The 266,171-nt window shown below is 35.9% G+C and overlaps 24 protein-coding genes and 3 long non-coding RNA genes across 49 annotated transcripts; 13 read left to right on the top strand and 14 right to left on the bottom strand.

Moving 5' to 3' along the window:
* Positions 1 to 4,665: 4,665 nt before the first annotated feature.
* On the bottom strand, positions 4,666 to 6,752 carry LOC116173648 (heat shock 70 kDa protein-like). Its single transcript, XM_031491274.1, has 3 exons — positions 6,663 to 6,752; positions 6,405 to 6,615; positions 4,666 to 6,353 (listed from the first exon to the last, which is right to left on the bottom strand). Exons 2-3 carry the CDS (start codon positions 6,613 to 6,615, stop codon positions 4,666 to 4,668), a joined length of 1,899 nt encoding a protein of 632 aa, XP_031347134.1. The 5' UTR covers positions 6,663 to 6,752.
* Positions 6,753 to 6,792: 40 nt separating this feature from the next.
* On the top strand, positions 6,793 to 8,864 carry LOC116174891 (heat shock 70 kDa protein-like). Its single transcript, XM_031492917.1, has 2 exons — positions 6,793 to 7,033; positions 7,081 to 8,864. The coding sequence occupies exons 1-2, from the start codon at positions 6,820 to 6,822 to the stop codon at positions 8,763 to 8,765; spliced, it is 1,899 nt and encodes a 632-aa protein (XP_031348777.1). The 5' UTR covers positions 6,793 to 6,819; the 3' UTR covers positions 8,766 to 8,864.
* Positions 8,865 to 9,736: 872 nt separating this feature from the next.
* LOC116174089 (heat shock 70 kDa protein-like) lies at positions 9,737 to 11,783 on the bottom strand. The gene is made up of 3 exons (XM_031491884.1): positions 11,522 to 11,783; positions 10,091 to 11,475; positions 9,737 to 10,009 (listed from the first exon to the last, which is right to left on the bottom strand). The coding sequence occupies exons 1-3, from the start codon at positions 11,730 to 11,732 to the stop codon at positions 9,773 to 9,775; spliced, it is 1,833 nt and encodes a 610-aa protein (XP_031347744.1). The 5' UTR covers positions 11,733 to 11,783; the 3' UTR covers positions 9,737 to 9,772.
* Positions 11,784 to 28,162: 16,379 nt separating this feature from the next.
* Positions 28,163 to 28,646, bottom strand: LOC116173417 (neuronal calcium sensor 1-like). The gene is made up of 2 exons (XM_031490886.1): positions 28,378 to 28,646; positions 28,163 to 28,260 (listed from the first exon to the last, which is right to left on the bottom strand). Exons 1-2 carry the CDS (start codon positions 28,589 to 28,591, stop codon positions 28,220 to 28,222), a joined length of 255 nt encoding a protein of 84 aa, XP_031346746.1. The 5' UTR covers positions 28,592 to 28,646; the 3' UTR covers positions 28,163 to 28,219.
* Positions 28,647 to 31,438: 2,792 nt separating this feature from the next.
* Positions 31,439 to 33,040, bottom strand: LOC116174391 (serine/threonine-protein kinase RIO2). Its single transcript, XM_031492308.1, has 4 exons — positions 32,884 to 33,040; positions 32,689 to 32,830; positions 32,260 to 32,638; positions 31,439 to 32,211 (listed from the first exon to the last, which is right to left on the bottom strand). Exons 1-4 carry the CDS (start codon positions 32,947 to 32,949, stop codon positions 31,482 to 31,484), a joined length of 1,317 nt encoding a protein of 438 aa, XP_031348168.1. The 5' UTR covers positions 32,950 to 33,040; the 3' UTR covers positions 31,439 to 31,481.
* A 1,774-nt stretch (positions 33,041 to 34,814) lies between these two features.
* LOC116174440 (serine/threonine-protein kinase SBK1-like) lies at positions 34,815 to 38,396 on the bottom strand. Its single transcript, XM_031492360.1, has 4 exons — positions 38,136 to 38,396; positions 36,784 to 37,045; positions 36,220 to 36,502; positions 34,815 to 36,160 (listed from the first exon to the last, which is right to left on the bottom strand). Exons 1-4 carry the CDS (start codon positions 38,202 to 38,204, stop codon positions 35,161 to 35,163), a joined length of 1,614 nt encoding a protein of 537 aa, XP_031348220.1. The 5' UTR covers positions 38,205 to 38,396; the 3' UTR covers positions 34,815 to 35,160.
* A 1,559-nt stretch (positions 38,397 to 39,955) lies between these two features.
* On the top strand, positions 39,956 to 43,873 carry LOC116173995 (putative sodium-coupled neutral amino acid transporter 10). The gene is made up of 6 exons (XM_031491760.1): positions 39,956 to 40,147; positions 40,202 to 40,600; positions 40,646 to 40,767; positions 40,820 to 41,105; positions 42,432 to 42,668; positions 42,719 to 43,873. The coding sequence occupies exons 1-6, from the start codon at positions 40,061 to 40,063 to the stop codon at positions 43,853 to 43,855; spliced, it is 2,268 nt and encodes a 755-aa protein (XP_031347620.1). The 5' UTR covers positions 39,956 to 40,060; the 3' UTR covers positions 43,856 to 43,873.
* An 816-nt stretch (positions 43,874 to 44,689) lies between these two features.
* On the bottom strand, positions 44,690 to 46,533 carry LOC116174728 (drebrin-like protein). The gene is made up of 4 exons (XM_031492698.1): positions 46,290 to 46,533; positions 45,347 to 46,237; positions 44,998 to 45,290; positions 44,690 to 44,952 (listed from the first exon to the last, which is right to left on the bottom strand). The coding sequence occupies exons 1-4, from the start codon at positions 46,370 to 46,372 to the stop codon at positions 44,813 to 44,815; spliced, it is 1,407 nt and encodes a 468-aa protein (XP_031348558.1). The 5' UTR covers positions 46,373 to 46,533; the 3' UTR covers positions 44,690 to 44,812.
* A 688-nt stretch (positions 46,534 to 47,221) lies between these two features.
* Positions 47,222 to 55,450, top strand: LOC116174823 (protein FAM166B-like). Of its 9 annotated transcripts, none has more exons than XM_031492819.1 (13): positions 47,222 to 47,287; positions 47,364 to 47,421; positions 47,498 to 47,555; positions 47,778 to 47,954; positions 48,305 to 48,367; positions 48,425 to 48,482; positions 48,556 to 48,611; positions 48,683 to 48,750; positions 48,822 to 48,881; positions 54,098 to 54,173; positions 54,218 to 54,383; positions 54,431 to 54,640; positions 54,685 to 55,450. In XM_031492819.1, exons 7-13 carry the CDS (start codon positions 48,588 to 48,590, stop codon positions 54,921 to 54,923), a joined length of 843 nt encoding a protein of 280 aa, XP_031348679.1. In that variant the 5' UTR covers positions 47,222 to 47,287; positions 47,364 to 47,421; positions 47,498 to 47,555; positions 47,778 to 47,954; positions 48,305 to 48,367; positions 48,425 to 48,482; positions 48,556 to 48,587; the 3' UTR covers positions 54,924 to 55,450. The 9 variants fall into 9 exon arrangements, with proteins under 9 accessions (XP_031348679.1, XP_031348680.1, XP_031348678.1 ...); XM_031492820.1 differs by having other exon boundaries at positions 47,778 to 47,834; positions 47,886 to 48,367; XM_031492818.1 differs by having other exon boundaries at positions 47,778 to 48,367.
* Positions 55,451 to 60,321: 4,871 nt separating this feature from the next.
* On the top strand, positions 60,322 to 144,562 carry LOC116174394 (prolactin-releasing peptide receptor-like). The gene is made up of 3 exons (XM_031492310.1): positions 60,322 to 60,511; positions 87,741 to 89,108; positions 142,385 to 144,562. The coding sequence occupies exon 2, from the start codon at positions 87,799 to 87,801 to the stop codon at positions 89,101 to 89,103; it is 1,305 nt and encodes a 434-aa protein (XP_031348170.1). The 5' UTR covers positions 60,322 to 60,511; positions 87,741 to 87,798; the 3' UTR covers positions 89,104 to 89,108; positions 142,385 to 144,562.
* Positions 106,766 to 109,300, bottom strand: LOC116173649. The gene has a single exon (XM_031491276.1). It carries the CDS (start codon positions 109,298 to 109,300, stop codon positions 106,766 to 106,768), a length of 2,535 nt encoding a protein of 844 aa, XP_031347136.1.
* A 21,955-nt stretch (positions 144,563 to 166,517) lies between the features above and the next one.
* On the top strand, positions 166,518 to 195,343 carry LOC116174395 (ras-like GTP-binding protein RhoL). Of its 4 annotated transcripts, XM_031492312.1 has the most exons (6): positions 166,559 to 167,419; positions 167,464 to 167,578; positions 167,626 to 167,740; positions 194,615 to 194,752; positions 194,802 to 194,943; positions 195,033 to 195,343. In XM_031492312.1, exons 1-5 carry the CDS (start codon positions 167,301 to 167,303, stop codon positions 194,936 to 194,938), a joined length of 624 nt encoding a protein of 207 aa, XP_031348172.1. In that variant the 5' UTR covers positions 166,559 to 167,300; the 3' UTR covers positions 194,939 to 194,943; positions 195,033 to 195,343. The 4 variants fall into 4 exon arrangements, 3 of the variants coding, with proteins under 3 accessions (XP_031348173.1, XP_031348172.1, XP_031348171.1); XM_031492311.1 differs by lacking the exon at positions 195,033 to 195,343 and having other exon boundaries at positions 166,560 to 167,419; positions 194,802 to 194,985; XM_031492313.1 differs by lacking the exons at positions 194,615 to 194,752; positions 194,802 to 194,943; positions 195,033 to 195,343 and adding an exon at positions 167,879 to 168,083 and having other exon boundaries at positions 166,518 to 167,419.
* LOC116174401 lies at positions 184,040 to 185,140 on the bottom strand. The gene is made up of 4 exons (XR_004146117.1): positions 185,051 to 185,140; positions 184,830 to 185,003; positions 184,273 to 184,785; positions 184,040 to 184,229 (listed from the first exon to the last, which is right to left on the bottom strand). It is a non-coding gene; the product is annotated as an uncharacterized LOC116174401 (long non-coding RNA).
* Positions 187,473 to 188,093, bottom strand: LOC116174399. Its single transcript, XM_031492317.1, has 3 exons — positions 187,941 to 188,093; positions 187,725 to 187,895; positions 187,473 to 187,677 (listed from the first exon to the last, which is right to left on the bottom strand). Exons 1-3 carry the CDS (start codon positions 187,987 to 187,989, stop codon positions 187,526 to 187,528), a joined length of 372 nt encoding a protein of 123 aa, XP_031348177.1. The 5' UTR covers positions 187,990 to 188,093; the 3' UTR covers positions 187,473 to 187,525.
* Positions 188,160 to 188,895, bottom strand: LOC116174397. Its single transcript, XM_031492314.1, has 3 exons — positions 188,672 to 188,895; positions 188,427 to 188,621; positions 188,160 to 188,374 (listed from the first exon to the last, which is right to left on the bottom strand). Exons 1-3 carry the CDS (start codon positions 188,808 to 188,810, stop codon positions 188,223 to 188,225), a joined length of 486 nt encoding a protein of 161 aa, XP_031348174.1. The 5' UTR covers positions 188,811 to 188,895; the 3' UTR covers positions 188,160 to 188,222.
* LOC116174398 lies at positions 195,339 to 195,991 on the bottom strand. The gene is made up of 3 exons (XM_031492315.1): positions 195,851 to 195,991; positions 195,621 to 195,803; positions 195,339 to 195,573 (listed from the first exon to the last, which is right to left on the bottom strand). Exons 1-3 carry the CDS (start codon positions 195,903 to 195,905, stop codon positions 195,398 to 195,400), a joined length of 414 nt encoding a protein of 137 aa, XP_031348175.1. The 5' UTR covers positions 195,906 to 195,991; the 3' UTR covers positions 195,339 to 195,397.
* A 5,467-nt stretch (positions 195,992 to 201,458) lies between these two features.
* Positions 201,459 to 202,548, top strand: LOC116174402. The gene is made up of 4 exons (XR_004146118.1): positions 201,459 to 201,965; positions 202,018 to 202,168; positions 202,218 to 202,318; positions 202,408 to 202,548. It is a non-coding gene; the product is annotated as an uncharacterized LOC116174402 (long non-coding RNA).
* On the bottom strand, positions 202,315 to 215,291 carry LOC116174400. Of its 5 annotated transcripts, none has more exons than XR_004146116.1 (6): positions 212,598 to 212,677; positions 210,842 to 210,985; positions 210,098 to 210,224; positions 209,629 to 210,049; positions 204,556 to 204,775; positions 202,315 to 202,502 (listed from the first exon to the last, which is right to left on the bottom strand). It is a non-coding gene; the product is annotated as an uncharacterized LOC116174400 (long non-coding RNA). The 5 variants fall into 5 exon arrangements; XR_004146115.1 differs by having other exon boundaries at positions 210,095 to 210,224; XR_004146113.1 differs by lacking the exon at positions 212,598 to 212,677 and adding an exon at positions 215,222 to 215,291 and having other exon boundaries at positions 209,629 to 210,224.
* A 1,360-nt stretch (positions 215,292 to 216,651) lies between these two features.
* LOC116173996 (sorting nexin-14-like) lies at positions 216,652 to 221,648 on the top strand. 3 transcript variants are annotated; one of them, XM_031491761.1, is made up of 14 exons: positions 216,652 to 216,837; positions 216,888 to 217,149; positions 217,196 to 217,572; positions 217,623 to 217,939; positions 219,208 to 219,488; positions 219,535 to 219,602; positions 219,685 to 219,723; positions 219,861 to 220,101; positions 220,150 to 220,334; positions 220,378 to 220,650; positions 220,701 to 220,885; positions 220,935 to 221,099; positions 221,144 to 221,325; positions 221,373 to 221,648. In XM_031491761.1, exons 1-14 carry the CDS (start codon positions 216,725 to 216,727, stop codon positions 221,439 to 221,441), a joined length of 2,757 nt encoding a protein of 918 aa, XP_031347621.1. In that variant the 5' UTR covers positions 216,652 to 216,724; the 3' UTR covers positions 221,442 to 221,648. The 3 variants fall into 3 exon arrangements, with proteins under 3 accessions (XP_031347621.1, XP_031347622.1, XP_031347623.1); XM_031491762.1 differs by lacking the exon at positions 219,685 to 219,723; XM_031491763.1 differs by lacking the exon at positions 216,652 to 216,837 and having other exon boundaries at positions 217,005 to 217,149; positions 217,219 to 217,572.
* A 1,967-nt stretch (positions 221,649 to 223,615) lies between these two features.
* Positions 223,616 to 227,856, bottom strand: LOC116173026 (TBC1 domain family member 14-like). The gene is made up of 4 exons (XM_031490308.1): positions 226,844 to 227,856; positions 226,589 to 226,795; positions 224,293 to 224,963; positions 223,616 to 224,202 (listed from the first exon to the last, which is right to left on the bottom strand). The coding sequence occupies exons 1-4, from the start codon at positions 227,746 to 227,748 to the stop codon at positions 224,024 to 224,026; spliced, it is 1,962 nt and encodes a 653-aa protein (XP_031346168.1). The 5' UTR covers positions 227,749 to 227,856; the 3' UTR covers positions 223,616 to 224,023.
* Positions 227,857 to 230,305: 2,449 nt separating this feature from the next.
* Positions 230,306 to 234,249, bottom strand: LOC116173025. Its single transcript, XM_031490307.1, has 2 exons — positions 231,718 to 234,249; positions 230,306 to 230,689 (listed from the first exon to the last, which is right to left on the bottom strand). The coding sequence occupies exons 1-2, from the start codon at positions 234,195 to 234,197 to the stop codon at positions 230,686 to 230,688; spliced, it is 2,484 nt and encodes an 827-aa protein (XP_031346167.1). The 5' UTR covers positions 234,198 to 234,249; the 3' UTR covers positions 230,306 to 230,685.
* Positions 234,250 to 234,288: 39 nt separating this feature from the next.
* Positions 234,289 to 235,413, top strand: LOC116173028. The gene has a single exon (XM_031490316.1). The coding sequence runs from the start codon at positions 234,311 to 234,313 to the stop codon at positions 235,355 to 235,357; it is 1,047 nt and encodes a 348-aa protein (XP_031346176.1). The 5' UTR covers positions 234,289 to 234,310; the 3' UTR covers positions 235,358 to 235,413.
* A 5,155-nt stretch (positions 235,414 to 240,568) lies between these two features.
* Positions 240,569 to 241,515, top strand: LOC116173029. The gene is made up of 3 exons (XM_031490317.1): positions 240,569 to 240,794; positions 240,843 to 241,038; positions 241,085 to 241,515. The coding sequence occupies exons 1-3, from the start codon at positions 240,777 to 240,779 to the stop codon at positions 241,486 to 241,488; spliced, it is 618 nt and encodes a 205-aa protein (XP_031346177.1). The 5' UTR covers positions 240,569 to 240,776; the 3' UTR covers positions 241,489 to 241,515.
* A 214-nt stretch (positions 241,516 to 241,729) lies between these two features.
* Positions 241,730 to 242,490, top strand: LOC116173030. Its single transcript, XM_031490318.1, has 3 exons — positions 241,730 to 241,882; positions 241,930 to 242,134; positions 242,186 to 242,490. Exons 1-3 carry the CDS (start codon positions 241,865 to 241,867, stop codon positions 242,431 to 242,433), a joined length of 471 nt encoding a protein of 156 aa, XP_031346178.1. The 5' UTR covers positions 241,730 to 241,864; the 3' UTR covers positions 242,434 to 242,490.
* A 1,670-nt stretch (positions 242,491 to 244,160) lies between these two features.
* On the top strand, positions 244,161 to 245,550 carry LOC116173650 (facilitated trehalose transporter Tret1-like). The gene has a single exon (XM_031491277.1). It carries the CDS (start codon positions 244,189 to 244,191, stop codon positions 245,548 to 245,550), a length of 1,362 nt encoding a protein of 453 aa, XP_031347137.1. The 5' UTR covers positions 244,161 to 244,188.
* A 4,925-nt stretch (positions 245,551 to 250,475) lies between these two features.
* LOC116173651 (facilitated trehalose transporter Tret1-like) lies at positions 250,476 to 256,009 on the top strand. Its single transcript, XM_031491278.1, has 3 exons — positions 250,476 to 250,506; positions 250,651 to 251,856; positions 255,690 to 256,009. The coding sequence occupies exons 1-3, from the start codon at positions 250,476 to 250,478 to the stop codon at positions 256,007 to 256,009; spliced, it is 1,557 nt and encodes a 518-aa protein (XP_031347138.1).
* A 447-nt stretch (positions 256,010 to 256,456) lies between these two features.
* On the top strand, positions 256,457 to 259,817 carry LOC116173027 (facilitated trehalose transporter Tret1-like). Of its 6 annotated transcripts, none has more exons than XM_031490315.1 (4): positions 256,457 to 256,796; positions 257,067 to 257,074; positions 257,835 to 257,970; positions 258,014 to 259,817. In XM_031490315.1, the coding sequence occupies exons 3-4, from the start codon at positions 257,871 to 257,873 to the stop codon at positions 259,330 to 259,332; spliced, it is 1,419 nt and encodes a 472-aa protein (XP_031346175.1). In that variant the 5' UTR covers positions 256,457 to 256,796; positions 257,067 to 257,074; positions 257,835 to 257,870; the 3' UTR covers positions 259,333 to 259,817. The 6 variants fall into 6 exon arrangements, with proteins under 6 accessions (XP_031346175.1, XP_031346174.1, XP_031346173.1 ...); XM_031490313.1 differs by lacking the exon at positions 256,457 to 256,796 and adding an exon at positions 256,886 to 256,920 and having other exon boundaries at positions 256,971 to 257,074; XM_031490314.1 differs by lacking the exon at positions 257,067 to 257,074.
* The last annotated feature ends 6,354 nt before the right edge of the window (positions 259,818 to 266,171 follow it).

Genomic DNA, 266,171 nt, shown 5'->3' on the forward strand with positions numbered 1-266,171 from the left:
GGGTCATAGGGAAATTTACATTGCACAAATTGTCCTCAAATCTTGACCTTGCGCTTAGTTATTTCACTGGCAGTTCTCGATCTCAACCCTTCAAACTGCATCAACGGAGCGGCAACATGTACTCCACTGCTCGAAAAGGTGTTCATTACAATTTGTACAAGAGTGGGCACAGTAGCTGTGTGGTATGCGAGCTATTCAGTACCGAGTATCGGGTATTGTTCGGTTGCCGATGGAAAACAATTCGAGCACCGATTGTAATCTTATACGTTTATATTTCATTTGAATAAATTTGTTGATTTAGAAACAATTTCTACAGTACTGTGGCAGATGATTCGCGAGGAAGCTATTACCGAAACAATTGATGCAATGTAAATTTCCCTATGGCCCATTTTAAATAACTCAATGCCTTTACATTGTCGTAACACCCTGTATGTAGGCTTTTGAAGATATGTACTTGGAAATCGTTCTGAAAGCTGAATCGCCCATAGGCACCGCATGGGATATTATTTTACTATTTGTCTGAATTCATTAATTACACTTGGTTTACTATCCTGTGCGAGACGGTTGTCAGCTGTATGGGTCGTAGTTAGGCAAAGTTTTTGGCTACACATTTTTGACTGGTATTGCATGAAATGTCTTTGGCAACGATTTCCAATTCCAATTTTTGCAATTTCACACTTCAAAATTCCAGTGAAAACGTTATAGGTAAATCAATGAATAAAAATATAGTAGCAATTTTATTTAATGTTATTCGCAAGTGAATAACGCATCCTTTCGTACTATACGTATTCAATTTATTTATACGTCAAAATTAAATTACAATTGTTAAACCCGTTAAATAAAAGAAACGTATGAATAATACGTCGGGATAGTGAGATGCAAATCCAATTAATGCCAAGCGAGCTTAATTGCTAATACATCAACCGCGTTATTTACATAGAACAGTACACCCACAGAATATCACGATCTCTTTGCTACAACGAATGTAAATAAAGTGCTTCAGTTTTTCAAACCAAATTGTGTAATTTGTCGCATCAATTAACATATAAACGAAATGGGAGGGAATATTGTTTGTCCACCTACAAATGTTTTCAGGTCACAAAAGCTCGAGGCGCTTGATTTCATACAACGAATTTAATACGTTGGGAATTGTGCTTTTCTCGCTGTATTTTTAGATACAAGATGTATTCCGGATACACTAAAGACGCCTTTGGGCAAGCGTTGTCGTCTTCAAAGAGAATTCCGTATTAACCTTTGGCAAAGCTTTAACGAACAAAGAAAATATTTTCAAACGCTACGTTTAGTTAAATGAATAGAAAATTGAGTTTATTTCCGATAATGCTGATGGAAGATTAAACTGGAATTTAATTACCTGGTGTTTACTTAGGTTTGTGTGGTCCGGAGTATGTTTACTCGACCGTTAAGATCGTGAGTACGTGCAAACCGAACTCGATTGAGTCGCTGAGAGTTGTACAATTGGTTTTAATTGGCTCGCATTTTCGTTCAATTGCGAAAAAATGTCGAGCTTCCTACAATAATACGAATTTCGTCATTAGTGGATTATGGCGGCGGCAGGTTTAATTTTCATTGCGAAAACAACGGTTGCGAAGCCATTTCGAATAAATTCACTCGCTTTTTAAAAGTTGCCATAGGAAAAAGTTTATATTCAAACTTCCATCGCCTCACGGTAATTTAAATCAAATTAATCTTCATTTTAACACCATTCCTTTTCTTTTCGTCCTTTATGGAGACGTGATTCGAAAAGAAAAACACATCGATCTGAACTGAATATGAAAATAATTTAAATTTTTTACTTGCCAACTACACGACGATAAAATGCAAATCATATTTTGAATAATGGAACTAAAGTTATAGACTAGAAACCAATTTCGAAAGAAAATTCAAAGGGCTGTAACTTTTGAACTAGTACCTCAATCTTCGAACTGTTTAAAATTATGGATTCTACAGGACACATTCTATAAGAAATTTTTTTTCCCCGGTCGATCTGAGGGAATTTTTTTTTCGGGGCTCAAAAAAAGGTAGTGTATAACCTTCCTTTTTTACCAAAAGTCGACTGCACCAAAATTTCTCGGGAAAACACTGTTTCTTATTATTTTTGGGGCGTAGAATCCAAAACAATTCGTACTTTTTCGATTAGACTTCTCATAAACCGAGAGTGGTGTTAACGTAAGTGTCATATATTATGGCACAATGAAATAAATAATTTTAAGTATACATGCACCTTTCGCCAAAACATTACGTTTTATAATAATACCATTGGTTTATAAATACAAAGATAATACCATTGTCTTCAAATCATTTTTCTCTTCCTGTATCTGATTACACAATAAGGAAGGAGTTTAATGCAAAAAAGACGCGATTTAACGCTGAAGAAGATGGCAGTATTGCAACCGAAACTGTATGTTTTGCTGGCGAATTTTTACGGCACAAACCGGCACCAACGTAGCACTAACCAATCCACCTAGTCTTGAAATTTGTGCCGCCAATGTCCTGCTAACTACACGGACCCCAAATTCGTCACTACCACTACAGATACAATTTTGTTATGTACACGCTTTGAAGTTGTTGTTCATTGGCAAATTGTTTCATTTTTTCAGTATTTCAGTTAAACCAATACGTAGAATGGTCAATTCGCTGATAATTGATAATAGAATAAGTAAAGTTGACATTCCTAGCGTATTGTAAAAATCTGCCTTAAGTCAAGAATACGTAGATCCAGCATAACCAGAAACCGATAAATAGAGACCGTTTAGTGAAAAATTTGTCATTGGGTCGTTATTGTTTATGGATTATCAAGTAACATTTGTTGTCGAATTATTTTTATGCCATAATTCCTACACTAACATGCACAATATGTGTTTATCGGGAACACACACCGCAATATATCTAAAACAATGTATCAAGGTGGATTTACGATGAAATAAATGGTCGGGTAGAAGGTAATATATTACAAGAAAGGGAATCGTAGGTAGCAGAACTAACCGGGTATACCTAATATTCACAACAGCCGGTAGTTCACGGTGACTTTATGACTTTTCCATCGAGATCATTTTGAATCAGCGGGGGTTCGATAACAACATGTGGGTTACCACTCCACCCTGACCGCACCTTCACACCAACTTCTTTAATATAAGGTCGTAACTTGTCATGAAACTCATATACCGGTCCTTTTGCTTCTTATACTGTCTAGCGTGGATTCGCAACGGCGCAATTAATACGCGAAACATATTTCATTGGGAAAGAGAATAAAAACAGAATCACAATCTTAATGAGTTCAGAAAATGTACGATCGTCTTTAGCAATCACAGTATGATGTTTCTAAATCAGTGATAATTGTTGCATTTTTACTTGCGTTTTTGAATTTCTTTATAAAAAGGTAGATTCTGAAATTATGAGTTACGTAAATAACGACTTGTAACACATTCTGAGGCGTCCAGGCACAGGTTTGGACAGTTTTCCATCTAAATGAAAATTGACTGTTCTTGGCTTAGATGGACGGGCGGACATGCAGAGAGATAAAGTGATACAATAAATAGAACAAACTAAATATGTGTTATTTGGAATTTCAGAACCTAGGAAACCTCCAAAATCTGAGAATTTTTGAGATACAAAGAGTGGAGACACATGTTTATAATTTAACAACTTAAAATATGTTTAATTAAAAAAATTGTGGGCCAAGATTTTTATAATGTTTTAAAAAAGTTAGCAAGAGCCTCGAAGAACTTTCTAAAGGATTTTAGAGCGTTTAAGCATTCGTTTAAGAGTTTTTTAAAGTACATACCTACATCAGAATCGCTTAAAGCACCCCCGAGCATGCGAAAAACGCCGAGCTTTAAAAATTGCGTATGAAACTATCAACTGGCACTGAAATAAAAAATCTTAGATTGCTTTCTGTAAATGCAAAAGGTGTCTTTGGTTCGTATCATTCGTTGAAGACTTTGACAAACGCACGCGTTTAGGGTATGTTGCCATATCTGTTTCACTTTTTGATCACAGCATTGTTTGAACTTTTGAATCAATGCGCCAAAGGATAGAAGATTTAAATCCCTTGACGGATCCTTCATTGGGCAAAAAATGACCCCCCCCCTTTTTTTTTTACGGAAATTCACGTTTTGAAGTTCCAGGAATCCGAATCAAACAAAATCTCAATGATATCGATTGGTATATCGGTCTGTGGGCCGATTAAAATCAAATTTGGTTCAAATATTCTTAGACATAACAGGAAGAGCTGAAAACTTTTGGGCAGAATCGCGCATGCACAAGTGTGTCAGACTCTAATCTCCGGCTAAACGGTTGAACCGATTGGAACCAAATTTGGTACACATATTCTTAGATATAAAAAGGAGAATCTCACATGCGCAGGTGTATTGGTGGTATCTGTGCTCGCTCCACCAAATTTTTTTAATATACAATACTAACTATAATCTAGAACGGTGTCATTATGACAGATTTAGCATGGTCATTTGGATGTCATTACACAGAGATAATTTTTTAAGAGCTTAAGAGTAGTACGTAAAACTATAGCTACTTGCTCTCGATACGTGTGAGGAAAACGTGGTTATTTTTACGCGATTGCGTTGTATTACACAAGGTTAAATGAATATTAAAACAGCAAATAGTAATTAAATTTTCTTCACAAAATTTCTACAAGAATATCGCATCGTGGTCAATTAAAAATTTATGAAATTTTGATATGCCCATGTCACCAACGTTAAACCCATAATTTTGAAGAATAGGTTCGCACACTCCCTCAATTTCCATCTTCTTGTAAACAATAGCATTTTTCTCCTCATCGGTACCATCTTCGATGACAGTGTCGTTGACCCATGCCGTAACAGCTTCAGATGCCCCAATTATTGCATGCTTCTCTTCGTCGGTAAACATGTGAGGCTTGTACGTGCACAGCGCCTTCATTTTAATGCAGTACTCTTTCAGTTTTATTAGGCAAGATATTACGTCCCTCTTTCTTTCGTCGCTCTGTTTATTTTCCAACGCGTCTTTCAGCATGTCGCTGGATTTTTGCTCGGCGACTTTCTCGTACTCCATTGACAGGTTAGTATAAACACCGCCATCTGTGGAGGCACCGACCTCTAAGATACCATTAACGTCAATATGGAACGTCACTTCCACCTGGTAACCTGGGGGTTTCGGTGGTAACTCTATAATGCAAGTGCCAATTTTTGTATTGTACTGCACTAGTGACCTTTCACCTTCGTATACGTTAATTTCCATTTCCGTTTGCTCGTCGCTAACGGTGATATACGATCTGGTTTTGGTTACGGGGATTGGAGTGTTACGATGTATTATGAAACTCATCCTGTTACCAACGACGTCGATGCCAAGAGAAAGGGGAGTAATCTCCTTGATATTGTGAACGGACTGGATCTCACCACCCGCTGCTAGAATAGCGGCACCGTAAGCGACGGCTTCGTCTGGGTTTATGCCGTGGCACAACTTGTCTTGGTCACCAAAGTAAGCGGATAGCATGCTCCTTAATTTTGGGATCCTAGTAGATCCACCTACTAAAAGAATTTTTTCTACATCTGCTTTGAAAAGGCTGGCTTGGCGGAGACAGTTCTCGACCGTTTGGATACAAAGTTTGAAGAGGTGGTCGTTAATCGCCTCAAACTCGGAGCGAGTTATTTCAAGATCAACCTCTGTTCCATTCATTAAAATGTTGTGCAGGTCAAGCTGTGTGGATTCTTCAAACGATAATTCAGTTTTAATATTTTCGCAACGAGCATTGATTCGTCGAACTGATGTCGAAATTTGTGATACGTCCACTTGATTTAGTTCGTTTAATTTTTTCATAATGTACTCTGCCAAATTGTTGTCGAAATCTCGCCCCCCTAGAAAGGTGTTGCCAGATGTAGCCTTAACAGTTATGTCCTTGCCGTTTATGCTGACAATTGACACATCGAAGGTCCCACCTCCAAGATCAAAGACGAGCACATTTTTGCAGTCGTTTACGTGGTGCTTGTGGACGTACGCTAAAACTGCGGCAGTCGGTTCGTTCATGATTATACACGTTTCGAGTCCCGCCAATTTGCCGGCTTCCCTCGTTGCAATCCTCTGGTGGTAGTTGAAATATGCGGGGACTGTGACGACGGCTCGCGTTATTTTTTCTCCTATTCTATTCTCCACAACGCTCTTCATATGTGCCAGCAATTTGGCGCTGATTTGGTGTGGTGAGTAGCTCACAATGGAATCGCCCTGGATAACTTGTATGAGAGGTTTACTGTCTGGTCCGGCATTGATGTTGAAGGTCCACGCCTTGAGGTTTTGCTGGATGTATGGGTCGTCAAAGAGCCTTCCAATTAACCGTTTTGAATCTGAAACACAAATCAGCTGATTCTTCGTGTAGTTTTGCTAACGCTGTTTACCATAGACTACATTTTCTGGGTTGCGATATACTTTGTCCTTTGCCTGCTTCCCTACAACCTCGCCATTGTCTGTGAATGCGACATACGATGGTGTCGTTCGATCTCCATGTTGATTTTCTATAATATCAACATCGTATTTGTTGTTAGCCAAATAACCGACACAGCAGCGAGTAGTACCAAGATCAATGCCAATTGCTGGAGAGACACTCATCTGCAATCATCGTAATTACGTTTTGCATCGTTAATACAATGCATCACCTTTCCTATGCATAATGTCCAACTGAAAGATTTTGACGTAAATGAAATTGCTTCAGAAATCAACTGCTCTGTAGAACAGGAAACAATGTTCAAACGTCAGGCAGTTAAAATTTTCCGTAAAAATTTGTAATTTCGAGTAAATATCTCCAAAATTCAAATGTCGGCGGACTCTCCAGCTTTGGGCATCGATTTGGGAACGACGTCGTGTTGCGTCGGATATCTGGCACCGAACAGTCACGATGTTGACATCATCGAAAATCAACAAGGAGATCGGACCACACCTTCTTACGTGGCATTCACCGAAGCAGATGAGGTCATAGGAAAACTGGCCAAGGATCGTGTATATCGCAATTACAAAAACGTCGTTTACGGTAACGCCAGCACTACCAATTCGTTATCTACTAAACACTACTTTTAGATTCAAAAAGGTTCATTGGAAGAAAATTTGATGACGAATACCTGCAACAGAACATCAAAAAGTGGTCCTTCAGCGTTGTATCCGATAAGGATAACACGCCTTTAATTCAGATATTTAAGGAGGACGAGATTGTGACATACAAACCTCAAGAGATCAGCGGAAAACTGTTAAGCTACATGAAGCGCATTGCAGAAAAACGACTGAACCGATCCATAAGCGATGTCGTAATAACAGTACCAGCTTACTTTAACTATCATCAAAGAATTGCGACGGCGGAAGCTGGAAAATTAGCCGGTCTAAACGTGCTCAAAATCATCAACGAACCCACAGCGGCAGCTTTGGCATACATCTATAAAAACAACGTGACCGAATGCAAAAATCTTCTGGTATTCGACTTGGGCGGAGGTACCTTTGACGTATCAATTGTAAAAGTCTGCAATCGCGATATCACGGTCAAGGCGATTTCGGGCAACACTTTTCTTGGGGGTAGAGATTTCGACAACAATTTAGCCAACCTCATCATTAAGCGTATCAAGGAGAAATACGACAGGGATGTTAGGGAGATACCGTCGTCGCTTCGTAGAGTGAACGCGCGAAGCGAAAAGGTTAAAACTGAACTTTCGTTCGAAATCAAAACGCACCTGGACCTACATAACATTCTTCTCGACGGTGAGGATATCAACTTTGAAATTACTAGGAAAGAGTTCGAAGCGGCCAACGATCGGTTATTTTCAATGTGCATCCAGACCGTTCATAATTGCCTGAACGACGCCAAGCTGTGCAAAAATGACATTGAAAAAGTTCTGCTTATCGGTGGGTCTACAAGGATTCCAAAAATTCGCCAAATGTTATCCGAGTACTTTGGGGGAGATGATAAGCTGACCCAGGGTGTAAATCCGGACGAAGCTGTCGCGTATGGGGCCGCAGTGCAGGCATACATGATTAAAAAAGGCGAAGACGCCGGCGGACCGGTTCATTCAATTATGGAGGTAACACCTCTTTCGCTTGGCACGGATACCATTGGAGATCGAATGAGCGTTATTATAGCTCGTAATACACCGATTCCAGTTACCAAGACAAAGAACTATATGACGATTAGTGACAAACAGAAGGAAATGGACGTGAATGTCTATGAGGGCGAAAGATCATTGGTTAAGTATAACACCAAAATTGGAACGTGCGCAATTGCACTGCCACCAAAGCCACCCGGATACGCAGTTGAAGTATCCTTCCATATTGATGAGAATGGTATTCTGAGAGTCGGCGCCCTAACCGACGCTGGCGTGTACTCCAATCTGGTAATGAAGTACGAGAAATACACCGACCAACAGGCAGACGACGCGTTACGCGTGGCGCTCGAAAATAAGGAAAGGGATGACAAGGAAAGCGAAGTCGTTTCGTTGTGGGTTAAATTAAAGGAGTATTGCATCAAAACCAAGTCGTTGTGCACGTATAAGTCGGAGCTGCTTAGTGCCGAAGATAAGACCGTCATGGCGAACATCACCAACATAATTTCCGAATGGGTTTCAAACAATAAGGTTGCTGTTGGCAGCGAAGACGAGAAGAACGCAATTATAGAGAAAAAGACAGAGATTGAAAAAATATGCGAACCAATTTTAGCCAAATACGGATTTCCCATTGCCGAGATGTGCATATCTGATTTCTATAGATTGATAACTCAATAAATTTTATCGATGATTAATAAATAATTATTTCCAGTAGCCAATTTTATCAAATGTAAAATAATCTCAGGTACCAAATATATTTCGGTTGTACATAGTTTATCTATTTTCGTCCTCTTACAGTTTTTATTCGCTGGGGTAGTCCACATTTGGCTACACGGAACTAACACAACATATTAGATCGGACCTTTGGGGTTCGCATCAGAACCAAAAACTATTGAACATTGTACTTTTTGCTGATTTGGAAATGCACTGAAACCTACGAACCTAATAAAAGAAAATCTGTGGATCGAAAGAATTTGAAACGGGGGAAAAACAACAATATTAAAAAGGGAAGAATTTGAAAGCTTCTAGAATGTCAAGAAACAGACACATCAAATCGGAAGAATCAAACTTAGAACAATTCAAAGCATATGATAACCCAGAGAAACAAAAAAAAAAGAATTCACCAACACAAAATAACCAAGGAACTTTGGGATTTTAAGAAGAACCACAGGCGGCCAAGGGTTGGCGTTCCATTATCCTGATAGAATCTGAATAATCAGAAAAGTGACAAAACTGAAGAATCCGAAGCGTTTAACGTATTTGAAGCACCTTAAAAACCGAATGTCAGGAGTTTGGCACAAGACTCAAAGATATGAAAGATCCTAAGAATTTATGAAACAGATACAAATGTTCTCAGAAATCTGATATATTTAAACAATTTAAGGAAACCGAATAATCGCAAGGGTTCGAATCATCGGAGGAACCTTAAGACTCTGATAGATCTGAAGAATTGAAGAATCAGAATGATTGGAAAAAAGGGAAAAATTCGAGAATTTAAGGGATTTGATCTAGGATTTGATGGACCTGGGGGATCTCAAGCATTGAATATCCATAAAGTGTGGAAGAATCGGAAAAATACCAGTATAGAAGGTTCACAAGAAAACAGAACTGACAGGCTTAAAAATGTTATGTGTAAGAATAGATAAAAGTTAATGTAAAGACAACTTTATTGCGATTTGAAACATTTACTCTAAATGGACATGCAAGGGTTGATCTTGGTAAAGCTTATATAATTCAGGTATGGAAAGGTCAGAAGCATTGTAACCCACTTGTTCTAAAATAGGCTTACAAATCGATTGGACTTCTTCCAATTTGTTTAAGATGGCACTTTCTTCCATCTCGCTACCCTCACGTACTTTATTTTTGCGCACCCACCGAGCAGTTTCCTCAATTGTTGCTTCTAACCACTCTTTGTCCACGTCCTTAAAATCCTCCCATTTATAAGTCAAAAGAGTCTTGACATGAATGCAATACTCCCTCAGTCTAATCCACGATAAAATTACCTGATTCTCTCTTTCATCTTTCGCCTCATTGTTTATGGCGTCTTGGAGCATGTCGTCGGATTTTAGTGATACACACTTTTCGTAATCTATTGATAATTTGGAATACAGTCCAGTTTCGGTGTTACATCCGACATCGAAAATTCCATTTGCGTCAATACTAAAGGTTACATCCACTGGGTAACCCGGGGGCCGTAAGGGCAAGGTGATGACACACGTTCCTATCTTAGTGTTGTATTTCACTAATGATCTCTCACCTTCATAGACGTTGAGAGCCATCTCCTTCTGTTGATCACTGACTGTAACATACGTTTTAGTTACAGACACAGGAATGGGGGTGTTACGTGCAATTACCACACTCATCAAATTTCCCATGACGTCTATGCCAAGGGAAAGCGGGGTGACCTCGTTAATCCTTTGCCCAGACGTCTTTTTATCCCTTTTGAAAGTTGCAGCCTCTATCGCCGCACCGTAGGCTACCGCCTCGTCTGGATTTATACCTTGTGCGAGTTTATCACTATCGTTAAAGTATTCCGCCAACATATCGCGCAAGTAAGGTATTCGAGTGGAGCCTCCAATTAGAAGAACTCTTTCAACGTCCTCCCTGTTCACCTCCCCCTGCGCCAGGCAGTTCTCAACGGTCGTGAGGCATAGCCGGAAAAGATGCGCGTTAATAGTTTCGAACTCCTCCCTGGTGATCACCAGGTCAACCTCCCTTCCATCATTTAAAATGTTCGGCAAATCCAAAGTAACGCTCCTCTCAAACGATAGCGCGAGCTTAATCTTTTCAGCTCGACAATTTACTCTCCACATCGCGGTTTCGGTCTTCGTTACATCCACCCCGTACATATCCTTTAGTTTTTCAACGATGAACTGGGCCAAATTGTTGTCAAAGTCGCGCCCGCCCAAAAACGTATTGCCCGATGTCGCCTTCACCGTTATATCCTTGCCCTTGATGCTAATCACAGACACGTCGAAAGTTCCCCCACCCAAATCGAAAACCAAAATGTTCCCACAGTCCGTGATCTGATTTTTGTGAACGTATGCTAAGGCGGCCGCCGTTGGTTCACTCATGATTTTCAAAACGTGCAGCTTTGCCAGTTTTGCGGCCTTTCTGGTTGCAATCCGCTGATTGTAGTTGAAATAGGCCGGAACCGTTATAATCGCGTTGTTAATCTTCCGCCCTTTCTTCTGCTCGGCGATCTTTTTCATATAACCCAAAAGCTTCGCACTTATCTTATGAGGCTTGTAAGTCACCGCCATGTTGTTTTTGGTGACCTGTATCAAGGGCGTATTTTCCTCGCTTTCTATCAAACGAAAGCACCACGACGACAAGTTATGCTGCAAGTACTCGTCTTTGAACATCCTTCCAATTAATCTCTTGCTGTCTGCAAACGGGGCGGATTAGGTGGTGTTCGTCAATCGAACGCTTACCATATACGACATTTGCGGGGCTTCGCGCAACCCTGTCCTTTGCGTTTTTCCCAATTATTTCTTTTTCATCTGTAAACGCGACGTAGGACGGTGTAGTTCGCTCTCCGTACTGATTCTCAATTATATCCACGGTGTTCTTTTCGGGATCAAACACTCCAACGCAGCAATGAGTCGTACCTAAATCCACACCGATTGCAAATTCTTCGGCCATTCTGGAGATAATGTTACTAAAAATTTTTGACACTTTCAATGTGTTTACTTTTCACGCCTTACTTGATGTATATCGATATCAATGTATCAAGTTCAAAAAGTAATCGTAAACGATGTAGAAAAAGCGCCTTTCCACATTAACAGTCTCTGTTAGATAAAATTAGTTACTCCAACCAAATTCGTTTTCATCAATTTAACCAAAAAAATCCTTCCACAAATAAGAAAGTTAGCACTGCGGATGTACAACCTATTCTTAGCGTGTAGAATTTATAAGCACAAACATATGATACAACTGAATACCGAACGGTCTTCGAGATCTTCACGGATCCATCAATTTTACAACACACATTAAAGGGTTCAATCTGTCCCACTAGATCAGCACCTAAAATGGTATAAAATCCGAAAATAATAATCGATCACGGTTCTCTTGAATCTTTTGCCAAAGTATGGGATAATTGACTTTTCAGACAAAAACATATCCACCTACTAATTTCTAATGAATTCTACAATTACATTGACAGCCTTACATAAATTATTAACACACCCCGTCATTAACTTTGTTTATTTTTAATTTTAGGAAGTAGAACACGTTCTAGAATGAAGAATACTTGCCCAATTTGTAAATTCCAATATATTTCAGCAGTTTTCCATTGGTTAATTTTATATACAAAAAATTACCGCTTGCAATTCTTATTTGGCTACCCGTTAATTTAGTCCATTTATGGTTGAAACTTTACAGGGAAATTACCACAGGTAAATCGTGTGGTATTTCGGGACCGGTGTTGTTCCTTTTATAGAATTCTATTACTTTGGAGTTTAGGATACGATTTGGTACTTATGTAAGTTTAGGCATGCGCACTTGCAGAATTACCTACCTTAAATCTGAATGATTTAATGAAATTTAGGTATCTTGATCGGGGGTAATTTTCGCAAAGGATCAGTCAAAAGCTGCAACGCCAGATTTCGGATTTTGTTTCTCAATTATCTCTTACTTTGCGAATTCAACAAATCAAATCATTTCGAAAATTTGCATTTTGCATATACCGTTAGAAACGTTCTCGCAAGTCGGAATAAACTATGCAAGTACTCCGCAATTAAATATTAACAACGTGAATTAGTCTAGCCGTACACGTAAGGTAAGCCGATGCATAATTTCGTATTCAAAAGAAGTACGGATGGAGAAATAGCGATCATTATTTAACGTTTAAGGCGACCAATAACTTATCAAGGGTAACAAGATAATGTATCCGCCATACTCTCTTAAGTATAATATAATTTGCACCAGAAGCAAATTGTTATTAAAAACCGACTTCGATATATAATTAAACTCGCGTAAATACAGAAATTTGTAAAAATCGCACGATAATAATGAGTACGTTCCGTACCGATCTGATATAAAGGCCGTCGTTGCAGTAAATATTACCGAAAATGCCCCAAGGGTCGATTTTAGATATGATCTCTACGAACGCAGCAGTCCAATTCTACTTCCTTCGTACTAAACCGGACTATAAATGCACTCGGTTATTATTATAAAGCTCCGATTAATGCGGATCTTTTATCGTAAACTACCGGTGGGTGGTTTCTATTGATATTAATAAAAGTAAGGGGTTCGCTGGCCACATGTTTCTATTACTTTCGATTATTGTCGGACTTGAAGTGCTTATGGAAACTATTCCCTCAACTGGCATGGCACTATACTTACAGTTATCGACATAAGTAGCTGAAAGGACATCTAATAGCCGAAGTTTTTTTATTGTTCCAATTTATGTGATGGAATTTGTTATATCGCTGCGTTAAGTTACTGATGTGAGAGGGGGGACTATAATTTTGTTTTTTCACAATATGCTACTGTCGAAAAGTTTGTGAGACATAGAATATTGAAATAAAAAATAAAAAATTGAAAGAATGTCCAATAAAAACTATGCTTAAAATTTTGGAACATTGTAGAGGGGGAGACTTAGAAAGTGCCCAACGGGTAACATTTCTTTTATAAATACAGGAGTATCCGGTAAATTCTCTCCGGAAAACTCGTGCAGAAGACTCGCCCCAGAAATATTCGCCCCCGGAAGATTCACGTCTGGAAAATTCGCTCTCGGAAATTTCCACCACGCGGGTGTAACGCTTCAGAGGTGAAATTACCTGCAGTTGTGTTTCCTTGGGGGCGAATATTGCTGAAGCGAATTTTTTGGGACGTCTTATTAATGCACTTAATAGTACTGACCGACTGCCCGATTTAAAGGCCTTTATGGGGAGATTCTGTCTGTCTCTCAGCTTTAAATTCTTATTTTAGGGAGCAAACTTAGCCCCTTACAGAATATAGGTATGTGGCAATAATAGTCGATATCGGGGGTTGTAGGTAATTTATGTTACACAACAAAAATGTTTGTTTCTTTATACATTATGCATTAATCAATGACCACCTAGAAGTAAAATTCCTCCCGCGTTAAAATCTCTGGCCTCTTGCACCTCCCCCTAAAACTCCTATGAAGAACATTCGTCGATTTCACTTATCGAAATTCAATTCCTTTATGATAATATCTTTTCCCACAAGTTGGTTGAATGAATCTGCCACTAAAATTTTTTATATGCTTTTTCTGAGCTCAACACGAACCCTTTTTTTTCTTCCTGTTAGTTTCCGTGTGTTTCTACCTTTTTTAAGTAATCAATCATGGAAGTAGTCCAATCTATTCATTATATTAGCCGTCGTCGTGAACTGTGTGCCCTCTAACAAACATGAAAATGCTGTTTTGAGACCGGCCCTTCATACTTTTCGAGCAGCATACACTTCCAAAATGTTTTAAGTTTTTTAAGGTTTGTCAACACAACCTTCCAAAAACGCCAAATTTATGGTCGCATATTTTATTTAAGGACGTATAAGGCAATCCGACTCTTCATTGAAAATATTTCGCTAATTAATTGCTGAATTTTTCACAATGAGACTTTGTCTGCCACGGTAACGAACAAATTTTCCCTTTGATCTTCACAAAAAGAAATGAAGGAGAAACTTTGATGTTAATATTTTATGCGTAGCTCAAAAAATCCCCTATACCATAATTTAACATTACAGCTGAAATTCCATCCCTGAAATAAAAATTTCTTTCTAATTTGACGCTCGCGTTGTTCTCTTACATTCAATCAATCCCACTTTTGCAGAGCCGCTAAAGTATTAACGTAAAAGCTCTTAACTTACGATTATTTCTTTGGCAGTTTTCCAATGCTCAAATGTTGTATCTTTAAGTTTTAGTACCAAACGTAAAAGTTTCCGTGAATTTGCTGGATGTCAACACATTAATATCACTAAAAGGTTTACTTTATTCATTCCCTTAACGTATCCGTTTTTCCATCTGAAAATCGGGTACTACCTACTCATTTTTAATTATGCAAACGTACCAAAGAGTAAATTAGAAACTTGAAATGTTTTTTTAATAAGTTTAATTGACGTGCCAATTTATCAGCTTACATTTTTAACGAGACGAATGTAACGTTTATACGTTTCCACAAATGGATGGTAAGTGCGTCCGCTAAGATATGCTTCTGTGAGAATCAACGTTAAAACGTGGACACGTTTTACATAAACAAATTATATCTAGAAGTGGAGGTGAGTACTTTTAAGTTTCCGGAAGTTTCTGCTCGCATATTTCCATAAATGATATTGGCGCTTCTTTTCTCATTAAAATTTGATGCGGCAAAGGGTTGTTTGGCAGTAAATATAAGTTATCAGGTGAAACTTTGTATAAAAATCGTTACCGCCAAAAGCGACGCATTCAAGCAAGACATTTTTTCGATTTAAACACAATTACGAGAACATAAACAAAACGTTTCAAGAAGCGGAAATGGGTAGTATGTCTCCTGAAGCTATCTAATAATTATAACTGCTTTTATAAGTTGCATGATGTATCCCAAAGCCAGCATTTAGAGTCCCTGGGAGCGTTTATGAGATATTGAACAAAAATAATCGTAACATTAATTATATTTGTGGATTAAATGAAAGAGCAAAATTGCAATAGATACGAAAGCGTACGTGTAAATTTTGTTGTGCTTTTTAAATTTTTTCCCTAATACCTAATATTACAGTTGTTTTCCCTTAGTGTACAAACGTTCACATTCTCGCATTTTACAGTTTTTTCTAAGGCACTCCATGACTATGGCTTTTTAAACGCCTTCCAAAGCTGTTTTTTCAGATACCTGTCCATTTTAGAGTGATTGGTCTTAGTTTTACGGTGGGCGGCTACCTGTGACTGTTTTTATACTAATAGACGACGTTGATAGGCACCGGAAAGCTTCAAAAATCGTCTTGAAGGCGCCGGAAAGGGTATTGATTCCTAGTACCTAAACACTGATAAAATTAGAGTCTAAAACACTAATGAAAGATTTTAGAAAGCTATAGAAATGAGTGATCTGTAAAAACCCTGAAGGTTGAATTTAAACGCCCAAGGGTCGATTTTTCAGTTAAATTTATCGAATAGCAAATCTCATTTGTATCCATGGAAATTCACTGTCAGTGGATTAAATGCTAACACGGAAAACCGGCCCTAGTTCGCACAAAAAAAGCGGAACCTCTACCCCCTTCTTTGTACTAGTATTTATTTTAGTATTAACACTTTCACAGCTTATAGCGTATTGATTTTCGATCGGCCATTATCTCAAGTTAATAATGCAGAGAAACGGCCTGGATATAATTGCGTATTCTAACTAATTATGAATAATTAATTAATACTTTTGATAATTTGTGTGTGCCAGGTTAGGCGTAAATTATTTCCTCGTAATTCGTCGGTATGGCGAGTGAAAAGTAATTGGAAAGATTAATTACGCGAAAAGGCAGGAAAATTATATATGAAGCGTTAAAGTTTACATTATGCTGCATCCGCGAGTAGGTACATTATATTAAAATTCGTATAGAAGTTGGGCCATTAAAATTTTACGAAAACCCCCTTCTGACGGGTATACGCGCAAAAGAACTTCTCGTCTTTCGTTAAAAATTCACGCAAAATTAGTGTCATTTAAAAAAGGAGGCTTTTTGTATGTGTCAGTAAAACAAAGTTCATTTATAAAATAGATAGACGAAACCTATGAATTTCGTGCGCCATGACGAAAACAACAGGCATGGAGCACACGACACGTTTCTATTTCCTTGGGGCAAATCATAGAGGTAAAATATTTATATATCCTTCAGCTTTGAGGCAATACCAGGTCTGAATACACAAACAGATTGATTCAATTTTGTAATGCTCTTAGTGCCACTCTCTTTTTTGTGTACAAGAAGTAAGGAAGAACAAATATATTTTATGAATTCACGTACGTATTGGAAAATTTATAAGCCCAAAATGTCTTTTTAGATATACACAACCGCTTCGGGTAAGGTCCTCAATTTAGTCGCTCGCTGACGATTTCTGTTACTACATTCCATTCATTCATTTTCTAGTTTTACGCGACTCATGTTAGCAAAGTTGGTTTAATTGCAAATATCGACCAATTAACAGATGAGAGACGATTTTACAAATACACTATCATGAAAGAATACCTTCTAACTATCTGACCTACTTCATGGCTTTGGGAAACCAAAAATGTTGATCGAGATGGCAACTATAATATAGGTACAACGTGAATTCTGTGTGAGGTAAATGAAATTGGGCTTAACTATTCCTGTGTCTGGAAAGTAATTTCGGTTGTCTTTTCATTACATTCAGATAGACACCATTACTGATAAAATTAACAGGAATGAATTATTGCGTTTTATTCTACGGTTTGTGAAACATAATTTTTTTTAGCATAGCAAGAGTAAAGAGACCATTAATCTTAAAGGTAAATTTTTAACGCACATTTACTAACAGTAGGGTAGTACATTTATAATATCAATTTTGATTAAATGAGAAAGACTTTTGTGTTCCGACTCAACGTTTCCGGAAAGGAAAAGGCTTTTATATTCCTTGGACTGCTTCTATTAGATTTGAAAACTTTTTGAAGGTCAATTTTTTAGGATTCTGTGTTACTTATATTCGCCGTTGCTTGTAAAACGTTTATCGATAGCAGATTTGAAAAGTGGTTAAAATTAGGAAACTTGATAGACACGTCAGGTAAGAACCGATAAGGCCTTGTTTATTATGCAGGTGGAAGAAGCTAGAACATGTGGTCATGCGCTCTAATCGCCAATTGCTACATTTTTGAGTTTCAAAGAATGACGCGGTCTTTAATAACGATTAAATTTATGCGTATCGAGTGTGTTAGTGGTCGTTTCAGGTGTAAATTTATTTCTTTGAAACTACAGTTCTCTCAAGACGTTAATTAAAAAAAGTGCCTTGCTAGGAAATATGCAATGATGACCTGCAACAAAATTAAGGTAGGAAATTTACATATAACCACTGTCTTCCTATCGTTGCCTTTTTATATATTGAAAAACGATCAGTACTTACTTTGATGGCGTCCTAAATTTTAGTACCAAAAATGAAAAGGGTAGCTAGTAGCTACATCGTTTCCATGTCTTTTCAGATAATCTAAATTTGCTTATACTATGGGACATTTTCTTGTTTGTAATTATTAGTTCGTATTTTAATTATGAGGGGTAAATTAAATAGAAAAAGGTTGTTTGGTTATGTATTTTTAAAACGCCTGTTGCTTCATTTCCTCATTATGGGGAAGACTATTTTACTTTTCGATCGTTTAAGTCAATGCGCATTTGAAAAAACGGATAACAATTAAAATAGTTTGTAGAAGTCAGGTAAGAAGCGATAAGACCTTGTTTAATCTGCGTGCTGAACAAGTTTAGGAACATATGGTCATGCGCTCTAATTATTTATTGTGTTTTTGAATTTCGAACGATAACACATGTTGCAGGTGGAAGTAAATTATTGACGATTGAATTTAATTTATCAGTACGCGAGTGGTGCCATTTCGGATGCAGTTTTATTTATTTGAAAGTAGTTTTGTAGAAATTTTGTTTAAAAAAGTGGCTTGCTAGGAAATTTCGAATTAACAGCAATTGAGGTAGGAAATTTACATAAGTTAATAGTCTTTATATCGTTGCATTAGTCTGCAATTAATTCGATGATTTCATAGAGTTTCGTGTACTGCAACGTTTCCATTTTTCTATACCTAACACCTAAAATTTTAGTTTTGGTTTGATTAAGCTACAATTTCTCACTGTTCATTCATTACGAAACTAAGTTGTTTCATTGTGGTATACAACTGGTAAAATAAATAGTTTGAAGTGTTTGAAGCAGGAATGGTAGTCGGACATTGATCCATAGATTAACAAAAAAATACATGTTTTTGGATGTGCTAATATTTGTAAGGTTTTATCCATTCCATCATCCTGCTTCAAATGTAGTTCCAACAGCGGCAAAGATTTCTAAAACTGCATTACAATTTTTGAAACTATATCAACGGAAAATGGGGACACTATACCTCAACTTTCGTCTGCCAAAAGGCTGGCGCATCAAAAATTTCCACACAGATTATTTCCTCATAAATTAATAGATATAAATCGCACGGAAACGCTAGTCTTAAGAGGGACTTCTTTATATTTTTGCTTTTAAAATCTGAAATGGAAAAATATGTCTAAAGATTTTTAATTGCTTGGCTAATAGCCCGTGAGCCAGGTGCATTTTTAACCTCATCATATCATGCCGACTGATTTTAATACTGTAGGCAGATGACATCCTAGCGAATGACGAATACCAGAGCAGGATGCTACGAAACATTTCGGAAATTTTTTTTAGATTTACAGGGCAGGAACAATGAACCATGAATCCTTTTCTTACCCAATCTTCAATTAAAAATTCGAAGAGTGCTTCTTTTGAAGTAGATATTTTTCAATGCATCTACGAAATTTGAGGGACGTACTTGATCAGGCCCATTTATTTTCGGTGCAGCAGTCACGAAATTTAGAATTTTATTTCTCTTGATGACTCGCTCAAATCGTTCCCGAACATTCTGTTATGAACTGATGTTTACTTTATCAATTAAATGGTTTTAAGCATCTAGCAATTATACATTTAAAAATTTGAAAACATTGTTGAATTAAGTAATTTTGAAAAGACTATTTAAATTCGAAAAACAAAGGCAAACTCTCTCACACACAAGCGCTTTTCACCATACCGTAAACATGTCAAGTATCTAATCACTTCAAGCATGTCTTAAATTTTACCTTTGTTTTTTGAATTTAAATAGTCTTTTTAAAATTACTTAAATCAACATGTTTTCAAATTTTTAATACGTGTAAGTATTTCGTTATCAAAATTTTTTTGCTAATTTAAGTCACTTTGTTCTAGGCAACTTTTCAATTATGTATAATTTCTGAATGCTTACCTAAACTTAGGAAGACTTAGCTCTTAGATGGGAGTTTCAATGTACTCGTCCAAAACTTTACAATTTTATGTTTAAAACGCAACCCATGTGAATTTACATTTAAAACTAAACTTAATTACTATACCTATCAGTTTTTCAACGTTCAAAATTTGCTTCCGTTTTCAATTTTAAATTGGCTCCGTCTTCAACGCGTCAACATTTGCTTTTATTATCTTCAACTTTAAGTAAGTCCGGCTTAATTAAGACCATTTAATTTATAAACTCAATTTCAGTTGCTCAACTACTTGATAATGGCTTTTACCGAAACTAGTCGTAATATTATTTCATATAAGTTATATGTGTTGTTGAACAAGCCGTATAAAATATCAAAAGTATTTAACTAATCTCCCGAATAAAATTAAGGGATACAAATTTTAGTAATATCAGCCCTCTATCTAAAATCTGATTTCATTGACTTTCAAACTTTAGAATGGCAATGAAACATTTCTTATATGCGCTTGTACTTACCCCCAATGCAATTAAATATAAACTATTCATTATTCCTAAGCTACCTACCTCATTTTGTACTAAACCAATATCACTGTATAAATATAAAGATCTCTCAAAACTACCTGGAAAGTGAATTTTGCTCATTTAAAAACTACGTTTCTAAAATTTATTCCCCAAGTTGCAATGCTCATCGACGTGAATCAAATAAACAATGAACGTTAAGCTACTTAGTGGAAGTTTATATACGTTTTATCGCGTTTTTTCAGCAATAAATGCGCCCACGGCCATGTTATTGATGCAACTTTGAAAAACAAGTCCATATTTCTTTACCTTTGCATTATTAATGTAAGTAAGTAAGCTTACGATCCTATGAATTTAAATTGAACATTTATACTATTCGAAATTACACTTAATCCACTATGCATAAATAACAAGTAGTTATGGCGTTAGCATCCTTTCGTCGAAAAGTCGAGTTTGTAGGACGGAATTTAACCCACATTTACAATTTGTAGATTTTCTATTCTGTTCCCGAAGAAGTCAAATGCATGGCACAGAACAATTTTTCATTTCAGTAAGACACCCATCTTGTTCTTAAAATCACCACATAGAGACCACAAAGGTTCTAATTCTAAGCTCATGCTGGTCATCGATTGGAATATTAATTGATAATACCTCTAAGGGCTATAGCAATTTGTACAATGGTTGGATAATTTTTGTAATTCTGTAGGCGAACCCACAAAGAATTGTAAATAATGTATCAGAGGACAGTTATTTCAATTTTATTTCTCATAAATTAATAAAATATGAAGTATAATTTTGATGTCTGCAGCCATTGAGTATAGTAAGTAATATCAGATGACTTAAATGCTTTGCAAACCGCCTTGTTACGTTATATTTCGGTTACAGTCAGTTCTTTAAAAACAGCTAAAAATGTAAGGAGTAATCATGTTTTTAATAACACGTGCTAGAATATTAGGCAGTTACAGGAGCATGATACATCCATTAAAGGAAGTTTAATTTAGAAATAGTACTTTACTTTCCTTGCATACAGCCTCCAGCACGCTCCCCAATACCATTGAATAAAAAATCAATGCCAACACTTAATCCTTTGGGATTGGGCGCCAATTTTCGCAGTAAAATTTTCAGTTACAAACAGTAAATTTTAACATGTTGGCTTACTTATACGTCAGCAGGTTAAAATTTATAATTGCAAACTATTAAGATTACGACTTTATAATATTAAAATAAGGGGAAATAAGAACAAAGTCGTTTTCGCCATTGTTTTCCTTTATTAACACCTTAAACTATGATGACTGCGTCCACGCAAAGTAGGTATACAATTTAGAATCACCGTATAAAACAACTGTATCCCATTTAAATTTCATACATGATTTTGCATGCAGTGGTGTTTCCCACATTTTTTTAGTTCTTAAACAATGGCTTAAAATTTAAATTCAATTCATCTCTTGAATGCAAAAGTTCGTTGCAGCTTTAAACACAGGCGAATCTAGTGAATGCAAAGTTGGAATTTTTACTCAGTGTACCTCCTGAAATTATCCTTTTTTGGGGACTATGCGCACACTGTTCCATATTGGACACGTGCTGCATGCCTATACCCACCCGAGTCGGCCTTTTTTTGCATCATAATTTGTCGTTTTCATTCAGTACCTGCTATTACCTAGGCGGTTTTGGTTGCCGCTCCTTTATTTATTTGAGGGCAGAAAGAGCAAGTAGTACAATTTCTTTTTTGTGGTAAAGAAGATTAAGAAAATTATTTTGGGATCATATCCCCAACAATTGTACGATAAATCGATCTTTGACCAACTTTCAAACATACGATACCTGTTTATGGCGTGATTGTGACACAATGGCAGCGCTGATAACGTGAGACGCTTGCACCTGCATCATTCTTTCTTTACAATAAATTTAATGAAGCCAGTTGTTAATCGAACGTTGAACGCGAATGAATCTAGTGCGGTCAGTAGCAAAATTTGGGATTTCATCCCTTTGCTGTCTTGTGGGTAAGTCATATTACGGTTATACACAACGGGTACCATCCTACTCATTGCCAATTTTTAATTCTTTAAATCCCCAATGCCAAATCGAAAGTATTTCAAATTCGTAACTCAAAATAACAATATTTTATTGCTTGTAAGTATGTATTCTAATGTAGTATGCTTTGTTTCAGGAGCCGCGTCTAGAAAACATCTAATGGGTAAGTGTTTTTTGCTACCAAATTACAGGTGGTGGTGTATTGGTGGTGGTAAATTTGTTAAAACCGTCGTAAGGATTGGGACGTTCAACTTGATATTGTTTTACATACCACTGAATCTTATTCTTTTTGCAATTTTGGAACGTAATAAAGAACTGTCACTTGCATAGAAAACGTAACCCGTATTTGAACCAGATTACGCGTTTATCATCTTTATGGAATTCGTCGGCACGTAATACGAATCGTTAGTACTGATTGTGTCACCAACTTTGGTTTTGTGAAAATATGTTATTTCTCTTGTAGCAAAGAGTAGCTAATAATTATTAAGTATTCTTTGCTTGTAGCTTTACACATTTTACTATACTGATAGAATTCTACAAAATGTCAAGGTACTTTAATTGTTTAATACACAAATCAAGCTAAATTACAGCTTTTCCAAATTACTAATCGATAAAACTTGTTACACATCTGGTAAATTTTTGCCAGTAATAACCGGTCACAGAATATTCGCCCTGGGAAAATTCACCTTTGCAAAGTTCGCTCCAGAAGCATTGAATAAAATAGTGTTTTTATTCAATGGCTCCAAGTTAATTTGCCCCGGCCAATTTGATAACGAGAGATGTTTGTCCTCAAGTTTAAGGGAACATTTGCCCTGTATTTTTTGCATCTACACTTGCAATTGATACAATACATACTTATTATCAACCATGTAGCATAAAAATGGAACCTATCCATCCTCCTAACGTTATAAGATGAAATCTCTAGTAGAAATAGAAGATTAGGATGCTTCATCTTATGTAACATCCCACACTACTCCACAGTCCAGGTGCAGTATCAGGCTTTACGCTAATGTAGCAGTCCTTGTTGCAAATAGGGTTTAAACTTTCATTTTTTTTATAAAACTGGAAATTCCAACAAGAAAACCCTTTTTATTTTTTTTACCAAAACTTTACCTTCTGTAAGTATAACTTTTCTTGCGTATTTAAGAGATTTTTCCTTCATAATCTGAAAAATGGCTACACTTTCCACTTTCGAGCAAAAGAACGACACTAAATGATCATATAAATAAAATGTATACCTGCTGTTTAAGAATGCATCTCGCTTTTACATTGAAATAATTTTCACAATCTGAATAATAAAATTTGCCTTGAAATGGCCAACGTACCAAATTCAATACGTTCTTTCACTGGCAAATTACATTGAAAATACAAAATTTGAAACCTCTTAGATACTCGTACTTTACTTAAAATTTTACCTCTATATTCTATAGATTTAATATTTCTTTTGGTCGGTGGTATAGGTATATCCAATAAACCTCTAAAAAGCATTATGCAGGTCAGCCTGTAATTGAGCACAAGCTTGTTGAGGGCACAGAACAAGAGAGGGGCAATAAATAAATAAACTTGGCGAAATTCATAAATACGACTAACCTTCATCCCTATAATTCTTTAGCGATATTGGCGACATGAATATAACATTTTGGCCGACATAAGTAAAAACGAATTGAATGCTCGAGTAGTAATTTCCTATCACTACCGGTTTGGCCGAAAGTGACCTTAAATTTCGAAATTTAAATGGTGAACTTTGTATATTTTTACAAACAATTTTAGAGTTGTTTTTAGTAATTTATTCGATGTTGGTCCACTTAGCTTCTAGTTTCCAGTTAGAAGTTCGAGCCCTGAAATCGAATTAAGGGCTTTGAAATCGTTCTTCTTGTAGTAAGTTAGTTAATTTCGAACTAACAAAACCAAAAAAACGAAGTTGCCATTTATTAAGTTTAAACGGGTGGTGTCATGATATCTTGTTTCATGTCTTGAAGTTGAGATTGAAGTTTGAATTGAAACTTTTAATTTAATTTCTTTTTCCAAAACTATAAACTTTTATAAATCCCCGTCACTATTTTACTCCTGGACACATTGCAGGTAGTCATGCCCTAGGTCATGCCCTTTTGTTTTTTTTGTTTGTGAAATACGGAACAATAAAAAAATAAATAAAGTTAAATTTTGGCAAAGTTGCCTATTTTGATGCTTAACAAAATGCCGTTTTGAAACTGAAAAATTCCGACTACTTTCGGAAATCCGAAATTTTGCAAAATCGTTTCTATTTTTTTACCGAAGTTATTTAAAAAGATATGTCAAGATAAATGACATTATTATGGCCATTTTTTTCCCTATAAAAGATCTTAGTTTTAAATTTCAAGTCTGACGTTTCGTCTTCTGTTAACCATCATCAACTTTTCAACGGTTTTTTCTTATGGAAGTCATTTTTACTTTTTGTGTCATTTGATAGAGCATTTTTTTCTATAGGGCTGAAATCCTACTACGGACACTTTTACCAATGTGTCTATACAATTATAATATAGGAATTTATTTTACTCTATACCCACCTAAATGTTCGTACAAAGTTTAATGCTTTCAAACGTTTACTCTGTATCTAAATATTCAATTATTTTTCATTGCCGCTTTGGTAACTGAAGCTTGTCGATTTGATTTGATTTGAGCCAAGCTCAACTCACTTGGTAAGCGATACAAAACTATGGGATTAGGAAATGAATTAAATAATTAAAATCATGTGGAAGAACGTTCTAATTTGAAATGCAGGATTTTACGAAATACGTGTCTGTATATGGGTCCCATTCCGACGGGTAGCAAATATGCATCTTTTACACGAGTGGGTACTTAATCTATTTTACTCCAGTAGAGAGCGAATCTTTAGACCATAAATCCAGAAATTTTACGCACAACAACTTGCACTAGGGCCTTATAGCGTCATAAATCTCAAGACACGTTATGTGATGTGAAGGAAAAAGGAACATAATGAATAAAATATGCTTGAACGAAACTAGCAATGCCATCACGCAGATAATTATAAGTAGGTAGTCCAATATAGAAAGTTTTCGGTTCCAAACTAAAGTCAATTTTGAAAACTATTACGAACTGAAATTAAGTTTCGATACTTTTTTATGACAAAGCGAAAAACTAATAAAACAAATTGCTTCAATAATAAACCAATCACAACTAATGGAAAACATTCGAGTTGTAATAAGCTTCTGTTCAGATTTAAGTTCATCCAAGGCTTCGGCAAATCCAGGACGCTTCATTTCGTCTTTGGATTTTTCCACGCAGCGCCAATTCATTCGACGAACCATGCAATAAAACTTCTAAAGCACAATGCTTTCTTTCTTTTACAAGTTTTATTTTCCGTGAAAAGAGTCTTGTAGACAATGCGTGCTAAACTTAGTTTCTCGGTGTTCCTAGACAGAGGAAATTCGTGATTTATTGCTGCCTTGTCTAATGCCATTTCACCCCTCACCTATACTAAGATGCGGGGACGTGGTTGAAATTATATTTTCGCCAGCAAAATTATGATCATTGATACCTGAGTTAAAAGTTATCTTTAGTTTCCCCAACGGTAACGTACACTTCTAAAAAATGGTTTCACATTTCGTTGCGCGCCTGATAAAAATTGTGTCATTTTAGAAAACGGCAAGGGTGATCTTTTACTGACGACGTCATATGTTACGCTTTACGAGTTACATTTTCCAAAACTTTCCCATTATTTCTCCTTACGTCTAAAACAGACATTGTTAGGGGCTCATGAATAAAATATTTACAAATTTGCGATGGACCATAACCAAAGTGATAAACGTTTTAATTTTTCCAATCCATTCTATACTTGGGCATATGATTGTATAAGATAATGGCGAAGTTCATCTTTTGGATTTTATTTCTAGACATCTGCAGGAGCATGTGGCGGGGTGTTGCCATGGAAATGACATCTTTCGCTTTCCTCATCTGCTTTAGTGCCTGGAGATTTAAGGGTTGCAGTTTGCACCCGGTACAACACTCTATATACAGAACCTAATAAACTACCTGACAGATAAGACGTTTACATATATGCCATTCCTATTTCTCACGTAAGGTGCGTTTATTCGTCGATAATTCTCGCACTAAACGAAATACGTAATTGCGTGCCGAAATGTAAATTTTCTATTTATATGAACCGCAAGATCATATGAAATATTTTTCTGTCATAAATGTTTATATACAAAGTTGTATGCCAGACCAAAAATATTTACTGCCCTTCGTTCGTTTGTTACTAATCTTTAGGCTAAAACCAGGTGCCAAATTCTTGACTGAACGTCTTCCTAGCTCACACCAGATAAATCAAGTAAAAACGTTTTCGCCCTAAGGCGAGTAACTTTAGCGCAGTTTCCATTCATTGATCAGAGAAAATGTATTTCCAAATTTGTTCGTATGTAAAAACGTATTTGCATATAATAAAAAACAAAAATTAGTGTACACAGCCTGTCAACAGTTTCGAAACCCCAAAGAAGATAGCATGGACCTACACGCGTTAAATATGGTTACAAAATATGCGTATAAAAAAAACTGAAATGAATATTGTATTGGTGGATCCATTATTATTTGGGATGTTATTATTCAAAATTATCGTGCCTGTCCTTTTTTATATATGTATAGCCGTAAATAAAAAAACTTTTTGGGAAAGACAGAGGCGCGATAATTTGAAATGTATACCTACTCCCATTTTATGCATTTTTTTACGTGAAGGAAATTTTGAAATCAAAGAAAGGGGTAGGTACTGGATTTTATCCACTTATCCTTGAAAGTTGCCAATGCTAGGCTTGTAGTTGCAACAAATATGCCGTTGTTGCATTGCAAAAGTCAGTTATAAAAATAATTCTTTTAGCATTTCAATTAAAAAATTTCCCAAAGACAAGAATTCGCGCAAAATGGGACGTTTCGTGTGTGAAATAAGACATTATCGAGCTTTCTACTATAATTAGTGAGATCATTTCGTTCCGTACCAGACTTTCATTAGTACTATATGAAATTTGAAAGGCTAATCGGATAAGTATAGATTAAAATTACAAAGGCGAGTTAGTGAAATGGGTAGGTACGTCAATCCGGCACTGAGGGTACCTGATTCCTGATACTGATTTGAATCCAGATTAGGGAATTGATTTTTGTAAGAGTTTAGTGGGTTGGGATGGTACAGCAGCCTTGGTTAAGAGGCCGCTCATTTAAAGCAATTTGAAAGAATTTTCGCTTAAATGACTATACAGGAACACAAAATTTAATCTTATGGGGCGTTTTCATGTTAAGCGATTGTGGTTTTTTAAATTGAAGTGTAAACCATGTCATTTAAATTTGACGTAGTTTAGGTATAGCATTATTTGTCAGAACCTTGCCCAAGGGAACTCGTTTTACAGGAAAATCTTCTATTCAAATCACGTTGTCTACTACCTAAAAGAGGAGTAAAGTATACCATGTAAAGATGGGCGAAGATATAATAGGTAAAGAGCCTTTTCAGTTGCATAAACTTGACTTTTATTTAACTATCAATATTCACTACAGAAGATGAAAGGTTCTATAATAAAATTCTATTTATTCACAAATTAATTACGCAAGAATTTAATTTCAATTTGGTAGTTCACCAGCAGCTAAAATTCTGATAAGCATTTATAGGCTGAGATTCTCCCCTCTAACCAGTGCTATGGCCTCTGAAACGAGAAAAAATTGATCTCAATCGCTATAGTTACTAAAATTTATGCGAAAAATATTTACATAAATTTCCTCTTTGGTATATACTCGTAGATCAAAATTCTAGTAGAATTTACCTTGCAAATTCAGTTGGCCATCGTTATCAGCATCGTACTTAGCGAAAAGCGTTTTTACCCTGTCCTCTTTAAATCCTCTAGCAATAGCCTCGGCAATACTTATTTTACCATCCTTATTCTGATCAACTATGTCAAATAAATCTTTAATTGCTGCATCGGTCATGCCGCGGTTTTTCGTTGATGCACCATCACCTGTACACGTAAAAAATAGCATCAGAAGTCAGAACATACATCGGAAATTTTTATAACATAAAATTACCTACCTTGAATTGCGATGAACGCAATCAGGCAAGATAGAAGAATAACGTTTTTCATTTTTAGTAACAATCTGCAGGTAGTATCACTACTGTTTTGCATGACTGTTATATACAATACCTTTTATAGGATATAATATGGTATCTTATTTACCAGTATTGTAAAAGGTACACAAATTACAACATTTTATACTGTAAGAAGGGACGTTATAGCTCAGATTTATTTATGAACAAAAAAATAAATAAACTTAGATTTATCATCATCATTATTATCATTTATCATCATCAAACATAAACGCGACAAGATTAAAAAATTTACCAAATTTGAATGTTGTAACGGTACAACTAGGGGACAGCGAAAGGTCGAAGTCAATAGATAGTTCAAGAGACGCAGACAGACACCATTTAGGGGAGTTAGGGATGCGCCAAGAAAAATTTTTTACGAGGGTTTCACGAAAAGTAGAAGTTTCGTGAAGAACATAAGGGTTATCATAGCCTCCAAAACATGTAATTTAGTAGCCTTCTTGTTAAAGTATGTATATAGCGTCGACTTCATCCAATTTCGCAAATAAAATTCTTCTAAACCAAAAGGTCTGTCGAAAGATGACCTTTTTTGAACTAAAAAAAAGTACAGTAGAGTACAATAAATACCGATTCCTTCACGTAAAAGAATCCGCGTATCATCTCCGATGTCCGACAAGGTTACCTTTATCATCCTTTAATCGAATCTAGATTGCTTGTGCCAATACAGCACATGCGTGTATAGAAATAATTATTAAACGTTGTCTAAATAAATATTTGAAATAATAATTTTTCTAAAGTTTCACATAATGTAGGTATCCAATTGCGCAAATTTCTTTGCAAACATAAATTATAAATATTAGAGTAATAAATAAAAGGTGGCGCAAGGTCGTGGACGACATTATCACATATAGTAGCTTAAAATAATCTCTGCCCAAAAAACTACTGTAACTCACTTTTAGAACGATCTTTGGAAGCTCATTGCGTTCTCTAAAGCAACAAGTATAGTTAATTGATTAAACAAACTTACCTGACATGAATTTCTGATAATTGTATATCTTCGTTCAAATTATGTAGTATCTCGTTTGGAGTACCAATTCCACACGTTTTACAGCTAAAAATACTTAAAACCAAAAGACATTGCCCTATCATTGCGCTATAGGTACATATGGATTTGTCTGAAGCAGGGTATTACCAAAGATATACTCTTTGGTATTACCTAGGTGTCAAAGCAAGAAGCAATCAAAATTCTTCTTATAAACCCACCATCGGTATGTTATAGTTTTGGTTCAGCCAGTTAAATTGCTAGTGGAGTAAAGTAAAAAAAATTATCAAAGTCCTCGTGTGAGATCGAAGGAACTTCAGCACATTTTTCTGTGGCAGATCATAGGCACATTCCCTTTTGGTACCCACTTTCGACGGTCCGTGCACTCGCAATTAGCGTTTGAAGTTTTGACTCCACCATCAGTAAGTTCTCGGCGGGAGTTACCATATTCCCTTTGTTGGTATCCACCTCCAACCCGTTCACCCGCAAATCGGGTTTGAAGTTTTGACTTCACCATCAGTAAGATCAGAGCTGGGCAGTTAACTTTCAAAAAGAATTTGAATACTAAATAGTAAATACTTTACACAAATCAAAGTTATTTGAATACAGATCGACCCGGAAAAAAAATTTTCTCATAGAATGTGGCCTGTAGAATCCATAATTTCAAACAGTTCCAAGATTGGGCTACTAGTTCAAAAGTTACAGCCCTTTGAATTTTCTTTCGAAATTGGTTTCTAGTCTATAACTTTTGATTGAGAAGTCTGATCGAAAAAGTACGAATTGTTTTGGATTCTACGCACCAAAATTAATAAGAAAAAGTGTTTTCCCGAGAAATTTTGGTGCAGTCGATTTTTGGTAAAAAAGGAAGGTTATACACTGCCTTTTTTTGAGGCCCTCGAAAAAAAAATTGTCTCAGATTGACCCGGAAAAAAATTTTCTTATAGAATGTGGCCTGTAGAATCCATAATTTCAAACAGTTCCAAGATTGGGCTACTAGTTCAAAAGTTACAGCCCTTTGAATTTTCTTTCGAAATGGTTTCTAGTCTATAACTTTTGATTGGGAAGTTAAGTATTTAAATACTATGCGAAGTATTCGAATACTTCTCAAAGTATTCAAATACCTTGCGAAGTATTCGAATACTAAATATTTGTGAAAGTATTTGAGTTACAAATACAAATACTGCTTCCATAAAAGTATTTAATTACAAAGTATTTGAATACTTTAAAGGATTGAATACTAAAAAGTATTTACAAAATCGAATACTGCCCAGCTCTGAGTAAGATCTTGTCGGGGGTTACCACATTCCCTTTGTTAGTTAATGAAATGCCGTACATAGGGTTAATGGCTTCAAAATTTGAATAATAATTGCGTAATTATGCATATGCCCGTTATCTTAAAATAAGCAGCAATGAACAGAACCTTCAAATTTGTATGAGATTATATTACTTATTTTAGAATATTTGACGAGGAATTTTACATTGATTTTTCGTGGAGCTACTTTAATGACTTATCCAGATACTAAGGATGATCTTTTCAGAAGTCTAAAAAAAGTTCACTTTTGACTCAATATTTTCAGCTTTAACTTGAAATCAAGTCCATTCTTATTCATTAAGCTATTACTTTATGCCTTAAACTTATCTCTCCAATCAAGTTTAAGTCTTTCAAATTGCCAGGATGCTGATCCCATGGTAATCAATCAAAAGAATGCTGACAAAATGAAGTAGTGAGAAAACACAGACGTACAAAACAGTAATAATTATATTTTCCCAAATAATTACAATATTTATCCCCAAATATCCCTACTTTCCTTAATATTATCATTATTTTCCCGCCTAACTCTTGTCACTGCACTTGCTTCTCCCTTCGCGACGCATTTTTTCCTCTGTATCTTCTTCTCCTTCTGCTGCATTTGTCTTCTGACCCTATTCTTAATTTCTTCCGGCGCTATTGTTGTAGCTGTCGATCTTATGCTACCGATTTCGTCACTGTAGCACGAATCACCTGAACAAGAACCGGTGTCTGAATCCACAGTCTGATTAAAGTCGTGTAGTTCCAGGCGTGTGGCCAGCGCTTCAGAAGCATTCTCTTCGAAACATTCGTCACTCTCCAAGTCCTCGTTTTGCTGTAGTTCCTCTTCCTCCTCCAAACCGAGCTCTATATTCATATCCTTTGCCATTTGCTTGGTAAAACCAGAACATGCAACTTCAGCGTCTAAATTGTCGCACCTCTCAGTCTCACTGAATTTTGGAAATAATTCACTCTCGTAGCTGAAACGTTTCTTGAAAAATTCTTTGATGCAGTTCACATCTCGATTGAAGTACATTTCCGCATTTGGATGCAAAGTGGAAATCATCTGAGGAAAATCAATTATCACTGGTTTCTCATTTTCGCTTAGCATGATATTAAACTCATTAAAATCTCCGTGAATCACCCCAGAATCAGCAAAACGGACAATAAGATTCATTAGCTCATCATAGAGACCCTCTACATTTTCGACTTCCAACACATTAGTGCTGAAAGTAAAAGATAAGCGGCGCAATTATAAAACAAATGTGACTTACAGTGGTTTTCCGACGATAAGTTCCATAACCACACAGTGCCTATTGTAATCTATCGGTTTTGGAACAGGGAACCCTCTATCATGTAAGGCTTTCATGTATGCAAACTCTTTTGTGGCAGAAATCCGCGAGAGATACAACCACGACGCTGACTTTCTGTGCTTATGGTAGTCGCGCTTATCCTTTATGTTTCTGAAGCAAGTTCGGCCAAGTCGATGTAATTTCAAGCACAATTCCTGGTGATCCGAATTGGCGACAATGTATATGTTACTCTCTTTACCAACACCAATCTGATTTCCAAATGAGTTGAGAGCGCCACGTTTCGTCAGTGTCTTTAACGCCAAGTAGTCATATCCCATATTCGTTAATCTATAACCGTCAACTACAAAAAGCCTGATTAATACGGGAATTGTACTGAATTGTGAACAGTACACTTTTTGCCTCGTTCGTAACTAAGCAGACGATGTTTACACAAATCTCTTAGCAGTTTGTGTACTCCTCCATGCTGCAGATTGGCGATACTTGCAGCGAGGGCAGCAGGTACCAATTCGTGGTTTTTCATACCCATTTCGATCTAGAAATTACATGCAGTGCATGGGTGAAAACAACAAGGTTATGTTTACGTACAGCAGTTAAAACGCGAAAATCCTCTGGACTTAAGTATCGCAGAAGGGAAACGTTGAGTTTGCCCATGTTTATTGTAATAATTATAAATAATTAACAATTAGAATTGACAATTTCAATGTTTAGAAATAATGAGCACTTGACGTGTATAAATAATGAATCTAAAAAGAAAAGATCCGAAAGTTATACAGATTGTTTTTCCTACACGTTAGAAAAATTGAAGGACAATTCGTATACAGAGGTGAGAGATGAATAAGAGTAATCAATGTTATTACATAATTCTTCCCAAGGGAAATGGGAGCATTGTTGAACTTCTTAGTGATTCAAAATAGTAGATTTATTTTAAAGCAAAAGATTTTTGCAACTTGAAAGGCACAGTTAGAGGCTTTTTTAACACCCATCTGAATATCTCGAGTGTAGGTACCTATTATTATTGTTATGCACCGTCACTTCGCCAAAGTTCCTTTTAAGTACCTACAATCTACTCCTCAAGTTTGTTCCAAGTTCACTTTTATCTTTAATCTCACATCTTAAGCAAATGCATCTTAAGCTGCTCAAAGTACCCCTCCAGGTCCCATAAATTTCTTCTCAGTTCCTGAAGTCATTCTGAACTCAAGTTCCTCTAAAGATTTTTGCAAGTTTTCCCCAAATTCTCTTCACATTCCCGTTAAACTTCGTAAGTATATTTTAAATTCCTCTTGCGCTTCTTTATAAAATACCTACTTCATAAGTTATTCTAAGGTTCTCCACAAATTCCCTTCGATCTCCTCCTAGCATCGTTTATAAGATCCCAACAAATTTTTGTTGTCTCGCATTTGCTACTCATGCACTTCACAAACTTCTCCTTAAGGTTCTCTAAAATTCATTAATCCTCTTTTAGTGTACCTAATCATTTAAAATTCCTTTACTTTCCATATTTTTTTCAAGTTCCTTTCGGATTCTCTTCCCTGCACTCTTCTCACCTTTATTGCGAATGTGGACAATGTAGAAAAAAATTATTCAAGAAAAAGGTGTAAGGTTTGCATATGTTGTTATTTCTACTATAATGGGTATAAAGAAATTAGAGCATAGAACTCGACCAAACCTAAACAATCTAAAACTAACGATGAAACGACGTGACGTACGTAAAATACTTTGGAATAATCCAGCCACCCCTTGCAGTGTTCTTACGTAAAAGGAGCTTTTTATTAGAAAAAGTCGTAATTTCCGAACGAATAGGGGTAGAATTTTTTAAATACTTATATAGAGTTTCTGCTTGACCGATTTAGTGTCGTGATATTGAAATAGTACAGTACAAAGTACTCTTCAAAGTCATTTATTGACATAGAGTCCCAAAATACGTTTTCGAAGCTAAAAAAAGTTAACAAATTTACGGAGGAGAACCCGGACCCCCCTACACTACTTTCAAGGATGACCCCCTTCCTTCCCCAAAACGTAATCTTACATCCACCCCTGCTGCCAAATAAGAGAAAATTTTAATAAAAAATGTAATTTGCAAAGGGGGTAGTTTCTAGTCTATAACTTTTGATTGAGAAGTCTGATCGAAAAAGTACGAATTGATTTGGATTCTACGCACTCAAATTAATAAGAAAAAGTGTTTTCCCGAGAAATTCTGGTGTAGTCGATTTTTGGTAAAAAAGGAAGGTTATACACTGCCTTTTTTTGAGCCCCGAAAAAAATTGTCTCAGATCGACCCGGAAAAAAATTTGTTTCTACTAGAGAGGAGGTAGAATTTCTATGATTACTTGTATAGGGTTGCTGGTGGACCCATTTATCTTAATTAATCAAAGTATTTGATGCGCTGTATGCGCCATGTATGCACGAAAAAATTGCTATAATTTATCTCACTTATATTCGAGTAGGTAGGTACACTGCTAAAAAATCGCATTCCAAGATTTTGGGAAAAACGCAATCTACACACAATTTTTGCAGTGAATCCAGATGATTTTAGCCAGCTCATTTATTTTACAGCATTATATAGCTAATTATAATACATCTTTTTTTGGAAAACTAGGTCGCTCCAGTCAGTCTAAAAATATTTGATGTGGTACGAGGGTGCAGGAAACCACTATCCAGGTGTGTACTCTTCTTAATAATACACATCTCACATTCACCGGAAATGGCTCCACCCATATCACAGTTTACACTTAAGGATTTTTCTCTAACCTCGCACGTTCTTCTACCATACATAAATGCAGTCGTCTTCGGTTCGAGGGTAGAAAGGCGATCTTGATCTGAGGGCTATGTGTGTCAAATCTCCGTTTCACACACTAGTAACCGCTAAGTGCTTTTCTTCCTCTGAAATGTGGGAGATTTTAACTTTCCATTCTTACTCGAGCCCTTCCGTGCGGGGGGTTTTGGGGTATCTTCATTAGAAGCGAACATTGTAGAAGATTGCGGAATCTGCACGCTGATGCCGTAATTTACAACATTTCTGGTTTCTCCTGTATTTATCAAGTTAAGATTCTGAAAGGGCCCAATGTCAAATTGCACGTTTTTTGCTTTGCTATTGCCATTAACTTCGTCCGTTACGGATCCGTTCACTGCCGTTTTTAAAATGGGTATGATACCATTAGCTAAGTTTTCTTTTTTAATTCTTTGTTGGTCTAAAGGAATTCGGGGATCAACGGGAGGAGTATAAACTTCGTCTTTGTTCTTGGTTGGAAGTGGTCGCCTTTCTCTTCTTTTGGTTTTACTTTCAAAAACGGCAGTTCTGCCGCTTGGACCTTCACCAATCGGAGCTGCCGCAGTTACCTTGATCACTTCACCACCTCCGTTTGTCTCCTGCTCGTCCACCTCTTCTTCGATTACGCTCGCCTGAATCCACTGCCGTATTCTGTCTTTCTTCGCGCTTCTGTCAACTGTTGTTTCAATGCCGTACTGTGTCAGAGTGAACAGTAGTTTGTTTTTCTCCTCTGGACTACTGTGAAAGCTATACATTGATGGACACAGGCCGTCGTCTTGAGCTGTAGATGCGTTGTTTTTGTCGGCCCCACCTTTCGACATCCACCTATCCTCCAGGAATCGATACACTTCGGCTAATCCTGCAGGTCTTCTATCCACGCGTGGTTCCAAGAACTTCTTGAACAGTCTTTGAGCCTTTGATGAAATCAGTTTAAACAATTTCGGCTGTCTTTTTATGGGCATCGCGCTTGAATGCCACGAGAGGTAGCGTACATATCTGGGGTCGTCTGCCGCGGCCTTCTGCCACGGCAAGCAGCCGGTGAGGCACACGAAGATGACGATTCCAAACTGCCACACATCATGCGACGTATCGGCCCTAAAATTAAAAGCGTAACTCTCCATTTCACCCGCAATCTGTGCGTTAATTACCCTTACTTGTAATTTTTGTCGTTGGGTATTTCGAGGACTTCCGGCGGCGCGTATGGCAACCATTCATTTCGTCTCAACACCACGGCGCCGGTTCTTCGCGTTTCACCAAAATCGCAAAGCTTAATGCGAGAGAAGTCCGATTTGAACACCAAAATGTTGTCTAATTTCACATCTCGATGAACTAAGTCTCGGTTGTGGAGGTGCTCGAGCGCTGCTGCCAGCTGTTTGGCCACCCTTTTTGAATGAAGCTCTCCAATTCCGGTTTCGGAAACGTTTGATGTGAGGTCACCTAGAGGGATGTTTTAAATAATTTAAGTTCTGGAAACCTTTGTTTTCGATGCTCATGGGGTAGGTTTGACTGGTATACCTAGAGGGCTTTTTTTACCTTTTTAAGCGTATAAGTTTTTTGTTTGTTTGAAATGTTGAACTTAAGAATCAAGATCTTAAACTAGTCTTTCACAAAGCAGGATTTCGTGTCTTGTTTTTCGAATGTAGGGGTGGTTCATGGTGGGTTAGAATCACCCAATCGACTTAATTATTGTTTTGTTCTGGTGGGGGAATGGTCCTTACCTAGAGGTGCGTATTCTTGGGAAAAAACGTAGAAACCGGGCGTTTCAAAGGCAACGTCGTAAGTGGAGATGACATTCTTGTGCGTGCTCAAATGAAGGCCGTAATGAAATTCACGATAAAAATCCCGTAACGCCGTGTAGGGCTTCGGTAGGGCTTTAAGAACCATCTCGGTGTCCGTTGCCTTGTGCTCGACAAGCAAAATTTTACCAAACCAACCTTCGCCCACAATTTGAAGTATATCAAACTCGTCGGCCAAGTTCACCTGTAAAAATAAAAGACAAAATGAAAAACTATTTTGGACGCGCGACAAAAATTTATTAAGTTTTTGGCCTTCCCAATTACAATTAAAGCGACAATGAGAATTATAAAATTACAAAACACAAACGTAACCCTGAAAATTGTTGGGCGAGCCAAGATTGTTCCTATTTTCGAATACTTCCTTTGGCTGAGAATTGCGCGTTGCAATCAATCACGTTTAAAGAATTATTTCGCGAAAACGATTGGTTTAGGAGTTACGGTTCGTATCAAGTGTAATTTAGTGATCGCTTTGTAATTACTTTTAAATTGAAACAATTTGGCGTAATTCCAATCGGATAGAAAATTTCCATTTTCTCATGCAGGATAGGTGGATGATATTACAATGAATTAACTCTCAGTCATATATCTTCCTCAAAAATACCACTGTGTCAATTTTGAAAGACCCCTTTTATAGTGGTGTCGATGAAATTTTGTTTATAATCGCCCTTTTTAGGATAAATACAATTGAAGGGACTCCACCGAAAATTTCTAAACTACAACCTTTAAGTTTCGCTTTGGAACAAAAATTGCACACGTTCGTTCATCCCCTAACGTAAAAATTCATTTTTCGGGTAACTGAAGACACTGTTTACTGGAAATTGCAACCATTGCTGCGAAGTTTTACTTCTTCTGTACGACAAAGTGCCGACAGTTGTCGACAAACATGCTTTTTTTTAGTTATTAGTATGGGAGGTTTTGTTACTAACAAAACAGTACACTATTGCAACCAAAGTTTGTAGCAACCACTACTGACTATATCACACCACACGCATATCCACTGATGAAGTAGGTACCGCGATCTGAGCTGTGTTCTCTCTGGATTTCTTTTGGTGCAAAAGTTAACAATCCACTAAATACTCTATGTTGAAAAGAATCAACTGAAAAGATGCTAGATATAAAGGAAGGGGTAGTCTTCAAATACTCGATAAACCAAAACTTCATGGGGAATACCTTACCTATATACACAAATTTTCATATCATGCCAAATCGTAAAAATTTATTTATTTTCAACTCGGGAACCGTAAGTTTAAAACTAAAATTACATACTTACTAACCTTCTCAAGTTCGAACTCTCGTATTCGGTGTATGCTTCCTCCTAATGTGGCCTTCGTGACGCTACCCATTTTGGATCACATGCCCAATTTGAGGAAAATCACTGTTTAGCACAAATGAAATCGAAAACGTGAACACCACCGCGACGCCGGCGACGGCCTTTACTTAACTGTACGAGACGACGTCTTTAAGTAAGGTTGGCATACAAATGTGGAACAAGTATTTACGGATGCATTGTGCAGCGTAATGGTTTTCTATTCACTTTCTAAGTCGAAGAAGAAAAATAAATAAAACGAGGCGGTAATGAAAAATAATTAAATCGAACAGAATCAATAATTGTGGAACTAACTTTCTTTTCTCGAAACTAAATTATGCAAGATTCTAACATTGTATACAAAATGCGATGAGCTAAAATTAACTTTGTAAATGCTTTGATCTATTTTACACAAACGGGAGTAACGTATTTCCATCTCTCTTTTCCGCATTTCGGTCACTAACAAGTACTGCAGTACTGCCAATTTTTAAAGAAATTTAGACACCGGTACCCGAAATGTAATTGTCCACGTGTAAACTAATCAGGAAAAGAATGGCTAATATTTACCGCGGGCCTTTTGCTAGAAATTTGCAGCTGGCTTGATGAATACCAATACCACCCAAAGGTAACATGTGTTGATCAGTTGGTTTTTGCTATGTTACACCGTGGTCGTTTCTATGCTATGAAGGAAACCGCACAAAGCTTAAGAACAATTTTTTTCTGTACGTAACTACCTCGTACACTAATACATTTAGCCAAGCTGTTTCAAACATCCAAAAAATACCTCATGGGCCCCAAATGTGCCTAAGATGATGATTTGAAAAGCGCTAGTACCGTTTTTTGAAGCGCAAACAAACGACATTGGAATGAAATATCTGGTGAAACACTTGACTGTAGATGGTAATTACGCCGCCGTACAAAAATAAATATTTTTGAAACCGTACGGCTTCCTTCATTTCCAAAAAATTAAAGAAAACACAACCGTTTTGTCAAAATTCTACCACTAAAGACCATCAAATATCATTTCCAATTACTAAAATGATATGGATGTATTTGATGCAACAAATAACGACGAATGTAAGAGAATAAAAGACTAAGAACTGTAACGCCTATTTAATAGTGGATAGTGCACGCATAACTACTTTCAGAAATACTCCAAAAGCATTTAAAACATTATAAAAGTAGTCTGCCCCCTCTGTGAATAACAGGATACTCTATTTGTTCTTTTTTTCATTCTTCTCGGACTTTTCAGACACCTTTCTCTGTTTCTTTTACCTTTTTCATTCTATTTCACAATTCATTGACGCCCGCTTCCTCTCTTCCTGGACCACATCACAAGATTCAGTGATAAATCGCGACATAATTGTTGAAACACTTTATTTATATTTATGTCCCCACGGACACTGATGCATCCATGGTTCCGGGATGATTGGTTGCAATAAACTGGCTAGCTATTGGTCTATTACTGGCTTCGTGTAAACGCTTCTAGTGCTCTCATTTATAATATACTATGTAAAGTACTTTAGGGGTTCAAGTTCTCTGGAGTTTCCAGAGCCTTTAAATTAGAAGGCGTTTAGTTTAGACAACTGTATAACACCATTGTATGACCTTTATCACTTTCATGTAATATTAAAATATCCTAGCTTAAATATATATGCATTTTAAACTTTCTGTAATTACAATTAAAAATATGTAGAGGGTACTACACCAAAAATCAATACAGACAATGGATTTAATTCATATTGGCAACGCTGTATCTAAAATTGACAACATGCGTTTTTGAAGTGTTATATTTTCCTAACCTCACAAAATCTTTAAAAATACACGTATATGTTCACTCCGCTCATAATGAAAGTAAAAAGGTAATTTGCATGAAAACCTGAGCTGAGCAAAATGGATTCACAAGCAGTTCATGTTATGACAATAACAAACAGCATTATCGGAGTCAGCTTACTTGCAATGCCCTACTGTTTCAAGCAAGTAAGTCAGCTCTTGCAAATTGTCTTTGCATTCATCTTTTGGCCTCTTTTGTAGTGTGGCATACTGCTGTCCGTCTGTATGTTGGTCCTGAGTAATGCAATTGCCAGACTATGCTGCCACTTGATGCTGAAGTCCGCCGTTATAGCACGTAGGAGGACATTTGAGTTTTTAGCTTTTCACACCTTTGGTTCTTTGGGGAAATTCACGATAGAGATTGGTCTAATTGGTTTTTTGTTGGGCACTTCGATCGCCTACTTTGTGGTAATGGGAGACTTGGGTCCTGCGATTATTGCCAAATTGGCAGATACGAAGGCTACAGACTTGATGCGGACTTGCATATTGTTCGCCCTCGCCACTTTCTGTGTACTACCATTAGGATTATTACGGAATATTGACAGTTTGAGTAGTGTCTGTACTATTACCGTTGGCTTCTACTTTTGTTTTGTTTTAAAGGTAGTTTAATTTGATGTATTTATATCGCTAACATGTCATTTTAAGATAATTGCGGAAGCAGTTCCTCACATTCTATCAGGGGATTGGATTAATAGAGTCGAGTTGTGGAGACCGTCTGGTATTTTACAATGCTTACCAATCTTCTCAATGGCACTTTCGTGTCAAACGTAAGTGTAGCACCCCACCATTTAACCCTTGCATTTCCCTTGTCGATTTCAGGCAAATATTCGAAATTTATCAGGCTTTACCTACAGCATCATTGGAAAAAATGAACAACTTAATCAGAGCGGCAGTTAATATTTGTACGGGAGTGTACATTTTCGTCGGAGTTTTTGGATACATTGCCTTTGCCACGCAAACATTTACAGGAAATATTCTGATGAGCTTTTCTCCATCCCTCATTTCAGAATTAATTAAAATTGGTTTCGTGTTGTCATTGGCGTTTAGCTTTCCTTTGATTATTTTTCCGTGCAGAGCCAGTTTGAATTCATTATTATGCAGACATGTAAGTAGAAGCGAGGGGTAATTCACGGTACTTCAACAACAGACTGGAGTTACACTTTAACATATTTTAATTAGCACTTTTCTATCACTGCCTGTAAATTATGGTTATAGCTTTTTTTGGTTCAGAGCTTTCCAAGCCTATTCTAAAGTTCTTAATGTCTTTGTCACCATTTTCCAGACCTTCTGCTTCGTAATTTTCTTATAAGAACTGAGAAAAGTTAGCGCTTTTCTACAGGGTGTCCTATGACAAATGACTGTATCCAAAATGAGACCTCGCAATATTTTGAAATTTGTCAATAAGAGGAATTCATCTAAAATATTTGCAAGCTGGTGGCACTATACCGGAAGTGGATGCCAACTTGCTAATTTTAACATGGAACCCTTTATGTAAATCCTATACATATACTATATTTACTTCATGGATCATATGTTTTGTATGTCAAAATGAGGGGTGCAATCCCAATCATGATTGAATTGAAAAATTGTAAAAACTAAATCCCGTATAACTGGGTTTTATTAACATGAAAAATAAGGGTACTTTTTATAGTCCATTCCAAAAATTTTCAGTGTTTAAAATCTTGGTAGTTTAACATGTAAAAAAACATGGTATTAAATATTAGAATGTTTGTTAGTGGGCCATGCCTCGAAATGCGTTGAAAAAAAAACAATCAAAGCACTAAAATCAACTAACACAAATTTTTACAATAGAAAAAATATAAAATCTCCAATATTTCGAAAAATAATAAATTTTTGAATAGATTAATTTAATTATTCATTTTTTTTGCGTGGTGATTAAATTACTGGACTTTTTTGTCAAAAACCCATATGGAATGTTACTTTTTTTCATGATTTATACTATGCGTTTGCATGGCGTTTAGTCCTATCGATGAACAATAGTCACAATTTTAGGAAATTTTAAATAAAACGGAAAGCATAACAGATAGGTATGGGGAATGTAATAATAAAGCAGTCCGGCCCTGAGTATAATATCAAATTTTCAAAATCTTCTCAGGTCTCGTTTTCGAGATATACAAAGCCCTTATGGGATTTCCAGAGCTTGTATGTGGTTTTCAGAAGCTTTTAGTATAGAGCGTAAGTAAATTGTTTTTGTTTGGAACATAATTCTCTAAGGAAACGTTTGGATTCTTGGTTTATTATTAAATACAGGGGTTTGCTTGAAGTTCACTCAAATTGCACAAAATTTCACACAGATTTTAAGAGACTACAAACTTTTAGAGTAATAACTATACACTGTGCGTTGGCAATCGTGAATTACTCCTCGACTGGGGGGCCTCTTTAAATGACTAACAAAGCGTCTCGTTTTTAGTACTCCTACAGTAGTTTACATGATGGTATTGACAAATACATTCCCGAAAGTCGTTTTAAAGCACTTACATGCATGATCATCGCGATCTCACTTACAGTTGGAATCCTGATTCCTAACATCGAACTTGTATTAGGACTTTTAGGTTCAACCATTGGAGTTATGATTTGTGTCCTGTTTCCAGCTACATGTTTCATTTGTGTTTCAACCAAGAATACAAACGAGCGTATACTTGCACAGGTGCAGTCGGTCTTAATTACCTACCTATATAATTGTCATGGTGCTTACAGATTATGTTATTTGTTGGAGTGTTAACGATGGTATTGGGTACATATGCTAATCTGTACGCAATGGATGAATTGACATCTGCAGTTACAGAGAAGACAGTTATAGAATTACCTAAAGTCATTGAGACGCTTGATAAGATACCTAATGTTCAAGTCTTAGATGAGAATTTATCCCCTAAGAGTAACCACGAACCAAATGCAAATAAGGAAGTTATAGAGGAAATAAGGCACGAGCCTCCACAACCAATAGAACCTGTCGTCGACGAGATACCAGAAGCACCAAAAGAAGTTATAAAAGAAAATGAGCAACCGGTAGACAAAAAAAGTGATGAGAAACCGATTGCCAAAGAAAAAGAGCCTGACAAACCCCCTAAAAAGACAACCAACAGTAAAAAGGTTGAAGAAGTTGACATTGAAGCCATCAAAAAAGAGGAGAAGGAAATATTCGAGGACGAAAAGCAGAAATTGAAAGTGGCAGAGGAAAAAAATATAGACCTTCTTAAGAAAATGGAGAAACAAAACGAGGTACAACAGAAGGTCGTGGAAGAATCAAAGAAAATTCTCGAAGAACTAAAACAAAGACAAATCAAAGAAGAAAAAATTAAAGACGTAGAGATGGAAAAGAGAAAAGCGGCCGAGGAGATTCAGCTGATTGCCAATAAGGCGATAGAGCGACTGAAATTAGCAGACACCAAAAATGAAGTCGAAAAAAAAAATGAGACTTTGAAGCCAAATATGTCGATACCGTTAGTTCTCTCACGAGTTCCCCAAAAACTACCGGATGTACTGCCGGGGATTAAGACTACAATTAAGCCAGTAATGGATGTTAAAGGCGTTGTCGAAGAAAGCAAGAGGAATAAAACAAATTCGTCTGACCAAGCGAAGCCTAACGAAGTTGTATTAGATAGAGAAATACGGAGTGTCGATGATAAAATGCCAGTGGTTCTTGAGGACTCCGCAAAAAAGACTGAAGTGAGCTGTAAAAAAGAGACTGTCACTAAACCTTCACTTGTGAAGTTAATTACTAAGCTGTCTGATTCGGAGTTAGTCAAGATTAAGTTACCTGCATTAGATAGTGTGAATTTAGATGTAGAACCTTTGAAAAGGGATTTAAAAAGTTATAAAAATAATAAGAAATAATAAAGTACATAGTTTTTATGTCTCTGTATGCTGTGCTATTTATCGAAGCCCTTCCAAAAGCATTTTAGAAACTGGGTAATTTCAGGTCTGTTTAGGGCTCTAGAAAGAACTTTGCTGTATGAGAGCAATAGCATGCTTTGGAAAGGCGCTATAAAGCATTCATGAGCGTGTAAAAGTTTCTGAAGAATCTTCCATTGCTTATCCTTTGATTCAGTATGGAAGATTATTATAAATTAATATATTTAGTAACTCTCATTCTATATTTTGTTGCAAAATTAATTCCTAACAAATTGTGAAATAACACAGCAACGTAAAATTAGAATTTAATATGGCGCAAAAATGTTTAGACACCACCCCTTAATAATGAGTTACATCCACTTTGGCTGGACGGTAAAACTGACAGGTGTGGCCAGTAGTGATAAGCGCCAGGAAACGTCTCTTCTGCCTCCGTCATGGACGGTTCAACGTCCATCAACAGGTTCCTACAAATGTTTCCGAAACGTTTCGCTACCTCGTTATTTGGGGGAGGGGGGGGGGTTGAGAAATTTTCTGAATTTTATCGTCTTTCTACTTGAAGCGCGAAAACTATTACAGATATTAACTACAACTATGATAATAAACATTTATTTAGCATTATATTTCTAATACAACATGTATATCACAAAGTATTGAAAATGTAGGAATACGTGCATTAACAAATGGATATGAAGATCGGTTTGCTAAAATACTGCCCAAGGTAATGAAATGATACACGAAATTGGCACATATTGTGCATGCAATTATACTGTTAATCAATAAATAAATTTGTTTCAAACAATCCCAAGAAACAATTTAAACTTTAAAGCTACAACAATATCTCGTATAAAATTGTGCACAGATTGCACCTTACAAGTCATAGTCTCTCTTCGAAATGAAAGTGTAATACAATGATTAATGAGCATTTATAAGCGTATCAAATTACTGTATAAGCTCCACATAGTTTGCGGGAAACAGGCCGTAGGTGCCATCAGGTCCCAAGCCCTGCCACCAACCTTCATCTACTTGATCGATGTTTGTGATCATATCACCAGGATCGAAGGTAATTTCAGTGTCATCGGCTGAAAACAGAAGTTAGTGAAAGTCAGATATTTTACAAGGACAACCTGCTTGATAATCATATAGAGCTCTGGCCTGAAGACCAGGACCATCGCTGAAGTCCTGATATATCACTTCATCGACAAATTGTTGATCAGTAATCTGCTGCATGTGTGTCGAGCTGTAAATGCTGTCCTTGTAAAGCTGATCGTTGATCCCGTTCTTTATATTCATTTCTGGCTCGGAGAGAAACTCCGACTTCTTTTCGATGTCACGAGGTGACCGCTTGATTGTGGAGAATTGATCAGATTCGTCATCACTTGGTTCTTCGATCGGTTTAGTATTCTCTTCAATAATTTTCCTTCAAAAAAAGGTCCAATCCAATCTCTCACTATACTATTTTTTATTAATACTTACTGAACATCATTTATGCCTTGAACATCACTTTGCTGTGCTTGCGCCTTGAGCAACGAATTCCTAACAGGTTTTTCAGGAATGCGCTTTATCTGCCCAGCTGCCGTGTTCTTTTCAAAGATCGATCGTGCATCAATCGTACGTTGGGAGATCAGTTCTTGCGCCTCCTTATTCCTCTGCAAACGTAACAGATCGCTTTGGTTCACTTTCGATTCCGCTTCCTCCATGTAAGTTTCAATCGACCGCCTCCTCTCGCTTTCCAACGCGACCTTTTCGGCCTCCTTCACCTGCGCTATTTGGCTGTTTCGTAGTGCACTAACGCGTTCACGCTGAGCCGCCTCGTTAAGCTCCCTGAGTTTTACCTCCTCCTCGCGTTTTAAGCGGTCCGCTTCCTTACGTACGCGCTCCTCTTCCAGTCTTTTTTTCTCCTCCTGTTCTTCTTTCAGCCAAAATTGATCGCGCTCCCTCGCGTTAATCTCCTTAACCGGATTGACTCGCTTGTACGTCGAACCGATCGGCGCAGTTGGGCCAGATGTGTCACTTCGAGGGCCCTTAAAACTGTACGCGGAGCCCGATTTTGAGACCTTCGTAATAATGAGATCGGGTTCCACCTCCTCCTCGGTCCTGGCGTTAATGGTCAGATGAGCACCGGTGAAAAAGTTTTCGACGTCCCTTAAGTGATTGGCGCAAAGGCCCTTGCGAACGGTGTTCGCCCCCTCGCCCTGCCAGTTTATGAGCACGAATTTGGGTAATGAGGTTTTGGGATCGTTAATTTTAACGAATGCATACATAATTTTGCCACTATTCAAATCTTCTGTCAGCTCCTCGATTCCATTAGAACCTTTACTTACAAGTTTGAGGTCATTTGTCTGTCCCTCATAGCCGAAAAGGGCCCTAGAAGATGATTTTTAGCATTGAACATAACCTTCCTTTCGTATTTAAGTACCAGTTTGTGTCGGTTTTGTCGTCCAAAACGTCCTTCCAACTTTGCAGCAGGGTTTCGCGATGCTTATTTAAATTAACTGCCATTTTATTGCACTTTTTGGTAGGTTTTTCAAGTATTCCACTCACATTTGCAGTCTAAGTGCAAGGAGCCGCTCTGAATACAACAGCTGAAGTTACAGTTTGCAGTCAGGTCGTGGTCGCTGCCCCCTACGATCCAGAAAGTAGTTTGCAGTTAAACATACAACGCAGGGACGGACTCTGTGTAACAGTTTTTCACAAATTTTAGCTATAAGAAATTCACTTGGGATACATTAAACAAAAGATAAGGCTTGTGACGTAGAGATCGAGACCATTTCTTTTAAACCTTCAGTGGATTTCTAGAGCTTTCTCCAATCTTATGATCGTTTTCGACCCTCCTAGCTATAGCACTGCTCTGCTAGCAGTAGGGTTGTCTCTTTTAAGCTTTTTCCAGAGCGTAATTGTTTAGGTTCGTCTAGCTCTGGAAAAGGCATAGAAGTACCTACCTATCTCAAAAGCTCTAAACCAGCTTATAGTATGTTCTTGGAAAATGGAATGTAAGATTATGATGTTAGTTACTTCCTCAACTTTAAGAGGAAACAATAAGGCAAGGGATTTGTTATGGGTGGTGGTTTGTTTTGGGTGTGTGGTAGCTTGCTTACTATAAAGATTGCGCAATACTACAAAAAATTCAGTGGAACTGTTTGCTCCATCATATGGTTTTATCAAAGCTTTTCCATCTATATTTTATAATAATGATTCTGTGTAAAGCTGCCAATGCCCATTGCCCCTACATTAATGGAATGACATATGAAGCAATGCAAAAACAACCGAGTAAACGAAAATATCGGCGAGTTTTTGTATGAATGATTTTTTAAAAAATGTTCATTGAGTGTAAAGTAATGCAAATTTTTTTCTAGATGATGAATGGAATGGCCAATAAAACAATGGAAAAATGCAACCAAGTGAATGAAAATATGGGTGAGTCTCCGGTATTTATCATTTAAGTACAAAAATTGTTTGTTACGTGTAAACTAATGCAAATTTTACTATTTAGATTAATGGAATGGCATATAAATCAATGGATAAATGCATCCAAGTAAACGAAAATATTGGTGAGTGTTTTATAGTAGGTATTGATTTCTTAGAGTTATCAATTGAATGTAAGTTAATGCACATTTCTCCTGTTAGGTTATCGGAATGCCGTATGAAGCAATAGAAAAATGCAGCCAAGTGAAGAAGAATATCGGTAAATCTTTTGTGTTAAATAGTTTTTTCAAAAATTGTTAAGTAAATGTAAAAACAACACATTTTTCTTTGTTTAAATTAATGGAATGTCATATAAAGCAATATGGAAAAATGCAACCAAAGTGAACGAGAATAGGTACTCTAGAGAATACCTGTGAGTCTTTGGTATTAATGATTTAAAAAAAATTGTTTATTGAATGTACATGCACATTTTTCTTTTTAGATGAATGGAATGGCAAATAAAAAATGGAAAAATGTAATGAAGCGAATGAAAATAGCGGTGGGTGGAGTAAAAATTGTTTATTGTGTGTACCGCACGTTTTTCTTTTAGTTTAATGAAATGGCATATAAAGTAATGGCGAAACGCTACCAAGTGAATGAAAATTTCGGGGAGTCTCCGGTATTAGTGATTTAAGAATAGCTATTTTTTATATAAGACAATAAAGGGATATTTTAACCATTTTTAATTTATACGTCAAAATGGCAAGCGTCGCGTCGCAATCGTTTCCATAGAAACAGTATTGTCATATGTCCTGAACGTCATGTTATATCGTGCTTCGTGTTCCATTTGAAATAAGAATGACAGAGGCCATTAGCATGTGGTTCGTGCTCACTTTATCTATCCTCACGGTTAAAGAGCGACTTAGCTTAGCCTACTAATTTATACCTATTAAAATGTCAATTTAACATCTGCTATAAAATAAAATTCTTTATTGACAGTAAAGTAAGGCACATTTGTTTTATTTATAGTAATGGAATGGCATATTGGAAAAATGCAGCCAAGTAGTAAACGAAAATATCTGTGAGTCTTTGGTATTAGTGATTTAAAAAAATTTATTGAGTAGAAAGTGATGCACATTTTCTTTTTAGATGAATGGAGTGGCAAATAAAACAATTGAAAAATTTAATCAAGTGAATGAAAATATCGGTGAGTGTCTTATATTATATTTTTTTAAGAAATTGTCAATTGAATGTAAATTAATGCACAGTTCTCCTGTTAGATTAACGAAATGTCGTATGAAGCAATAGAGAAATGCAGCCAACTGGAGAAATATCGGTAAATCTTTTGTGTTAAATAGTTTTTTAAAAACTGTCAAGTAAATATAAAACATTCTTTTCTCTGTTTAGATTAATGGAATGTCATATAAAGCAATATGGAAAAATGAGAAAAAACAACCAAATGAACGGGAAGATCGGCGAGTATTAACTTTTTTTTGTTGAAAATATTCTGTATTGACCGTAGGGTAATGCACATTTCTCCTTTTAGATTATTGGAATGGTATGGGGAGCAATTGAGTAATCCAGTCGAGGAATGGGAAGGTAACAGGTAAGTGATACTTTTGTGTGAATAAGTTCGAAAATTTAAAATGAGTGTCCAATAACGTCAGATGTGATGAATTTATTCACATTTTAAGCTCAAACGCACCTTTCAGTCCCAGTATAAGTAATGCATTGACATGTCTTTGAAATACCCTATCAGCTCGAAGTTTCAACTCTCAAATATGATCAGTCCCGCCCTGTCAGGATGCACAAAAAGAGGAAATGCGATAATTATACTGTACTGGGAATTATTTAACAAAAAAAACCCGCTCGTCCTAATTATTAATGTCTTGTCATCTACCTATTTTCCTAATTACAGATCTCACATCCATACTTGCATTATTGATTCATTTAATTCAGAAAAGTATACCTATTACCAAAAAATTGCATTCAGATGCAATCATAACTTGTAGTGAAACTTGAATTGAATACCACTAAACAGGTTTCGATTCTTCGCTGAAACCTGTAGGAGAATGGCATACCATTTTTCAATTTTTTCATTCTTCTTTTAGAGTGACTATCTGACTATGTAAGACTAAAATTACAAAAAGGATAATATACAGGATGTAAATAAGCTTAAAATAAACATAGTCATTTGACACGGTTTTTGTTCACAACAGTCTCCGAATGTTCGTATCTAGGTATAAAATTCTTTCTTATTGTAATTATATCAGATTTGCATACACTCAGTAAGGCTCCACGATTGCATTTGCATAGGAGCTACGTGTACCTACGTTCGGAAATTTTTCAAAATTCGATTTCGGCATTTCTTTGTTTCAAAGAGGCAATTAAGAAATTCCTTAAGATCCGTAAGATCACTTTTGATTTTACCGATTTTAAACGCGAGTCGTAGACAACTATGACAATATTGCCAAATGCTCTTTCAGTTATACAGTAGAACAATCCATTTATTTAACTATTTAATGTAAAGAAAATTGAATATGACTTACCTACGCAGGAAAAACAAATGACATTTGGAATATTGAATTCGTATTCCAAAGAATGCACAATATCTAATGCCAGATTTATCTGGATTTATAATGCCTTAATCAATTAATTATTAAGGAATGTCAAGGTTTGAAATCAATTTCCTCGTCACATTTACCCCTAATTCACTTTAAAATGCGTTAAGGGAATAATTACAACCGAATTTCATGAGTGGATTTAATTTCCTACCATAAGTCTTATTATACCTTATACATTAATCTGTTATTTACCACCGAATTTTAAGTGGGTAAATTATTCCTTCATAATTTATAAAGAACTTGCATTTAGAAGTGCAAAAACTCTTTTCCAATGCGTTTGTCAGTTAATTATCAAGGGATGTCAAAGTTGGAAATTGATTTCTTCGTTATATTCACCCCTAAAGCATTTGGAAATGAGTTTATGGGTTAATCACCGTAGAATTTCACGATTGGATTTAATTTCCTTGCACAACAAGTCCTATTATAAGTGTCTTATACATTAATCTATTATTTACCGCTGAAAGTATGAAATTAATTCTTTAAGCATTTGACGATTATGTTAAAAACCTGGTGTAACAAATCCCATTATATCTTCTTATACATTAGATAATTTACTGGTTACCACACAATTTCAAGTTTAAAATTACGTGCTAAATGTTTATCAATGTGGGGGAGAGTATAAAACCGGGGGGTCTGACCGTCTGGGGAGTACTGTGTGTGGATGGGAAGTATGGAATACCCACAAATATAATCACAAAGGTACTAATGGCTTATAATTTTGGGAGAGAGTTTAAGATTGAGCCGTGTGGAGGGTATGGAATGCCCCCCCCCCCTCCAGCTAAATTCTGTGAATTGTTTCAAAACTTTTAAAAAACAATTAAAATCGATGTCCCTCTTTGAAAAATGATCACAAAGGTACTAAAGGTTTACCAATGTACCTCCCAGACCCCCGGTCTAAACTCTCTTCCCGATGTTAAACCCTTAGTACTTTTGTCATTATTTTTCAGGAAGAGCTTCTTTTCCTCACAAGTATTTCATATCTTCCCAATTCCCTGTTACGGTCCTCCTTGAAAAATGATCACAAAAGTATGTAATTCTTTGACTGAAACCACCCCGGGGAAGCTTTACAGATGCGTTTATCAGGTAATATCAAGGCGTCTAAAATTTGTCCATACCATCCACCCTTATAAGCTTGAAGCACACTTGTCCGGACGGAATCGATTTATGTGTTATACTCATTACCGAATTGATGGTTTAATTCACTCCTTGTTGTACATTATTTTATTATTCACTTCGATTCTCAGCTCTACAATTAATTCTTCAAATGCAACCCTACACAAAATGTCATGATGTGGTTATCACTTTCTTATCAAGAAATCTAGAAGTTTGGAATTAGTTTTCTCATTACATCTACATAGGTATACCCATAATACATTCTTAAATGTAATTATGGCGAATTTCCACCACTACAACTCCTATTTTACGTACTTATGCATTGATCTGTTTCTATTACGCCTAGAAAATTTTACGAGTTTATCAATCAACTCATCAACCCTTTAATTGACTCGTCGTAACTACTCTTATTATGCCTTTTAATCCTTTAATCGGTTAATCCACACCGTGTTTAAGGTTTAGATTTTCTACCCCTATTACATCTGACCAAAGACTACATGCACTCACTTACCTATGCAGATAGATACAGAACCTCTGATTTAAAATTGATTTCTTAACCATCTTTACTCTGCATCTTACCATACATTAATGGGTTAGTCAGTCCGTTTTACGTTTAAAATTAAATATTCCATTAAAACTTTTAATACATTCACTATCATAGGATCTCAGATTTCCCCATTACAACTATCACTATTATCTTATATTGCAAATACAACATAAAAACATTTCAATTAATTAAAAACCTAGACAATTTTCCATTAAGATCGTAACTCGGTTCTATAAACACTTACCTACACATAATCATCAGTAAATATAATTACATGCATAAAAAAATACAAAAACAAAAAGTTTACGATTACCTATAGTCACGCAATAGATAGAAGCGGTAAATGAGAATAAAAACAGCATCCCACTTCCTCCGTTAAAATTATTTAAACAAAATTAGGTGAACCATTCGGCAATGTCGCGCAGAAGCGCACAATTACTTGTTACCTACTCTACCTATTGTTTGATATTTCCTGATGCGCGCTTCTAAAGACTTTTCATATTATTGTTCGAGGGAAAACAAGCAGTTAAATGGTTTTCATAGTGAGGCGATATTGTGTGATCGATGCGTTGTGTAACTTAGAATATGTTTCAGCCGATCACTGAAAAGGAAAGATACAACTTTTGGACGAACAGCTCGGACAATTTTATACCAGGGTATGATTTTTGAAATATTTTCCATACGAGTAGTAACAAATTCACGGTCGCGATTACATAATTTGTTTATTTGCCCGTCACTATGTCTTATTTTACCTATACGTTTCTAGCTAAAGTAAATCAATAGTTCGAAATTCCACGAGTATTTCATTAATATATTAGTTATGGCTAATTATAACGAAACTGATTGAATTCCCGCTTAGAATTTCTTTTACATTTCAAATATAAAAGTTTAATGAGTGAGAACTAGTGTCAGAGTGTGCCAATTTCTCACCAAACAAACGTTCGTAGTTTGTATTGTTTCATCTTTAAACAAATTACTGTTGTGTTCATTAAAGCGAAATCATGCGAATCAAACCTGCTCTACTTGCCTATACATTAATTGTTAAATTTCCTTGCCGATTCCGTTGTTTTCTCTCTGGCCGAAAACTGTTCGCAATCAATTGGTTACAGACTGATGCATCGTCCTCAGGAACAACAAGGCTAAATCTCTTTGAAAAAAATCTGTATACAAACCAGCAGCTATTACTATACGAATTGAATTAATCATGCCAGTCTCGCTTGCGTGACTGTGAATTAACTTAAAAATGTTTAAATCTAGCGAAGTAATGGATATGTGCAAAAGAGTGACAGATAATTTCGTACCAGGTTTAACCTAACACCTACTTAATGAGTTTGGGGTGCGTTTGCTAGTAAGTGACGTAAGAACATTAAATTTAGAAATGAGGGTAAAAGCATAATGTACCTATTTTCGGAAAAAGTTTCTTATAGTTTGTGGCCCATATTAAATCTCCTATCGTGTGAACACTTCATTTTATACTATTTTCAATTAATATAACCCAATAATTACACTAAATCAACAATAACATTTATTAGTAACTTACAAATAGCTAGGCAAAAGAGCTCAGTAGCGCACCTTTGAATATAAATTTTGTGTTCAAAGGTAATACTCGATTTACATCGCCCTCGCCCATGCGGAGGAGCAAAGAAATTGATCAGCATTTCCATTTTCCGAATTCAATGATCAAATGAAGAAAGCCTGTGAATTTCTGTTTGGAATTTATTTATTTATTTATTGCAATATGAGTTTTTTAATTTCAATGTGCAACTCGAAAACTCTCGAAAGGTTATACAATTCTCTTGAAGGTGCTTTCCAGAGCTTTCTCTCTCAGGCCTTTATTCTCGTTTTTCAGGAAACACGCTAGATTTCCCGAGCGGAGAGCGCCTAAGTTATCGACTGATGTACAAAGTGTTTTAGGCTCTTAAGAGTTTTGTAGCGCTCACGAGCTAGGAGTAAGTGCTTTCCATTAGACCTTTTCCAGTAGGTACTTTTTAGTCCTATGATGTTCAATGATAAGAGTGCGTGGTAAGTTTCAGAAAGTACCTACGGCGACTTAAAAGGCTTTAGAAAGAACTGAGTACTTTGGAAGGTTCAGAATGAATTATAAAGTTTCTGAAGGGCGTCTAAAAAAACGCGGGAATTTGCAAAGGGCTCACAACGTTTCGGAATAACGCTAGAATATTCTGAAAAAGCGCTGAATATCACTAGAAAGAACTTTTTGGAGATTTCACAGCACTCTCAGCCTCAGCATTCTAAGAAATTCCTAATTTTTAAGTTTTCTCTAGAGCTTTTTAGATTTTTCCTCGTGCCACGAAGATTTCCACAAAAATATCCACTTTCCACTGTTCAATCCCCAAAATTTGCTTCAGTTCGGATAGCAAAAAGATCGTGGACGCTTTGGCGGGATCCCGTTACAATCTCCTACTTTTTACAGATTAAGTCCCTTGTTGAATTATTGTAGTTGTTAAAAAAACAGTTTTAATCCGGTAGGACACAATACGAGTAGTAACCTAACTTCTAACACATGGTATATCTTTATAGATACACCGGCCATTGCCCGACCTTACGATTCCAGTATGGCAAACCCTACGGGACGGAGACCAAGGAAATCTTGCACGTAAGTGGATGATATTGAGGAAAACATTATCATCATTTTTCCAGGATCTTCGCGACAAAGAGATCTTCAACGAGGTCCAGCGGCATCGCTACCGCGAGGACGATGCCCGAAAAATTGCATTAGTACCAATTTCCCGTGCCAAAGATCAAGCGAAAGATTACGCTTTAGACCCTCTCAACCGTTCCCCAAAGTACATTTTAGGCTACACAGGTGAGGGAAAGTGGATCGAAAATTGAACTAGCATCAATCAAGTTTAGGTTTCATTCCCACTCTCAACTTCCGCTATGGAAAATCTTTCGGGCGAACTGCAGATGACAGCATGGCGGATTTTACAGATAGTCAGAGTCGTCTCCGTGAAAAACGTGCAGAGATGCAGAGCCTTTTCCGCACCCAAAGCGCGCCCCGGATGGTTTCGATCCGTAATAGAGACGAAGTCACTCGAAGTTTAACTAACTACGAGACTCTGGGTAAATTTAACGGTGAGTGTAAAGTTCAACTTAAAGCTGTGCAGCTTCTTTGTTTTCAGGAAGGGAAATATCACCCGATCATCCCCCGATCGCCGGATATACGGGACATATACCGAGAGTTAAGGGTACCGAGGCGTCACTTTCTAAACGTTACAACACCGTCGTCAAACGCGGATTGGCGCTGCTACGCGAAGAACGACTAAAAAAGGAGGAACTGCTGAAAACTAGCTACAAAATAAATGAAATAATTAGTGAGGGTAAACCAAGGTATACGTACGTTTAGCAATTACAATTGATTATGGCAGTTGTATTTTTATTTATTTTCATATTTCATGGTATAACGTGAAGTGTGTTAAATATTTGCAGCGATACGTGCCGAATGCCGCTGATAGTTGATTTATTAACAGTAGGTCATTAGGGCATGCTTCCTTGAAGATATAAGGACGATAAAATGTAACTGTAATTTTTTAGCGGAATAAAGCAGTATTTTCAGAGTACGTCTGCGCATTGTAAAATGGATTTTAGCAACACTAACTGCAATTGTGGAGTGCGGAAAAGAATACCTGGAAATTGGAATGGATCTTGGAGAAATAATAAAAAAGGATAAATTAGCAACGGCAGGAAGAAATTAAGATATGGATTCTTAAACAATTTTTCTTGTTGTTTTATTTACCGCAAACATGTTGCTGTTAGCAGCAACTGATACCTCTTTTATTCGGTGTATATTTTTCATCACCTTCGGTGATTGGGTACAGACTCTGACACGTGATCTTGCTTAAATGCTTTAAGTAAGCGGTAGTTATTGCTGTTGCTTGCTCAAAGTATTAAAAGGAAATCAATCAACAACGTATTTCTGAATATATTAGCGACTCTATACGATTAATTCGTGTTATTGCATTAATCGCATGTTCTTATTGGTACAAATTAATGTAGTAGCATTTGGCTTTCGTGGAAATGCGCAAATATTCTGACACATTTCCACAAAAAGATCGTAACTGAGTATACGGAGAAAAACTGAATGAGAAAGCATAATAAAATTTATGAACTACTAAAATCTGAGATAGAACTCTTAAGAAATTGTCGGCGTGGGGCTCTTTAACACAAATTTCTTCAAAACCAAGTTGTATACGTAAGGGAATAAAGAACGAATCTATATGGGGGTTTTTAAAGCATATATTCATTATAATGCGTTGAGATTTTACGAGAGATTTTTTAAAGAGAATCTTAAATGGACCACGGACGGACAAACATGCACAACTATAAAGGATCTGAAGATCCTTTTAGTAATTAAAGGTAAACTTAATGGATACGAACAAAAACATTTCGGGGGATGCTTAGGTAGACACTGTTTAAAATATTCTTATTTATAATAAATCTAAATGTAGCACAACGCCATAATTAAGTTCTTTGATATAATGCACGGTTTCATTAAACATAATTTTCAAAGCGAGTCCTTCCTGGGTCATCGTAATGGGCACAAGCGAGATAATTTTGTTTTGAGTGCTTAGATAGAAACTGTTTAAATATTCTTATTTACAATAAATCCACATGCATCGCCCCTTAAAGAACGCTAATAAAGTTGTTTCATTTACGCAAAGTTTCATTAAAAATAACTCTCCAAGCTTTTTTTAAGTAAACGTAGGGTAGTAAAAATAATTTTGGGTGTTTTTAGGTAGAAACTGGTTAAATATTCCTAGGTATAATAAATACAAGCATGATCCCTTAAACAAGTCTAACGAAGCACTTTCATTTATGCACAATTTCATTAAAAATAATTATCAGAGTTGGTCGTTTCTTTTAGGTAAACGTAGCGTACACGAGCGAAACAGTAAGGGGTGCTTGGGTAGAATTCTTAATTTGTCATAAATCTATATGTATCATCTTATAAAAAACGCTAATAACGTTCTTAGATATATATGTACAATTTATTCGTTAATAATAATTTTCAAAGCTGGTCGCTTTTTTTTTAGGTAAACGTGGGTGCTAGTGACATCATTTTAGAGGCGCTTTTCTTACCTTCTGATTGCAGTGTATCTATGTACCTCTCGTTTTCTAATTTGTTTACGATTGCTTAATTGAACTATTTTTATTATTCTACTGTTATTGTCTGTTACACAAAGAGGACGAATTATTGCTTCTTTTTTAACTTGAACAATTTTTTAAACTTTGTTCCTTGTGATCCGTGACCTTTTTTCTTATTGGCAAGGTGTTTAGTTGTGCGGAAATGCTCGAAATTGTCGTTTATTCGTTCCAGAAAAGTACGAAAAATATACTTAAAAAGAATATAGCTTGAGCACAACGTTTTCGAACGTGTTATTACGCATCTTGAGAAGCTAACGAGTGTATGCCTGTATGACGCAAAATGCATTGAAATTTGAGAAAAAATTTTACGAACACATTTCATACAATGGCTATGTTTTAGAATCTTTTAGTTCTGTTTATTGTAAGCTTTGGTCATAATGCCTAATGCAAACGTTCAAAGTATACCAGTGGCGCGTGTGGGCAAAAATTGAGCATACTAATGAATATAGTAGGTGATTGATAAAAAACGAGCTTTGATCTGCAACTGGTTGTTTTTACATTTAATTGTGTTAAAAACCTTCATTTGTACCTACACAAAGTAGCATCAATCAATAAATGGCACACCAGTAGTATTTCAAAATGATCCTCGCTAATGAGTCATTCAATGTATGTACTACTCCTACAAATGTACCTAATCCCACCCCATCAGTCGAAACTTTACAGTTTACGTGATGTTTCGTTTATATTTGACCTGAAATCAATTATTTACTGCACCCTTTTTGTTTGGGGGTGATAATTAAACCTCAGTTATCAATTATTATACCAAACAATTCATTTTTATTTTACACAATCAATTACTTAGCAAAAGATCAATACAGAGTGGCGCTTTTTCGAGGTTTTTATTAAACTTGTGGTCATCTAAGAGGCATATTTTACGCTGATTTTTATTTGTTTTCTGTATACTCATTTTATCTGCAAAAAATTCCAAATACGTACCTTTGGGCAAGTAAAAACTCTCGAAAAATCCTATTAATTGCTGTAAATTTAAAGACATTCAGCTTTGTCGCTTTGGAAGAAAGGCATTTTTGTTACGAGGCTATTTTAAGTTGGTGTACTTGGACCTGGAAGCCAATTACCTACTTACTTTGTGCTTGTGAAGTAAAGCAGTCTTATTCTTCATGTCCTCTTCCACACCTACACCGCCTCCTTCCCGTCTTATTCGTCCCCTTTTTAACTCATATTTTCTTTACGCCTCCCTCAAATCTTGCTCATGCTTCCTACAACCTACTTCATACTTCTTCGCCATGCTTATTTGACTACTTTTCACCTCAATCACGTCATCCTCATCTACGATTTTTAAAAATGAGGTTTGAAATTCAAGGTTTACTTTCGCACATCTTGACACCTCACTCATTTATTGGTCTTAAGGTTACAATCGGTGAAGATATTGCAACAGCTTAAGAAAAAAAGCAATTCGGAGTGACAGCGAGTCCTCTCTCATTTTTTACAGGATTGACACTGACTGCACATTCGCACTTCACTGATGAGAGGTCTTCGTGCCGTTTCAAATTATAGTGGTCGTCGCTATACTAGCGGTACAGGTTGAACGAAAATCAAAAATGCATTAGATTTTTAGGGCATTTTCCAAAGAAGTTTGGTGCGCTATTATAGCCACTTTCTCTGTCCGTCCGTTTAACCAAAGATGCTTTTAGTAAAAGTAAACGTATCGCATATTGTAAACATGAAATTAATGTGCGCATGTTCAAGATGCGCAATATCAACTGATGTCTTATTTATCAAGATATCTTTTTGTAATTTTAATCACAGATGCTTCTGGTTAAGGCAAACATATTTCATATTGTAAACATTAGATGCGCGAACGTCCTTATTTACGAAGATATTTCACATAGAATTATTGCCATAAGAAATACATTGTAAACTTCAAAGCAAAAATGCAAGATTGATTCCCAAATGAAATACTAACTGTTTAGTAGGTATCACTGGTTTTGGAATTTTTTGTCTATCGAGTGACATAAACATCCAATATTTGAAACTTTTTTCGATAGCTCTCTTTGTTACTAAAATATTTGAATTTTTTTTAAAATTGGTATTTTCACTTGTTTCCAATTATCTACGAAACGAATTATTTTTTTCAAAATATTACATCGGAATATCCATCAGCATCAAAAACTACACAACTTTACCAATTTAATAAGACACCCTGTATAGCACAATTAAATTTGCGTATGCGCGAACTGCACAACGTCAACTTTTTTATTAATGGAGATATTTCCTTGAAATTTTAACCATAGACGCCTCTAGTAATGAAAAGCATAGCGCACATTAGCTATGTCTTTTTGGGAAGTATTGATCAACGTATGGAAAATGCGCTGAAGTTACTCCTTAGGGAGGAAAACCTTTTTACTTCATTATTCTTGCGGTCGGACATTTCAACCCGCGTAAAGACGGGAAAAATTACCCAACCACAGAGGGTTCTGCGTGTCGTAAGAGGCGACTAAACAAGTGTAATTTTTCTGCCAATCCCAGTTATTGGTAGGTGAAATATAAGACTTTGGCTGTTGGAGCGACAATTTACTGCATGAATGAATTTCCATACGATATCTTCTTAACTGAAAAATTGCGCGATCAAAATAATCAGAAGCAAAATCGTAGGTTACCATAAAAAGATCCCGAAGATTAATTATTTTTATAGCAATCTATCTCCTTAATTTAATAATGATACCAACACCCAAACTATGGTTGTCATTAAAACATTGAAAATTGATCAAATTTGCAAAAAGAACTCGTACAACAGTATAAGTTTTATTCTTTTTAATGTGACTTTGACTTACAAAAAAGATATTATATTATACCTTAATTTAGGTTGTGTTGTGTTATGAAAATAGCAATTTTACAATTGCGTTTTAAAAAGGGCACTTTTTATCTAAATTGCGTGACTGCCACTCTGCATTATAAAAAAGTAACGTTACAAACAAGTGTAATAAAACTTGCAAAGCATTTTATGGTATAAACGTAAAAAACTGACACACAAAGGTATATATTTAAATGAGCCCTATTTTTATCTTAACATTCATTTCAATGATTACTCGCTTTTATAATGAACACATTTTGCCAAAGTCACATGTCAAACGTTGAGCAAGCGAGGGTGCTTGTAACTTATGTGAGTACTTCACTGAGACGATCAGGACTGTAGCTAATCCGTGATAGGTTTCTCCCTTATTTTGTGCAGTTTAACGTTTTTTGTTGCCTTTGAAGCATAGTCCAATGGGGCTCGTTCAACAGCTTGAAAGCTCGGATTGGTTTTTCAGTAAAAGTTTTATTTCGAAAGGTGCAACAAAGTCAGCTAAAGATCGTAAGTAAAATTTTACGTTATACACTAACACTAACTGACGGATTTGAGTGAATTGATCCTCACCTGGGCAATTTTATTGCACTTCTCCCAATGAAACTTTGAAATGAGATCAGGCTCGGGCAACTCCATATTTTCAAAATCATAGCCAGTAGGTACATGCGCCTTTGAAATCATTAACAGTTTTTTTTTGTTGATTACATATTAATGCTCATCCAATAGAGTCGACGCGTTCCAATCGCCGAGATGCAAAGCGTCGCGACGATCTAATGTTCAGTGTTACCGTACCTGTTGGTCGTTGCAAACGCTCGGTGCTGGCCTTAGTTGCGCTCTACGTTCTTACGTAATTTTCTGGACCAAGTCAAATAATGTGAAAGTAATTAAATATAAACGGACAGACAAAAACTCATTAAAGTTTAAACAACAGGTCTTCATTCCAATGACACCAACGTCAAAACAAAACTCATTTAACTCCCAAGGTAAATTAATTTACGAATAATATATCTATGTATGTCTCTCGTAACAGGTGGTTACTTTTATATACCCGGTGATATTTCTGATACTCTTTTCCCAAAGGAAATTTGCGGAAATTGATCTTTTCACGAGTTTAAATCGAACAGGAAATTACATAAAACCTTTAAAAATAAGATTAATAACCGACTGTACATTTTGGCGAAAAGTTCTTCAAATTCTATCCACTTAAATAAACCTCGCGTCATTTTAAACACTAATTATCAATTCAAACTTAACAGAAAGCTTTTCAGCACGCGATTCGGCCTATTCTCGCAACTGATGGGGTATAAAGTTAACACATTTAATGCGAAAGAAAAATGGACACGCCGGAAAAACGGTGTTTAGGATAATCTGTAAAGCTTTGTCTTGCATGCAGAATCACGAATGACAGAATAATAATATACATATAGTTTGGGGTTGCGAAGTCAAATTGAAATGATGAAATGAATCCGAAAATGATGTAAATCTGAGAATGTCAATTCAAAAGTTATTTTTGTGGGGGAGGTAGATTTAAATATGTTAAATATTACATCTTAAATTCAAGAGAATAGCGAGGCTTACAATGTAGCATAATAATTCTCGCAAATTTTACATGTGAATTTGTCTTCTTGTAGTGATTGGTTTATGGAATTTTTTTTAATACCATTTTTTCTATTGAAAGACAAGGAATCAGTGTGGGGTTGTGTCGAAATATTTTTTGTTGTGTCTTTTTTTAAAACTCCTTTAAGTAGTTGGTAACTTTCCCATTGTTAATTTCTGGTGTTTTGTATTAGTCAGTCGAAAACTATATAGGTACTTCAGTTTAGATTCGTGTTTATATGGAGATGTCACTGTAAAAATTTCCCGGAATAGAAACTTCCTTCCTTTGTGAGTAAATCAATAATTAATATAGGTACATGCATATAAGATATTTTTTAGGAAATTTTAGCTATTTTTGTCCTGATGTCCTGATGTCCTGATTTAATTGAGCAAGTGACATATGCAATTGTATGCATTTTTTAAAATTTGGGGCAGTAATATTTGTTTTCTGAAACTACTTTCGTCTCTAAAAAGGGCGTTGAAAATGTGATTTTCCTCTCTAGTGAGGAAAGTAAAAACAATTGCTGCGTTAGTCTTAATACATTTAAAATTGAAATATACCCGTATCTTGATTGCTATGTGTGAAACTTCATTATTGCATACGATAATTTTTCAATTTTGATTGTAGTTTCAGAAAACTCCACTTTCTTCTTCAGTTGTACAATGTGATGATTGGTAGAGGAACGTATATGTTCAAAACGTCTGCCATTATTTTCGATACATAGGCCCCCGAACAAACTAGACGATGCTAAAGGGGAACAACTGAGTATAAATACAATTCGTAAGTTTGGAGAACATTCAATAGATGACGCACAGTTTGCGTGCGTGTCTGCGTGTGGATTATGTCAGTGTCATTATGAAAGTTGAATTTTTAATTTTGATTTTGATACATATTTCCGATTCATTATGAAGTACAATTATGTATACAGTTAATTACCAGCATGCAAGCTGAGACGTAAATGTTGCGTGACAAATTTAACAGATTTGTAAAAAGACATCGTTTCCCAAAAATGGAGTCTGAGGTTTTTAGAAATTGGTTGCAATTAATCAAGCCATCGACTGACTATGAATGAATGTTTAAAGGTTCCCCCAGTTGTCACATATTTGAATTGAATCGTAATAATTTACTGCATATTTTGTTTTTAGAGCTGCATGAAGTTGATCCTGTATCTTGTATAACCCTCTATATTGATGCAAAACACGAAAAGAGGTCTTTCTAACAAGACCAATTATGTGAAAATCGGTTAACCTAAACTGAAGTAGGTAGTGCCATTTTACTGAAGAGCATATTATGCTTCCTTCTTCAGTTATTAAGGGTGGGTCCTCTTAGATGTCCATGTCAGTCCGGGAAATAGAGACTGAAGATGGACATTTCCTGCAAAAAGAGAAGTAAATACAATTTTTTTCGTCACGGAGGATGACCTGGTGGTCAAAAATTGGAACTACTTCTCATTTTGCAAGTTCAAATAAGTCTGTTCCCTGCACTAAGTACATTAAATCAGTAAATACGACATGAGCCGTATATATCTGAGCCCGTTTGGCAAAATTAAAGAGATTTTTGGGACTTTTTTTGTTCTATTTTCGAATTTCGGTCACGATAAGGCTTTGAGATTTTTACAATCCAATTTCAGTGCATTGGTACTGTAGTTGTAAATTCCGCCAGATTCTTTAAATTTATTTTACTTGTTACGTTAGAGGCGTGTCCAAAGCAATGTTAACTTAATAAAATGGTTTCATTCACCTCACCTATTCACCATTATCTAGTTTAATAGTTTACTCATGTTTGACGAAATTCGACTCTAAGTAACAACAATTTAATTACAATGTCTGTTAAAACAAATAAAGCATACAATCCATTTTCAAGAAAAATCGATTAAATGCGAGAAAGAAGTGGAAACACATGTAAAATCTCACGTTTTCCTATTTATTCAAAGCTTGCATGAAAGATCCCTAGGAAATAGGCTGAAATTTATTCCATGTCTTTCTTTCTGGCGTAAAGTGCTGAGAGCTCACCATTAAAAATTCAGTCGTCTCCTAACGGACGTTGGGAACAGTGTACAAAATGTATTAAGGCGGCGAGATTAATAGAATTACGCCTAAGGTGAGTTCGAGAAGAAGGTTACAAAAGCAATTTCGAAAAAGAAAACGTCGTTTCAATGACAGCGTATAATTTTATTGTTATAAAACAAATTTAAGCGTTGTCGCCTACGTCTTTAGCATAAATTTGTCCAGGTCGAAATATTCGAGAAAATGCTTCCATATTTAAATGTGTACTTTTAACAAGAACGTATAGTTTAAAGCCACTCGGTGTACTCAAGTTGAACATTTTGATATTCCGAATGTTAAGTTAATACGAGTGCCCAGAAAATTTGCATATTTATAGTAATTTTTTTGGGGAACGGTCAATGTTGTTTCTCATGAAATTGGTTTCTTTATTCTTCAAAGATTATGGAAAAGGGCTAATTTATAATAACTTATCTCAGAAGTTCAGAAGTTGGTCTTATCGTTAATATACAGTGCGTTCAAGATAAGAGGGTTATATGTGACGTTACGATCCGATCGCACATTGAAACATCAATCCGGTTTAACCGGAATTCGGGACAACTTTTGTTTTTCACCTGAAATGCCTATGTTTTTTTAAGATATTTGAAAAGATCAACCAATGTGATATACAACAAATTGGAGAAATTCGCGATTCAATATTTAGAAAACTTATAAAATCTAACATTCTGTGCTGTCAAGATGCGCGTTATCTGTTGTGTTTGAAAGACAAAAGTTGCATCGATTTCCGGTTAAACTGAAAGTGATGCCGGATGTTTCAATATGCGATCGGATAGGTCACATATAAAATTATATTTGACAAATTTTTTGTATCTCGTCAAATAAGAGAGATATTGAGGCGGCACCCTTATCTCGAACGCGCTGTATATGTTTTATTTGCATGTATAGTAATTAATACAGCGTATCTAATTATTAAAAATGGATTATATTTATTAAATAAATGAATCAATTACACCACGATGTGCACACTTTTTAAAACAATAGATCAACATTTTTAGATGAAATTAGCTAATCCTTCCCTAGGATAATGCCCGATGTTACCACTAACATTGATCCTAATACATTTAGTCCAACGTGTCTCCACACAAAATTCTCGCAAATTATCGTACGAGTCCGAAACATTAGACATTTTTGTGGAAGAACGTAGCACCGTGGTTCTCGGGGTATGGAAAACCCCCCAGCAGTACTCTCAGCAAAGGAGGCCACATAGATTAAGTATAATTGTTGATTTTAAAGTTTGACAACTTGGACCAAAGGTGACAATGAATACTGATCGCCGTTATAAATTATAATTGTTTGTAGCGGCGTCACCTAATTTTATGAACTCTGCACTTTCTATTTTCTTGACCTTTGTAATTACTTTTGTTTTCGAAGTTACGTGGTGCTCAATTGAAGCTAAAAGAATATTAGAAAAGTTGTACTTAATTTCTAAAATATCCAACGCTTTACTTAACTTGTCCCGAAGTAATTTTACTTCGTGAAAAACTTTTTCTCTACCGTCCACAGGTCTGTGTGTGTCTGTTTTCAATTTTCGCTGATGAATACAACTACGTTTTTAGTTGCCAAGGACCGTTCATCTTAATTTGAATAACTTAATTCAGTTGGGTCCAAGAGACACTGTCCGCAATAATCTCTACTTTTACCTAGTTATTTTGGAGAACGTTCGTTTAAATTGATGGGGGTGAAGTATAAGAAACGAAAATGGGAAACATTATGAAAAGCTCTACCTCTAAAGAAAACATCATAGACTTGCTCTTTTACAACTTTATTACGTGTTTTATAGCCTTTTACTGCAGTAGAGCAAATACGCGAATCGGAATTCCGTGCATCTTCTCGTCAACTTACATTGCGAAACTATTTCGGGTGGTCATCGACAAAAACATTGAACCACGAACGTTTTCGCCATAAATTTCAGATTAATTAACGAGACAATTTTGGGCTAGTTTATGCTAGTAATAAAAAAGGCGTTTAGCTGAAAACATTTTATGACTAAAAACGCACGGTTTTACTAGCTTCATAAAGCGTATTCAGTGAGATGTAGAAAATTTACACCTCGAACCCTGCCCAAATTAACACAATACAATGCATCCCTTTAGGACGAGGTAATTGTTGGGGGCGAGGGTGTCACAATCTAGATTTAATGCCCGAAGGAATGTAATGCGTCCTTTTGTTTGTTCACCATTTTTTTTCGTGGAATTTCTCACGTTATTTATACTCAAACTTGTACGCATATTATAAACTTAAAAAAATGTTTTGAAGCAATACCTACCTACCACAAAAATGTTATTGGTGGATTTTAAAATTTGGTTTTATACATAAATACCTAAACTTCTGCAAGATAGTAAACAGCAAATTTAATCTGCTGTATAATCTCAAAACCGCAAATCAAATTATCTCCCTTTATTTTCGATTACCCTCTCTTGCAAAGTATGTGTACGGCATGCGATTCAAATCAGAACCGTCAAAATACTATACTTACTTATTCGTGCAAAATAAATGATAGCACTCTAATAACTTTTATATCGTCGCAATGGTCCCTAGGGTATGTTATCAAGTTAAAATGTCGTTACGGCAATAATGTTACGTAATGATGATAATGGATTATTGTTTCCAGATAAATATAGCGACGTGGGTGGTTAATTCCATTTTGGAACGAATCAAAAATACAAGGGGATATTTTCATGTAGCGTATCTTAATATGAAAGAAAAGGAATTTAAGGCAAAACAAAGTTTATACAGCTTCAACCTATACACACCATATTCTGCCGTTTCTGAAAAAACCTTCACAAAACAATTCTTTTGGTAGCTCTACAAAATAGCCACTAACTTTAAGGCCATCTTCAGAAGCAAATCTGAACTTGTAAGTGATTTTTTCAACTTGGGCTAGAGATAGTAATCGCAGGGTGCTCAATCCGGGGCAGGGCGGATGTCGTAACTTCTGATTTAAATAAATTAAAATAAATTTAAAACGGCAGCACCTTTAAACAATCTTGATATGTTTAGTTTTGCGAAAATGAACATGCTAGTTTTATTATTATTATAACTAGTGAGTCGTGTTTCATAGCTCGCTTAGCTTACTGCTAAGTGAAAATAGCATTCTTTTAAGTTTTGTCCATCTTTCAATGTAAATAATTTATTTGAAACCAATCAGAGGCTTTTTGAGCTTCAATTTGTTCAATAGCGTAAAAAAATTGTTTTTTTGTAATAGCGTTGTTATTGGCAGTAAACATAACTTCACGGGTATTATTTTTACCTAATTACACATTTTGAAAAATTATTTGTATATTAGGAAAAGTAAGACCTCGCTACCGTGTGGCACACCGACCTTTATAGGGTCTATTCGATTTACCTTTAAAATTCACAATTTGAAATCTGCGATCTAAATATGATCAAATACGTTTAACACTATTCGGATAAAAATTGTAGGTACACTTCCAATTTATTTATTATAATTAATAACATTTTGTGGTTTACACAATCGAAGGCCTTCATCAAATCAAGGAATAGTGCTACTGCGTATTCTTTCTTTTAAAAACCTTCTAAAATGTATTATGTTTAAATGGCATGCATGGGTCGTTAAGAAATTTAAGTTTTCGCGTAAACCATTTTATGTCAACATCACGTTTTCTAGTGATCATTTTCCTTTCAGGATAAGCAATCTTGTATGCATCATAGAAATTGTTAAAAAATGTACCTAATATATTTAAGGTTTACATCTATACTTGGATTATCAAGGAAGTCCCAACACCAGCCTTGTAACAAATTTCCCTATGGCCCATTTTAAATAACTCAACGCCTTTACATTGTCGTGTGGCCCATCTAAAAAAACACCCTGTATAAATATTATTAAGGGAGTAAAAAAGTCTGTCAATCATATTCTAAATAATAAGATCTTATCATCCCAATTAATATCGTTATGAATTAAAGCAGAGGCCTAGAACTTCCGAAAAATTTTTTTAAACAAGGATTCTCACTATGGAAATCATTCGTTCGTGGACAATTTTCGGGCTTGTACGTGTACCCTTCTTAGTCAAAAATTTTATAATGCGTCTATTGCAAGTTTTATATTTTCCAACAATTAAACCGCTGCTAAAATTAGGTAGGTACCGGATTCTACACTATTTCGGGTTTGTGGGTAGAAAATAAAATGCTTACCGTCATGGTATTGTGGTGTTGAATCGAAATCCGAATTTAGTACTTCTCATTGCAAGGCAATTTGTACGTGTTCTACGTTGTAACGTCGCCGGCACGGTGAAAATTAATTAAACCCTCACATTTAAACACTGTTCCTTACTTATAATTTTGTATTGTTTGCAGTAACGCGTTCTTAGAAGTATACTCGAAAATTAAACCAATTTCCTAATTCGAATTTGTTGATGCTATATTAAACAGGCTACCTACCGCTTTATAACGGTACAGTTTTATTAAATTCCATCTAAATGAGAATACACGGTTCAATATTTAATTACAAGGAAAATTTTATGTTGCAGCACAAGTAAAGGTAATTTCTGTTTTCAAAAACTGATCTAAAATTGTCACAATTACGAAACAAGAACTACGTTGCACAAGTAACGTGAACCGATTGATGTATGTACCTATTGCAGAGGAAAAAATAGATTTGTTAATATAACCTTCTCAAGTTTCTTTCAAGTTTCCCTCAATTTACTCTCAAGCCTTTTTCAAGGTTCTATTAAATGCAAGTTGTTATTTTCTTTGTAATTTCAACTCAAGTTCTCTTAAAGTTCTCCTCCGATACCTCTTAATTTCCTCCCTAGAAGTTCACACTATTTCAATACTCCGCGCTCAAGTTACTTTAAGCCCATGTTCAACAAAAAAAGGAACTTCAAGTCAATGTAACAAATGAAAATCCTAATTGAGGTCCTGCTTTTTTCCATTTTTCAGACTGATTGTCCACAGAAAAATGGACGTTAAATTTGACCCCTAAAATAATATTTAAATTGACAGTCTTATCCAACACTTCTTCTAGAACATTCGAAAAGAAGTTAAAATCGCCATGGGTAGGTTTTGTCCTTTTCTTGAATTAATTCTTTTAAAAATTTCATTTCCATTTCATATATCTTAACCGATATTGAAGTATTTAGTGAATAGCTTATGATGCTTTAATGTTAGTAAAAATTTGAGAATAATGTAGAACCTTTTACAGAGCTCAAAACCTTACACGCTTCTGAAGAAACGTAAACCCGCATGCCTTTAAAAGCGCATAGAAGCTCATGGAGGCTCTTGTTAAGTTTTCAAAAATCTTAATGGCCCCTAAGCATTTTTAAAGGGCCTGGAATACTTGATGCTAGGACACTGTCACATGCTTTTAACGGGGTGTTAATACATCACACATCTCAAAGAGTGATTAAGGTTTCTTTAAAAACATTTTTAAGGTCTCTTAAAGGCATAATTGCATTATTAGGTGACAAATAGTAATTATAAACGAAGCAAATTGTTAAAACTGTGTATACGATACACCAACTAAAAAGGAAAGCAACGGTAATATTAATTTGTATAAGACGATAAAGGGATATTTTAACCATTGTGTGAATTACTTTCACGAGATAGTTACTTTCCCTTTACCGTCGTGTATAATACAAAACTTTATTTTATAGCAGAAGCAGAAAACATTGTAAAGCTTCTGACAATTCTGAATTTAATTTAGACGTAAAAATGGGAAGCTTAGGTTTCGCCCTCGCGGTCCTTTCCATTGCAACAACAATATCATGTAATGAACGTCATTTTATATCGTGCTTCGTGTCCCATTTCACATAAGAATGACTGATGTCACAGAATGCACAATTATCTGTTTCACTTTATCGAACCTTACGGTTAAATTGATCACTTTATCTACCCTCACAGTTAAAGGGCGGCTTAGCCTACTCATTCAAACCTGCTAAAATGTCAATTTAACATATATATGCTACAAATAAAAATGGTTTATTGTATTGTGAGCTTCCAATTATGTGACAAAACGTAATCTTGCTCTAAATTCTCTAGAATTATCCTCAAGGGATTTTTATTTTTCATGTTACGTGAAGATTATAAATATTAAATGAGTACACCATCGTCCGTAACGCTACGGATATATCGTAGCCTAGTTTCAAATTAAAAACTCAACTAAGGTGCTTACTAAAGTTTCAACCGGACTTAAAGTATCTAATTATTTAGCGAAACTATAAACCCCGACCAGTAGTAGGTATTAAAGCTCGAAGTTATTTACGTTATCTCTTAGTAGGGGTTAATTCACCTACCTTGTAAGGCGTTGTTCCAGCTGTTTCCCTTAACATGTTTCGGTTCAAGAAACTCCCTTTAATCTAGAGTGTGAACTAACGTCTAATAATATGTAATAAGCAATTTGGAACATGTTTCTCGCGTGAGTTACTTACGTGACCGGAAATAACAACAGATTCCGTTTCAATTCTTACTACTGCAACAGATATCAGCTCTCTATAAGTACTTGTACAGCCATTCACGAAAATGTACTTTCACAGTTATTACCTCCATCAACATAAGATAGTGTAGCATTCCTGATTAACTTCGAAACTCTAGGGAGATGCTTTCTTTTGAAAACGTCCATAAAGGCAGCGAATGTCTTGTTCAACGGTCGGTTGAAAATATAATGTTTACCAAACATACACATTAAAGAATAATTTGCGTTAGGTCGCGAATCCCAGTGCAATGCCAGAGAGACAAGTTTAGTCTCACTCACACCCACTAGTCCAGTTTTATGGATTCTTCTTACGAAAATGACCATCGCGCGCAATTACTTTAAAACGCAGAGATTTTTTTCAACAGACAGCCGAGGCTAGGAAACAGTTCGAACACTCTAAACTAAACCATTGAGCTAATTTTATAGTTCAATGTAATGTTTCAGACATTTCCAAAGTGACTAATTTGTGAAATAAACCCTTTCCATGAGCAAAACTTCTAAGTCTACACGAAAAGTATTTCCACATTTAAATCAGAATATCAAAGGTCTTCAATTCAAAGCAACTTGCCTCTGGGGAGTTTCAAAGGAACGATTTCGATCAAGTTTCAAGAACTAGAAAAACGTTCGCAAGAGTCTAGGTACTATGAGCGAGGAGACGAGAGATTACTTTTAAGAACATGAAACAAATCTAAGTAAGTCACAGTCAAAGGTATTGTACATTCGGGAATAAGTAGTTATTGGTGTTTCTGGTTTCGTAGTAACGAGACTGACATAATTCCTTCTAAAGTATAACAAACCGAAATAGTATTACTTATGTATTTCAACAAACCTAGTTAACGGTGTTATATTTTTCCAGAGAATAATATTACTCAAGATATCTCCTATAAAATGTAGTATGATCATTTTCCGCTGAAAACTAAAGCATTGCGAGCGCTATTTTAATTAATTCTATTCAGACTATTCCGTTTGCGTCAATAAATTAAATTAGCAATTCTGTTATGAATTATTGTCAAACACGTACGCTATGAACTGTCGATTTAAATTTTGGAACAATAGAAGAGCGTCTGAAACTTCTAGGCATTGCTGCTTTTACAATTATTTTGCGTGGTCGTCCAAACAAAGAGATTTTACGGTTTGTGTTTTGTTAAAATGGGTCACAAGCTTTTATTATGCTTACAGTCCAACATTTCCAATACCTTATAATGGCATACATTTAATTTAATTACGAAACAATTGCGATTTCTGTGGAAAATCCGCCGGAGAGGAAATTTAATAGGTAGAGGCTGAGGACGCAGAGGCAATGATTTTCGCATATTTCGGATCATACAAAACTGTTTTTCTGTACACTCGAAGAAGATCAAAGTCTTGCTCGTAATTGCACTTGGAAACACTAACCTTGTTAACACAAACTTTGCAATCAACTTACGTAAAATTATAGTCTAATTCTACAAAGCACTTGCGATACAGTGTATACAGTAATTATAATAAACACTGTAATAACCAGAAACTTCTAATGTAAGAAAGTGAGCGATAATCTGTAAGTGGGTCGCATATTCTAAAATATAAATGCGTAAAACGGGTTTACCCGATTTATCCACTTACATTTCTTTTCCATCCTATTTATCAGATGGTAAAATACGATTTTTATACTGAAAAATGTGTGAAGTTGAATCTCAAACTGTAAAGGTCTTGTTTCCCTGTGTTCAAAGTTTTCTTATAGAGCTGTTGCGTTAAGTTGCAACCTCTTAAAGCAATTTTAAGTTGTTTGAAAAGTGAAACTCAAAACCTTGGTCTCAGGGCACATATCAGAACAAAACAATTTAGCAATAAGTGGGACCACCAACAGAAAATTTTTCTCCGTAACGAAGGGCACATAAATCAGCCCAAAATAGGTACAAAACTATGGCATAGGTTTCAAGTCGATCCGATTGAAGGGGTTCTACGTTAACTATGGTATTATTGTCATGTGAAACGAGTATGATGGTGTTGGACCCTCAACGGGAAATTTCGATTATCTCGCAAACGAGAGCGCACAAATTTTGAGAATTGGCCCACAAATTAGCGCTTAACGAACACAATATTTTGGCGATGCAACAGTGAGAGTGTTAACCTAAGCCAGCCCAAACTTATATACATATAGATATTTCCTGCCACATGCTTGGACACTTGTCTTAGACCATTTTTTTTCTTCAAAGTGTCGAAAGAAAAACACCATGCTACGATTAAAAGTGCTTGAATAATCTAACGAACGAACCACTTCAATTGGCAACAGAGGGCGAAAAAATACAAATTCTTGACACATTTAATTCATAAAATCACAGTTTGTATCTATAGTAGCTAATGGACGGTCTAGACCTACACTAAAGACATAATTAGAACCCCCTTTTTTGTGAATATGATGTTAAGGTACTCGGAAGGAATAAAAGGAAATTTTAAAGGAATATTCGTGTAGGTAGCTGAGAAACTGTCAAATAATCTATTGAAAATAATAGGAGTCGCATGACGTTAATAACCCCTCATAAATCTACGACTTTCCTTTCACCGTCACCGAATATTATATGCAATTTTCCTTGCGGTGCGCATGGAAAAGTTTTAAGCTTCCACCTTGTTTGTGATTGTCGTTCAACCGAAGACTTTCAAAAGTTCATTTGTTTGCGTCAAATAACAGTGATTCAATGTGAAAATCCTTCATAAAGCATTTTAACTGGTATTTTGCAGCCGAAACCTAAATATAAATTACTTCTACAACTCCATTGTTTGAACAAGAAGTTTGGATGTTGGCAAATGCATCGGAAGTAATTAAATCTCAAATTTAAGTTTCATTTCACCCTCTCGCATTGATTCGGCTCGGATTATCAAACAAATCTTTACATTTTCGCTAAATCCCATTCCGTTCTTTGATAAATTTAATTAAAAACTCAAAAATGAATTTTCCTTTTTTTGTTAATTATACAGCTTCCTTAATTAATTTTAACATTCTGTTTGAGTGTTGATGTAGCTTTGTAAATGCAAAGTTGCAAAACAGAGAGTCAATTTGAAATGGGTTAAATTAAGAGTGGCCTTTAGATAAAGACCCATTCATTAAACCATTACTTTCGTTGGGGGGGGGGAAAAGAAAAAGTGCAGATTTAATTTCGGCACAATGAAGTAAATTACATTTAAACCGAGCGAGAAAGTACGAAGAAGTTTATTTTTGGATTAGTCGGTATTAACGAATCGGCCTTATTCCGAGTTCATTTAGCAATGCCAGCAATTTATATGGTGATTAATTAGTAGATTGAGCAGCGTAATTGGCCATTCGCATTCCCATTTTGTTGTTTACGTCATAAATTACACTTGACCTAAAATTTAAAGCTTTCTTGGGCGTTCCTTTAGCAAGTAAAAAGACGCCAGGACGGTGTTAATAACGGAGTCACATAGGCACCCTTATTTTTTGCTTACAAATTCATTATAAGTGATTTATTGCATACAGTTAATATTATAATAATTACGATATACCCCCGCCCGTGACAAGCGAAACTATATCAAACGTTGCAAAAAAATAAATAGTAGCAAAAAATAAATAGTAAAAATTGCTCAAACCGTCGAATTTATATCTTAAGTAGACCAAATTTAACCTTGTTTTTCGATTCTGTTAATTGGTATTGTAGCGACTATTCCATAAATCCTTATAGACATCGTGGCACCATCAAAGATGACTCATCGGCGATAAAGAATGAAGGCGGATGTGACGCCTAGAAAAATAACGTGATCATTGTAGATTGCAGAACATTCTGAAGCGTTTGCTATATAAGCAAACCGAATTTTCAGTTCAGTTCCAACATCGACGCGCTTGAGTTATGTTATAAATTAGATAAATAACAATTACTGTTATAAATTAACCCATTTTAAGACTTATAAATTTATTGCTAATTAGGTCTAATAAATAAAGCACGTAATTAAACTTACGTTGCAGTATCTTTCTGTAGTTCAACAGAGTATAATGACGAGGATAGAGCACTACTCCTATTTTTGTTTTTCCTTAGTACAGAAACCCTTAACCGATTTCCGTGTAACTTATAAATGAAATTACAGTTCAGGACTAAAAGGCTCAGTTTATGTGACAAGGTAAACAAATGTATTAGTATATTCGTAATTTAATTTTTGTGGAAGTTTGAGAGAGCATAGCAGTAAAACGTAAATCTAGAAGCGAGCTTAAATATGGACGACCACACGACCTCCATTTGGGTTAATTGTAAGCTAAAAATTTTTTGTACATTCTACAGTCTGCTAACATTTATTAGCATCACCCTCAAACTATTAGGACAAAGTTAGATAATTGTTTCGTCAGTGTTTGCTCTAAAAGTTTGTTTTATTTTAACTTCTTAGACAAGTTTCATACCTTCAACGCATCTCCATGGAATAGTTGGAGATAAATTAAACTTTACTACCGCTAAGTATGTTAATTGCTAGAGTTGGAAGTTTCGTCTGTTATACTATTGATTAATCGAATTGTGGTATAATTCACGATTGCCTCGAAAAGTTTTGCATGTCGTATGTTATGCAGTTTCCGACGAGAGAAAGCGAGGAACTCTCAATTTCGTGCGTCGTATACCGGGCAATCCAAAAGTACTTAAATTTAAATTAATTTAAAAAAATTTCAAAAGAAAAATAATTTCTATCGAGGATTCGGGAACCCTGTCAACTTCAAATAATGGCGTGCTGTGAATATAGTTTTTCACAAATATACAAACGCGGGTTTGGGGGCTTTCAATCACAAACTGCTACAAAAACCTTTCATTTGGGTTCAATCATAGCTCGATTGGGCGTTTATTTACCCGTGTAGGGTCGGGGAAGAATAACTCTACCGCAGAAGGCACTGCGTGTCGTAAGAGGCGACTAAACAACTGCAAGTCGACCTCAACTTCCAACTATTAGAAGGAGGAGTATCAAAGGGTGTTGTTTTCATAACATCTTTTTTCTAAAACTTTTGTCGCGATTGCGCTAAGAGGCAGCACACATGTAATCTGTAATATATACATAACTGTTGCAAAAAGATGAAAATGTTCAACCAATTTCTCCTTACCGTGGGTATATGCTATATGCTGATGGCACAAAACGTGACACAGAAGTTGTGTGAAAAGATTAAATCGTTATGTATAAAATTCTACTACAGTGGTTTGTTTGTGACTGAACTCCTCCTAAACGCCTGAACGGATTTTGATGAAATTTCTGTATCCGGATGGTTTGGTTTCACAATTGGGACAGATCGGAGTCATCTATCCGTCAATCTTGAGTGTACGAAGTCGCGGGGGAAAATCTAGTACATAATATATAAAAATAGTGGCTGCGGAGATTATTATTGATTTTTGATAATATAGGTAACTCAATTAATATTTCGGCACGAAATGACAGTGTGGCAAAACTGAATCTTGTAAACAGTCGATGGTTCCCACTTTCATTTTGGTATATCACGGTCCCCTGTGTTATTAAAGCTTTAAACTTTAAGCTTGACCACTTTTTTAGTTCGCTGCAGTTGCCACCACCCGGGATACGAAATGTTTTTTTAACATTTACATACGCGACCCAAATGTAAGCGCTAATTAATTCTGCAAATTTATACTACCCCGAGTCTCCCAGTTGAATCGACACTCCTACGCGCTTTTTAATAAAATAATAAAAAAATCCCAAAACTTGGATCATAATCTTTATATGTAAATGAGTTAATCCGCCCCTGAATTTGGGGCTCTGTATGGATTATAAGTATGGGCATTGAATAAAAACACTAGTATGGGTTAGTACCGCCCTTCTCTATAATCAAGGCATCTCACATTTAACGCTGTAGATAATTTTGTTTGTATTTTATACTTACACCAAAATGCTTTCGTATCTCAAGTCATTCTTGACGTGTAGTTAGTAGTTACAACCTATTCGCTCGATAAAATTTTAGACAGGTAGAACCTACAACAAAGAAACGCCGGGTTACTCTTTAGTTCGAATAAATTTTACGCACTCCTATACCGAAGTAAGGGAAAATGACGAAACTTGATGATAAAAGTCAACTGTTTTTGCCTTTTTTATTTAGTAATAACTTACAATAACAGCCGTCCATTTCCCCATTAGAAGCTTAAAAAGGCCATCAAAAAAGGATATTACAGAAATAAATTTTGACAATTCGAGTTTGGGGTAGCTGTTGACTGTTGACCAATTATTGGACAGAATGATTGATCGAGCGTTTTCCAGACAATTACACTCAGACTGTTGATACTCCGCTTGGAGCGAAACTGGGTTACGGATGACGATTTATAGTGCAAATTAAACTTTTAATTCGGGGCGGGATTAATTTCCATAGGTACATTAGATGTGATGCAGGCGAGTTAACAAGTTTGCGCTACCGCACGTAAATGGATTTGCCGGAAACCAGATTCGCGTATATAATTCTGTCATCAAAAGCCCCTACAAAAAGGGATAAAAGGGGAGTTGTGTTCTTTCGCATATAATGGAAGAAAGGTCGTGGATATATTTATATATAGTACACACACACATACACGTGTTTAATTTGGGATACATCTCGTATACGTCGCGTGTTATGATCGGGATCACGGCAGATAAATATGAAAAATGGTGAGAAATGATGTGGGACGAGCAGTAGAAAAATAAACGCGTGACAAGGACCAGAAGGACGTTCCTATTCAAATCACAAATTTCTTGGGTTCTACCTTTTCATCAATTATGGCTGTAACTACACTATACAAGTTAATGTACTTTCGCATTCCATTAGTCTTTTGCCACAAATTTTACGTTGAAAGCGAAATGCCGCAACAGAGATGACAAGATCTTCATGCGCTTGGTATTGTTTCGGAATCGTGAATTGCATGAATCCGGAAATCACATTCAATGTTCTAATCGCCTCTCAACGATATTTAGTTATAGTCCAGTCAAATTAGCGCAATTTTGGACAAATAAAAACATTAATCGGTAAAGATCTGAATTTGGGTATACACATTTATTGGGACTTTCTATTGAACTCGAGACGCCATCTTGGAAAAACGGTACACTTTTCCAGTTTTTTGCCCATGTCTCGGCAACTATTACTGATACGAAGAAACAGTTTAGATTAAAAATATAGTTTACTAAATTCCCTATAAAAGAGAGTATTTACATTTTTTTTTGTATCTCCAATACTTTAGCTGTAATCTCACGTTGAATGCGTCAGAACGCGTTTAGGCCCCGTATCGTTGTTATAGGAAGGAGACCGTCTTTTTTATGACCACACAGAAAGCTGTAAAAGCACAAAAAAATGAACGGAATCGTCTTGCGATAAAGCATTCTAGCAATGACATAATGTTTCATGATACGATCTGAGACCTGGCTCAAAAAAAGGCAGTGTTTTTTTCCAAAAATCGACTACACCAAAATTTCTCGCGAAAACACTTTTTCTTATTAATTTTGGGGCGTAGAATCCAAAACAACTCGTACTTTTTCGATTAGACTTCTCAATCAAAAGTTATAGACTAGAAACCAATTTCGAAAGAAAATTCAAAGGGCTGTAAGTTTTGAACTAGTACCCCAATCTTCGAAGTGTTTGAAATTATGGTTTCTACAGGGTACATTCTATAAGAAAAATTTTTTTTCCCGGTCGATCTGAGACAATTTTTTTTCGGGGCTCAAAAAAAGGCAGTGTATAACATTCCTTTTTTACCAAAAATCGACTACACCAAAATTTCTCGAGAAAACACTTTTTCTTATTAATTGTGGGGCGTAGAATCCAAAACAATTCGTACTTTTTCGATTAGACTTCTCAATCAAAAGTTATAGACTAGAAACCAATTTCGAAAGAAAATTCAAAGGGCTGTAACTTTTGAACTAGTAGCCCAATCTTCGAACTGTTTGAAATTATGGATTCTACAGGGCACATTCTACAAGAATGTGATAGGGTTTTCTATTCAGTTTTGTCTCAGAATTAAGCCTCTTTTTCTTATAAAAAATGCGCTGTTTTCGGTCATATATTATAAGGATACGTTTTTTACAATAAGCGCAAGTTATTACAATAAGCGCAAGTTATTGCAATCCTGCGAATCGTCGTTCTGAAAAGCTCAAAGAGCAGATTTTGAATTTAAACTTTTGTATTACGGTTGCTGACTCGACTCATCCGCTTTCAATACACTCAACATTTAAGAGCCGCACTGCTGCGGTTTATCCCGATAGGGGACGAAAAAGTAGAATATCACCTAAATTTTAACCATACAAATAAATTTTTTACGAATCAGTAGACAGTTTTTGAATATTGTATTCGAAAAAGGAAGGTTTGGTTTAGGTAACTAAAATTTACGTCTTACGTGTTCGGATGCTTCTGGCAAAATTGTCGTTAAGTTGTTAAAATTGGCATCGACTGTTTTCAGTGGGCCACTCTGTATATTAACTTTATACATTGAATAAATTAATTTTTTATTCAATGCTTTATATCATGCATTGACGTGCTTTAATACAGTTTTTGGCCACCGCGGGGAGAATTTTATTTGTCGCAAATAATACGATGTACTCCCAAGTCCCAATTAATACGTATTCAACTGGTGGCGTATAATTATTGTACTTGCAGTGTTTAGGAATCGACACCGGTGGTAATTAATTCCCTTTACCAAAATATCAATACAATACTCACAAATTAATGTGTGTTCCAAGTTTGAGATAATATTTACGTTTTCGCCATTGAGCAGCCGTATAATAATACGTAATTCACCAAAACAAGCTTTACTAAGCTTTCGCGTGATTAAATAAACGTGGGCGAACGACAATGTAAGCATTCAATTTCAATGTTCGGTTATATAATTTAATCCTGGGACACCCCTCGCAATGTGTACGTAATTGCTGGCGTAGAGATTTATCTATTGTCTTTCATACGTAATGTACTCTAGAGAAGAATACAGCATACACAGGATGTAGAAGTCTAAAAGATAATTTTTTTCCAAACAAACCAAGGGTCCAAAACGAGGTCCAAAATGCTACCTCTCCAAGATTTGGACAACAAAATTATAGATTTGATATCTTTTTGTTGGCAAACCCATATAGATATCAGTTTCCGTTCGAATTTTCCTTTGGCATCGTCGTCTCATTGGTCGGAAGATCGGATCACTAGATCCAGAATTGCAAAGATCATCAAAATTAGATAATTGCTCCATTTTACTTTCTTGTGATTGGGTTATTTATTCTGAAAATTGAATACAAAAACCAAACTTCTTGTAACCATTTTGTATTAATTTTTTCAAACAAAATCCTTTTCACCTTATGATCGAAACAGCTTTATAGGTGGAATTATGTACTCCTCAAAAAATTCTATTTGGGTATACAAAATAAGATTATACGCTAACTGTTTTTTTTGTTCAGACGACAAAGCTTAAAACTTAATTTGATATTTAACTAAATTTATTCCAACATTCGTTTCTGTCTCCGTAATTTTCCAGAAAGAATTGAATTATTGCCTGTAATCGATTACCAAACCTTTTTTCCAACTTAATCAAGTATTTGCCGAAGTTATATTAATTTTATTACGCAACCCTTCTGAGACGAAATTGAAGGAAAGGTTAATGAAAAATAAATTTGGCGATCCCACTTCGTTCAAAATGAAATGCACCCTTGCGATATTTTCATAGTCCTAATTGCAGACTATAGACCGGAGAGGAAGTTTTACGCCACTCATCTTAGAGATTTCCTCTTATCCTGTTACAGTTTTATTTTTAAAAACAAGTTTTTTTACTAACTAGCGTCAGCTGTATAAATAATTACTTCAAAGCCCATTTTTAATGTTACAAAGAAGGATGAAATGCGATAGTTTCTTTTCGTTTCCCATTTGAGTTCTTAAGTGTTTAATTAGTAGAAAAATCCATTACAGGGATATACTTACTTCTCTATTTATAGCCACCTACTTTACTAAAAAACAATCCAATGGCATTTTGAGATGCGTGCATCGGCGGCAATGTGCATATTTAATGATACGAAAGGAGTTCCCTGGGACTTTGTAATCCTTTGTTCAATTAAAAACGGCAATGACTTGCCTACACAAAGGTCTGTATGCGATTTGTATTATAGCCTAGTGGCTGTAGAGAAGGACGAGGGCTTGATCAATAAACGTTATACAATCAATAATTACGAAAAAAACAGACATTTTTGTCTTTAAATGTCATAATGGCAGTAGTGGGAAAAGTAATTTTGAGATAGGTAACTTCGTCTATAATACAAATCGCTAGTTTCCGTGCACCAGCTGCCAACTTTTTCCAAACTTGACGTAATTTAACAGGAGAAATTCGATTTGTGGTTTTGTGTTATATCCATTAAGAAAGGGAGATTATTAGAATATTGCGTGTAACAAAATGGCGACGATACATAGAAAAATCTGGACCCACTTAGAACAAACGTACACAAAAAAAGAAAAATAAATTGATATAATAGCAAACTTCTCTCGCAAATTTATTAATGTTACTTATGACAGAGCTTCACAATATATGAAATAGGTTTTGTTGAATGATAACAATTCAAAAAATCGTTTTAATGGATGCGTATTGATTTTTAATTATATACGAGTCCACACAAAATCAACATTTATTGATTTTAATAATTCGTGGCAAGATTAATTTGCTACGACTAATGGGGCATGAACCACGAAGTTTAAACGGAAAGATGTAGGTACTCGTATATCACGTACGACTTATCCATTATGTACATACCATTTAACCATAGCTTTTTTGAGTTTCAATTATAGATAAATCTGTCACGACTATTTATTGCCAATTGAAAGAAATGCGCACCATTAAGCTATAAATAATGGCGCAGTTGCGTATAATGTTGACATGCCAACTACTAGCATAGAATAAATAAGGAAAACGTTTGAGAGGTGATAAATGCTTTTAGAACGTATCTAGAGCTTTATGGCTTCTGTTGCCATTACTCTATACATAGTTTATCGGTTATATCGACTGGTAGAGAGAAGTTCCGTTCGAGTTTGACAAAAATTGTAATTTGCTAAAAAAAAGTGATTAAAGGACCTAAAAAGCGACAACTAAGAGCGAAGTTTTCAAGGCGAAGTCCTCGCAAAGTTAAGGTAGTTCCATATTAAAACTGAAAACTCAATGATGGTCCCATTCACGTGAATCGATTGAGAGTAAATGCAATTTTCCGCTGAAAAGAGTTGCCCCTTTCTCGGTTAACGAAAACTGTAAGAAGGGCGGAAAGTTTAACAAGTAAAGTAAATCCGCAAACAAAAAACTCGAAACGAATTTATGCTTCAGTGGCCGTTACGCAAGGACATTTTAGAAATTTATTTATTCCTAAGACCAGGTCTGATTTTTATTTTCTCGTAAACGGAAAGCGCACAAAATTTGATGATTAGCGCACAAATTAACACAAAATGAGGGGAATATTTTGGCGATCTAATAAATTTAGGGGTGGTAACTGAACGCAGCTCATGACATGAAACATACATTCTCAATTCGAGTGGAAGTGATTCTTAAACGTAATAGTTTTTCTTAGGGAAAACTTATGAGGAAACGAAAGCTCAATTTAGGGGTACCTAGTTGAGCAAAAATTGATCACCTATTTATTTGATTGTTAATTTACTATCAACCCTTAAAAATTGTTATAAAAATTGCAACATACCTTATCAAATCGTTAATCGAATGTCAATTTTTAAACGTAATCATTTTCCATGGTGAAAACTTATGTCAAAAAAATTGCCACAACTGTGAACTGCATGATGTTTGATAAAGTAAACATTGCTGACGATTGTTATCTTTTGTAGTGAAAGTTGTACGCCTCCAGGATAGGCTAAATTTAAGACAGTTTCAGAGATCTCTATTAAAATTTCGTTATAACTCAATTGAAGAGAATTATTCGAATCTTGATAGAGGAACGACAGAAAGTTAAACCAAAGTCGCATCTCGAAAATAAATCAAACACAGAGCTTCTATGTGCCAAATATGCAAGTTGTAACTGCATTTGCAGTTGGGATTGTTAGGATCGTTAAACAGTAGTTAAACCTATGCACTCTACTATCTCATCTTTATTAATTGTATAGAGTTGCGTAACTTTGTCGGTCCGTACTAACTTACCCCATTACAACGTTCCGTATGCAGTTTATATTTTATAATTTCATCATACATTCCGGCTCATTTTGCGAGAACCTTTCCAGGTTGGAAGGAAAGCTCTGTCAATGACAGTGTTGTTGTTCATAAATAGCCTTTTCTTGTTATGCAACATTCCTTGTGCATGCAAAAGCAAGGCGCGTTATTGACAATGAATATTGTAAGGCTTGGGCTAAGTAATTGATTTAGAATTTATTAAGCACATCACAATTGGGCGATTTCCATAATATCTTTGAATTCGCATTAATTGCCTGTAGAGATTTAAAAAGGCGTAATGGAACTTTCTCGTTAATTCTTATTTCACTCTCAAGTCAATTCCTTAAATTCCGTTTGAGTTAATTAACTTCAACTTCTCAAGTTGGAAGTAAATTAAAATAACGCCTCGGATTTCTTTCTCTTCAACTACCTGGTTATCAACAGGACAAGACCCTTTCGCCACCTGTTGCAAGTTAAAGTTGAATTCGTCCAATTTCACTTATTGCCATGTTTTTTAGTTCCTGACGTCGCGTCGGGGTCGTAAATTGTATTACGATAAATGATGCTTAAGGGATTATTTCGAGAGGGAAACAAATTTACAAATGATGTAGGTTTTGAGCCCTTTTACATGTCGCTCGTGTCTTATGTTTGTGCGTGTGTGACCCAGTTACAACATAAATCATCTGTGTTAATATAATGACGCCTCGGCAGACATTTCCAAATATTTCGTCGTCTCATTCGATCGTATCCTTGTCGGGATGTACTGTGAAAAAATGGAGAAATTCCTTTGTAAACGTGCTTCAGTGGAACAAGGCTGATGAATGGTGCCCCTTTAAATAATTGCCTTCAAAGTTGCTTCTTTGAGGAATGCTCCTATTACTGTACAATTGAGAAAAATAAGTGGAGCGTTTTTCATTTATCGTCGTTTGTCCTATTTACAATAACGTCTCAATTTCATAAAGAGTTTTTAATTGAATTCGATTTTATTTAGCAACCTGCGAGGTTGGGGGAGTGTGACCAGTGAGATGTGGGTTCTGTTGACGGGGTTAATCTTTATTGATTTATTCCTTTTCCGCGTTAATCACGAAGTCTAGACCTAATTATTTATCAAAAGGGATAATTTCTCAATCATATGGCAAGCTATAGAGGCATAAAAATTTAATTTATCTGCCAATAAAACTACAACTTGATAGTAATAAATTATATCGAGAGTGTAATCTCAGCTATGAAATCTGGAAGATTTGTTGCTGGTAGAGGAACAATTTTCCTCGAAATTCGTTCGTATATTATTATGTAACGTAGCTTTGTAGCAACATACTTATCTGATTTACGTTTACGCTTTGGCACCTGGGCCAAGTCAAAGCGTTTGTGCTTTTAAGAGCCCTTAATGCATCTTATGTTTGGGAACCGCTAAGGTGTTTCGCAAAAAATATATTAAATTGATAAAATAACGGTCTTTAATCTTGGCTGACCACCTTTTATCCCGACTGGACTACGACTTCCTCCATCTTTTCAACCATATGTTCGTATTTTTGCATGTACGGTAAGGAAATTTGAATTATACATATAAACCGGAATTAAAAAAAAAATGGCACCGTAAGTGTGAACCATAAAAGCAGCAGATACAAAAGGGAAAGTCCCTCGAACACATTTCATTTCAATGGCCAGTTACAGTAAAGAGCCAAATTATCTGCAAACTTAGTTCCCTTCGTAGTTTGTAAAGTTTTAATTAGCAGGGGTTAAATTTGATGACAATTTACGCTTCTGTCGGTAGCGTCCCAGACTGTACATCTAATGACCACAATTTAGTCACAACGTGTTATTTCGTTTCAATTTTTGGGAAGTAAGAGCATCTTCGGTGTAGATGACGACGTACTGCGTTTTATGTAGGTACCAATTCCAATTTTATATAATCCAATGACTAATTTTGTCGAGTGCCTTTATCTATATCGACAAGTAGCTTTATGTAACTGTAAAATCGAAATTTACCGGCTCTTAGCAGATTATGGATTTGAGTCGTAAAACGGAACTTTAAGTAAATTACATTACCTTATTTTAGAGCTGGGGATTGTGGAGACATTAAAATGCAAGGCGATAGCACGATAGTGATTGATTTCTCGAATATGGTTCGAAGGGGCGCCGACACTCAGTTAATTAATAATTGGGAAAGTTCAATCGTCAAACTTTACTTTAGACGCGAAGGCGTTGTAGTTTAAATTGAACATGCTGTTCGTGTTCCACTCCAGTGGCAAACATATTTCTGAGCTAATTTTATTAAATTTTCGTAAGTTTGTTGAGTTTTAATAATAGATACGAAATGAGCTTTAAATCAAAACATTTTCTTTCTTTATATCATGATACAGTTAGAATACGTGTTGAACCAATACATTTCTTCTCTGTTTTTAAAGTAACTTTGATGAAAGTTTGGCAAATGAATGAATTGCAAATATCTAAGCACATTTTGATCCAAGGAAAGCAATGCTTAACATCTCCATAACATTATTACAATCCACACTGTAAAAAGTTTCGTGTAAAAATCAACACGGAAAGTGGTCGATATACGACCACACGAGGAATGGTAGACTGTACCATATCCATTTTGGTAAAGTCTACCAAATGATCGTGGTAAAATTTTACCCCGTGTTGGTGTAGGTATTTTCACACGAAGATGTGTAAACTTTACACACAGTTTTCGTTAAATCACGGTCAAGGTAACCATTTGCGGTGTAGAAAGTGTGTAACCTTCCTTTTTTACCAAAAATCGACTGCACCAAAATTTCTCGGGAAAACACTTTTTCTTATTAATTTTGGTGCGTAGAATCCAAAACAATTCGCCCTTTTTCGATCAGATTTCTCAATCAAAAGTTATAGACTAGAAACCAATTTCGAAAGAAAATTCAAAGGGCTGTAACTTTTGAACTAGTAGCCCAATCTTGGAACTGTTTGAAATTATAGATTCTACAGGCCACATTCTATAAGAAAATTTTTTTCCGGGTCGATCTGAGACAATTTTTTTTTCGGGCCTCAAAAAAAGGCAGTGTGTAACCTTCCTTTTTTACCAAAAATCGACTGCACCAAAATTTCTCGGGAAAACCGAATTTTCGTGTTACTATAACCGCACTCCAGTGTTTCTTTTTTCTGAATATAGAGGAGGGTGGAGGGAAGTGAGCGAAAACGTTTGCTACTAGAACTTTTTAAATAAACTAATTTATTTAAACAAATATGTATATATTAGTACATATACATAGACAATATAAAACAACCGAAATACATATAACTAACTTATATGTCTGTATATATATAAACAAAATTCTATATTCTATACCTAAGGGCCAGCCCTAATACCATAACATCAACTAAACTGCACAGTATTTTTTAAAAAGCAAGATTTTATGAACCTTCAATTAACTAAATAGGTGTATAACATTACCTTTATCCGCATAACTACATCATACGTACTGTCCTCCGGGATCATTAACCACTTCACAATGATTTTGTAGTTAAATTTAATTGCGTTCATATTACTTTCACCAGCACAATAAAATTAATTCAAAATTGAAGTCTTATACAGATAACTGCTTCTAAGGTACCTATACTGAATGTAGGTGCAACTGCAATGGCATCATACAAGAGATGTGAACAACCGACTGAAGTAATAATGGTGACCGACTCAAGTCGAGACAATTGAAAAATATTGAGTCTATTTGCACAATCTGGGGTTAATCAAACGAAGAACCCGTGTATTCTTTATACTGACGAAAAACATTACACCACATTGAATACTTTTACAAGTTACGGTGTAAGTCTTATAGAAATTCTACACAATTGCGTTTTACCAATAGTCTCATAGTAAGAAGGTGTAAAATCTTACCAGATTTCGTGTAGCATTATACACGAAAACAACATACACTTTGCATTTTTAACAGTGCAAGTTTACTTAGGTACCCCTGAAGTAGTCTCAGAAAGCTCCACTACTTGGAAGGATATTAATAAAAAACCTTCAATTTGAATAGTTTATTACAAATTGAATTAAATGCATTAACAATCATACAAGCGAAAATTGAACACCTTTCGTGTTTGAGCACGTACGGTATTTAACTATAGTATTTGTCCCTGAGTATTTAAACTGTATAGGTAGTATTTAAAACTTACAGAGAGCCGAGGTACGCACACGGACGAAATGTGAAAAATAAGTGACCTCGATTTGCCTCCGGTGGTCCCTTGCCAAGCCCACCTGCAGGTACCGTTAGCCTGTAACAAAAGAAAAGAGATTTATTATTCATTAAAAAAAAGTGGTGTTTGTAAAACTGATTTGATTGTAGCTTTCCCCTTAAACTCGATTTAGGGTTCTATTGGTTTATCGTCCTACATGAAGGTAATTAACCTGATATTTTGGTCGAAAATTTGCCATTTCCCAATTTTGAACTTTTTGGAAAAAATAGGGAACATTGGGAACCCTGTATCTTGGGAGCTATCGGACCTAGAAAATTGAATTATGGCTCAAACTGTCAAGAGTACTTTTTACTTTAAAAAAGGAATAAGTAGTGATTTTTCTCGTGAGAGCCTTCCCATGTCATTCTTTTTGCACAAAACTAAAAAAAGTGACAAAATTTAGCGGTTTTTCAGCAATATCTCAGCGCGCTACTTTTTAGAATGCTGCAAATCAGATAATAAAAAAGCTCTCAGTGTGAACAAATCATTGCAAATTGAATTAAACATTAACAATCACACACAGTACGGAGAATCACATACGATTCTTAGTAGGGGAATTTTCTGACATTCGCATTCGGAAAGATAACTTTTAATTCGGCATGTTTACAAAAGTTTAATTGTTTTTGTCTCATTTTTGTCAAAAGCCCGTTCTTGTATCTTAAATTGTTCACAAAGCAATCAGGGTTCTTTTTTATAACGCATGCCCTATGTAATATTCATGGAGTTTTTTACATCCTCCCCTAATTTTTTCCTTAAAACCAACTGAAATATTCACATTATTTGTTGCCTTCGCTTCTTAGACAAGCAAAAAGGGATGATGCAATGTCGATATCTGTACCTTAGTACTGTTTAATTATCTTAGGGATTGGTTTCACAAACCAATTGCATTGTCGAAATCGCCAGGCTTCTGCTTGACATATATACTTAGTTCATTTGGGTTACAGTGGATGGATATTTACGGTCTTGCCGAATATTGTCACATCGTAATCGAGAAGACAACGGTCTAGCGAAGTCCGATTTGTATTCTAATTTCATGGAATGCCAGTTTTGCGACGGACAGTGTAGAAGCAAGGGATTTTCGCATTCTATGACAATATAATGGCCGGACAGCTTCATCGCAGATGCAAAAGATCTGATTAATTTGATCAGTTTGTTCCGGCAGAATAATAGACCGGTACCGGATTGGATTAGCGTTCGTTTCACAACATGCACCTGTTTGCGGTTTATTAATACGTCTTTGACCGAAAGGAGTTGGGGGTGCAGTAAGAGTAGATAGGCGCTAAAGTATTAATTAAAAGTAAACTTGAATTTGTGTGTATATAGACAACCGTCATTTCAAAGTAGTCAAATTTTGTGCGTTGCATGAACGAATGCAAATAAATCGTCCTACTTAAAACTACCACGATACGGGGAAATAAATCAAAATATTTACATAACGTAATTAAAGTTTGGTGTCACTTCAAACTTGTGGTAACCAAATTGAAGATGTATTTCTATGGTAATAAGTTTCTCCCTCCACTACACCTTTTTTAACCAGCATGCGCACTATTCAGGACTATTATCCATTATTTGGACCGCTTCAATTAACTAAAACGAACAATTAGAGGTCCTCATTGGTAATAACGGCTTTTCTTTGTACAGAATTTCCAGCCAGTGCCAATTGTGCTTAATTACAACGACGAACAAAGACTTGCTTGAATATGAAATGTTTCTTAACCGTTAATTACGAGTTGTATTTTATGAATCAAAAATAATTTTCTTTGTACACCACGAAAATTTCCCACGAATTCGCATCTAATTGTGACTTCCGTTTGTTTGCAGATGCTTGTGGCGTGTCCACGTACCAAGAAGTCCAATTTGACGTAGAACCACAGCAGTAATGGACGTCATAGGGGGATTTAATAACACCACAAACACCTTGGACGAATGGAGTCAAATTAGGGAGCGAAACACGACGGGTGATGATATAATCGATAACAAAGTGGTACAAGCCCTATTTTTTATTTTGTACACGACCATTTTTGTGCTTGGTATCTTCGGAAACGTTTTGGTGTGCTATGTTGTGTTTAGAAACCGAGCAATGCAGACTGTCACCAACTTGTTCATAACAAATTTGGCGCTCTCCGACATACTTCTGTGCATACTCGCCGTGCCGTTTACGCCGCTGTATACGTTTTTGGGAAGGTGGGTCTTTGGGAAAGTGATCTGCCATTTGGTCTCCTACGCGCAAGGAGCGAGCGTATACATTTCAACTCTGACATTAACATCGATAGCGATCGATCGATTTTTCGTAATCATCTACCCATTTCACCCACGCATGAAGTTGTCCACGTGCATCGTGATTATTGTGAACATATGGCTTTTCTCGATTTTGGTCACTTTGCCCTACGGAGTATACATGAGGCACAAAAAGGTAGACAATAGCTCTAATCCCAAATATTTCTGTGAGGAAGACTGGCCTAAAGAGGATTACCGCAAGATCTTCGGAGGTTTGACAACGATGATGCAATTCGTTATTCCGTTCTTTATGATGGCTTTCTGCTACATTTGCGTGTCGCTGCGCTTGAACGACAGAGCGCGAAGTAAGCCTGGATCGAAAAGCTCGAAGAAAGAGGAGGCGGATCGCGAACGAAAGCGACGCACCAACAGAATGCTGATAGCCATGGTCGTCATTTTTCTGCTGTCTTGGCTGCCTCTGAATACAATTAATATCATCAACGATTTTTATGTCCAAACCGGCGACTGGCAGTACTATTTCCTCAGTTTCTTTATGGTGCACTCAATGGCCATGTCATCGACTTGCTACAACCCTTTTTTATACGCCTGGTTAAACGAAAATTTCCGCAAGGAATTCAAGCAAGTACTCCCATGCTTTGATCCGTCTGCTAGCAGAGCGGTTCCGGGAAATCGATCGGGAAACTGGCGATCGGAGAGAACTTGTAACGGAAATAACGAAACGCAACAAGATTCCCTGCTACATTCCGGCATCCATCGAGCTGCTTCGATTCGTAGCCAGAAAGCCATTCAATTGCCGCCGATGAAGACCGATAGCGTCGAAGTGGAAAACGTCTTGGTACCTACATCAGGTGCGATGTACGACACGGCCTCTGATACTGTACGACTGAAATTTATTAATGAGGAGTCTCCACCACCGTATTTAGCCGCAATTAAGTCTGAAGAATAGAATTGGTGAGTATTGACGTCAGATTAAATTAGTTTGTATTTCTGAAACTGCGATATCAGCATTAAAACTAGATTTGGTTGAAGCACTATTTTTGGTTTAGTTATACCTTACTATTTCCTGGTTCAATTAAGTTTAACCTGTCGAATATTGAATCGGGGGGGGGGGGGGCATGTGGAATTCTGAAATTCCTAGGTATTCACAAATAATCAATAGTATCCTATCACTGTTTTCTGTTATTCTATGCCATTTTTTCACACAATATAACAATTGTAAGAATATCGCCAAAAATGCAAAGAAAATACTGCAAACACTGTGGTCGCCAAAAATAGAATTAAAATGACAGATTATGAGAATGCACACTCATCTGTTAGGTTAGCTTAGGTATAATTTTTAAGTAAATTCCAGACGGTTGACGAGACATGAAATATTATTTTATCTTATAGCAGATGTGAAATTGACATTTTAATAGGTTTGAATGAGCTGCCTAAGTCGCTCCTTATCCGTAAGGATAGATAACGTGTTCACTTTAAGCGTAAGGGTAGATGAAGTGAAACAGATGATTGTGCATTCTAATAACATCTGTCATTCTTATTCAAAATGGGATGCGGAGCACGAGATAAAATGAAGTTTAGAACAGAAGTCAATCCTCTTTACATGGAAACGACGAAAGACTATATGTAATAATAACTAAATTGTGTTTCTATAGGATTGAAAAACTTTTTGGCAATGTTTAGCAAAAAGTACCTATTTAACGTTTAACTTAAGTAATGTAAATTGTAAGGGTATACGTTGGGCCAAATTTGTTTGAAATTCTTTTTGCCTTTGGATAGCTTTTTTAATTTTGTTCGATTTTCTTTCTTTGAACCCATATTGAATTATCAGAGATGTCTTAAGCCATCAGCTTCCTGATTCTGAAGATAGCTGTTGTATTCACCTTTCAACAAAACCGTACTATCCTCAAAATCTAAACGAAACTAAAAAAAGTTCAGGTCCATAAAGGTTTCAAATGAATTTGGCCTACCGTGGACATCGTCGAATAGTTTATTTTGTTGTAACGTAAATAAGAGATTAATAATTGAAGAGCAAAACAGTAATTTATACATTTGAATTTTTAACTAGTACGTGAATACCTATTTATTTATCATGACTGATTATTTATTAATCAATTGAAAGCGCCCTCAAGCAAATAATTCTATAATTAAGAGCGTATGAACGTATTCAATCGAAAAATTAAGCTAACCGTACACCGTAATTGACGAATAATGGAATTATATATCGATGACTCACGTGTTCCAAGAAAAATTATTATTTGCTGAACGAAATGGAATGGTTGAACGACCACTTAGTTAAACAAGTAAGCTGTAATTAAAACTGGGGTTGGAAAACGGTGTACTTTGTGTTTACATTATTTCAATATCAGACCGTTACTTTTTTAGTTGGCTATTTTGTAACTGAGGCCTTATTTCGGTAACAACAGTGGAAGCTATTACTGTCGAAAAAAGGAATGGACCCTTTTTCTCTCTTCTCTTTCAAATTGTGCATTTAAATTCTGACGATGTGCAAAATGAAACAGCGTGAAAATTTCACAGGACAAACAATTAATTACTTATTCTCTTATAAGTCAACTGCTGACTATTGTTTCAGGAAACAATAACAACATAATCAACTATTTCTTTAACCGAAGTTTATCTCGGCAAAGAAAAAAAATGCAATAACAAGACGCCATCTGGCAAAAACGCTATAATATCAAACTGAAGAGGACTTATAAGTTTGCAATAACCCCTGGCGCAAGATTACAACCGTTCGCGAATTTTCAATAAAAGTTTTTCTTAAGGACACCTTATCATATCTGTCAGTACATTATTCCGTAGAACATGTCTGAAAACGGAACGTCTCTCGATATTATTTATCTTAATAAATTGTTGACGTAGAAAGAAGATCTACTACAAAGCTCTAGACTCAAACCCTAAAGCACTAACATTTTTGAAATACGTATTTATTCCGGTGCACGTATTGTGTTACAGACAAATGTATCGACTTGAATGGTATTTATTTGACAAAAGAATAGTAAAAATTCAATTTATTCTTTTCACAGCATGTAGAAGAAGCCGTACAACGTTCCTTAAAGCTTCTCATATAAAATGTCCACTTCTGAAATAAAAGTCGAGATACACAAATAGATTTCTTTTATTATATTCGTCGCTTTGACTCCTGATGATATAATAAAATGGAATCACCCAAGACTTTTCATAGATTCAGACACTCTGTCACTTACAGACCGTAATTAAAGAAGCGTGAGTAAAATGGGAACATAACAAATGTGTGCCGGCGACAGATTTTTGTAGAGCAATACGATTGGACGGGAAATTATTTTTCTAAGGAAGATGCACGTGAATTTGACAAACTGGTCAATCGTAAGCTTTGGGGAATGATTTGAAAGTGATTTACACACGCACTCTATGAGGGCCTCGTGTTGTAGCTGTCACGCGAACATTTTCATGAAAAACCGTAAATCTAAAATCATTTCATTCGCGAGTAGGATTTCAATAACAGATTCAGATACGATGGCGTTTTTTTTAAATATTTCCTACCTGACTATGGGCACCGTACAAAGCAACAATGTGACGTGACTAGCATCTGCACTAATACACATTTAGTTCGTCACTTTCATTCTATAAACAAACTATTTTGGCACTTACGGTTATTGTCTAACGCAGTAAGGTGCACTTACCAACCTAGGGTGGTAAGTAGGCATTAAATGCGAGAAAAAACGACCCGAACACTAAAATTGCAACCAAAACTTAATGGAAAGCAATAATTTAATTTACGGTTTTAGCCTGGCTTTTAGTAAAAGCAAAATTTTGGGTTGGCAAAATAACGTTAGTTTCAAATACTATTTTACAAAGCAAAAATGACTAAATTTCTATACCACAAAAGTATACTGAAGGATTTGAAACATAATCAACCTAACACGAGCAAATTCTTCGTAACGACACAAGTAGCGTAAATAAAAATCGTAGAAATCGGAATGGGTAATTTGCAATATACTCCAGAACGCACCAGAATTAATTTATTTTTTCGCGAAAGATCCATAAAGCCTTTGAAATTAGCATCAAACTCCAATCCCTTTCTAGTATCAAGCAAGCGCCATTGTACGTTGAACACTTACTTCGTGTATCCTTCGCGAAAAAATACATTAGTTTTGTTTGCGTGTGTTGTGTTCAACCTGAGACACACGGTATATAACGCATCTAAAATTATAGTTCGCGTTAACTGTATATGTAATTGATTTCCATATTTTTTATCTGCTCTCTTAACGATCGCCTTGGCTTCCAATTCTATTACCAGTATTATTCTTGAACCGATTGGGTTCCATCATTAACGGGGGAACGTGCTTTTTCTTTCTTCTCCTCCTCAGTGGCGGATTTAATTTTTTTGCGCTCCTAGGCACACCGAAAGATATGCGCCCCAAAATAATCTTTAAATTGCAATAAATTTTAAAATAAAAATCAAATTATAACATGAAATTTTTATAACTAATATGAAAAGAAACTATCTACCAATTCCAATTTATTTCATAATTTTAACTGAATTTTTGTCATTTATAACTTGTTAGGGGACTTATTTTAAAACTTAAAATAAATATAGTGCAAAAAATGCCACCCCTTAAAGCTGCCGCCCCTAGGCACGCGCGTAGCGTACCTATATGTAATATGTAAATCCGCCACTGCTTCTCTTTTGCTTTAGATGTTTATGATTTTTATTTTCATGGTTTAATAAGTCACGTTTCTTTGGTATTTACCCGTGTAGGGGCGGTAAAGAATACCCCTACTGCAGAGACACTGCATGTCGTAAAAGGCGACTAATCAACGGATGTTTAGGAAGTAGGGCGATTTACCGTGGTTAGTATAAATGCGCAATTTGAATTTGCTCGTTATAGTACCAATTCCAAAGTCTTATTAGTGTTCCTAAGGTTTTCTAAAAAAGTTCTAAAAATGAGCGTACAAATTTTTATTTGGCAAGCTACAGGGATAAAACCCGCCTATTCCAGCCGGATAAGGGTGTTAATTAATATGTGTAGGTGTTATCAGGCGAAATTGTGTAGGCAATGTCTTAAATAACTAACCAAAGTGGATAAACACAGAGAATGTCACGTATTTTGGCCCACGCATGAGATTACTCATAAAAGTAGAAGAGTAAACAAGCCGAGAACCTGAGGGTACATTATCAATATCGTACAGGCAAGCAAACAAAGAATCTATCGAGATCGGCAGCGTCGCCACATACTTGAAAATAATGAGCTCTCGACTTTGGAAATTTAGGAAATGAGGCCGTATAGAAACTTACGGCGAGCTCGCGTGCTGACTTCTGCTCGAGATAAGCTGGAGAAAGATGAGAAACTATTGAGTCGGCCCCTCACGCAATTTCCCAACTTTGTTTATGTTCGTTCATTTGATGATTAAACTCTCTTTCGCTGTAAAGAATTCTGCCTTCAGTTCGTATTAAATCAACAATGGCTCGCGTTGTGATCGTGACACGAAAGGCGCATTGTTTGGGGATGATGTGCGATTAAAACGAGGAAGCTCATATTTGTTACGTTTGCTTAGTAACTACTGCCATAATGCGACGGGGAACAGAATGTACGGGGAGACAGTTCTTTTGTTGTGCCATATTATCCCAACGAATTAAACAGATAGTAAACACAATTAAAACTTCAATGGCTAATTTATTGATTCATTCTATACATATACATATCGCCTTAGTGTAGCCGCCTTGTTCCTGCTCTCGTAATTATCTGATGCAATGGACATTGTGAAACCATAATAAGAGAGTGACAAAACGGTGTAAAAAACCATCATTTATTTTCTTTTTTTGAAGTCAATTACCCAATTAACTAAATTATCTATTCTAATTTTTACGATAAATGCGTACTGTGTACACGATTTTTGTGTACCTTTACTTACCTACCTGTCCTTATTGTCTTTGATAATGCAGTTTGGTCCTTCTTCCGAATTAGTGTATAACCAAGGATCTAATTTACTACGGTCTTAATTTGTGATCAATACTGGATCATCTGCCAATTCATTTTCCTGTATATCTTGATGTAATTCACCCATCAACTGTGTCGATCTTGAGGTTCTACATTTACGTTATAAATTTCAAAATTGACTAAGGCTAGTTGGTTTAAGATGTAAAATTTTTAGTGATACGCTATTAATAATGTTGTATTAATTCGAACAAACGGAAACAAAGTACTGAAAATTACTAGTACTGAAAATTGGGGTTGTAATTTGTTAGCCTATTCGAATAGTCATAGTCCAATAAAAATAACTCAAATTGGCTTTATAATTGGCATAAAAGTTTTTTCCCAAAATACCGTCACACGGAATAGGAAAATTTTCATTAACGATATGAATAGTGCGGGGGTTATAGGTTTAAACCTTGCATTTTGTGATAACTTTATGAAACTTTCAGAGGATGTTCTAGACACCCTAAGGTTCAATTTCAGCTATGCCGCCACCCCCGCAACCCCGGACGGCACTTGCTATAGCGGGTTTCTTAAATGCAAGGAAGCATTTCAATACCCGCCCATAAAATGGGTCAAAAATGTATGTCCAGGGTTTGTTTTGTATTTTCTTACATCTAGGAAGGTTGAAGGGAATTTTCAAATACCCAGGGAGAATTTATGTAGGGTATTTTACGTGGTTTACCTATTTTAAAGAGCTTTTAACAGTGCGGGCAGTAAAATCGTGACGGAGACCTCTTTTGGCTGCTCTATTGGAACTGTTTGAAATTATGGATTCTACAGGCCACGTTCTATAAGAAAATTTTTTTCCGGGTCGATCTGAGACAATTTTTTTTCGAGAGCCTCAAAAAAAGGCAGTGTACAAACCTTCCCTTTTTACCAAAAATCGACTGCATCAAAATTTCTCGAGAAAACACATTTTCTTATTAATTTTGGTGCGTAGAATCGAAAACAATTCGTACTTTTTCGATCAGACTTCTGAATAAAAAGTTATAGACTAGAAACTAGGGAATGCAATACCGGGATTGCGGGATCCCGAAATAAATTTTTGCGAGATTAATCCTGCACATAAATGGAGCGGGATCACGCGGGATTTGCGGGACTGAGGAATTTGTCGACCAAGGGGACGACTCTGTTTACTTTGTTAATGAAACTGATAACGGCGAATTATTTTTTAAATAATTGTTAAAATTTTTTCGTTAAAAATGTACTATGATTTTTGAGGCACTTTAGAAGACTTTTTGTGCTTTACAGGTAAGGTTTTTTGAGTTCTAAGTTAGGCCGAAGGTACTTTTTTGTTAAATATTGTGATAATTAGCGATTTATTTTAATACAGAAGTTAACCGCACAGAATTGCTTATTTGCCAATTTATTTAAGGTTTTGCGAGATCCCGCAAATACCGGGATCCCGCGGGATTAACATCTAACAATCCCGCAAATACCGGGATTGAGATTTTGCTGCGGGATGCATTCCCTAGTCCGCACTGTTAAAAGCGCCTTAAAAATAGGCAAACCACCCTAAATTTTACACTGTTAAAAGCTCTTTAAAAATAGGTAAACCACGTAAAATACCCTACATAAATTCTCCCTGGGTATTTGACAATTCCCTTCAACCTTCCTAGATGTAAGAAAATACAAAACAAACCCTGGACATACATTTTTGACCCATTTTATGGGTGGGTATTGAAATGCTACCTTGCGCTTAAGAAACCCGCTATAGCAAGTGCCGTCCGGGGTTGCGGGGGTGGCAGCATAGCTGAAATTGAACCCTTGTCTAGAACATCCTCTGAAAGTTTCAAATTATCACAAAATGCAAGGTTGCTCTTAACCCTGCACTAAAAAGTGATTCCGTATTACCGTTGAGCTAGAAATATAAAGAGGCGCAACTTGATTAATTTACATGAGACTTATTTAGGCACCGACATATAATTACTACGCCACTTGTTAAAAGGCACCGAGCAGTGTTGCCAGGTCCGACTAATTAATATCGGTAGACTGCTTCGTCATTTTTCGGTAGATTTCGAAGAATTTCAGTAGATTTGGTTTTAACGGGAATACATAATGCACAATTACTAATTAAAAGGTGGAAATATCCAATTTATCAATTTTATTTAAAAACAGAACAAAACATAACTTAAAATTGCTAAAAAATGAAATAAAACAAACTTTCTAAACGTAAAAAATCCACACATTTTATTTTAGCAAAAGTGCAAACGTATATCAGGGTATTAATCAAGGTTAGTAATTACTAACCTTGGGTATTAATAGCAAAGGATGTGACGGTAAGGTAATACAATTACGAACTTGATAAGAGCGGAATGCCAGAAAGGAGGAATGACACGTCTAACTTGCCTGCGGAAGGGAAGTTTGATACTATCAGTTATAAATGAAAATGTACGTAAAAATAAAATTAAATCGTTGACTGACGTGCTAATTTATTTCCGCCGTTTATCTAGGTGATTAAGTGGGCACGTGCCCTTGTGCCCTTTAGGACAAGCCGCCACTAAGATACGATATGGATATGAAAATTAATGTTATTTTTGTTTTTCACCGTGAAGTCTTAAAATTCGGTAGAAATGTATGCAGAATCGGTAGATCGGTAGATTACTGCTGAAGTCGGTAGATCTACCGAAAAATCGGTAGACCTGGCAACACTGGACCGAGATCTGTCAGTACCTCAGCAACTTCGTAGTTGATTTCCCCACTTGTAGTATCGTTCGTGTTTTGAACGACGTCTAAGCATCAGGGTCGCACGTCTACCACATTCACACCCTTTTCTTTTGGAAGTTTTTCAGCAACAGACTAGATTTCAGAAGCATACGATGATACATCTTTGTTATTCTGTTTAAAATTTAATAATTTTGAAGTTAGTAATCTTGAGCTTTCACCTTTAATTTCATTTCGTAATTTGTTTATAATACCATTAATTGAATTTTCGGAAGCCCTTCCTGTAAGCCTCGTTTTTATAAAAGTAACTGCGTCAACAGCATTTTCCCCTGAAATTGATCTCGCTAATTCTAACGAATCTAAAAATGATTGTAATTTTTCGGGTGCACCCTCAAATGGGACGGGAATTACTTTGCTACCTAAATATCAACTTTTTCAGTTGGACCTTATTGGAATCGTGCTTTAATTTCATCCAGCAAATCTTCCTCGCAGTGTGGTGGTAAAAATGCATCTCTTAATAATTGAACTAAATGTTCCCACGAAATGTCAAACTCAGGTTATGTACCGGAGTACTTTGAACTGACAATCTAGGTTGAACTTCTGCAGTGTGTCTAGTAGGTGCCGAAGAAATTACTGAAGGCATTATTGAATCATTTGTGACATTAATTATTGCAATACACTAACTAATTCCCCAAGTTTACTTAATTGATCCAAACCCGTCGTAACTCAGGGTTAGAAAATAAAATAAAAGCTTGTGAGATCTGTCACAGCGGTAGTTCGATCTTCTTAACTTAACAATAGGGTTGAGCACCACTCAATTTCTATTTTAACTCTCCCCCACAGCATGTAGCCCCATTCCTAAAGTACGTACACGCACGCTCCTCGTCTTTCTACAAGCGTTCATCTACGGGAAAAATTCAAACCAGTTGCATTAGCAAAGGCAGGAACAGATCAAGAAATCGTTCGAAAGTAATAGTTCCAACGCTGGCTAAGCAACCATTTGAGAAGCCTTACATTTCTTACGAATTGTGTAAAATACAGGGAAATTTCTGTTGGTTTTCCTGTTAATCTTTTCATCAAATTTATTTTCCCCATATAACACAAAAAACAAACTCGTAAGTTGTTTTAGGCACAAAATTTCGTTAAGCAGAGTTTCTCGCATTTTCATCCCTGCAGTTGCGCGCCCCTTTTGTCGTGCGAACGTGAAGCGAAAATGTTTCGTTTTATAAGTGATATTTTTATTGTAACCAACCACGTGAAAGGTAACGTTTCGGTATCTCAACAAAAACCGAACCCGCCGATAATACAGGTTCAATTGAGTTGACGCGTTGACTAATTAAATTTGTGTTCTACAAAGTAAACATGATGGAATTACTAACTTATATAATCGGGAAACTAGTGAAGCACGTTCAATTAATGTTGCATCGCAAGGATTATAAATATCGACCCAAAAGTTGTATCAAACTGTTACTGGAAGATCTGTCAGTTCTGCCATGACGTCAATGATACCTACCAATCAACGCTTGTAGCTTATTCGCACTTCATCAGGTTCTCGAATCAACTTTTAAATATTTGGAATGTAAATTTACAAGTGCAATTTTTACAGATGAACAAATTAAAGTCACAAGAAGTCATCAGATTTCGAAAGTAATTGTCTACCTCTGGCATTTTCTAAAATATAAAACGGCACGTTCATCATCTTTAAGTTGCACTTTTTCCAAGTTGAGATTACGTTATCTTCACTCAATAGCATTTACAGTCTCAGAGACTTGTTTACTGCAAATATGGATTTTCTATTTTTTCTATCTAGAATAACGATATAAAGTCATGTTAGGGAAGATGATGATTGATGAACCTCTCATTCTACCCCTGCCTCCTCAGCCAAACTCAAATCGCAATCCTTTCAACTTTCCGCATTTCCACCTTCCATCTTTGGAACTTCCTAATAAGTTTCTCATATCAGGTACTAGAAGAAGTGACAGTTTTGAATCGTAAAATGCGTGCGGGATAATTCGGTAAATTAACACACTTTCATGATTACCTACTCTTATTTCCTCTAATGTGGCTACATTTATAATGATTAATTCTACTGTTTTGTTTCCTAGCCACGCTGGCCGAAAAACCGCTACACAATACAATTTCTCTTATGAGAGTAAGATTTAGCTGTGGAGACCTCTGAACGAGCATAATTAAGTTTACAGCAGCTCTGCTTTGCGCTTCTGGGTCTGGTGTATTCAGACATCATCATTCCAACAATTTCTTTTAGTAAAAGCAATTCAATCAAATTTGTCAAGGACTTTACATGAACCGGTAAAACTCCGATTCTTTCTCTATTTCTCTATCCAAGAGCCCTATACTAAACATCGGAAATATCTCCCTCTGTATTCAATATTTATATTTTTACATTCTGTATAGACCTTTATATGGGTATTTATTAATCAGCACTTTACTCAGTCTTTAGGTGTAATGGAATTTAATGGCGGTTTCAAAAGAGTATGTGTGTAAAATATATTCAGTATTCACCCTCTTCCAATTTAGAAGACATTTTCTTGTTTTCTACAATTTTCATATTTTGTGGAGAAGCATCTTTAATGTAAATTTCATTTTATGATGCTAAAAAGGAGTCTATATTGACACCTTTTTATACCTATAAATAAATCAGTAATTTTAGAATTCAATACCTACTTAAAACGGAAAACAATTTCTGAATCTGTTTTTTATTTCGAGTTAAATTGTATACGATTAGTGTTAAGTAGATCGTTTTCAAGAAAGAGTGTTTTCGAGTTTCCAGGACACAAATCGTGATCAACTAAAAATCCTATTTTTTAAAATACTTTTAGTCAACCTTCTTGTGGATTATGTTATGTGAGTAGCATAGTGAAACACTTTTCTTAATTAATAGAATTGTCTCTAGTATAAAGAGACTTGGGAAGGTGAGTATTTTCAACGTTTTGAAAATATCTCGACAGTCACTTCGGTAGCTTATACCAGAAACAATGCGCGCGCTGCTCTGCGCTGTAGGCCAAAGACACGATGTCTTGATAGGGAGGATGGCATATGATAGCTATGAGTGAAAGTTCTGGATTTTCTATAATCTGCGAAAATATTGGTAGATATTGGATGGTAATTGGCCAAGTTATCAAGACCACCCTTTTTATAGATGGGCAGATATTTAAACAATCTGAATTTTGAAGACAATCTTAAACAATTCCGCAATCAGAATTTTATCATTTTTCGATTAATTTTTATTAGCACGTTGTTATTCTTGAAGCCTTTTAAGTTATTTTATCATGGTCCGTTTACGAAGGACTGGCGTTTTAGACCAGGTAAATTAGAACGATTTTGAACGAAAATTGTACATTTATCTCGACATTTATGCGAACAGTGTTTGCTCCAATTCAGTTTTTGGTCAAATGTGATAGCAGGGGATTTACGTACAAGCAAAACAAGCACGTGCTCGTGGGCCCCTAACCCTTAGGTAATGGGACCCAGTTAAAATTTCGTGGTAGAGAAGGTTGTAAAATGATGTAGTATATATGCTACTCTTGAAGTAACGTCTACTAAACCATTTGTACACTTCCGTGTAGATATTAGCCTGGTCAAAGTACACAAAATATCCGAAAAATGCAGCAAAAAGTAAAAACCTTTTGGAAATTCAAATTTAGTTAGTTAAAAGGATTGTGCTTAATATGTGCTGCATGTGTCATACCGATTCAAAAAAAGGGTAATTCATCAGATGTCTCGAACTACAGGGCTATATCACTACTGAAAACTTTGTCAAAAATTTTCGAAAAATGTATTTACAACAGACTGATACACTTTTTTGATAAATTTAACGTCCTCTCCGACAGACAATTTGGTTTTCGACCACGCCTGTCAACCGAGGATGCCGCAATTCAATTAGTACAACAGATGACCAATGAAATGGACTCAAACAATACTTGCTTTGCTATATACTTCGACATAGCAAAAGCTTTTGACAGCATTGACATTAATAAGATGTCAGAAAAGTTGGACGCTGCAGGTATCAGAAATGAAACACGCGATTTCCTTATTTCATTTTTATCGAATCGGAAATATACCCTAAAGTACAACAATAAACTGTCAACGGAATATAAATTGGACCTCGGTACGCCACAGGGTAGCATCGTCGGGCCTATCATGTTTCTGATTTATATTAATGACCTACCCCAAGGAATCCTAAATGGAATGACTTTTATTTACGCAGACGACACTGCAGTAGTAGTAAGTGCTAACGATGATGATGCTGCCACACACAAACTAAAATGTGTCTTAAACGAATTTGTTTCTTGGTGCCAGGAAAATAAACTGTCCATTAACTCTCGGCAAACCGTGATTACGAAAATGACCAAAAATAAAACACACGAAAATGCTGCTGTCGAATTTGACGTAGAGAACTCTGTGATCTCCTGTAGCACGTCCACCATGTATCTAGGCATCAAAATTGATAATTGTTTGTCGTGGTCAAATCATATGGAATATCTAATTGCTAAAATCAACAAATCATATTATTTGTTATCACGTTTGAAACAACAGTTTCACCAAGATTTTTTAATAAAGGTTTATTATGCCACAGTTTACTCGCATATAAATTATAACATTGTCTGCTGGGGGAGCAGTACGCACTTGCACAGACTATTTGTTGCGCAGAAACGAATAATTCGCTTAATATTTAATCCAAGTTCTCTCCAATCATGCAGAGGGTCTTTTAACACTTTTAAAATCTTACCCCTCCCCAGTATTTACATATTCAAATTGCTCTGTTACATACACAAAAATATAAACAGTTTTGGGAAAGTGGGAGATACCCATACCTACAATACGAGGGGTAAGGACAAAATTTCCTCAAGGAAACACCACCCTCTTTCTATAATAAATCCCCCTATATGATGGGTTCACAATTGTTTAACTTGTTGCCGTTAGAGTTCACCACCTGCAACCAAAAATCATTTAAAAATAAAATTAAAAATTTCCTACAGGATAACACGTTTTATTCTGTCAAGGAATTCACAGAGTTCATGACGGCTAGATTCACTTAAGCAATCCACTTGCTAATTTATTTATTATGTGTTCACTCAATGTTGTTCGTACCTGCACGTAAAGTTTGTTATTTTTTCACTCTGTATGACGTTTCAATGTCTGTGATGCACAGTTTCAAGAATAAAGAGCTTATTATTATATTATTATTATTATGAGAAAATCTTTAACAATTTAGGTAAGCAATTTTTCGGAAGAACTTTGGTCGAAAATTTTGTTATTTGTTTTTATTTATTTATTTATTTTGCCTTTATTTTTGAGTGGGCGGGGTTTCAGCCGAGGCTGCTCTACCAACCCAACCCACTATACATTTACAAATATCCATGCCCGAACCCTGATTCGAACCAGGGACCCTAGCACCACAGTTCAGCTTTAACTGAACTGCGCCACGCGAGCCGGCGCACTCTAATTTCACTCTAATTGTTTAAATAATGAAAATACAGAAAAATGTTCAAATCAAAAATTATAGGCAATGCATTTACCTATAACATTTGTCGGAAGTTTTCTGATATCTTCATTAGTTTTTGAAATATACCAAATTTTCCTAAGAGTATTTTTAACCATCATCAATTTTCAAGTTTTTAATTTTAAGATAGTAAATAAAACAATGACACGTAGAAACGTAGAGTTTTCATTTATTAATCATATAGAAATCAATCAGTATCATTCGTCTTCCGAGCTCAAATATAACTCAATATCATTTTCACCTTCACTGAAGTTATCCGCAAAATGTGAACCTTGAGTGTCTTGATTATCACCATTTATAGTTGTTTGAGCGTCGAAGTCATCATTATCTTCATCTTCGTCAATATCTACGCTGTTTTTTTCTAAATTAGTACAATTTCCCGTTTGACAGTGACCACATGCAGGTGAACAAGGTAGCCCAGCTTTTCTACAGCCGCAAGCCTTTTTACAACCAGTTTTGCACTTACAAAAGATCATATTTAAAATTTCAAGGGCTTGCTTCATTTTTATAGGCATTAAAATATCTTGTTTTTGCCAACCTCAGGATTCAGGAGAAATTGTTGTTGAATCTGATAATACACTCTAAAAACATGTTGTCTTGCAGCGTCCGATGTAGGTGAAAGAGTGGCCAAATTCACTGCTTTTTTTTAACAACAGATTTTGTGAACATTATGTATCTAAGTTCATTTAGACTTTGAACTTTTGTTGGAGTTTTATATATATGTAAAAAGTATTTAACACCATTTTCAAAAATGAGATTTTTGTCGGCATTTTCTCGATAAAAATAACGAATAGCATCTCTCAACGTTTCGTTATTATTTTTTTTCAGTGCATCACAACCTTCAAATTATTAACTATTAAATCAAGCCTTTAATAAATTCGGCTCACGGGACGTTCGCGCGCACCCACGAATCGACTTCCGCTGAAATCAATTATATCTCGTACACTTTTCAAGTTACAGAAAAACTTTTCAGACAAATTTTGTAGATAAATGCATCAGCTACAAATTTTAATTGAAACTTTTTTCCGTATATTTAATATTTAAACAATTAGAGTGAAAAAACGAAAACAAAATTTTTCACTCGACAATTTTCCGGAAAATTGCTTCGTAAAGAATTTTTCATAATAAGCACAATCCTTTTGAATACTCAAATTTGAAATTTCAGGAGGTTTTTATTTTTTGTGAAGCTTTATGTGTACTTTGACCACGCTATATAGGGACACCCATCTCTACCTCGTGCTTGCGGACCCCGCCAGATTTACATGCCCTCTGAAGCATCATGGTAGTCAGGAGATGTTCTGTACCACTAAAAACTGGCAAGTGGTGGGATTCGAACTCACAACTTGTGAGGTTAGAGTCCGAGTCTTAAACCGCTATGACAAACTGACTAATTTATTAGCTAATTGAACGATACGCTTGGCCCTCGTACGAGTGCGACGGTTTTACCACTTTCTTTTACAACAAATAACATAAAGCTTAACTACCACTCTGGATATGTAATGAGCGCAAAGTTTTGCTTTCCCCTGCAATAATATACCTGTTGCACAAAATACTTTATAGATGATTTAATGTTGTATGTTCGGAGAAGCAAATAAAAATGAGACCTCTTTGTCTCCATTAGAGACTACGAAACCTACATCGGAAACCTTTAATTTCGAAGGAGGATATTTCGCGAAATTGTAATCATTCAACTGAAACTTCGCCCATTGCTAAGATTAACGAGTTATACAAATATTTGAAGCGCTTCTCGATACGCTTCACGGACACAATACCTTCTAATCCATCAATTTCGTATTGATTTCCTGTGCGCGATTCAATATTTACTTAACATACTTCGAAGAGCTTAGCGGGTCACATCGAAATAAGATGCGTTAAAAGACGATCTCACAGGATGTAAACCTGGAATCGCTAATTTAGGTATTCTGGTTAAATGAGCAATCGACGCTAACGGCGTCTTAGAGGTGGTCTGAAAACAAATTCATTTGTGCGAATACGGGGTGCAAACATTTTTATGGCCAAGAGGACGAGGTAAAGCAGTAAATGTTGGTGTCTATGCGAAAACAGCACTTATTCTCGCTTGTTACGAACGAGTTATGTTATGCGAAACGGTTCCTCGAGATTTTATTACTTCATAAAGTTTACATATTCGCCATTAGCGAGTGCAATGCTTTAGCGTTTTAAAAATTTTATTCATAAAGTTACCGCAATAGCGTGCATATTATCAAATTTTTTATAACATTGTTACAAACACAATGATCATAGAGTTTCCCAATTCGTGAGGGTCAAGGATGCTATATAATATAAGGATTGCTCGATCCCTATACTTGTAATGTTTCCCGCGTTTAAGTCATATGTGACGTCAGCAACGGACCTGGCTGTCAGAATTGACAGTTATAATTTGCTAAGTTGTCAACGTTTTTGCATTAGCGTTACAACTGTGTGTAGTATATAAGTGCTATTATGCAACAAAAATGCTTGGACGCCGACGTGCAGTATTGGACTGTAATAACAACTTAGGGTAGTATTCACATTTTACACTCAACTGGCGCTCATTTTAGCCAGTGTCAAAAAGAACGTCGAGAAATCGTTATTTTAATATGGACAAAGTTTAACTAAACCGATTTAGCTGCAATTTCCCTGAATGATGAAGAGCAAAAAAACCAAAAACGCAGGATGAAATGGGTTCACGACATTTTGAGTATGCGAAAAACTGAAGGATAATTTGTAGACTTGTAGACGATGAATAATTTTAATTTAAATACCTACCAATAACATCAATTTGGACGTATTAGAGCCCCTTCTTACCAGGCGTTTTTTGAAGCGACTGGCAGCGTGACCCTGTCACACGGTGCGAGTTGCAACGCAACAAGTAGCACGAAGCAATTTTCAGAAGCGCCTTCACGCAACAAAAGCACATGTACCAAGAAGGGGCATCGTTTTTAAAAAAAAATGGTGTCTGGTTTGGGGAGAGTTGATTCACTTGTGTATCATTTACCTTAGTAAAGAGCGTACATATGTACTGATATTTTGTATATACAAGCTAAGTTTGTTATGTTTAAGATTGTTGTTACTGATATGTGGGGGTTGTAGTTCGACCTTTGAAGGAAGGCGAAGCCGTATTAGGCTAAACACTTCATATTGTGTGGTAAAAACAATTGTAGCACTGTGTGGCAAACTCCAAAATTATAACAGAAATTGTACAGAAGAGAATAAATTTCAGTTCTTAATCTGAGAAATCTGAGAAATAATTTCTCATTGGGAGGAATGGATTTCCGCATAACCGTATCTTTTTTTCGAAGAAAATTTCCACTCTGCGCAGCGTTTCAAAAACGCATCGTGAGAAGGAGCTCTTAGAATCTTACATAATATAAAATACAAATGAAAGTGGTGCACAAATCGAAAAATCAAAGCATGCGGTGCGTCTGGGTCCGCCAGTGACGTCACTACACGCGGCGAAATAATTCAGTGATCAATCCTTATATTATATAGGATCCTTGCGTGAGGGTTATAAAAAGCTTTCGTTTATTAATGTTGATAGCTTTAAACTAATACTGAAATGGAAACAACACGCATAATCTCCTATTCGTCCCTGAAATTAGGTATACTATGGAAAGAGTACTATAGCACAGTATCCCGTTGGCCAAAATTGATTAGACGAAATTGGGCTAGAAATAGTTAAGCAATCGATTCTAGGTGCAAACAATTATGATTTTTTTATGGTAACAAATCGCTAATTCTGCAACGGGGGTTGTGAAAAGGACATTTTACTGATACGGCATTTTTCAAAATAAAGCATCTATTGCATTTTCCATTTAATATATAGATTGTTAATGTGTTCAACTAAAAGGAGTGTTTGTATTTTTAGTTAATTTTTTTCAATACGTGGACTGAAGGACCATAGCTATATGTTTTGTGGTTTAAATGCTAATTACCGCCGAACCATACAAATACTTCAACCAAAGTTGGGCACGTACCTGGCGTGGCTGAGTTGCTGATTTCTGTGAGCTGCTGTACCGGCTGAATGGGGGCCCCCAAAGATGGTTTCGGTTTTTCACTTTTTCAATGAATAAAATGCACGTGAAAACTCGTTCATGCTTTACTGGTTCGCACATAGAACTTCTATCTCCCCTTCTCTCTTCATTTTTAAAGTGTTTTCGCGACTCCGCCCGAGTGCCCGATTGTACTTGTATGATTTTAAAATTACGCGCCGAAACAACTGAGGTTTAAACATTTTTCCGCCCACTAAAACGGATGTTTTACAAATAGAAATGCATAATTATAACACAATTACCCACAAGGAAAAAAAAAATCAACTAATAGAATTTTTAAACTAAATTCCCAAGATTTGCTCTTGTAAATATTTCCCCTTACCAAAAAAAAAAAAAATTTTTCATTTGAATTTAGGACATTGCACAACAAACAACATATCTATGGTTGGTACTTATTTATTGATCTTGAGTAGGTAAGGGACATAATTTAATAACAGGACGCTTAAACAGTCCGTTTTGTGTCCTTACCGTGACAACTCGTGTTTGGCCGTCTGGGCCAGAATGTAATTCAACTATGCGGCCTAATGCCCAATGCAAAGGTGGCTTGGTGTCATCCTTTATTAAAACCAAAGTATTTAATTGAATTTTTACAGAAGGATCTGTCCACTTAGTGCGCTGTTGTAGGGTGTTCAAATACTCAAGTTTCCAACGTCTCCAGAAATCAGATTGTAGTCTTTGTATCAATTGCCATCGAGATAAAGTGTTTAATTTTAAATTTTCAAGATTCTCATCTGGACAAGAATTTAAGGGTTCAAGAGTTAGAAAATGTCCTGGAGTTAATGGAACTAAGTCGTTAGGGTCGGAGCTTTGCGCACAAAGAGGACGCGAATTTAAAAGGCTTTCGATTTGTGTCAAAAGTGTCGACATTTCTTCAAATGTCAAAAGTTGCTGACCTATTACACGTACTAAATGAGATTTCACTGATTTAACGCCGGCTTCAGCCAGACCATTAAAATGTGGGGCGCCTGGTGGGTTGAAGTGCCATCTAATTTGCAAAGATTCTGAGGCGAATTGAGATAATTTTTCTAATTGGTTTCTAGCTCCTACAAAATTTGTACCACAGTCGCTGAAAATGTTGGTGCATTTCCCGCGCCGTGCAACGAAACGACGAAACGCAGCTATGAAGGCATCCGATGTTAAGTCCGAAACCAGTTCAATATGGATGGCTTTAGTAGTACAACAAACAAAAATGCACACGTAAGCCTTCATGACCTTCGCACCTCGGTGCCTGCCCATAGTTATTTTTAATGGACCTGCGTAATCTAAGGCAACTTGAGAGAAACATTTTAATTGGCAAATTCGAAAGGAAGGTAAATCCCCCATCAATGGGGTAAAGGTTTTAGGTTTTACCCTAAAACATTTTACACATTGTGATAACACCTTTTGGATTGCTCGACGAGCTGATAATATCCAAAATTGTTGTCTAAGAAGATAATGCACGGTATTTAACCCCACATGTAAATGTTTCCGGTGCATATTTTCAATAAGTAAATGCGTTAATCTGTGGTTTCGAGGAAGAAGGTAAGGATGTTTTGCATCAAAAGAAAGATCGGAGTGCTTTAGACGACCGCCCACTCTGAGGCATCCGTCTGCATCGAGAAAAACAGCTAACTTGCGAAAAGGTTTCGGTATTAAGGCCTGAGTCCTAAGTTGTGAAATGACATCCGAAAAAGAACAACTCTGGACATGCCTGATTAAAATTCGAAGAGCATTTTGATTTTCTATTTCCGTAAGTACACCCCAATGATCTCTTGACTTGGCCTTAGTGTTGCTAGTAAATCGAAGTACGTAACCAATTATATGTTGAATTTTAAGTATAGACGAAAATTTGGTTACTAAACAATCTAATGGGTTAGGATCCAGCGTAACAGCGAATGTGCAGGTTTTTTGTTCGGATAGAGCCACCGATTTTCCCAGATTGGATCCATCCATTGGCACAAGATCCCATTCAGCTCGAGGAAGTAAAATCCAAGGAGGACCTTGAAACCATAAGGGATGATTTATTAGGTTGCTGGGTGTTAAACCCCTACTAGCGCAATCTACTGGGTTTTCCCCAGAACTAATATGATACCAGGGTACCGTGGGTATGGTTTCCTGAACTTGGCTAACCCGATTTGCAACAAAGGTTTTCCATTTGTGCGGCGAGCTGGATAACCACGCTAAAACTACTTGAGAATCCGTGAAAGCCAACACTTCATTGATAGAAATTAGCTTGCTAAGAAGGTCAATAATAAATTTAAGCAACTCTGCCAACAAGGCAGCACCCAATAATTCTAATCGTGGAAGGCTGACCGTCTTAAGAGGCGCGACTCTACTTTTTGCTATAATTAAAGAAGATTTTACGGTGTCATTTGGTAATTCAATTCGAAGATAAACTGCACAAGCATAGCCTTTTTCTGAAGCATCGCAGAATCCCAAAAGTTGACACCTTTGTAGTTTTTCGGCAAAGATAAAACGCGGTAATGAAATTTGTGATAACCTCGGAAGTTCCAGTTTAAACTGCACCCAAATGTCACAAATTGGTTTGGCCGGGATCTCGTCCCAACCTATGCCAGAAATCCAAAGTCGCTGCATAATGTGTTTTGCCAAAAATGTTACCGGGGAAAGGAAGCCTAAAGGGTCGAAGATTCGGGCAATTTCTGACAAAATATTCCTTTTCGTAGGGGGTTTATTAGATGGACTATGGGAAAACGAAAACTTGTCGACAGAGGGGTTGTAAAGAAGACCAAGAACTTTTATATTACTAGAAACCTCTCTATCAAACGAAACGGGAACTTGACAATCGGCAGCAGCTAAAGACGACAATAATTTAAAATGGTTGCTAGCCCATTTCCTCAGCTCAAACCCACCGGCTTTAAGCAGGGCAATTATCTCTTTCTGTAAGGCCAAAGCAGATTCCAGAGAGTCGCTGCCAGCACAGATATCATCCATAAAAGTATTATTCAAAAGAATATCAGCAGCGTTCGGATACTTAGATCTCTCCTGTTTTGCCAGCTCTTTCAATGTTCTAATTGCCAAATAAGGGCTGGAGGTGACGCCAAAAGTAACCGTGTTGAGACGATATTGCTTTATGGGATCATTCGGATTAAACCGCCAAATTAGCCTCTGATAATCTCGATGTTCAGGCGTAAGTTGTATTTGCAGATACATTTGTTTAATGTCGGCCAGAAAAATTATAGGAAACACACGAAATTTAACTAAGATTCCAGAAAGATCAGCTTGCAATTTTGGACCGGGAAGCAACGTATCATTCAGACTGATTCCCTTGGAACCTTTTGCTGAGGCATTAAAAACGACACGGACCTTACTAGTGGTTTTTTCTACCTTAATCACTCCGTGATGAGGCAGATAACAAGAGTGTATTGGCTTGGGTTCGTCAGAAGCAATTAGAGTCATGTGCCCATTTTCCAAATAATTTCTCATGAATTCCGAATACAAGTTATACAACTCAGGGTTTTTAATTAAACGAGTTTCTAAAGATTTAAAACTACGGTATGCCATGGTGAAGGTGTCTCCCAGATCGGGCTCACTATGACGAAAGGGTAAAGATACGATAAAACGACCCGAGGGGTCTCTGGACACAGTTTTTCTATAGATCTCTTCACACTTTTCTTCCTCCGGAGCTATCTGTGGTTTCGCTGCGATTGCTTCCAATTCCCAAAATTTTCGAATATCACTATCAAGGGAGGAATCAAATGAAGAAAAATAAGTTTGCAAATGAACGGAAGGCGTTAACACCTCCTGAGTTTTTCCTAGAAGAACCCAACCAAATACAGTTTCTAACGCAGTGGGTTGCCCTGGTTGTCCTAAAACGCGACCTTCCTTTAGGATATGAGCAAAAGCTTCTGCACCTAGTAAAAGATCTACTGGTGCTGGGATGTGGAATCGATCGTCACCCAACTTTAAATTGGATATATGCGACCAACTGTTGGTATTTATAATGTGAGAGGGCATCTCTGTACAAAGATTAGGAAGAACCAAGACATCAAAGCAAAATGTAGGTTGGGTTTGACCTACGGGGCGAATACTGCAACTGGCTACTCCGTTGGTACAAGCTCTAGCTCCATTAAGACCTTGAACTGGTATTGAGAATCTTTTCTTTGTCAGACCAAGCTGACTTAGGCACTTTTGGCTAATGAAATTTGCTTGGCTACCAGAATCTAGGACTACTCTAACGATTTGATAGTTTCCTTTAGAATCCAAAATTTCCACTCTTGTTGTAGACAACAAAACTGTGCTTTGAGTAAATGCATTTGCTAATGACGTGCAGTAGTTTTGAACCTGATTTTCGGGTTGGGATGTACTTGCCTGTACCGACGATAAATTACTTTGGTTGTGTAAGGATTGTGCAGAAATATTTGCATTAGTTTTAGACGGCTGAGGAGAGCTTTGAGCATTAATCGAGTGCGACGAAGAGTTTATGAATGCGTCGGATTGTGCATTTGTTCTATTTGTCTCAACGGTTTGAGGTAGATGCATCATAGTGTGATGCCTGTATCTACAAACACGACAATTAAACGAAGAAGTGCAATCTTTCAACAAATGATTGTATCTAAGGCAGTTTATACAAACACGATTCTGTTTTACAAAGGAAAATCTTTCAGACGGGGTTTTGGAAATAAACTCCGGACACTGAGCTAACGGGTGTGCCATTTGGTTGCATAATTTGCAATTTTGGCTATTATTTCGCGCAGCCTGATTTTGGTTACTATTATTTTTCAACGGTAGATTTTTTGGAGGTGCATTCTGGTTTACAAGCAATGCGGATGTTACTGGAGTTTTAGAAAAACTAGGTTTTACGGAATTCGAAGGTTTTGAAAATTTACCAGGGGAACTAGAGTTTGATTGTGAAGTAACAAACTGAACTGATTCTAAGGCTTTACACTGCTTTTCCAGAAACTCTTTAAGGTCTTTGTAGGTAGGTATATCTTTTTCAGTATACTTCACTTCAAAGGCTGTTCGTGTGGCACTATCGAGTTTTTGCAATAATAAATTAAATAGAATGAAACACCAATGTTGGACAGGAAACTCTAATACCTGCAAGGCAGACAAATTTTCAGTAAATACATCTAAAAGATTCCGAAGGTCCTTATAAGAACTTGTTTTCATGGAAGGAACGTTATATATCTCATGCCAATATGACGCAGCTAAAATTCTTTTATTTTGATATCGATTCACTAACGTGTTAAATGCAATTAAATAATTGGCATCTGTGGTTTGAATTGACTTAATAAGGTTTAAGGGTTCCCCCTGTACAAATGAAATTAGGTATTGAAATTTGTGTATGTTGGCTAAAGAGGAATTGTTATGCACCAAAGCAGAAAACAGATCATAAAAAGTAGGCCATTTTAACATGGTGCCATCAAAAACAGGAATGGTTATTTTTGGTAATTTTATTTTTTCATCCTGGCTGTTTATTGACACAAGGCTGTGGTTCTCCTTACTGGGGAATAATTTATTAAATATTTCTTTTGTTTTGAAATAAAATTCATCGGTACTTTTCCTTATTACATCTTGTGCTTCAAATTCTTTTTCATCAATTAAACCGATAACTTCGTTATGAAGTTCATTAAATGATGTATAGACTTCTTCTAAACTGTCATACTTAATTTTGAATAAGTTATGCTGAGAGGAATCGGTTTGAGATTTGATAGCTAATGTGTAAGTCTCACTTATTCTCGTAACAGCAACCTTACGTCGCTGCTCCATTCTATTTAAACTCATAATCGGATAATTATAATGAATTTTTATTTGCTTGTAACTGATTAACGAAAATTTTCAAAATTCGAAAGATATTTATGGAATAAGCAATTTCCAAAGTTATTTGCGATGAGCAAAGAATAAACAAAGCTCACATCTAAATTGACTAAATTTGGGACTCCCTGAACAACAGAACATCAAATGGCTCAGTACAAAATACTCTACTAATTTACTCCAAAATCCACTATATTAACAACAACCCACCTTCATCTTTTGTATTATTTATAATTGATCCAATGACAAAATCCAGTTCGTACCTAAACTCTCTGACTTTACTTAAATATTACTTAAAAATCATATGGCAAGATATCTAACTGTAACAAAAAATAGAGTTTATTCGTTGTGCAATTTTTCAGTCAAAGGTGGAAACTTTACAAGAACGTAATTACTATGATTTTCAAGTTTTGGCTTGTTGTTTTGAACAATATCGGCCCCTTGACTGGCACCTGCGATAACAGCGTTGAAAGTCAAAGTTATGTGATAAATTTTTATCGCAGTGCCGCACAAAGGAACACGAACTATTTTAATAAATAATGCAAAATGGTACCTAACTACGGCGAAAATTAATTTAAACCTTGATAAATTTTAAGATTCACATCCGGCTCGAAGGACCAAAAAATGTTTGTATTTTAGTTAATTCTTTTGCAATACGTGGACTGAAGGACCATAGCTATATGTTTTGTTGTTTAAATGCTAATTACCGCCGAACCATACAAATACTTCAACCAAAGTTGGGCACGTACCTGGCGTGGCTGAGTTGCTGATTTCGGTGAGCTGCTGTACCGGCTGAATGGGGGCCCCCAAAGATTGTTTTGGTTTTTCACTTTTTCAATGAATAAAATGCACGTGAAAACTCCTACATGCTTTACTGGTTCGCACATAGAACTTCTATCTCCCCTTCTCTCTTCATTTTTAAAGTGTTTTCGCGACTCCGCCCGAGTGCCCGATTGTACTTGTATGATTTTAAAATTACGCGCCGAAACAACTGAGGTTTAAACAAGGAGAATATTTTGAAAAACAATAAAACGAGGTTTTCAAATGGAAAATGGAAATGTAACAATCAGTTTAATTAACAGGATTCAGGCAGGCACTTCATTTAAACGAATCTCCGGCTACCAGAAGTACATACGTATAAATTTGTTAAACACGCGGTTCCATAAACTGCCTTTTGGAAAGTTTAAATTCACTCCTCATTTACCCTTTTATTCAATTGTTTTCCCTCTTTAGGCACACAAAAGCGTTTCAGCTTCAATTTTAAAATGATGAATGTCGCGAAAACTTGTGGGTTAAATTATATTACAAAAATTGTCGCCCCAAAATCCCAACTTAACTTGAAACCGCTCATTCTTAATTCAATTACAAAGTATCTCGTCGCTGCCTCAAGTGGTTCCTTATTCCTTTGACAAATAGGGACCGACGGCTTACGTTCAATTTATTCCCAATGGCGAACCTCTGCAAACATCTCCGCGTTGTAAACTACTAAATATAAGGTCTGGGAACGTGAAATTTAATTTACTAGTAGATTTTCGCATATTACACGCCCGAGCATATTGTTTCGTGAAAAGCCAATATGAATATGTCGGCTGCAATTTAATTTAAAAAAGGCGTAAGTCGCAACCAATTTGTGTTTAACAAAGAAGGTTTGTCCGACGTAGCCTAAACACATATTGGCTTTCTACTTACACTGATTGCTTTTGTTCCTTTACATGAAATTTATTTATTCATTCCAAATAAACAACCATGCACTATAAAGTGGCGAAAAGTACCTAATCGTACCACAAACATTTCAGGGAATAATTTAACATGAAATAATATATCAAATAGTTACAAATATCTTAGATATTGTGGTACAGGTAGGTATCTTTTAGATACACAGTCATTGAAGAATGCGAAATGATTATTACTATTGGATTATTATTTAAATCAAAGCTCTCTACCGCTTGATAACACAGACACCTGCTCTTTTAAAGTTCGTGTAAGGGAATTACTGATGGACGCGAGTGAGTAGCCTAAGGGGGTAGCTTTTTAAGGGTGTAGCTAGGTTACTTTTTTCAAATTAAATGTTGTACTGGAATTACGAGCTATTTATTAACTTTCACATAGCACGTAATTCGTGCATAAATATTATTTGAAATAAGTAAACGGAGTAGATTCGAATAATATTTGACTTCCTCAGTGACTCTTTCTATTTGACCTTTTACAAGTGAAGCTTAAAAATTAAAATTGTAAATGCTCTTAAATTCCAGTACAAAATTTAATTTGAAAAAAATAATTTCAACAATTAGGGGGGGGGGGCTGGATCCAAGGAGACTCGGCCATCCCATAATAAATTTTAGATTCCTAGTGATTTAAACGAGCTCCAAAATTTTGTGCTTGCGATATGAAAAGCTCCTGTAAGTAACTCGTAAATTAGATACAATTATTAATTGATTCACAATAAGGGGGGGGGGCTAGGTCCAGCGGGGTAAATGTGTCGCTTACCAACCTGCACTTCATGTTATCATATGTGGAAATGAACTTCAAAGTATGGGGCAGCTTTCCTATTTACAACTTTGATTTCTCCAATGCTTCTTATGTTAATAATTACATTAGTTTTATTCACTGGCGTTTGGAACGTTTCTTTGCATGGGAATCCATATTTAACTTGAAATCCCAAAGGCGACTCCTTTTTTGATCGCCCGTGACCATTGTACAGTTGTGTTTTTTATTGCAAAAAATAACACGAAAGAAGATCCCACTTTTTCATCTTTGATTTTGTTTTCATGCTAAATTTTTCATTAAGGCAAGTATGCAACTAAATACAACAAATAAATCCATCTCGCAATTGGCTGCAAATGTATTAAAATAGAATCAAAACCCCTAGTCACTATCACCATTCTTTTTTAATTGCGGTGGTGACTAGGAGTTTGAATTCTACTTAAGTATGTAACTAAAATATGTTTGCTTCCATTAAGAGAAACAAAGTCTTCAGTTTCCTGAAACTGAACAAATATGGCGTCAGTGAAAACGCGCTGAAATGGATAGAAAGTTATCTACATGGGCGTAAAGCTCAAGTTGTTATCGAAAATACGAAATCGTAACACTTTAAGGTAACATCTGGGGTACCACAAGGAACTCATCTTGGTCCTCGACTTTTTTTAACATTCGTAAATGATATCTCATTAGTTCTATTGTCAGATCACTTCTTTTTTGCTGATGATCTAAAAATCTTGAGGCCGATTGAGAAGATGAGAACGTTTATGATCCTTGAGTTTTTCCGTTACCTACCTCAGATTCCTCAGACTCTTGTGTCTTTAGATTCTTTATTCGTTAGTAACGTATATCGGCAACTTATTTTGTTTCTGTCTTTGAGGTAAACCCCACAATAGCTCGGTTTCGATTTTGATACGCCACCCTGTAGTAAGTAGTTTATGTTCAAAACACTTCAATAATAACCATTTGCGACTTGTTTTACCGAAGGAACACAAAATTCACGTTAAAAGGAAGGTGATGTTTTTACATCGTTAAGCATATTTTACATGATTAAAAAAGCCATTACGGCTTGATTGGGTGGAAAGTAATAGGTCATTAGTTATCGATCCTCACCGCAAGTATTTGTAATTTCTAATAAGCATTGCATTCGCCGAAATTAATAATACACCATTTGCATTCTCACAATTTAGCTTAATTAAATTCGCATGAAATACAAGCATGTACCTTCAAAGTTGGCTAGTGTATCGATTATGCGATTACGCAATGCATGTTAATACAACCGTATTCAAAAACAAATATAGACAGTGGTCGAAACATTTTTAAATTGGGTATCGACCGTCTATACGTAACAGGTTGTTTTAGTTGGGGTTGGTAATTTGATTATTTTTATGCCGCTTTGAATTTTCGGGATGGCCTAATTCGTTTTGGTGTATTTAACTTTAGGATCCAGTTCGGAAATCCCTTTCATTTGCCAACACGTTTATAATTAAGGTTTAAAGGCTGTTTTGAATTTTTAATTGCAATTTGTCTGGATTTCGTGAATACATTTTACTCGCACTTTTAAGGCTTCGAAATGGGCCGATTGTCTCAGTTTAGGATTTGTCTCGGCGGCCAACTGAACAGTTTGTCCGCGGATAATTAAGCTGCTTTTTTTTGTAATTGTTGGATATTCAACATTAACTGAAACAATCTTTCAATAGAATTCATTCGGAACGTACCCTTAATTCCTTAGTGCCCACAGGTGCGTACAAAATGTCTGGAATTGACAACGGAGGAAGACTGATTGTAATAACTTATGCCTCAACAATCCACTTAACATGAATTTACGCCTGGAATACAAATTGCGTTTGAACGCGTGTCTATGATATCAAGTTTCTTCACAGACGTTGGAAATCTGACATACGCAAGCTCTCCACATTTATAGGGCTAATTAAGCTGTTCGAAATGGTTTATGCGTGAGAGCAACCAAAAACGTCCTCTCCATCTATGAGCTACTAGCTACAGTCTACCGTGATTCGCCCATCTCCACACAATAATTTTGGGTTAGCTTGAGAATTATTTAATTAAGATGAGAAAGGTCTAAATTAATGAAACATTTCTCTTATTAACGACAATGCCGCAAAATTGATATTCATGTTTACATTCGATAGTATAATTGCCAACCGCTTGGGGGGTAGCTGGCAAACTTTTCGCTTAGTAACGATTGTATTGTTCTTCGAAGTTTTCAATTTTTATGTCATTCGAACCAATTTGAGAAAAAAATTTATTCCGGTCTGACACGTATATACCTACTTTAGAAACTAGTGTCATGAATCCAATAATTATCAATACTAGCCCAACTAAAACGGGATCAGGAATGGGCAGCTGTCGTTGTAACTTATTAGTTATTACTTATTACTATAGTAGTGATGTTAAATTACACGTTTTTTTTAAGTGCGTAATATTACGTGTAAAATTACCAATTGTTTATGTTTTTAATGTATTTTATGTAATTTATGTAACTTACCATTCTTTTTTAAAAAAAACCGTAATTTTACAGTAAAATTACCAGTAATTTATGTTTTTATGTAATTTACAAATATTTTTGTAAAATTACCTGTCATTTATGTTCTTATGTTTTTTTTTCAATATTGTATAAACCTTTTTGAATTTTGTGAGTGTTTGAAAATAAAAACACTTGTTAAATTATATATTTTGGTGTATTATATAAAATACCCAAGCAGTAGGTATTTCGCCATCACGCGTCGTTTGGAGGAAGAAGGTCCAGATCGCGAATTAGAGGCTGTGTCATCTTCATTAAACCAAGCTAAATTCAACGGTGAATCGTTTACGTTGGTAGTACCGTTGATGGTCTGTGGTAGTACCGATCAAAATGTATCAAATAGGTATTATTTTTTAAATTAAAAACGTAAGTTTCATAAAAGACATAAATTACATTAAAAAACCGGCCTCTTGTAAGTTACGAGTAATATAACCGTTTTTTATGTAACTTACAAATCGTTATTTTACAATCCACATCACTACTTATTACTAATTAAAAATAATGCACAGATACCATCCGCCGGAGACAGACTCACAGACCGACCGAAACCATTGAGATTTATTTGACTTTGACTCCTGGTGTTTGTGGCGTGGCGCTTTCTACTAAAAATTTGAGTTGAGGGGGTCTTTATATGAGTTCGTACCAAAAGTTTCAGTTTATTATTAACTTGAGATTTGGTAGAATTAGGAGCTTTGCCGTTTTAATCTTCACATCGTTGAAAAACTTCTTTTCCCTGATTTGAATTTTACAACCATCGGGAATTTTTATACCTAAGGACTGGTTCTTTGATGATTAAATTATAGTCGGATTCGCATTATACTGTTAATTCTTCCGGTTTTGGTGGGAAGATCAGGACCATCTCCCGAGTTACTTGTTCGAGGATAGGCTCTTGAATGTAGACCTCTAGGGTTAGACAGTTTTAGAGTTGGTCATCATCTAGTATTTTGTTTAGGCAAACGTCCTGGTGATAAAATTCTTTAACGCAGTAGTAATGGTCTTCAATTGCGGAACAAGTTTCAGGTGGGGCAGTTTCCTTGATTGCGCCTGGGCCTTGTAAGGGTATTTTGGAAAGAATAGAAAGAATATGGTTTGGTTCTGGATGATTCGGTAATTGTGATAAAAAACATAGGTTTCTTATTGTACGAGTATCGGTACGTGAATAGCAAATATTATTTTTGTACGTGAAAAGCTAAAATCTGTGCCTAAAAATTGACAAATCTGATAACCTATTTTTGAGTTTTAATATTTCCAATTGATAGTTAACATTTTTTAAATTCGAAACCTGGTAAAAGGTTATTATGTAGAGCTTTTAAAAATGTGATGGAGTCTTCCAAATTATTTAGAAACATGATCAATGTTTTTCCACTGTAGATTAGAGTTGTATTAAGCCAAGCTGAAATACTCCTTGATTTTTATTGAAGGAGGTGATAATCGCATTATAATATTATTGATTAGGTACACTTTTTCAAAGTGAGATTTGCAATTTTATTTTGTCTGCTAATTTATTTTGGTTTTGCGTAGCGATTGCGTGGTCATAGCGTTCGCCATCGTCGCTATCTGAAGTGCTGAAAAGTCATTTACTTACTTTTCCGCCTGCGTTTAATAAACCTCTTCCATTTCGAAGACGTGGATGTAAATTTTGAAATTTATTTGAGGTTGTTTCTATAAGATATTCGGTTCTACAAAGCAAATTTTCTGATAGTCCGCGATAACTTATATAAAAGAACGGTTGTCATTGTAATTTAAATCACTAATTTTACGCGTAATTAGCAGCTGTCAATGAAATTCGTAGGAAGGTTCGATCAATTTTCTAATTATTTTTCGCGATGTTATAAAAACGTGACTATATACGTCGCACGGTAATTTCCTTACGATTTGATGGCGGTTTTGGTACCTAAATCATTTCTTTGCTAATTAATTAATTAGAATTTCCGCAAAGACCCTTTCATTTTCTTTGTCGGTCACAATTTAATAAATACTTTTTTAAGGAAAACGTCAAGCGATTTAAGTAATTCCACCAAATCGTTTAAATTTCAGTCTTTGTCGTGATATTCATTGCTTTCACTGATTCCTGTCATTTTGTGTAATTTTACTTCCGTAAATCCGCAAATTAACCTTTTCAGTAAAAGGAAAGTTGAGCGTCAATCGTATTTTCTGTCATGCTTTATGGAAAACGCGGTATACGTATACTTCCTGCAAAGTTGGAAGCAAGTTTATCCATGAAGCTTGAAACAACACGAAACGTGTGATTTTACAATAATTGTGTATAAACAGTTGTTCTTTTGGAAGTTTTCGAGAACTTTCTGAATTTCCTTTTTGTTGTTCATGGATTGCTAAACCAACAATTTTTTGTGAAGACGTTTCAAATTTCTGTTACAGGATAAGAAATATTTCGGTTTTATTAGTTAAATTAATAGTGCACTCTAAATCAAATTGGCGATCCCGTACTACAGTCCTGTTCTAAATTAAGTAAAATACTGCTGTGTTTTATTATATTCATTAATCAGAGAGGGGCATATGCAGTTCGACACTAAAATGTAAAATTTAAACTAAAATGCAACAAGCAAAAAAGGGGGAGAGGTCAATTCAAAACCTATCACAATTCGAGTTAAGTTTCATAACATTTTAAACCTGAAACTGTGATCTGCCATTGCGGGTGCCCTAGACACAAACCCTTATTAGTGCGCAGGGGTGGAAACGAAATAAAACTTTTTCATCAGGATCAGCAGTTAATACCCAGCTCGTTTAAATTTTAATGAAATTGCCATTTAACCAAGTGTACAACGAACAAAAATAAATAAATGGAGGTGCAAAATCACTATTATTGAACGTGTAAGTTCAATTACCAGTAATAGAAGTACTTTATACTATTCCAAAAACAAACAGTAAAGCGCCGCCTAAATGAACTGAACTAATTGCTTTTTATTTCAAATCTGTTTTCATTCAATACTTTATTTTGTTATTTCGAAAATTTACGAGGTTGAGGGCATGTAACCTACAATAAAATCTAGATTTAAAAGAAGAATTACGAGCGGCGATATTTTTCTTTATCTTAGTATAAAGAGGATTCTTTCTAATTTATTGGAAGTAACATTAAAGGAGATTATTTCGCTATTTTGATTACCGCATAACTCTACCCTATAGAACTGAATTGCTATGGATTTTGTTGCCGAGAAAACAGAAACGTACGTAATAAGCTTAGTTGTTAATTTGGCAGCTATATGTTTCTGCAATGAGCATGTAACGTAATTCTGTACGAATGTAGATGAGGGTGAAATACTGAACGTTATTGCCTTGGTAGTTTTGCTCTCTAGCAAAAATGTTCCAGTTGGAATCGAAACAGTAGGTAATTAACAACGTGGTCTGCTTTTGGAGTGTAAAAGACAAAGATCGTTGTATTTGAATACCGCCTCTGAAGCACGAATTGAGCATATTGTCATCTGCCTTGTATGATACCTAATTAAAGCAAATGATTATAATTCAAGGAATTACCATAAAGTTCTCGAGTGCGACATTAATCAGACTGGAATACCTACAACAAAGTAAGGATAGAATTTATTTTAGTCGAGTGGAATTTGTTGTTGCAGCTGTTTTATAAATTAATATACATATTCAGTAGTTTACACAATCATGTTGTGTTTGTGTTTCAATTGAATGCATATAATTAGGTACATTCGAAAGGGCCACTTAATCTCTGTTATCCTCAATTAGTAGGATAGCACTACAACAGAGTGATATAGGAATAGGATAATATTGTATTTCATATTTCACAACAGTGGCGCATGCAGGGTGTAGTTGTGACGCTATGATACTTTTTTTCTCAACCTCAACTGGGACTTTTGTGGTGTTCCTGAAAAAATATCAAGGTACGAAGAAACGCATACGATTCTCAGTAGGGAAATTTTGGCCACTCCCATCGTTTTCACAATAGCACTGATCCTTGAACTCGTAGAAATCAATTGACATCGTTGTTTCTTTTCATTCTCGAGTTAGACGAGGAACAGACGGACGGACCACAAAATTCTCTTAAAAAATAACCGCAAATCAAATTTGAAAGGTTTAGATATGAATTAATTGCAAATAAAGCTAGAACAAAAATATAATGAATGAAAAAGTACATCTTTAACGTTTAAATTTTTGTTGTGGATTTCAAATTAAATGAGTCTTTGACATGTTTAACAAAGCCATTTTCAGGGCATTCTTTTGAGAATTTAAAAAAATGTGCTGTTGTTTGCGTTTTGCCCGTCCGTTCGTCCGGATCCACTACTACCGTTAATGATGATAATTGGTTTGTTTATGTATATTCATTACTTGCTTTCAGATAGCTGAAGAAAGGAAAGAAGTACGCTTTGATTGAAAGAGAAAAGGGAGGATAAAAGAATTTTTGCAGAAGTTTGTCTTATAGAGGTAGTTGGGAATAATATTAATTTCATATTATCTTAATTCAAAGAAGATCTTTATTCACCCCTACAGGTGTAAGAACCTATAATATTTAATACACAATCGTGAGGCATTAATAGGAGGGAGGAGGGAGTATTTTAATTTTATTTATTTAGTAATTATTATTTTCGACTCTGATTAAAACTTCCTAAGCTACAGCATAGTCGTTGCACCTTCTGTACCTTCACAAATGTTTCGAGCGAGATCCCAAACTTGCGGGTAGAATATTCTGTTTGTTTTTTTACAAATTCAAATTTTGCGTAGGCATCAGGTACGTGTTAGTGAAAGACAAAATTAAAATGCTTTATACCACACCCCCGTAATAAATTTCGAGGAATAAGAAATGGGGGATCTTTAAAATTCACCTACCGCACGGTTTTATACAATATTCTGTATATTGCTTTATTGCTCTACGAATAAATTTACATTTAAACCTACCCAGATTTTTGCGAATCTCATTATCTCTATGTATTGGCAACATTCCGTTACGTATAACTGTGTTATTACACATTAAACGTGCGTTAACGTGGAGCTCTAATGTGCAAATAACAAGTTTACGAGTAATAAAAGTTCTAAACTTTTTCATTGCGTTCTACTACTACAAAATAGTAAACTACCACGCTTATGGTTATGTGATTGTGTCGGACTACGACGATTCGAACTTTTCAATGGCTTTGGTTGCTTTTCCCCCAAGCATGATATTCGGAATTTCTAACTTTATAATTTAGAGTGAGTTACATGTTTACAAAATCCCTTAAAAATGAACGTTCTGCATTAGGTATAGAAAAATTTACCGTAGGTACTCATATTAATTTGCATTTTCGCTTAATCCTATAACGGAATAGAGGAAACGAGTTTTAAACAGAAACTGAAACAAAAACACTAATAAACCATAATGGACCTTTAATTTAAACGAACGATCTTTAGACAGAAAAGTAGTCACCTGCAGCTTACAACTAATGACAACGTCTTGGTGTAGAAGTGGGCCTCTTTTCATTATTTTTTTTTCAATCTTTAACAAAATAATCTGATTCACTCCAACAAGCAACTCAGCTCGTTCATGACTTTCTGTCTGTGTCCATGATAACTCGCGAACGGTTCCGAATTTTCCAATTCTGTTTTCAGTAATAGGTAAACAATGGTCAAGGGACGATCTGATTAAATTTTGGTCATTTGGACTTTCTGTCCGTCCGTCTGTTTTCTTATTATTATTATGATGGAGTATTCTCGCCGTATACGGCAATTATTCGTTAGCCAAAAATGTTATGTTATTTGTTCAGAAGACCTATAATTGCAGGAGTTTTCGCCATTGATTTCATGCTAGATTACATAAAAATGTCTCTCGTATTTATTCGCGCCCATCCACAGTTTGAGCTATCGAATAGGAAGTCCACTTAATGCCCAAGTAAACCCTCATTAATGTTTTTTTTAAAGATTCCAATTGAAGTTTCAGGTTTCATTTAACTTTTAATTAGGAACAATTTTTCGCAGCTCACACCGCGAAACAAATTATGGAAAGTAGCGAATATTGCTCAATAATAACACGCCGGGTTCACAAAAGAACCTCTTTGCAAAGGTATTATCTATTTTATTGTGCAATTTCTTCTTTAACGATACGTTATAATGGCTTCAATAAAAGATCACAACGGAAAAAGAACTTAAAAGCAACGACGCGCATCTCTACCGTTTACAGAAATTAAAAACTTTTTCTCGTTTCGTATGCAACTTTGTGGCACAAGTAAATGTAAACTTCTCCCGTAATTTCAGATTAATTGTCTAAGTTTCTAGAGACGGATAAAGTTTTCTGTAAGTGTACAAATGGGAAGTTCATAGGTAGTTGTCAGCGCGTTTGTTACACAGTTTCAAAGCTGTTTGGTTTACATTTACATTACGTGGTCCCATGATTATTAGATTGACAAAACGAAACCCTTTGATTGTTTACACGAACTGATCATGTTCTAACTTTTTTAAGGGCAATTTAAACTTTAGTAATTGATTCTTTAAGTCGATTGATTTTGCGAGTGGAAATAATAGAAATAAGAATTTCTATTATTCGTATACTTTGTTGGAACATAAGTGAACTTCAAAGTTAGTTTAAGCGTTGAGTGAAGGAATTCACTCAACGGTTTAAGTCTTTAATTTTTTGTGGAAATACACTAAACATATATAGCTAGTTAATCAACAAAAAAAGGAAAATGGGCGCTACAGTAGTTACATTGTAGCACCTGTCTTACGAAATCGAATATTAACCTTATTGTCTTATTAATAAGTGACTTGAAAATTGTAAGATCAACTTCACCCTTCCATAAAGTGTTTCACTCAACAGATTGAGAGCGACATGCGTTGTCCTCAGCTACCACGATTTTGTTGGGATGATATTTCAAGGGGCAGTGTCTAGTGAAGCTTTGGGAGATCCTTTTGGGCATTATCTGCGCTCTCATCTGAGGACGGATTTGCCCTGTCCCTTTTCCTGCTCTTCTCACCTTGAGCTTGCTGGCCCTCCTAAGGCGTTTGTTGGGCCTTGTTTGACTTCGCAACCATGAACCCTAGCCTCGTTTGGGATAAGCCGATTGCCCAGCAGCTATTAGATTTTTGAATCGCTTGCGAGCGGCTCCACAAAGCTTTACTAGTGGGATGGCCTTTAATTACATACCTTCTACAGTTTTTTTTTAGTTCACTTGTCTCCCCTGAAGCTGCTGAGACTTTGTTTCTTGAAAACTAAGTGTTCCTTCGGAGATAGGGACGGTAACACTGTTTTCGTCAGAGATCAATAAGGCCCTCTCGATGTCGGAAAATCCTTGATCAGCAGTTAATTTTTGAAAATGCCTGAAAACCAAATCAATTTGCCTGATTTTTGAACAAGGTCAAGATACGGGCCCAAATGATTCATGAAGGAATGATTGCTGTATGGTGGAGAATATTCTATGATATTGTCAAGCAACATTCTGGGCAAAACATTTTCATTGGCGTGAGGAATCCATACAGGATGGTGCAAAATCTGGTAGGCCTCTTGAGGCAACACGGAAGGCAACAAAGTGAATCAAAAAGATGGTGTTGAGAGACCAACGGATTAAAGTTTCAGTTGGTGCAAGGGAAGTGTAGGTACAATATAAGAGGCAATAGTTTTTTGAACATTTTACACGAAGATTTAGGAATGGACAGTGTCCGCGATAGGGGCACTAAAATATGAAAGGCGATGTTTACAAACGGACTATTAAAAACCTTTGGGCTACCATTCGAAGCAAAACAATTTTACGGTTACAGCACCACGATTACTGGACATACAAGTCTCAAACGGTTGCACTAGGTATCGGTGAACATTGCTTCTAGCTATAGTAAAACATCCGCCCTATAGTGCGTAATTAACACCTTTATCCCCAAGTTAAAGAAACAATTACACGAGACCCATGATGACCTGAAGGTTCCTGCTAGTGACTATTTTGAAGAGCTATCAAACAATTTTTCGTTAAAAGTGTCTGTTTATATTGCAGAAACAAATTTTGTTTGGCCTTTTAAATTCCTGTTTTTTAATATCTAAGTAGATTACATAAAATGAATCCCTCGTAATATTTTTGGACTGCCAATTTAAGGACTATATTTCTAAAATTTATTTTATAAAAGGGGTGCATGCTAATATACAAATTTAAAGTTTGTTGAACGCTCAATTTTTATACTGAATTTGAAGTGCTATTTTGAAGCGGGATTAAATTAAAGCCTATTATTTGATAATATTTTCATTGGGGTCGCACAAGTTTATAATGTGAATATCCCGCTCGCTTTGAAAACACCGCCTGTATTGTAAGAATCAATATTGTTAAATGCGGTGAAAATGACGGCATATTTACCGATAGGTTTGTAATCGCCCACTGATACTATTCACCAGCTTCTGTTTTTGACTACACATTTAGAGCAAAATCACGGAACGCTCGCAGATTTTGTTTTTTTGGCAACTCTCAATTGATAGAGCTTTAACGATAGTATAAAGGAAGGAATCTAGAGGTTGCTTGGTAACGGAAACGTCAGATAGGGCGTCCTGCATTATTTAAAATAAAACGATTGTGTAAGCTCTATATTAACGTGCTTTTGATAGATTCGAAGCTGTTTTCTTGAAGTTAGTCAACGCACTTTTATCCTGAAAAAGTACTAAACGATGAGCATAAAAGCTTTATTGCAAGTCCCAGGCAAACGTATTAGCGAGCACGTTCCAGTTTCACATTTTAGCATAACAATCTGTCAAATTTACATTCGAACATCTTAACTCGAAGCTTAGTGAGTAAGGCGCCTTCGAGTTTCCGTCGAGAGTTTTTGTTGTCTTTTCAAAACCGGTAATTATGCTTGTGGCAATGAATTGCCGTTTTCCATTAACATTAATCAAGCTCTTATACAAGAAAAGCTTTAAGTTAATCTTGCTCACATTTTTACAAAACGAGCAACGCTTCCAATGGCAAAGATTCGAATTTCATTTGAAATCTCGTAATTTCAGAGGGCTCATTTCCATTGCGAATAGTACAAGGAAAATTTAATTTAATAACATGGCAACATGCATAACGCTCACCCGCATTAAATTGGAGGATTTACATACTCGTCAATGTATCATTTTAATTCGCAATTAATATAATATTTTAATTCTCCACGTTTATGTTTAACAGTTCTTTTCATATATTTCATTATTAAACTGCCTTTAAAGGCAAGTCCTCAAATGAATTTAGTATAGCAATGTTCATGTATTAATTAACGCACAAATCTTCTGAATCTTTAATTTCCTAAACTAAAGTCATTATTAAAATGATGAGCATTTCATATTAATATTTGGGTAACCAGTCTTTTCCCCCTATCTCGACTCCGCCGAGCCCGAAAATGCCTGTTGCCAAGGTGAAATCTCGATCGAAATTTGAGTCAATTTGGCCTTCTAACATTGGAAATGCTTATGTTTTGTATATGGGTATGAAGTTACCAGTTTCGTTCAAGCAGAAAAGCCACGGTGTCGTATCAAGTGATGATTGTACCTTACTCGACCGCTATCGGCAGGTTAAGGAAAATTGCGCTATTGTTTTGTTAATTCCAATCTAAAATTCTCACACATCTCTCGGGATAGTATTACAAGCATGTTACGACTTTCATGAAAATACTGTATATAGGGGTAGTTAATTAGTAGAAACGGTAAAATTCAGTTTTCCGCTTCTGCTGTGAAAATGGCAAATATTTCTCGAGATCCACTCAAAAAACACTCGCGATCGACCGTTCGAGCACCACTGAGTTAGTGTCTTTTTCGCTACCAATCCTAGATGATTTTAAAGGTCGTTAATCAATCCCATCCCTTTCCAGAAACAAATTGTCTCAAAAATTTCCATGGTGAGTTTATCACATGCTTGCTAAGAAATGCAACCTTATTAAAAAGGACGTAATTTTATCCAGTACTTCGAGGCGCTAAAATTATTAAAGAACAACAGGCCATTGAAACGATTTTTGGGTTTTGGGTAAGGACAATTTTCCTCTCNTGTGGCCTGTAGAATCCATAATTTCAGACAGTTCTAAGATTGGGCTACTAGTTCAAAAGTTACAGCCCTTTGAATTTTCTTTCGAAATTGGTTTCTAGTGTATAACTTTTGATTGAGAAGTCTGATCGAAAAAGTACGATTTGTTTTGGATTTTACGCACCAAAGTTAATAAGAATTCCCGAGAAATTTTGGTGCAGTCGATTTTTGGCAGGGTGTGTATGTTAGTTGCAATAATCTAAGTTACTTATTAATACAAAGCGGAGATGTTAATTTATTACAAAAGCATGCATATGAGATGGTTGCCGTTACATACAGTTTTTTTGTATGAGTTAAAACAATATATAGTAAAACTAGCTAGCTATACACTTGCAACAATATGTATATGATAAATTTTATAATTCTTCATAGCTATCCCTTTACGTATTATATTTTTTGATAGCTATATTATTATATTTTTAATTACCTAACATACATTTTTCTCCGTGTGGATTTTGACCTCACGCTTATTGCACCTTTAGTGTTTCGACCAGGAACACGTTATTTTACACATTAGGATCATAGGTACAGTTTATACCAACTGTAATAACGCCACTACTCCTCCTTTTTCGAGACAATGACCTACACTATGGCCACTTGTGGAGAGCATTCTTTTGGCAATCGTAGTCTACAAGCAATTACACAAGAATCTATATATTTACTACGCAAACTGGATATAAAAATTAAAAAGTACCTACATTGACATTTACAATAATTAATAAATTCTATAATTGTGCACAATTCGAATTATAACTTAACTTCCTATTACATACTATACTATGGTGCTTACATGTAACTAAATTTCATGTTATAATCTAATTCTAATTTGTACGATAAATGTGTACCTACACGATTTTTGTGTACCTTTACTTGCCTGTCCTTATCGTCTTTGATAATGCAGTTTGGTCCTTTTTCCGAAATTTCTGTATATATGGACCGTTCAACCAAGCATCCAATTTACTACGGTACGACATGACATTATAATTTACTACTTCCTTTCACTTTCTCTAGGTACTCTCCAGCTCTTTTTTGGTACAATTGTAACCTATACTTAACTTCTTTATCATATGCGTCGATATTATAAAGCGGGTCTACTCGAGATCTGACTGAGCGTCATTTATATACTCATTGAGGCGTTACGATGCGTACGTTCACATCCCCCTATCGATTGACTGTGATAAGCAAATTTCGTGGCAGACCTTTACCAGATTTTGTACCCAGTTCCAATATCTGTTCGAATTTCTTGCATAGAACCGTATGTAAGTATAAATTTCTCAAAAATTGCGTCCAATTGTGCCAATGCAGGCTATGTCAAATGCTTTTTGAGGGGTTGGTTGTAATACTAGGGGTTCGACGTCTTTGAAACGCGACTTGTTGATTTGACAATTGGGACATTATCTTGTAAATTGAGCTACGTCTTTTGACATGCGTTTCCATACATTTTAGTTTTTTAAGTAACCTTTTTTGATCCATCAATCGAGTCGACGTCGATCGGGGGCCGATTGGTTTTCCGGCTCCGCTTCACTGTCATTAGTTGTTAAAAGTAGAATTTCTGTTATAATTCCCACGGCCCCACTAGCGTCCTCCTCGATAATTGAAATTATTGTTATAACCTCGATTGCTATAGTTAAAATTAAATCTTCTACTGCGTCCGCAAGTATTCATTTAAACTCCTCATTTTTCTTTAAAAAAAACAGTTTGCACATTTGTCTGCTGCAGCTTTTTACTTAATACAGTTAATACGCGTGCAGTAGTCTACCGTATATGCTTTTTTGAAGTTTTTCAACAAGAGACTCGATTTCAGAAGCACACGCTGACACATATTTGTTATTCTGTTTAACATTTAATAATTTTGCAGTTACGAGTAGTAATCTTGAGCTTTCACCTTTAATTTCATTTCGTAATTTGTTTATAATACCATTAATTGAATTTTCGGAAGCAATTAAATCACGGGCCCTTCCTGTGAGCCTCGTTTTTATAAAAGTAACTGCGTCATCAGCATTTTCCCCTGAAATTGATCTCGCTAATTCTAACGAATCTAAAAATGATTGTAATTTTTCAGGTGCACCGTCAAATGGGACGGACATTAATTTACTAGCTAAATTTAGGAATTCAATTGAAGACATTTGCCATTGTATTATCTGAATCGTCACTCCTTTCGCCCTGAAAATCTTTGTCTCCGATTTTTGGGTTTATGATTTCAGTACATGAAATAGGCAAGGCACTTTGTAATTGAAATGCTCGAACGATGCGATCTCGAATTTTAAGAAAAGTTTACAAGTAACTTTATCTGGATTGTTAAGAGAGTGCCAAGCTAAAGTCGTTGTAAATTCAAAATTCTCCCCAATATCTTGCCTAACTAGTTCATTTTTGAATATGTTTCTTTATGTCTCGCTTAGATTGATTAGTTACTTCTACTTTAATGCGAGCTAATTGTAAATTTAGACCCTCGATATTCATTGACATACACCGAATCCTATCCAAATATGTTGTAATTTACTTGCAATTAATTTTTTGCAAATTATACTTCTGCTACGTGCTATTTTTGATCACAATAAGCACTCATGTCTACAGATCGAGAATTTTCGGAAATTACAAACCGACGCGCTGTATTATATATGAAAATTCTTGTCCAATAAAGATGATGAATTTTTCTATTAGAACCAATTAAATGATTATTTTAGTGGGAGTTGCTACTGGTGAACAGTCACTTCTGTTTATTACATATTGCACATAGCTACACTAATTTGATTTCTAAATTAAGATTGCAGCTTACGCGTTCATGGAATTTTCATGACAAAACTCGTCGCTGAATGACTTCGGAGTTGTTTGGTCTAACAAAACAATCTATCTCCGTTTAGGAGATCATTTATCTTACTCTCCGGTTTGCTGCGGTTTTATTGAAGCCTTGACAGTCAGTGGAACTTCACCTAGCTGCTTGGTTTGATGCTTTTATATTGAGATCTCCTTTGGAGTTACAAGTACTTATTCTAGCTTAACTTTCATACTGTTATCTGTAATCATTTCAATGAAACGTTTGAATGCCCACTATTAGCCTACTTTCTTAGTCTGAAATTTGGGATACCAAAATCGATAGTAATTAATTTTCAGTACGGATCACACGTTATGAAAGGTTAAACGCGAAATCCCAACCAAATTCGTGGTTTTCGGCAACTCACAGGCTAACAAATGTAATTAATGCGAAGTGATGTAGGTAACACGATAATGACGCGATTTTCCTCCGTAAATTTCGATCCATTCCTCTGAGACTTTTTCCAATAATGAAGTCGCTGCACGTGTCTGAAATGAATGGGTAGAAAACTCTTTGATGATATATAATTGGTGACATAGGCATTTCCTTTTATTTACATTAGACGGGAAAAACGGATTCTAAAATTCGTATACTTATAGAGGCGAATTTGAAATCGTAACCTACAGAATAAGTTAGGTCGCTACCCACAAGGTACAAATTCAATTACACTCCTCAAAGGGACCTTTCACTTTCAAGGTTGCGTAAACTTGGCAGAAACTTCAAATTCGAAATGGCATTAGCAAACATTTATTTCTCTACGTTCCATGATGTACGTGATATGATCGATACCTTTTGCTTGTCCCTTTTTCAATTTTCTCAATATTGGTCTCTATTATTCGCGATTGGATCCTCGTTTTTCTTTAACCCTAATTCACTTGACTAACATAACTTTCTGCCGAGTTTACACCTGAAATCTTTTCGTAGCCCAATTGGAAATTTGTGCTATCCCGACAGAAGCTCTTAACAAGATACTTTATAATCATTCATCCTACATTGAGATCATACAGAATTTGTAAAATCTCACAAATTTTGGAAAAAGCTTTAGGAATCTCGAGACTATCTTTGAGGAATTCAAAAATCCCAAGAAAGAATCTATGAAAAATAGTTTCCGAAGAGCTTCTTAAGAATCTTCAAAGAGTGTTTTAGAAGCGCTCAATGCACGTAAAGAGAAAAAAGTGGTGAATAGACATAACAAATTCAGTTGGTAATTGGTTCTTTTTATTTTAAAAGTTAACTCGCCAATCCAGCTTGCGTATTCTGGATTCATCGATGATAAGAATGCATCGCCTAATATCGATTGATCTTCTTGGGAGGCGAGAGCTACGATTTTATATCCTGTTTGGTTCTGTTCCGTCGTTTTTAATGAGGCATTAATTTCCTAATCGCACTTTGTAATGAATACTGTGTCTAATACTGCCACGCTACCGTCTAAAACAAGCAGTTGTGGAGACGCGATCGATTCTTAAACAAATTTCTTCTAGATCTTCAGAATTACCAATTAGATTTTAGTGTTACAATAATTATTAAGGTGACAAAATGAATAAGAAAAGGTGAAACTATCGTAAGCCAATTTCTGGTAAATTGAATGGTATATTTAGGAATTTCACAATCAGAACATTAGGTAACAGTCGTAGTTAATTACAATTTTCGTCGCTTGGAAAGCTTAAAACTAAACGTGGCATGAATAAATTCAACCTTTTTCGGTGACCCAAATTAGCATTTCAAACAATCTCGCTTGGCACGCATGCAAATTATTTTGTATCGTAATCTTTGTTGCATTCTTTACGAGCCCCCAAAAGGAACGAGATTGAAAATAACCAAATGCGTTTGGCTGAAAGAAAAAGGAGGTATGGTAATGTTATACTTGCCAATACGTTCCCTTCCCTATACCCAAATGGGTCCAGATATGTATTTTCTTCCTTTGAAACGAAAAGCATTGCATAAGCTTAGAACTAAATGGAAATTTTTCTCGGCTGTCGATGCAAATCCGCTTTACTTTTGTATGTTCAATCACATTATTTCGTCGAACGTATTTGTTACACAAAATCGCTCCAAAGCTTCAAAGCGACAAACTCGATACCTACCTACTGTTTTATCGCAACCCAGCTTGTATACTGTACATTGCCCAAATTTATTTTTCAATTTTATCTGGCACCTTCTGACTTTGTTAAATTTGCTTTAAAAAAACGAATCAGTAAACTAATTGGCAATCACGCTCAATTATCCTTAAAAGGATGGAACTTCAAAATGAGTAGCTCAATAATGACCAATACAGTAAGTCGCTCATTTACTTTTATTCTGTTAGAATTGCGGCTTAGTTTCGACGCTTGAAATATGAATTACCCGTGTAGGGTCGGGAAAGAATAGCTCTACCGCAGAGGGCACTGCGTGTCGTAAGAGGCGACTAAACAACTGTAGGTCGGCGGCGAACCCGAAGGTTCGGCATAATTCAAAGTTACATTTATTCTTCCTATAGTTGGGATTGAACCGATGCAACAACAAAAATGCGTCAACAGTACAAAAATATAAAGTTTTCAAATCTCAAAATCTTCCGCCAGAACTTCCACAAAAACCATCGGTTAAAATTTTGATCATTCTCGTTCAGTTGATTTCGTGTTTCCCGAGAAATTTTGGTGTAGTCGATTTTTGGTAAAAAAGGAAGGTTATTACTGCCTTTTTTTTGAGGCTCGAAAAAAAATTGTCTCAGATCGACCGGAAAAAAACAATTTCTTATAGAATGTGGCCTGTAGAATCCATAATTTCAAACAGTTCCAAGATTGGGCTATTAGTTCAAAAGTTACAGCCCTTTGAATTTTCTTTCGAAATTTGTTTCTTGTCTATAACTTTTGATTGAGAAGTCTAATCGAAAAAGTACGAATCGTTTTGGATTCTAAGCACCAAAATTAATAATAAAAAGTGTTTTCCCGAGAAATTTTGGTGTAGTCGATTTTTGGTAAAAAAGGAAGGTTATTACTGCCTTTTTTTTTGAGGCTCGAAAAAAAAATTGTCTCAGATTGACCGGAAAAAAACAATTTCTTATAGAATGTGGCCTGTAGAATCAATAATTTCAAACAGTTCCAAGATTGGGCTACTAGATCAAAAGTTACAGCCCTTTGAATTTTCTTTCGAAATTGGTTTCTAGTCCATAACTTTTGATTGAGTGTTTTCCCGAGAAATTTTGGTGTAGTCATACGCAGAAGATTTTGAAATTTTAAAACTTTATTTCTTCCTTACAATCGATTAAAAAGGATCGTCAAGTTAAAACCGCTTTCATAAAGTTGCAGTTAAAATGGTTATAAGTTCTTCTAAAAAATTCTTCGAGAAATATCGCTACAATAAACAAACATGTTACGGATAAGAAATTTAGGGGTATATTTATGCACCAAAAATCAAGTAAAAAGACATCTGAGATTCCCAAGAAATCCATTTTTATCTATAGGATAAAACGTTAAAAAAATTGTATTTGTCCACGCAACAGGAGTGAAAAAATTGTTATTTTTTAGCGGACTGTATTAAGAAAATTACGCAAACAATATAAGTACACACCAATGCCCATCCACTTACCTCGAGCCGGATGTTTGTAGGTGCGGGGATCCCCTTTATCAGCTTATAGTAGTAGTACCCGGAACTAGCCACTTCACATAGAAAACCTTCGGTAAAAATTGTAGTACGTTTTATATGTCTGCATTCGAAAACGCCAACGACTCGTCTGCCCTTTTCGTCGGCGCAGGCTTGCAGATAAACACTCGTGTGTTTAAGATAAGTAATAGAATTTTGAATAAAGGAAATTGATCCGCAATGAAATAAATTAAAAAATGATAAGAAAAATTAAATGGTTAATGTTGCGTCAACAGTATTGATTTAAAAAACTTACTTGTATAATCTTACTTCGTTGAACGTATAGAAGAAAATTAAAACAGTAAAATATTCAACCCTCAATGCTTAAAATTTTGTAAATCCTTTGGATCCCTCCGCGTCTTCGAATTCTTCCGGTTCCTCAGATTCTCTGAATCCTTCCAACATTTCCAATGTTTCGTAGCTTATTCCTCTGATTTTCGGATTCTTCCGTTGCGTTGAAGTTTTCCGATTCTTTCAATCCTAGTAAACTTTTGCAAACTTCTACTTCGTGAAATTATTTCGATTCCTCATAGGCATCAGATTCCTCATATTACTCAAACGCCATAACATAAGCATAATTTTTTTCTCATCCGTAGATACATCGGAAAGGTTTCCGTGGCGCTTACTTTAAGTAAGGGCGGGTGGTTACAAGAATCAATGAAAGATATTCTAGTTAGAAAGATATAGGAGACGTGAGTTAGTTTTACATTTAGTTTCAAAAGACATTGTTGCAGTCGCTTTTAACTTATAAACGAGCAGATGATGGCACAAATCGTATAATGAATAAAACAAAGCCTCGTGGAATTTATAGCAATGCAACGCTGAATGCCGCCAGCGAAATGTACCCTATTAAATAGCGGTCTCATTTTATTAAAATAGAGAACATAGAAACAGATTTCGTCGAGAATAACAAAATAAATGCGAAAATTCAGCTCAAGGGAGAAAAATGAAAAAGTTATACGTATAAAGCATGCATCAAATGAAAGAATCAAGTAAAATATAACTGTGGGGTTTTTTTTCTTCATAAATAAAATTGAAAAATACGGCTAACCGTATGCTTCAAATATGTTCCCTGCTATAAAAGGAAATGAACCAAGCAAATTATACCTTTTTCGATATACGTTAGGGTCGAGTACTTGCCCTCTCCACTCCTATTTCTGAGAAATCAACCTTTCATTGTAACTTTGAAGCGGATTTATTTGTTGGGCGTTTTTAATTCGATAATTCATTGGCCAATTTCGTAATTTAAGGGTGGCATTGTAATTGATTTCGGTTTAGTAATGCGACCTACGTTCTTTCATTCCAATCGAAGACACGAGACCTCATCAAAGACCAAAATGGCACTAGGTGAGTGCCATTCGAGTGGAGAAACTTGAATGGTTCTACAGTAGAAATCCAAGCTTTGGGTTGTATTACTGATATCGGTAAGGTATAATTAATATCTTGTTATGCATAACGAAACCTGAGATTACATAACGAACATTAAGGAACCCAAACGTCTGAAGGGGTTTGGGGAACGTTATTAAAACCCAATGCTATTTAAACACGAACCTTTATTACTTCATTATTTTCTCTATCGACCAAATCTCAAAATGTGTTTCTGTGGACCCTTGTTATTTATCTCTCTCCCTGGAAATCGTCCACAGCCACCTTCCACAAGACGTATCGCAGTCGCCACAGGGGTCATAGTTCAAATAAGCTTTGGATTGATTGACCGCAGTGAATGACGAATTTTTTTAGAATAAAAAAACTAAGCGTATCCTACTCAACATGGATCGACTACTATTATATTTGTGTTAAAATTGACAAAGGTACACTAGTTTAAATTGATTATTGGAACCCTGTGTTAAATTAACCAATGAAGTTACCAAAATAAAGTAGCATTAATTATTATTAAAACACGCCGTGTAGGTATTCAGTTATTTTCAAGAGTAAGTACGTACCACATTGGGCATATTCAACAACGAAACGATAAGGACTTTTGTTTATTTCGAAATAAAGCTCAAAAGAAAGCCTATTTCGTCTCCTTTGCCATGTAATTTTTTTACCGCTTGGATTGACGAACTTTCTCTGTCCGTCCGTTTGTCCGTCCATCAAGGGCCTGTCTTATTTATCGAGGTATCTTTTTGAAATTTTAACCCAAATGCTTTTGATAACGGCAAACATATCTCACTTCCTTATTTATGAAGACATTTCTTTGAAATTTTAACCACCGATGCTTCTAGTAAAGACAAACATATCGCGCATATTGGAAAAAGAATGCGTAGACTGCGCAATGCCAACTTTCTTATTTATTGGGATATTTCTTTGAAATTTTTACCATAGATGCTTTTAGCAAAGAAAAACGTAGTCAAAGCCTTTTAGGAATCACTGATAAATGAATGGAAAATGCGTTACAGTTACTCGTCCTAGGGCGAAAAGCTTTTTACTTGTTTAGCGTACCGCTCACTATAAAATCAGTCAATTTGCCATAAGATTTTAAACATTTTCTAATACAAGAACTCATATAGTATCATAGAGAATAATGTTGCATGCAGAAACTGTATGTACAGGAAAATGCATATTACAATCTCCTATACGATTTCTTTTACAAAGTAACTAACAGTGAATCCTGTGACAAAAGGAGCACCGTTGCTGAACTTTATTACTACTAAAGTTTTACCTACACGCTGATGCCTGCGATAAGGCACTTTATGAAAAAAAATGACGCACCTCACAAAATTACAAAGTGTGTAGTATGTAGCTCATCCAAAATGAAAATCTAATATCAGCATAAAATCCTTTTCAACGTGGGATATACGGGAAATAAAAGTCATTTATTGGCACAAACTGGAAAAGCTGCGTTACTATGAGCGCTTATTGAAGCAAACTAAATTTAGAGACGCGCCAGCGGTTAGGATCAATACGCAAAAACTTTTTTTGCATTGTTATCAAATTAGCGGACTTTTTTTAACGAAAGTGTGTATGGAAAGTGTTACTTTTTTTCACGGTTTATAAGCTATGCGTTTCCATGGCGTTTAGTCCTATCTATCAACAGTAGCATCAATTTTTTAGTGACAGTAAATCGCGAATGTCAATGATATTCAATTATGACGTGTTATTAAGGATCACTATACAAAAAAATTTTGAAAGTGTCTTTTGTTCATGAATTTGCTTGATTAACTCGCTCATTAATCAAACTGCAAATTCGTGAAAAAAAGTATCACTTTCAAAACTAGTTGTACAAATAACTATTAAAATTTCATCTTTCGTATGAACCGAGCTTATAATGTAAGATCCACGTTTGAGGAATTCGACGCATGGATGCACATAAACACGCTTGGACAGGAAAAAAAGAGCTACCAGTATTATTTACAAAACACGAAATCACATTTTAAAGGAAACTTGTTTTGTTGAAAACTAGGATAGAGCCATAAATCTTTCAAAATGCCCTGTTTCCATTGTAATATGCTGGATATGTCCCAAAACAAGTTTATATTACGAAGGGGTGTGTATGTAAAATTGTGCCGCATATGCGGGGTGTAAATTGCTATATGAAATAATATACATGTACCTACCAGGATTCTGAGTGTAGGTACGTATACGGGTACACAATAGGTCTACTTTATTGTGGCTGTATACAATGTAAACTAATTTGAAAAAAAAACATCTAATCTAGAATGTTTCTTATTTCTTGTCTGTTTTGTAATAGAAACAATCTAATAGACAAAAAGAAATCCGAATCCGAAGAAGTGAAAGGATCTAAACTGACGTATCTAAACGGAGTCAAAGAAAGGAAAAGCTAACAGTCCTAAAAAACTGAAGCTAAACGATTTCAAGAGTCTGCAAGAGTTTAAAAAAATGAAACAAAAGAATCTGATACGTTAAGTTCGTCAATCTATTCGTCGCTCCCCGCACCTTCGTACCTTGAACATGAAAATAATGATTTTTTCATGCAATTTTAAGTGTTGTATCTGCTCAATAACTTTGTTTATAAGTAGATAAAGAGTGTACACGGCAAATTCGTGATCTGACGTATTGCGCTAAGAATTTAATTGGATTTTTTCTTTTTCCAAAGGCCTCTAGACCCAATTTCTTGGGAGCAGAATTCTTTTGCATTTACAATTCTTGTGCGAGGAATTCTGAATTTTTACAAAATCTGTAGCAGAAAGCCCTAGGTAACGCCGTTACATTTTTTTATATGGTGCTTATTGGTAATGAAACAAGAAACGTAAATTGTAGGACTTTGGGAGGTAGCCTCAAATCAGCCTCGAAAGTAGAATTTTGCCCGAAAGACTTGAGTATTTGAAGCGAAATGTTAAAAACGACTTCGTTATTATTTTCACCCAACTACCTCAACTTGACTTGCAGATGGATTGTACGCATAAACAATTTCAGAAGCGATTTCCAAAGTAGAAGAGAACTTTAGAATTGATAATTTGCAAAATAAATCATTTGGGAAAAAAAGAGGGTACGCACTTAATCCGGTCCGCACAGGCCGTATAAACTTGCTCTCTACGTGATTGTCCACTAATACACATCCCCATTCTTAACATTGGGAAAAATTCACCCTGTATAAATGAAAAATCAGACAAGCTTCCTCTCAAAAATTGCTCATGAAGCTCAAGTTATAAAAAAATTCCCGTTGAAGTAATTTGATTCCCATTCGTCGCATTTCTGAAATTTACCTAGGAAAGTATTTTGGGGACGAGCGTTTTGATTGTGAGAAAAATACTGCGCGCAAAGAATTTAAGAACACATCATTTTCCATTCGATTTGCGAGAGGTAAGGTTAATGGGCCAGTAACAATGGATAGAAGTTTACTTTTCAATTTTGATAATTTGTAATCTACAATCCGGTAGATACAAAACCGATTTCGACCACGTATGTTCAATGAAGGTTAACAGGTATAAAGTGATTCACTCACAATGTCGAAAGACGATTATCATATCATAGTAGTAGTCGAATTTTCGCCGCGAAACGTGCGTGATATACGAGTGTATGGGAGGGTGGTTTTTTAAATGTGAAATCTTGGTGACCCTAAGATGTTGGTAAAGGTACAGTAGAAGTAAAACCTCAAAGGAAACGGTGAGTGCATTTTTCATGTCAAACATGCAATTTTAAATGAAACTATTTTTTAAATTTCAATAATGCCTTCAGGAAAGTGCTCAAATTGGTACTACAACATTTATTTAGGGATAGTGATTGTAAATAAGTGTGATTCGTTTAATTATCACGCATATGTTTCTGCATGCGGTAAGGTACAGGCGAGGAGAAGGGTTTTTTTCCTAAATTTGCGTATGGTGTTTTAGCTCGATCTTAAAATGATTAGAAAAACGTTGAAATCCCTAAAAACCCTATGTTGCAAGCCACTGAGATACATAATTACATCGAAACTCGTGTAACTTGGAATGAAAAATAATCAGTTTTTGTACTCTTTCGGTTACGGTTTAAAAAAATCCTTCACCGGCAATAGATATTTTGAACGAACTGTTTAATAGCAACGGCTGCCCAAAAATTACTTTAAATTAGAAAATAGAGTAGGACTAGGAAATAATAATTTTTTTGTAAAAACTGGAACGATTCAACAATTACACACAATCTTGGTTGGGTGAGTTGCCGATTTGCAATTTACAGGTTACAAATACGAGAATTATGCCAATTCTTGTATTATTTTATTATTCCAACCCCAAAAGATTTCCGAAGCGAGGTCGCTTTGCACCCAGTTGCTCTGTAATAACATTGCAGGGGAGCACAATGCCCTCAGGTCTAGATTATGACCTCACCCTAAGTTTTCCGGCATAGTAAATTAAATCAATTGCTTGTACGTATTAAAAATTAAAGACAAATTGCGTTTTAACGTATTATCTACAATAGAAAGAGAGAGCCATTACCATAGTGAAAAAAGGAGTCTATCGTGATGTGCGAATTTTAATTCAGCAAAACGCGAGAAAGAAAAAAATATTGGTTGCAGTATTTTGCGAACTATGCCTTAACTTGATTTTAATACTACCAATTTGTACTAAAACGGGATTTTTTGTGCTGAAACCAAATCTGTAGTTTTCTAACAAAATTTCCACATTTTCGTTTTCTATCAGCGGTTATGTGTTTCGCAACATAAATAAGCGTTCTATTCTTCCGTGACACAAACTAAATTAATGTTATGACTTAAGACATAAAAAATACGCCGAAGGACCAGAGAAACACTTGCTTTCCTGTTTGGGTATAAAAGTATTCTGTTTATCTTTATTACAGGAGGTACTAGCATAGCCGGCACATCTTTTTTAACTAAACGTTGGAGCTCCAGCACTATTTAAAAACTTGTATGAAGGGGTTAAATTTAAGTGCTGATGATAGAGTGATATTTTATTACACAAGAAACGTATTTATTGCGTATTTTACACGCCTCTTCCATTTTTGGTCAGTGGTGTATACCTATACCCATTAGCCATTACCATTACATCTTCGATCTTCCTACGTTCGAAAAGAAAAATAAAATGGATTCAAAGTTACAGCGATTTATTTATGGAAATAGCTATTTCCTAACAAATTCGTTGTATATTTTATCCAGCTTGTAAGTATAGCATATTTAGTTTCGGTGTATTATTAGACGCGAAGCACCAAAAGGTGATTTCATGCGGAATCCCAAATCTCAAAATAAAATCACCTATTAAAAATTGCCTTAGCTACTAGTATTAAACCTGTCAATTTTTTCAAAATAGATCGATTGAGATAAAAAAAAGTTGAATTAAGCCCTCTATCTTAGAATCTATAATTATGCCGATGGGCGCTCTTAATTTTTTAGGAGTGAAAACTACCCTCTTTTTCGAAAACCTATAAAACTATATATTAAAGCTTAATATGAGTAAAATTTATTTTCATATGAGTTGAGTGTTAGAGGCTTCGGCACACTATTTCAGAATATTTCAACCCTTAAAAATCAACCACTATTGTGATTTAATAAAAGAAATAAATTACTTCCCTTCACAAAATTAATAATTTATTATTGACGACAGTTGTTAAGTTTGCATTTCGCTCGAGTGTCTGGAGGGGGTCATATTGAACATCTGCGAACTTATTTTCTAGTGAAAAAAAACTGATTTTAATATTCTTCATTTTTATTTATAACCCATGGTTCTATTTTGCTACTTTAATTAAATTAAAATACAGGTTTTCAAAGTGGTGGTTCTTTTTGAATCGCCCTGTAATATGCTTTATATCCTCTATAGGTTTATGGAAGGGATGTACATACGTTACCTAAAAGCATTCAGACTTCTAATAATAATTTAACTCTGAAACTTTCTCATGATATTATATCGAAAGGAAATATTCATATTCACCTTAATGAATACAAAGTTAAAATCTGCTGAGACCCAGCACTTTCCTTTTATTGTATTTACTTCTCATGTATCGCTTCGGCTTCTATTGAGCGAAGTACCTAATCGGTGTGGCAATTTTTGACATAGATGTTCAAATTGCTTTTATGAGATGTACACACTGTTAAAATTTCAGAAAAATTAGTCCACAAATAACAAATCTACGCGCACCGTAGCTTTTACCATGTTTAATATATTAATGTAATAAACGCACGTGCGTAGTTTTTCACAAAACCTTTACCAAGAGCTGCTACTGTTAAAATTTTAGTAAGACCTGTCCAGAAATAAGAAATTTTTCTTATACGCATACGTGAGCGTGGAGTTTTTCACACGTCTAATATAATCAAATCGTTCGATTTGCCTTTAGTAAAATCTTCAGTTGTTATTTTGAAGAGGAGGGCGTTTTTCAAAAAATTACAGAAATTCGTTTTTCACTTTTAGCTCCAATTATTTCAAAATCAAGTATTCTAAACTAGTCGCACTTTTAGAATGAATTAGAAAAAATTGGAAAAGGGGGAGGACTAATTTTAATTAGGGTGGTAATTAGGGGATTTTATGTTAAAATGGTTTTTTTAAATTACAAGGAACCCCCCTCGGGATGGCGTGGCAACCTTTTCAGGGTGAAAACGCCTTTTGGCATGATACAGATTTTGATCCTTATATTATTCCCTGTCACTGTCAGAATTTCGCTTTGTTATATGTAAATTTTTGGAACTGGGAAATCTTTAATCGCACTAATTTTTGCAGGATCTGATGAAATTCTTTCCCAAAGAACGTTTCTTTTTTTTTGAAAATTGACATTTCATCGGATTTAATTTTAACTTGACTGCTTTTAATCTTTGTAACACTTTAATTAACTTTAGTTACATTTGTATGTTATTTCCAAATACAACAATGTCATTCAAATAAATTAAACGTAATTTATAATTTAAATCTGATGATTGTTATTGGAAACTAGCCTTGGGACGTTGCATATGCTGCACATCTTTTACTAGATTCATCTAATTCTACTTATGGATCCTATATTTCTTATTTTTGTTATTACCTGAATTTTTTTGGAACTATGAGAATAGGTGAAGACGAATCTGATTGTATCTATTATAATCATCTTTAAGCAATTGTTTAAGTGAGAATTTACTTCCTATTTCCAACTGGTTTCGTATTTTGCTTTATCTCTCTTATCTCGAATTTTCTTTATCCGACTACAGTGTTCTTTAGAGCAGGATCTATATGTGATATGGTTCAAATTGAGGGCTAATGGTGGCTCATTACATGCTTTTTCCACTTCTTCAACAGCTCAAGCAATTACATGACGGCGTGGAACTGAAAAAATCAAACAATCTATAAATTTTGGATGAATAACCTTGAACCATATTCGAAAAATTGGTACGTACACTTTACAAGAATTAAATGCCCAGTGAATTTAACTTATACTAATAAAAGATTTGTAAATGGGGTGCTAATTATGCTTTTTAATTTCAGATTTCGTTCAACTGCTAAAAGTGGCGAGGCTCAACGTAGAATTAGACTTAAAAAAGTAAGTGTGAATAAAATGTGTGATAAAACAAAAATTAACTGTGGTGACATAACTGATACTTACCTCAGTCCATTTTGAATGACAAATAAAGTCATTTTATTGTTCAGGCCAGGCTAGGCCGATCGTGAGGAGAATATTTGCGCAACTTCCACACTAATGCTCTATCTTTGGAAATGTATTTGTAACCGCAATTAAGGATTAAAACATTCTCCTCATTCACAGACTGGGAAAAAATCGTATATCGCTTAGTAAAAGTAGTACCTACTTCCGATTCGATAATTGCTCCGATTCATTGCGTTTCATTTTAGAAAATTAAACTTCCCGTGTTTAGAATTTCTAAGGAAACGAGCCATTTTTCGGTCTCACTGAATTTTAAATTAAAAAAGAACTTAACATAAATTTAATCCTAATTTTAATTGAATAGTTGTATGTATTCGTATAGGCTTTAGGGCAGAAAGAACGAATGGGTATTATTTTCTCAGAAATCTTAATATACGAAGCTTTTGGAGAAAGTATATCATTGAGAGTCTCCCAAAATGTCAAACGGAAATTACACTCAACCAGCCTTCAATCAAGGCGTTTCTTGCACCAAACCATGGGTCTCATTCAACTGGAGACCGTGGCTGATGGTGGGTTCATAAGTAAGAACTTAATTCTTATAACTTCAAAACTTCATGCCATGGACTTATTCCTTAAAATGTATGAATTTCCTAAACGCCCGTCAATACGAAAATCGCGCTCATTCTTTGTCATCTGTGGACTTCTTAGGCACACGCACCTTACAAGTTTCTCTTATCATTAGGAGCACGCACGGTTTTGAGTACAGTTTTATGATGGTAACTAACAACACGCTATTTAGTGCCACTTTTCCCTATTTAAAAAGAGATAATCTAAAACGCCGCATAAGGTATGCGTTTTACGCTGCTGACAGATGCCCAAGTTTCAATAGGGGATTCTTTTTCAGTGTTTAATCCGATATTCTCTATAAGAGCGACGAGTACGTTCTTTACGTATATTCAATAGCTACTCGGGAGTAGTGCCCTGAAAATAGACCTTCTTAATAGCACGCGATTACGAACAAAGCTTTCGTAGCGCGAGCTTTTTGTTCAAATATAAGAATAAAGGAGTTAGCGATCAAGAGAGAAACAAAACGCTTTTACGATACGATGCATGGCTTCCAAAGGGAAGAGGAACTGATTGCTCTTTTCAACAATGAGTTTAATTCATAAAGATCTTTATTAATATTTTTTAATCATGCTAGTCTCTTCTAGAGTGGGATCTAACCCATTCCTCACTGGTTTTACCGGGAAGCAAGTTCGGTCAACTTGAAGTATCTCCTCGAGTATCTCTCTCCCTTCCAGGAGGGAAACTACACCTCCATTCAATAATTGTAGTTAACTCACACCAAACAAAACTTTGAAAAAATTGTGCGTTTTCAATTTTCTAGTTTTCTTCCATCGACTGCGATAGCTTTGTAACAGTTTTAACACTTTAAACCTTCAATTAGCCCAACAACGAAAGCACGTGACAGTTTTTCGCAAGTTTCCTAAGTCGTAGACATCACTTCCTTCCTGAAACAAAACGGAGAGCGATTAAACCCACTTAATAAGGACTGACGTAATGTTTATCCTACCGTTACCTCAATAACTTAATGGCATACAAGAACAAAGTGCTACGGAAGCTCTCAGCCTTTACCGTAAATACCCACTTAAATAAATTCCCTTTATGCACTGTACACGATAAAGAATTCAGCAACTTTTCATTAATTAGTACAAAAAAAAGGGGGAACTTACGCTCGCCTCTTAATTAAATAGAAGGAAGCAGTTTATTTTACTTTTTTTTTTTAAAACTTATTTCATTATAAAAAGATTACACGTTGGAGACGGAAAGAAAACGCGATGTCAACGCTGAAATTGCGATTCGAGTTTTATTAAACACGCTCATTTTACGGCTTCGTAGGAGAGCTGCCGCTATTTATGCATTTTTAGAATCAAACGTTTTTTTAAACAAAACTGAAAACTACGAAAGCGTAGAACGGACAAGGTAGTTCAAATTATGTAATCCCGAGATATAAGTCGGGATTATACCTACGTAATCCCGAGATATAAGTCGGGATTATACTTAATCCCAAGATGTAAGTGAGGATTATACTTAATTCCGAGATTTAAGCATAATCGTCACTTACATCTCAAGATTACGTATAATCCCGACTTATATCTCGGGATTAAGTATAATCCTCACTTACATCTCGAGATTACGTATAATCCCGACTTATATCTCGCGATTAAGTATAATCCTGACTTATTTCTTGGGATTAAGCATAATCCTCACTTACATCTCGAGATTACGTATAATCCCGCCTTATATCTTGGGATTAAGTATAAACCTCACTTACATCTCGAGATTACGTATAATCCCGACTTATTTCTCGGGATTAATTATATCTCGGGATTAAGTATAATCCCGACTTATATCTCGCGGGATTACATATTTTGAACTACCTTGTCCGTTCTATGTTATCGTAGAAAACACTGGAGCTCTTGTGGTCGTTAAAAACAAAGCCTCGAACCTCCAACAAACCACAACAAAACGCTTTTCAGTTTTGTGCAAACCACGAAAGGCCATTCATTATTACTTTTTAAAGTGAACAAAATTCTTGACAGTCTGGGCCCTAATCCAATTTTCTAGGTCTAATAGCTTCCCAAGAAGTTGAAAATTGAGAAATGTCAAATTTTCCACCAAAATATGAGGTATAATGTGGTACCAATCTACGGAAATTAATTGGAGATGAAGTTGTAGCAAATTTAATTAGGTACCGTATGCGTGATTGTGATGACCATAACCCAAACAAAACTAAAAATCGAGTGTTAAGCGGAAGTTACAATAAAATTACTAGAAATCTTCTCTTTGTGGTTATTATCTACGATTATACTATATTATGCTAATCTAGATTTAATGTAAGTGAGAAAAATGAGGAGAAAATTTGCAAAAGTATTCATAAAAACTGTCATTTAAAAAACCTTTTATTATTTGACAATAACTAGGCCCACCACCACTGTCCACTGTACCACTACTAGTCCTCCAGTTTAAGCTTTTTCGTTGTGGTTTCTGTCTTATACGTTGTAGTATAGCCCAGAGACCAGAATGGCAAAAGTTTATTTGGATTGGTCACTTCCTTCCCGACTTATTACTGATTATGTGCGGGGGAAAATGCGCTTTCGTCGGTCGCGGTTATCACGTTTAACTTGTTGCTCCCATTGGAAAGGAATTGGAAAGGTTTTTTGAAAGTTGTAATTTATATTAATGGCTTGATATATGTTGATTAAGAATCAAATAAATACATAAATATTTACTTCCCAGCTACCCCTAAATTACACCACAATCCTCTCATTACTTTTGCCTAAGGTTTAAAAATTATTGCAATTGAAATTGAGAATGACATTTGCAATTCTTTTGACGATATTTAGGGGTTGTTGTGTGTTGATGAAGAATCAAACAAATGTATGAATATTTATTTCCAAACTCCCCTAAGTTTGACTCTCATTTCCTCATTGCTTTTGTCTAAGGAAAGCGAATTGTTTCCATTCGAATTAAGGACGCGCGTTGCCTTATTTTTTGAAGAGTAGAAAAACAAAGCTGAGTCTAGGGCTATTATTAAACATTATAATATATAAATATAATATATAAATATATAATAATATATAAATATAAAAGGTACTAGTCTTTTCAAAATAGAGAAAATGTTGCTCTCTACGTAATTATTGCATTGGATGGTGATGCTACCACAACAACGTTCTCCCTTTGTGTTTATATAATAGCGTTTCTAAATACAAAACATAAAACATAAACGTTGCTGCGGTCGAACCTAATTTTAATTCTTATTTTTGTTTCTTATTATTTTGAAGCGAAGTATAGCACTCACAATTTTGATACGTAATTTATCCCATTTCATTTAGTCGTGGCAAAATCGTTAATGAATTTAAACGGAGCACGCGATTTTAGTGCCTTGATTGGGGTACAAACGCCAAAATATAGACAATAGTTTGAGGGTAGTAACGCCAACGTTATTTCATACATTCTAATTTCCAGAATTTGAATACATGCGACACTTCAGTTAGGTAAATACACGCTTCTATGCAAACGTCGAAGAAGAGCTTAGTTTACAACTTAATCCAACGAAATGTCCCTAATGACCTATATTCATTCGCGATTAAGTGCAAATACCCCTCACCGAGCTTTAAAAGCAGGCTATGAGGTTATGTGTTTTACGAAATATGATGGATAAATATAGAGCATGTGGTTATCGCCCACGTAGAATCTAAACCAATTTAAAATTTGCGTTATACGAAAATAATTGGAAACGCGGCAAACTCAGTTATGTCACCAAAAAGTAATAAATCTAAAATTTATACATTACGCTTATTAAGTGTTAAATTTGAATGTGTAGAAAAGGTCTCTTTGCGGCACATCTTAATTTTGTATTTTTGTAAATATTTAATGGTTGTCTCAATTAATGTGTATTTTATCAAATTCGAAATTATATGTATACCTGTTATTTAACTGTGTCAAAATAGCGCAATTTCTTGTGAAACGGAGCACGGAGACTTGAGAGCCCCAAGCTGCACGAGCAGTTTTTGTAGTCTCCCTGCTTTGTTCCTCCATTTAATGCATCTGTCAAAATTCCGTGTAAGACCGATAATAAATTTGTAATTACATTATACTTGGATTAACGTCTAATAAATAGTATATGTTTTACCATGTTTCATTACTGGCCTGTAGCAAATCCTTGTCCTGTCCTTTTCCCTCCCTAGCCGCCACTTAATACACAAGTACACATACACGTTATGCGTTATGTTGTCTTAAAACTCACCATTAAATCTAACACACACGGCAGATAACACATCAGATTCGCCCGCGATAAACACACGGAGAAAAATGTATGTTAAAGGTAATTAAAAATATAATAATAGCTATCAAAAAATATAATACGTATAGGGATAGCAATGAAGAATTATAAAATTTATCATATACATATTGTTGCAAGTGTATAGCTAGTTTTACTATATATTGTTTTAACTCATACAAAAAAACTGTATGTAACGGCAACCATCTCATATGCATGCTTTTGTAATACGGGAGTAGTTTAAATTAACATGTCCGCTTTGTATTAATAAGTAACTTAGATTATTGCAACTAATATACACACCCTGCCAAAAATCGACTGCACCAAAATTTCTCGGGAAAACACTTTTTCTTATTAATTTTGGTGCGTAGAATCCAAAATAATTCGTACTTTTTCGATCAGACTTCTCAATCAAAAGTTATAGGCTAGAAACCAATTTCGAAAGAAAATTCAAAGGGCTGTAACTTTTGAACTAGTAGCCCAATCTTGGAACTGTCTGAAATTATGGATTCTACAGGCCACATTCTATAAGAAAATTTTTTTCCGGGTCGATCTGAGGCAATTTTTTGTTCGGGGCTCAAAAAAAGGCAGTGTTAAAACCTTCCTTTTTTTACCAAAAATCAACTGCACCAAAATTTCTCGGGAAAACACTTTTTCTTATTAATTTTGGTGCGTAGAATCCAAAACAATTCGTACTTTTTCGACCAGACTTCTCAATCAAAAGTTATAGACTAGAAACCAATTTCGAAAGAAAATTCAAAGGGCTGTAACTTTTGAACTAGTAGCCCACTCTTGGAACTGTTTGAAATTATTCCTCCTGGGACACACTGTATTTAAATTTTTATATTGTCGCTGAAGACTGAAATAATTAACGTCGAAAAATAGAACTGATATCAAAATCTTTAACAAATTCACTTAACGAATATTGCGAGGTTAGAAGGTTTTCCGTAATCAAACTTTCCAGAGCGCGAGTTTCCTTATGGGTAAATACTATTCCCTGAGCGAATTTTGAAACTTCTGAATGCATAACTTTGAAATGATAATTGACTTCCCTTAAATTAAGCGATAATTAAACTTCTATATACTAATGGTCTAGACTCTAGAAAATGAAGGTTAGTGTTTAAAAAATGAATCGACTTGAAATTTCGACAGGAGGTAGGTTTAAAATCTGTATCATGCCAAAGAGCGCTTTCACTCCGGGGGTGGTTGCAAAGTATGAGTTTTTCATAGCAAAAATCAATGTTCTTAATTGATTATACGCGAAAAACTCAAAAAGTAGTATGCATTTATGACAAAAAAAATGTGGAGAACTAAATCGTAGCTTTTAAAAAAACAAAGAAAACGGTTTTAAATGATGACTGTATAACCAATACAAGAGCTCTTATTTCGCCAAAAGATAAATTAGAGAGTTGCAGTCAAATAACTATGTATTTTTTGGGACAACTCGTAGAATATTTTAAAATTAAAACAAAAATTTTTTCTTTTAATTTAGCGTAAACATTGAGCGAGTTGTGCCAAAAATAAGGTAGACCCTACTTTTTTCCGCAAAAAAATGAGCTCAAACTCTCCTCCGTTTCCAGTTTTCTTTAGTTACGTATTATTAATACTCTCTAGAAGTGTGACTAATTTAGAATACTTAATTTTGAAATAATTGAAGTGAAAAATGAATTTCTGGAATTTTATCAAAAACTCTCTTCTCTTCAAAATAGCTCTAAAACACCGCGAGTTAAGCACCATGATTCGTACGCCCTAGAAACTTGAGAATAATTTCCAGCGATTTTTCTATGTCTCATTTGTTGACCAAATCAGTCTGCCTAAGCTGTGCCGGTTCCATAGATATCACCTTTATTAATAGGACAACCTGTAGATTTCGAACTCGCCTAAAAATAAGCGAAACCGTGATTTTTTAAAAGGGGTTAATCAAAGCGGTGTGCAATTTTTTAAAATGATGCGAAATTGGTTATTGCAATCATTTTCAGAAAGATTACAACAAAAATTGTTTTATAATTTTTAATTAACTTCATGTTTAATAAGTTTTTAACACCTTACGTTCCGAATAAATCGACATTTATGTTTAAAAGTCCCCTTACATCATTGAAGAGCGATTTCCACAAACGATGATTGAATTTATTGAACTACATACGCGCGTAAATTTTGAAAATAACGGGCATTAAGCGTTCTCCCTCCAAAAACGTTACCAACATTATCTGAACACAGTCTTGTAAATTAGAACTGACCACAATAGTGGACGTAGCGCAATGAAGTGTGCATCGACCTTTTTCGTTGTTGTAATTCTCTCTCAGGTAGTCGTGTATTGTCTGCTATTTGGAGTTGCCTTGTTTTTGATTCTAGTCGTGTAGGAAAGTATCTGTTTCGCGATAGTATTCATTTTTTAATTCCCGTTCACCAACAGATGGGAAGCTTCGAAGTGGACGTTCACCGGTTCTGTTTGGAAAATACCAATTTAAACGAAGATGTTGTATATTCGGCGATAACAAATGAGAAAACGCCGCTTGATAGTGAAGTTGGAGTTTTCTTTCGGTGTGTTTGGCGCACGAAGAGTGTGATGGACTCCGGCGGTGGTGTTAATATGAGGAATTTGCAGAAGTTTTCCGAATCCGAACCGGACAGATTTCGACATTTAACGGATGATGAGAAATTGAATGTAAGGTCTAAATTATCGGATTGCGAATTAATGCCATCATTAAAACAGGAAGAGACCGCTATTTTATTAAAAAATTGCCATACGAATGTCGTAAGCGTGTTTAAATATTTGTGATATGGGCGTTGAGATAAAGAAGTAGTTGTAAAGAACGTATAACCTTTGAACGCAAAATATGATATAACATTCTTTTTCACATACAATTTAAAGTTATGTAATTATACCGATTTATTTGATTGTTGTTAATAATTTTGAGGCAATAACGTCAATTAATAAATAATGTCAGTAACCTCTTTGTGGTGTGGCAAAATCCTGAAAAAGTCATAGGAAAGCTACACAAAACGTTTAGGCTCCTCAGCCAATACACCCAAGAGATATACCTAACCTCGTTTTGTAGGACAAAAAAATCCGAAAGCAAAAACATTAAAATTGAAAAAAAAAACATTAGCTTATTTTTCTGATGAACAAACTATTTCGAGCTATAGTCCTTAGCTAACTGTTGCTGAAAACGAAATTGGTAAATTCGCTGTCGTTCTCGCCCAGGACAGGACGAAATCAATAGTATCCTAATCGCTATTGCTTAGTATACTAATAAAACAAATAATAACAAAATTAATGTTTGTTTTCATCAACTATAATAAAAATATGAATACAAAACTGGTTAAAGACCGGTTCATGGTAGACCCAAATCAAGGCCATCAGCGATAAATTTAAACATTTTGACCTTTTTGAGATGATCCAATGAATTACATACGGTTGATGTTAAATAAACGGAGGTAAAATATAACTAGCTTCATTATTACCTTTCTGGCTGTTGCACGTACCTTTTTGAATGCGATCGTATTTTCAATGTTGAAGAGAAACCTCATGATTGAAAATATGATCGCCAATTTTTAGGGTAGTAATTGGCGACAGGCGATAATCTACATGCCAATATTATTCCTCTTGTTTGAGTAAACTTATAGAAAGGATGATGAACGACCGGCAGATTTGGCTCTTAGAATCTAATACCCGAATTAGTCATTAAAGATTTGCTCTTGGTAACATAAGATGTAGTCCCCGTACGAGCTTAGCTGAGGCACTGACGTTATCGGCTATTGTTCTCAAAAGTTGCTAGAGTATTTCAAAAGAAGAAAACGTATCTTATAGAAAAGGTATCTTCTATACCTTATCTTCAAGAGAAATTATACCTCGAACGAAAAATTCGGTAGAAATTAAATTAGCAACCATCGCGTCGCTTAGTAACTATACCGCATGAACTACTTGATACCAAAATTTTCGTTTTAAATTAATGTGGTGACTTTCATCTGGAATGAATTTTTTCTGGCATTCCTTCCCACTGATTATCTATCATCGTGCAAAGAATACTGTCAGCTAGGCGGATTTTAAGTTCTTCTATAGGTCTTGGGAAATTGGAGGTCCTCCAAACCTTGCTCTTGACCTAGTAAAATTCACTTACCACCCTTATAGCTTCTATTTTCACACGCTCAAACGTATTTTAAACAGCGATTCTGATGCAGGTATAATTTAAAAAAATTTCTCAAACGTTTTTTTCAGCATTCTCTAACTATCTAGCGACAATCTCCAAGCGTTTTCCAATTTTGTTCGATTCTTTAAAGTCCATTTCCCCACTTCTTGTTACACCAATAGCATGAAGAGGTTGTACGTAGTGACAAACATCTAATCATTTTCTAAAAATGTGGTCCCTTTGAGCCTGTAGCAATTTTTCACACCATTTAAAGTCCTCTTTCTCCACGTCCTCTGCCTCCAATACCAAAAATAATAATGTTGTAATGACCCTCTAGTCTCTAGGTAAAACACCTTTTGCCTTAAGTCTTTATGACCACGTTAGTTAGTTCCCTGTGTAGGAACGGGGAAAGAATATTTCCACTGTAGAAGCCAACTGTATGCGGTAGAAGTTCGCTGATCACAAGTAAACTAGAAACAATAGAAAATCCTCAGTATTACTTTCTGCAACAGCACACAGTTCATATTCTCAGAAAGACAAGAAGCAAAGCAGCAATTGATAAATAGTCATAATAGAAAAGTTAAGTATAAATTTACAAACGAAAATAGCTAGAAGATTTTCAATTTGACGACAATGAAAAATACGTACTCGTATTATTGATCTATTAAAAGAGAATGATTGTAAGAACCATTCCCTTGAGGGATTTATAGCTAGTGGCCCTTTCAAGATTGTTATCAAACACTTCGCAACATTTCTGTAAACATCGTGTATAGCTTATTTCCGCGCTGATAGGAATAGGTAAAAAGTTCCTCTGTTCATTATTTTTCCTTGTTGACTTAAAATTTAAAATAGAATTTTTTGTTTTACATCATTAATATTCGGTATCTACAGTTTGACTGTGTAAATAGTCATTTATTTCGCTTTTAGTCCTGGACTGGCAAATCAAGACTTCATGCAAATTATAGCTAATTTATCCTCATATCCCATTTCGCTAGGCCCAGTCGAAAACCTCGCGGCAATACACATAATTACCATGTCAATATTTGCAAGTTGTCGGATGACAAGTAAAAAAAAGATTGATCGTTTTCTTGTGCTGAACAATAACCCTTGTCAACGTTTTGCTAGCATACTGTGAACAACGAATAACTTCAACGAAAAGGAGAAAACAACAAAATATGCTTTCAGGTCATGCGAGAGAATTTCCACTAAGTTCATCGCCTGCAGCAGACATGTCTGACTAAAGGCAAAACACCGTACCTCATTCTGTGTTTGGAAAATCACTAAATCTGGCTCGAATTGTAGAGTACCTACTAAATCTGTATTATACGTACTTAGCGCGCCCTTTTTTGTGAATTTAGGTGACGTTCAACTTTCCGTCTCAATCACAATTGCTTTTAGGAGCTATATCTTACGAAATTGCGAGCGAATTTCAGAAAAGGAAACCTTTGTACCGATTGAAATTAGTTACGATCTCGTCGAGAAAATTACAATAATTTGTATTGCTTTCAGACTATTGATTTGGCAACGTTCTGCTTTTAGTACATAAATTAGTGGAATATCACAAAGGCGAAATTATTACAAAGTTTAAATGAGTTCCTTTGTGTTTTTCAGCACAATGCCCGGAATCGGATATTTTGTATGGTAGATATAAATTGAGTCGCGGTTATGAAAGTATATATATTGTACAAATTCCCTTGGGAATTAGGCTTTTTCTTTACATTTCACCTTTCATATCCGAAGGTTATTTGTAAATTATCCCTTTTCAATGGAAAGTGGAAGAAAAACGCTTGGCGAACTGTGCAAAGCGTTCAAAGCTCGTTTACCTGTAGAAAGCGTATAGAAAAATTGGGAAATCTTACTGGCGTACAAAGTATTCCATGGGTTCTCTTCTAAAGGTGCTAATTTTTAAAATGTGGACGAAGGCTTCGAAAATCGTTGAGGCGTTTAGGTTTCTACAGTGACCGCGCTTTGTTTCCCAATAATTGGATTATGGTTGATTATTTTAGATGCCTCATACCCTGTTTATATTAAATGAAATTACATTTATTGCCCAACCGAAAAACAAACATTACAATTACAGGACAATATCAAGTTACAACAAATTATAGACTGTGTACTGCGGTAATAATATTTTAGTTAACAAAAAAATCCAATAATAACAAAAAATTAATCAAAGTGAGAAACTAATATCGCGTCGTATCATATTCAAAATAATTCATTTAACTCCCTTAGGATATTATAATGTATATCGCCATACCGGGGACTGTTTTTGAACGGAACATCGGCTTAGATCTAACAAAGCTAATATAATAGTTATTTATTATTACATAAGACGATAAAGTATATTTTAACCATTCAGTGAAAGATTCACGGGATGGTTAGTTTCCCATTATCGACGTGTACCTATACTACAAAACTTTATTTTATAGCAGAAGCCATATAAATCATTGTACAGCTTCTGACAATGGGGGTTTACAGTGCAGTTGAATTCCGCAGTTCTAATTTAATAAGCGTGTACCTGAAACCATAAAACATTTTTTTGGACAGTAAAAGTTTATTTAAAAATAGAGGCTGATTAGCAAAAAAATAATGAACATGTGCGGTTTTAAAGGTTTATTCAAAACGATATGATTGTGGCGGGCTCTGTGACGTAATAAGCCCGACCAATCAGCTCCTAGAACCATTCAGATGACATAACGACTTGGCAATATTGCAGGAGAATGGCATTTATAACTTGCGTCATCTATCACAGGCACTTGTCACTTTCGTGCTAGATGCAGTTAAACATCCCTCTCAAAACGTCAAATGTGACAAACGTCAGACCCTCGGGTAAGGTTGCCAGCTCACTTCTACGTGATTGGTTGTAGGTTTGTGACGTATTTAGTCTGAAGCGTTTCAAATTCGGACTAAAAACACAGCTTTTCAATAATTTATTTTGGGTTTATTTTACTCGCAAATAAAAATTGAGGACACACGGGTCTTTTTATTTTTAATGTACTTTGTGGATCAGAAATAAAAATGAAGGCTTGATGAGCCCATTCTGTTCTCTGAATTTAAATTAGACGTCAAAAATAGCAATCCTACGTTCATCCGTCGCATTTTTGGTTTCAATTTTCTTGAATATGCATCCACCTTGCCTTTTGATGTATTTAGATGAAGAGAGTTAGCACCGATCTTGAACGATCATTAGTTCACAGTCACTAATCCATTGATACCATAACCAATTTTCAAACCGTCGGCATAGAAGTGATGTGTATAAGTTATTTGAGTTAATAGGTCATTTATAAAGAGGATGAACAGTAGTGGCTCCAGGTTTGGCCCCTTGGGGGTACATCTGAGGATCCAGAAAACAGTTCAGATCGATAGTTGTTGAATGCCACATATTTCACTCACTGTGTCTATATAACCATTTTCACTGTATCATTTTTTATTGTCGTAGCCAAATTATAGATTTGTAGTAATAAAACCATAAATTTCCAAGTTAGAGACATTAAGATGTCATTTTTCAATTTCAGTTAATTATAAACAAGGATTAAATTTAAAAGAGAGGCAGGCTTACGGAATAGGCAGTTGTCTCTGAAGTGCTAATAATTCTTTGTGAAGGAAATGGAGATATATGTAATGAGAGTACAGCATCATTTGTAAGAAAGATAAATAAGGCACAAGTGCAACACTTTTTTGACAGTTGCTAATAAATTCTCGCCATACGTCTTTCTAAAGTTTCTGAAAAGGGAATGCAGAAGTGGACTCCTCAGAGCTGGAAAGTTTATCTAGATCTCGTTAGTGTCACCGTATGGAGACTGTCGAAACCCTCTCGAGGTGACACCCTTATTATTCACTTCACAGTCGGTTTTGCTTCGTTTCAGATTCGATAAAAGTGCGCCACGAGTTATCTTTATAATCAATTTGTCAAAAACAACTCGTGCGTACAAGATGCGTCTGCGAAAGCGGCTTCGCCTTTCAAAATCGATAAAGATGTAACTGGATTCTGCTTGTCAGCGAAGGATTAATTAATCCTCGAAATTCTACCGTTCCGCTCATTTTTAGGAAATATTCTCATACATCAAACCTGACGCTAACAATGATGGATGATCGATTCTAATATTGGCAGTAAAACTTTTTCTTAAATTCATCACCAAAATGGCGATATTTTGCGGGCCGTGCATAATTGAATTCTCTGCATCTCAACTATACATCATCCAATCTGTTCGTTGTATTGTTACAATTTCATACTTGAATAAATTATATCTTGACTGCTAACCAATTCGGCTCTGTAAACGTCTGCGTTAATACAGATTAGATTTAAGCCTCGGAATGATTTGGTGTTTAATGCAAAGACCCAAAACACATTTGTATTCCACTCAAGCTGTAGCAGTGGTTTTAATATAAATACGATCCTTCCTTCATCTGCTAACCAGAAAAAGCACGAACCCATAGAATTTGTAAATAAACATCATGTCAGAGAAAAAATAGTTTTTCTTTTCCCAAAGGTCCACGACACTGGAACCAGCCTCTTTCTAACCGTGTTCCAGTCGCAATCTTATAGTGATGCATGCTGTTTTATATTGAATAAGCTTGGGATTATTATTTTTGAATTGCTAGACATTAAGCTACCAGTTGTCGTATTGGGTACGGGGGCAAATTGTATACTTTTACTACTTACTACATATTCCATAGAAATGAATACACGAATAGAAAAGCTTGCTTCAATTTGATTTGATTTTCTCAAAACTAATTTTTTTTTTGCATATAGAACCATGTATTTCGCAATGGATGCAGGGAATTGAAAATCTGTGTACAATTGAAAACGAATTGCGTGAATTGTTCTATTTAATACAAATTAATGTAACAAGTGATACGTCAATATTTAGGAACTTTTACGCTCTTTTCAAAATCCCCAAAACATGTGGGGTGGTCCGTAGGAAAAAATGTAGTTTGGGGTCGTATAAAAACTGTGTATCATAGATTCGCCGAAACGATTCTCGAAAAATACTTTATTGCAAAAACTAATGACAAGAAATAAATTCTAAGTTATTTTACAGGAATATGAAATTACAATTTGCTTATCTTGCTTCTCGTTTCCTGAGAAAGGCGGTGCTGATCCCGTGGTCTTATGAGAACGGCTACTTAACTCCTTCCTTATAACGGAATGAATTTTCGAAGAGGGTTCTTCCTGGCGTTGTATTTCCTCTTCTGGAACCTGGATTTTATTTCCATGGTTGTTGATGGCTTGTCTCGAACAGTTTGATTTTCAATTTTCAATTCATACACAGAATTTTACAATCTCAGATTTAACGCAGGAAGAAGTTCTCATAGGAATGATCTTAACATTCTCTTAAAAATGTTTCCTAGGAACCACGACAAAGTTTATTCAGCCGTAATATTTAATTGCACGACGAATGCAAAAAAATGTTTTTTCCAACGCGATATAGGTATTAAGAGGCTGGAGGCTCTTTCATCTGACGTATTCTTTCTCCACCAAACAATAACAGTCTTTATTTATGAAATTTGTAACTACCTACACGCGTTTTTAATTTCCTTTCCGGCGTTAAAATGTTTATCTGCCAAATTCCCTTTGTAATTTTTAAAACTGCGTGGAAAACTCCGCGTAGGTTTCTTTTTATCGCATTTCTAATTAAAATTGTATACCTAATTTCCGAAACCACGTAATGTTTCGTTATTCCCGGTATAAGTAATCGTTCAACAATTTTCTGGTTAAAACCTGAAAAATAATCGTCTCAAATAACTTTCACTCGGTTATCATTGACAATCCGTTATTTTTAAATTTAAGAAATCAAATAAATTTTCATAGAAACGTGTTTTAAAAACACTTTCCAGCATTTTTCTAGAAATTTCCAATACTGTTTAGGAATCTATTGGGTTTTCAACAAATCTTAGAAATCCAATATTATTATTTCTAACTTCGACAAATATATTGCGACCCCCAGTGGGTTCGGGGGTAGAATTGGCCCACTCCCGTCCTGGAGATCGTAAAAGGCGATCAATGGGCAGCAGGTTCGGCAAATCTAATCACCTTGCATCCTTCCTTTACTTTACCACTCGTGATAACCCCCATTTCGACCAGATTTTCAAGGAAACCCGCGAGTCTGATCTTGAAATCTTTCAAAATGCGCCACTCGTCCGCGCCCTTCTGCCTAACGACAACCCCCTATTCCCCTATACTACCCACTCTCCTACATAACACCTTTAAAAAGGGGAAGAACAGTGCCCTTGGTCCCCTATACTACCCACTTTCATACACAACCCCCTGATGGACTCAACAGGCTGACCCTTCGCCACCTTCTCCTCGACGCTCTAACCCTCACATCCCAACTATTTAACAAATGCCTTCAAATATCCTACTTTCCCAAGGCTTGGAAAACATTTATCAACGTCATGATCCCGAAACCCAACGCCAACCCTACTAACCCATCTTCCTATCGTCCCATTTCACTACTCAATGCAATTTGAAAAATTTATTTCTACCGGCCTTAGAGAACACCTTGAATCCCCAAGTTAATGTCAACCGTCCCCCTAAACAATAAATGTTTTCTTTTTATATTGATTGATTTTGATTTGGCTCGGGGTTAGTGTCTGGGAATTCAAGAATATTCCTAAGAAGATTGAGACAAAACTTTTAAGAGATTTCTCAAAAGATTGTAGAAGTATTTCTAGTAGGAAAGATTGCCTACAGAATACGAATATTTTTATGAAGACTCCTAATGTACTTTTGAGGCAGGTTTTCAGGAAACATTCGAGAGGATTGGTAGTAACGCAAATTTCGAAGGATTTCAAAGGACCTCTCCAGGAACAATGTTTCTCCAAGAGGAGTTCTAATACTACTTTTAAAGAAATTTTTAGGAACCTTTCCAGAGAAGTCTCTAGAATTTTTAGAAATCTGTTAAAAATCATGTTTCTAAACATACTCTTATTGAAATTTCTAATGAGAAATCATGTTTGCTAATTCTCTAATAATTGAGGTATTTCTAGGATTTGCTTAAAGACTACGCTTGTTTCTCTGGCTTTGTCCGATATTGACCAATGTTGTAGTGAACAACTGAAATCACGCGGAACTGTATCCAAAATAGAATTAGTAGTTTGAATCGTTTTTTTTTAAATAAAAAAATCTTTGTTGGTTAAGCCTGAAGTTTGTGGCTCCAGAACCAGAAACATTTCCATAAGAAACTCCAAATGTTCACCAGCTCCCAGACTGGCAGACGGAGTACGACCTAATATTTCTCTTAAAATAGATGGGTGACACTAACTGAACGTTACATAAAATATGTATAGTGAAATGTCATGTCAGATAGGAGACAGGGCATAATATCACACGGGCATAGGTAACAAGGGTCTAACTACATTTTGCTTCATTCCTGAACGTTCTTGAATAAAGTATCAGACGGTATAAACAACAATGTGTAATAAATAAAGGAGGTCTCTTGATCTTAGAGCATAAGAAATCTACTTATTCTTTCGTTTATACCTTGTCTTGTGGGGATTGTCGTAGATAATTAAACTTGTGGACTGTTCACTCTCCAAAGGTTCCTTTAAATGTAGATAAAGGTATTTCGTATATTTATCTTTCTTTCACGGTCGTTTACTCTAACGCTCCAACGCGATTGTGCCCTAAAATTTAGATTTTTCTGCTTACGTTAAATTTTTCCATTCATTTGGTATTCTCTTTTTCTGTACCACAACGAAAAGGAACAAATGCTACTGTAACATGGGACTCGACATTACAAATTTGAATTTAATAGCAAGGCGCTAGTGCAATTTATATTTTAACAGCACACAGAGACTTAATTACATCGAACTGTCTAATTGAAGTACCCTCTAACTGAATCTACGTATATCCACCACAAAGCCAAATTCCTCCTTATTCTTATTCTTATCTTTAGAACAGCGCTGCTTCATCTCGTAACACTTCCTTTGGAAGCAGTTTAGGTAACTATTCCTTTGTCAAACCATTTAGTAATCCCGGACGATAAATCTCCATTACCACCTTCGGGGAACAAACAACTCGATAAGGGACGAATTAAAAGGAAGTGGTTTGTGTCTGTCTCTTCGCCTATTACTCATCAGGATTTTAAAAATCCATACACTCTTGTTTTCGTTTTTGTAAGCAATTGAATTCAGATAATAATATTATTAAAACGTATTCAATCTTAATTTAATTTTGGGATAACATCCATCTGGCGTTTTTCAGTTTTTCTGTTCAATACGAATTAAATTCCTTCATTATAAACCACCCCTATACGGGCGAAGGCAGTTTGAAAATACATGTTGCGTACTTGGTATTGAGCCTCCGTCAGAACATACTACATCTTAGTTTACATTGTACTGCTACCGATAACAGCACGGTAATCGAATGCTGAAATTAAAATAAATTCTGGCAAATTTTAATTTTTTTAATCAACATTCCAAATTAGAATCTGTGGTTCGTTTTGAAATGAAATCTCTTTATAAAATGTACTAGCAAAGAAGACATTTTTGTTTCAGTGTATGCCTTATCAGATATAGGAAATACATCTACTTCCATGGGAATTAACCGTTAACCGTCAGTTGTACCCAGGGAAAAAAGTTATCTATAGCTATCTATTTAAATTAATTGATAATTTTGGTGACAGTGTAGTTAAGTGCTATATTAATAATTAATTACATAAAAAAACTAAATTAAATTCATGAGGTTACTTCATCGTTACTTACATCGTTTGGGTTGTAAATAATCAATTTCTGAAGGTTAATAATGTGGATGGCGTACTGAGATGAGTAATTATTCATTATTTTTCAATTAATTTTACATCGAACCTTCAAAGTGACGCACTGGAATGTAATTAGAAGTTAAGAGGACAACTAATGATTAACGAAGTTTCGCCCCTTAGCCAAAAAGGCGGCTACTTATTAAAACTGCTATTGCTTTCAGGTGTAAAACGTTCGTCCTACGTACAATGTCGATAATTTTCTCCTCTTTCTGCTCCTATACGGTCGTATATTACAATGTGGCTAGATACAATTTTTCTCAATCAACACCCTTACCAAAGGGATGATTGAAATCTAGTTTTAAAGTCTGCATGAGGTGAGCGCTGCTCCCTCCCTGAACAACGATCATAAAGGCGAATCCATCCCTACAACTAATCGCATATATTTGCCTTGGTCTTTCCACGGTTTCTAATAAGATTTGACTTGAGTTTCTGATATACCTACAAAACAAAAACGGGCGACACTCCTAAAACCACCATATTTTTTATTTTTCTAACAAGCACAAGAAAATCACATTCATGTTCAGTAATATCAAATTTGCATCATCAAAAAGAAGCATTTCGTTTGTTATTGTTAAATTGAACTTGGGATGTATAGGTTTCGAAATTTTAAGATATTTTTATTTCAGTTATTTTTGGGGTAAATAGCTTGCTCAAGGTGGAACAATTGATACATCATTTGAATTCGACACCATATTTTTAAAATTAATTTTGTGTGAAAGCTTTATACGAGGTATCTATTACTTTATTACTTTTAGTAGATATATAATAATTGATATTTTAATAGGTTTGAATGAGCAGGTAACCGTGAAGGGTGATAAAGTGATCACTTTAGCCGCAAGGGTAGATAAAGTGAAACAGATATATTTATTTATTTATTTGTATTATACACGCTGGTAAAGAGAAACTAACCCTCTCGTTATAGTTAATTCACTCATGGCCATTTGTACCGACAAATTTAAGCTGTGACGGACAATATGTATTACAATTCGTCAGTATTCTGTGCGTATTTACAAATCAATGTTCTAACAAAGACATTTATAATGACCAAAAATAAGTACATGTGATTTAAAATTATTGAGAAGCGCAAACCTTCAAAGTCATCTTCCCAAAGTGATTATTGTTGGATATAATTACAGCTCTTTTAATAGTTATAACCATACAGTGACGTTGCATACATGTCTAAAGTGTATGAATGATGCGCGTTTGGAACTGGCTCACAGGATTGGTTTAAAATTATCGAGCATAACCGCATTAGCCAATTAAAAATGTACTGAGTGGTTAAGTAAGGGGATTATTTTGCACGAAATTAATGATTTCGCTGTCTGGTAATCAAGCTGGTTAGAGTACGGTCCATAGAAGCTTCGATTTCTGTGAATGCGACTAGAGTTTGGTCATCCAGCTTGAAAGCGAACAGTTGGTTTGGTCCCTCTACTATTGTTTCTAATCAAGGCGTAGAATTTCCGGTGTAAAAAATTGAGTTAATGAGCGTTATGTTTTGTTCACCACAGAAATTGCCTAGTTAAACTACGCAAAAGAATATTTGTGTGCCAAACCGTACGTAGAAATTAAGTGTACAATCTTAGTGTTAGTTAAAAGATAGACGTCGTTCGAAATTAAAAACAAAGAGCGCATTCTTTAACATTCGAACATCCATACAGAACAAGAACTACTTTCCTCTATAAAAAGGGCAAACAAAATATGATTTTCCTCTCTAGTGAGGAAAGTAAAAAACAATTGTCGCGTTAATGTTAATAATATGACATTTAAAATTGAAGCATACCCGAATCTAGATTACTATGGGTCAAACTTCATTATTCCATATGATAATTTTTCAATTTTGATTGTAGTTTCAGAAAACATCAAGTGTAAAACTTGAAAAGGTTTCTTCAAAAGTCAAAAGAACATGACATTTCTTAGCTCATTTCATGACAGTTTGACATTTTGGACGTCATCGTCATGTGCGTTGGCATTGGCACCGTATAAAAAGTTCTCGTTGCCATTGACAGCGTCAGGCAATAGGTATTTTTTGTATAGGGATCTAATTAGCGGACTTTTTTTGTAAAAAATCGTATGGAAAGTGGTACTTTTTTTCACGATAACTATGCGTTTCCATGGCGTTTAGTCCTGTCGGCTGTCTATGAACAATAACTCAACTTTTGAGTGACAGTACTTCACGAATGTCAATGATATTATTCAATTATGGGTTACTAAGGCTATGCAAAAAATGTCGTGTACAAAACGTGTTGAAAGTGTCCTTTTTTCATGAATTTCCAGTTTGATTAATGATGGCGAATTCACTTTCAAAATCAGTTGTCTTGTACAACTAGTTTTGAAAGTGATACTTTTTTAATGACAGTGCTAGTGAATACTGGCCCTGTTCGAAGCAGGTTACGGTACTATTTATAAATTTAGAGAGTGCACTAATTGTATTTCTTTGAATCCTGAATGCATATTGATTCTGTACATTTTTTTTGTATATTTCTGAGCTTTCGTTTCGGAAACGCAATTGAAAACCCATTTCATTAAAACATTCATGAAAGTAGAAATTATGCTTGCTTCTAATTGTGAAACCGTTCGAATAAATTTTATCTCGAGGGAGAGAAGAAAAACATTATCCGACGGGAAAAATCCCATAATATTTTGTTAGTTAGCTACATGTAGGGAGGGTTGCCTCCAGTCTAATTTTGGTATCATTTATCAACGGTAAACTTAATATGTACCTCATTATTTTTGATTCGGACGTGGTTTTTGTCGGCGTATGAACATGTAATCGTTTGTGGTTACTGCTAATAGATAATATTTGCTCTGCGCCAATGCTTATTTATCTGATAACTGTGATAATGCGTCGGCATCGGCATCTGTATTTTCCTTCCTTTTGATATACTCTTTTTTTTACTCTATTCTTTTAACCCGCTACCGTCAAGATTTAGATAAAAGACCGCTTTGCAAGCGCCTTTTGAAGCGTCTGTAGTAAGAATAAATTTCTAGAGAGAATTTGAATTATTCTTTGAAAGTTTAAATTGCGTGTCTAACACTCCTCCTCTATCTGTCACTATTAAATCGTTAAGGTACAGAAATGCTTTTTCAAGTGTGATTTTGTCAAATGCCATACACATAATCCGTTGAAAACTGGACTAACCGCAAAAGGTAGATTAGATACTAGCGTTTTAATTCGATAGGAACCTGAATCAACGCTGAAGGATGTCAAATTTCGCAAACCCTTCTAGTAAGGGTATTTGATGAAATCCTGAAATTAAGCCTATCGCACGTAAAACAACTTCTCTCTACCAATCTGTTGGTCTCAGATATTACCTATACGAGATAATGGAAATTTGGCAGCAATAAGCTACCTATTTAACTACCCTGAAATTTATTAGTAATCCATACGATTTTTTTCCGTTAGTTGATTTTCTGGGTAAAATTGGGGTGTTGTGTTCTACAACAGTTAAATGAAAAATCACTAAATCTGTTTTTCGCTCATATCTAGTAAACTGTGGATTTTTTCAAACACACAAAAGCATATCTTAAATAAGCTCTTAAAACGACAACTTTTTCCTCATTCAACCGAATCTGTATGTCTTATCGTTTCCGAGATCCCAATGCTTTAAATGAAAAAAAAACTCACCCTGTATAAGACGATAAAGGGATATTTTAACCCTTGAGTGAAAGATGTCAATTCATGAGTGACGCAGTCACCAGTAAATTAACTTTCACGAGATGGTTAGTTTCCCTTTATCGTCGTGTATAATACAAAACTTTATTTTATAGCAGAAGTTACATAAATCATTGTAAAAATCAAAAAATTGTTACTCTTTGGTAAAAATGTTAAAATTAAAAGTATTAAAAGGTCAATTTAACGTATGCTATAAAATAAAAATAATTTAAAATGGTTATCAAATTAGCTAAAAAGCCCAAAATACTATCGACGATTTCGTGCCATCTAATGGATTTGTAATACCTTCCGTTACCCCTTTTATTTTACTAAAATGTGGAGTATTCATGATTTGATTAGAGTTTATTTATTTCACGTATTTGCATTTCCATGGATTAAGTAATCAAACTACAAAATTGTACAAGTTTGATCCAATTAGCCCATAATTAATTAATTCGTGCCATCTGGCAGATTTCAGTATGCTGTGTACGATGCATGACAAATTACCTATTAAGAGGGCGTTCCACAGGGATTAATTTTAGGTTCCTTTTTATTTCTCAATTATTTTAATGAGACGAGCTGTAGGGATCCCATAAAGACAAATGCCACTCTGTATGTCCATCCATCTTAGTATTTTAGTTAGAAGTTAATCTTGCATTTTTGCTTTTAAGTTTACAATGTACTTTTATGGCAATAATTCCATGGCCGATTGTGATTGAAACCAAATTCATTTGTTTATTGTCTCGCATAGTCACCATCGACACGGCCATGGAATTATTGCTATAAGAAATACATTGTAAACTTTAAGACAAAAATTCAGGATTAATTCCCAAATAAAATACTAAGTATTTGGTATCGCTAATTTTGTAAGTTATTTCTCTATCGAGTGGCATCAAAATCCAATATGGCGTTCATAAGAAATAAGAAAGTTGATGTGATTTACTCGAAACCCACAAGTCAACAAAATTTTATTTTACTACCTACCATCAGAAAGCTAAGAAAAATCACTAAGAGTTTGTTAAAGTATTTTTTGATATCTTTGAAAATGAATGAACCCCAGCGCATTTTCGAAAATGATATTTTTTCGTTTTTTGGTCATAACGTTGCTATTTGAAGAGCGACAAGAAATTATGAATAGGATAATTAATCAGTATACAATTTTGCATAACTTTAACAGATTTTGTGTCTCTTGCGGTTTACGAGATAAGATCATGGCAATTCATACGCTGTAATATTGCAGTATGAATTAACTTATAAACTGTAGCAAACGCAATTTTGGGGAACTTTTCATAGGGGGATGTGAAAGTACGATGAGTATGTCAAGAAAATGACGCTTTGTTAGATTGGGATACGTGGATTAGATACTTCGCATTTTCGTATAACACAACACTAGGGAATGCAATATCGGGATCGCGGGATCCCGAAATACCGGGATCCCGCAGCATTTTTGCGGGATTAATCCCGCACATAAATGGAGTGGGATCCCGCGGGATTTGCGGGACTGAGGAATTTGTCGACCAAGGGGACGACTCTTATAACGGAGAAATTATTTTTAAAATAATTGTTAAACTTTTTTCGTTAAAAATGTACTATGATTTTTGAGGCACTTTAGAAGTTCACCTTTTTGTGCTTTACAGGTGATTTTTTTGAGTTCTAAGTTAAGCCGAAGGTACTTTCTTGTTAAATATTGTGATAATTAGCGATTTATTTTAATACAGAAATTACCCGCACAAAATTGCTTATTTGCCAATTTATTTAAAATTTTACGGGATCTCGCGGGATTAACATCTAACGATCCCGCAAATACCGGGATTGAGATTTTGCTGCGGGATTGCATTCCCTACACAACACCTACACAACTTTTAACAATTATACCTACACCCTTCCAATTAGTGTTTGTAAATAACACTGATCTACGCGATAATCAAAGCCTGCATAAAACAGTGTGCATAAACGCCACTTACGCTGATTTTCTTGAAGCAAGTTTTAGTATAGCTCGCCTGTTGGGCAAGGGGTGTAGCGTTACTAGAGCCCATGTTAGAAATAACACGGGTTTTAATAGTCTGGTCCTCACAAGCTCAAATTTGTATGACAAGTTTCATTATTAACGAGCTCCTAGCGAGTTTATAATTTTGCGGTGTCTGTCCGTCCGTCCGTTAGCACGGTAACAATAAACGAATGGACCGATTACGATGAAATTTTGCAGGTGGATTCTTTATCAAATTTGTAGATCGGAGTTCGTGAATTGGCAATGTAGCCCAAAAAATAAAGTAGGCCCTTTTGACATCTCCGTTAGTTATGAACCGAATTGCATGAAATTCAATATGCGCATAGCTTTAGCCATATAAAACACAATTCCAAAAGTTGAGCCTAATCGATCAGCATTCACATTGCCCTTTGCGCATCTCCATCATTTACAGACCGAATTGCAAACTTTCTTATTTATGAAGGTATTTAAATAAAATTTGATACATAGCTACTTGGAATAAAAGCAAATGTAGCGCCATTTTCCAAATTTGGTTTTGTGTAGGATGTGCAGTGCCAACTTTCTTATTTATGGAAGCAATTAAATGAAATTTCATACATATACACTTTAAATAAAAGCAAAACGAACATCAGGTTTAAATTTGGTTTTGCACATTCTATAGCCATACTCAGGAGCTCATTTTCTATATTTGTTAAGTTTATTTACTATTGGTAGTAGTGTCGATTTACTTCATATACTTCAAACCGTTGTTTATTACATCCGTGTAAATAGCCGGTGGAAACTCAAACCCGTGCATATTTTCGTGTAAACATAGATACAACAGTTCATTACGAGTATAGGTTACAACTGTCTCAAGAAATGGGCCGAGTTGGATAGTAGATCAAAAGAAAACGAAAAGAAGTCACGTGATTTAATATTGATAACTTATAAAAACTACTTGTTTAATTGTTCCATAGGTGGACAACTTCTGTCAAACGCTGCCCTATTAAAAAAAAACTTGTACTTCGTACTTGAATTGTAAGCTTAGTTATTCAATACCTACCTACTAAATGCTCCCTAATTCAATGGGTAAACATAATGGAAACCGATTTTTGAAAACTAAAAGCAATTTCCTCTCACATTAGAGAGGCAATCTATTTCCCGGAGAATCGAAATGGCTCCTATGCCACTCAAAGCCCGCAAACACCCGCTGATACGAATGTCATATTGAGCGCCGGAATGAAAACAATAGTTTCATTGTTACCACAAACGTCATTGAAATAATTACAGTCTGTTATTCAAGAGCATGCGAAACGTGCTAATCTTTTTTGAATATTTGCGTTGGAGTTCCCGAGTGTTTGTTCTCCAAACATGTATCACTTAGAGACTGACGTCACCCGATAGCGGAACTATGAGTCTCGCCCAATCTGTATAATTACTTAAACACAATGGCCAGGTGCACGAATGTTACGTTGGTGGCAGTCGGAGACCACGACAGCAAAAAGACGGATTTGTTGTTGAAATATACCACGGACAAGAAGCTGAGGGACGAATTTAAACCTTGCATGTAACTACACTTTTAACTCTAGATTAATTGCACAATTTTTTTAGCTTTACGAATAACGTGCAAAATGTGGTGGTGGATCGAGCACTTTACTCCGTTCATTTTGTTAACGCCGAGAGTGAAGACGTCTTCAAAAGCTTGCGCTTGAAGGATTACGAAAAGGTGACATTTCTATCTGGAGTGCTTTTTTATTTAACCATTTATTTTAGGCGGACTGTTTCCTCTTGTGTTACTCGATTAAAAGTAGGGCGTCTTTTGAAAACGTTGCGAAGTGGTGTATTGAAGTGAGGCGGTGTTTGCGTCACGTGCCCTTAGTCTTAGTAGGTAAATGTCGTGTTAATTAATTGCATTATTTTCTAAATGCGGAGCATGCCTTGACGTAAGCGGCTCTATTGTGCTTTTCATAAACGTAACAATGGACCTTTAATGACGAAAACGTTAATGTCATTTTAACGTTCTTAGGTACGGAAAGCGAAGGTAGAAGGAACGCGGAGGATTATGTGTCAAAGGAGGAGGGTGAAGATTTAATGTATTTAATAGACGCCGCAGGGTTTGTTGAATGTTCCATCAAAGAATACCTAAGAGTAGATGACGTATTTAAGACGGCAATCAGGAGTGTACAAAAGAAGCGATTTCCAATGTTCCTGAAATAAAATTTGTACGCATGGGTAATGTTTTTATTTTGAAAAAAAAACACTAAAGATTGATACAATGACAAAACTTTTGAATTGCGAATAGCTATTTTTTTTATCTCTCGGTTTAGATCTGACTGAGAATTTTGGGACAAAAGAGTTTTAGTTATACATTTGATTTCATTTAACACAACAAAATCCTTTTAATTCAAAAAATTGGAAAATTCAGAGTATTTCCTTTATTGGGCGATATGAAAATATAGTTGTGGAATCGGTGGGGATCAATTTAAAGTGCCATGTAATACCACATTTTGATAATAATGATAATAATTTCTGGTTTTAACATTTTCCAAAAAACTTCGGCACGTAATTATAAATCAACTTTAGTTTTAACAAAGACTTTCTATGGGTTCCCCTAAAATAGGCCAACAGTGTAAATGTTGCTTGTTTTATCAGCGAAATTCTGAACTGAAGAGTCACATTTCACCTGTGGTAATTCCATAATTGCTTTAACGTGATTATGGACCAATAACCCTGATTTGCTAAACCCTTTTACCAAAGATTCCCATGCTGTCTGATAATTGGCCCCACTAAAATCAAGAGAGGATATTATTTCTGCGCAGAACCAATAAGGCATGAACGTAAATAATCAAATTTGTCAGTATCACAAATAGAATTATTATTATGAATCATGGAATACGTATTTAGTCTTAAACTCCTACCACTCGTCAAAAGTTCCTGAAAGTTAAATAGTTGGTAATTTAAACTTTACTGAATTGATTGAACCTTTATTTACAACAGGGTGAATATATTTACAACTTCTGATACATGATTTAAAGCACTAGTAGTATAATGGCCAACAGTTTCAGAATTGGACTCATTAATAATGGCTGATATTGATTCTTCGGTCATAATTCTTGAGTTCTTAGTTGCAGTGATTGAATTACCACCTTCTAATGAAGTAGATTTTAATGATTGACTTTCCAATTGAATTGAATTGAATTATAGCATTGAAATACAAATCTTCAACTTCAGCCCGGTAGTCAAATACTGCATCCAAGTCTCTCAATCCTTTAAAGATTTTTTACCTTTTATATTGCAACTGCGTTACCATTATATCACTGACATTAGACGAATACCTGAGACATAATTGAAAAACTTGGTTATTTTGCGCTTGAGCACACCACGCAATTTAATGCTATGCCCTCAAACCTCATCTATTGATTTAAAAACTGGCATGGCAAAAACTTTGAAATGTATTATAGCCTTTTGTTAATAAATAATCAATTTTTGCTTGCCACTGACCAAGTCAGTCAAACATACCTTATTGCTTATTGCACAGAAAAATGAAATTCGTTCAAATCCTTGAAACAGACTCACACGATCCCGATTTCCCAACAATTATTGAGCATATATGTAGGCTAGTGAGTGAATCTGTTTCCGCTTTCTGTGTATCAGGACTCTTCTGCAAATCTCAGCTAATAATTGCTGCTTCTGCAACGACAACTTCTTGTGCTTAAATTGAAACTCCCTTTGATCGACTCCTTTTCCCTATTCTCCAAATCACAAATCCGGCTTCGATAAGACCATGTACTGAATTTTCTCAGTGTAAAACAACTTGATTCGTGAATCGGCGAATAGGTTTTAGTATCGAATACAACGTTTCATTAACTGACAATTCTATATTGTTTTATTCCCTCGATTGCTTATCTTATATTTAAATGTTCAAACACAAAAACTGCAACACTACCCTAACTTGGTTTTTTGTAAATATGGCTGGTTTGTTGGGTAATTTTAATTGTCCGATGCATAATAAATTCCAAATTAGCCCTGCACCTAGCAATAAGTCAATATTCTTGGGTATGTGGAACTCTGGGTCGGCAAATTTAATTGTTTATGTTATGGTATCAATTAATTGGGAACGAGTGTATGGGCACCTTCCCTCCGATGTTTGGAATTACTATATAATAATCTATAATTGCGCTATAAGTGTTTGTAGCGTAATCTTAGTAAATTCAGAAAGTGAAGTGCTTGTTTGCGCTATGCTGGTACGGGAATATGAACTGGTACCATTCTTAAATGTTTAAACAATGCTATGGTTTTTAGCAAATTTTATTTAAATTGTGCTGTCACAGTACAATGTATATTTGCTCATGAACTCACTAAATTAAGCAGGTCAGGTTTCCGCATTTCTTATGTTTCAGTAGAATTAAACGGAATTGGCAATTATAAATAAAACCGGACTTTCTTCAATATTTTGTTGGCTTCCGTCACGTTACTATACAGTAAGAAAATATGAAAATATTACGTGCATGGAAAATTTTAATCAAGACAGGAGTCTTGCTTGAATGTGAATGAGACTGTAATTTACACTCGTGTGAACGTGCTTAATGTTTTCTGTAGAGATTACATTACAGCTACGTAATACTGGTACAATACAACCCCAATACATTTAGGTACGTATACTTTATTACTACCAAGTACTAAGCAATAAAGCTCATATACCTAAATTTCTTAAGCCTTCAGAAATATCAAGCAGAGGTTCCATGAGGGCCCACCACCTACAAAAAAGGCAAAAACCCAGGCCTCGTCTAGAAAATAAATGGCGACCATTTTTTTGGGATCGTCAGGGCGTTTTTCTTATTGAATGCAAAGACAAAGGAACCACAAAAGCGGCGCTGTTACATATCAATTGCACTTTATGTTCAAACATCTAAATTTGCCTCAGATAATCACCTGACAAACGCAGTCGTGTCGTTTTTTTGAAGTGCTAACAATGATTCTTTTTTGGGTAGAATGGAACATCTGTAGAAACGCTAGAGGACATAAAAATCAGGAAAATGACACATTACTGACGAGGAAATATGAAAATACGAGGCCCCTTTGGGACTCAGTCAAGTATAGTGTCATTTTACTGACGACTTTTGCATTATATTTTACCAGAAATCGTATTTTAATATAAAATTTCTATTTTTATATAGAACTTTTGATTAATGTCAATCTGTCAGTGATGACAGGAGGCATTATATACATTTATCAATGTGACAGGTGCGGCCGGTAAAGTGACATAAAATAGTAGGCATGAAAATGAAGGTTTCATGATGATTTTGGGTAATAGTTATTTACATAATAAGTCATGAAAGTGGTCGTTTACATGACGCGGAGGTTTATTGAAAAGTACGAGGACGCGTAGCGTCCGAGTATCTCTTTAATGCCTCCAAGTCAGGAAGACTCACTTTCATGACATATTATGTATAAAATTTTACCTGAAACCGCAACATGTAGAAAATTTTTCACTTATAATTGCACAAGAGGTTTGTATTTTACCGAGTAAATTTGGGTTGTTTAGGTAATGAAAATCTGTTACCTAGTAATTAGACGAGAAAAACTGTCAACTAATAAAAATGCGACACCGCAGGTGGAGCATTTTTAGGTTGACAGTTTTTCGAGTCCAATTGCTAAAAGGAAACAGATTTGAATTGCCACAACCCAAATTTACTCGGTTTAAATACAAACCTCGAGTGTAATTCGGCAGGACAATTTAACGAACAAGAAATTCACCAAATTAATCAATTATTGACAGACGTCAAACTAGTCATATGGGAAAGGATAATGCGATTATTGGTTCGAAAATGAATAAGTGAAAAAACCACTAGTGCATTTGTCGCTGGAAAAGTTGCAGGTAACTTTTGCCGCTGTCAAGGTGACAATTGCACTGCGGCTTATGCGATTTTTTATACATGAGTTGAATTGTCCAAATTAAATTATTCATGTGTGAAATTTTGATACCTAATCACGCATGCTAAAATCACTGTATTTAATTGTTTCCATAGAGATTTCAAAATAATTAAAACAGTCAGTGTCATTTTTAACGCAGTTTTCAGTTTATACTTTGTACTTTTCAACTATACAGTCTTTATAACTAGGTACAACAGCAGTATCAGTGAAGAAGAGTACCTATGCAAGACGTTGTTATAATGTAGCCGAAGCTGCGGCCGCTGTAGTGAAATATTCACTCCCCACAAAGTCAAAAAAAAGGTACGAAAAGGCGTAGAAACCTTTTAATGACTGGCGCAAAACTAAAGGAATAATTACTTCCACACATATTCCATTAATTGTTCGTAATAAAAAACCATTATCCTTTGTGTAGGTATATTAATATTTAAAAATATCCACATAGTCTGCATTATAATTATCCAATCGTTGATTGAATAACTTATTCAACGAATGATCTAATTGTTATTTTGCATGTACTAGGACTGTAATGGGCGTCAGGCAAAAATATTACAGTACTAGTCAGGTAAAGATCAACTTTCTAATGTCAAAATAGCCCTGAAATTTAGATTTTCTTGACGGTTTCAGGTAAAATACATTAGAAAGTAGCCTTGTTAGCATTTACGTCATAGGTAGAAACTTAGAAAGGTCCTCGTATTAAATCCAAGTTTACAAACAAATCTATAAGTAATCCAGTTAAATTGTATTTTTACCAGGAAAGTTGTGGGGTAGTTTTGATTTCTTTGATTCTATATGTTTTTTGGGGTGCTGAATCCGAATCTGAGGTTTGCTAACAAAATTTCATGACGCAACATTGAAAAAAATACAAAAGAAGTTGAAAAAGATATTTTTTGGTAGTTTTGTGCTTACAACTGGAAAACTATCAACTTTTCGAAAATAACCTTCCTATTCAAAATTAAAGTACATAAAATTTCCTACAGATTCCACTATTTAGTTTTTTTCCTCGATAAACCGTTCGGGCTCAAGCGCCAGTTGAAAATTGGCGTATTTCGGCTGTCTCCACAAAACATAGTTTGTTCGCACTAAAACCCTAAATTAATATTAAGCGTTGTCAATAAGTGAATTCCTTGCATTTACCTACTATTATTTGAATTTTATATGTAAGGGTTGGTTTTTTCTCATTTTCATAACGTTCAAGGTGTTTATTGTAGTCCAGAATTGTATGAAAAGTTAATTTCTAACGAACAACAGTATATCATATTATTATTATATTATTTATAATATATAATACTTATAGGTACTGTGCTATCTAAAATTATTCCCACTCTCTTCCGAACCAGATAAAGAAATCACAAAACCCTACGGTAGCATGTTTGGATAATTATTGCTGAATTTGGGAAAGTGGCGTTGTGGTCATTATTAATTCCAAAAATTCAAATGGAAAAAGGGGTATATTGATTTCCTATTCAACGGCATTATCCCTCTTGCTCCGGTGTTCTGAAGAATCACGTACTCCTCGGAGGGGGGTAACGCAGGTTACCCCAGCTTAAATTTGTCTGCTAACAACTGAACCCGATTTATTTCTTTTCTGTTTACATGTTAACCAGCGACAAAAAGCGAGTTCATGATTTTAGACTGTCCGTCCGTCCATCTGTGTAACTTTGTGCGCTTGTGTATGTATGTCTATGGGAGGAGGGCCTCGAGACTGCAAACGTAGGTACACGGGGACGTAATGGGCCTTGGCTCATCTGTGAAGGAATGGGAGAGTTTTATACCAGACGGAACAGTTATAAAATCTTTTGAGGAGACCGGTAGACAATGAAAAGTACGGATTTATATTTGCACAGAATAATAATAAAATAATAATAAATGATGAGTATTTGCTGATACAGCCGACATACGCGAATTTTCAACTGGCGCTCGAGCCCGAACGGTTCATCGAGGAAAAAAACTAAATAGTGGGGTCTGTATGAAATTTTAAGTACTTTCATTTTGAATAGGAAGGTTATTTTCAAAAAGTTGACAGTTTTCAAGTTGTAAGCACAAAACTGCCAAAAAAATATCTTTTTCAACTTCTTTTGTATTTTTTTCAATGTTGCGTCATGAAATTTTGTTGGCAAACCTCAGATTCGGATTCAGCACCCCAAAAAACATATAGAATCAAAGAAATCAAAACTACCCCACAACTTTCCCGCTAGATGCCCGTTGGAGCACAAATGGCCTGTATTATAGGTGTTTTGAATAGGAATGGAGCTGGAATCTGTGGTTCGTGTATGGTCGCCCTTATTCTCATCTCGTACATACGGGCTTGTATCACGCATATTATACTATTTCGTTAATAATAAATAAGTTCGCGAAGCTTTTTAGGTACGGAACTCAATTTTTTACACAAACACTGAATTAAGATTGTTAATTTAATATGGACTTTCTGAATAATTCAACGGATACCAATTTTTAATTGCCTACTGGAGCTATTCCCTAAAAACTCTTTTCTTTCTGCTAAATGCAATTAAGCTCAGTGCAAATGAAAGAAGACGCATATTGCAACGAAAAAAAAAAACGTACAGAACATACTACTTATAAGAAAAGTTAGTATTTAGTGAAAAATTTAGCGAAAATAAGTATTACACTACGTTAGCGACGAGAAAATTAAAATGTCAGTTGCAGATCGCAACTGAATACTTTGGAAGGTAGGAATAATTATTTTAAAATTTAATGAAGCTTCATATTGCAACTGTTGTTTGAATTTTAATGTGCCACCGACATCCAATTACTTCAAATGCATAGCCGTAATGCAGTCTTGTCATTCTTTAAATTCTGATGTTCGCGTTCTCGTACAATTTTGTATATTTGTGTTACAAAGTAAAATACTTGAGATATGAAAAATCTCTACCAATTGATGGAAAACAGCAAAACACACTGTTTGATGAGTTGCAACGAAACATTCACGACTCAGAAACAAGTATTTTCTTGCGATAAAAATTTCATACAACTATTTTCGAACAATTTTCCGCAATAAATCACGTATAGTCCTGAGATAATAGGAGCGCCCGAAGCGTCGGTGATATACTGCTTTAAATTTTGCAAAATACTCGTATACATTGTAATAGGTAGGTGATTTTTACGATAGAAAGTCAGTAATAAATTCTGAAGTAAGTTGTTGCAACGTCTAGAGATAAGGGAGAGGGAGTAATTTGTAAAATGTACATACTTCCGGAAAATTCCGACGAATGCAGGAAAATTGTAAGGTATCAGTGATGCAAATTTAAAAGAGGAGGACGTGCTCTACTTTAAGCTGTAATTTGAAACACGTCGAGTGGAGAAGTTTTACATTTGAGATATATATCATGCTTGTAAAATTAAATAAATAATGGATATCAATTTAGAAGCTGTATCGCAATTTGAAATGGTTTAAGTGATGGTAAATGTAAATTTGTTGGGAGAAAAATTTATGTAGAAATTATTCGCCTAGATTTGATCGATTGGGTTTAGGGAACCAACACTTAACGATACACCCAAGTACCCAATAGAACTTCTTTTTAATGTTCAATAATTAAAAGTTTTAATTAAGATGTCACAAAGTCGGGCTAGGAACATAAGTTACACAAACAGCTTTATAAATTATAACTATGCAAGTTATGAAAAGGTAAATTATGCGAAACGCTACACTAACGGTTTCTTATAACTTCACGCAAATACTTCAAGTGTTATGAACAAGAACGTAAAATATAAGCAGTTGAAGGCCGGCTTTTTTCCTCCAGGAACTTGCAAATGTTTCACTTGTCACTGTCGCCAGATTAGAGTTTCGGGATACTTCTTACAATGGCAATTTTGAAAATGTAGGAAACCAACAGCTCTTTGAGCGTCTAAAAGATCATTAATAATTCTAAAGCTCTTAATGAGTCATTAAGGTAGCTCCGATATTCTTATATTGAGTACATTCACTGAATAAGTCATTAAAGGAAGAAGTATAACGCTTATGGATGGATGATTTTTTTAACTTCTCAATTTTATAAATTGCAGTTTCTCTTCCCCTAAGTTTTAAACGGAAATACACGCGGATAATTACTTTGATCATATTTATATTATATGAAAAAGATTGTTTCAAAACCAAGGAATACCAAGGCACTGTACAATGACCGTTGAAACGTCAGTTTATAGTTAAGTTGTGGGTTAAAGGATTTGATTGCCTAATATTTCACAAGTTGACCAATCGTGTTTCTGAAATCTGTCAGTTAATAATAATAATAATAATAATAAAGTTTATTGTGTTTAGGTAATCAACAAGAATTACATACACTCGTCATCAAACATATTTCTAAATTGTAACCTATAGCATCAAACTAAAATCGAAACTTATAAATTCATCCGTGGAGTAAAAGGCGTGAGCTAAAAGAACAAAACTGAAGTGAAAAATTCGCTTAGGGGTTGGTCTTTGCGCCCCTTAACATTTTCGCTCTCACTTCATCATCATCATTTGTGATTTTATCGGGCCTCTTTTTTATTTGGCCCGCGGGGAAGGACGGCGCTTTCGGGGAATGTCCAAATCGAGTCCTGTTTAACCTTTTGAGGGGACGATGAAGTCGACGAGCAAAAAACTGGCGAAATCGACCCCCTCGTTTAGTATCAGTCGAAAGCAGATAGACAAGCATTAAAAATAAAAGGTTACTCGGTGGAGAAATTTTACGTTCTTCAAAGTTGAGTAAAGTTTTTAGGGAAGGGTTCTTAGCCATTATCTTAGAAACTATTTACAATCGACATATTAGGAAACAACCCTCACCTCGATCTGAAATATCGGAAGCAGCTTCTTTCGCTAATTCGTCTGCTCTCTTATTTCCCAAAAATCCTATATGTATGTCCTTTAACCCAATGAAATTTAATACTATTTTCAGCCGAGATTTCCAAACACTTTCGAATTTCCAATAATAATTCGGTTGATCGATTAATCGAGGAATTTGATTTAAGGGCAGACATCGAATCTGACAAAATCGAAGCTGTTAGATTTTGATAATTTCAGTGCATTATAATTTCTAGGAGTTCGCTGTGGAATACTGAATACCCTTTATCCAATTTATATTTCTCGAAGTAGATTTCGATGTTGTTATTATATACCACAAATGCTGCGCCACTCATCTAATTTGGAACCATTAGTGTAAAGATTAATCATTTCGACCTCGTCATTTGTGCCAAAGATATCGATCTTTTTTAGCTTGTATCGTGATGTGTCCCAATTAAAATTCCATCTCAAATTTTTGAATTTTGTGATTTCATAAATTTCCAAATCCAACACCTAATAATAGTCCAAGGTAAAGTCCACAAAAGGATTCTTCCCTTCCTTCCTTTCTTTGAATTTTTCAATACCGCCACTTTTCATTACTAAATCCTTATTAAAAGCTGTTAATTTTGATCTTGCTTCTTCCTTACTGAAATTTTTTGTCCACCCTTCGTAGTATTACGTGTGGATAACCTTTCCTGACTTCCTTCCCGTGCAATACACCATCCGCATTATCCGTAATTGCCATAGTTAGCTTACATGCGTCTTCTTTCCCTTTACAATCAATTACTACCCCTAATTTTGTTTTTCGCACTTTACTAATCTGGACACCGTGTTCAAAGATAATACTACACTAGATAGACACCGTAAATGGGGAAGACGGTAACCGCTTATTTAGTTCCGTAGAGAAGATATAGGGGGCTTTGGCAACCAGGCCTACCATCGGAAGCCGTTATTCGGCACACGAACTGTATTATATTATCTCTTCCATTACCTCCTCCACATTCCTTTACGTATTTACATAAATTAAGAGAATTTACGTATACGTTGCGAAAATTACGCACTTTTATGGGTCTGGAATGTTAAATCATAGTTACGAATTCAACAAATTCAATGCATGTTTTTTCCTTGTAAGTTGTAAGTAAGCAACTACCCTTTGTACTTTACCCCTCGGATCATAATTCCTTTAACATAAAAGATATCGGGAAAAAATGAGAGAGCAAAAATGTTTCTAAAATTTTTCTGGTCCTTTTTTGAGTGGGCGGGGTTTCAACCAAGGTTGCTCTACCCTACCAACCCAACCCACTATACATTTACAAATATCTATGCCCGAACCGGGATTCGAACTAGGGGCCCTTAGTACCGCAGTCCAGCTTCAACTGCACTGCATCACACGGGCCGTCAAAATGTACAAGAAATATTTCACTCGCAGACTCTTTTATAGCAAAGGTATGCAATAATTTAAGATTGTTCACGCGAAAATCCCAATCACAATGAGAATTATTTGTACGTATAGGTAACGTCACAGTACCTACTTTCGAAATGAAAGATGGAAACAAAGATAATTAAACTTTTATGTGTCTAATGCATAACCTGTATCAAATAAATCAAAAAGCACTTCGTATATTAAACAGTTCCGACCGTTATATTTACCACCACACAACATTCATTTCGGCAAATTGTGGTAGAACAACAAATCGGTTGAATAAGATCAAAGATGCTAACCCTGTACGCGTAGATTTTGAATGATATAGAGACTCCTAGAATGTCAAGAGCTTTAGGCGCTAGGATTAAGTACGCAAATTATAACACACGAGCAGTTTACTTCTACAACAACCTTAAGCGACTAAATTATTCACATAAACGATTTAGTAAATCTTGAGAAGTTTACGCGTCGGCTGATTCCACCTCATTATTACACGCGACAAGTTTCACATTTCAAATAGATTCTTACTCGCGATGTGGGAGGCGAGAGCTTATCCCGTTTGCTAAAAATTTAGATCTTGGCTTATGAAAATTGAATCCTTTAGTCCGCAGGCATGATTGCTAAAACGGATTTGTAATTTATAAGAGGCGCCTCTCCTTAGAAATGATTTTATCTCAAAATCCGTACTACCCATGTTAAGAAAAGTGTCAGTTGCTATTATTCGCAAGCTTGGACAAGTTTCTTGATTGATGGACGTTGTAAAATAGATATCTTACATGATGTAAAATTAGCGGTCTTTGTAAAGCATAATTAAGGTTAAATGAGATAAGTGATGTCGCTTCACTTTCAGTTAACCCTACCAAACCCTTCATCATTTGCCGCTGGAATCCGGTGTACATACCCCAGTTGAGGTAAAAAATGATCAAAGTCCTCGTGTGAGATCGAAGGGACTTCAGCGCATTTTTGTGTGGAAGATCAGTGTTTTATTAGCCAATATTGACTCCACCATCAATAAGATCTTGCCGAAAGTTACCACGTTCACTTTGTCGGTACCATTTTCTCACTTACCGTGCACTCGCAATTCGCGTTTGAAGTTTTGACTCCACCATCAGTAAAACCATTTGGGGGTTACCATATTCCCTTTGTCGACACCCACTTCTGATCACCCGCAACAATTCGGATTTGAAGTTTCGACTCCACCATCAGTAAGATCTCGTCGGGAGTTACCACATTCCCTTTGTCGATACACAGTTCCGACGTCCCGTTCATTCGTAATTCGCATTTTGGTAGATTTCGCTAAAATCCCGGCATAAAATCGTACTCAACTTTTGGGTACTTCACATAGCTCGACCTTCTATTAGTGACACGAGAAAGAGAGACCGCGATTCGCGCTGTAAGAAACTTTTAGGCGCCCAAAGTCGACTACCCCTCGAAGCGCGCCGCGCACAAGGTGGTTTATTTCGCCCCTAGGAAAAAAAACCAAATTCCGCCACGCAGGAGTTGTGCGCGTTGACAAGATCTTCCTGACGACACCAATTTGAAAACAATCGGAGAAAAACTGTAGAAGAAGATAGATAAAAACTGAAAAATCTCCAGGTTAGTATAATACGCTCGAGGATGGCGTCCAGATGTCGTCGACCCCACATCTTGTAGCCCCATCCCTAACGTTCTTAATTACACGGCCCCGATAGTTACATGTACACTCCTTGTCTTTTTACAAGCGTTTTTCTACGGGCGCGCATTTATTGCCAGCCAGCCAGCCAGCCAGCCAGCCGACCAGCCAGCCAGCCAGCCAGCCAGCCAAAGTGAGATTAAAAGCTACTTTTTACAAAAAAAAATTTTTGCAAAAATGCGCTAAAAACTAGACATCCAATTTTATACACTTCGGTCCAAGACAAACTCGATATGAAGCCGAAATTTATTTTAAAGCATGGCATTATGGTTTTCTTTGGGCCTCGCAGGACATTGTTTTTGTCAAACTCTGGGGCATTTTTCCAGATAGTTCGATGAGATTCTCGAACTAACAATAACGTTACGATCGAGCAGGTTACCTTTAGATCCTTGGCAATTAAATGAAGTGGGGGACTTTTAGGTTAAATACATGAAGGGCACTGAGCACTCATTTGTGAATTGCATTTTCAAAATCTACATGAAAATCTCGTCGTGTGATAACCACATTTCCCTATACCCAGCATCAAAGGTTTTCCAGTTATTCAAGATTTTTCAAAATTGTTCACTGCTTTTCTTTAGCGCGTTGTACCTATAACTCCGTTAACTTGAATTTCAAAAAGTCTTCCAAAATCAACAATACTGACGTGATGCTACATGCGAATGATTTAAATTTTGATCGCGGATTAATGGTGAAGGTTAATAACTTCGAACCTTAAAAAGTCAATTTTTTCAAATGAAATCTGTTCTATATTTTTGCACTCTCAAATGTCGAAAAAAAATCTGCATCGATCAATTATTAGATTTATGGTTTTCGTTTTATTTAAGATTTTCTGTAATTGTGACCTTTATATGCATAATTCTCTTAGGAGTACGGAAACATCCCAGTTATTTTAATTAATACAAAATTAAATAAAGATGATATCAAAATCTTAAATTAAACGAAAATCATAACAGATAGGTATAGAGAATGGACTATTTGATCGATGTAGAGTTTTTTTCCAGATCTGAAAATGCAAAAAAACAAAGCAGGTTTCATTTGAAAAAACAACTTTTTAAGGATTGATGTTATTAAACTTGACCATTCATTGTAAACGACTCTGTAGAAGGGCGATCAAAATTTAAATTTTTAATTTAATGGAAGGGACTGGCTAAGGGACTGAGTTTTTTTTGAGTGTATAATTCTCTAATTCTCAGAATTGTATATTTTATACATATAAGAGACACAAATAGGCATTTTCAGTGCACTTTCACTTTCAAAAAATAAAAAGTGCACGTTTGCGCTCTTAATGTCTGTCTGTCTGAGTCACAAAGGCTCCGGAACTACACCACTTACAGACTTGGTGTTGGTGTCATTTGATCAGAAATTAAAAATTGTTTCATGTTTGTATTCTCGTTAAGGCAGGAAATGTCAATGAGGGGTGAGGGCTATTAAAACCAAAAAACAAATTTGAAAGTGCACTCTTCGTCTTTGCTTACAAGCGGCTAACGAATGTTTACTTATATTAACTGCCTGAGTATGTATATATGTGGCATTTTTGTACATATCGTGTAGAATGTCAATCCTTCAACTTTAGGAACGGAATTCTTAGGAAAAAACCAAAAAAAAGGGCCATTTTTGTAGATAACTTGATGATCTACAATTTTTGTCTGAACTATATATTTGATAAAACTTAAGTACCTTGAATAACTTTTTTAGCACACATGAGGACTTTTGGCACTTTATTCCTACTGGTGTACCCAAGGTCTCTACCTCGGTCTCTACCAAAATTCAGCCCTGTCGGAGTTTTTGTTATTCAATCACTACTTTTATGTCTATTTTGATAGGACCAGAATTGAACACGGAATAGATCCGCTTTTTCCAGATGTATATCCTCGAAAAGGATTGGGCTGTACGAGTAGAAACCAAAGCGACCAGGATTTTCGAGATTAGACCACTACAGCAAACGTGATGAGCAAAAAAAAACCGATTTTTAAAGAAATAGGAAGAGGCTATAGCTTTTGATGAAGATGTAATCGTTCAATCTTAAAAATGCGTCTTTTCCCGCTCAATTCAGTCCGTGAAATAGCAAAAGTGCGCCGTATTTAAAAATAATATAGGCAGGTAGTCCGGTAACCTGTATCGGTTTCTGTTTATCAATATTGCAGCTATTAAGATTATATACCTACGTAATTGCGTACGTATACGTAATTCATTTGTGAATGAATCGTCGATAAATGTGGTTGTATGTACGTGCTCCGTTCGTGTTTATATTCCACGTAGAAAGGGTGAGTTTTGATTACCTTTGTGAATGACTGTATTGCACGCCATTTTTTAACTCAAAAATAAAGAAATCTAAATACCGTAGGATACGTAATCTTTAGTTTTGAGGGGTGGGCGGATGGGCGCACTTTTTTGAATACCTTGCGTCCTTAACCTAAAGCATTGTTTAAATAAAAGCCAATTAAATTGACTTTCTAGCTCGACCAGACTGCTCAGTAAATTTTTGGAAAATTAAACGTGAAATGAACTCAAATGTGTGCTTGTAACAATCTAATTAAAAGACGCGTCATCTGTATGAACGTGTTATAGTATCTTCTATTCTATTATTGCAAGCTGGACAGACTTTTTTGATTTGAATCCCATGATTCACATGGTATCAATTGAAATGGTAACTCCCTTATTTAGAGACGTGTGATATGGCACAATACAATTCTCCAACAAGGTCTGTACCTTTAGTTTTGAGTCTTCGCTGCATTGATACAATTTAATATCGAATAATAAGGATTTTATTTACTCGTGATGTGGCTCTCCACTGATGGGTTTAGTGAACACCTCCATACTATCTCCATGTCGCAGTCAAATCATTCCTTTCCTTATCCCTCGGACTCCACTATCGGGTGCCATTTTGCTTCGGTACTTCCGTTGCAAATAATTTGTTGACAATTTCTTTTGTTTTTTATTAAACGAGAAATTTTAACCCCAAAACTGTGTCATAAAAAAAATTGTTAAAAGTGCCTCTTATAGTTCGCCCTACCATACCTCTTTTACTCCAGTACTGTCCAGCAAAGTGACAAACCACTGTATATTGAAAATTAGAAAGCATTACGAGTTTCTCTCTTTTTACATTAATTTTCATTTAAACTGGATCATTTCTTACTTCTAATTGACTTAATGATTTATTGAAATTGAAATGCAGTTAATTTACATGAATACCTTTATCTTCAAACACACTTTGATTTTGATTTTTTCGTTGACAAATTGGGTGATAGATAACCCCTGAACTCGTTTTCCTTTACAGTGAAATTTATGGAACCCCTGTGATTCCGAAAGAGAACTCCTTTAAGATCTCTCATAAAAAATTTTACTCGTAGTGATATAATAGGTCAATATTTACCTTTTACAAAAAGTTTTCGAAAAAATTTGACAAAAATACAGAATTTGAAATTTTGTTGTTTAGCTGGCTCGAACTGGGGGTTCCAATTATTAAATAAACGTATTATAGCTTCCCCATGAAATTTAATAATCAATTAATCTTATAAAAAACGGCTAGTTTCGACGTTTCAGTCATCTTCCGGGGAAAAATAAAAGGATCGGTTGTAGTTTACAATAGGTGGTTAAACATTTAGGTAATAGAGTAATTTAAAGTTGGCAATACTTGTATGGATAGAAAATATATACGGAGGTATAAAGGTCGGAACGGAGTTTTACGTTTTTAACATCGTGCTTAAAACCAAATTAAGGGCAGGTTGGTTAATGTAGAAACATGACTGCACACGAGGGTCCCATAGGGGATTGTTATAAACGGAATAAAATTGAATTACATTTCAAAACTTAGGTAAAACGGCGGAAGTTACTGAAAGCCCATGATGAAAAGCAAAGTTAAGTTGATTGAATAGATTACATTGTTTTAATTATCTAATTGAAGAACCTTAGCACCTGGAAGATGACTGAAACATCGAAACTAGTCGTGTTTTTGTAAGATTATACGTATAAAACGAATTATTAAATTTCATAGGGAAGGTATAATCCGTTTATTTAATAAAAACACAGAAATGCGACTAAGCTTTATTTACCAAGTTTTCTCTACATGGAATCCTTCCGCCAGACTTTTTCAATTCATAAATCTGGGGTAGATCTCGGGGTAGATATCAGATGTTTTTGAAGGTCTGCATGCTTAAAAATCTGTCGAGTGATTACTCTTGGGATTGGATTTTTCGACAATGGATTGGGAAATACAGACTTGCTCCTGATGACAATCCTTTTGCTGGTCGGTACAATTTTGTTCGGAAAGTGCGTTTGCATAAACACTGGATAGACCGTGGATGGGAGCAAAATCTAGTACGGTGGCGAACCAATAAGAATCTTATGATACACAAAGAACAAAGCGAAAAGGGCAAAATTAATCTAGGCTTAATTTACTTTATTTATTCATATTAGCTATCATATCTTGTCGACCGGTTGTGGTTTATCATTGCACTTATCAGTTGTGCACCAGGTGCAATGCTCGAACAGTTTGGTATCTTCCAAATATTTACATGGGTCAGTCTGATCCGAAAACGTACCGCATCCACGAAAAACAATTTTAGGAAAATTCGCTACAACATAAATTCCAACATGTGAAACTACCTAGAACTTTACCTGGGTAAGTCGCGGTAACGCAAACCGCGCGTGGTTTTCCGATGTAACCATCTCCATGAAAATTAACGGACCGTGTCTCATTGCAATTTATAACACCCATTCTTGAAGATTCTCCATCCCCACAGTAGCTGAGAGTGCTACCAGTGCATACATTACATTGCAAGCTGTTAGCTGAATTAAAGACACCTATGGCGACTAGAACAAGTAAGGCTCTCATATTGTGTCTGAAACAAGTCTAATCATTTAATGAGCTGTTTTATTCGTACAAAACAAGATTAAGTTATCAATGTGTGATTGACCTAAGCATTGTACAATATCAAATGTACGGTTTAGGCATTTTAAAAATAAATCAAATTATTTTGTTTCCTCCTTGGACTAGTTCATTGTTATTGCACTTATCTTCAGTGCACCAATGACACTTTTCGAAAATCGCAGTTTTCTGTAAATATTCGCATGGATCCACGTTGTCTGGGAAAACCGCACATCCGCGGATAACTATCTGTGGATCAGATTCTATCAACCGAATTGGCATAACTGTGGAATGAGGTGTGACTCACGTGGTTCAATCGCGCTTATACAAACGGGTCGGAATACGCCAACATCGTTATTTTCCAGAAACGTAGAATTTCTGTCATTTGCATTGCATTTTACAACATCCATGGTGAAAGTTAAGGCGTTAGCGCAGTCACTTCTGACTATATTTAGACATGCATAACACTTTAAACAGTAGCCTAGAAGTAGGTAATCATTGTCCTTTGCGTAAATTTGGTCGACTTACTATACGGAACGAGTCCCAGAATAAGCAAAAATATGGCATTCATTGTCGCACGAAACAGCATACTATGAACTTATAGGGATATAAATTGAACTTTGTCTTGACAAACAACATTAATCTGCAGATTTCCTGTTATCGAACTTTTTATACTTTGAAAGTTAGGTAATATTTTATACTTTTTGGGGGTTTTGTAGCTCTGTAGCTCTTATATACCAATGGGCATGTTTTTTCCATACGTCCCAATCGCCCTTTGTAAGTACCTATACTCCTCCGACAATCCGCTCGTGAGATACAAGGAATATCCGACCCGCCGCCGACTTGATAGCCTTAATTTATCGGCAGGAATAATATACTTGAATATTATATGCGTTTTAATAACAGTTTTGTGGTCGTAATTTCCTTGTACACATGAAATTAGATTAATTTTCTTTTTACCCTGTGGCACTGCATCGGCACGCGGTGAAGTTTTTTTATGGAATTTGCAGAATAGTATTGAATTAGAAAACTACTAGCTACAAAATTGGACACTAATGGTCGCTTTGAAACTAATTACTCCTTCTTTTAAGTTCGGTGATTCCGAACGCTATATAGAACTATTTAGGCTCAAAGGCCGTTAATACTGACCAAACGCCTCTCGCCTTGACTCTTCGGATGCCAAAAGCCCAAAACGAGACTCAATTTCGTGCAAAATAATTCCCTCTCTCAGTACTAAGTAATTTTTTAAACAACAATCTCTAACAGTATACTTAGAGTGCGGGGGTTGTAAATTTCGTAATACATTGAACATTTTTATTTCGTTGATAGATTATGTTTAAATAATGTATAAACAACCCTCAAACTGCCCTTCAATAATAAATTTCCGTATGCTTTAAGCTTGCCAAATATTTTAAGTAATTCACACTATAACTTATACAATACCTAGAATGCGGGGGTTGGAACTTTCGTAATACAGTGAACATTTTTATTTCGTTGATAGATTATGTTTAAATAACGTATAAACAACCCTTAAACTGCCCTTTAACAATAAATTTCCGTATACTTTAGGCTTGCTCAATTTTTCAAGTTATTAAAACAATTTCTTACAGCATAGAGTTCGGGGCTTGTAAATTTCGTAATACAGTGAACATTTTTATTTCGTTGATAGATTATGTTTAAATAACGTATAAACAATCCTTAAACTGCCCTTTAACAATAAATTTCCGTATGCTTTGGGCTTGCTCAATTTTTCAAGTTATTAAAACAATCTCTTACAGCATACTTAAGAGTGCGGGGGTTGTAAATTTTGTAATACAGTGAACATTTTTATTTCGTTTAAATAATGTATAAACAACCCTTAAACTGCCCTTCAATAATAAATTTCCGTATGCTTTAGGTTTGCTCAATTTTTCAAGTTATTAAAACAATCTCGCGGTACGACAAAAAGTAAGTAAGTCACAAGAAACATAAAATTTTCCAGATTTTTTAAATTTTCACAATACTATAATAGATGTGTTATTCCTGTGTGGAAACGGGAAAAGAATATTTCCACTGCAGAAGTCAACTGCATGCGGTAGAAGTCCGCTAATCAAAAGCTTTATGCACTCTTTGTGCATAATTTTGTGAACTTGCCGATTGTTTTTAAATTTCTGGATTTTTTGCTTTTATTAATTGTTATTGGGGTTTTTTTGAAAACGATTTCTGTTGACACATAGAAGTACGCAGGGCAGGCTGTCTGTATTTTTGTGGTGTACGGATTATTTTTTAAAAGCTTAGGCGGATGGTTAGCGATGGTTAACGATCCTTCGCGTTAGAGCGATGCGGTTCCTTTGGACGAAGAATGCTTCACGTTCGTGCTGCTTATTTATCCCTCCTTTTTAGTCCGGTATTTCTCGTATTGAGACGAGTGGTGTCTCTCTAGTAGGGTTGATTTTTTTCAAAATTCTTGTAGGAAAGAACAAATTTTGCCAGGGGGTCACATGTTTATAAATTTGGTAATAGAATCTTACCATTTTAAATTGTAGGGTAGTAAGTCAAATGAAATATAGTAATTCGCACTTTCGACGCGGGATTAAATAAAACAAAAAAATGAACAATTATTTGGCTTATCTAACGAACATATTTCCAACCGGATCCAATCCTTCTTTCCACTGTGCTCTGCTAATATACGAGTCGATCTATCCAACTCTACGAGTAAAAAATAAGAGCAGAGAATGTAGCGGTAGTGGGAAATGGTATAGTCGCCATCATAATTACCTCATTTGGGCTGGTCAGTTATGTTGACTTGATGATAAAACAATAGAAACGAAGTCAGTTTTATTTCATTACCCTACTGCCAATGGTGACGCGTCTCCCTCCTACTCTTATAACCTCCTTTTTATCAATTTCGGTGACGTGCCCTTTTAATGCAAGGTTCTCCCCTCTTATTTTTACTCGTAAGAAAAAATAGTTCCTGGGCATGTTTATTAATTCATCAAGTAAACGATACCAGAACAAAAGTACTCAAATCCATTTCTTGTGTTTCTTGTTGTTGCATTTGTCTGTGTTGCACGAAGTACAGTTTTCAAAATGCTTGGTGTTTTCAAGAAATTCGCATGGGCTGGTTTGATTGGGAAAAATACCACAACCACGATCAACGAGTTTAGGATTGAAGTCTTAAAGAAATGTGAGTTTATTGTGCAACAACAATACCGTCGTTTACCTGTCGCAGTAACGGTGATACAGACTGCTTTTAATTGCTCTACATCGCTTCGTATAAAATTAAAATTGTCGAAGGGAACAATGCAATTGGTTATACTCATCGCGAATGTATCTGCTTCAGCGCAATCACTCGCTTCGGTTCCAACACAAACGTAACATAGCAAGCCACTACCTAAAAATGGTGGTAAGTCATTTATATCGATTTACAAAATCATACCTGAAGAAACAAGACCTAGCGTAAGCAGGATGCATTGAAATGCTTTCATCTTTGAATAGGTTCAATCTCTCTTTGCACTTGACTTTATTTATATACGAGTTATCTATATGTAACCTTTATAGGATAAAACAAAACAATCGCCTAAACCCTTCTGCAGGTCCCAAAAAAGGGGATAAATCATACTGCAATATTTCCACCTGCACTGTCTCTGTAGATTGATACGAGATACGTGGGGAAAACAACACATAAATCACTTAGACTTATCTTTAATGACACAAACAATCAGACTGCCATATATTTTTTTCTGTTGTTACACTTATCAGTTGAGCACCAAGTGCAATTTTCAAAACCCATGGTATTTTCCAGATATTCGCAAGGTTCGACCTGATCCGAAAATATGCCGCATCCCCGATTGACGAGTTTGGGTTCAAATTCTACAACAGTAAAATTAAAATCCGTGGAGTTCACCACAAGGTGTACCTATACCTGGCGCAATCGCGGTTACACACACCGCTCGCAATCCACGCACATTTTCCACGAGATGACTACTTTCAAGTAGGCCAAAATTGACGTACGGTACCCTCGGCGAATGGCAATTGACGAGGCCCATCGCAAACGATTTTCCTTGACCACAGTCGCTTCTTTCGGTACCCGCACATACGTAGCACTGCAAGCTTTCGCCTGGAAGCGTTGGCTATGGTTAATTTTGGTTGAGTTTTTGAAAAACCTACCCATAGAAGCCGCTCCCAACACAAATAGTGTGGTCAATAGGGTTTTCATTGTCATCTTCGATTGCAGCTCGGTCAAGTTTATAATGTTATTAGGGGACTTTGTAACATACAACAAAATTATCTTGTTTATTACCGACATCGCTATCTCTTCGAATCTATTTTCTTGTCTTAACTAAGGTCACTGCAAAAATAAGTAGGTGTATGAAAGAGCTTTACTAATAGATATTAAATTTAGGATTTTATTAAATTTAGGTTTAGTCGTTGCCATGCGATCTAAAGGCAGTTGCTGTTACAAATTAATGAAATTGTATTGCATTGGGGTGAAAAATGATCCCCCACTTTCTTTTACGGAAATGCACGTTTTGAAGCACCAGGAATCCGAATCGAACAAAACCTCAATGATGTCGATCTGCCTGTCGGTCTGTCTGTACTCTCATTTCCGACTAAGTATAGCTAAACCAAGTAGAACCAAATTTGGTACACTAATTCTTAGATATAAAAGAGCAGAACCGCGCATGCAGGTATCTGTGCTAGCCACAGCAAATTTTTTAAAATTTAGTATTAATCTTTGACAATACTTAAATTATTAAGAGCCGCCTTTAAACTGAAAAGGTTTCTTATGAAATGGTGCTTTCTATTGGTTTGCCCTGTCCCAAACGTTACACCAGAAAGGAGATTTTTTATTTCTCTTTTCTGGGTCGTAAATGAGTTCGTAGATCAACAAAATTGGATTGTATCAAAAGTATTTCGGAATTCTATTTATGCACCATCTGTGGTAATTAGGGAAGAAAAACACCCATCCCTCTGGGTCTTAGGTTTACCACTAGCTTTTAGGTACTTTATCCTACGAAATTCACATACCATTTTAATTCAAAATATATTAGTCGGGTACCTTGAAGCCGTCTCTAGATGGTGAGGTTTTTGTGAAAAAATAACAATTCTTAAAATGTGTAATTCCATATAGCTTTTCCAATTACAAACTGTCGCTCTGCACTGATTTTACTACTACAATGCCTGTTTGATAAACTGTCTTTCCCATTTACACCTTATTCGTTCTCGCCATCTTGTTAAGTTACCTTCCAGCTTGCCTCTTTTCACATGTTTACTTCACGCCTCTTTCAACTTTGCTTTCTTATATCTTCTTTGTGCTTTTTTCTCGTCTTCTTCACCATTTCACGTTTCCTATACATAACATTTTTACGGTGCTTGTCTACACACCTCTTTTCTTTACGTCTCTTTGTATTTTCTTTATGTTTCGTTCATTTCATTTGTAACTCCCCCTTTTACACTACCTTCATGCTCCACTCGCTCATTGGCCTTCTTTCGAGCCAGGGCCGTATCTAGATATGACCATGCCCTTGGGTTGGGATTGGGAATTTTATTTTTTTACCGTGCACGTTAGTAAGGGAGGTATCGCATTTGGGTAAAAAATGACTCCCCACTTTTTTTACGGAAATAACCATTTTGAAGCACCGAATCAAAAAAAATCTTGATGATAGTCTCTCTGTCGGTCTCTCTATCTGTACCCTCATTTCCAGTAAAACGGCTGAATAAGCGATTGGAAACAAGTTTGGTATAGATAGACGCAAAAAGAAGAGCTCAAAAGCTTGTAGAGTAGGTGTACGGGTGGTATTGTAAGAGACATTATTTATATAAAATTTTTATTTTAAACAGTATTTCACTGAAGGAAGTGGAATGTAACTATGCATCCCTACTTGCAGACGATTAAACGTAGAATAAATTAATCGTGCGAGAATACCTATGGGACAAATTTGTCCGATGGTATCTTCACACGTTGTGCGTGGGTGCACCATTCTGTTGAAACCCCACCCACCCTTTACGCTTCCTTTTCTTTTTTTTTGAGTTTCTTCCATTAACACCTTGTTTTTCGCATTTTTTTCTATCAACACTTCTTTCTTCATATATCTGCTCGTCACGGGTCTTTAACATCTTTGAATCACACACATGCGGTTATCAAATGTGCACGTGATGTACTCTTTCAGCATCAAGATAATGCGTTTGAAGCTTTTACAACTCCAAATTTATGTGTAAAGAATAACTTTGGGTACATTTTGCTCTAAAACTTTTGACCTATACCACAGAGAAGAGTTATATTGAATTATATTACACATCTAAGAGTCATAGGAAATAATCTAGTGAAAGTCCGAACTCGATACATGACCTAGGGAATGATTTCTCTTATATTGACCGCGCAGTTTTCCTTCTTCCCTATTCACTCAAAGTCCTATAACTTTTGTTCCTGTTGAACCAGCTTCCTGAAAATCAATAGCGTCCGTCCTTAATGTCCAAAGTACCCGTACACTAAATTTCAACACAATCGGCCACTTTTAAAAAGAGTTAGAGCGCACACGGACGGACGGACGGACGGACGACAATACAAAACTATAAAGGATCTGAGGATCCTTAATAATCTATTCGAAGAGTCACAAAAATCTGAAAAATTGAAGCATCTTAGTGAGTTGAAACGAAGAATTTTAAGAATCTACGAAGGCATGGATAATAATAATCGGAAGAATTTGAAAAATTTGAAAAACGCAAGATTTCGAAAATTTTAAAAATCCCAAGAATAATATGACTTTACAGAGCTGAAAATTTTAAAGAATCTAAATCGGGAAGGGTTTACGGTGCATCAGAAGAATCTCAGGATTCAGCTGGAACAAAAGAACCTGGGTAAAAATGGGAAAACTGAAGAATCGGAGGATCACTAACACTCGAGGAAACGAAAAAATCGGATGATTTGAAAAATTGGCAAATTTGAAGGGTCTGGAGGTGGAGAATAGCAACAATGAAAGGTGTTGCTGAATATAAGAACCGAACAAGAATCCGAATAATCGAAGAGAAGATAAGAAATATGAGTTTGAATAATTGAAAAATTGAAAAGTAAAACCTGAAAATGAAGGAAATCGAAACGCAAACCATTTGAGTAAGCATGTTCCAGTTTTTCACACAACTTTTTCAGTGTAAAAAAAATTGTGTCCTTAAATGCATATAGGTACTATCAACCGACTTGCAACTGAAATTACGCATCATAAAAGATTTTTTACTGTCGGTCGGCTTGGTTCATTGAAAAGGAAATTCCCCTTTGATTTTGTTCCACAACTACATAAATGTGGACATTTACCTTTTGAATGCGGCATTCATTAGATAATTGTTAATTACATTATTTGATTGCGTACAGCAACATTTGAAACCAGATAAAAATTAATTGTCTATTTATGTATATTCGAGATATTTGATATTCACAATAATTCTAAAATTAGCTCCGATTGTCACAACAAAAACAAATATACAAACATAGAGCAATCTAATTATCCGCCCATTGTTTGATTCAATACTCCCAATCAGTAGAGTTACAGGGAGATACGGACTGGAAAGGACGAGCTGTGAATAAATGCAGCTTTTTCTTGTTTGCGCGTCAATTCTTTCCAAGGCGATCAAATGACATTCAATTAACTTTCCTTGTGAATAGGTACGTTTTTTTAGTAAACATTTCTTGCGATGATATTTGCAGTTGCCGAACTGGAAAATTTATTAAACCTTGAATTTTGATGAAAATCCATTAAGTGTAATCATAGAATTAATGGCCTATAATAACGACTATAACGTTAAATTCGCATGTGAGGGTGAGTAGTGTCAGTACGTATTCGACATGAAGATCGTAGTGACTTTGTGGGTTTTTATTGTTGCAATTACTGGTGGTAAGTTGGTCTTTTCATCTAAAGATTTTGGGTACATGAAACAAAGGATTTTTATGTATCCGTTCTATTCACTCAAGTAATAAGCCCTTCGCTTTGCACTCTTCACTCTACTAATGGCTCTAGAATTTTCAAATACACATGGCGGGCCAAATTTATTTTCACCTTTAATATCATTTTTGGTTTTGGTCTTAACTTAAGGGAGATCTAAGTCAGGATCATTTTTACAAAGGCTTCCTTTTAAGCACATTGTAAAATTTATATGTAATATCAAAAATTCATGAAAAACCATTAGCAATTGTACCTACTCCCAATTGTATTAACAAATTTTAAAATTTTAGACGAAAATGGTAGAGCGTATATATTTTATTAAATTTATTAACAAAACTGTTAGCGAAACCAGGTAATTCGAGTCCACTAAAGTAGGAGCAACTAGTGAAAAGTTTACTGAAGGGATTTCCTAAACATTAAATCCAGTTTTTAATAACAAACCGTCTAAATCGTGTTTATGCCAACGGTCATTTTCACCAACAAACAGACTGACGACCAAAATTAACATTCGGGGCCAGGTCCAAATTACAAAATATACAAATTTAAATCTCTGATAGATCTCTAATCATCTTTATCCAGCATATTAAAAATATTAGAGGCTTTTCGGAAAACAGAAATTTTAAAGTTTTCATGACATTTTTAACGATATTTTGGTTCACAGTACCTAATTGTCAAAAATCGTAGAATCACAAGGAAAACTATGAGTTATGCTTTGCTGAAATTTCATGATACAAGTACTCTAAAAGTTTGAACGACCAGCCTCGGTTTTATTTATTGAAAAAAGGTTGCTTATGCGCCTCATAAACCAAAGACTTAAAATGAATGAAATGGTATTTTCAAGGTATGGAGAAAAATGTTGGCAAATTAGAATATGTAAATCAAACGTGGGGCTTTATAATCAGAAACTATTAATACCGAAGTGACAAATTATAGTAAGTATATTAATAAAAAATTGAAAAATATTAGTGGTTTAAGGATGCATCTCCTTTTGTTATATGAATTTTCTATTTACTAAGCTTTTACCTGTCACAAATTCGGGATGGTTAAAATTTACTTTGAGATTTACAGTAATACCTTTACACTTCAAACACACATTAATGATTTTTATTTTACTTTGACAAATTAGGCTATAGACAACCCCTGAAATTGATTTCCTTCACAGTGAAATTTAATTAAATCCCTTTGATTCCGAAAGAGAAAGTGTGATTACTGATTAGAATGGGCAGCAAATTCAGAAGGTTCTTTTGATTACAATACACATTACAAAGACAATATTTTACATTGTTCTTCACTACTTTAGGACCTTTCATGTAAACTTTCAATTGTCATGGTACGCAGGTCAAAATTTAATCTTTTTACAACGATTGATCAAAGAATTCAGTAATATGACTAACATCTTTCTTCGACGTTGAAGACCCGGAATGTTTACTGCTGAGTTTATTGAATCATCAATATGGGGTAGTTATCAGAGGCCTATAACACAAGCCGTACAAGTTCTACAATTGTTAGAATATATTTTACACTTGTAGCTATTATTTGCGTATACCGAATTTATTAGGTCTTGTATAGTTATAGTTACAGGCAGTTTACTTGTAACTTGTGGACTTGTTACAATTGTATAGTTTGTGTTATAAGCCCCAGGTGTTTCCAATTTGAATGCATGCTTATAAAACCGGTCGACTTAAATAACTTCTACGCAATGGCCCTTTGGACGGGATGTTTTGACAATTGATTTGGAAATACAGGCTGTCTCCGTATGCTAATTCTTCTCTTGTTGCCAAAAGTTCAGTGTCATACACGCGCGCTTTAATTGGATTGTTGTTAAAACTTGATTTGCGTTTACACTAACTGCCTTTTAACTATTATTAATTAACGTTCAAACTCGAATCTTTAACCTCTAACTAGCCCCACTGTCGCTAATAAAATCTCTTATGGTTCTAGCTCGACTGTCTAAACACCAATGCAGTATTCTGTGCAAAATACTCTCCTTTCTCAACTCTAAGTGAACTTTTTGTACTCAAATTGCTCTCGTTAGAAGCTCCTGCATTTCCAAAAATATGTGCCCATATCGCACCTCACCCTTTTTAATATTGTTTCCTTTATTTTGAAGAAAAGATATGGACTGATGACACTGTGTTATCGCGACTTTTATATACTTATACTTGTCAATTTTCAGGTTCCGCTTTGAAATGTTATCTATGCGCAGGCTCGCTGAAAAGTGATTGCAAAGTAGGCAAACAAATATCAATGGTAGAGCAAGAATGTCTCAACTTTCCGAATTTCCATGATTTCTGCATTCAGGGCACTAGCACTAGTAAGTATACAGACATTTGATAGTTTAGCATCGTGAAATTTACTTTCAGAAACGGTCCGTCCGGAGGTATTTATGCGAGGATGCGCAATTATTCCCAAGAATGAGACGGATCCGTGCAAATATCTAGCGAATTTTGTACCTATTTTGGGTTGTCAATTTTGCACTACCGATTTTTGCAATAAGTGAAGGAAGTAATTATTTGTTCCACGTTCCTAATAAAAATTGAACATTAACTCTCTCTATTATTTAGCGAAGTGGAGTGAAACTGTTTAATTTACAGGATGTAAAAAGAGGATGGAACTGGAAACAGTAAATTGCTTCAACCTGGAAGGGAGAAATTTCGTATCATCTCGAAATGATTCTGGCTGTACCTGATGATGGTTATGAGGGGCTCTTTTTATTCCGTAACCGTCAAGTAGCAAAGGTACGAATTCTGTTCTTCAAATTAACTCGCTTACTGGGTGTTCTTGGGTGAGGAATTACCAACTTCATATAGGTTTGAGTTTCGCCAGCTTTTTCAGGGGCTGGGTGAAACCTACTGGGGCGTTTTTGGACGTGTTTAAAAAAAAGAGTGTAAACAAAAGCGAATGGCAAAATGTTTATTTTTATAATAATTTTAATCAAGCAAAGGTCACTGTTAATAAGTTATCTTGTTCTTGTATGAAACACGGAGATGATTTCCTCCTCGTTACGTAAATTGCACTTATCCTCGCTGCAGGATGTACAACTTTTGAGGCGCAGCTTCCTCTTCAAAAAGTTGCACGGATCAACCCCTTGGCGGAATATTCCACAATTCCTCACCACCAAATTCGGATCATAATCTAAAAACACAGATCTCTAGCGCGAGGATATTACCGAGCTTACCGACTTGTCAACGTAAATTTCAAACAGACGGACTGCAAACGTCCACCATCCTCGTCCAGGTCATTCTCCAACACGTAAAACGGTATTCTGGGCGTGTGACAGTCTCGCAACCCCATCGAGCTTTCCACCCCCTTCGCGCAGTCACTTGTTGGCGAGCCGGAGCAAACGTAACAATTCAAGCCATTAGCTTTAAAACGCAATGAAAGCCAGCAATTCAGACATTAGCTTTCTTACCTGCACTTGCAAACGTGAGAAGCACCGTCAGAGGAATGAAATATTTTGCGCTCATGTTTGACACTTTTCTTTTAATTAAACCAATAAGTGTCTGATTGTGTTTATATATTTGGGGCGTGTTGTTGACTAATTAAATACTCAGATATTTCTTATCGCCGATTTAAAATAAAGTGTTTATACCAAGGGCATAATTTAATTATGTTCATGACCTGCATATATTTTAAAAGATAATTTAATCCTTAGTTTACTGCAGTTCATCTCGGAAGTGTTTGTGCCAAATACTGATAAATTTGCTTGAAAATACACTATATTGTCTATCCTTTACTAGTAGTCTACAATTTTTTAGTGTTCATTGTCGCGGGGGCTTTTTTATTTTCTTTTGGCACTTACGTTTGTAAGCCAAAATTCTAATCAAAACTGTATTGAACACAAAATACTGGAATTGGAATCGGCTGCACCGGCACCTAGCTCAGTCTAATTGAATATATATACGTTGTCCAATTAAAAGTACTGAAAAACGTTTCACTTTTGGTATACTGAAATAAAATAAATAAAAACACGGACATTAAATGGACACTTAAAAATGTATTTCTTGGATCACAATAAGTTTTCACGAATACACAATTGTACCTAACAAACCCTCCCTTGTACGCCCATGTTTAATTAATTCTAATATGCAAATTCTTTGTTAATTAATGATAATATCAGAATTTACTTTTACAAACCAAATAAATGTCGCGGACCTTCGGAGTTCGATTCCTTTCAATGAAATTCTTTTAAATGTAATTTTCTTTTTAAACTTGAGCAGAACTGGTTCCGAGCTCCTAGGTTTCTTTTGTCAAATATAGAAAATACATACAATTTTTTACACAAGTTTCCGACGCCCTTATGATCTCATTTTGCATTTGAATTTTTTTTTTTTCGATATTCTAATTTGATTGTTTATTACAAAGACGATAAAGCTGTCGTTAGAATTTTTATAACAAATTATTTACATAACTAACCTGGTTACAAAACCCTTTTTGCGTAGCTGTGGAAGAGTACAAATTCACTGGTTTGATTCTCACAATGGTGTAGCAAGGGGATGATTTCTAGAAATGCATTCTCGATCCAATGGGGGGGATTTGCTTGCTTGATTGAGGGGTGGATGAATTCGGCAGTTGTTTACAAGTACCAAATTTAACAATTCACAAAGAAACTAACGTTTACATTTACTAGTTTGGAAAGGTCGTTATCCAGTTTGATATTACGTACAGTATTTAAATATGTGATTTAATGGCACAAAAGAATGAATGTGTATTTGGTTTGTTCATAAGCAACTCAGTTTGTTATATTCGAATTTGCCTTACACGAAAAACAGGCTGTAAGTTTATAATATTACTCTCGCCAGGAAAGATTGCTGGTTACAACACAATTTGTGTCGATCTACAATCTATGTTTTTCTCAAAATGCGAGCGAAAGTCCTTTCGTTTAACATTGACACGATACTATCCTTTCGAGTATGTATGTTACAGACACCTGAATAATTCGGATATTCTGTACAATTCCTAGGAAATGTATGACATTCCGAGTTCGTTTAGGAAATATTGATAATGGTTAGTCATTACATTTTATTTTAAAACTTAGGGAAGGAAAACTTCTTCGGCCACCAAGCTGTATAGCAGTTTTCCTTCACTTAATTGTACACATTTCCTAGGAATTGTATACAATACCTGAATTATACAGATTTCCGGTAACATGTACATTGTTATATAAATTTACTCAACCAAAGAAATGGGTCAGTCGTATACCGTATATAGTATCGGAACGGAAACGTTGCCTAATGAAATGAAAATGTAATTATTGGTACACAAAGCAACCATTTAAACATTAACAAGGGTTCAATCCTGGAAATGTTACGCAAAAAAAAACTGATGCATTAAATACATTTAATCGGCGTTTATTGAAATTTTAAACTAATCTCCTCCGTCACGTTAATTAAATGGATTTCATATTTTCAAGGGAACAATGGATTTTTAAATCTATATTAATGAAGGGTGGGATTATAAAATGCACGCATTATATTGATATAGGTACTTGTTTGTGACCGTATACATCAATCGTTCATTGCGCATAAAAGTCATTGGAATAAAACAAATTTTATTATACACCAAAAGTTTGCTAATAACAATCCGATTTTATATACAGCAATTCATAATAATCGAGCTTGAAAATAATCATTACGTACACGGATAGAAGTTTTGCAATTATTGGAAAACTGACGGAGCTTTGAAAACGAAACCGTACAGATACAATTTTTACTACGTAACTGACTTCGTCACTCACGATTGTTAATTCCCAGTTCCAATTAAAATCAAAACTGCTAACTTATTTGGTCCTTTACACAACCTACCGTAAGCCATAATTGGCTATTATCGAGATGTACGTAATTAACGCTAATGACGATAGCTACCCAAGCCTTCCTACCTTCAACTGCTAGCATTGAGTAACAAACGTGCATATCAAAGTTTAGCTTTGAACATATAATAGTGTTGCGACGAACTTCGGTAGTTCGCACAATATCGGTGGCTTAAAATGAAACGGTATGATTAGTAATAAATTTGATCTCAAAATGTACTCGTGTACAGCGAAAAATGCCAAAAGATTCCCTTAAATCCTGTTGTTACCTTCCCAAAAAATGTGGAAACACTTGAATTTTCCATTCGGTCGATTTATTCGGTTGTTTACCTCCAAAAATTAAAACCTCTTTATTTAATTACCCGCGACCGACGTCCTAAAAATTTGGGACATATTTTAAAATCATGCATTAATAAATTTCGCTTTTAATTCCACAAGATCCATTCAGGCGAGGTTTGTTGCAACTCAATTAATTAACTGAACTCATTGGCACGACCGGACTCAAATTTTGAAATGCGGGAACCCAGTAATTTCCACCTGGAATTTCGGGTCAATCGCAACAGGTCTGCGATAATGAAATAAATTGTTCGACCATTCATTTTAAACTGATACATCGAAACTGAAACTTTACAATATTAATTCTATACCCTCTTCCCGGCCAGGAGAGCTTTTGATCTCTACAAAAATAATAACATTATCTACAAGAACAATTAGAAACTTGATAATTATGTTCGGCAGCTGGCTTTCTTATCCGCGGTTACACGGCCCTACAAATTAAAAAAGGTTCTACCTTCTGTTTCCAACTTCTAAAAGAAGTAAATAGTTCCGGAACAACACTTTTCGTAACGAAGCACCACTACATACCGGGTGTTCATTAGAGATGGTAGACTCCCAAATGCCGATATGAAAACTGAGTGCTTCGTTACGTCCTACTTTTCCCACGCACCGTAACGGTTTTATAAAGATTGTGTTGAAAGTTTCTTACAAGAAAAGTGAAGGATTGCGATGTAAATAATACAAGTAGGCTAGGAAGTAGGGCGACTTAATGTTACAGGTATTGATTTGCAAAGTAGGCTACTAAGCAAATCTGCAGATATTCAATGCTTTTACCTCGGTAGGGATGTACCCTACACATCAAGATTTAAACAATTTTTCCGGGAAACTTGTTTACCTACTTTTACCTTTGAAAAAGTGCACACGACCACACGTGCCTAACTTTTTAATTTAAATTTATAATTGGTCAACATATATTGCATTGAAATGGTTTCTCTATTTGCAGTGCAAACATTGTCATTGTATATTGTACTAACTTGGTGCTTGGAACGGTAAAGTAAAAGTGACTGTAAATAGCGCCCCTTTTACGTTGTTGTTTAAGTAGTAAAACAGACTTTAAAGTAAAAAATTTACAGGGATTTCGTATAGCTAATCCTTCAAAATGGAGTTTCACGAAAGAAAAATAAAGCAGTGTAAAGTTGAGAGCCACGTCAACCTATCAGCCACGAAACAAATCGACTAACTAAACTACTTTTTCTATTTTCAAACTAAAATATTGGCAAGGAATCGTGCATCAAAATTACCATTATTAGCGACAGATTAAAGGGCGCAGTTATGACGGAACTAACAAACATTTAAGTAACTAAAGAACAAACTTGGAAGTTTAGAAAGTAAAACAAAATTGAATATTTTGAGATGCTGTTAATAAAGAATCTTAAGCGGAGAGCATTTCAAGAGAAGATTAAAATAAGCTACTTATCGAGAAAAATGTAAAAATCTTTCCGAACTGGATATTAAAGGACACTAAAAATGAATTTCACAAGAATTTAGTCAATTAAGGGGAAACTTAAGGACTTATAAACGGTGTTTATTCGCGTTTTAACTGAAGAGCGTTTTTAATTAGAATTTTCTGCATAAAATTAGGCTCCACCTACCTGTAACTTTTGTTTGTTAACCAAAATGTACCTACGTAACAACTGCTGGCATCAGTAACTAGTAGGGACTAAGGTAATAGCAAAATAGAGTCTTGCCATATTTTTTTATAATCCAATATACTACGCTAAATGTTTGGCTTAACAGCTTCGAGTCTAGTTTGGAAGCGACCTATTTCGCCAATAATTACCTACCCTTGTAAACAAACGAAATGAAAGGTGGCCCATCCAATAATCCACCTTAAATACACCTCGAACGTGATCTCAACTTCACAAAGGGCCGCTTTGAATTGCAAATGCGTTAAGAAACGCCCAACGTTCCTCATTTACAAAAGGATTGGAGAGAAAATCAAGGGACCGTTCATTACAACGTTCTATTTATGTATGTATTAGCACTACCACCTCAAGCTAATTGGCAATTTTCTTTTATATTGCCTTTAAAGAATTAATTTATCATGGGGTGTCGGAGCACTTGAATAATTTAACTTTCATATTCAAATTGTGTGTATTTATACCCAGGGGTACCTAAAAGGCGCCTACAACTCAATTAAGCTTGAGAAATGTGTGTTTTCTGACTTGGCGTTAGTTCATACTTAATTAATAATCAATTATATACTCCCATTGGTGAATTAAAGACGGCTGGTCATTCCCAATATTAATAATGTTCCTAATTCCTAATTAATGATGGTCAATACCTTCGCATTTTTACCGAAAATCGACTACTCCAAAAATGTTCGGGAAAACACTTTTTCTGACTAATTTTGGTACGTCTCTTAGTTTGTCGATTGCATCTCTGAACCAAAATTTAAGTTATGGATTAGAAACCAATTTCGAAAGAAAATTCAAAGGGCTGTAACTTTGGAACTAGTAGCCCAATCTTGGAATTGTTTGAAATTATGGATTCTACAGGCCACGTTCTATAAGAAAATTCTTTTTCCGGGTCGATCTGAGACAATTTTTTTTGAGAGCCGAAAAAAAGGCAGTGTATAACCTTCCTTTTTTACCAAAAATCGACTGCACCAAAATTTCTCGGGAAAACACTTTTTCTTATTAATTTTGGTGCGTAGAGTCCAAAACGATTCGTACTTTTTCGATTAGACGTCTCAATCAACAGTTATGGGCAAAAAACAAATTTCGACAAAAAAATTCAAAGGGCTGTAACTTTTGATCTAGTAGTCCGATCTTGGAACTGTTTGAAATTATGGATTCTACAGGCCACATTCTATAAGAAAATATTTTTTTCCGGTCGATCTGAGACAATTTTTTTGCACCCTTATTAATTTTGGTGCGTAGAATCCAAAACAATTCGTACTTTTTCGATCAGACTTCTCAATCAAAAGTTATGGACAAAAAACCAATTTCGAAAGAAAGTTCAAAGGGCTATAACTTTTGATGTAAGCCCAATCGGATTCTACACGCCAAAATCTCAGGCAAGTCGATTTTTATTGAAATATCAGCGTGTTTAACTTACACCGAGTGATATGGAAATAAATAAATCTATGCTGGAATACCTATACTACTTATATCTGGGTTTTGGGACTTAGTGGGGGAGTTGTCGAACATTTTTGGAACGAAATGCACGAGTGCGTCGCACAGTTCCACATCTATTGCTTCTTCTTTTGATAATATTCACTTGGATTTTCAACCATTTCCTGGAGATGGGCCATCGAATGATCGCGATGCTGTCCGAGAGGTACCACGTTCTGGACTTTAGAAGAGGTTAACCACGTTTTCATGTGTGATCCCGAATAAAAAATGGAGCTGGTCAGTTCCACTCTTGAATGGGATACAGGGTGCGTCAAATACTTTTACCTCTAATTACTTCTGATACATTTGCTTTTTTAGTCTGTTCACTTGGATTTTCACCTACTTCCTGGAGATGGAAAGGTAGGCTATCGAATGATCGCGACGCCGTCCGACAGACCTTCAGACCAAGTTTTCATATGTGATCCTTAAAGATGGAGGTGGCCGGTATCACTCTGGAAAGGGATATAGGGTGCGTCAAATACCTTACCCTCTATTGCTTCTGATACATTTTTTTTTAGATTATGCTGTTCGAGGGGAGGGGAGTGATTCCTAATTTCACATGGAGCCGTCAACCCCAGTTTGGAAATTCTCTTACGGCCGAATAAGTACAGTTCAGACGGTGAGTAAATTTATTAACAAAAACCAAATACATCTTAAATCACAAGTTATTGTGTAGCATGTAACATAATGTTTTTTGTATTGTTTTAGGGCATACCAGGTAACCACTTCTTCTTGACATACCAATCTCCTCTCTGTGGAAGGTACAGCGACAGGTGCAGTAAGGAAACCACGTGCATAGGATTCTGGAAAGTTAAAGTCAGTTGTGAGTACACTCGACTAAGGTCTTGGACGCGCATTTAGTACAGCACACATACGGATGGTAGTCTTCAGATTGGCGATTTGCTAATGAAAGCTAGAACTGCCATAAAGCTTCGTGTGAAAAAAGTATTAAAAAAAGATTCAAAAGAGACTTTTTTATTTTTAAATTGGTTTTTTGAATTTTTGAAGAACGTTTTTTAATTTTTAAAGTTTTTTGAAACTTTAAAAAAAGTTTTTTAAAATTTTAAAGAAAGTTTTTAAAATTTTTAAAGTTTTTTGAAATTTTAAAGAAAGTTTTTTGAAATTTTAAAGAAAGTTTTTTGAATTTTTTAAAGTTTTTTGACATTTTAAAGAAAGTTTTTTTAATTTTTTAAGTTTTTTGAAATTTTAAAGAAAGTTTTTTGAAATTTTAAAGAAAGTTTTTTAATTTTGAAGTTTAAAGAAAGTTTCTTGAAATTTTAAAGAAAGTTTTTTGAAATTTTAAAGAAAGTTTCTGAATTTTTTAGTTTCTTTAATTTTTAAAGAAATTTTTTTGAATTTTTAAAGAAAGTTTTTTGAATTTTTAAAGTTTTTTGAAATTTTAAAGAAAGTTTTTTGAAATTTTAAAGAAAGTTTTTTGAAATTTTAAAGAAAGTTTTTTGAATTTTTTAAGTTTCTTGAAATTTTAAAGAAAGTTTTTTGAAATTTTAAAGAAAGTTTTTTGAATTAAGTTTTTTGAAATTTTAAAGAAAGTTTCTTGAAATTTTAAAGAAAGTTTTTTTAATTTTGAAGTTTCTTGAAATTTTAAAGAAAGTTTCTTGAAATTTTAAAGAAAGTTTCTTGAAATTTTAAAGAAATTTTTTTGAATTTTTAAAGAAAGTTTTTTGAATTTTTTAAGTTTCTTGAAATTTTAAAGAAAGTTTTTTGAAATTTTAAAGAAAGTTTTTTGAATTAAGTTTTTTGAAATTTTAAAGAAAGTTTCTTGAAATTTTAAAGAAAGTTTTTTTAATTTTGAAGTTTCTTGAAATTTTAAAGAAAGTTTCTTGAAATTTTAAAGAAAGTTTCTTGAAATTTTAAAGAAATTTTTTTGAATTTTTAAAGAAAGTTTTTTGAATTTTTTAAGTTTCTTGAAATTTTAAAGAAAGTTTTTTGAAATTTTAAAGAAAGTTTTTTGAATTAAGTTTTTTGAAATTTTAAAGAAAGTTTCTTGAAATTTTAAAGAAAGTTTTTTTTAATTTTAAAGAAAGTTTTTTGAATTTTGAAGTTTCTTGAATTTTTAAAGAAAGTTTTTTGAATTTTTAAAGTTTCTTGAAATTTTAAAGAAAGTTTCTTGAAATTTTAAAGAAAGTTTTTTTAATTTTGAAGTTTCTTGAAATTTTAAAGAAAGTTTCTTTGAAATTTTAAAGAAAGTTTTTTGAATTTTGAATTTTCTTGAATTTTTAAAGAAAGTTTTTTGAATTTTTAAAGTTTCTTGAAATTTCAAAGAAAGTTTTTTGAAATGTTAGAGAAAGTTTTTGAATTTTTAAAGTTTCTTTAATTTTTAAAGAAAGTTTTGAATTTTTTAAAGAAGTTCTTGAATTTTTAAAGAAAGTTTTTTGATATTTTAAAGAAGAAAGTTTTTCGAATTTCCAAATTGTTTTTGAAAGCAAGTTTTTTGAATTCAAATTGTACGGATTCTTAATCTCAGTGCTTTCAAAAAAGTTAACCTACCGAGGCTCGATCTCTTGCTACCACCAATCTGCAGATTGCCTATCAAAGGGCAGTCAAAGGGCGCTGTGACACGGTATTGGGGGCTATTAATTACTCTGAAGTCAAACAAATCACATGAAATAAGTTTCTTTTTGTAACATTTTTTTGTGCCGATGATAATTTGAAAAATAAATAACTTGATAAGTGTTCTTTGTCGCCAATTTGTTTTGTTCCTTGATCCCAAACATCAAAGAGGCAAAAATAGAATTTGCCAGCGACAGGCAGAATTTCCATTAGAAGTTCAAGTGCAATGTCATCAAGTTATTCACTTTGATTGAGTACTACATTCTCCAAAAGTAGCTTACATACCTTAGGATAATGTCCTAGTTAACGGTTGGGACGATGATGATGGCGCCGAATTCGATGTGGAGGATAGTGCTTCATATCTGCCTTGTTGCGCTTTGCCGACAATCTCTCAGGTTTCCAAAGACGGTGCTCTGTATGAATTCGAATCTTCGCATCTTCTTTGGAATGGTGTCGCCGTTTTGGACTGCTAGCGAGTATAGGTAGGTACTGCCCGAGACCGTGTCTAAAAGCATAATAAGATGGGTAAGTATGTATCCTAGAGTAGGGGAGGTATAAGAAGAAGAAGTAAATCGAAGTGATTCTGAAAGTGTCATCGCTCCGGATAGACAGACAGAGAGAATGTAAGATTTCATGAAGATTTTCAGTTTATCCATTTCTACAACAGTAGGTAGTCCAAAAGTTTAGTTGCTTGTTATAACATGGAATTGAAAATTGTAACAGTCGATTACTCATATTTAATTATTGCTACATATTTATAAATAAGCTGTTCACAATTTTGCCCTGTATATTGTCTGTTATGCAGACGGGGTGTCCCAATTATAATTTGAACCCACAAATACCTTAATCAGTGCTCGACAACGAAATTAAATCCCATTCTCAAGTAATTCAATCGGTTGCATTAGATAAGGGGTTCTACTATTTAATGACATACATACAGGGACTGAGCAAAGAATTGAATAGGCTTTCAAAATGACGTATCATACGAACGTATACCTATGCCCTTTAAATTTGTTAAGATGGATGAATCGTAGGTAAGTATTGAAAATTGCAAATTGATTCGTATTTGCTTAATTGAATGTGAAATCCATTGTTCAAGTTGAGAAGAAAAGCGAAACCAATGGCGGATTTACAATGGCTCGACGGTTTTGTTCTAATTTTGGATTTGACTAGGCAGGCACACGGAAATGAAAAACAACGAGCCAGATGTTGAAAAAAATGTGCGTCGTAAAGGCATCGAACATTATTTTTTTAAATATAGCAACGCAAAATCTATTAGACTATTCGATAGAGATCTTGTAAACCGTAAGAGAAACAAAGTCGCTTTACACAAAGGTATGTAGAATTTTATGCTAATTAATTTTCCGTTTCAAAATCTCTTGTAGCTCTACGCAAATAGCAAGTTCTGGATTGTTTAAAAATACTTAACATTTTTTGTTTATTGTGCAGCATAGTCTCTATCAACATGGCCATGGAATTATGCCCATAAAAAATACATTGCAAACTTCAATGCAAAAATTGCAATGCAAAATTAATTTCCAAATGAAATGATTTTATAATTTTTTTCTCTATCCAATGTAAAAATCCAATATGCCGTCCATAAAGAATAAGAAAGTTAATGTGAATGACTCGAAACCCACAACTGATTTAAGCGAAAAAAACTCACCCTGTACTAATGTTTGTTTTTATTTCTGTAAGATATACATGTTTGGGCCAAACCTCCTGCCCTCTAAAATCTGCCGCCCCTAGGCGACTCGGCCTGCTAGTAAATCCGCCACTGATCGGAATACAATAAAGATGCTTAGGCAAATGGAAAGTGAATTAAAGGGATTGCAAAGGAGACTAATAAATTCAATACGAAACTAGATCAAAATAACTTGAAGCTGGATATAAAGGAGTACTTATTAGACACATTATTTCTGGATATCACTCGTGTAATTATTAAGTTTCGAGGAATACTCTCTCTCCTTTTTCAAGCTTACGACTGTAATATATACAATAGTATTATACAGGGTGGTGACTTGCGTCACGCATCATAGGGATTTCAATGTAAAATTCATAACATGCAACTATTGGCTCCCCAAATTATTTTAGAGCAAAAATGTATTAAAGTTTTTTGTAGAAAAAAAATCTTTACGTCAATAAACCTTATTAGTTTTCAATTTTTTACATAATAAAGACGGAAAATTGGAAAAATAAAACCCGCATCTTTTGCAATAATCTGCGATGCCATGGAATTTTCTAAAACAAAAAGATGTCCAGTTATCAATTAGCAGTAGTTCGAAATGGATTTTATGATTGACTTGGTTACTGCCTTGCAGTTAATGGTGACTTATTCGAACATTTATTGTAAATTGTTATATTAGGAAACCGTTTTTAGTCATTTGGTCTTTCTTTATGTTGAATTCGCTGTTCTAAATATAATACATTGCGATCAAAAATGAGTGACCGTCGAGTCACCTTTGGAATTTTTGTTTACATGGGAAATCGTACTTAACTTCAACTTCCAAAGGCGACTCGACAGTCATTCATTTTTGATCGCCCGATACTTTTTGATAGAATTTGATTTGTTTTATAGCAGACATTCCATGGCATGACGGATATTGTAGTTTTTGTATTATAAAATTCCATGGCATCACAGATTATTGAAAAAGATGCGGGTTTTATTTTTCCAATTTTCTGTCTTCATTATGTAAAAAATTGGAAACTAACGCGGTTGATTGACGTAAAAAATTGTTGTCTATAAAAAACCTTAATACATTTTTGGTCTAAAATAATTTGGGGAGCCAATAATGGCATGTTATGAATTTTACATTGAAATCCCTATGATGCGCGACGCAAGTCACCACCCTGTATATGAAATATGCTAACTATGCATTAGAAATGACAGATTATTTGAATTTCGATCGATTTCGTGTAATGGGTCCTTGGTAAGGTAATTTAGATATCGAACTGAATAAGTTTTCATTTGAGGAACTTGAGACCTTTCCACGGTGCCATGGTGACAAGAAGATGCCGTCCGCTTACGACTGTTTATTTTGGAATTATTTTTGTAACCACCGAAGGCTCTCGTCATGGCGAAGACGAGGGCCAATTTACCTAGCTTTGCATCGTTTTGCCGCTTTCGCAATAGCTGACCGTTATAAATTAAGTTAAGCGCGTATTAACTTTTCTTACGTTAATTAAGGAAGGGGTGAAGTATATCTTTTTCCCGATTTTCCGCTTCTGTTGTTCCCTAGACACCGCTAATGAGTTTGTGATTTGTTGCTTTATTTCCTTTAGGAAAATTAGCGTCAGGGCCGTATGCCATTTTTTGTTTTAGGTAATCCGGAAGTGATCGTCGCCATTTTGTTACTGAACTCGTGTCGATCCCTGGTACAACCGTTTCTCCACTTCAGATTTACGCAAGGGCTTTCAACACCGGTCCACCGAAGTCGCCCTATGTCCAAGGTTTAGGGGATGATTAATTAAACCTTGATGGCGCCCGAGCGATCCGTTCGTCCCCAATGAGATACTTTGAGTTGTCAACTATTATTTTGTTCCTTAATTAAATGCACTTTAACTAATTGTTGTGTCTCACTGGTTTAGAGCTCGGGCGGAAGTTCGTTCGATATATCTATACTTATTGATTAAGACAATTTGGTCGTTTTTGAATTTCAATAGCTTCTCCAATTAGTCGACCTTTTAAATGTTGCACTGGTAGTGCGGTCACATTAGCTCCAAAAGAACATATTGTTATGAACAAAAAACCAAGACAAAATGGGAAAATGCAATTTTTTCGCAAAAATGTAGAGAAAGGAATTTGTTTATAAGATACAATTGGTATGAAACATTCATTTTCAGATGTTACTGTTTAGATATAAAAAAGTAATTCCGAAAGTTAACAATCCATTATTACAAAGTAAAAGTCATCCGATCTCGAGTTGTTAAATATCCCCTGGTGACTGTGTAAATAAACTCCAGAGCAATTTTTTAAACATTTTTTGGTGGACATAGGTGAACAATTTTCAAAAAAACTCACGTTTTTGGTCGAACTTTTCCCTCTAGCTCATTACACATGTCAATGATTCTTGAAGACAACCATCAACTTGTACGTGCAAAGTGTTGAGGAAAGCTAGAGGAAAAGTTTTACCGAAAACGAAAGTTTTTTCAAAAGCCCGTAGCGGGAAACAATGCGTTTTTTGTAAAAAATGCACAAAAACAAAGTTGTCGAAAACTTGATGAGCTTTCGATTTCGGTAAGAAATGTTTTCCTACGACCCCCATTTTCGGGATATAGCCGAAAAACTGCAAAACTCTACCTTTAACCCCCTCCCCACCCTCCAATGGTACAGAAATCGCTCGGAATTACACAATCACAAGAGGATCTTCAACCACACATTCCCGAAAAAAATGGAACTACACGAATTATTTTTTCTATTTGCCGTTTTTTGGTATAAAATGAGTGGACTACTCTGGGAGTCATCCAGTTTGAAAAACAGCATCGTTTTTTTTTAAATTTGTTTATTTAATTAATCAATGACTATGAAACCTATGGTGATCCGGTTTGTCATATTGTTTTGTTAGCAAAAAAAGTGACCAAATACGGATTTTCCATAAAAAAAACAATAACATAACAATACAAATTTGAAAATGAACATTTCGTACCAACTGTATCTTATAAAAACTTCGATTATATGTTTAAAATAATTTTTTCCCTCAGTGAGATAATTTAAGTCAAATGCGAAAAAGACGAAATTTTCCACTTTTTTCTTCGTTTTTTGTTTATAACAATGTACTAGGTTTCGTTGAGTGAAGTGACAAACAACATCCAGTTTAAACTATTATTCAAGCTAATTTGACTGGACTCCAAGTGCAATATTTAAAAGCTCATGACTTCCTAACATTTGGAACAATGTTTACAAGATTAAACCTTAAATCGTCTTCAAAATTCAAGTTCTGCGAATGAAGATTTGCCTATAGTTCGACATGTAAATTATTTAAAAGTATTTTGAATTAACACATGGCTACCTAACTTTCTGGTACCAGCACATAAAAAGTCTACAGCGGGCTATGTTCTTACGTGCCAGGTTCAGTATTTCGTTGTATAATCACACTGTGCACATTTTAAAACCTTTGAAGAGATGTCATTTCAGAATATGTTGAAAGTAGACATTTAACGTAGCATTTCATTAGAGAGGTTTTACTCCTTTAATTTTCAATTACTATGAACGATGCAACAATGAAAAAAGAGTCATACAAGGCAAGTTCGATTGAGAATTCTAATTGAAGACGATGAAAGAAATTGAATAAAAAAGAGAATGGAGAAAGATTGGGAAACTCAAGGCGAAATTATAGATCAACATAATATAGAACTTACGTCTAGGCGGCAAGTCTCAACTAAAGTGGTCCTAGGCTGATGATACGCAATCGAACAGGTACTCAATGCTCAATCCATTGGAACAGAAGGCTCTTTTTTAACTTCTGGTACACTTTCCATAAAAGAACCTACAAAATAGATTTATTACCAAAAATGATCTAGGTACGATCAAAGATACTTCCCTTAAAATGCGGTCAATGTTTTGAAGTGAGTGATCGTTTAGAAACGCTGTTCTCTAACCCAGTTCTTCCGTTCAGAGAAATGATGGAAGTCCGCCTAGTGGCATTATGGTCGGTACGCATTTTAAGATGTGCTTGTACTTGTTGCTTCAGGAGTTTTATATTGAACTCATGTCGGAATGGGTTTCTAAACATCTCCATTGTTATGGTCAAGAAATGTCAATTCGGCAAATTTTGTAAAACTGTAACAACAATATCTTGAAGTAATTCACTTATAAGGAACTTACGACTTTCCTTAACCACCTGGTCATTTCGTTGAAACAACGTCTCTGTAGCGACAGACTTAATATGCCCTTGGTCCCCTTCACCATGCCAGACGCCATCAGTGCGACCATCTTTAAACGCGAAGATTCCTCGCTGAAAAAGATGACGTTATAATTTTCTTATACTCATATATTACGCCTAAAGGGGGATTCCAGTAGATTTTTGTTTGAAGTTGAAGTACCTACCTATGCAAAGCTGCATAACTATTTTATTTGAATGGCTGAAACATGTGTCGGTCGTCCGAAGTTTAATTTAATCACTAAAAACTTGTAAAAATTGTATAATGGCCCTACACCAGCTCTTAACAAATCATGAGGAGGATTACACGGTTTCCCAAAAACTAATTTATAAGAATTTTTGTTTCCGTGTATACGGTAGTACTGAAAGAAAAACTCCAAGAACCAACCCCCGTTGACGAAGTACCTATATTAAACTTTTGCTATTTAAATATGTAAAAATTATTTAAACTTTTGTGTGTTTTCTAAGGCTCCTTACGGTGATACTCTGCTATTGTATTCAAGTGCTACACGAAACTTAGTTAATCTAAAGGAAAGAGGATTCTTGTTTCAGATCTCATCGATTCTAAACATTATTGTATTTTTCCTGTTACTTCTAAAACCACTAACTTTTTCCAAAAATGTTGAATTTTCTTAACTTACCATAGGTATATAACAACTAATATAATATAACTATAACGGCATTGATCTTACCTAATGTTCAGTTCCCTGATTCGGACCTCAAGTCGGTTGGTCGAACTGGAATCTGTAGCATTTTCTGGCTGCGACGTACTTCCCTTCAGATGCGACTTCCTAAACTTCTTTTGCATCTTACGTACAGCACGGCTACCACTACCACTAGCAGGAAAACTTTATTAACAATCCATTTTTAAAAAAAGATCCAAAAAACATTCTCGGGTGTGAAGCGGAAAGTGCGATTTTACTCGAAACGAAACTTTTATATGCGTATACCCAACAATAGCGCAAGGACGTTTCGTTTATTAACAAGATAAGCTCTAAATTTGTACATTACCGAGCGTTTAATAGACAAGGGTTTTATTGGGGTTAGAGAAAGAGAAAATCCTTAAATAGGAAAACCCTGTTTCAGAGGTTAGGGTGGAATCATTTGACTGCGCGGTAGGGAGATAGTTGAGGACCAATAGATGACGTTGTCCTTTTACAAGGAATATAATCTCACACTGATTGGAACAACGGAAAGATGCCCGATGATTTTTAAGTTTTCGCCACCGGATTTTGATGCGAAATACCACAAGAAAAAATTTAAAATTTACTGGTTTGCCGGCTTTTAGGGTTGTCTACAGAAACGCTGCAAATTCAGCTTGTCTTTCCCCATGAATGCTTTGTTCGCAAGGTAGTATACTGTAAATCAACACCAAATTTCGACAATTGGGCACCAGATTCAATCTAGAGCAATCAACTCATTCAGGACAATGCGAAGGACAATGTGAGAAAAGGAAAAAAGTTCGCCGTATTACAATCGTCAAAAAAACTTGAACTATTTATTTCGTTGATTGTTCCTGGGACCTTATGCATAATTAAAAGAAAAAATCGCAAAAAATTTTAAGCAAATAAATGCTCTCATTACAACATTTACAATGTAGGATCATGCCTACAATTTGTGCTCAGGTCAATATTTGTCATTAATACCTACACTATATGAGTATAATTAGTTATACAAATAACATTATGTTTACATTTCATAGCTGTAATACATTTAGAGTCAGTAAAAATAATATTGAGTTAATAAATTATAAACATTAATTATATTCATATGGTAGCTTGTAATGAATATCAATTGTTTGTCTGCAATAACATATATTTAAGTTGACTTTAGATAAAGGAGACTTCTGCGTAGTTATGAAATTGGCCTTTAATTTTGTAGTTACATGAATAAAGTATGCATTTGATGATACTTTCGATTTTGGGCTAGTGGTATACAGACGGACAAAGTGGAAAATGCGTTAAAAATAAGATGTGAAAGGCAAATTTTGCAAAGGGGATGTGTCTATGCAAGGTTAGGGAGGATGTAAAGTATATCTCACATAAGATATCCCGCACCTGATTTTGATGTGCATAAACAAACACAAGAAAAAATGAAAAGTGCAACTAAAGTTATCGAAAATTGTCTGATATATCCCAAAAACCACCCCTAAAAATAATTTGAGTAGCCACCTCCGATCACTAACTAAAATCCTAATAATTTAAGATGTAATGATTCTGTTCTTTACGAGTTCCTAGCGAGTTTATAATTTTGCGGTGTCTGTCCGTCTGTCCGTTAGCACGATATCTCGATAACGAATAAGGTAAGGAATTTATTCAAAAAAGTGCCCGCTCTGCCAAAACTAAGAATTACGTACGTGTTAGGGGCGTAATTTGATCGGTTTATATGCAAGAAAAGGTTCCGCCACCCAGAATGGCACAATCATTCATAAAAGTATTCAAAACTTACCCTTTTCACGTGGAAAATAAACAGCTTTCAATTTTCATACGAACGTAGCGCGATACAACCGCAGTTAGAGGCGACTCATTCGCCTATGAATTGTACAATAGCTACATAATCTTATGACCGGACCGGGTACATTATCCTTATCTATGTACGGTGAAAGTAATTATCGATTACTCATAATCGCCGGTAAATATGATACATTAAATCGACCGAAAAATGCCTCTTTCTTAGAGAATCTAGTTTGTAGAAGCCCAAATGAGCAGAATTTAGAAGATTGCACCACTACAACAATAGTATTTTATAACCCTTTCTTTTTTCATTGGAAATCGGATCTCATCATGGTCATAAATTTTGATGTAATCGTTCAATCCTAAAAATTCTGATCGTTTCGGATTCATCCACGGGAATAATCTCCCACAAAAAGTTATTTCTCGGTCGTTTTACGGTGAAACAACAAGTGTAGGTACATCTCGAGGTACATCGACTCTAAATTTTGAATTGACAAGCTAATGTTCCCTGTGGGGTTTTGGAACTGAAGAGGGTTTGGTAACTTAAATGTGCTTACAAAAAGTAACACAAAAACATTAATAAACCACAATAATACATTAAAAGATCCTCAGTTGTTGACAGATTTACTGTTGAAACCCGTGCGATCTTTTTGTTGGTGTTTTTGATGATGACGTGGCGCACGGAATAAAATGAACTTCAGAACAGATAAGAATACTGTTTCTATGGAAATGACGGAAGAACCCAAGCTTGTTATTTTTGGCGTCCTGTATTCAGAATTTTCCAAAGTTTTAAAATGATTAATATGGTTTCTGATACAATAGTTATATATATAGTTTACAAGTTTTGTATTATCCACAACGATCAAGGGAAGCTAGAAATCTCGTAAAATCTCAATCCCGGTATTTGCGGGATTGTTAGATGATCCCGGGGGATCTCGCAAAACAATAAATAAATTGGCAAATAAGCAATTCTGTGCGGTTAACTTCTGTATTAAAATAAATAGCTAATTATCACAATATTTAACAAAAAAGTACCTTCAGCCTAACTTAGAACTCAAAAAAACCTTACCTGTAAAGCACAAAAAGTCTTCTAAAGTGCCTCAAAAATCATAGCAAAAGTTTAACAATTGTTAAATCTCGCGGGATCCCGCTCCATTTATGTGCGGGATTAATCTCGCAAAATGCTGCGGGATCCCGGTATTTCGGGATCCCACCATCCCGGTATTGCATTCCCTAGTTCCCAGTATATAACTTTTGATTGAGAAGTCTGATCGAAAAAGTACGAATTGTTTTGGATTCTACGCACCAAAATTAATAAGAAAAAGTGTTTTCCCGAGAAATTTTTGTGTAGTCGATTTTTGGTAAAAAAGGAAGGTTATACACTGCCTTTTTTTGAGCCCCGAAAAAAAAATTGTCTCAGATCGACCCGGAAAAAAAAATTTTCTTATAGAATGTGGCCTGTAGAATCCATAATTTCAAACAGTTCCAAGATTGGGCTACTAGTTCAAAAGTTACAGCCCTTTGAATTTTCTTTTGAAATTGGTTTCTAGTAGGGAATGCAATCCCGCAGCAAAATCTCAATCCCGGTATTTGCGGGATTGTTAGATGTTAATCCCGCGGGATCCCGGTATTTGCGGGATCTCGCAAAACTTTAAATAAATTGCCAAATAAGCAATTCTGTGCGGTTAATTTCTGTATTAAAATAAATCGCTAATTATCACAATATTTAACAAAAAAGTACCTTCGGCCTAACTTAGAACTCAAAAAAACCTTACCTGTAAAGCACAAAAAGTCTTCTAAAGTGCTTCAAAAATCATAGTACATTTTTAACGAAAAAAGTTTAACAATTATTTAAAAAATAATTCGCCGTTATCAGTTTCATTAACAAAGTAAACAGAGTCGTCCCCTTGGTCGACAAATTCCTCAGTCCCGCAAATCCCGCGGGATCCCGCTTCATTTATGTGCGGGATTAATCTCACAAAAATGCTGCGGGATCCCGGTATTTCGGTATTGCATTCCCTAGTCTCTAGTTTTGATTGAGAAGTCTGATCGAAAAAGTACGAATCATTTTGGATTCTACGCACCAAAATTAATAAGAAAAAGTGTTTTCCCGAGAAATTTTGGTGCAGTCGATTTTTGGTAAAAAAGGAAGGTTATACACTGCCCTCAAAAAAAAATCTCAGATCGACCCGGAAAAAAAAATTTCTTATAGAATGTGGCCTGTAGAATCCATAATTTTAAACAGTTCCAAGATTGGGCTACAAGTTCAAAAGTTACAGCCCTTTACTTTGTAACGGAATTACCATCACGTTTTATACCATGTGATATTAAAATCAAAAACATCTTCATGTCCAGTTTTTACTAATATTTGGATTAGGAGGTATTAAAACATGTTCGTACCTAATTCGATTTAGTTACATGTAAGTACAAATTTAAATTCATTATTTGTCAAAAGTACTGGATCAAATTCACTGAGCACTGTCTGGTCTCACTGGAGTATTTAATTCTCTTTAAATAGGTAAGGTATTCATTCAAAAAAAGTGCCCGTTCCTCCAAAACAATAAGAATTACGCGTGAAACAGCCACCCATAAACATTCATAAAGGTATTCAAAACTTACCCTTTCCACGTGGAATACAAACACCTTTTACACGAACGTAGCTCATACAACCGCACTTAGTGGCGACTCATTCGCATATGAATTACGTACATATTTACATAATTTTATAACTGCAGTGTTGATAAACAGAGGCAGGTTATCGGATTACGTGGATAGGTATATTATGCTTAAGTATAATATAACGAGCGACTACATCAAACCGCGTTACTTTTTTGGAGAAATTGGTTATCTATCCATAACTTTTGATTTTAAGTTCCAATCTCGAAAATTCTGAACGTTTTGGATTTTACAGGACAAAATCTACATCAAAAAGTTTCGAAGTGCATTTTCCTTGTGTTAATGTATTTAATTCAATTCGCAATAAACTGAAAGATTTTTTTATTGATATCTTCCCAGGTATTACGGCGTTTATGGGGAAACAGTGCAAGCTTACCAAACTTATTGTGCGGATAAGTTGGTGTAATAGATTCCCCACGTCGACGAAGTGTAACAGACATTTTCTAATACCCTAATGCAGAGCTGGGTAGAGCAGCTTGAGGGCTTTGTGCTTGTAAAAGGGCTTCAAGTCCTTTCAGCACTTTCAAGACCTGAACTTTAAGCACTTTCTTGTGTTTGTAATTAGGACTTGGTAATTGAATTACTTTTCCAAAGTGCTTGGGGCTTTGCACTTCAAGGAAAATTGCTTCAAGCCTTTTTCAAAAGTGCTGTGTGCTTGTAAAAGTGCTTTCAAGCGCTTTCAGGGCTTCCATCAAGCACTGTGCTTGTCTAATAAGAACACGGTATCGCATAGATTCAGTATGCTTTAATGAGAGTTATTTAATTAAAAGTTTTGCGTAATGTGCTTGTGTTTTAATTTTACAATTTAATTTAAACTTTTTTTAAAGTTTTTGGGCAGTCTACGTAGCTGAAAAACTATAGTGACTTTCCATATATCCTTACAAGAACATGTGTACCAATTTTCAAAGCGATCGGACGTTTCTACACAAAGTTATCGTGCACACGGACAAACAGCAATGACAAAATTATAAACGATCTCAAGGATCGTTAATAAGGACTCGGGACTTCGAGCAAAAGTGTTTCAAGCGCTTTTCCTAAAAGTGCATTGTGCTTGGAAAAGTGTTCAAGTCCTTTCAGGGCTTCAAGCCCTCAAATTGTGTACAAGCCTTGTCCTAAAGTGCTTTGTGCTTGAAGTTCAAAGCCCTTTTAGAAGTAATTTGTAATTTCAAGTATTTCTGATGACCGGTAGTAATTTGTGCTTGAGTAGCGAAGCACATTGACTAAGGGCTTTGTGCTTCAAGCCCTTTCAGTAAGGGCTTTGCCCTAATGCTTTAAAGACTTAAAGTTCATAACGGAATTTAAACAAATTAATGGAACGACCCTGTATATTACTCATGACAATAGACACCGACAAAGATGGTTCGATGCGCCACATCCCTAACCGCAAATCAGCTGATATCTTTCAAACTATCTACAATCTACATATGCTCTTCCTGGTTTCTTATCATGATCCATGAAGAACTACACAACGTTATCGGTTTAATAAAAACAAATAAACTTACAAGAAACGTCGCTGTGTTAATTCTATTCCTATCGACAGTCATCTCGCTACTCTTTAGGTTCGAACTTTTGTGTCGCATGTCGAATCGGCTCTCACAAATTATTCTAGCTTTCTAGCGGGCTTATTCATTTTTGTAAATTATGTCCTGGGATTCACGGTCTGCTGGTTTTTGATACGGTACCAAGCAGAGGCGTCGTTCTGTTTACACCGACTGGCCAGCTTCTATCGAATACACCTTCTACCTCATAAATCACTACACTCGCCCTGTCCGATTTGCAAAACGGACCGATGTACACGCCACCGCACTCAGCATTTAACGCCATGGAAAAACTTGTACGTTAGTGAGGAGCTAAATGATGCTGTTGAGCATGTATGTACAAACACGAAGACGTGTCGTATACATTTGCTGCTTTCAGTTTTATAATACCATTTTGGGTAGGTTTGTGTCATCGTGGTACGGAAACGTTACAAAGGATGTGACTTTTGTTAATGAGCTGAAAGTGTCACTGCGTTTTGCCACTTCGTCGCTAGTGAATCAGATTTTATCAGTCGACTGTAGTCGAGTGATCGCTAAGAAGTTGATTCCGTGTGCGATCAAGCACGTAGACGACTACTTGTGCATGCGACAAATTGCCAATTTAAAGAAGGCGAGCTTTGATGATGTCGCCGTCGAGTATTTGGGTAAAAGACTTCATCTGGCAACTACTAATCGCAACAACGAGCTCAGTTATCTACGACAGCTCACTGCAGCCTTGCTACCTCAAGTATTACCCGTAGATTGCATGAAGTGCAAGTACGGCTGAGTATTTCTTCCCTACACAAGCTTTAATTGTGCCGTTTTAGTAATTACAAAGTTTTAATTCGCGAGATAGTAACCGGATGGGTGCTACTGCCGCTTATGGATGTCTTAGCCAGTCCGCATATGATCAACTCGCTGGTGATATTAATAGCAACTTACAAGCCGAAAGGCTCCTCTCCTTCGCACTCACAATCGAAATCCGTCGAGTTTCTGCACAGCTTTGTTAATAAAGATCAAGTGCAATCATCCTTCGCGACCGATCTAAAAAGCATTTTGAAAACCACCGATCTATTGTATGCTTTTATGCAGTTTCTAAAGCAGGAAGGTCCAGTACATGTTTTACAGTTCTGTTTAGACATCGGTAATTTGATCATAGTACGGCCACATGTGGATCTTATTTTATACTCAGACTTTAAAGTTCCAATTTGCAGTTTGTGCCCAGATTTCGGGCTTTAATGTTTAAACTCCAAATTTAATGTCTGAATTTTCGTTCAGAAGTCCAAACTCAAGACTTGATTTAATAAGCCTCAAGTCTACATTTTTTTATTGAATCAAATTAATTTTATTCCATAGTCCATAATGGCGGGTTTATACAATCATTATCACTAGTTCACTATCATTATACAAGGTGTCTTAAATTGAGTAGGATAACATGGCTGGCCATTTTTAAAAAGTTCAATTGAATAAGAAAGAGAGCTATTGAAAAAAGTTTCAAATAAAAGTTGCAAGATTCGATGGGATAAATTCAAAGGGCGTAAAAAAACTTTTTTAAAGTGGCGGTTTTCGAGATATTAAAGGAGCCATAACGGCTTAAAAATTTTTTAAAATTTTTTTCGAATACACATGCCAAAGTGACTTCAAAAACTCGACAAAAAAGTTTATTACAGTTTTTTAGTTTTTGAGAAGTTTTGATGATTGCATATAAACCCACCATTAGTATTTCGTTACATCATTCAGAAATAGCCAATAGAAACAAAGGTATATTGTTCATCGCTAATAAGTATAACTAACGAAACCATCTTCTATTGGCTTATGTCTTAGTGATTTAATGATAGTAATAATTGTATAAACCCACCCACCGTTATAGTAGTTTAGTATCATTCAGAATTAGCCAATAGAAACCAAGATTTATTGTGCGTTGCTAACCAACGAAAAACCATACCTTTGTTTCTATTGGCTATTTCTTAATGGTTACAGGATAGCGAACTAATGATAATGATTGTATAAACCCGCCATATCATACATAATTGAATTCAAACCTAAAGAGGTTTTAAGTCATTTAGAATTGAAATCATATCCATGTAATTTGAATCGAATTAAATAAGCCTCAAGCCAATATGCCATAGTCAGGCGTGTAGGCTCTTTATAAATCATGCTTATATCCATAGAAAGCATGCAATATTAACCTTCATTTGTTCATTGCCTTCTGGAAAAGAGCCTAGGGGAATTTAGAAAGCTTTGGAAAAGCATTGGAGACGGTTTAGAGGAATAAAACACTCGTTCTAGATCAGACTACGTATTTAGAGTTTAAATTCTAAATTTGGGTTTGGATTACATTAAAGAAAATCCATATGAGGCCGTCTAAGCGTTCATCCATTGACAATAACTAATTACATAAGGCGGTTTTAGAGGAATTTAACCACAAGCTGCTCATTCCGGATATGTCGAAGAAGCAGCTTGAGATCCTGCATACCGAGGCCCTTAACATTTATAAGATATACTTTGACGATAAAAGTGACGATTACATCGGCTGTGGACGAGATATCGAGTTGAAATTGTGGCAGCTACTGCAAGAGGGCGTTTACCACGTGGCCAAACTCCAAACGTCGGAGCCGCTGTATAAGGCGTACGATTTCGCGTTTAACGTTCTCGAAAAGGACTGGCTGCCCCAATTTTTTCATAGCAATGAGGTAAATGGCAACGAAAGGGGTGGTAGAGTAAAATTTCTCTTTTTAGTTCTACAGTTATTTGTGTGGGCCTAAACTAACATCGTCCTATACTAAAGTGCCACCACACGGTGCAAGGTTGGTATTACGATAAGTGCATTTTTTTACTTACAGTTTTCATTGCTTTTTTACTGCAACATTTTACTAATCAGTTTTAAAGGCTTTTCATGCTCAATCATGGATCTCCAACGAAAGTAAGGTAGGTGTATAGAGACACATAAGCTTCAAATAAAAGTAAAAATTTCATCAAAAGATTTCCCAGGAAGACCATAGGTGAAAATGCTTTATAGTAAATTTGTAATGAGCATAATCGCAATTGTACTTACATCCCTGTAGGAATAAGAAAACATTCGACTCATCCACCCAAGGAACCGTAGCCAAAATCAGTAGCGGACTGGGACGCATCAAGGGTGTTCTGAAACCAAACCAACCGGTAGAGGGCTCCATTTTTACACCCGAACTCTACTCGAATAACCCAACTACATTCGAAGAGGACATTTTTCTCTCCGACTGCGAAGGTATCTTTAGAGATCTGAGCACCTGGCGCATTTCGATACCATCAGTGGAGGTTCACCAGGTTCGACGCCTGGGGTTGATTGACACATTTGTGATAGTAAGATTGTAGCTAGGGTCCTCCAAGTCGTATTATATTTTTAACATTCACGTTCAACGAATCGATACGATTTCGGACAACGAAATCAGACACTGGATCGTTCAGCGCAAAGATCAAGATTTTCAGACGCTCAACACGAAACTGATCGAGTTCCATGGCGGAAACGAGATTTGTGGCTCGCCTCTTCCTTCGCGAAGGTGACAAAGCTATTAAAATTCGTGAAATAACTTTTCATTGCAGAGCGATGATGTCGCTGGAGACGCGCAAAGTTAAACACGAGAATTTTCTGCGGCTTCTTCTGCAAAAACCAAGTTTGCGGGGCAGCGACCTAATTCACACGTTTCTAACGACAGACCAAGACTTTACAATACTCGTCACGTCCGCAGTTCCAGTCGTAGAAGATTTGGGAAACATCTACCAATCAGTCGCGTTTAAGCTTCGCAAGGAAAAAGGACAGCACCTGGATCCATTCGTCAATAATTTCTTGGCTTCCACTAGCAAGGTCAAACAAAAGTACGTGTAAACCCTTCACCGAGTGTTTGCTGATTTTTTTATTCCGCTAGCAAAATCGAACTGGCGGAGGTGGGGGAGGAACTACAAATCATCGTACCTGACATTCCACCAAAGCCCGCGACACTTGAGAATGACACTTTCAAGGATAATTTCGGAATCCTCTACAAGAAAGTGGAAAATAGCTCGTCGTCATCGTTCAATCCAGACGGCTTTACGGAGTCTCTCTTCTATCTATGTAAAACCACCCTAAAATCACAGACAGTTTGTCATTGTAGGTGTTTTAGTGAAGCACATTTTCAAAATACGCAAAGGTATTTTGAAGCTATTCGCCGCTGTGTGTAGCGTGGCGCAGGAGGCCGTGGAGAAACTGAGTAGACACTATATCGATCGCAAGCTGCGCACCTCTCTGTCACAGTCCAATCTGCGCGATCTCGTTGTTTTATTGGAAGGTAACTAAGAGGTGTGGTCGTGGATTTTTCAAATTTACTTGTAGAAGCAATTTTTGAACCAAGTGTTCAAACGAGCAAAGACGAATTGGAGAAACGCAGACTAAGAGCGATACAGGAGTTGGATGGAATGGTACCTTACGTTGCGCAAAAGCTTTTAGGTGATAATTTCACAAACGGCCTTGCTGTTCTTTTAGAGATTTTACAAAATCCTTTATATAATAAACAGGTAATGTCCAACGATTTACTTTACCTTTGCCAATTGGATGGTTTTAGCTCGTGTACAACTTACTGGACATTGTTGTTTCGGAAATTTATCCACAAGTGAATGAAGCAAAGAGGTAGACTAATTCTACTGTATCTCTTTTAATATAAATATTAAAGCCTATGTTAATATTGTTGTATATTTCTTTCTTAGGGTTGGTTTTCTGTCTATTTTGTAAATAGTGCCAGTTTTGACTTATTAAAAAAGATACGTATTTTACCCTATTTTAGGGATAAACCTCTGTTAATTATTGTTCGTTTTTCGTTTAAATAAATTTTATTTAGAGATTAGTAAATATCGACTCGCAACGTTCCTAAAAGTATATCACTATTAAACAAAGGTAAGGATCGTAAAGGACTGTAAAACATGATAAATCAATTTGGTTAAACTGACTCATAAAATGATTGAATGTATATAAAAAAAGAACATCACAATGGCATTGGCTCTAATCCAGCAATGGCTGCATAGTAACACTGGAGAGTACAGGTGACAAAGCGAGTAATAAATTCATGATATTAAAGTCAAACAGAAAGACATACAAAACGTTCATTTAGAAGACCCCCTTCTCGTATTGCTTACGCATCGTCCGGGGCGGGCTCAAAACGGAATTCGAGGCGTATCATGGTTTCAAAAAACATTTTTCTTGCGGTGTCTGAGTTACCTACAACAAAATTTGGGAAGATTTTAACTATGTCTCGGGAACAATTTCTATTCCAGATGGTTACCTCTGGAGAACTCTTCTAGACAAAGGATTTTTTTGGAAGGTGGTTACAAAAAATAATTCTATTTGGATAAGCTTCCTAGGAAAATATTTCTAAGGTAATTTATGAAATTTTCGAAGATGGGTTTTAAGGAAATTTCCAAGAGGTAGCCAATGGTGATCAACACACTAAAGCTGCGAGCAAAAATTTTTTGTGGCAGTTCACCTGGCTAGATACAAATAATTTACGAGTGGAGGGAAGAAGTACAGCCCAATTATTAAAAAAATTATCAAAGTCCTCGTGTGAGATCGAAGGGACTTCACCGCATTTTTGTGTGGCAGATCAGTATTCTATTAGCCACTTTTGACTCAACCACGAATAAAAGATCTTGTCGAAGGATACCACATTCCCTTTGACGGTACCCACTTCCGACGTCCCGTTCACCCGCAATTCGCGTTTGAAGATTTGACTCCACCATCAGTAAAATCATGTCGGGGGCTACCACATTTCCTTTTTCGCTGCATACTTATATTACACCCACATTTTGGTGGAACTCGCTAAAAACCTTCCACAAGACAGTACTTAATTTTTGGGGGGCACTTCTCATTGCTCGAGCTTCTATTGGCGACACGAGAAAGAGAGACAGCCATTCGAGATTTACGAAATGTTAAAACGCGACAGAATTCGCAACGGAAGGTAAAAGGTGCCCGAAGTTGACTTACCTCTCGATGAAGCGCGCGCGCGCCTTGCAAAAGGTCGTCAATTTCGCCCCTAGGCCAAAAAACAAAATTCCGCCACGCAGGAGTTGTGCGCGTTTACATCTTTCCGACGACACCAATTTGAAAAGAATTGGACCAAAACTTTAGTAGAAGATAGGAAGAAACTGAAAAACCTTCACGTCAATATACTACGCTCGAGGACGACGCCCAGATGTCGCCAACCCCACATCATGTAGCCCTGTCCCCAAGTTTTACAAATTACACGGCCTTGTAGATACACGTACACCCGTTGCCTTTCTACAAGAGTTCTTGTACGCGCCCACATTTGCTGCCAGCCAGCCAAAGTGAGATTAAAAGCTACTTTTTACAAATAAATTTGCAAAAATGCGCTAAAAATGTCAAGACTGCAAAGGTAATAGAAACGGACAGGCAACGACAACATACCTAGAACTGGCCCATGCGACATGCCTTTGGATGCAAAAATCTCCAGGTACCATACGATTTTCTTTTGCTGCTACTGTGAATAAGTAATATTTTCCTAAGTATAATATCAATTACTCTATTTATTTACAATAAATTTATAAAGAAAAATTGGTATATCACAAGTAATAACATTTTTGTTTTTTATAAAAACAACAGTAAAAATTTTACTTTACAATGCTTTCTCTCTATACAAGATGATTAAAAAAATGAGCACCTATACAAAAGCATGAGATTACAACTGAGAGCAATTAATAGACATGTATACACAATTTACTTAACGTACCCCCGCACAAAAGCACTTTCATCAAATTATCTACACTCAATAATTAAATACATTCGAATATGAAGTAGCGTTTGTGTTTTAAAACAAACGAAAATAAAAACCGAAACAGTTTTGCACCGATTTATCATCCCCTCTTTGGCACATGCGACAGGGTGTCAAAATAATATCAGAAATCTAATACTGAAAATGGAGAGTATAGTGAAATGAAATTATGCAAATGCGAAAGATCTTTTATAATCACCCTGTGGTAATTACAGAGTGGCACATTAATAGTTAGCAACGCCATCTACTGTACTCTGTGAACGTGGCCATCCTGTACGTTTAGTGGGACGGAGAGAATTGAAGCACCTAATCAAAGTGCACATGAAGATCAGAGTTGTGGAGATTCTTTTTGAGCAGTTTGCATAAGCTTTTAAAAATCAGTCGACTATTTACAAAACTTGAGACGAGATTCGTTCACACACGCACATTTTTTGCTAGTTTTTAAATCGTTCGACAATTTGACTAAAAGTCGCCTTCCCCACGTTCGTGCTCACCGTCTGAATACTTTTAAATAGGCGATCCGGCGATAGATCATCGGGCAGCCGCGTTAGGAACTGCGCACCATGTAAAAAATCCATCGACATTAACTGTTCTTGATTTAAGTATAGGACACCTAAGTGTATTAATTGCGGTTAGTACGGTTCTATAGTTCGTCTCAGAAGGAGGAGGAGTTCCCTCTCATTCTGGACCAGAGCATACCTACCTAAAGCTGTGCGGAAGAGGAATTCGTCACCGTCTCTCAAAAATATATCCCACACACGGCAGGTGACATCTAGCGGCATCGCCTTGGCGAAAATTGTATAAATCCAGTCGAGCAGGTACAAGTCGGGCGTGAGTCCGGACTTTTGGAAGTGCGCGTACAATTTGGGCATGTTATGGTTGAACACCTCATTGTACGCGTTGTAGTAGGCCTGCATTTGGTTCTGATTGACGGTGAAGGCGGCAAGATGAAGCGGCCGATTTAGCAGATTGGCAAAGCATACGAACGCGTCTAAATCGTCCATGTTGAGGATTAAAATTGCGGCTATGAAAGACATTCCCTGAACGTAACCGACGTCCGGTCTGTAGCACACGTACGCGGCAAGAAGAGAGTGTAGCACCTCGGAGTACGGACCGCCCTCTTGAAATATGCAAAGGTGGGGAAATATCCTGGAGATATCCAACTGGATGACGTCCATGCTGCTTTCTTGATCGACGGATTCGGATGGCGGCTCCGGGAAGTTGTTGAGGCGATTTTGGGCGCGTTGCAGGCAGATTTCGTACAGCTGCTGTGTGAGATTTAGGTCGTTTCCGATCGCCAATCGCCAAATTTTGCCACGAACGCTCGATGGAAGACCTTGCCACCACAAATCTCTCGTCTTGCGGCTGTTATGCCTGAAAGTTAAAGCGGCCCATCAGTTTCCTCTGCTATTATTGGGACAAACTCAAAATTCCACTGTCGCCCAGGAAAGTAACCCGCCGGATAAGCAGTTTCTTTTGTTTTTTTATTATCATGGCCTACTACGGTGCATAAACGTGGAATTGATTAATGAGTGACTTTTGTGAACAATATTGAATACGGAGTTTACACACAGAACATCCCTTACAAAAATTGCGAAATAAAATAGCGATAGTTCCACATGAACAAAAAATAGTTATGGCACTTGGAAATTCGGAAAGTTCTTCGTGAACCCCCTGTATCACTAAATTCATCTTTCTCACTATCAAAGTGGCCGCGATTAATCTAAGTGAATTATTTGCAAAAAAATTAATGAAATGTCAAGATTACCTAAAAATCAAAATGTGAATACCTGTCAATGTAGGGGTTAAGAAATTACATCAAAATAACTAAAAATAAACAGGGTAAGCTATTTAAAAATATTGGTACTGTCGGATGAGCCTCAGGGAGACCTATCACTTTCCCTTTATGAGTACCGACATATAAAGTTTTGACCCTACCATCCGGCTCATATTCAATAGCACTGGTCCTTGCACTCGTAGAAACTTTTGAAGAAAGTTTCACAGGTTTTTTTACTCCTGTCTAGAAAGAGCTTAGAATGCTCTGAAAAGTCCTTTACGCGCTTTTCAGAGCAATCGCTTTTTCCAGCCCTTTACAGAGCTGACGATTCCACAATTCTGAAACTGACTTTGTAAAGTCACCGTGGAAAGCTTTTTAGTACTCTATAAAAGTGTGTAAAGCGCTTGAGTATTTTGTAGCTCTACAAACAAAGAAGTTATGGCTAAAAAACCGAAAAATGTCATTTTCAAAAGTGATCAACTTTGCATTTTTGCCTCAAAGTTTACAATGGATTTCTTATGGCAATAATTCCATGGCTGATTATAATGGAAACCAAATACATTCGTTTAATGTTTCGCATAGTCACCATTGGCCATGGAATTATTGCCATAAGAAATACAGTGCCAATCGTCAATTACCAAAAACAGCAGAAATCATATTTGGAAACTCTGCCATAATAGCTTCATCAAAGATACCTGTAATTTCTGTACATTATACAGTACAATCTTGATAATCCGGCAACAGTAATTCGGCATCCCCAGTGAAGAGAATGGCGTCCTAAGTGATGATATCTTGGTGCTAAAATGACTACAAGAAATCACTTTTGATCAAAGAAACACAATACAATTGATTACTTTTCCTAGTATGTAAAATTGCATATTTGTATTTTTTTTTATAATATGGTATTTTCATTATATGTACATACATTCATAGTAAAACTGGCCTTGTTTTCAATGACTTTCTTACTGGCGGATTCTCAAGATTGTGCTGTACATAGACCCAGGTGGCGCCCTCTCTGGGCACGGTCCTCATGAAGTGTAGGAATGCGCCAGCACAGAGACCAGGTTCTTTTTTTCCATCCACCCTACATATAAAACCTATTAAATAAAACTAAAGTGGTTTCAGTGCCGAGATCTAACCCACTCCCCGAATTTCTGTTACAAATCATACCTCAAGTATAAGTTATACAGTATAAGGTTCAGCGGCAGAGCATTATACATACATCGACTCCCAATTCGGAAGAACAACTTGAGTGAAATGCTTCGTAGCAGCCGCCAGCTGTTCCTCCTGTTGTATGAGCAACTTATGTTGCTTCTGTTTCGCGGCAGAATTCTGGGCCTCCTTCCTCTTGGCAGCGGCCACCATCGCCTTGTACTCCTCGCGGTGCCGCTGATCCTCCTCGAGAGCCTTTGCCGGTAAATTCGAAGGTCTACAAGTCAACTTCGACAAACGAACATCGAATGGCCCCAAAACTCACCTGATATGCTGTATCAAGGCAGACGAACTGGCGACGATCTGATGCTGTGGCGATGTTTCGCTCCCATTCTTGTTGAACAACCTCCATCCGTTCGGACTGTTAATGTGGTGTAATTTCCACGAGAACATGTTCCTGTTAAAAAACCCGGAAATGCCCTTCCTTTGGGGTTTGCATTCCGAATCATCGTCCGTACATCTGTCTTCCGGATCTAGTAAGCTACCGGACGGGGAGGGGTCGCTCAGACTAGAAACCGTACTGGAAAACGACCCGGCCTCCGTTCGTTTATGCTTGGTCTTTATCCCATTTTCCTCCGTGGTTGGCAGTTGAGGTTCGTTTGTGTCAGACGGCCGTAACAGGTGCAGTTGTTTTGTGACGGGGCTATATGCTAGAGATATGTTTTGGAGAGCTTCGTTTAACGTGACCTTATTGTTTGCACAGTTAATTTTATCACACGTACTGGACGCCAACTGAGTATTATGATTGTTTACGATTTCACAATTATTATCAGGTTTAACCTTGTCGTATCTCTCGGGCCAAGTTTTAAACCACACTTCGTGTGACGGCGAAGAAGGAGGACTATCCTGCTGGATTAGCAGTTTTGATTTCATATCACAGTTATTTGCAACATCTAAGTCGTTACAATTTAGTTTATTGTTAAGAGAATTAGGCATACTTCGACTATGACAATCTTGCTCGCTATTTCTGGATAGAACTCGCTGATAGAAACGATTTTTATGTCCCATCGGCGTCGATTTCAGTACATAATAACTTTCGACAAGATCCGAATTACATTTTATTAGATTAAGTGCTTCCGTACTCTCCGCTGATAACAAATCTGTTACCTCCTCCGTTCCATTGTAAATTGTATGAAGACTACTTTCGTTGTCGGAGTCAATATTTTTCATTCTCACATGAAAATCTTATTATCTAAACGTATGACTACTTAAATTCATTACTTTTAATTCCATTAATTTAAGTAAATAAAAATGTTTTGACATAACAGCCATTTTTAGTCATCCTCAGGATTGGGACATACTGTATACAAGAAGTCATTTTCTATACAAGAGTTCTTTCTACCGACACTAAAAACTTATATACAGGATGATGTATCACAAATCCAAAAAAAAAATAGAAAACTAAAAAGTTAAGAATTTTAGAGGAATTGGGCGCGTTTGTAGCCGAGACGTTCAATTACAATATTCCCATACCTATTAACAAAGCATACAAAGCCACAGGAGAGACTTGGTCAGCTTTGTCAGGAATAAATGTGTTTAGAGTGGTTCCGTAACCGCGTAATGTAATTATTCCATTTGGAACCTTTGAAAAATTTAATACAAAATGAATCAAAAATAGAGGGGAACAGTCAGTGGCGTACGTAGAAATGTACTCTGGGGGGGGGGGATTAAACAAGTTCGTGGTACATACAGTCAACCAGTGCGTACTAGAAGGGGGAGGGGGGGTGGGGGGTAAGAAATAAAAATTGGGTTGCAGGTTGCTGATGCTGGTAGTCATTTATCTATTTATTATTGTACAGGCGAATAGATTAGAACGGTATTTTATTTCTTACTGCTGATAGGCCCCTTTATTGCTTTTGCTTTAATTAGTCAACGAAAACTTTGAATAATAGGTATATTTATGGGCAAAAAACCAATTTCGACAAAAAATTCAAAGGGCTGTAACTTTTGATCTAGTAGTCCGATCTTGGAACTGTTTGGAATTATGGATTCTACAGGCCACATTCTATAAGAAAATATTTTTTTTCCAGTCGATCTGAGACAATTTTTTTCTGGGCAAAAAAAAGGCAGTGTATAACCTTCCTTTTTTACCAAAAATCGACTGCACCAAAATTTCTCGGGAAAAAACTTTTTCTGATTAATTTGGGTGCGTAGAATCCAAAACGATTCGTACTTTTTCGATTAGACGTCTCAATCAAAAGTTATGGGCAAAAAAATTCCTGTTTTTAAAATTTAAAATTCTTATTTTCGTGAAAGGCGGAGGTACCTCACCCCAGTAGCAGTACTAAGTACCTGATACTTATTTGTTATTTTGGGCATCAATGTAGCGAATTGCCGATCGATGCCGAATAGCCAAATCGTTGACTGCCAACACTGATCACTCACTGAATAGTGAATACTGAATACTACAGAATATTTAGATTTTAGTGACTTTAGACTTTAACCAAAACCAAAATTGCTCTCTATATATACCTATATATTATTGCCTTTATTTTAAAGTGGGCGGAGCGGATAGCGGAGTATTACCTAAATACCTAATACCTATGATGATAACTCAATTCTTCGGGGCCCCCCCCCCCCGTAAATACCAGAATGGAGTACATACAGTTGCTTACATTAGATTGCGAAATTTCATAATCCTTCCTCTTCTACCTTACGGTGTCGAGGTATATTGTGCGGAACGACCTCTCCATGCATCTCGATTTACCGCCAATTGTTCCGCCTCTCTCCAATTCATTCCCCGTGCAGTCAGGGCCTTTCGTACCTCCCCATTTCATGTTCTAGCAGGTCTGCCTCTGTTGCGCTTTTTATCTACCCCCATTTTCCAGATTTGTGTAACTTTTCTCTGTTCGCTGTATACAGAGCTGGGCAGTATTCGATTCTGTAAATACTTGTCAGTATTTAAATACTTTGTAATTAAATACACTTATGGAAGCAGTATTTGTATTTGTAACTCAAATACTTTAGCAAATATTTAGTATTTGAATACTTCGCAAAGTATTTGAATACTTTTAAGTTATTCAAATATTTGAGAACTATTTATAAATGTTTAGGGGAAGTTTCCATTATCACAAAATCAAATATAACTACAACTGAATAGGTACCGACCGATTCTGGAGTGAAACATTTTGACTCGACAGTTTACGTACAAACAATAGGGACCTTTCTTATATCCTTAAGACCATGTGTACCAATTTTCAAAGCGATCGTACGTTTCTAAACAAGTTATCATGCACACGGACAGACGGACGGACAAAAAAAGATCTATTTCAAAATCGCTAGGATTAATTTCAGAAAGGTGTACGTAGGTATCATGTACAGGACGTACGATCGATTTGAAAAGTGGTACACGTATAATTCTTAAGGATATAACTGATATAAAAAAGGTGCTGGTACCTGCTATATAATAATACACTTTTACTCCCCTTAAATTTGTATATAACAATAGAAATATTAAAAAGAAAGCTAACCTCAGGGAAAGGGACTACATTCAGCGCACAAAACGCTGTTCTTCCATGTAGCCCCCATACAAAGTACCTAGGTATAATTTGACATTTTTGAAGTAGTATATTGAGACTTTTATCTAGTATACTATTTTAAATTTTTAATGCATTTGAGTGACAAGTATTTGAATACTTTTTATAGTATTCGAATACCTTTGAAAGTACATTCTAAAGTATTTGAATAGGTATCTACTTATTTTTAAAAGTATTTGAATACTTTTCAAAGTATCTGTATTTAGTATTTGCTTGTGCTGGACATAAAAGTATTTAGTACTTATTCAAATACTTTTGATTTGTCTAAAGTTCCTGTAGGAACATGTAAATCGTTGTTATAGCCACCGAAAGCTCTCTTGCCAGGGAAGAAGAGAGATAATCAATCTTATTAAATTTTAGTTCAGTTAATTATTGATTTGTTGATGTTATTGATAGTTTTCTAACAGTATACGAAAATCCAGGATTGAAATCGGCAGTTTAAGGAAAATATAAACGTGAAAACCGATCCGGTTTGGTCCCACATTTCAAGACACAAAAGTGCATTGCTGGACTGCCGAATTTGGAGGTTTCATCAAATGAGTTACAGAAACCTGTGCGATTGAACTAGGCTTTATCTAAAAAAAAACGTGTAATTAATTTAAAAAAAGTGCATTCTTTAAGAATATGAAATAAAAACTAGTGATTACTATTTTAAAAAATTTTCTCCCCTTGACAATGCAGAGGTACGTCACGACCCCAAATTTAAAGTACGTAGATTGGTATAGTTTTTTTTTAAATTTTGGATACGATAAAAAACTTCTTTAAAAAATGTTGTTTTGTGTTAAGACAGCATTTTCACCCTGTGGAGTAGGATGGTACCAGATCACTCACTCACCACATGTGAACGAAAAAAAAATGTAAAGGGGAAGATACTAAATGGCGAAAGTTATAGCGTGAAGGGGATGACGGCAGCATGGAGGAATCTGGTGTGCAAATGAATTATGCTAATGAAGGAACGTGGAGGTAGGGTGGAATCGACTAAAAGAAAAAGTGTGTGTTAAAGGGTGAAAGTCTACTCAACGTAATGAAAGAAAAGACGGAAACGTGAACGAATAGCGAAGGGTGCATGAAGCAATGGCAAAGTTGTACGAAGGAAAGAGGCGTGATATGGAAATTGAGGAGATGCGAAAAACACGTGAGTAAGATATGAAGGATATAGGTAAGTAGGTGTAAGAGAACATGAAGAAAAGAATGTATGCAATAAACATTTACACTATTTGTTCCAAGTAATAAAAGTGCACAGCATTTTCCTCTTGAGAGAAGTTATTTTTTCTTAGGGTTTCTGTGAAAGAGTTTTCCTGGAATAACTTTACGAAGACCTGTATGAAAAGTCTTCTTTAGGCAAATGATTTGGGTGCAAATTTCCTGTAGATATCTGAGAAGAATATGGAGGCTCCATGGGCGAACATTGAGGATTTGGATGCCACTGATAATTCCTAGATCAAATATCTTGGGATCATTTTCTGAATGTAAATATTTCGAAAGCGCATATATTTGCGGTTCCATAGGGTAGATTATGTGCAAAGTGAAGGATAAACGTGCACCAATAATTTATTTTACAGTCTACAATAGATTAGTTACCAATTTGCTAAGCAAACATTACCTTCTCGGGTCAAGTTCTTCGATCTCGTAAACAGAATGAGTACTCTCAGCACCCCGCGGCATCTCTATCTCAATTAGCTCATAAGTGCCATAATTCGATATGTCTGATTCTGATTGGGCCAGAGAGGGAGACGTCAGCCGTTGCGTTTCCATCATGACAGTATCGAGCCATCTTCTCCAATAACTAGCGGTGTTCATTGCCTCCGCCAACTGCTGAGAGATATCATGGGCCACGGCGATATTCACGATTAAATTATCTTCCAAACACTTTGGACAGCAAGTAATCCGTTTACCGTGGAAATTTTGTATGATCTTGTCCGTTAAGTCTTTAACGTGCATGCTGTACTGACGCCAGGATACGGTCATGTTTTCCACTTTTTTGACAAACGCTTTCCAGTCTTCTTGGTAGAACATTATAGGCTGCCCATTTGAGTCTAAGACTTCGCCTTTTAAAATACGAGCAGTCGTTCGAATCTCTGAAATTATGTCACTCAACCACTTGCTCCAGGTTTGCGCATTACTGGCAACCTCCAGCAGCCAGACTGCCCATACCTTAAGGGTCAAGCAGCATATCGTATCTGGCGCATGCTCGAATACCTTCGACGGTTTGTGTTTGGGAATTACTAGCGGAATATCAGTTTTTACCCCCATAATTTCCACCACTTGATCGGCTGGTACAATTTCCAATGTTGGTCCTTTTTCGCTTGCGGCAGACGATTTTTTATCGACCATGCCCACACCTTTCTCTGACAGTCCTCCGTCTTCATACGATTTACTCTCTCCGGCCCAAGCTTGAGGGTCACTAATCTCACTGAAGTCTGAAGTTAAATCGTTATCCGTATCCGACGTCTTTTCGCCGTAAAGCGGAGGAACATTCGCTCCACTGAGCTCGGATTCCTCGCCCGCCATTGAAAGCGATATCTTGTCTTGGTGTAGGGCCGACGATCCCGTCTTTGTGTCGTCCGAACCTGCGCTCGTCTTCTCCGCACTTCGTTCGGCTGCACTACCATCCGCGCCAAATTTACCACGTTCCTCGCCAAGGCACTCCGAAATCACATCCGCCTTGCTGCGGATTTTCTTAATCATCCTGTCGCCAACCTTTTCGGGTTCACTCGCCTTCGCCCATTCAATAATCGCATTCTCCACGACCTCCTGCTTTGCACGTTTCTGCTCCCTCTTCTCCTCATTGTGCAAGCTCTCAATTTTTTCGTAAACATCTCGATACGTCACCCCAGGTAAGTTAGCTTGATCGATCGGCTCATTAAAGTCCACCCCTGAGTTTTCCAATATGCTGAGCAATTCCGCAGATAAATTCTCGAAGTCTTCAGTTTTACCGATCTCCGTTTCATCCTCGCCCGCGGTTTTGTCACCTTCATCGTACGATTCGCCGCCCCCAAGACTGTATGCTTCAATTTCGCTTGTGTCCCCGGCCTCGCTTTGATCGAGCGTCGCTTTTGTTATTGAAGGAAGATCGGCAAAGTCGGGCAGTGGAGGTAGTGGCGGTAATTTAAATCGTTTCCAAGAATCTTCCCCTTCGCCCTCGCCTTCGCCTACGTAAAGCATACTTTCAAATGAATCCTTTGGGGCAATTTCCTCGAGGGAGTCGACATATTGAACATCGATGTAACGCGCAACTGAATCCATCCACACTGACAGTTGGTCGACCACATCTACGATGCTTCTTTGGCCCAGATTGGCAGAATTCCTCATTGGTTTACGTTTGAGATGGCGCTGATTGACTAGTTGATTCACGATTACGTCCGAAATTAGGGTTTGTTTATAACTTAGAGTCACCAGAGGATCATGCTCGAGGAATGACACCATAAGATCAGCGGTCAGTTCAATTTCATCCTTGAGCCACTTTTCGTTGCTCCCCCGCTTCTTCTTTTTCTTACGTTTTCGCTCTAGTGCTCTTTTTTGCTTTTTCTTTTTACGATCTAATTCCTTGAAACAGCAACGCGCGTACGTCGGGTCTAAAGTGTGGTCAGTTCGTAATAGTGCATCAAGTCTCTCAATTACCTCAGCGGGTAACTGGTGCCAATAATCGTTCCAGGTGTTGTAAACGCGAGTTTTAGTTGGTCTAGCTAATTCAATGAGTCTAGCCGAGCACTTTTGCGGTTTCAACTTTTTTCGCAATGCGACAATGGGGTTCGGCTCAGGCTGGGAGACGTAACGATGGGGTGTCGCCAGGTAATTAATGTACTGCTTCTTCGTGAAACCCGCACGGTCTCTTTTGAGCGATTTACTTACTGGGCCAAAGCGAAGGGATTTTGGGGGACCGCTCGAATAGGTTTGTCTCTTTAGCAGTTCCAGTTCGTTGATCTGCTTTGTTACCTGATACTTGTGCCACATTGCTTGCAAATTTATCGGAGACTTTTTTGGCCAAAGTGCAACGGTGCGAATTTTACTTTTTTCCTGACGATAATTTAAACCCCACTGGATTTCTTCTTCAAGGTCCCCATTATCTACGCATATATCCATTTTGTTAACTATAATTTCTTGCTGAACTAAAATGTCACTGTCCTGTCGAAATTTTAAGGTGTGTCAGTGACGTTTGGAAGTTTTACACAAAATTTTTCGTTTTCTTCAATAAAATGAGTGGGAATGATATAGACGAGGAAATTCAATGGGGTTTACATTACCGTCAAGACAAGAAAAGAAATGTTAAAGGTTTCGTCGTGCCTAAAAAATCTCCGTTGAATGTGAAAGATCTGTGGCAAAGATACCAAGTAACCAAAAACATTCAAGATTTGCAATCAATCAAGAAACGCGCCTCGATAAAAATTCCACCGAACAGTTTTCGTACTCCACCAAAGAATAAAGTGGGTCTTCTAAGCCGGGCGACCTTTACAAGACGACAGTACTTCAATTACCTTGCGACACCTTCGACGTTTCGCGTGGACGAGGAGCCTGACCCAATAACTGTATTGAAGAAGAAGCTGAGACCGAAGAAGTGTTCAGCCAGGTTGGTCGAACTGGCAAGACCGCGCAAGGTGCGTGTTTATGGAACGTGGACAGACTTCTGGCCTCAACTTTCCGGAGAGGCAATCGAGCGACTCGGAGGTTTACTGCAGACGGATCGGACTTTGGATCCGACATTCGCAAGGTGCTGTTTCTCCGACATGGATCGAAAACGAAAAAAGGAAAACCGAAAGCAAAAGCGCAAACAGAAGAAAACGCGAAAACGCAGAAAGCGAGAGGATGTAAAGTGGATCAAACTGCAAACAAGCACAACCGCTGACCTTTTGGTGTCTTTCTTGCGTGACAGCGTGCCGAAGGACATAAGCTACAAGCAGATGCTGCTCTCTGACACGATTCTCGAGCAGCTAAAGGAACGTCAGCATCTGAAATCTAAGCCCTTGAGGAATTCCAAAAATGTCTACCAGCGGAGCATCTACGAGATCGTGGATCAGATTGCACTGTGGATTGACAACGTTGCGCGTTACGTGGATGCCCAGTATACCGATTCGGTTGAAGAAATTACCAACAAAACCTCGTTTGAAACTTCATCGGCGCTGGACGAAGAACAGGAGGAAGAAGGAAGCACGGTGCAGAGGTTCGTATTGCCACCGATACCTTCCTTCCCAAACTCTCCAGTTAGTAATTTTGCGAGTCCATTTGAATCCGGAATTGAGGAGTGATGTGATCGTTTCTTTCCCAACTGTAACAGTATAGTAAATAAAATTTTATCACTTTATTTTATGCCTCATTTTCCAGCTCGTCTAATATAATCAGTTTTATGCATAGAAAAAACGAGGTTTTAGAGAGAATGCCCTCTCCAGTCATTCCGATTTAAAAGGGTTAGAAAGACCGCGATTAAAATTTTGAGCTCAAAAATTATCAATCTGCATTTTCTGGACTTGAGTGTGCAACATCTGAAACCCAATTGATCCAAGTTCAGAAAAGCGGATGTTACCGCAATCCCTATTGGTCCAGTTTTGTTTTATACTCCCTCCTCCACCCCCGCGACTAAGTTAATTGAGGCATGCTACATATCTGTTTTGATGAGTCAATTACTAGTTATTTTTTAATAATTACACATAATTAAAGGTTGGCAAATGAAATTAAAACAGTAATTATTAATAAACAATTCAAAAATTGTTAATACAAAGTTATTTAATGAAAGAATCAAATGCAAAGGTAAGTATGCGAGACAAATCAATAATCGACAAAACATTGTAAGTTTAAATGCTCCAAAAATGTATGTTGTTGATGCTATCCCAAATAACTACCTACATGGCAAATACATAGTACGTACGTACAGCGCTAGATTTACGGACATACATTTTACGTACACTTACGGTTCATATACGTACATGATACGTTAATTAAAATTCTTAGTAACTCAAAAAACCTTTTAAAAAACGCAAAATTATAGTATAGCCGATAAAATTGGATCGATACCTCAACCTTTATTCCATCCCACATCCGTTGCACCATTGCATAGTTGGAAATTGACAGAGAAACTGTCACTTTGGATCTTGAATGAACGTATTATTTGAATGTTCGTCTAAATTAATTCAAAAAGGCTACTTTTGATAGGATAGGGTACTGGATTTAGGTATGAAGAATGCCTTTAACCTTCCTGGTTCCGGGCGATTTTCAATACTCCTGGTACCGCGTGGGGTGATTTCTCACCCCAACTTTTTTTTTTTAATTTTCCGATTCTAAATATTCTTGAGAAGCAAACTGTGAACGGATTATTGTTACCTAATTGGTAATTTTTGACACAGTATAGCTCATTTGGGCAGTTTAATAAAACACGAAAATCTATTACTGAAGAATCAGCACAATGTTTTCCCACATCTTGGTTAGGCTAATGATACTAATTATCCCATTTCATAGGGAATAGCGAATTAAAATTTGTAATAGGTACCTATAATCGCCTTTTGGCTGACTTCATTCTATTTGTAATACAAACACATGAGAGTAATTATAATATTAGGAGAAGTCTGCAAATATGTGAAACCGTAATGGTTACTTTCTTCCAAAACAAAACACAAAATTGGCTCTCACAAATTCCTGACTTTTTCAACCAATATATGTTAAATGCCGTACTCAAAAATAAAGTAATGTAACATTTGGTTATAGAAACAAATCATACCAAAAGATATTTGAAAACTTAACCACACACACACAGTGTCAGGTAGGTACACATCGCACCACGTGGGGTGAGTTCACCCCGTTAGCCCATCACGGCAAATTTTGAAATGAATCTGAAATTCCGTAAACTGTTTTCGGCCATTTTTGAAATGAATAGGTACCTTACACTACAAAGAACAAAGTAATGAAACATAAGCAAGATCAAACGGCTATATATCAAAAAATACAAACAAAGAAGTTCAAGCTAGGGTGAGAATTCACCCCACTCCGGGCTAAGGAGGTATTAACTGAGATTTACATTAAATACACAATAAAGTAAAAAAGAGACTTTGTAACTAGACATAAAAGAACGGTTCTCAATTTTAAAGCGCCATGCGTGCAAAAGTCTAGAACGAGAATATGCTCCCACCGAAAAATAAGCTGAATCCTTACTAAGAGATCAGCTTGTGAAACTTTTTCAAAGAACACTTCAGAAAAATCACACTAGGACTCTTGACAATCCTGCAGAAATTACCTCACATTTTTTAAAAGAGCTCTAAAAAAGCTCAAGAGGTCTCTGAAGAATTTAAAAATGTATATGCTATCCGTGATTAAAATCCCAAGAATTTCTTAAGAAAACAAAAGAACCTACGCCCAGAGGGGCCCAAACTCTTTCTTTTTTACTTTGTTGGTTCCTAAAGGCCTAAAGAAATGTCAGAGAATGAATGACCATTTTAAAATTATAGGCACCGGATTTCCTATACATTATAATTTTGTGTCATTCCGGTTTACTTTATGAAGGGAAAATGACACTTTTTTAATCTGGTGCGTAGAATCCGGAATAGCCATACTCTAAACTTGACTCTTGAAGCTACTTTTCTCAGGAACCATAAATCGCACATAGTTCATAATTGCATATTACACGCCCTTAAGTAAATTTTACCACAGATGCAAATATACTATTTAAATCTGTGATTTTACGAGATTTAAGAAGATTTTGAAAAGATTCTCCCACAACTCCTGATGTTTCTAAGAAGTATGTAGAACAATTCTATAGGATCTTGGTGAATTTGAAGATTTTGGAGATTTAGGTATACCATTTGGTGGCAGGCACTTCTCTTCCCACGAGTGCCAAGAGACCATAATTTTTCCACGACATATGCTAGTCCATAACTTTTGATTGAGACGTCCGATCGAAAAAGTACGAATTGTTTTGGATTCTACGCACCAAAATTAATAAGAAAAAGTGTTTTCCCGAGAAATTTTGGTGCAGTCGATTTTTGGTAAAAAAGGAAGGTTATACACTGCCTTTTTTTGAGCCCCGAAAAAAAAATTGTCTCAGATCGACCCGGAAAAAAAAATTTCTTATAGAATGTGGCCTGTAGAATCCATAATTTCAAACAGTTCCAAGATTGGGCTACTAGATCAAAAGTTACAGCCCTTTTTTTGAATTTTCTTTCGAAATTGGTTTTTAGTCCATAACTTTTGATTGAGAAGTCTAATCGAAAAAGTACGAATTGTTTTGGATTCTACGCACCAAAATTAATACGAAAAAGTGTTTTCCCGAGAAATTTTGGTGCAGTCGATTTTTGGTAAAAAAGGAAGGTTATTCTGCCTTTTTTTGAGGCCCGACAAAAAAATTGTCTCAGATCGACCGGAAAAAAATTTGCTTATAGAATGTGGCCTGTATAATCCATAATTTCAAACAGTTCCAAGATTGGGCTTCTAGTTCAAAAGTTACACCCCTTTGAATTTTCTTTCGAAATTGGTTTCTAGTCAGGGGCGGGCCAGGTGGAATTGCATAGGTTACGGGCCATTAAAGTATTAGTGTAGTAATGAAGGTGGCGGGGGTAGCTCTGCGGTGCACCACAAAAACATTTTTTGCTTCATTTTAAGGTACTCCTTTTTCGGAAATCAATTACAATACAGTTTTTTTTTAAATTGCAGCTGATAATTAAAAGTAACAAAATATACAATCCAAACGAGGCGCGTCGCCTATCATTGTATTTCAGCACTTTCATGCTACGACAAAAAATGATAAATTCATTGTAAAACACTTCAATTAAAACAGAATTTTTTAATTTTTTAACAACCTAACATCAACCTCAATTAGAGAAACGTGTTAATAATTTATTAATAGTGCAAGAAACTAAATACAGCACATACTTATAAATTTCCAACGGGCCATTATGACATACAGGCCAGGTGGCAATCGCCCCCCCCCCCCGGGGCCAGTCCGCCCCTGGACAGATCTACCCATTACTTATTCATTGTGACGCAAAACTATCCACAATTACAAAATTAATGTTTCGGCCAAAGTCAAACAGCCGTGACCTATACGAAAATATCTGCATAAAACAGGTAATAATTATAAATAATAAAGTCGTAACAAAAAACTGAACTGCCTTAATTTTTTAAACAAGTTATCATTGTTATATTCATTACAGTTCTCATAAATTTTAATTGTAAATACCACAACATTGATTAGTATGAAAGAATGTGGAAGAATGGAAATCTACCTATAAGTGTATGGAGGATATTTTTAGGAGTGGTGCATCTATATTGCAGTGGTATTATAATGCTACTGATGGCTAAAAGGGGATCACACAGGTGTAGATCGAGTGTTTATTATTAAACGACCACGTGCTGTTTACGATGTATAGCGACAAAGTAAAGAAATTCAAATATTCACATTTAATTATAATAGATCAAGATCAAAATTTATATGCTACGGAGGACTGATTGTCATAAATGCTCTTTTTAAATGTAAAATCATGCTCTTATGCAAAGATGCCACACATATTAATGACCAAAGTTTCGATCTACTTTCGCTAATTATTAATGTGAAAAGCCAACGCGTTTCTGGGATTAAAGAAGGCCGAACAATGTGGGCGCTAATATCTGTGTGTATTCAACCCCTTGTACAATTTATAGATTGAAACGTAAATAAGGAAAATTAAGAGTTCAGGGAAATGCTCAAAAAGAAAAGCAATAAATTCCCTAACTATTAACATTTAAAACCTGTCACCATAATTTAAATGTTAATAGTTAGGGAATTTATTGCGTCTTCAAGTTACCTAAGTAAGTAAATTAATTACATCTTTGTAAAGTTAATTTGTTATTGTTCTTACAGTTTATCTACTCTGATGAAGGACTAATTTAGTCCGAAATATTAGTACGTAAAAATGAGTTAAACCATACAATGCAGTTTTGATCTTTAACCAGGAAAAAAAATCAACAAATTTAAAATCAGCTAGCAAGATCGAAAAAGTCTTCTTGGTGCGTTAATTACAGATTTTCACGTTTGTTGGTTGAATTATTATTATTATGGCGCCTCATTCAAAGTAAAAATAGGACATATTTTTTGCCCTTTCCAATTTTCCAGTCGAAAACTTTTAGAATTGCTACTATTGTACTGAGTCCAGAGATGTCAAATTTCAGTGAAATCAGAATTTTATTTTGCAAACCACCCTCCCTGCGCCATGTAAATTCCCAATCCGCCCTTGGCATGGTCCAACCTCCTCCTATGGTAAAATAGTTCGTTTTCGAGTCACCAACCACCCCTTTGTCTTTTGGACATTAAACTGCCGTATTTGGTATACTCCGTAAAATATGTCATTCTCGAGGCATGTCAACAAGTAACCATACGTTTATGGTCATGCAACCAATTTTGCGGAACGCGAAGACGCATCTATCAGGCACATCTCATACACGTGAACTACTCATTTCCATAATGCAAATTCTGCAATTATAAGTGATCGCCTAAGAGCCAAGCTCAAAATTTTAAAAGACTAGGACAAGTGTGTGAAAGTCATATGCATTCCACTATCTACCAAACGGCTCAGTATATTCATTGAGAATGTAATGATATTCTTTGTGGATGTAACCTTGTCCAAACGCACATAAATTTCTTTGCGGAGATGCACATAAAAGGTTCGCAATCTCACAACATTACCATTGCGATTAAGAATTTGAAACATGTCACTTGCTCTTATTGTAAGTATCGTCTGTCGCTGTAACCACCTTTAATTTTCCACAAATTAGATTTTGGCCAGTTTCTGGGCGTCTGGATTTCAGGCGTCGCCGATAATTCTCAACGTTCCCGTGTTTTACACTCCGTTTCCATTCCATTACCACAGCAGTGCCTTGAAGATGGCTTACGATGCGAATCTAGAAGCACTGAAGCGACTTGAAGAAGCCCAGTCGGCGAAAATAGAGACGTTGGATGAAAAAATAGAAGGTGAGTGCTCCCATTTCTTCGTACAGAATTCTTTAGCGAGTTTTAGCCACGGAAGAGCAAGCAGGCGACGGTAGTTACAAGCCTGATAACTCAGGTGACTACGCCCCCGACGATTCGGGAGCATATTCGCCGGATAACTCGGGGGTTTACAATCCAGAAGCGAGCGAGTTGGATGAATCGGCAGCTCCAGAAGAAGTCAAGGTGGACAAGACCGTCGTCCACGCATCCACTGGCAATGCGTTGCTACCAGACGCCCTGTACTCCTTCGGTTACAAATTAGAGGATCAATCGCGCGACGAGTCGGCCAATGCCATGGGTCATGTCATCGGAAGCTACTCGTTTACCAATTTCGCCGGTAATCACGATTTGCACTACGAAGCCGGGCCGGGCATCGGATTTTTACCAACGTCGGGCTCACTGTCAAAACCGAACGGTCTTGTAGTTCATTAAATGTTTAATAAACTACCTACTTCCTGCTTTATGCGTACTACCTTCACCCGCGCGATTTACAATGCAAACCAGAAATATTTAAAACAACAGAAAACGATGCTTAATTGTATAATAAAAACGATCAAGGTTAATATCCAGAACAAGCTTTTGAAAAAATCGCCCGCCTAAGCTTGAAAAAGGTTGCGTCTGAAAGACAACACCTAAAATACCTGCGACGTCCCCATATTAAGAAATTCTTTTGTTTGTAATGATCTTGATGTAGCAGTTCCAGTATGCATATGTAACCTTGCAGAGAAAACGTGTGCACTTAGGAGATCTTAAATACGGCGGCGGTGGCTATTATTGTTTGTGGTGCTCTTGTTATTGATCTGTGAAGATGTTCTCGTCTCTTACTGTAAGTACTACCTTTAGGCATGTTTAAGTGTTGCAAATTTGCTACAGGCGGTGGCATGTCTGTGCGTGGCGTACTCCGTTTCATCGCCACTACCTCAACACCCTGTGGTGATAGCGCATCACGGCCTTCCATACTTTTATCACACCGGAATTGTTCCAGTCGTGCACGACGCTAGCAAGCTTACCCTGAAAGCAACAGAAGATGCCCCCAAAGCCGACCTAAAAGCTGAAAAGCAAGAGGAGACAACCGAAAGTAAGTGTTTTTACCCACCCACCCCCTTTGATTGTCACGATTTTCACACAGGCACAACTCCGGAGGCACCGGCTGAACCGGCTGCACCAACTGAAGCTCAATCGGATGACGGGAGTTATAAGGAGGACAAAACCGGAGATTACGTTCCGGACAACGCGGGAGACTACGTCCATGATAATTCGGGAGATTACAAACCCGAAAGTGAGCTTGGAGAGTTAAAGCTCCATAGGGGAACAGTTGTGTTTGCCGGAAACCCTTTTATACCATCGCCCTTCTATCCGTTCCCTTATTACTTTTAGAAATTAGGATAAGTTATGCTTCCATATAGATCAATGAAGTAAAAATATGGGGTGTTATATTTTTTGATCTTATTTAGACAGACAGACGAACAGGCACACCACTTTGCATGTATACGTGAATATTAAAAATGAAGAATATAGGGAATATTAAGGACAGTGTTCTGCTGGCTTATAGTTCAAAGACGCGGTGTGGTCGAGAGAGCTTGTTCTTCCCCAATAGTTCATAATTACGGTAGAATTGAATTTATCCCGTACATATAGACCACTCTGTGTGTCTGATACAGCAGTAAAATAACAAATCGTTCAGCTTCCCCATGAAGATACCTTGCAAGATCCAGCTATAAACATTGTCTAAGTACTTCCACCCTTTATGAACAAGAAACATTTGTAACTTGCTGTTACAAAGAATGACCAATTGGAACTTCCCACCGCTGTAAAATTTTATTATGTACGACAAAAATCTAGAAGGATTTGGAAGAACCTAAAAACTCTGGCGAGAGACTATCATATTATAAAAGACAGTAAAAAGCTCTGGAAGGGCCTCAGAGAACAGCTTTAGATGGGACTCTTTATCTGCCTCCCAATCGGATTAGATATCTTACTCGCTTTTTGGTATAGTCTTTACAAAAAGCGATTTTTAGTAAAAAGTTCCACTTCAAGAACCACGTTTGAAAATGAGTTATAATTTGATCCCTTTCCACACAATTAGATGTATTTGAGCATCTTTTAAGTTAATTTTGTAGACACTCATTGATTAGGGGAGGCTTGAGACTCTGAGCTTGTCGCTTAATTGGACTCAAAAGCTGATTAGAAAGCTTTCATCACAATTTCCTTTCAAGAGCTTTCAAGTCTCGTGTTACTCTAAAAATGGCAAACGGTGCACTACAAAATCTTAAGTAATGGCTAAGGAGAGAACACCGTAGGTGCTTTCCAAAGTATCATATACCTAACCTTTACCTAGCTATCTTCTCCCATAGCATTTAAGTTCTTGCTCGTTTTTCCATACTATTCTAGGCTAATCTAGCAATGAAAAACTAGATCGCTCTGGAATGAACCTATACTCGTATAACATTTTGGAAAAATCATATCTTTTTTTTAAATTACTCGAGGCCCCTAAGAGAAGATCCGTGGACAAATCTGTGACCATTTTTGGATTCTACGCAACCATTTTAAGATGTAATTTTCGTGCCAGTTTGAGAAAATCTCCGAACTTTCACTTTTTCCGTGAAACACTTAAGTTCCTTTACTCCAGGCGAATTAACCACTTTTTTTGTTGGCTACTGGACTCCTGCAGATGTGCAAAACACGTTCAAGACCAGAAACCAGTGGGCCGGTATCTTATCTGGGCTCCGTAATTCTATCCCTTATAATTACTGCAGCTACTTTCTGTGAAATTATTTAAATGCATGCATCATGCACTTATCATTTATTTATCAAAAGTCTTCAAATTTTAGTGGCTCTTCAAAGATAATCTTATCAACTAATCAGTGGAAGTCGTACACCTTAAAATACCGGGAAGGCGATCTGATGCATCCATTTGGTTGTATCCGAACTGCACTAACATAGCATTTCAGACAATGGGTGAGTCAAAAAAGTATCCGCAATATGTAGCTGCGTTCACTGGTAAGTGTCCCACAGATCCATAAACATACATTCAATATTTGTGATTGTTTACCATCATAATTAGTCCATAGTTAGAATGAATGTACGTAAACGAGTGCGAAACTAAATGGTAAATATTGAATTTCAGCATGCATGGGAGCTCTAGCAATGGGTACCGTGATGGGTTGGACTGCAAATATTTCCGAAGATATGAAGCAGTACACCTTTAATGGAATTGATATTGATGACGATAGTGTTGGATGGATTGGGTCGTTTGCAACTCTAGGAAATGCAGCATCTTGTATACCAATAGCGCTCTTCTGCAATATTGTTGGAAGAAAACGGGCAATGATTTGCCTTACTCTACCTTTTATGGTTGGATGGTTCCTTATTATATTCGCGAAGTGGCTGTGGATGATGTACTTGGGACGGTTTTTGACGGGATTTGCAGGAGGGGCCTTTTGCGTTGCTGCACCGATCTACATAAGCGAAAGTACCGAGAAAACTATACGAGGAGCTTTGGCTAGTTACTTTGAACTGATGCTTACTATAGGAATTTTGATAGCGTACATTTTTTCAATGTTCCTTGAGATGAAAGTTTACACAATTACTATGGCTATGTTTCCCATGCTGTTTGCAATTGCGTTCGCCTTCCAGCCAGAAAGTCCCATTTTCTACCTCCGACAAAACGACCTGGAAAATGCTAAGAATTCCCTGATTCGTTTGCGAGGAAAGTATTATGACGTGGAAAAGGAATTGGAAGGTCTGAAACTTGACCTGGGAGAACAACTGCAGAAGAAGGTGCCATTTTGTGTATCAATTAAAAAGAAAGCAGCGAAGAAAGCTATCTTCATCAGTTTGGCAATGATGATACTTCAACAAGTCAGCGGTATAAACGCGGTAGTTTTCTACACGGCGGCCATATTCGACTCAACGGGTGTTCACATCGACTCAAAAGTGTCGACATTAATTCTGGGAGTTCTCCAACCGATCGCCACTTTTCTATCCACATTCGTCGTTGACCTATTAGGCCGTAGGATATTGCTTATCACTTCAAATCTCGGAGTCGGAATCTCAGTAGCAGTTTTAGCCGTATTTTTTACGTTGCAAAACGCAAACGTCATTGACGGAGAGACATTGCACATAGTGGGATTTGTGCCTCTCGTTTCGCTTTGCGTGTATTGTGTCACATACTCATTCGGGATGGGCCCGTTATCATGGGTGCTTGCAGCCGAGTTATTTCCCCCGGAAATTAATAGTATCGGAAGTGCTTTGGCGGGAAGTACCAGTTCGATTTGTGCCTTTCTAGTGACGAAGTTCTATTTCAATTTGCAGTCCTCGATTGGAGGTGACGGTACGTTCTATATATTTGCCGCTATGGCGTTCCTGGCAGTATTTTTTGTGTACTTTTTTGTACCGGAAACAAAAGGGAAAACCCTTGCTGAGATACAAGATGTTCTTAACGAAAAGACTGATGGTAAATGGTGCAAGTACCAGAATAGTGGTGTTAGTTAGAAATTATTATATTGTCAATAAAGTACTTCGTGATAAATGTGATATACCTTATGTAGTTATTAGAATCTAAGTTGTCAGTTGTCAATGTTATTGTTCTTATAGTATTTGTATGTAAAAATTTAAATTTAAATCAAATTAAAAAATGTATTTTATATTAAAATCATATACTAGATAATAATGAAATAAAAAATATAAATCAACGGGATCCATCAATTGAAGAGGTAGTTTCCAGAAAATCTCCACATTACACATTACATCCTTGCTGTTAAACGGAAAAAGTGTTACCGTTTCTTCCATGAAAAATCAAACAAGACAACTTTTGCAACAAACTCAAAAGCAAGCCCTTATAAAAATGAACCACACTTAGATCGCCTTTACGTTTTTTCGTTAGTCTTTTAAATTTCATGAAAGTCAAAACAAAAGTTATTTAAGGTCAAAAAGGGTTCCAAATACGTTTGACCCTCATTTTTCAGACATTGCAGCGATTCTTTATGGACAGGAAACGGGATTGACCGGCTCCCAGTGAAACAATCCGGGGCGAATGCAAACCCGTACAGGGCGGGCACCAGACAGGCACAAATCCTACCAAAATGAAACTAAAAATAAAACAAAAATGAATGACCATACGACTATGCAAAGCTCCGGCACTAGGGGGTTCTGACTTCTTATCTGAATAGCAACAATATATTATGATCTTTTAATTTCAATAACAAACTATTAAAGTAACCAATTCCGTATCTGAGTAGGTAATATCAACACTATAACACTAAAGTACAAAGCAATATTTAAGGGAACCAATACAGTAACGGAATTAGCTTTGGAACATAATCAATAAATGCAATAGTAAATCTTTAACGAGTAATAAATATGGACAATAGGTCCACCAGCGGAATACCCGCTACAATAAATACCTGCCCCACTTTACAATAAGGGCATGAAGATGAGCAAAGAATGTACGCTTAAAGTAATATTGGATGACCAACGGTCATTAACGACCAAGGCACATTTTACCTAAATAATGTTGCCACATTTAGGTTTCTCAAAAGGGAGACTCGAACCTAGGCAACTCGAAGGAGTTAATATTGCGGTCCCGGGCGATGGGAAGGATGACCCATCAACTGCCCAATTTGAGGTATCTGAATAGATCAGCTACTAGATTGTCGAATACTCAAGTGTTTAACGATAACTGTTTCGGTGCAGATTAGATACTCGGGAAAGGAAGTAAAATAGGAAAATCAAAGATCTACCTATTCTGATAAGTGATAAGATATTGTAACGTTATGACGTTAATCGTAAGATGTCGTTTGGGTTTAAAATTATACCTATACTTGAAATTTAGTTTTGCTATCAACAATTCGAAAACGCATTCGTCTTCGTACGCTTGGTGCGGATAAAGATTTGCAATTTATTTAATTGCGCTTAAGAAAATTTTATTCAAATCGAATTGTATTGAAAATTCCTATTGAGGATAATTTTTTTTAAAAAAAGGTCATAGAACCGTAAGTTTTTCAATTTTTTTATTTCAAATTTGTAATATTTCACAACATTTTAGTTTTTTTCGTACCGGATTTGGGCCCCTGAAACAGAAAAAGGGATAATTAGTTTCTGGAAAAAAAGAACCAGCTTCCGTATTTCAAAAATTCAAAAGTAGTTTGCATCAAATAGAAAAAACAACTTACCAGCTTCAGCAATTTTCTTCAGGAGTATTCGTCGATAGCAAAATCATTATCTATCTGTCAAAATTTAATTGAATCTACAGACGACAGCAAGAAAAAGAAATCAAACACAAGGTCAGCTACAATTTCACCATTCATTCATCATTTATTTCATTTAAAATCTTCCATACATATTGTTCATATTGATACATAATTTAGTTGAGAAGTACCTACCTGTTTTTTTGTCAATACTCAAAATCAAATGTAAAATACTTATAATTATTTCAACGACGGCATTCATATTTTGTTCCGGTAGCGCTATCCCTTCTTTATTTAATTTTTTATTCGCCGTTTAATTTTTTAATTGTTGTGTTCCTTTCATTAAGAAAAAAAAACCTAATTTGTAAAGGGTACTTGATACTTTGTTTGTATTAAATATAAAAAAAATTTCATTTTGTTTTTATTGATCGCTATTGGCGTGATAATATACCCAGTAACTGGTTTCCATATAAATACAATAGAGAATAGATGATATAATATCAAAATCTCAATCACGCTATCGTCGACATTACTCCAACCTAAAGAACGTCCATTTGACGTTGTTTACAATACACAGTTACACACTGTGTTCAAGATAAGGGTGTCTACCATGGGGATCTCGGAAACCATACAAGATACGATTATGGTCAAATTGGGGAAAAGTTGCGAAGTTAAACAGTTGATCATGCTGTAAATAAAACCGGAAAATTCCGATTACTTCCACAAAAGCAGAAATTTGCCGATTTTGTTTTTTTTCATGATCTTATTTCAGCAGTTATAGAAAAATAAAAAACATTTTCTCATGGCCACTTCTTGAGCTTTACAAGATAGCGCTGTGGGATTTTTAATAGACTGTTTCGTTCCGGAGAAATCATCATCAATTTTATATTTTTATATGGACTGTAAGAAAAGTACAGACTGTATGGAGTGACACTTTTTATTACGAATTCAACAGTAGGTATATGTGGTATACAAAAAAAAACAAAACTTGGAAACTGTTGGTTTCAACAGGATGGTGTACCCGCGCACCATGCTCTAATTGTACGGGTGCACCATCCTGTTGAAACCAACAGTTTTCAACTTTTGTTTTTTTTACCATATATAGTTGAATTCGTAATAAAAAATGCCACCCAATCTAGTGTGTACTTTTTCACGGACCATAAAAAAATCGTTAAGCCGCTTGTGGGCAAGAGGCGAAGAGTGCACTTTTAAATTTGTTTTTTCGATTTTAATAGCCCTTATGGGCATTTTTCATGCCTTAACGAGAATACAAACGTGAAATAATTTTTAATTTCTGATCGAATGACACCAATACCAAGTCTGTAAGTGGTGTAGTTCCGGAACCTTTGTGACACAGACAGACAAACAGACAGACACACATACATAAGGAGCGCAAAAGTGCACTTTTTATTTTTTGTAAGTGAAAGTGCACTAAAAATAAACAAATGTATCTTGTAGAGCTCAAAAGGTGGCAATTAACATTACAAAAAACTAAAAACCAAATCATTAAATATCGGTTTTTCTGGCATATTTTCGGAAATAATCGGAATTTTCTGGTGTTCTCTAAAGCAGAGATTTCCAAAGTGGTCGATATCTACCCCTGGGGGTCGGAATCGGTTTCTCAGGTGTCCACATAAACGAAAACTGATTTTGGGGGTCGACGAGGTCTAAAAATCGATCCCTATTAATTAACACTTAAGTTCTTATTAACCGTAATTTGTGTTAATAAGTATAATTACACTTAATATTTGCTGAATTTAGGGAGAAAGAGGATAGAGATGGGATTTTTAAAGTAATATAGGGGTCTGAGGTATCAGTTCATTTTGGAAAATGGGTCTTTGACCCAAAATAGTTTGGAGATCCCTGCTCAACGCATAATAATTGTTTCATTGCGCAACTTTGCCATAATTTACCCATCCCCATAATACACGTCCTTATCTTGGACACAGAACTATCTGGTCGCCTAGTACTTTTTTACGAGCAGGCAAATTTAGAACAAAAAACAAATTTTGAAGTCACATTTCAGAGTAAGAAGCAAAAGAAGAGTGTCAGTAAATACGTCACCGTGAACAATTTTTTGTTAGGGGCTAGTCATTGGTTAGTTAATTAAATTTTCTTTAAATAATTTTCGAGTTTACTTATAAAAGAGGACATTTTGTTTCAAAAAGAGAGGTTCAACCGTTTTTTTTCTTTTTCTTTGCCACTGGACTCGCACCCAGATTTGCAAGACACGTCAAAAACTGCTCGATTAACCGTAACAAAACATCGGCTAAAATTGTTCCCAGATTATTTGTTGACCGCAAGAGGCCAGTGGACCGGTAGCGTATTGGCATTCTGTACTATTATTCAGAGCAGCTCTGGTCTGATTCGCAGTATACTATGGCTTCACGTTATGCGCAATTTGATAATACATTATATACTGCGATTCAGAGCACCGATATGGTTTAGTGTTTGTTTTATTACTAAAATCAGCTAACCACTTGTCACACCAAACACTGTTAATATCTTCACCCGTTTTTTTCGCTTTAAACCCCTGTTCTACTAGTTCCAAATATTCGATTATTGAAAACGTATTCTCGTTCCACATTTGAACCAATACCTCTTTATAGATCATTCAAGTCTCGATTTTAGTGCAGTTTGAGAACCTTGATTACACACAAACAAACAACAAAAAATATACTTTTCTTGCAAAAGTAACAATAAAAACATACATCTTGTAAGTGTATGACAATCAAAAACCAATATTTTCTCCCGCGCGATGTGACATTCTTTCTGAATCACAGTATAAATTTGCTATATCGCAGTATAATTTGACTCAGGCCCACGCGCTTTATAAAGTGTAAACCATATCGGTGCTCTGAATCGCAGTATATAATGTATTATCAAATTGCTCTTAACGTGAAGCCATAGTATACTGCGAATCAGACCAGAGCTGCTCTGAATAATAGTACAGAATGCCAATACGCGACCGGTACCTATCTCCTCTGCGCTCCGTAACTCACCCCTTCGTCTATTACTGCAGCTTCTGCTTGTGAAATTATTTATTCGTATGCATTATGTACCTATTACGTATAAACAAAAATCTTCAAATTTTAGTGGTCCTTTAGAGATAAGATAGAAAATTCATCAAATAATTAGTGAAAGTCGTATCAAAAGTACTGTGAGTGTTTTCTGGTCGTCGATGCACCTACTAATTTGTATCTAAACTGCTCTTATGTACCATTACTAAAAATGTTCAAGCAATATGTTGCTGCGTTCACTGGTAAGTGCTGCAGTTCTCCCCTAGGTCGCATAAACATACATTTAAATTTATCATCGCTTATCATAGTCAACTAAAATGAGACATTTTTATGAATGTTTATGGTCAAGTACAATTTATACGCGAGTGGTTAATATAAGATTTCAGCATGTCTGGGATCTCTTGCAATGGGTACCGTTTTGGGTTGGACTGCAAATATTTCGGAAGATATGAAGCACTTCACCTACAACGGAATTAATATTGACGATGACAGTGTTGGGTGGATTGGGTCGTTTGCAACTCTAGGAGCAGCAGCATCTTGTTTACCGATAGCATTCTTCTGCAATATTGTTGGAAGAAAACGGGCGATGATTTGCCTTACTGCACCATTTATGGTGGGGTGGTTACTTGTTGTGTTTGCAAAGTGGCTTTGGATGATGTACTTGGGACGTTTTTTGACGGGATTTGCAGGAGGAGCCTTTTGTGTTGCTGCACCGATTTACATAAGCGAAAGTACCGAGAAAACTATACGAGGAGCCTTGGCAAGTTACTTTGAATTGATGCTTACTGTAGGAATTTTGGTAGCGTACATTTTTTCAATGTTCCTTGAGATGAAAGTTTACACAATTACTATGGCTATGTTTCCCATACTGTTTGTAATTGCGTTCGCCTTCCAGCCAGAAAGTCCCATTTTCTACCTCAGGCAAAACGACGTGGAAAATGCTAAGAAATCCCTGATTCGTTTGCGAGGAAACCATTATGATGTGGATAAGGAATTGGAAATTCTGAAACTTGACATGGTAGAAGAAAAACAGAAGAAAGTTCCATTTTGTGAGTCAATTAAAAAGAAGGCAGCGAAGAAAGCCACCTTCATCACTTTGATAATAATGATATTTCAACAAACCAGCGGGATAAACGCGGTAGTTTTCTACACGACGGCCATATTCGAATCAACAGGTGTTCACATAGACTCAAAAGTGTCAACATTAATTTTCGGCGTTCTCCAACCGATCGCCACTTTTCTATCCACATTCGTCGTGGACCGATTAGGCCGTAGGATACTGCTTATCGCTTCAAATCTCGGAGTCGGAATCTCAGTAGCAGTTTTAGCCGTATTTTTTACGTTACAAAACGCAGACGTCTTTGACGCAGAGACATTGCACAAGGTGGGATTTGTGCCTCTTGTTTCTCTTTGCCTGTACTGCGTTACGTACTCATTTGGGATGGGTCCGGTATCATGGGTGCTTGCAGCCGAGTTATTTCCCCCGGAAATTAATAGTATCGGAAGTGCTCTGGCGGGAAGTACAAGTTGGGTTTGTGCGTTTATAGTGACGAAGTTCTATTTCAATTTGCAGTCCTCGATTGGAGGTGACGGTACGTTCTATATATTTGCAACTATGGCTTTCCTAGCAGCTTTTTTTGTGTACTTTTTTGTACCGGAAACAAAAGGGAAAACTCTTGTTGAGATACAAGAGGCGCTTTAACTAAGAGACTGAAGTCAACTCGTTAAAGTACCAGAATGATGGTGATACTTAGAAATTGTTGTCCTATTTTTATATTATCAAAAAAAATATACTTCGCGATACACACAATTATTTCATGTTAGCTTGTACAAGTTGTTAGATAATTAGCCGACAGTGTATACAAAGCCGTCTTAAGGGCGAGTTACAAATCCAATAAAAACGGTTAACCTCGGAAAAACCCACCCATCCCTATAAAATGGGTAAAAATAAATCCAAACTTAGAGCTACCATTACAAGATCCAACTCACTCCTGGAAATCAATGTCTATAGAAACCTATGACCTTATCATATTATCTCTTTCTGCCTAATCTGTAACAGATAACAACACACAAACAAATAAAACGGATAGTGAATAGAGCGGCACATAAAATATTGCGTAAGCAATGCTAACGTCTGCGACTGATCAGGTACTCGTACACTAAAACCGTAAATTAATGCTCAATAAGAATCAATAATTCGAATGACTTTACATTGGAAAAGCACAATTTTGATCGACCACGGATTTTCCTTACATCTGTATAAACGCATAAGAGTGACGTTAACTTTAACTACTTTACGATGCACCTAAAGGCAGTTAGTTTATGGGAGAGGGAGTGGAAAGAGTTTAAAGAGATTATATGGTTGGTGGTAGTGTTTCAGATCTTATCACTTGTGTGATAAGATCAACAGTGTTTCAGAATGTTCCTTTAAAATGTTAAAGATGTGTAACTTTTAGAATGTCTCGTTTTTAATATGTAATTTCCATAATGTATATACTGTAGAACTTTAAACAATAAAAACTGTAATTGATGTTACAGCTAGAAGATAACCTTCGATCGAAAGTGGTCACTTTTCTGTCTTTTAAATTAAATTAGTATGGAGAAGATTTTGTGTTTCAATTACTGATTCAATTTTTGACTAGTAAATAAAACAAATCAGCGAAATTTAATTAACCAAAATGTAGTCAATTAGGTAGGTACCCTATTATCTTGAATTTTAAAGTGCGTATCAACAAGTACAATAAGCAATTAGGTTAGTAAAGATCCATTTACTATAATTAGTTTTAAATGCGCTAATGTGCCTTGAATGAAAATGAGTGAATCGAGATTTCCATATAGTATGTAGCTACATTCACAGGTAAGTGCTTAGTTGTATTTATAAACATACAATACCCATATGAATTTTACTAATCCCACTAGAACGATAAAACAAGCATTTTCGTCCGCCATTGTTAAACCGATATCAAAAATATTAAAACCGAGAAGTGATTCTGACCTGTGTTATCTAAAGTTGAGGAAAGATGTATAGAGTTGCAAATAAAAGTTTCGTTCCGTAGTTCGAAAAGCCGAGCACGTGATAACAAGGCGGGATTTGTATTGGTTAAGAGGGTTCGTGTTCCAAAAAAGTTGCGTGCAGGAGTTAAGTAAAAAAAACTCATTTAATAATCAAAGTTGTGCATGCGATTTGTTATAAAAAGTGGACCAATTTACTTATTGACCACCTTCCTGTTGAAACCAACCGTCTCCGACTATTGTTTTTTTTGTGCCATAAAAAATAAAGTTGATGATGATTTTTCCGAAATGAAACGTTGCATTGCAAATGTCTCAACGGTGAAAACCTCAAAAAGTGGCAATGAGAAAGTGTTTTTTATTTCTTGTATCTGTTCAAATAACGTCAGAAATGGCATATCTTTGGAGGTATTCGAAATTTTCTGGTTTTAATTAAAGCATGATAATAACTCTTCAACTGAGCATCGTTGCTCCATTTTACCATCGTCATATTATCTTCTACGGTTTCGTAGATCCCCATGATAGACATCTTTATCTTGGACACAGTGTATAAATAATCAGTAAAATTCTTTGTCCACCATCAACCCTCCGTTACAACACAACCACAGCCACCATACATCCCCCCCCCCCCACTCCTACGATAGTTCCAGCGTTGTTTAGTCGCCTTTTACGACACGCAGTGCCCTCTGCGGTAGGGGTATTCTTTCCCGCACCTACACGGGTAAAATTTTGTGATTGAAACTCCAAAACAACCGAAATAATGAAATAATTACGGCCAACTCTCACCCCGATTTATCTACCTGGTCCATCATCAAAATTTTATAAATGCGCTTAAAGAAACTTCGAAGGTAAAAATAGGTCACGTTAACTTCGAACACTATTCTTAACTTAACTTATTTATACAGAAAATGTATTTAATGTATACATATGGGCTATGTATACTTTAAAAAACAAGTAAAAAAGTTTTCGCCCCAAGGCTAGTGTGTTCAGCGCATTTTCCATGCGTTGATCCTTACTTTTTTGTGATGTTTCTATAGTAAACATTTTTCAAATTTATTGCACTATCAATAATATCGTGTTAAATATAGCAGAAATGTGTCACTTTTCATACGTAAAAGTTTGCATTATGGAAATAAATACTCGAAAAACTCTTAATATACAAAAAAAATTAAAGATGTGTACAGAACTCGACAATATTACAGACTACACCATCTCCCCAGTAAGATTGTAATTAGAGCCACAAGGAGGATTTCCTTTTCCTTGTTTACTCCAGATCGAAGTGTGGACCTTATTATTGTGTTCCATTTTCCTTAGCTATCAGTATCTAATTCCCGTAAACAAATAATACAAACCACAACTATTAATGTTTGAAAAAAGCCCATTGTATTTCGAGAACTAAAACTACGTGTCTCCCAATTGATGAAGTAAATTGTCAGTTTCCCGGAGTGACTAAAAGTAACTAAGGAATGAAAAGCATATACTACTGTGAAAGACCATGTATTTGCTCCAGGAAAATGGGTGTAGATTTTGTGAGGAACTTTCAGTTGGATTTGTGTGAAACGAAATTTTATTTCAGTGCAGAGAATGACAGCAAGTTCAAATACTTAGGTACAAGTTAATGGTTATCTTTAACAAACCTTTTCAGATCACGCTTTATTTTTATTCTGCTATATTTCACCATATACACAACTATTCTACTTTAATTTATACCCATTTAATAAATACAACCACGCAATTGTTGCTTCTATACGTATAATAGATCAATTAAGCGTAACCCAATAGAGAAACAAAAGTTACAACCCCTCCAATTGAATATTGCTATGTAGAATAGAGCGATTTTTTTCAAAATCGCGAAATTTCAAAGCGGAAAGGGTTTATTTTATGTGGAAATTGGATGGGCACCCGTAGATCAATGGATGTTACTACCCCGGCTTCTAGTAAATCGCTGTTAACTTTGCTTTGGAGATACAATATGAGCAGACAGAAATAACCCCCGCATTCTAAGTATTCTATAAGTTATAGTTTGAATTACTTAAAATATTTGGCAAGCGTAAAGCATACGGAAATTTATTATTGAAGGGCAGTTTAAGGGTTGTTTATACTTTATTTAAACATAATCTATCAACGAAATAAAAATGTTCACTGTATTACGAAATTTACAACCCCCGCATTCTAAGTATTCTATAAGTTATAGTGTGAATTACTTAAAATATTTGGCAAGCTTAAAGCATACGGAAATTTAAATTGTTAGGTATGGTGCATCCTCTGTAAAAGGAGAAGAACCTACTAATTGTAATGAAAAATACTGTGTATCACCTGGAAATAGTACTGCACTCATCGTAAGAAAGTAATAGATTGAAAGGACGTGAACGTAACGATAGAAGTAAAGTTATAGTAAGAATTCCGCGCCACCTAGGAAAAATTAAGGAATTGGAGTTACTAACAAAAACAATTCAACAAATAGAGGAGAGAATCACAGAGGAGTTAAAAAAGAACGCCGAAGAACTAAATAAGAACAAGGATGAGTTTACAAAACTAAGAGAGGACATGGAGAAGGCAAGAGAGCAGTGGAGAAAGGAAAAACTTGTATTAGAAAAACGAATCGAGGCCTTGGAAAATCGAGTTGAAGACTCGGAAAGCAAACGTAAGAAGAAGCGATTAAGGGATTGCGTGAAAACAAGGGAGAAATGGAAAAGAAAATTATTGAGGCAAGATTTGGGATTGAACGTAGTCTGAAATCAGCTATTCAGAATGGGAGTATCAGACGAAATCAAAATAATAGTGATAAAACTAAATACCTTCGACGACAAACTAAGCTAAGTTAGGAAGAAGATAGGTTTATATCAAAAATGACCTTATGGGTATGAAGTTACCGGTTTCGTCAACCAGAAAAGAAGACAGCGGTGTCGCGTCAAGTGTTGATTGTATCTTACTCGGCCCCAATCGGTAGATCAAAGAAAAGTCGCGGATACTGTCGAGTGCGCAATTGTTTTGTTAATTCCAATCTAATTCTCGCACATCTCATTTAATAGGATTACGAGCATGTTATGAGGGTTATTATTTAGAAGCGGGTTCAGGGCGGATTCCGGGTGAATAAGTGTTTTACATATGGGATTATACGGTTATCATTTCCAATGGTTGCAAGGATTGCGAAATCTGCGAATTTTTAATCCGGAAGCTAAAAATAAGGTTATCGCATGAGATTAATTTCCTCTTTTCATTCAATAAAACTAATCGCAATCTAAGGTAGGGAAATTTATATGCACAAGAATGCAAGAATTAGTCACTCCTCCAACCTTTCAATCCGTATTAATACTGTTTTTTCCGTTCGCGTCCTGCCTTTTTTAAGAATCTTTGTTGTAAGTTAGAATTAGTGAGAGTGAGAGGCCATAAAAAACGAATTGGACATTTTTTTGAAGTTTCTTGCGAGAGTAGTCCCAATATTTCTACGGACGAAAAAGATTTTCGTATAGGGACATCGAAACTGGGACACCCTGTACTTAACGATTAGAATAATTAATAAGTAAGTATAGGTAATTATAATCAAGGATTGTACCTGGCATTCCAACCGTTGAAATATATTCTGTTAGGCATAGTAGGCAATTTTAAAGCGTAAGTTTGTTTTTAATTGATCATCAGTTAGTAGTGTAAGGAAGAAACGTCCGTAGGATTTTATTTAAATAATATTAATTTGAAGGTTTGAAATTAAGATTTGATTTAATTCAATTTTTCGTTATTATTTGAATCTAAGCAATGGACTGGACACTGTAATACGTCGAGATTGTTCCTTTAGGAAAAAAGGTAATATTTTACACATCTTTTTTCATTTGTAAAGAAACGAATTTGGAGTGGAGAAAGAGCTGGTAAATTACAAAAAGTTCCGAATTTTGGATATTTGTCACACTATCATTTTTAGTACATTCAATCAATTTTTTTAAAGAATCAACCCGCTCCATGCGTTCTTTTCAAATGACATGACATTTTCCTATCCAGCTTATCCTCTCTTCTTTCCTTTCGGTCATAATGAACTGCGCACCATTTTCAATAGGTATGCCATTAATAAATAAACTAACCGACTTTTCGTTAAAATAATTTGTCTCGCCGTTTTCTCTCTCTTCCGTTTGATAACCTTTTGTTCAGTGTTTTCCTTGTGTGGAGATTTTTCTGCGCGAATACCTACCGCAAAATCGTAAAACGCAACACCAGCTAATTACTTCTACCATTGTTTTAGTCAGCGGTTTAACAAGTTGACTGTAATCAATTGTGCTACAATAGTATAAACTGTAATTCTACTTATCAGTGGCAGTAGCCCCATTTCCTCTCAAAATTACCCTTCAAGCCAAGAATAGTTTCTCTTTGCTTCAAGCTAAATCATTTCGCGAGTGAGGCTGCGAGATTCCCTTCGCCTTGTCTATACTCCAGATAGAAATGCGGAACTCATTTGTGTGTCCCACTTTCCTTTCAGTATCGGTATCTAATCCCTGGAAACAAATAATAGAAACCACAGCTAATAATGTGCAAAAACAGTTGAGTATTGTTTCATTGAATTCGGCAATTTAAGGTTCTGGCGATTACTTCGACTGTTCAAGCGTCTAAAATGATTCCAACACAGGAAGAGGAAGATTTACGTATTATAACGAGTAAACGAAACGAAATATGGAGGCGAAGAGTTCCTCAGTACATCGCAGCACTTTCAGGTAACATTTTTTGAATTTTTTTATGTTTTCATTTTCTTTTTAGCGTGTTTGGGTTCCGTCTGTACGGGCGCAGTTGAAGGATGGACCGGGAATATTTCGGAAGATATGAAAAAACTGTCATTCAACGGTATCACGATAACTGAAGATCATTTGGGATTAATTGGATCGCTTTCTTCTTTGGGAAGCGTCTTCGCCTGCATACCGAGTGCCTATCTCTCCGACTGGGTAGGACGAAAAACCGCAATTCTACTTCTTATCGTACCTCTACTGTTGGGATGGCTGCTAATAATTTTGGCGCAGGAATTCTGGATGCTCGGGCTAGGTCGATTATTGTGTGGGATTACAGATGGTGCCTTTTACGCACTATTACCAATGTACGTCACGGAAATCTCCGAAAAAGACATAAGAGGTGGTCTAACCGCTTACTTTGACTTATTTTTAACAGTCGGAATTCTGGTATCCTTTACCGTTGCAAACTTTTTAGACATTTATCAGTATACGATTGTCGTCGGTTGCCTACCTATACTTTTTGGATTGATATTTTGTTTCCAACCGGAGAGCCCAATATTTCTAGCTATGAAAGGGAAAGAAAAGGAGGCGTCCCAATCCTTGCACCGTCTGCGAAAGCGATCTTACAACGTGACGGATGAAGTAGAAGGAATTAAATTGATTGTAAATCAAAACCACAACCATTCCTTGCTGACAACCATGCGGAAAAAGTACACCAGAAGAGTTATGTTGATTTGCTTTCCACTAACGATCTTGCAACCGATGAGTGGTATAACAGTGATAACTTACTATACGGCATCAATTTTTGCATCGACCAAAGTGGATTTAGACGAGAAATTGTGCACCGTGATCTTCGGCATGGTTACAGTGTTCTCCGCCTTTCTAACCACGCTGGTTATAGATAAGTTAGGAAGACGCACCATGCTTATAACGTCACTTTTAGGATCCTCATTAGCAATCGGTATTTTAGCGTTGTTCTTCACGTTGCAATACCGACAACTCGTTGATGAAAGCGTAATTGCCGCTTTGCATTTTTTGCCGATCGTTAGCGTTTCATTGTTCACACTAACATTTTCGTTAGGATACGGTACCGTACCTTGGTTGCTAATTAGCGAACTTTTCCCGCCCGAAATTAAAAGCCTTGCCGCCGGTTGTGGAGCAACTTTTAATTTAACATCGGTTTTCCTGGTTTCACGATATTACTTTGATCTGAAATCTGCTATGGGTATTGATATTACCTTTTACCTTTCTTCAATTATAAATCTTATAACTGGCGTTTTTGTTTATTATTACGTGCCCGAAACCAGCGGCAAATCTTTTGCAGAGTTGCAAGCATTATTTAGAGCCGAATGAATTTATATCGTATTTTAGGCAAATGAACTAGCACAATTAAAGTTTAAAATTACCCAGTGGCAGCCTCTTGATGGAAGCACACGAGGCAGGAGCGCTACCAGTATTACAAAAAAAAAACCAATTGTATTAAGATACCTGTGTTGGCATGAAATCTAAAGAAAATTGTTGTGGCCAGCACAATGTTGACTAAATGTATTTCAGTTCTTAGTAAAGTGTTTTTATAAGGTGCAACAACGTTAAAAATGTGCAGTTTTTTATTACTTTGACACACTTGCGCATGCACGATTCTGCCCAAAAGCTTTTTAGTTCCTTTTATGTCCTAAAAATATGTGTACCAAATTTGGTTCCAATCGGTTCAGCCCGGAAATGAGAGTACAGACAGAGAGACCGAGAAACATCACCGAGAGTTTGTTTAATTCGGATTCCTGGTGCTTCAAAACGTGCATTTACGTCAAAAAAGTGGGGGGGGGGGTCATTTTGTACCCCAATGCAGTCACTCACCCCAATTTGGCGGAGTAGTAAAAACAACAGCGCGTTGATTGGTGCGAAGAAAAAACTTGACCAAAATACGGAAGTAGTAGCTCAAATGTCTCTAGGATATCACTACTGGCGAGGAAATCTGGATTTAAGCCTTTGAGCCGGAATCAAACCTTCAATGAGTTTAATCCGATGTCAAAGTCATTAACTTTTCCAAGACGAAATGAACGTGTGAAAGCCATGGGTAAACATATTGAACAACGACATTACAGCCTTTCTGACAAGCAAAAAGAGAATCAGATTCTTCAAGCCAATGAAGACACTCAATCGTGCAGGTCAAGGAAGAGTAACTGTTTCATAAAAAAACGGCTCAAGATTGATAAAGAAGAAGAAACTGGCTCAGGAGAGATGTTACTTCTACTGCTTCCTCTTTCATCCTTATTCACGGATTAGAACTAAAAATTAATAAAAGGAAGAGGCGGTAATTCCACTTTTGAATAATAGATGGTGGAATAAACGTGTCGTACCATATGTGAACCGTCTGAAAAAAATTCCATCTGCTACTGTCTAAACAGACGAATGTAATTTCTTTCGGTGGCAATATAGAAACGGATTAAAATAGTTTTAGTCTGGCAACCGTCCAAAAACGTTGATAGTTAAGTTACATAAAAAGGCGTTATTCGTATAGGTTAGGCTTAAAAAAAGTACACGTGCTTTTGGTTTTTAAGGATACCTAGACGTGCCATAATCAATGCATGTGTCCAAATGCAACTTATTTATATCTTAGGCACTAGTTACGTTTGTATTTGATGTGCAGTAATCTTGCGAAAGAGCATTAAACGTAAGTACGCTATATTTGTTTTTGTAATTTTGCACGTGTTTTTTTTTGAGAATTTTGGAGCATGTGTTCCCCAAGTTAGCTAACTTCAAATGATATGTCTAATGTCTTCGTTTAAATGAAGTAGACAGAATCACAAATTATGTTATTGTTGGATACATGAACATCTAATAAATGTCGTTCTACGCATTTAATCAAAATTTATCGTAGGGAACCGAAGTTTCATTGCCAATTCATTTTTGAATCGCTAATTTTAGCAAATTTTACATAAATACGATCCTGTAAAGAGAACCACTTGTAAAACTTTGATATAAATGAATGCATTAGCAATCTGTACCTATTATAAGGTTTCCATTTCAAAACGAATCGCCAATTATAATTTGTAACTATAAAAGAAAATCGAAAATTGCAATAGCAAGCCCCTTTAGATAGCTAGTTTAATGGAAGGATTATCTTAGGCATCCTTACATTAAAATTATAATAGTCAAATAACATTGCGCTTTCGAAAATAAAAAATAACACGCATTTGACACAGATTTTGCTGGAAGAGCTTGAAAGGTATGGCACTGGGGGTTAAACGATTTTACTCATACCTGCACTTGACTTTAAACGAAACAAAAATTTGTTCCACAAATCAAGTTACTGAAAGTGATTCTGTGAAATTATTAGGTACTGTGAACTGTGAACTCTCAGCATATAATATGTTCTAGTCTTTTAGTGAAATCCGTCATTTCAAGAAAGTGAAACGCTGACAATTTAACGTGTGGGGTAGTTTCCCTTCTCCCTCTAGATCGATAAGGGATACCATTAAACGATCTCGAAGGGGAAGTGAACGCAATCGATTAGCCCTAGAAAGTGCACCGTGCCACAGTTTCACAAAATTACTAGGCGTTTCGTGAAACGGCGGATTTCACTAAAAGACTACGACATATTTATCAAAATGCACCTTTTTTTCCGTCCTATTATTGGTGGTAATTAAGAATAGGTAAGTTTCACACATCTTTCATTTTTTATAATTGTTAGTTAATATTTTATAGTGATTTCGAACGCTTGTACAAATTTAGCAATCCCTAGGCCAATTTACTACTTTCGTATCACTTTTTATACATAAAATCTCGCCTCGGCTAGTCACCCTAATGTTGAAACTTAATATCATACGTGACCATCCAAAGGAGCCGCTTTCTTGCGGCTCTTTCAGTTCTTTTTTTGCCTACCATATGGATACATTTGATATTAAGGAGTATCATTGAATCCTGATTCCAGGATTATCTGGTAAAAGGTCGAATTGCCGATACAGGAGTTTTGAGTAGGTAATATGGAACTCGACATGTCTTGTTCAAAGTTATAAGGGAAAATTTATTGAGTACTCAGGGAGGTGGAAACCCAGAGGTTTTTTACTTCCTCTGCCACCTTTGGTGTCAGACTCTGAGGGGTTGTGAAGCACTTCATGTGTAGGAATAACGAATTTAATGTATGCTATTATTTTTTTAATCCACAGGTTTTTAAAACCTGCACGAGAAATACAGGTTTGGATATGTGCGTGTAGTTGCTATGCAACTGTGAAAATTTATACTTCACTAGTTCGGAACCCTTAATAAAGTTTGAATCAGATTAGATTTTTAGACAACCGTCACTATCAGTATTTGGGTTTGGAACGTAAAATATAACAACGCGAATTCCGGTAGTCACCGTTAAAAAAGAAATAGATTTAAAGTAAATAATTTCTAACGTGTCCGTTTTGCACACGTAGCCAAAATACGGATTATGATATATAATACCATCAGTGGTCGAAGTATTGTCAAATATTTTTGAGGTGCTGGACGAATGCTAGTTACTATTATAGTATGAGTGGAGCAGCACCTCAAAAATAATCTACAAATACTTCGACTACGAATGGTATTCGAATGACTATTCAATGAATCAAAAGAAAAAGTAAGCGTAATGTACATTTTAACCCCGAAGCTCATGCCATTATTTCCATGACGATAAGAAACGTCAAAATACAACAGAAGTTGCTTTTGATTTTGCTATTGATTCTATTGGAACTTTTGTGCTTCAAGCTAATTCGTTACGAGTGATCAAATTAAAAGATGTGGTGATAAGTCGGTTGTCGAAATTGATTAGCAAACTAAGAAGAATGTTCCGGTTAATACGAAAAAATTTTGCGACATTTCACTGGTTGAAGTTTGATAAATGTCATTGAATAATCGCTGAATTTACCACACGAGCAATTATCTGCACAAGTGCATCAAAATTACCGATAATTTTTTTGAAAGCATGTTGTCTAAAAACTGCATGAGTTTATTTTCATATTTTGGCGAAAGACACTAAGGCCGGACCTGGAGGTCCTACAAGACTGCTAGACAGTGGTCTGAAAAGGGGACTCGGGAAGAGCTCTCGCGGTCTAGTAAGCTCCGAATGAGGTATGAAAGTCCTATAAACCCCTACGAAGATTGACTAATCAATTAGTCAGATTGACTAATCAATTAGTCAAATATTGCGACGTAGTTTATCAGTTGACGACAAGGACAATTATTTCCATGCCCTTAATTTCGATGCTACGGTACTAACAGTAACAAAATACTTCCCACTTTCCATATCATTAGCGATATTATTTTATTTACATAAATATTATCCTATTTACTTAATTGATAAATCTCTCAAATGTCACTTGAAGAGCGAGTGACGATTACCTGATTTGCGTTTTGGTATGCACGCAATTTTATCGATGTTGTAATAACATCAAATGCGACTTCTAATTGCGCCGCTAATTACCGCGAATGGCGCAATTGTTATTAGTTATTACCTGACCACGTGGCTGCCTGTTTATTTTATCTAAGTAGTTCATTACGTATTTGCATATTTGTATTGAACGGGGTACGATTAATTGATTGAACAACACAAAAACCCAAATGTATTTAAGGCCTTAACTATAAGGATTCATTTTTGGTCCCTCTAGTGCCGTCAGGGGGTGAAATAATGAAATTTCTGTAGCGTTTAGCAATAGTGATTATATTCAGCACCGGAGGTGAATAAATCAAAATCCACACAGGAGTTGAGATCAGTTTTCAATTTCCCGAATGACAAAAGTAGCTACTGTCCGTCTGCCCGTCCCTCAATTACTTTTCACTGCAGAAGACTGCTGACATTTCCCATCTCTCATACTAGATCAAAAAGTTACAGATAAAATGAGCCTTTAATCATTTTTAATTACACGTGCTACTTGTTTAAGTTTCTCCCATACCTTTACAGCAACTACCAGTTTTTTGAATGGAAAATAACAGTCCCGACTTTCAAGTGCATAATTTCTTACCCAGATTTCCATTAAAATCGTAATTGGGAAGCTCGAATTATGGCACAGAAGGTCGACTTCCGCCGTTCATTATCAGACTTCCTTTGATAATAAGAGCACTATCCGTCGACGTTTGCTTGTCACTACAGGGTGACAAGTAAATTTAAGACCGGTTCGAAATTAAAAGCAACTCTTCTACGAGTACAGCTGATTTATATCAGCAAGTGCGTATCACATCATTACTAAATCGAACGCGGTGAACAACGTGCTTGGATTTTTCAGTGCGTTTTATTGGCAATAAGTGCGTGTCACACTTTTTGGAGTACCCACTGCCTTTACGTGAGTATTGATGCAAATGCTAATTGGCCAATTAATTGAAGCTTGCATACAAATCTCTTGTACTGATTAATGCGTTTTTAATCGTTTTATGATTGAACTTCACCCATGCAGTTTTTGCTATGAACCGCCTCAAGATACGAGCTGCAAAATTATTCAGGTTTCGCCAGGGTTACACTTTAATAGGGCGCAATCTTGGTAGAAAAGTGGAGCAAGTGCATTTCTCCAAAGTCAGCAAAAATGCATCAATATATAACCTTGATTTGAATAGGAATTAGTAAATAGTAATAAATACACGTTTAAGCGATATTCATTGTTGCCATTTAAACGGATTTAAAAGCATATATATTTTGCGATTACGATAATCCGCCTCCCATATATCGTTTGATTGTAATAACATACGGCTACATCTACATTGATTTTTAATGCACCAAAGATTTACCCTTCCTCTCCTCATAATTGTACCCACTTTTATCCCAATTTCGGCAATTTCTCTTAAATTTTGCACCATGATCATATAGCTTCTCGATATCGATGGGCCAAATTTGTTTGAAACCCTTTTACTGGGTTTGGTCAGATTTTCATCAAATTTAAAACCTATATAGGTAGTATAACGTTAACATGTAAAAGACTAACGGAAAAAATTAAGGGAGATCTACGTAAGGGTCATTTTTATAATGTCTTGGTTTTATGGTAGTGGCAAAACCATACCCGGTTAATATTTAAATTTAAAAATAAGTAAAACGCAGTAATAAGTATCCGGGAAGACTACCCTTAAAATCGTATTAAAAATTTGTAGCGAGAAAATAAAAGCCATTTTGAAAAGATGTATACCAGGGGTCCAAGAAATGACCAGCAGGAGGATTTGGGATACCGTAAAAGTTAGAAATCCGTATTTTATCTTAATTTTGCGAAACCTAATCCTATTTCTTTATTTCTCTTGAAGTAATTTCAAAGAAAATAATAACGAAATCACGATGTTTCGTATTTTTTTGAATATCTCGAGAAGTAAGCATAAGTTTCTAATTGCCATTTTATTAACCCCTTAGTTCTAACACTTTTTTGCCTTTAAATCGGATTTGTAACTTGTACGGTTTCTGAGTTCCCTATCCTGTTCATTTATTATTACTTACTAGTTCGAAAAAAAACTGCAGCGTATTCTTGCAAATGAGTTATCGACGCTAGTTTATTGGAAGGTGGCGTAACAAGTATTTTCAATTTCATAAAAATAATATATACGCCCTTTCACGATATTTTTCATTGTTCTCCAAACGTTTAACAATTTTAAAATGATTTTGAGGTTGTAATGGTTTTTACCAATTTTGAATTTAAATATTATACCGGGTAACTTCTGCAACAAGTAAGTTTTTATAAAATGATTCTTTTTTAGATCTCCCTTAAGCTTTTCAGTTCGCCTTTTAAATTTCAATTTAATCCATCCACACAACATCGCAACAAAACTAAAAAAATTATGTAAAAAAGTGTTCCATATAAAGTTGGCCCACCTAGGGCCACAAATTGATCACGAATTGACGAATACGCAGATCTCCACGACAATCACTTTGCTTCGAAAGTAAAACAACTAGGCACCCGATATTTAAATTTATGAGTGGTGATACATTTGATCAGTAATAATTACCCAGAAATAGATTTCGCATAGTTAACATGTGAAAGTGGCAAGAAAATTCTCGTACAGTGCTCGTCTGGCGGTAAAACTCGCCAACGAAAGCTCACCTCTCAATAATCGCTCCAAGAAAAATGAAAATCGGGAAATCATGTTTTAAGAGAAATTACTACCTAAGAACGTTCGTAGTCTGTTTTGTGTTTCCCGCTGCATTGCATTATATTTCCTTCTGGAGGAGGTGAGTTAAATAAAGTGCAACAGGTAAGCATTAC

The sequence above is a fragment of the Photinus pyralis genome, unplaced genomic scaffold (genome assembly GCF_008802855.1).
Source record: "Photinus pyralis isolate 1611_PpyrPB1 unplaced genomic scaffold, Ppyr1.3 Ppyr1.4_LG6, whole genome shotgun sequence".
Lineage (NCBI taxonomy): Eukaryota > Metazoa > Arthropoda > Insecta > Coleoptera > Lampyridae > Photinus > Photinus pyralis.

Bases quoted from the DNA above. Each gene is read 5' to 3' on its own strand.
- LOC116173649 (XM_031491276.1), bottom strand. From the start codon at position 109,300: ATGGATGATATCTGTGCTGGCAGCGACTCTCTGGAATCTGCTTTGGCC.
- LOC116173996 (XM_031491761.1), top strand. From the start codon at position 216,725: ATGATCCATGAAGAACTACACAACGTTATCGGTTTAATAAAAACAAAT. The intron at 216,838-216,887 runs GTTCGAACTTTT...AAATTATTCTAG, and splicing joins GTCATCTCGCTACTCTTTAG to CTTTCTAGCGGGCTTATTCA. The intron at 221,100-221,143 runs GTAACTAAGAGG...ATTTACTTGTAG, and splicing joins TCTCGTTGTTTTATTGGAAG to AAGCAATTTTTGAACCAAGT.
- LOC116174823 (XM_031492818.1), top strand. From the start codon at position 48,588: ATGCAGCCAACTGGAGAAATATCG. The intron at 48,882-54,097 runs GTAAGTGATACT...ATATCTTTATAG, and splicing joins GAGGAATGGGAAGGTAACAG to ATACACCGGCCATTGCCCGA. The intron at 54,384-54,430 runs GTGAGGGAAAGT...AATCAAGTTTAG, and splicing joins GTACATTTTAGGCTACACAG to GTTTCATTCCCACTCTCAAC.
- LOC116173027 (XM_031490309.1), top strand. From the start codon at position 257,702: ATGCGGAACTCATTTGTGTGTCCCACTTTCCTTTCAGTATCGGTATCT. The intron at 257,789-257,834 runs GTGCAAAAACAG...CGGCAATTTAAG, and splicing joins TAGAAACCACAGCTAATAAT to GTTCTGGCGATTACTTCGAC. The intron at 257,971-258,013 runs GTAACATTTTTT...TTTTCTTTTTAG, and splicing joins GTACATCGCAGCACTTTCAG to CGTGTTTGGGTTCCGTCTGT.
- LOC116174391 (XM_031492308.1), bottom strand. From the start codon at position 32,949: ATGGGCAAACTCAACGTTTCCCTTCTGCGATACTTAAGTCCAGAGGAT. The intron at 32,831-32,883 runs GTACGTAAACAT...TGTAATTTCTAG, and splicing joins ATTTTCGCGTTTTAACTGCT to ATCGAAATGGGTATGAAAAA. The intron at 32,212-32,259 runs GTAAGTCACATT...TTTTACTTTCAG, and splicing joins CTTATCGTCGGAAAACCACT to CACTAATGTGTTGGAAGTCG.
- LOC116173651 (XM_031491278.1), top strand. From the start codon at position 250,476: ATGTTCAAGCAATATGTTGCTGCGTTCACTG. The intron at 250,507-250,650 runs GTAAGTGCTGCA...ATAAGATTTCAG, and splicing joins ATATGTTGCTGCGTTCACTG to CATGTCTGGGATCTCTTGCA. The intron at 251,857-255,689 runs GTACGTTCTATA...CGCGCCACCTAG, and splicing joins GTCCTCGATTGGAGGTGACG to GAAAAATTAAGGAATTGGAG.
- LOC116173026 (XM_031490308.1), bottom strand. From the start codon at position 227,748: ATGAAAAATATTGACTCCGACAACGAAAGTAGTCTTCATACAATTTAC. The intron at 224,964-226,588 runs GTATGTATAATG...TTTAACTTTCAG, and splicing joins CTTCCGAATTGGGAGTCGAT to GCATAACAGCCGCAAGACGA. The intron at 224,203-224,292 runs GTAGGTATGCTC...TAATACACTTAG, and splicing joins CCTCTTCCGCACAGCTTTAG to GTGTCCTATACTTAAATCAA.
- LOC116173995 (XM_031491760.1), top strand. From the start codon at position 40,061: ATGGATTCACAAGCAGTTCATGTTATGACAATAACAAACAGCATTATC. The intron at 40,148-40,201 runs GTAAGTCAGCTC...CCTCTTTTGTAG, and splicing joins TGCCCTACTGTTTCAAGCAA to TGTGGCATACTGCTGTCCGT. The intron at 42,669-42,718 runs GTGCAGTCGGTC...TGGTGCTTACAG, and splicing joins ACGAGCGTATACTTGCACAG to ATTATGTTATTTGTTGGAGT.
- LOC116174089 (XM_031491884.1), bottom strand. From the start codon at position 11,732: ATGGCCGAAGAATTTGCAATCGGTGTGGATTTAGGTACGACTCATTGC. The intron at 11,476-11,521 runs GTAAGCGTTCGA...CCCCGTTTGCAG, and splicing joins CCCCGCAAATGTCGTATATG to ACAGCAAGAGATTAATTGGA. The intron at 10,010-10,090 runs GTAATTTTATCG...GAGGATTTTAAG, and splicing joins AAGATGAAAGAGAGAATCAG to GACGTGGACAAAGAGTGGTT.
- LOC116174399 (XM_031492317.1), bottom strand. From the start codon at position 187,989: ATGAAAGCATTTCAATGCATCCTGCTTACGCTAGGTCTTGTTTCTTCA. The intron at 187,896-187,940 runs GTATGATTTTGT...CACCATTTTTAG, and splicing joins GCTAGGTCTTGTTTCTTCAG to GTAGTGGCTTGCTATGTTAC. The intron at 187,678-187,724 runs GTAAACGACGGT...CATTTCTTTAAG, and splicing joins TATCACCGTTACTGCGACAG to ACTTCAATCCTAAACTCGTT.
- LOC116173417 (XM_031490886.1), bottom strand. From the start codon at position 28,591: ATGCTATTTTTTACGTGTACAGGTGATGGTGCATCAACGAAAAACCGC. The intron at 28,261-28,377 runs GTAAATTCTACT...TTCTCGTTTCAG, and splicing joins TGGCCAACTGAATTTGCAAG to AGGCCATAGCACTGGTTAGA.
- LOC116174728 (XM_031492698.1), bottom strand. From the start codon at position 46,372: ATGGCAGTTAATTTAAATAAGCATCGCGAAACCCTGCTGCAAAGTTGG. The intron at 45,291-45,346 runs GTAAGTATTAAT...CTTTTTTTGAAG, and splicing joins CAAGGCATAAATGATGTTCA to GAAAATTATTGAAGAGAATA. The intron at 44,953-44,997 runs GTTGTCCTTGTA...TTCTGTTTTCAG, and splicing joins TCTATATGATTATCAAGCAG to CCGATGACACTGAAATTACC.
- LOC116173025 (XM_031490307.1), bottom strand. From the start codon at position 234,197: ATGGATATATGCGTAGATAATGGGGACCTTGAAGAAGAAATCCAGTGG.
- LOC116173029 (XM_031490317.1), top strand. The intron at 241,039-241,084 runs GTGAGTGCTCCC...AGCGAGTTTTAG, and splicing joins GTTGGATGAAAAAATAGAAG to CCACGGAAGAGCAAGCAGGC.
- LOC116174394 (XM_031492310.1), top strand. From the start codon at position 87,799: ATGGACGTCATAGGGGGATTTAATAACACCACAAACACCTTGGACGAA.
- LOC116174397 (XM_031492314.1), bottom strand. From the start codon at position 188,810: ATGTCGGTAATAAACAAGATAATTTTGTTGTATGTTACAAAGTCCCCT. The intron at 188,622-188,671 runs GTAGGTTTTTCA...CAACGCTTCCAG, and splicing joins GTTGGGAGCGGCTTCTATGG to GCGAAAGCTTGCAGTGCTAC. The intron at 188,375-188,426 runs GTATAGGTACAC...TTACTGTTGTAG, and splicing joins TGTAACCGCGATTGCGCCAG to AATTTGAACCCAAACTCGTC.
- LOC116174395 (XM_031492312.1), top strand. From the start codon at position 167,301: ATGGCCAGGTGCACGAATGTTACGTTGGTGGCAGTCGGAGACCACGAC. The intron at 167,741-194,614 runs GTAAATGTCGTG...GTCAATTTTCAG, and splicing joins CGTGCCCTTAGTCTTAGTAG to GTTCCGCTTTGAAATGTTAT. The intron at 194,753-194,801 runs GTAAGTATACAG...ATTTACTTTCAG, and splicing joins CATTCAGGGCACTAGCACTA to AAACGGTCCGTCCGGAGGTA.
- LOC116173650 (XM_031491277.1), top strand. From the start codon at position 244,189: ATGGGAGCTCTAGCAATGGGTACCGTGATGGGTTGGACTGCAAATATT.
- LOC116173028 (XM_031490316.1), top strand. From the start codon at position 234,311: ATGAGTGGGAATGATATAGACGAGGAAATTCAATGGGGTTTACATTAC.
- LOC116174398 (XM_031492315.1), bottom strand. From the start codon at position 195,905: ATGAGCGCAAAATATTTCATTCCTCTGACGGTGCTTCTCACGTTTGCA. The intron at 195,804-195,850 runs GTAAGAAAGCTA...TGCGTTTTAAAG, and splicing joins TCTCACGTTTGCAAGTGCAG to CTAATGGCTTGAATTGTTAC. The intron at 195,574-195,620 runs GTCGGTAAGCTC...CTGTGTTTTTAG, and splicing joins TTTGAAATTTACGTTGACAA to ATTATGATCCGAATTTGGTG.
- LOC116174891 (XM_031492917.1), top strand. From the start codon at position 6,820: ATGTCGGCGGACTCTCCAGCTTTGGGCATCGATTTGGGAACGACGTCG. The intron at 7,034-7,080 runs GTAACGCCAGCA...CACTACTTTTAG, and splicing joins TTACAAAAACGTCGTTTACG to ATTCAAAAAGGTTCATTGGA.
- LOC116174440 (XM_031492360.1), bottom strand. From the start codon at position 38,204: ATGGGTAGCGTCACGAAGGCCACATTAGGAGGAAGCATACACCGAATA. The intron at 37,046-38,135 runs GTTAGTAAGTAT...TTATTTTTACAG, and splicing joins GAGAGTTCGAACTTGAGAAG to GTGAACTTGGCCGACGAGTT. The intron at 36,503-36,783 runs GTAAGGACCATT...ACATCCCTCTAG, and splicing joins CCAAGAATACGCACCTCTAG to GTGACCTCACATCAAACGTT.
- LOC116173030 (XM_031490318.1), top strand. The intron at 242,135-242,185 runs GTAAGTGTTTTT...ATTTTCACACAG, and splicing joins GCAAGAGGAGACAACCGAAA to GCACAACTCCGGAGGCACCG.
- LOC116173648 (XM_031491274.1), bottom strand. From the start codon at position 6,615: ATGAGTGTCTCTCCAGCAATTGGCATTGATCTTGGTACTACTCGCTGC. The intron at 6,354-6,404 runs GTAAACAGCGTT...TTTGTGTTTCAG, and splicing joins CCCAGAAAATGTAGTCTATG to ATTCAAAACGGTTAATTGGA.